Below are 288358 nucleotides of genomic sequence, written 5' to 3' on the forward strand. Positions count from 1 at the left end.
TTTTGAGAATGAAATGAAGAAGATGTCTATAAAGTACCCCGGTGGGCACAGAGTTGTGTGGGTGCTCAAAAGGGTGCTGCTCAGAAGGGTGGCTGCTGGGAGGATGAATTCTGTTTTGCTTCCTCCTCCTCCTCTCCCTCTTCCTTTTTCTCTCCTTGCCTTCTTCCTCCTGCTCCTCATCTCCCTCTTCCATTCTCCCTCCTCTGCCTTCTCTTCCCTTCTTTCTTATTCTTTTCCTCCCCCACCCTTTCCCACTCCCCTCCTTCTTTCTGTCCTTCCTTCTTTCTTTTCATTCTCCTTTCCCTCCTCCCCCCATCTCCATTTCCTCTCTTTCTCCACCCCCCTTCCAATCCTCTCATTTTCCTCCATCCTCTCCCCTCCTTCTTCTCCTTCCCCTCCCCCTCAGTTCTCTGCGTCTGCACTGGGCCTAGCAAGGAAGGAAAGCTTCACATCTTCTGCCAGAGGTAGCCTAAGAGGGCAGTAAGAAGGCAGTTCCTAGGGCTAGAGCCAGCCTGGGCTCTGTGTGCCTTTGACTCTCTTTCTGGTGACACCAAAGATCACACAATCCATTATCTACTAATACATGGATATCCAATGGATAACCAAAACCATTATTGGCTCTCCACAATCCATTCTTGGGGCTCTTTCTTTTAAGGGTCCCCCATCACATTTTAAGAAGTGGTAGAATTTGAATCAGAAGTATTTCATGACACAGTTTTAGGGTCCCTAGTTAGTGACAGCTAGTAGGCAGATGTGACAAAGAGTAAACTGCTTGTCTTCATCTCTATGGCTTATATGTGAGAAGGAGAGATGGAAACAGGAGCCACCAACTGAGATAAATCAGATAGGGCAGGAGGCAAAGTGTACCAAGGTCAGAAGTAGGCAGAGAAGAATCATTGTATTTGGAAATGTGGGAATCTTCCTGGAAGAAAGATCCACATAAGATTATATGATGCACCATGGCCTTCAATGCTTGGCCTTCTCATGGCCTTGAGATGCTCTTGGTAGAGGGAAATGAGGTCTTTCCCTGGGCTCAGTCTGATACCTACAGCTGACACCTACCCAGAGGCATTCAAGCATCAGGACTGCAGCACCCACAGAGGATATAGGGGCCCAGTCCACTGTCTCTGGGACTATCCTATGTTCCTGGGGAGGCACCATGGCTACTGAGGTGATACCTTACCCCATGTTCCATTTGAACTCAGTCCAGTCTCTTCCAACAGAGGCCTGGCCTCTTCCTGAAACGCTGGCTGAGCATTAAGGGTTGTGAGGTGAACGGGCAAGGAGGGGTGTCCTCTTAGGGCAATAAAATGAGGTTGAGATTGCAGATGAATTTAATGTCAATTCATTAAGGTCAGGAAGAAATGGGAGTTTGTGATGTTCTGACTTTTTCCTTAAAGGAAGTCATATCAAAGGAACATGAGTAGCCCTGTTATGGTTTAGATATGAGGTGTGTCCCAAAAGCTCATGTGTGAGAAAATGTAAGACATTTTAGAGGTGAAATGGTTAGATTAGGAGAGTCTTAACCTAATCAATGCATTAATCCCCTGATAGGGATTAACTGATTGGTAACTGTAGGCAGGTGGTTAGTTACTATATAACTAAGCTTATTCTTTTTCTGTTTCCTAGTGATCATGTCTTGAGTTGCTTTCCTCTGCCACATCCGTCTACCATGATATGCTGTCTCATCTTGCATCCAGAGCAATGGAGTTGCCCACCTATGAATTCAGACTTTTGAAACCATGAGCCCTCAAATAAACTTTTCCTCCTTAAAATTAATCTTGTCAGGTCTTTTGGTCATAGCAACGAAAAGCTGACTGGAACCAGCCCAGTCTACTTTATTTATTTATTTGCAGTGCTGCGGATTAAACTCAGGGCCTCACATGTGCTAGTAGTGAAAGTGCTTACTTTTATCATTGAGCCACATCCCCAGCCCAGCCCAGTCTCTTGATCTAATGCAATGCAGAAAATTTATGGGGAGGTAAATACTAGTGAATGAAAGCCTGACATCTGTCTTTGTTTGCTTTCTGTTGTTATAACAGAATACCACAGACAGAATGAAAATTTTTTTGGCTCATGGTGATAGAGGTTGAAGAATCCAAAAGCATGGTGCCAGCATTTAGTAATGGCCTGTGTACTATCTTATTCCATGGTGGAAGATAGAAGGGCAAGTGAGCATGCAAGACAGAGAGAGGATAGACCTGAACTTCATCCTATTATCAGGAAACCACTCCAGTAATATTGAACCCACTCCAGTGATGATGATATTAATCTATTCCTCTATGATCTAAATACCTCTTAAAGGTCCTACCTCCAATACCAACACAATGGCAATTCTATCTCAATGTGTTTTGCAGGGGACATTCAAATCATACTGTGTCTGAGCCAGCAGAGAGCCTTTGATGGGCTTACTTCAGGAGACCAAGTGAAGGGGACAGGATGATGTAGAATCATTAGTGACTATGCCTGTGTCATACTGCGTGTGAGTCATACATAGTATCTCATGCACCACCGTGGGGAGAAATGGGTGGCTCTGCTTGCCGGCCACAGAAATAGCATGATACACAGGCTGCATGTTGCTGTGGCTGGCAATGCTTCATATAAATGCATGCTCATTTCCATTTTTCTTCTCTCTCATTGACTTTTAAAATTTCAGGTTATTTTTTAAATAGTGCATTCTAGTTACACATAATATTGGGGTTCATTTTGACATAATTATACATGCATGGAACATAATTTGTTCCAGTTCAGTGCCCAGTATTTTTCCTTTCTCTTTCATTTTTCCTCTCCTGTTCTCTTTCCTCTACTCCACTGATCTTTCTTCTATTTTTCCCTTGTTTTGGTCTAGCTTCTGCATATGAGAGAAAACATTTGACCCTTAACTTTCTGGGTCTGACTTATCTCTTTCATTTTTTAAACCTAATTAATTAATTTTAATTAGGTATATATGACAGCAGAATGCATTTTGATTCATTGTACACAATTACAGCATAACTTTTCATTTTTGTGGTTGTACACAATGTAGCATTGCACTATATGTACAGTCATACATGTACCTAGGATAATGATGTCCATCTCATTCCACCGTCTTTCCTGCCCTCATGCCCCCTCCCTATCCTTTCCCCATACCCCCCACCCCCTGTTGTGGAACAGCATCCACTTATCAGAGAGAACATTCAGCCTTTGTTTTTTTGGGATTGGCTTACTTTGCTTAGCATGATATTTTCCAACTCTACTCATTTACCTGAAAATGCCATAATTTTATTCACTTTTAATGCTGAGTTATATTCCATTACGTGTATACCACATTTTCTTTATCCATTCATCTATTGAAGGGCATTTAGGTTGCTTCCACAGTTTAGTTATTGTGAAGCTGCTATTGTTCAGCTGCTATAAACATTGATGTGGTTGTGTTACTATAGTATGCTGATTTTAGGCCCTTTGGGTATAGACTGAGGAATGGAATAGTTGGGTCAAATGGTGGTTGCATTCCAAATTTTCTAACGGATATTCATACTGCTTTCCAGATTGGTTGCATGAATTTGCAGTCCCACCAGCAATATGAATGTGCCCTTTCCCCTCACTTGCTCGTCAACATTTATTGTTGTCTGCATTCTTGATACCTGCCATTTCTAACTGGAGTGAGATGAAATCTTGGAGCAGCTTTGATTTGCATTTCTCTAATGTAAAGAGACATTGAACATTTTTTTTTCATATATTTGATGATAGAATGTATATCTTCTTCTGAGAAGTGTCTGGTTAGTTCCTTAGCCCATTTATGATTGGGTTGTTTTAGTTTTTTGGTGTAAAGGTTTTTGAGTTCTTTATATATCCTGGAGACTAGTGCTCTGTCTGACATGTGTGTGACAAAAATTTGCTCCCCAAATGTAGGCTCTCTCTTCACCTTATTGATTGTTATGCTGAGAAGAAGTTTTTAGTTTGAGTCCATCCCGTTTATTAATTCTTAATTTTATTTCTTGCACTTTAGGAGTCTTGTTAAGGAAGTTGGAGCCTAATCTGATATGATGGAGATTTGGGCCTACTTTTTCCTCTATTAGGTTCAGAGTCTCTGGACTAATTCTTAGGTCCTTGATCCACTTTGAATTGAATTTTGTGCATGGTGAGAAATAGGAGTTTATTTTAATTTTGCTGCATATGGATTTCCAGTTCTCCCAGCACCATTTATTGAAGGGGCTATCTATTTATTGAAGGTGCCAATCCATGCTGTTTTTGTTACTATAGCTTTGTACCTTAACATCTAGTATTGTGATGCCTCCTGCTTTTCTCTTCTTGCTGAGGATTGCTTTATGTATTCTGGCTCTCTTTTTTTTTCCCCAAACGAATTTCATGATTACGTATATTTCTATAATGAATGATAATGGGATTTTAATGGAAATCACATTGAATCTGTATAGAACTTTAGGTAGTATGGCCATTTTGACAATATTAATTTTGCCTATCCAAGAGCATGGGAGATCTTTCCATTTTATAATGTCTTCTTCAATTTCTTTCTTTACTGTTCTGTAGTTTTCATTGTAGAGGTTTTTCATCTCTTTTGTAAGTTGATTTCCAAGTATTTTATTTATTTTTTAAGTTTATTGTGATCTTCTCTTTCAGAATATTCATCACTGATGTATAGAAATACATTTGATTTATGGATATTATATCCTGCTACTCATTAATGATGAATTCATTAATTAATTCTAGAAGTTTTCTGGTGAAGTTTTTTGGATCCTCTAAGTATAAAATCATATTGTCAGCAAATAATGATAGTTTGAGTTCTTTTTTTTTCTATTTATATGCCTTTAATTTCTTTCACCTGTCTAATTGCTCTAGAGAGAGTTTCAATGACTATGTTAAATAGAAGTGGTGAAAGAGGGCATCCCTGTCTTGTTCCAGTTTTTAGATGAATGCTTCCAAATTTTCTCCATTTAGAATGATGTTGGCCTTGGGTTTAGCATAGATAGCTTTTACTTTGTTGAGATATGTTCCTGTTATCCCTAGTTTTTCTAGTGTTTTGAACATGAAGGGGTGCTGTATTTTGTCAAATGCTTTTTCTTCACTTTAAGTCTATTGATGTGACGAAGTACATTTATTGATTTCTGTGTGTTGAATCAAACTTGCATCCCTGGGATGAATGCCACTTGATCGTGGTGCACTATCTTTTTGATATATTTTTGTATTTGATTTACCAGAATTTTATAGAGAATTTTTGCATCTATGTTTATCAGGGATACTGGTCTGAAATTTTCTTTTCTTGATATGTCTCTGCCTGGTTTTAGTATCAGGATGATACTAGCTTAGTAGAATGAGATTGGAAAGGTCACTTCCTTTTCTATTTTGTGGAGTAATTTGAGGAGTGTTGGTATTAATTCTTCTTAGGTTTCGTAGAACTCAGCTGCAAATCCATCTAGTTATGGCTTTTCTTGGTTGGCAGGCTTTTGATGGCATCTTCTATTTCCTTGCTCGAAATTGATCTGTTTAAATTGTATATGTCCTCTTGACTCAGTTTAGGTTGATCATGTGCTTCTAGAAATTTGCCAGGATCTTCAAGGTTTTCTATTTTACTGGAGTATAAATTTTCAAAATAGTTTCTAATTGTCTTCTGTACTTCAATAGTGTCTGTCATGATATTTCCTTTTTCATGACAAATTTTACTAATTTGAGTTTTCTCTCTCTTTCTTTTCATTAGGGTGGTTAAGGGTTTGTCAATTTTAATTTTTTTTTCAAAGAATCAGCTTTTTGTTTTGTCAATTTTTTGAATTGTTTCTTTTGTTTCAATTTCATTGAATTCTGCCCTGATTTCAATTATTTAATTATTTAATTTATTTTGATTATTTAATTATTTCCTGTCTTGTACTATTTTTTGTGTTGGTTTGTTCTTTTTTTTAGGGTTTTGAGATGCAATGTCAGGTCATTTATTTGTTGACTTTTTCTTTTTTTAATGAAGGAGCTTAATGCAATGAACTTTCCCTCAACATTGCCTTCATAGTGTTGGAGAGATTTTGGTAAGGTGCTTTGGAGTTCTCATTTACTTCTAAGACTTTTTTTAATCTTCTCCCTGATGTCTTCTGTTATTCATGCATCATTCAATAATGTATTCTTTAGTCTCCAGGTTTAGGATAACTTCTTTTTTAAATTTTATCATTGATTTCTAATTTTATTCCATTGTGGCCAGATAGAATGCAGGTAGTATCTCTCCTTTTTTTTTTTTTTTTTTTTTTTTGGTATGTGCTAAGACTTGCTTTGTGGCATAACATATAGTCTGTTTTGGAGAAGGATCCATGTGCTGCTGAGAAGAAAGTGTATTTGCTCATTGATGGATGGAATATTCTATGTATGTTTGTTAAGTCCAAATGATTGATTGTATTATTGAGTTCTATAGTTTCTTTGTTTAGTTTTATTTTGGAAGATCTATACAGTGGTGAGAGAGGTGTATTAAAGCCACCCAGTATTATTGTGTGGTGGTCTCTTTGGTTCTTGTATTTGAGAAGGGTTTATTTGACATACATAGATGCCCCCATTGTTTGGGGCATAGATATTTATGATTGTTATGTCTTGTTGATGTATGAATCCCTTGAGCAGTATGAAATGTCCTTCTTTATCCCTTTTCAATAGCTTTGGTTTGAAGTCTACTTTATCTGATATAAGAATGGAAACCCCTGCTTGTTTATGTGTTCCAAGTGAGTGGTACATTTTTTACCACCCTTTCACCTTCAGTCTGTGGATATCTTTCCCTGTGAGATGAGTCTCTTGAAGGCAACATATTGTTGGGTCTTTAAAAAAAATCTTATTTATCAGTCTATGTCTTTTAATTGATGAGTTTAGGCCATTCAAATTCAGGGTTATTATTGAAATATGGATTGTATTCCCGAACATTTTGGTTTATTTTGGTTTTTAAATTGACTTGGTTTCTTCTTTGATTGGCCTTTTCTTTAATGTAGTTCCTCCCTTTACTGATTTTCATCGTTTTTTTTTTTGTTTTTCATTTTCTCCTTCTGGATTATTTTGCTAAGGATGCTCTGAAGTGCAGGCTTTCTCAATGTAAATTCTTTTAACTTTTGTTTATCATGAAAGGTTTTTATTTTGTCATCCAATCTTAAGCTTACTTTTGCTGGATATAAGATTCTTGGTTGGCACCCATTTTCTTTCAGAGCTTGGTATGTGTTGTTCTAGGATCTCCTGGCTTTGAGGGTCTGGGTTGCAAAATCTGCTGAGATATAAATTGGTCTCTTCCTATATGTGATCTGATTCCTCTTTCTTGTGGACTTTAAGATTCTATCCTTATTCTGTATGCTAGGCATTTTCATTACAATATGTCTTAGTGTAGATCTGTTGTAATTTTGTACTTTTGGTGTCCTGTAAACCTTTTGAATTTGATTTTTGAACTTGTTCTTCATGTTTGGGACATTTATTGATATTACCTCATTGAAGAGATTGTGTATTCCTTTGGTTTGAATCTCTGTGCCTTCCTTTACCCCAATAAATCTTGGATTTGGGCTTTTGATGCTGTCCTATAATTCTTGGATGTTCTATTCATGAGTTCTTATCATCTTCACTGTGTGGTCAACTTTATTTTTCAGATTGTATACTTTGTCTTCATTATCTGACATGCTGTCTTCCAAGTGTTCTAGTCTGTTAGTGATGTTTTTATTGATTTTTTAAATTTGTCTTATTGTTTCCTTCATTTCAAGGATTTCTGATTATTTTTTTCCAGAACCTCTATCTCTTTCTTGAAGGAATCTTTTGCTCTTGTATGTGCTCCCTTATCTCTTTGTTGGTGTGATCAATTTTTGCCTGTATTTGCTCATTCAGGTCATTCTTTAATTCACAGATCATTTTGATTATGTATATTCTGAACTTCTCTGACATTCCATCCACTGTGCTATCCATGGATTCTATTATTTTAGTATCCTGGTTTGCTTGGGGGTATTTTCTTTCTTTGTTTTTTCATGTTATCTATGTGTCTTCCTTTCTTGCAGTGCAGATCTGAGGTATTACAGTTTCTATGTTATAATCTTGTAGTATACATGCAGATTTTTCTGTACCTGGTGTTGGGCTTCCAGACCCTGCCGGTGTTCCTCCATGGTTTCATAACTTGACTATTTTGAATTGTGATGCTATAAACACTGATGTGGTTGTATACCTATCATATGCTGATTTTAGATTTTTTGGATGAATACCAAGGAGTGTGATAGCTGGGCCATATGGTGATTCTGTTATGGGCCAAGCTATATGGGCAATGACCAAATAGACTCCATTTTGCCCTGAGACTCCATATCATGTAAGAAATGCTTCTGCCATGAAAAAGCTACCCACCTCCTCTGTACCCATCAATAGTTGCTTAGCATAACATGTTGGGCAACCCAAAATGGCAATTCTTATACAATGTAAAATTATTCTCTCTTTGGTTCCCATTTTTCTTGGACAATATACCCTGTCAGAGATTGATTATCTAGATGTTAGTAACCATTCTTTAACTTATACTCAACTGGGGATGCTTTGGCCCACTCCCTTTTTTGCTTATGATTTTAGATCTCATGACATTTATTTATGGTTTTGAATCATAGCAATAGCCACTTATGATTAATACAGTTTTGGGATATAGTAAGTGTACTCAAACCCCAGGAGGGAGTCAAAGGTTGTAGACTTGCAGCCTACCCCTTGGCCTGCCATCTGGTGGATCCAGACTGCCGACTGGTGAATAAAGATTCTGTCTCTTGCTTTAAGATCAACTGGGTGATTTATTGCAATCTTGCCTTAACAGTTCCATTCTTAGGTTTTTTGATGAAGGTTTTTTTTAAGTTTCACATTATTGCTCAGCTAGGGAATTTGTGTTTTTCCTGAAGATCATCTTTGATTCTGCTCAGTGGTTTCCCTGGCACCATACTTTCAGAAGGACTATTTTACCATGCTGTTCAGAGGCCATGCCAATGAACTTTTTCTTAACCACTTTTGTCCCATTGTCCCAGGTGTAGAACACCCATAGAAACTTAAATATAGTATATAATATCTAATATAAATATATACTAATAAGAATATAAATATTATGTAATAATATTAATATATCTAATGCAATTATGTACTAATAATATAATTGAAATATATTTTAATAATATCAATTAATATATTATACTTAAACTCTAGATCATGATTTCTAACTTATTTTAATGTATCTGGTTCAGTTTCTTTAAAATATTCATAGAATATTGAAAACTAGGGACTTAATTGGTTAAGAAGAAAGGAAAGAAGGGGTGTTGGGGAGTGCAGGGTTGAGTACAGGAAGGGCTGGGAGTGGGGCAAGAGGATGCTGCAGGAGCTGTCTTCTTGCTAGCGTGGGGACAATGGCTGTTTCAGTTTACTTTTATCCTGTTGTTAGAGAGGTGATGTGGTCATGGTCCAAGGCACCAGTTTATGTTTTCCAGTCTTCCTCCAATTGCAAGTAATTGGATATATTTCACTTGGATATAGTCCTACAACATCTCAAGTATTTTTCTTTGCCTATAAAATGGGAATAAATAGTTCCTATTTATTAACATAGATTTATTTTGAGGCAAAATAAGACAATAAATGTGAATACTGCTTTGAACAGGTTAAGAGGAGCTGTGACAACCTGCTTTCATTTCTGTAGCAACAATCAGCAGGCAAGTCAGACAAAAAATTAGGAATAACTGTGGGGGGATGTCTTCATGCTCCCTGTATGTCTGAGTGCCCTGCCTTTGCTCAGCTGGCTTCCTTCTTGACTGGAGATGCAGGGGGCCCCACAATCCCGGCTGCCCAGCCAGGTCATTCACTGTCACCCAGTAGAGGGCATCCAGCTTCTCTGTTATGTGGCTTGTTCTTTATAACCTCCTTGGATCATTTCAGTTTATTACAGTGGAAATTATCTGCAGTTATGGCAAAAGACTGTGTCCTTGGCAGCCAAATGTCAGCATTTGACAAAGCAAGCAGGGGTGTTCTGTTGCTGTAAAGGCTCAGTAGAAATTTCTTCCTGCTTTTCATCCATGAGGTGTGACTCTGTGAGTCAAAGAGGCTGCAAAGTGGCCCCAACACAGCCCCACAGTGTCATCTTTCCTAAACTTCATTCACTCATTCATTCAAAGAGGGTTTAGTGGACAGAGAGGCCTCTAGTCAGGTATGGGAGGGAGGAGTATGGGTAGGAGGAGGAAGAACTAAGCATATAACTAACCAGGGTGCAACTCTTCAAATGTTCAGTGAATGCTTGTTAAATTTCTGACTACCAACAGACTTGCTTATGAATAACTAAGCAGAATCCTAGAATGGTTACAATTGACCTTGAAGACAAGGGATGGACAGATGGACTTGGACTGGGCCTTGGTCCTTAGGTGTCTGTCTTCTCTCTTGCCCTTTGGGGAAGGCACGGCTTGGACAGGAGCTGGGAGCAGGCTCTGTGGGGGAGGAGGTACACACCTACTTCCTTCCCTGTGGCTCCTTTTCCAGGTCCGGCTCTTATAGAGAAAAGCACTGTGATGGTGATTTTCTATGGAAGCAGCCAGTTCCCCCCCCACCCCCGCCGGAATGTGACAGGCTGATCCCCTGAGACAGGTCAGCAAGGGCAGATGTGATGGGTTTTTGTTGATTGATTTAATTGTCCTGCCCCAAGTGATGTATGATTTTAGTGATTCATATCCAGCGAAGAAGAGACTTGGATGTAGGCACCTGATTAAAACAAAGGGTAGACGTACACCGGAGACAAAACTGGAGAAAATCAGCCAGAATTTACATAATGCTTTACTGCTGAAGATTCCCCCTCAATGGGGCCATGTTCAAGATGGTTCCTTTGTTTCAAGGAGAAATAATAGTTTAGAAGCACCGGGGTCTGGAACAAAACTCTATCTTGATGCATAAACAATTCTAGTAAAAGCAGTGGATGAAGTTGAGATTTGGGTTGAAAGGACTTCTGATGGAACATTCTAATTCTTCCTGCAACTTGCTCCTGGTTGCTGGTTCTCCTCACTTCAGGAGATCATTCATTATTTTGCCTGAGCAGTCAGTGGATGGCTGGCCACATCTCCAGGTGCTCTGTTGGTGCAGAGCAGTGGGCAGGAGGTGACTGCTGCACCAATGGCAGTGCTGCAGGCTTTGGCTGAGGCATCTTCTTGCACCTGCTGTCTAGCAGACCTTCCTCCTCTGTCCATGGAGACAGTCTGGGAGGCCCAGCCCCCCTCTAAAATGTGGACACACGGTGAGGAAGACCGGTCCATAGGTCTCTTCTAGTATAGGATGTTGGCGTCGATGCTGCCTACTCCCTGTCTCCAGCACTGGAGCCCCTTCCTCAGAAGCCTTGGAAGAATCCAGGAAGCAAGAATGGGCTCCAGCTTGCTGTACCCCCAGAAAGGCAAGTCTGGTTCAGAGTGTTCATCTGGCCAGTGCCCTTGGCTCTGAGGGGCCTCAGTTCTCTCAGTCCTGATCTCTGAAGGATGTTCCAGGTAGAATTGGTCCTGCCCTGTCTTTGGGTCCCATCGTAACCCCCACGGCCTTGCACACATACATTGATTGACTGCACACATGAAGTTGGGGGGATATTTACAGTGTATTTCATTGAAATCTCCTAAGCTGTCTGATTGGGTCCTTTTTTTTGTGGGAGGAGGGCGCTGGAATTTAGCAGGAGTCTATGGGGGACAGGGTGCAGGTGAGCAAATCCTAGCTCACTGCAGTTGTTCAGTGAAGCCTCAGCCATTTACTCAAAGATTCCATGGCTCTTTGGAGTCCTCAGGATGTCCCCAGGATGATATCAGATAGCTAATGTGCTTATTTCTCCTCTATGCTTGAGGGTAGGGTTGGGTGGACTTTCATCAGAACAAATGCAAATGCACATTGCCTCTTTCCCTGTGTCCTCTGGCTGTGCATGAAAGCTTCCATCTCCACAAGCTGATTGACAGCAGAGAGCTGCCTGTTTCCCTGTGCAGGTGGGTGTTTGTCTGGAATTTACTTCTACCCTGGATTGTGTGTCTTGCCGATTCTTTAATGGTCAGTGAGCTACAAGGCCTTCCATCAGACCAAACACAAGCCTCTTGGAGATTCAGTGCTGAACGCTTTTACTTTCCAATTCTCTCAGAAGTCCAGAGGTAGGGAGTCTGAGTTATCTGTGTAGCTACTCAGAAATTCAATGCCTGGTGGGAATGAAAATATTTTGCTTAATAATTGTTAGTTTCTGTTCCGTGCTAAGACAAAACCAAGAGATTCTCTGTGTTTGAGGTTTAAGATGTTAAGAACACAATTCTGTAGAGACAATATTCCTTCTCTTATTGCTTCTAATGTTGTAGCATGTTCTATTTGTTTTCATTAGCTTTTGCATCAATATGACCCCAAAAAACTGACAAAAACAATTAGAGGATTAAAAGTTATTTTGGCTCATGGTTTCAGATGTCTCAGTTCCTAAAGGGTAGTTTCTGTAGCTTTGGGCCCAAAGTGAGGCAGAACATTATGAAGAAAGGGCATGGTGTTGGAAAGCAGCTTAGAACATGGTAATAGGAAGCAGAAAGGGCTCTGCTCATCGGGGGCAAAATATAAACCCTAAAGGCACATCCCAGGGACATGCTTCCTTCAGTTACAACTTATCTGCTTACAGTTAGCCTCCAGTTAATCCATATCCATGGATGAAACCACCAGTTATGTTATGCCTTTCATAATCTAATCATTTTACTTCTGAAAATTCTTGCATTGTCTCTCACAAGAGCTTTTGGGGGACATCTCATATCTAAACCATACCACTATTGTATTTTCAAGTTGCTTCTAGTGTATTGACTGGGTATAATTTCTTTTTTTTTTAATTGATTGATTCTTTTTAGTTAGTCATGACAGCAGAATCCATTAAATTTTTTTTTTTTTGTAGTTGTGGATAAACAGAATGCTTTTATTTTACTTGTTTATTTTTAAGTGGTGCTAAGGATCGAACCCAGGGCTTCACGCATGCTAGGCAAGTGCTATACCACCAAGTTACAGTCCCAGCCCCAGCAGAATCCATAATATAATTATACAAGCATGGAATATATCTTACTATAGTTAGAGTCCCATTCTTATGGAGGCACATGGTGGTGAGATTCATTGTGTTGTTTTCATGTACATGGGAAAACTAAGCCATATTCATTCCATTGTCTTTTCTTTGCTTATTTCCCCTCCTTTCTGCCATTCCCCATTGTCTAATCTATTGCAATTCTATTCTTTCACTCACCTCACCCATTATTGTGGGTTAGCTTCCACCTACAAGAGAAAACATTTGATTTTTGTGTTTTTTGAGACTGGCTTACTTCACTTAGCATGATGGTTTCCAGATCCATACATTTGCTGGCAAATGTCATAATTTCATTTTTCTCTATGGCCAAGCAATATTCCACTGTGTATCTATACCACATTTTTCTTTATTCATTCATCTGTTGATGCATACTGGGTTGGTTCCATAGCTTAACTATTGTGAAGTGAGCTGCTATAAACGTTGATGTGGCTGCATCACACTGGACTAGGTGTGATTTCACTGTATGAGCGCAAGAAGCTCAAGAGTGATGGGACATGAGCATCCACTACTCACTTGGGAGTACACTAAACCAGTGTCACAGGACCACTGAGGGTGAAGGTGGGGGCTGGATCACTTCCAGTCCCAGAAGTCAAATCCCTGTAACTCCTTTGTCACATCAATCATTATGCCACACCCAGGCACATTTGCTGTGTGTCTGAGCAATTTGTCAGAAATAATTCCCAGGCCCAGTGGGTCTGAAGATGGCATCCTACCTTGGCAGAGGTGATGCTCTCCAGGCTGGGGACAGAATCTGGGAGTGGCAAGCGTTTGCCTCCATGTTTGGGGCTGTGCTGTATGTCTCCATGGGCTGCTCTTTCTCCCTTGTCCTTGCACTGTTTTATCATCACAGCTCCCATAGTGAGCTTCCAAAGTTCAGAATCAGATCCTGTTACTCTCCTGCTTTGAACCTGCAACAGGAGCCCCTGTCCCTACAGTGGCCTGTGAGGGCTGCAAGGATCAGTGGAACATAGCTCTACCTTCCAGTGTCACTTCTCTCCTCTTTCATCTCCCTTCTGCCTTTCCAACCTGGCATCCTTGCTGTTCTCCCCTGCCCCCCACCAGGTGTGGCCATGCCTCAGGGCCTTTGCACTGGTAGTTCCTGATGTCTGCCATATGCTGGTCAAAGTTCTCACTCTCTTTAAGGCAGCTGACTGCCCCTGTTTAACACTGCACAACTCTTCTTCCTTGTTTACCCCACACTCATGACTCTCTTGCCTGACTGCCTTTTTTTCCTTTCCATAACACATTCTTTTAATGTACAGATTACTTACTAATTATGTGTACTGTTAGTTTTGCCCACTGACACACGCGGCACAGTGTCTAGACCTGTTAGGTAAAATATTGATATTGTATCTTCTCTGTCAAATAAAACCAGCCTAGGGAAGGTGCTTCCACAGACACCTGACATAGCTTTATTGAGATTGCTTCCTGTGGTTCAGCTTCTGTGTGTTCTTCTTTCCTAAAGTTTATTCTATTTTATTAAATCTATTTTCTTAAGTTGTTGCTTATTTCATTCATTTTTAGGCATCTTGCATTTCTAATTTAAACTTAATAAAACGAAATCACTCTTAGAACTTTCCTGTTGTGTCTCACAGGTTTTGATTGACACTCTTAATTAGTATTTGTAGTAGGTATTGTTTATACATTATTTAGAAGGGTGGGCTGATCAATCTAAGTCCCACTGATTATTTTTGAGGTTATTCACTCTGTATTATTTTATTTAACCCTACAATTTACAACCTTCTTCTTTCATTTATCGATATCTCATGTTAATTGATGATTTTTTTGGATAGGTGTGTGCTTTTCCAAATATATTTTAAAAATACTCTTATCACTGATTTTCACTTAATTGCCTGATGTTCAGGAATGCTGTGTAATACTGTGTTTTGCAATCTTTTGAGATTTGATCTATGGCCCAATGTATGAACATTTTTTTGTACATTTCCTGTGATCTAACAAAAAATAAGTTTCACTAATTAATGGGTGAGTATAGCCATCAGTTAATGTTTGCTAGTTGCGTTGTCCTATGTCCTTGCTGAATTTTGTTTGGCCTGCTTAATCTATTTGTATTAAAATCTTTTATTGTGATTAAAATTTTATTAACCTCTTAGAATTCTGCCAATCTTTCCTTTATATATTTAAAGAGTATTAGTCACACACAAGTTTAAAATTAATATATGTTCCTATATAGTGATTCTTTAAATCTCTCATTGTGGTTAGTAATTGCCTGATATATTTTTCTTTTTTCTTTATGTTGTCTATGTTTTTATTTTTTTTTAATTTTATTTATTTTTATTGTTGGTTGTTCAAAACATTACATAGTTCTTGATATATCATATTTCACACTTTGATTCAAGTGGGTTATGAACTCCCATTTTTACCCCGTATACAAATTGCAGAATCACATCAGTTACACTTCCATTGATTTATATATTGCCATACTAGGGTCTGTTGTATTCTGCTGCCTTTCCTATCCTTTACTATCCCCCTCCCCTCCCCTCCCCTCCCCTCTTCTCTCTCTACCCACTCTACTGCAGTTCATATCTCCCCCTTGTATTATTTTTCCCTTTCCCCTCGCTACCTCTTGTATGTAATTTGTCTATGTTTTTATAGTTCAAACTTGACTTTTTAAAAAACATATAAAGGGATTTTTTTCTTAGTCTAGATGGAGTATATTTGTATTTTAGTCAAAGAGTTTAACTCATTTTAACCTTCTTGTGATTATTGATATGTTTGGACTTATTGTTGCCCAAAATATGTTACTTCACATATTTCACATATCTGTTCTGTTCTCCTGCTCCTCGTTCTTTCGTTTTTGGGGAACAGGTGGCAAAAGTAGTATTTGAATTCAGATTTTTTCAATACCAAAGACTGCATTTCAGCCTTTCTTTCTGGTGCTTATGAAAATCCCAAAGTGATATTTTTATCTCAAATCTCAATTTTATACAAAAGACTGGGTGAGAGTTTTTCTATTTCTATTTATCTCTCTACTTTTTTATTAGTTGCTCAAAACATTACAATGATCTTGACATATCATACATTTGATTCAAATGGGGTATGAATTCTGTCTCTCTACTTTTTAAAAGCAAACTTTGGAGTCATTTAATAAACTGGCTTCTTTGGTGCTTCTCAGGCACCTCAGGGACCTTCACATGACAAATTATGATTTTCACTCAGGTGCCCAGGAAGCCTACTCACTCTGTAGTTCCCTCCAATTTTGCTAAAATATCTTCTTAGTGAAGTCCCCCTGATCCTCTTAATCAAAATATCAAAATCTCGAACCCCTGCCCTTGATCCAATCCTTAGAAGAGGGAGTGGGTATAAAACACCATTCAGTGGTCGAAAGTTCTGCCAACTTCTTGTACCCTCCCCAAGCCACCATGTTGAATTTCTTCAGGAAGTCACCTCTGCCTCAATCTCATTGCATGTGTTTCCTGGGTAAATATGGCTTTTCAAGTGGTTGGTTCTCTCTTATAAGTAAATAGAGCTTTTTATAGGTAGCATTCTTCTCCTTTTGTTTTCTTCCTTACATCCTCTCCACATTGTGCCCCTTCCCTCAGATACTGTAACATTCCCTGTCCATCAACATTCATGGCCTTTATTTATATCAAGATGCTTCGGAAACACAGTTTATCTTCCTGCCCAACTCAGCAGCCCTGTCTGGGTGAAATATTGAATTTGATGGCTTTATCTTCTTTACCTTCCCTAAAGTTAATTGTTTGTTATTACACAATGAACATGGCTGCATGTTGGTTCCCTCCTTATTGCTTCCAAGACAGTATTATGCTATTACTTCCAGGGTTTGCATTGCCAATGAGCTGACTGAAAGTAGAAATGGACCTAGACATTGGCTGTTGGAAGAAACTGATCATTATCAATCTGGAAAGGCCAGAAATAGGACACTGTCAGTGACACTCGGTCAGCAGAAGATGGTGGCAGAGGTTGCAGGTTGAGGGGATGTAGCACCTCCCAGGATGGATCCACAAGTCATTCACAGGTAACTAGATGACCCCCGCCCTCTACTGAATCCTCCAACTGGTCTGCACAGATTTACAATAAACACCCGAAACACAGCACACTCAGCCCCAGTGTATGCTGGGAAATGCCCAGTGTCTGACTTTCAGCCACAGGTGACTGGTCTGGTCCTGCAGTATTTGCCAAGAACACATCCTAGTCTTGTTCTCCAAGGTTGGTAGATCCAAAAAGCCCTTGAAAATATGATTAAAGTTTAGTTTTGCAGGAAAGTCATGGTTCACTGGCAATCCATGTGACTAATCTTTAAAAAGGGTGCTTCATGATTACAAATTTTGTAAGCCTTTGTCCACTTTTTTTTTTCTTTTTAGATTTGAATGGAAAAGCACAAGTTTATACTTGAAGAAGTGCTTAGAATGAGATGGAGGGCTTTCCCACACATTATGGATGCTATTTCACTTTTGGAGGAAGGTTTGAAATCCTTCCTCCTGTGTGAATTTAGGATAATGATTCCTGATAGAATTAGTGTGGTTTGAGCCCAGAATCATCACGGCAATCCTGCTTCCTACCCCGTAACCAACAGGAGGATATTTGTGGGGCACCCTGGGATGGTGCAGCATGGTGACTCCATCTGAGATACATATTGGGCTCCTTGAATGAAACAGCTGACCCTTGGGGTAGGGGGGAGATGGGAGTATCTTCCCCCTAAGCATTACTATGTCTGCAGCTGGAGCATCACCTTGGACAGAACTTGACTGAGATTTTCCTGGACAGGCATTCTGAAACTTTTTCAAGATACTAGAAAAAGTCTATCTAAGCAACTTCATTTAAAAAAGTAACAGGTAGGTTTGCACAGCTACTGGTTTATTTGGCAACACAGTGCAGAGCCAATCTTTGGGTCCTCCTCAAGCTCCATGAACTTGATAAAGTGCCTATCCTTCCTCCTGTGTGAACTTAGGATAACAGTTCCTCATAGAACTAGTGTATTGATTTATTTAGTGAGGTCCTTACAAGCAAGGTGTTCAGCTCTCTGGGAAGCATGGACACTGTGTATTTCAATTCCCTGAATGCACATTCTCCTGGTGAATTGCCCCCCACTCCAACCCAGCCTCTTTCCATTTTTGAACCAGCCACCTTGCTTCTGCCTCAGGGCCTTACCACCTGCCACTTCTCTCTGAGTCATTGTTTATCCACTTGTCTGTGTCCTTGGCCCCTCCTCATCTGTCACATTTTATTTATCAGAGACAGGTCCCTCACCAGGCTATCAGAGAAGCAGTGCTGTCACAGTACCCTGCCTGAGCTTCCTCAGAGTTCTCTTTAGATGCAGTATTTTGTGTTGAACTGTGTACTTTCTCAATGTTGCTTGAGCGCCTAGAACAGCATTGGGCTCACAGTGAGCACTGTATAAACATCTATGATATTGATAGTTTTAATTATTCTTATTATCATTATTTTTCTGGAGGTGGCAGGAACAGAGGCCTTATAACATAGTATGGTGGCAAAGTGGACAGAAAGCTTTTCTGCCTGAAAGACACGCCTTGTCTGAGCATCTCACGAAGGCTACTTTCAGGTCATTCTTTTGAAGGGCTTTTCTTAGACTTGATGAATTACAATAGATTTTAGATCCATTATGCTTTGTCTATACGATGTAGTTGAATCAAGTACATAGATTTAGATATAAATGTGAGTGTTCAAGGAGAGCAAGGCTAATGAGGTCATGCGGTGTCATGGTGGACACACAAAGATGCATGCATGCTTGACACAAACACACAGACACACACACATGCATTACACAAACACAGAAAAAGCTCCTTCCATAAACAAGCTTTGAAGCACTTACAGCCACAATTCCATCCCCCCCTGATCTGCCCTGCAGGCCTCCGTCTGTCTCGGTTGCAGAGCCAACTTTCTGGAGCCTGGGGCAAGGATGCTGCTCCTGTCATTGTCATCTCATCAGTCTGAACTCCTTCACACTGACTTTGCCTTTCCTACTGGCACCTCGTGCAGCCTCCCTCATGATGTTCAGTGTCTCACTTGGTGACAGTGAATTTAAGACAGGTCATGATCTCAAAACCAAGTCCCTACACCCAAAGGACAGGACCTGTAGCCCTGACATTCTCCTTTTCTGTAGGTGAATGTGCACAGGTAAGGTTTGCAAACAAGGATGGAGCTTGTCCTGCTGGTCTACCCTTGGACACCACTAGCATTCCTAACAACCTCTATGTGTTTTGTGCAGGCCCAGGTTGCCTCCAGAATTTTCACCATGTTTGACTGACCAGTAAACTGAGGCTCAGAAGACTTCATCAGCTCATTAATGATCACGCACCTTATGCATCGCCGAGTTGAGATGTGAAACAGGCTCCTTGGACTCAAATCCTATGCCCTTAACCTCTTTGTTAATACTTCCAAGTTTATGGGGGGAAAAACAGGAAACTTGGAGAGTGAATGCATTTGGTAGGGAATTGGGGTCAAGTTCTGTTGCCTTCCCTCCACATGTCTGCAGATGGGTCACTTTGCCCACCAACACCTATAAAATGGGGAGATGACGCCTGCTGAGTTTGTCTCACAAAGAAGTCAGGCTGTTCAGCTGAGATAGAGACAGATGTGCTCTGAAGACATGCATACCATATAAGTACGTCTTTATTATCCTACTAGTAATATAATATACCAATATTAAATATTGAAGGAAATAGTTTAGGTGCTCTTTTAACATAAAATGCTCTTCCATGAGAAAAATAAGTCAATCATGTGTTTCACAAGTATACTTTCCTGAGATGAGGTTCCCTGGACTTAGATATTTCACTTTTTTGTATCCTTGGGCATTGCTAAGGCAGGAAATGGGACCACGCTTGCCTTGTGGAGCCAACACAGGCAGAATTAGGTTCTAGGACAATGAAGGCCACCAACTATGTCTGGGTTGTGGTCTCAGAAAATAAGGAATCAAGGGTTGGGTAGAGCACTTGCAACGTCCTGGGTTTGGTTCTCAGCACTCAAAGGAGGGGAGGGGAGAGAAAGAAAGGAGGAGAGGAAGGAGTAAATCAAGGTAAGGGAGGAGAAGGGAAGAGAAGGGGAAAAGGAGGAGAAGGAAGGATTTGTAGTCTATACTCAGCTCACTCCCTAACTACCTGAGACATGCTAACAACATCCATGTGAAAACAGAAGCTATTTCTGCGAAGGCAAAAAGAAGGGAAAGAAATACAGCCAAGACCTGGCTCTAGGCAGAAACTACATATGAAAATCTTCCCTTGGTCAACCTCACAGTAAGGGCAGACTCAGAATGAGATGAGTCTCCCAGTCTGAGTGCCCGTGAGGGTGCCCACTGGGTATCAATTGAGGAAAGGGGATATTAACAGGGATTTACCTGGCAGGCCTCAGGCCAGGGATGCCAGCTACACCACAGAGTTAGCTTCACTGGAGGCTTCTTGGTGAGAAAGAAGTAGTCATGTGGCATTTTGTGTTTTAAACCTTTAATAAAAGCGAAGAACAGGGCATGAAAACATGACTTGGCTCCTGAGGCCCAGGTAGGAAGCTGGAAGTCACTTGGATTGAAGTCACTTGATTTACGTCTCCACATCTCCACTAGAAAGTTCCAGGCTTTGCCTTATACTCACTATTTCTGAAAAGAAGCTAATTTGCCCCAGGGAGTGAGCTCAGACTCCTAATCTGTGTCTGTCACCAGGGCTACATACTCTCTCCCTGTTGCTTCCCAGGCCAGAGACCAGCTCTCAGAGCACTATGTGATGCTTCTTCACCCCATTCCTGTCCCTCTTGTCTCTGACCTGGGCTATGATCATGGCCTTCTAGAAGGTCTCATTTCTTCTCTCTCCTCTTGGCTTCTCCATTTACTGCCAGCAGATCTATCTTGCCAAAACCTGCCTTGTGAGTACCTTCCTCTGCTCAGGATCCTGCAATAGCTCCCCATTGCCTTCTCAATCAAGGTCTCCCAGTGGAAGTTCCCTGGTACAGACACCCCAGACAGAGACCATAATGCTCAAAACCCTCTCAGAGCTGAAAGTGGCCTGCTCTCAGCGCCTGCTCAAGGAGCCTGAGCCCCACCCTCCTAGGATGGGGGCAGCCACCTGGCCAGAGCAGGGATGGTCCATGTTGCTTATTTAAGGGCTTTAGCCAGCAGAGGTCAAGGGACCCATTTATCAGGCTCTCCATAGACCTGCTGCCCTAGAGCAAGGCCCTGACTACAGCAGGGTAGAGGACTGGCTGGGAGGACCTGAGGGTGCTGGGTTGCCACTCTGCCCAAATCTAAGGAGTTTTGACTGAACTTCCATCCTCATAACTAGGAGAGAAACTGAGTTCTTGATGGTTTCCATTCTGGAATCTTCTGGTTAGGACTTCTGGCTCTGTCCTGTTAGATAATGCCAGACAGGAGGTGTCACCTGGTATCCCAGGTGGCGGTTGTACAGGGAGGCATTAAAGATCTGCCTTGAAACCTGGCCCGGCCACCTTCAATGTGCACTGCTGATTCTCTCTGGCTTTAATCAGGTCATCTGGGCAACAGGGATATAGTGACTTCCCCCAGTGCTGTTGGGAAGATGAACCCAACAACCAGCAGGGAGTGGTTGGTGTGGGCAGGGATGGCAACTGGTTGAGTCAGGGGACAATGTATGTCAGTATAGAATGCCAGGAGGGGACCCCCCGCCCAGCCCTGCCCACAAAGTGCATCTCCAAAACAATAAAGCCAAATATCTCTTGTCCCAGTATGCCATACCAGGTTGACCCTGAGCACCTGAGGGCTGTTGACTTGTGGCCAACAAGGGCATGGTAGGACAGTCAAGGCAATGGCTGGCCGAGCTGATGGGACTCCTCCTGTCTTGACTGAACACAGCTTGTGAGCTACGCCCATTTTCATTTATTTCAAAGACTCCTGAGTTGTCTCTGCTGACAACTTTCACTATCCATGTGGCTCCAGGAAGAGTGGAAAGAGGCTGAATGCTCCCCAGGCTCTGGGTGGGATTGCTCATGCTACATCCTGCCTCCTGGGGAAACCCAGGCATTGCCCACTCGAGCACCAGATGCTGGAAGAAGGCTGGCATAAGAGGGAGGAAAGAATTGGAGGGAAAACTACAGAGCCATCAATGGATACTGTATGTATTAGATAAAACAGCCGACACTGCAGTCTGGAAGTTTCTGGGTGGAATGAACACATTCTGAAAAATGTTCATTGCTCTTATTCTAAGTGTGTGAGCTCCTGATAATTAGGATTTCTTTTTCAAGGTAATTTATTTGAATTTCCCATCTGTGGGAAATGCAGTGATTTAGCTGGAAACTTTATGCCTCCAAGCAAAAAATTCAGTAAATGACCCCCTAAGACTTGACTAATTATAAATTAAAGAATTCTCCAAGGAGGGACTTAGGAAATATTTATGCCTTTGGGAAAAGAGAGAGAGAAGAGAAGGCACAAGCAGATAGGAAGCAGAGCTGCCTGCTCTGGGCTGATTGCTGTTTGGTATCCTGCCTTGGTTCCTTTATCTCTTTTTGTGGGCACTGAATCCAACCCAGGAGTCAACTCTACAGACTGAGGGACTGGCTTGGAGCCAATGGGGCCCTCCTGCGGGTTTAGTGGAGTGGGAGAGTGTGCAAATTCATAAATGCAGGTTTTGTGGAGTTCTGTGGGAACCGTTAATATTGATCGTATTTCATCTTTATCCGATGAGAAGGGAGAAGCATGTGCCAGTTGGTGCAGGGCTGCTTCTGTCCCCTGTGGTTCTCTCTCCTCTGGCTTCTCTACTCCATCTCTGAATGGGGGAAACTGGCAGCATGGGAAGGCCTGCCAGATGGCTCACAGGTCCTGAGAAAGAGTTGAGTCCACATTAGCATGAGAGAAACTGTCAGCAGGTAGTTGCTGATGTTGGAGACCTACCAAAGGGGCAGGGGGAGGAGCCCCTGCAGGAGGCAGACCTAGAATAGAAATGGGTGATTCTGGGGCAGAGGGTGGAGGAAAAACTTCAGGCTAGGAAGCAGTTCTGGGGATGTCCACCAGCAGGTATAATGACAGCATAATGACACCAGGGCTAGATGTGGGATATCTGCCTGGGTTTTCACCACTAAAACCATTTCTCATACGTCCCTGCTGGCTCCAGGCCTGCTGGTGTGTAACCATCATGTGGACCATGGGGACAACAGGGGAGCAAGCTCAGAAGGCTAGGGGACTCAAGGTTCCTTAGAAGTGAGTGCCAGGGACACAGTCTGGCTGATGGCTTCTCTGCTACCCTTGAGAGCTGAGCAGCAACCACATATAGCACAGCCGGCATGGAGCTCATCTACAGCAGGGTCTGGGTGACCTGGCCCCCCCCCCCCCCTTTCCCTGGGGTTCCAGCGTATTCAACTCTGAACATCAAGGCTACTGGAGCATCCAGTTTGAAAACTTTTACCCATGTCCTGGGGAAATGGAAACCTAGATCCTGTTCTGGGCAAGATTTCTTACATCCCATCATGTCTTTGGGCTCAGCAGTGCCCAAAGTCCAGAGGTACTCAGTCTGCAGGGATCTAGCTGTTGCAGCAGGTGGAAGAGAAGAGACCAGGCCCATGGCCCTCTTCTTGCCCAGTGCCCTTCCACCTGGTGTCTGATTGTGATCATCACTCTCAGTGCTGAAGGACAAGATTCCAGATGAACATCTCCTCTGAAGTATGAATAACCAACCCATTGTTGGGCCTACATGCTGCCAAATGCTGTGAGTTCTCCCCTCTCTCAGCCATGGTGAGTTGAAGGCTGTTCTGAGGTTTTGTAGTCTTGGGCACTCAAATTCAGTATCTTTCACTGGTGGCCAAGGTTATTTTCCAAAGCGAATGGCCCAGGGGTCAGTATAGTCAATGGAAGCTTGTGCCCGAAGGCTGGTAGACCTCTCCTCCGAAGCACCTTGATTCCAGGATCCCCAGAAGACAATGAAGAGACTGGACTTCAACTCTGGGAAAGTGTGAGACAGAGGCTTTCTAAAGTACTTGTCAGGGGTGAGTCTTCCAATCCAGGGCATGTGTAAAGCTGGGGACCCAAAGATTCAGAGGAAGATTCTTCTGGCTTCCTGGCCAAGGTAAAGACAGGCCAAGATGGTGAAGTTGTCCCTAATGTGAATTATTTCACAAGAGCAGAACTCCAACATCAGAGTCCTACTTTTAGAAGGTTACTTACGTAAAGAAGTAAAATGCCTGCTGTCATGCGACAAAGTTCAAGTTAATGAGACTTAAGTTGACATGTTTTGGTAACTGTTTTGTGCCTGCATTAGAAGACATCAATTCTTCTTTTTTGCTGGCTAGCATGAAGATAAAACAGCTGGAGTTGAAGCAACTATTTTTGGACTATGAGGTATGATTGTAGGCTATGAAAAGTGGGGGAAAGGAGAGAAGGAGCTGACAAGTCTGGCTCTTCTTGGACTTGGCTTGTCTGTGACTTCTTTCTAACTTCCATCATTGTTGTTCACCTTCTGGCTCCAGAGGGAGGTGCCCAGCAATTCTAGCCTCATCAGTGGCCATTTCCAATCTAAAGGAGGGAGTTGGTCCCTAAGAACTCAAACCAACCCCAGAATTGACTCTTACTGTCCCTGTGTCCTTTTTTAGGTCATGAACCTGTCCTTGAACTGGTCACTGTAAAGTATCCCAAATTTTGATTTATTCTATTTGTGTCATAGCCATTGATTTATCACCTCTTGTTTGATGAAAAAAATCCAATATCTAGGGGAACCAAATGACCTTGCCCATCGTGTATGTGGGGTCATATGTCACTTATCTATTTTAGAAAATGGCCAAACACCTTATCTCTGCCCCCTAGCATCTGGCATTTGAGATGTGGGGCTGTGGACAGGGCTTGGCTGTCTTTGGCTCACTGTGAAGGGTAGCAAGTAATTCACATAACCTGGGCTCTCATCCCTCAGCGTCTGTGCTGGTCAGAGCTTCCTCAGCACCTGCCAGCACCCCATTTCTGCCCATGTCAGCAAAGTCCATTCCTGGGGTTGGCGACATGGTTCAGACAATGGCAGACACACAACCTGTCAGTGGTAAGACCTGAACCTCTAGTGCAGCCCCTCACCTAGCACTTGTGCAGAGATGTGCTTCTGAGTACCAGTCCCACCTTCAGGTCTTTCTGGCATAAGCTGATTCAGTATGGGTGGCTCCAAGGTTTGCCTGCAGAATCCCCACAGGAGCTTGGCCAGAACAGATCCCTGGGACTGCCAAGTCTGATACACAGAGGTAGAACAAGGGATCTCTTCAGAGCAGTTGGAGTAACAGAGCTGCAGGCCCTGGGGGTGGGTGGGGGCAGACACAGGATCTCAAAACATCTGTAGAATTTCTTCTTAATCTGTCCAAGAATAACTTGTTACAGACAAATGATATAACCAAATCTAGAGAATATACAAGACCTGAAGGGATGTGGCTTTTTTGAATGATGGATGGATAAGGTGGTTGAGACCCCCCCCCCCAAAAAAAAAAACAGGAGTATGCACGTATGTGTGTGCGTGTATGTGTGTGCGTGTTTCCTGTATTTGTGTTAATATTTAAGACCTGCCTTCTCCCTTTAATTCCTCCTTCCGGGTTTATACACCAGAAACTGGGTTGGTGCTGGTCTTGGGGGAAAAAGTGTGACCCACAGATGAGTAGCCCCAGATGCCAGCTGTTTCACTGTGAGGCCAGCCCTGTGGCACCATGAGTATCAGGTAGCTGTATTCTACAGTCACATCCTTTCCTTTTCAGGGCCCAGCCACCCTTGGAGATGCAGGTGACATATGGCTGCCTCCCTCTCCCCTGGGATTCCAGCAGGTCACACCCAGGGCCCATGGTGCTCAGTCTTGTGAATCCAGCTATCATTTGGAAGAAGAGAAGCTTGGGGGAGCTGTCAGTCCCCCAGGTAAATAGCACTTGGCATTTAAAACTGAGTCGGAAGCAAGTGATGGGGTAGAGACATGGTTCCAGTCACTGTTCATATCCTTTGCCACTGATGGAATCTGAGGCTCTGGGGTGACAGGCAATGTGGCCAATGAAGGGAACAAAGGGGCAACAGCTCCAGAGAGTGGGAGCAGGTAACTGGCTGAGGTGGACACAAAGAGGACTCTGCCAGAAGTGCCCAGGAGAACACTGGGAGGTGTGGAGGCTGAGTCATGGCCCACCAAGAAAACACTATGCGGGCTTTCAGACAAATAGAGCTTGTGGTGTTGCTAAACTCCTGATTCTGCTGCCCACTGGGGTTCCCAAGGAGCATTACAGCCTGGAGTCTGGTCCTACCCCAGGGAATCTGATTGTTTTCGTGGGACACAGCCTCTGCATGGGTATGTGAAAGCGCCTGTGGGGATAGTGATGTGCAGCCAAGGTGAAGGCCCACAAGGCTCAGTGTTTGTGGCCCTGCTTCCTTTGGCAGACTGAATCCTTTCATAATAAATTGAAAAATGCCTTTGATTCATCTCTGAGTTGAGGTGGAGGCCAATGACCAGATGATTGTGGCACTCAGAGTAGAAGCTCTGAGGGATGGTCATGGAGCCGCAGAAAGAAATGTCATCAACCCCACCCCTCTGTTTAGAGTGTCCCCACCCCAGAGTCTGGGCTGGCTTCAGGGAACCTGGCAGAAGTGATGATGTGCTGCTGCTGAGTGGTGCTTGGGAGGCCCTGTCTTCTTGTCTCATAGGTCTGTGCCACTCATGGCGCACAGACGCATAGGTGGCGCTACTGGAGGACAGCCAGATGCCATGTGGAGGAGAGATGAGCTGGCCTCAGCCCACCTGGCAGCTGAGCCCAGACAGGTCAGAGCTCCCCGTGGTGCCACCCGTTTGTCAATCACAGAATCATGAGATTCTGATATTTGACAAAGGTGGACACACACATAGGTGTTCTAAGCCATTTGCTTTGGGGTGATGTCAAACAGGCAGTGCACTGTGTGCAGATTCAGAGCACTTGTTCCACCTCACCTGTGTGGCTCAGCTCAGGTGACTTCTCCGTGGCTATCTCATGAGTAGGTAAATCTCCAAGGCCAGGGTGAGTGCCACTAAACAGCTGTCCCTGGCATCATGCTACTGCTGTCCTCCATTGCTCTGCTTATCTGGATCTCCAAGTCCTCTTCCCAAAACAAAGACTTTGATGCTAACTGTGTCTGTTATTCAATCCTGGGTCCACCCCTGGTTTGCTTGGCCTGTCTTGAACTTTTCTATAAAATGGGAAGGCAAGGACTAAGCAAGTTTACTTAGCCTGCAGGAGGTCCTGGATCAAATTCCCCAGCATGGTATTGGGGAATTAATGTGTATTTAAACAAGTAGTCACACACAGGGCTGTGGGTGTATCCTGTGGGGAGGGGAGGTCCTTGTTTCACTATTAATTGGGCAAATATTCTCCTAATTCTTTTGCTAGCATGTGCTGCACAGCTTCTCATTCCTATCATCCAGCAGGTTAATTAGGCAAAAGGTGTAACCCCCCTGGATTTCCCCCAGGCTTGGCATTCTGGGTCATTGCACTTGTTCTCCAACCACCCCTGGTACATCTCAGGGTACATGGAGAGGCAGCTTGATCATGTGATGGTTTATGGGGACTGTGAACTTGGCTTTGGATATAGCAGAGGAAGCTGCTGTTGATTCCAGAATGTAGCATGTCAGAAGCCCTTGCACCCCATGAACCTTCAGCAATCACTAGCACTGCATAAGAACAGAGAGAACGTTGGTTGAAGGAAATGGTGTTTTGTGGGGTGATCTGTTTCTTTTCTTTATTACTTTTGTTTTGCTGTGTGTGTATATGAGGATCCTCTGGGGAGTGCTTAGGTCTGGTCAGAGAAGCTTGCAGGAGGTCCCCAAGTGGGTTGCAGGACCCCTAGAGACTCTGCTGTTTCTTCAATGTTCCTGAGCTCTTCTGTGGGTGCCATCTTAAGAGTAGCCTCTGTGGTGAGATGTCTGGGCTCTGCTGCAGGACCTGTGACTTTGCAGAGCCTCTTTCTGGTCAGGGGTAGGCAGGACTAGATGGGTTAATGCATGCTCAGCCACCTGTCAAGAGAAGCCCCCAACCAGCACTGCACAGTTGGGCAAGGACCCTGCTCCTCAGGCTAGGGGACCCCCAAGGAAGGACTGACAATTCCTGGTACTTCCCTGGGTTTGTCCTCATTCTCTTTCCCCATTTCATCTCCCCTCACTGTGGTTCTCAAGCATCTCTTCCCCAGTCCAGCTTCTTGTCTCTGATTCATGCCATAGGATCAGCCTCTGTGGGGGACTACACTAAGAGAAATGGCCATCTCTTCTGAGTGAAATTTGTGTTTGGAGAAACGACTCTGAAATATTTGCTTTCAAGGCTAAGGTTGTCTGGGGGAGAATGTAGAGAGAAGGGTTGACCAAGAAGCTCCACCTTTTCTCCTATGGCCTAGAAACTACGCCCTCATTGATTAGGAGAGCCTTGAAGTAGAGGTGACATCTCGCTCATCTCTAGATTAGACCCCACTGACTTTTTTAAGATCTCAGCACCTATTGACCAATCTTTGCATCTCTGTGGAGGATCAGGAACTCTGGAGAATGCAGCTTTGGATGTGGCCATCACAGACTCCAGACAGGTCCCCAGAAAGAGGTTCCCCACTGACACATGCACAAGACAGGGCAGTGCCTGAGAGAGAAGGAACTCCTATCCACCCATGCAGCAGGGTGGGGAAGAGCCCAGGCAACATCTGAGTTACCATGAGAACTTCTTATTTTAAGCAAAGTTCTGGAAATACACAATAGGGTAGCAGGTCCTTGAAACTACAGGTGGGATTATGCATACATCATTGTGTTTTTGAGCATGGGGTCTGCATCCAGCATGCCTTCTCTCTTTTCTTCTTACAATGAGTATGTTTTAATTTTATCTGTATCTTTATTATGTATACCCACATATTATGCAAATACTTGGAATGCAAATGTGCATTCATTTCACTCTTCCATTTACAGTATATATAGCACAAACACACATTACTTGTTATCTTAAATATGAGTGTACACACACACACATACACACACACACACACACACACACATACAGAATATTTGATTATGCTCCAGCTTAAAAGGTACTGAAAGCCCACTTCTCCACTGAATCTAGCATGTAGGTAGCGAGTGCTTGCAGAATGCAGGCCTGGGTTTTTGTGGCACAGCTATTTATCACCCTTTTACTTGGGCACTGGAAGGTGCCACACATGACTTAAGAATCCAGGAAGGGGAAATCATGTATAAAAGCACATGAGTGAGCAGGCTGGTGGAGCTTACCACTGTGCTCCGACACTGATCTGGAGGTCCACACAGGGCAGGACCCTTCTCTCCCTCCCCACGGAACATCCATGTCAGCTCCATCAGAGGTGGCTCCTGAGTAGCTCAACCAGAGAGACTGACAGCCTGGACAAAGAGGAATTAAACACTCACAATGCAAAGTAAGATGCCCTCATCTAGGAGGGGCTAGGTTGCCACTGTTGGATTCCAGGGTGGGAAGTGAGGCCTGCTGGTCAGGGCTGGTCTGGGCTGTCCCAGCCTCTAGCTATATGCCTTGGCAGCGCACAGCCTTATCTGGCTCACCTGCCTCTGTCCTCACAGGGATGCTGTGGCTCACGGAGAGACCAGCTGGAAAATCATAAGGAATGGGTGTACAGAGCTGGTCATGGTGCTGCATGTCTGTAATACTAGCAGTATGGGAGGCTGAGGCAGAAGGATCGTAAGTTCAAAGCTAGCCTCAGCAACTTAGCAAGGCCCTAAAGAACTTAGTGAGACCCTGTCTCAAAAAATAAAAAGGGCTGAGGATGTTGCTCAGTGGTTAAGTGTTTCTGGGTTCAATCCTTAGTACAAAAAAAAAAAAAAAAAGAAAGAAAGAAAAAGATGTGCACAAAGGGGTGCACAGAGAGCTCCCAGATGAAAACCCAATCTCCTGTGTTAATTTAGGGGGAAATAACTAAATAATTAAGTAGATTTGCTGAGTGCTGTGTGATCCTGAGATCTAGCTAAAGGTACTGAGATGCATTTTTTTGAATTTCGTTTTTAAAAATAGATTTTATTTTTTAGAGTAACTTAATTTCACAGAAAAATTGGTGAGAAGGTTCAGAGATACCCTGTATTCCCACTCCTACACACTCAGTACAATCTCCCTAATATTTGACCTCCCTTACTAAAGAAGCTACGTGCACACACCATTAATTATCCTGCAGAGGCCACAGTTTATACTAGGGTGTACTCAAAGTACTAGGGTTTACATTTGGTGTTTCAGTGTATGGCTTCCAACAAATGTCACATATTCACCTTTATAGCATCATACAGAATAGTTTCACTGCCCTAAAAATTCTCTGGACTCTGCCCATTCATTTTTCCTACCTTCAACCCTTGGAAACCACTGGTTCTTTTCTATTTACGTAGTTTTGACTTTTCCAGATCACATAGTCGAATCATAAAATATATGGCCTTTTTGGATTGGCTTCTTTGGCTTAGTAATTTGAATTTAAGGTGGCTTTTCATGGCTTGACAGCTCGTTCCATTTTAGCACTGAATATTATCTGGATATATCCAATTATCTGGATATACTGCAATATACTTATTCACTTACCTACTGAAGAACATCTTCACGGCTTCCAAGTTTGGGTAATTATGAATGAAGCCACTGTAAACACCCATGTGCAGGTTTTTGTGTGGACATATATTTTTGGCTCATTTGAGTAAATATAGAGGTGCACAATTGCTTGATTCTGCAGTAAGAATATATTCCTTTTTAAAGAGATTTGCCAACTTGTCTTCCAAAGTGTCTGTTCCAGTCTGTCTTCCCATCAGGAGTAAATATGGGTGCCTAAAATTCCATGTCCTCATCACTTTGGCATTTCGGCTACTCCAAAAGGTGTACAATGGCTCCTTATGGTTTCAGTTTGTATTTCCCTAATGACCTATGGTATTGGACATCTTTTCATAGGCATATGAGTTGCCTGTGTCTTTTTTTGGTGAGGAGTTTAGGTTTTCCAACCACTTTTTAATTGGATTATTTAATTTCTTACCAGAAGATTTCTTTATGTATTTTGGATAAGTAGATCTTTTGTATACAAGTCTTTTGCAAATATTTTCTCCTGGAGTCTGTGATTCCTCATTTTCTTGACATTGTGTTTTGGAGAGCAGACATTTTTAATTTGAATAAAGCCCAGTATCATGTATCCTGTATCATACCTTTGGGCGTCACCTGGGTTTCCTGTGTTCTCTACCAGTTTAATAGTTTAGTAACTTATATTTAGTTCCAGAATTCATTTTGAGTGAATTTTTGCAAAAGGGGTAAATCTGTGTCTAGGATTATTTTTTCTCTTTTGCATGGGGATGTTCAGTTGTTTGAACATCGTTTCTCTGAAAATCTATTTTTGCTTCTCTGTATTGTCTTTGATTTTCCATCAAAGACCCATTGGTAGTATTAATATGTTTTGTTTCTGGGCTTGCTATTTTCTGTTGGTTTATTTGTTTACCAGTAAAATATTATATTGATTATTATAGGTAGTCTTGAACTTGGGTACTGTCAGTCCTCTACTTTTCAAAATTGTGTTGACTAGTGTGTTTTTTATTTTTTTTCTTCTCTATAAAAACTTTAGAATAAGTTTGTCAATATTCACAAAATAAACTTGCTTGGACTTTGATTTGAATTGCATGGTATCTATATATAAAGATTGAAAAACTGTCTCTTTGACAATCTGAGTCTTATCCATGAAATTGTGATATCTCTCTATTTACTTAGTTCCTTTTAGTTTTTTTTTTTTTATAGAATTCTGTAAGTTTCCTGGAACAGATTGTATATCTATCTTGTTAGACTGGTATTTCAACATTTCATTTCATTGGGTGTTATTGTACATAGAATTATGTTTTTAAATGTGAAACTCCACTTTATTTTTATTACTGGCATACAGGGAAGTGATGGATTTTGTATATTTATCTTGTATTCTGTAAACTTGCCATAATCACTTATTAGTTCCAGGAATTTTTTTTATCCATTCTTTCAGACTTTCTACACATATAATTATGCCATCTGTGAATAAAGACAGTTTTATTTCTTCCTTTCCAATCTGTGAACATTTATTTCCTTTTCTTTTCTTATTGCATTAGTTAGGACTTCCAGGATAATGTTGAAAGTCAGTGGTAAGGGGAATAGCCTTGTTTTTCTTCCTGATTTAGCTTTCTTCCTGATTACAGCTTTGAGTTCCTAATCATTAAGCATGAGGTTAGCTGTAGGTTTTCTACAGCTGTTCGTTATCAAGTTAATGAAGTTCCCTCTATTCCAAGTTTGCTGAGAATTTTTTATAAAAATCATGAAGGGATCTGTATTTTGTTAAATACCTTTCAATATATATTTTCTTCTTTATCTATCTATTTTACTCTGTATCAATTTTTCTTCTTTAGTCTATTGATGTTGATAGATTATATTAGTTGATTTTTGAATGCTGAACCAGGCTTTTATACCTAGAAAATCCCACTTGTTTGTGATATATAATTATTTCTATATGTTATTGGATTTGACTTACTAAAATTTTGTTGAAATTATTTATTTATTTATAAAATTATATATGACAGCAGAATGCATTACAATTTTTATTATACATATATAGCACATTTTTTCATATCTCTGGTTGTATACATAGTATATTCACACCAATTCGTGTCTTCATACATGTACTTTGGATAATAATGATCATCACATTCCAACATCATTAATAACCCCATGCCCCCCTCCCTTCTCCTCCAACCCTTCTTCCCTATCTAGAGTTCATCTATTCCTCCCATTCTCCCGCTCCCTATCCCGCTATGAATCAGCCTCCTTATATCAGAGAAAACATTCATCACTTGGTTTTTTGGATTGGCTAACTTCACTTAGCATTATCTTCTCCAACATGATCTATTTACCTGCAAATGCCATGACTTTATTCTCTTTTATTGCTGAGTAATATGCCATTGTGCAAATATGCCACATTTTTTTTATCCATTTATCTATTGATGGCTAAACTGGTTCCACAGTTTAGCCATTGTAAATTGTGCTGCTATAAACATTGATGTGGCTGTGTTCCTGTAGTATGCTATTTTTTAAGTCCTTTGGGTATAGACTGAAGAGATGTATAGCTGGGTCAAATGGTGGTTCCATTCCCAATTTTTCAAGAAATCTCCATACTGCTTTACATATTGGCTGCTCCAGTTTGCAGTCCCACCAGCAGTTTGTGATGTACCTTTTCCCCCACACCCTTGCCAACACTTATTTTTGTTTGTCTCCATAATAACTGCCATTCTGACTGGAGTGAGATGAAATCTCATAGTGGTTTTGACTTGCATTTCTCTAATTGTTAGTGATGATGAACATTTTTTCATGTATTTGTAGATTGATTGTACATCATCTTCTGAGAAGTGTCTCTTCAGGTCCTTGGCCTATTTATTGAGTGGGTTATTTTTTTTTAATTTTTTTTATTTTTTGGTGATTAGCTTTTTGAGTTCTTTATATACCCTAGAGATTAGTGCTCTATGTGATGTGTGAGGGGTAAAGATTTGCTCCCAAGATGTTGGCTCTCTATTCACCTCACAGATTGTTTCTTTTGATGAGAAGAAACTTTTTAGTTTCTTGATTTTAATTCTTGCACTATAGGAGTCTTATTAAGGAAGTTGGGGACTAATCCCACATAATGGAGATTAGGGCCTACTTTTTCTTCTATTAGATGCAGGGTTTCTGGTATAATTTCTAAGTCCTTGATCCATTTTGAGTTGAGTTTTGTTCATGGTGAGAGATGGGGGTTTAATTTCATTTTGTTGCATATGGATTTCCAGTTTTCCCAGCACCATTTGTTGAAGAGGCTATCTTTTTTCCACTGCATGTTCATGGCATCTTTGTCTAATATAAGATAATTGTAGTTTTGTGGGTTTGTCTCTGTGTCCTCTATCTGTACCATTGGTCTACCAGTCTATTTTGGTGCCAAGACCAAGCTGTTTTTGTTACTATTGCTCTGTAGTATAGTTTAAGATCTGGTATAGTGATGCCACCTTCTTCACCCTTCCTGCTAAGGATTGCTTTAGCTATTCTGGGTCTCTTATTTTTCCAGATGAATTTCATGACTGATTTTTCTATTTCTATGAGGAATAACATTGGGATTTTGACCAGAATTGCATTAAATCTGTATAGTGCTTTTGGAAGTATGGTCATTTTGATAATATTAATTCTGCCTACCCAAGAGCAAGGTAGATCTTAACATCTTCTAAGGTCTTCTTTGATTTCTTTCTTTAGGGATCTGTAGTTTTCATTATATAAATCTTTCACCTCTTTCATATTTTAATTTTTTGAGGCTATTGGAAATATAGTTTTCATAATTTTTATTTCTGAGGATTTGTCACTGATGTACAGAAATTTCTTTGATGAGTGTTGATTTTATATCCTGCTACTTTGCTGAATTCATTTACTAGTTCTAGAATTTTTTGGTGGAACTTTTAGGCTCTTCTAGGTATAGAATCATATCATCAGCAAACAATGCCAATTTGAGTTCTTCTTTTCTTATGTGTATCCCTTTAATTTCCTTTATCTGTCTAATTGCTCTGGCCAGTGTCAAAAGACCATGGTAAATAGAATTGGTGAAAGAGGGCATCCCTGTCTTATTCCAGTTTGTAGAGGGAATGCCTTCAATTTTTCTCCATTTAGAATGATGCTGGCCTGGGGCTTAGCATAGATAGCCTTTAAAATGTTGAGATGTGTTTCTGTTATCCCTAGTTTTTATAGTGTTTTGAACATAAAGTGGTGCTGTATTTTGTCAAATGCTTTTTCTGCATCTATTGAGAGGATCACATAATTCTTATCTTTAAGTCTACTGATGTGATGAATTACATATATTGATTTCCGTATGTTGAACCAAGCTTGCATCCCTGGGATCAATCCCACTTGATTGTGGTGCACAATCTTTTTGATATGTTTTTGTATTTGATTTGCCAGAATTTCATTGAGAATTTTTGCATCTATGTTCATTAGAGATATTGGTCTGAAGTTTTCTTTTTTGATGTGTCTTTTCCTAGTTTTGGAATCAGAGTGATATTGGACTTATAGAATGAGTTTGAGAGTGCTGCCTCTTTTTTCTATTTCCTGAAATAAATTGGAGAGTATGGGTATTAGTTCTTCTTTAAAGGTCTTGTAGAACTCAGCTGTGTATCTGTCTGGTCCTGGGCTTTTCTTAGTTGGTAGACTTTTGATGGCATCTGCTATTTGGTCACTTGAAATTGATCTGTTTAAATTGTGTATATCATCCTGATTCAATTTGGGCAAATTATATTACTCTAGAAATTTGTCGATGCCTTCAATATTTTCTATTTTATTGGAGTACAAGTTTTCAAAATAATTTCTAATGATCTTCTGTATTTCTGTAGTGTCTGTCGTGATATTTCCTTTTTTATCACGTATGTTAGTGATTTGAGTTTTCTTTTTCTCTTCATTAGCATGGCTAAGGGTCTGTCAATTTTATTTATTTTTTCAAAGAATCAACTTTTGTTCTGTCAATTTTTTCAATTGTTTTTTTGTTTCAATTTCATTGATTTCAGTTCTGATTTTAATTATTTCCTGTCTTCTGCACTTTTGGTGTTGATTTGTTCTTCTTTTTCTAGGGCTTTGAGATGTAGTGTTAAGTCATTTATTTGTTGACTTTTTCTTCTTTTAAGGAATGAACTCCATACAATGAACTTTCCTCTTAGAACTGTGTTCATAGTGTCCCAGAGATTTTGATATGTTGTATTTGTGTTCTCATTCACCTCTAAAATTTTTTAACTATCCTCCTTGATATCTTTTATAACCCATTGTTCATTCGGTATTTAGTCTTCAGGTGTTGGAGTGGATTTTATTTCTTATTTTATCGTTGATTTCTAATTTCATTCCATTATGATCTGATAGAATGCCGGGTAGTATCTCTAGTTTTTTATATTTGCTAAGAGTTGCTTTGTGGAATAGTATATGGTCTACTTTAGAGAAGGATCCATGTGCTGCTGAGAAGAAAGTATATTCTCTCATTGAAGGATGGAATATTATATATATGTCAGTTAAGTCTAAGTTAATTATTATATTATTGAATTCTATAGTTTCTTTGTTCAGCTTTTGTTTGGAAGACCTATTTAGTGATGAAAGAGTTTTGTTTTTAAGATTCTATCCTTATTCTGTATGCTAGGTAGTTTCATTTTAATGTGCCTTGGTGTAGATCTGTTGCAATTTTGTACATTTGGTGTCCTGTAAGCCTCTTATATTTGGCTTTCCAATTCCTTCTTCATGCTTGGGAAATTTTCTGATATTATCTCATTGAAGAGATTGTGCCCTCCTTTAGTTTGAAACTCTGTGCCTTCCTCTATCCCAATAACTTTTAGATTTGGTCTTTTGATGCTCTCCCATAATTCTTGGATGTTCTGTTCATGGTTTCTAACTTTCTTCACTGTGTGATCAACTTTATTTTCCAGATTATATACTTTGTCTCCATTATCTGACATTCTTTCTTCCAAGTGATCTAGTCTGTTGGTTATACTTTCTATTTATTTGATTTATTGTATCCTTCATTTCAAGGATTTCTGTTGTTGTTTTTTTTTTTTTTTTCAGGATCTCTATCTCTCTCTTGAAGTAATCTTTTGCTACCTGTATTTGCTCTCTTATCTCATTGTTGGAGTGATCAATTTTTGCTTGTATTTTCTCATTTAGGTCATTCTTTAATTCACAGATCATTTTAATTATGAAACTTCTGAACTCCTTCTCTGACATTTTATCAACTTCGCTGTCCATGGGATCTGTTATTATAGTATCCTGGTTTGTTTGGGGGCAATTTTCCTCCCTTGTTTTTTCATGTTGTCTATGTGCCTTTCTTGCAGTGTGGATCTGAGATATTACAGTTTCTTCCCTGTATTCTTATAGTTCCTGTGTAGATTGTCTGTACTCACCTTGATGTTGGGCTTCCAGACCCTGCTGGTGTCTCTCAATGGATGCTACTTCATCCTGGATCTGAGTCCTGTGTAAGTTGGAATGGGTGTATCTGGGCTGCTGGGCTTGACCTCCCCTGGTAGTCTGCTGGTAGGAAGGCGTGGTCCTGCGCCAGAGGCTAGGCTCTTTTGGGTGTCTGCCCCGCCTGGGGAGGGGTGGACTGGGCCTGCTAAGTGCCTGCGTCCAGCCCAGGCAGGTGTGGGTGGATCTGAACTGCTGGATTTGACCTCTCCTGGTAGTCTGCTGGTGGGAAGGGGTGGTCCTGTGCCAAAGGCTAGGCTCTGGCAGTGTCTGCTCCATTAGGGGAGGGGTGAACTGGACCTACTGAGAACCTGGATCCCTTGTGGGCTGGTTTGGGCCGTCTGGGCTGGATCTCGGTGTTATGCTCGAATTTGGGACCCCCAAAGACCACCAGAGACCCAAGATCGATGTAAGCGACAAAGAGGTGTTTATTGCGAGCTAGCTCGGTCCTCCGCACGCACACACAGCAACTGGTGACCCTGAGAGGCCCCAAGCCCAGGGTTTGCAGCATTTTTATACATTCTTTGGAGAAGGCAGGGACTTCACATACATCATAGCATCCCTTAGCAAATCATCACACACCATGGGAAAATCAAATAACAACTCTAAAACATGATTAGCACATTCACTGGTGGGAACAAGTTGGGTAGGGGTTATTGGTCAGTACAAAAGGGGTATTCATTTGAACTGATTGATTTAAGCCAAGAGGGGTGTACGTGCTGAACTACTTGGTTTCCCAACATGTTATCAACCACCATAAACTGGGAGGGTCATCTGGCATCCTAGGTATTTCCCTGTCTCATGCTGATTGGTGGCTGCTAGGGGGTTGCTATAGATCCCCACCTAGCCTGACTGAGTCAGGGACACCTGGTGCAGCATATCTCTCCTGTTATTTGTAGGTAAACAACTTAGCAGGGTGGGAATGTGCCTAGGAGTGCTCTGTGGGTTTTTCCAAGGACAAAGGTGATGTCCCTTCCTTGGACAGGCTTTGCTCTGAGATAGAGGCTGGTTTTTCATCTGCTCCCGGGGAAGTCCATTGGTCAGAAGGGGCAGTCCTGCGCCAAAACAAAACTGTTGAGAATTTTTGCATACATATTAATGAGAGGTATTAGTTGTTTTCTTATAATATCTCTGTCTGGTTTTTATATTAAAGTACTGCTGGCCTTCTAGGGTGAGTTAGGAAGTGTTACCTCTGGTTCTATGTTCTGGAAGAGGTTGGTATCATTTCTTTCTTAGGTACTAGTAAATTAACAGATTGTCGTACCTCACCTTGATGTTGGGCTTCCAGACCCTGCCAGTGTCCCTCAGTAAATGCTACTGCATCTAAGGTTGATGGTGGCAATAGCAGAGGTAACTCGAGATAATAGTTAAGGTGCCCCGAGATGGAAGCAATGTCTTACAAATAAGAGGCTACAAGAGTCGGCCTCACTCCTTTTGGGATTCCTGCTCTGAGATGCAGCTGCTTGTAGGTCCTGTCTGTTGTCAAAAAGTTAGGGGCTACTGTGTGGGGAAGGCTATGGCCATGACTGCAGTGTCCCAAGATGGAAGAGGGTTAGGCTTAAGCTCTCAGGTGGGGGTGGGTGGGTGAACTCGGACCTACTCTGGACCTGGGTCCTGCGCTAGTCAGTGTGGACAGATCTGGACTGGGCCTGACTCCCTCAGTAGTCTGCTGGTCAGAAGAGGCAGGCAGTCCTGTGCCGGAAGCTGGGCTCTGGTGGGTTCTTGCTGGCAGAGGGGTGGACCCAGGCCTACTGTGAGCTGGGCCCCGCACAAGCCGGTGTGGGTGAATCTGGGCCGCTGGGCTTGACCTCCATGGTAGTCTGCTGGTCAGAAGGGGTGGTTCTGCGCCAGAGGCTAGGCTCTGGCGGGTGTCTGCCTCGCTGGTGGAGTGGAGCGGTGGACCAGGGCCTACTGTGAGCCTGGGGGCCCACGCAGGCTGGTGTGGGCGGTCTCCCTTGTGTGGTTTTAATTGAGAAATATCATATGATTTTGGTTTTTTTTCCTTTCTGAGCATATCAGTCATACTATTACTCTTTCTTTCTTTTTTAATATTTTTTTGTAGTTGTAGATGGACAGAATGCTTTATTTTATTTGTTAATTTTTTTTTTTTTTTTTTTTTTTTAGTATTTGGCGGACACAACATCTTTGTTTGTATGTGGTGCTGAAGATCGAACCCGGGCCACACGCATGCCAGGCCAGCATGCTACCACTTGAGCCACATCCCCAGCCCCATTATTTGTTAATTTTTATGTGGTGCTAAGGATCCAACCCAGTCCTCATGCATGCTAGGCAAGCGCTTTGCCGCTGAGATACAGCCCCAGCCCCTCCTTCTTTTTTTTTTTTTTTTCACTTTTTATTTTTTAGCAATTGCCCTAGAGTTTGAGATATAAATTTACCATGAATCCAAATAAACGCTATGTACCAATTGACAGATTGTCCAAGTACCTTATAATAACAAATTAATTCTAATTGTACTTACTTGGTCAGATTTGAATATTTATTAAACTGGCCTATCGGCTGTGGGCATTTGGGTTTCCCAAAGTCCTTCATGACCTTCTGAAAAAGATTGTTCAGAATACAATAACTGTGTAATCTCTCTCAGAAGCATTTCATTTTAAATAAGAATGCTTGTTAACTCAAAAAAATAATGACTTTCTAATGACTGAATTTTAGAGAGTGTGGATGGATCAGAGATTTTGAGCTGGGCTTTCCTGCCTGGCATATCTCAGGTTAGAATTTCCCACATGAGCTAAGTTGTAGTCCTGGATGTTTTCTAGCTCTCTCTGAACAAAAGCTAGCTCTTTCTTCTTCACATACTTTTTGTGTCTTTCCTCTTAATGAGGGTGTAGGTTTGCACAGATAAAGAGAGAGTGTTGTGACTCAATTTCTCAGAAGGAAGCTAAATTATTCTTGTCTTTAAATAATTTGTGGTTGTTTTCCCTGTCTGTCTTGACCCAAAATTCAACCAAGAATTCTCAAACTTCTGCCCTGATACCAGATGCATCAGGATGACTGGGAAGGATTAAAACGACAAATCAACAAACAAAACAAAATGAAACATCAACTATAACCATCACAACTTTTTCTAGAGGCCAACTTTCAGAGATTCCATATATCTAAGTAATACCTAAGAATCTGTATATTTTTTGTAAAAATGGTCAGGAGATTAAACACACATTTTTGAATGGGAATTTACAATCCAGATAACAGGGAGAAAGTTTATTTGGTTTCCATGATTGATTGATGCAAGGCAGTCTGTTAAAGTTGAGTCACAGACCTACCCAGGTGCTTCTACCTGCATACTAGGTTGCTTTGATGCCTATCGTTGGCATCCTATCATAATTTCAGTGGGCATTTCAGTGTGTATTTTAAAACATAAAAGAGTGCATTTAATAATTCATAGTATTATTAGACATAAAATTAATCACTCCTTAATATAAAAAACCTAGTCGGGTGAGTTTTTACTGATGGTTGGTACAAATCAGGAACCAAACAAAATCCACTACTGCATTTTATGGACAAGTTTCATTGTATGTGTGTATGTGTGTGTGTTCCTGGGAATGGAAACCAGGCTTCACATATGCTAGACTGGTCCCACCACTCCCCTCACTTTTTCCTTTGAAATTCATTTGTCGAAGAAACTGGATCCATGTTTCCTTACAGCTTCTCTAATTTTCTTATGCATGTGAATCACCTGCTGATTTTGTTACAATGCAGCGCTGGTTTAGCAGGTTGGAAGAGGCGGTCTGAAGAAGGACCTGGGATTGGGCATGTCTGAACCCCTCCCCAGTGCTGCTGGGTCTGTTTGTTAGTCTCAGACCACTGTTTGGGCAGTAAGGCTACTCAACGGAAGATTGCAGAGGTGCTAACATCACCTGCCTCTGTCCTTATAAACTTGGGTCAGACTGTGGGCCCTGGTCAGATTCAAGTTTGAGGCTGGGCAAGCACCCTGGCAGGATGTGTTGTGCACTCATTACTACCCTGGGAATTAGTGCAGAGTCAAGGGCAGAACCCACAGGATTGGCTGGCCTCCAACTTCTCCCCATTTCTTATCTTCTGCAGCCCTGTCTTGGTTCCTTTGGGCTGTCACAGCAAGTATATGCCTTCCACAATAGACATTTAGTTCTCATAGTTCTGGATGCAGGGAAGTTCAAGATCTACCTAGCAGATCCAGTGTCTGGCATGAGTTTGATTCCTGGCTTGTACACACTGCCTTCTCCATGTGTCCTCTTCTGGAGGAAAACAAGGCGAGAGGAAGCACATACTCTTGTTTTTCTTCTTATATGCCCTCATGAGCTAATCATTTCCCAAAGGCCTCACAATATGCAGTCTACCCTAAGCCCATATTTGGAGGCTTTGACTCTGACAGTAGCTTGGTTAGCCTTGGATCAATTATTGTGGGGATGTGAGGCTGTACCGAGAGCTCCTGACTCCCTTGTTGCTACTTGGGCAGCCTTAGTGGCAGGTCCCTGATTAGCTACTGTATTATCTTGGGAGGGCCACAGTGCTATAATAATGGCACCAATAAATGATACTTATCAGTATCCTGGCCCTTGCTTAGTTCTTTGACAGTGACTTTGAGCTTGACCACTTGACTTACTTTGACCAGGAGGCATCTTCAGAGACTTGACAAGAGTTTGCATAGACTGGGGCTTGGACTGCTTGCTGTTCCTTGTAAGGAAGCCTTGTAAGGGCACATGGAGACAGGTCCACTGACAGTCATGGTGCTGGGCATGGGTGTGAGGCCATCTCAGGCCTCCCAGCCCCAGCTGAGTGGAATCCAGCCATGTGAGTGACTATCCACTGAGCCCAGTAGACCCAGAATCATTGAAAATAACAAATTGTTATTGTTCTAGGTCACCAAAATTATACTATGAATGCATCACAGATGATTTGGTAAGTGGGAGCTGCTGCTCTCTGAGCTCAGACCATCCCAGCACCTGTCTCTATGAGGATTCAAACATGGTAAGCTGACACTTGGTAATGCTTCAAGAAAGCAATCAGCTTTGCATCCCTACATTGTCTTTGAGTTTTAAACCATCAAGAGGTAGGCACATGGTGAAGCACTGGGGATGCCTGCTTTGGAGTTGGTGGCAATAGGTGTTGCCTCAAGGTGTGACCCTGGAGCTAACTATTGTCCTTGCAGTGTTACTGTGTTCTTTTGACTTCTGTGGCTTCATGTTTCAAAGGCATATAATAATATCTATTTTAGGATATTGTGATATTTAAGTAATATTACCTAGTTAGTGCTGAATCTGGTGCATGGTAGTTACACAATTTATTATTATTATTATTATTAATTATTAAACACTGCCATAAGCTTAGTAGATTATCCACTTGCCCTTTCCCTCTGTCCTTTAAAGTGTGGTTCATAGGCCAGCAGCATCAGCAGCACCTCGAGCTTGGCAGGAAAATAACTTCTCAGGTTCCTGTTCAGAATTACTGCATCGAAAGAGACTCTAAGGGTAGGTGTTAGACCAGGACGCAAGAAAAGACCACTGACTCCAATTAAAATCAAATTAAAGCAAGCTTATTATTTCGACCGGCCGAGCTGCCTCTCCCTCCCAAAACGATGGGAACAAGACAGCCCCCCCCCACCTTTCCTGCAGCCCAGCTTTATAGCCCAGAAAGTTACACAAAGGGGGGTTACAGATAACAGAACTCTGACAAGCATCACACTAATGGTAGTTTACATTTTTTGCTGGCCCCAACATCAGAATTTATGAGGACCATTAGAGCCTCAGAGAGGGTCACTGTCTGGCCAGGGAAGGCCAATATTTATGAGGTGTCACTAAGTTTCAGAGAGGGCTGCTATCTGGTCAGAGAGCCAGGCATGGGTGAGTTCAAGGCACGGGCAGGCATTCCAAGCAGGTTCAGAATTTGCAGTAATTTATAGTAAAGCCGAAATTATCTTTTCATGGCTTTGTGGCAAGATGGCTCCCAATTTTAATAAAAGATCAGGTTGGGTCTATCATAGGACCCCCAAACCCACAAGCTGTCTAGGTCATTCTGTTGCCTTCTAATAACTTTTTCTATTTTAAAAGCACAAAGGTATAGAAATCCCCATAAAACATACAGATTAATGAGTCACTTTGGGCAAACGCTATCAAAGTTACCACACAGGTCAGGAAGTGAATCTCCTGGCCACTTTCTTATACCTGCCCTGTGATTAGCTCTTTGTGTTTTTTGTTTGTTTGTTTGTTAAAAACAAACAAACAAACAAACAGTCATACAGTTGTAATATCCAGCTGCATTCTCTGGACCCAATAGTTTCATTTTCCTTTTAAAATTTGTTATGACTCTTAAACTGTAAGTTTCCCTCTCTTGTAAATTAAGTCTTTTCCCCTTTCTGTAGAAGAATTCAGGTTGTGGTTTTCCTGTCTGGGTTTTGCAGTCCATACAGATGTGATGCAATTCAAGAGCTGTGCTATCCTCTGTCTCATGCAGCTGGACTCAAGAGGCAAGTCAGACCCAGGCACCATCCCATCATCTAGGCCAGGTGTGTTCCTTCATCAGGAGGCATGGATTGTCCAGATGGTTCTACTTTTTAAACACTTGCAGCCTCCTGATACACAACACGAAGGGCCATTTGTTTATTTGAGTTTGCAAAACAGTGATCTATTTCTATCTTTTTATTTTCAGTTTGTACTAGATAGTTTGATAAAGGTGCTTTTCCTCATCTTCTGCTGGGTTACACAGAGATATAGTTCATAAAGGAAAAGGACAAATGCTTGCTACTTTCTCTTTATTTTTTGACATCATTATGATATACTCCAATACTTTCTTTTTATTTAAAGATACTATGTTGGTTTTGTGTCATCTTCAAAAGATGACCAGTTGATTTGGAAAAAAATATTTCTTAAAAATTTTCAGTGTACATTATAATTTTTTATATTTATTTGTTTATTTTTTATGCGGTGCTGAGGATGGAGCCCAGTGCCTCACACATGCTAGGCAAGAACTCTACCTCTGAGCCACATCCCCAGCCCTGGGGGATAATATTTTTATACATTTATGAATTTATATTTGGTGGGTTTCAATATATTGTAATTATTTTCCTATTTGAAGCTCAACTTATCTCATAGTGGATTCTCTTCATGCTGCCTCCTGAGTCCTGCTGTGATACTCCTGGTCTTTGAGACTATCCTTCCTGCCTGCTAGGACAAGATATTCCAGGCTCACTTAGTACATGTCCTCTCTCAGACATGGGACAGAGCATGAAACTCTAGTAACGTTGATTTCTTTTAGAGCGACATGGTATTTCAAGATCAGAGTCTGTATATTAGATACATTTATTGGGACTGCGTGGATTACTATTTCTGTATATGTATGTATGCACCATATGTATGTATGTATGTAGGCCTGCATGCATGCACAAGATCAAAGTGTGGGCAGAGTTGGTTTCCCTTGAGGCCTCATTCCTTAAATTGCAGATGGCCATCTTTTTGCTAAGTCCTTACATGATTTTTCCTTGGTACATGCACACTTCTGATGACCCTCTGTACATCTAAATTTCCTCTTCTTACAAAGACACCAGTCAGATTGGATTAGACTCACTCTAAAAGCCCCATTATAACTTAACTATCACTTTCAAGACCCTATCTCCAAATGCAAACACATTGCAAGGTTCGGGGAGCTAGGGTTTCAACATATGGATTTTGGGGGGACACATTTGAACACATAATTTTCCATCTTTGTGTGTGTGTGTGTGTGTGTGTGTGTGTGTGTGTGTTTGGGGGAGATTTAACACTTTATTCCAAATTCCTAGAATCTACCTGTCTCCTTTGATGATTTTCATGCTCAAATGAGCCCACGGCATACTTGAGCATGGCTTTCTTTGTAATACTTATGCTTTGACATCTGGTGTATCCAAGTGGTCTTCCTCCCACCCTAGGCAAGCACTTTTTTGTTTGTGTGTGTGGTGCTAAGGATTAAACCCAGGTCCTTGCATGTACTAGACAAGCACTATACGACTGAGCTCTACCACCGGCCTCTTCCTGCCACACCTAGAAGACAGCAGGGATTTGTCCTATAGTAGCTTTGCTGGTCCACAGTATGATCTCAATAAATAGCCATGGAATAAATATACAGGAAGTAGTGTTGCTTAGTAAAGGGAAAAAAGCTTGGGAGTTGTGAATTTCACATTTAAGTCCAGGTTCTGCCAGGACTTGGGTTTTTGCCTTGCAAAAAATCACCTGAAGTCTTTTTTTTTTTTTTTTAAGCAAGTATCTCTTTTATTTTGAAAGCGAAGGTAGATATTTCCACAGTCTTTAAAATAAACATAGTTAGGGCAGTGCATGGAAACAAACACACACCACAATTACACACACCACACACATATAGCACATACCACATCAAACACCTGAAGTCTTTTAGTACTACCCTCTTCCCTCTTTCCTGTGAAGTCTGAGGAGATGGGATAGGCCCTTTGAAGGCCCTTCTCAGCTCTCATAGTCAGTACTTCAGGTGGGTATATTTGCATATGGCCTTAACAGCGACGCTTGAAGTAGTGTTTGTTGCACAAAGCAATTACCTTCTCTGTAACTAGAAGTGATAATGGTAGTCAACCCCAACACAGAAGGTGAAGAAGGTCATTGCTCTTACTGGCGTCATGGACCATGGACTTTATTCTCAGGTTACTGATTGAGAAAGAGTTTTTGACTGGGTAAGTACTTTGGGGGATACTTTGGAGAAATATAGTCTTCAGAAAAGAATGGAGATCTTGTAAGAAGCAGATTCTAGGGAGTCAGCTGAAGACAGAATCATTTGCTGGGAAGGTGAAGGTGAGTAGTCTTTGCATGCCATCTTTTTTTTTTTTTAGTCTGTGTTTGCACCCATCATTCATCTGTGTTAACAGTTGTTTCCTGGTCCTCCCTCTATCCAAAGCATTGTTACCCTCATATCTTGATCTATGTAAAATGCATATCTGATTTTATAAAAATAATGAAAATAACAATGTAAATCAGGACACAATGCGGTCCAGTTCATTTTAACATTAAATTTATTAAGAAGCTGTGAATCTGTCAGAGATTGAGGCAGAAAGCTTGCAGCCCAAGTTTGAGGTAGCATGTTCAGTGTCAGCAAAAATGACAGGATCTTGGAAAGGGGAGAGATGCTGAGAACCATCCAGCCAGGTGGCTTACCAGACCTCAGAGCCCTGGATGAGCCCTGTCTCATCCATCCATCCATTATTCATCCATCCATCCATCCATTATCCATCCATCCATCTATCCATCCACCCATCCATCCATCCATTATCCATCCATCCATCTATCCATCCACCCATCCATCCATCCATTATCCATCCATCCATCCTTCCAGACATGAACCAATTTCTTTCAAATGCTACAAGTATTTGAAGAACTCCAAGTCTAGGGCTGGAATTCCAAAAATGAGACATGATCTTGCCCTCAAGTTGCTTGGTTTTGTGGCAGGATCAACATGTAAATAGAGACTCATTATACAGTGTGAAAATAACATAACAGGAGTACATTCAAATGAAGAGAAGAACATCACTGTTGGAGTGGGGGGGCAGGGTGACCAGGAAACTTCAGAGCCAACATTTGCCTGGTCTGAGAAGAAATGTGCATTAAATAGCAGGGGAATGGGGAAGAGCTGGAATGGCAGTCCCTCCTGATGACTTGGAGGGGAATACTGTGCAGTTGTGGGAGGGGGTCCTTCATGGACTGATGTGGCAGATGGTGTTGGAGAGGTATGCAGGCATTGGGTCACAAGGGACTATAGAAGCCTCACTGTGAGACTTGTGTTTCACTCTGCAGGAGGAACATTGAGAAGGGGTGTGATAACAATCTGAATTGCATCTTGGAAAATAATTCTGGATGCTCTGTGATGAATGGATTGGAGTAAGATGAGGAAAGGAGATCAGATGGGAGACTACTGAACACTGTCCAGGAAGAGTGTATTGAACATCCATTGGGCTGCCAGGGATGGAAGTGGTACATTAGGATACTGGGCTAAATCTGAAGTAATAAGGAGCCCTTTTCACTTACTAAGGTGGTGCAGGCAAGAAGCAAAAGGGAAAGGTGCAGGCCCCTCCACATTTCATTTTCCCCTCTGAATGGTCCTGGGCAAGAATAGATCAACCCATGCAGCACAGATGGGGGAAATATCTCACTACATAGGATCCCTAACACAATGGGCTCTGGAGTCTGGGGAAGGGAAGCGCGGAATAAATGGTGAAAAAGTACTTTGTTGGGTGAGGGAAAGTGCCTTAGCTGAACTGAAGTTGGGGTTCTGATGTAGAGCCCTTGCTTAGCATGTGCTGAGAATGAATGGTTAAAATTGACCTTGATGCAAAGGAAGAGCAGGCATGCTGGAATTGAAGGTGGCCCTCTCTTGTTGAACATCCCAAGGAGTTGAAGAGTTTTCATACCCCATCCACATGAGACCCACCTTCTTTGTTTTATTTATGTTTCTCAGAGTTATGATCAGTGTGTCTGCCTGCAGTTCTGTTGGCTCCTTTCCAAACATTTTTGTTTTGTTTTGATTTTCTTAGTCTCCAAACCTGTTCTCATGCCAGGTTCTTAAGCCTGCTTGCACAATAGAATCCTGGGGGAACTTTAAAAAACATTTAGTATCCAAGTCTCTTCCCTGTAAGTCATGATGTGAGGCTGCCTGCAACCCCCAGGGGCCTGGAACTTGCAGCCAGGCGGTCCTCACTGCTCTATAGGGAGGCATATTTGGGTTTCAGAGTCAGACTGACAGAGAAACTGAGAAAGAGATTAAAGCAGACCTCTTTGGGATTTGAGGCATAAAATAATTGCCAACAGCACTGTTAAAAACCGGAAGGAGAATGATCCTGAAATATGTCCAAGGTTCATGGCCAATATGACCCAGGTTCTGTTCAGTCCTAGCATATGCAAAGCAAGGCACTGGATCCAATCCCAACTTCACAAAACAAGACACAACAAAACAAAATAACTTCCTCAATATGAATTGCATCTTGAAAAATAATTCAAGATTTTTATGGTTCCTGTTAAGACTTGGCATGTGTCTATCAACTGACATAAGCTGGGCTATGGAATAGGCTTGTGGGCCTAGAAAGGGGACATTCTCCCTGTCCATCCCACCTGGTATTTACAAAAATATTTTTTTTTTTTTGGTACTTGGCCAAGCATCAAGTTGCTTTTGGAAATTAATCCAAAGATGTCATGCAATAATGCCATTTAAAGTAAAAAACCAGGCCAAGAGCAAATCTGAAGTCTAGGAATGAGATCCTGGTTTGGACACATCTCTGAGTCTTTTTATTTTGAGATTAAACCCCCAGCGCACCCCTTGTTAAAGTTCACAGCCCTGACCTCTGTCACTTTGCCCCTCTTTTAAATTCATTGAGAATCTGCACTTTGTTTTTTAAATGCCTTGCTGTTCTTAACTTCCTGTTTTATACAGGGTCAGTAGTGAAAAACTTGAACATCCCAGAGACACTTTCCCCACTGCGTCATCCCAGTACCTCCTCCACTGTCACTTTCCATAGAAAGACAACACACAGGTGCAGCAACACAGCCGGTGGGGACACTCAATGGCTAATGGAATTTTATTTTTGTTTTTTAAGGCTGCCTGCATTCCCCTTGAATCGGGCACCACTTTACTTCATTCCCATGGCCAGTACAGAAGGTCCCCAGCCCAGAAGGAGAAGGAGGTGCTGCTTTCTCAGATTATGTTTCCACACATGTGACCCTAAGTCAGGTGAGCAGACTTCCCAAATCAGAGGATTAGCCCAGCATCCCCTGCTCTGTGGTTTTTCTCAAGAGCACACAGCCTTCATCAAAGACAATCACCCAGGACAGAAGACAGTGAGGCTTAGTCCACAAAAGGGAGGCAGGAAGGAAATGTGCTTTCCCATAAAAATGCAAACAGGTGTTTCCCTTCTGCAGGAGGCTTTGGCTGAGCTGGTTTGAGTCAGCTGAAGTGGAGCAGACTCTGGCATTTCTTCTATTTCAGGAGCTTTTTTTCATCTGTGAAATGGAGATAACAACATCTACTCCATAGAGTCCTTGTGAAGACAGATGATGAAAAAAATGGCACAGCCTGTCATTGGTGCAAGACCATTGCCGTTTCTTTCCTCCTTCTCAGAGAGAGGACTTGGAGGATATGGAGTCCCTGGTTCTGCCCCTGGTGGCATGTGCTGCCAGACATTAGTCTCCATCCAGTCTTGGGGGAAGATAGGGCATCATGGGGAGGGAATCCCCTGACTAGAGGGTTGGCTGGCTATGGCCACCTTGCCAACTTGGGTAAAGGGGTAAAAACATGGAGTCACATCATGGTGGCTTTGCAGGGAAGGGTCAAAGAGTATGGGTGACCTTTGGGACAGCATTCCTTGCTTGGTACATGTATAAGAGCCTCCTATCCAAGGCTGGTCCAGGATCTGCCTGAGAAAGGATGCTCAAATCCCTCAGAGAGACATGTAGTTTTGCCCTGACTCTTTTGCCTCAAGTCTAGAGGAATTTCCCCCTCCCCACAGGCGGTGTGCATCCTCACACGGCTAATAGTCCCAGCCCAGCCCTGATAGGGCTGCATCCTGATAGGGCTGCATCCTGATAGGGCCCCTGGCAGGCTGAGGCACTTCTGCACATGGTGATAGTTCATCCTGCCCACAGATCCAAGGCAGACATCCCTGCCCCTGAGGGACCATCTTGCCTCACACCACAACTGTGCTGTGGTATTATATTTTCACTTGAAGAGGTACTCCTTCTCATCCCATTCCTGCATTAAAACTTCATTTCTCCAGGAACTGCTGGACAATGAAAGCCAAGGACAATAGGGACACCCATCCTCCCTGTCCCAGGTAACCTGGTTGGTTCCAGATGACTGGACAAGAAAATCAGAGAAAAGTGAGAAGCAGAGTAAGATATTGGAAAGTCCAAGTTATCATCATTCACAGGTTATATGATATATGCTGAGGAGACTCAGGAGAATTGCCTAAAACCCACAGAAGATAATAACTCAGGAAAATCATTATATGTACTCAATAATGTTTTTGTATACAAATAACTTGTGAAAATATAAAAAAATATTTCACTTTAAATAGCAATTAGGGAAGACAATAAGATATAAATTTAAAAGGGTAAACTAGCTTGATTTAATCTATAACATATAGGTAGATCAAAATATCATATTGTACTGCCTAAATAGGCACACTGATGATTTGTCAATTAAAATTAATTAATTAATAAGTTAAAGAGAAATATGTAAGACCTATAAGTAAATGGGAAGAGATAACTGGCCATAAGCTGGAATGAATCAATACTGGTAAAATGATCATTAGCCCTAAATTATCTATTACATCAGTGTGATCCCAATTTAATATCAACATAATATATGGGAGAAATTCACATGGAAAAAATGAAAAGGAAGATTTAGGAGAAAGAATAATAATGGAGATAGAATAATTCTACTAAATGTAAAATGCATTGTGAAAGTTCAAGAGCTAAATCAGATTAATACTAAAGGTTTTCATGAAGCAGACAGATGGCTATAAAATACACACAAATAATGAATTTAAATTTAGTCTATGTGGCAGGTGGCATTTCAAATCAGAAGATCAAAGAGGAATTATTAAATAAATGATTTAAAGACAATTGACTATTAGGAAAAAAATGCTGAATCCTGACCCATTGCCCCACTAGCCCAAAAGAAATTGAAGATAGAGCAGAGATTTGAATACACAAATGAAACCAAGACGTTTTGCAAGGAAAAAAAGTTGAATTTATCTTATTTTAAATAGTAAATGCCTTTCTAAGCAGGATATATATTTGATGGAAATTTTGATATTCTGCATTTGCCTAGAAATAAAAAGCATTGGGAGGGGGAAAAATCACAAGTGAGAAAAAGTAAACAACGAGCTGGAGAAAATATTTGCAGCACAAGTGGCAAATGGCTTATGTGCTTCATTGAGCAACAAATTTCACAAAGAATTCTCATCAATCAAGAAGAAAAATGCTTAAGACACCAATCAAGAAATGGGATCTTCATACAAATGAAATTGATCAACACATATATTAAAAAGAAGTTTGCTCAATTTCTCGTGGAATTAAAGAAATGCAAGCAATAAAGAGATTTTTTTTCCCCAAAGCAACAAAAATGTCCCCTCAGGCTACCCTGTCTGTGATCAGGGGTGGTAGCATTGCTCCAGAGAGGGGCAAGCAGAGAGGAGGGAGGAAAGCCTCCCAATTCAGAGTGGGAGCCTCAGCTGTAGGACCAGGGTCAACTTGTATGCACCTGTTTGTCCCCATGCAGGTCCCGGTCATTGGGAGTCCCATTTCAGGAGGTATTTGCTGAATGCTTGGAAAGAAAGATGGGAGGGAAGAAGGGGTGATTTTTATGGCTCCTGTTAAGACTTGGCGTGTGTCTATCAACTGACAAGAGCAGACACCCCTGGACAAGGGGCAGAGACTGTTCTGAAGCCTCTGCGACTTCTGGGATTCTGCCTCCTGTAAGAGGTTGCATTCTTCTTTCTCAGGTGAAAGGATTTGCTTCCCTGTGAGGGATCAAAATATTGCTCTCCCCTTATTCCCTCCCCTACTCACACATAGTGCTCCTTCTTGCTGGCCTGGTCACTTGCTGGCTGCAGGAAGAAAGTATCCCTATTTGTTAGGAATTGGAGGATGACTTGATTTTTCTTACTAGTTCAAAACATGAACTAGTAAGAAGAAGGATGTGAATGTGATGGTTTATCTGGAAGGTGATTGCAGAAGGTTCAGCAGAGGCAGGAGAAGGAGATGGGAAGTGAGGGACCAGAATAAGGCTTTGGGTAACTGGGGCTCAGCCATGTATTATTTAGGGAAATAGGGTGTCATCTTAGGAAGGGGTCAGCTCCTTAATAATTAGCAAAGAAGCCTGATCCCAAAACAACAGGAAAGCCCTTAGGCAGTGTTCATGTTCTGTAGGAGAAAGGCTGAGGTAAGGAGCCATGAGTTCTGGGGAGCTTGTGGAGGGTCACCCATAGTTCTACAATCAGTGAGGACCCTAGGGCTACCATTTTTATTGGATGATTTGGAAATGGGTGATCAATATAAAACCTTCTGGAATTGCTGTGGAATGTAATCTATTTAAATGAGAAAAATTATGCATATTTTCTGTCTGCTAATTAATTGGACCACTCAGGGACCCAAGGATTGGAATAAAGCCATTGTGATCTGGGTTTATGTTTAATAAAATAAGTGCAAGCACAGTGTTATTCCAGCCACTGGTATTTATCTTCCAAAGTCACTTGGAGCACTAGCATCTCTAATTGCTAAATATATGTGGTTAACTGAAATATCGTAAATAATATATAATGCACTCTCTATTTAGAGCAGAAGAATTTGTACTATGAAGAGAAAATTAGTGATCTTTAAGTACCTTGCTAAACAAAAACCGTATTGTACTTTTTAAAGAACTGACATTATGGGAAATTCTTTATTCATTTCAGATGGGAGACCAGTCTACACTCAGCATCAGTTGATATTTCCTGACATTTTTGGAATTATGACATTGATTTCTAGGGAAGATAAGCACAATCCATACACCAAGAGGCAATGCTGGGTTTTATAGTTTGGAACTGCAATGCTCCTTTAGTGCTATTGGGAGGGAATGGAACCCTTAGAAAGTTAGGTCACTGGGGCTGTGCCTTGAAGGGGATATTGGGACCTGGATCTTTCCCTTCTTTCTTTATTCCTCTGCTACTGTGAGGTGAAATGCTTTGCTCCACTATATGCTCCCTGTATCAACATAGGCTCAAAGGATCAGAGCCAAACAGCTATGGACTGAAACCTCTGAAACTGTCAGCCATAATTTTTTCCTCCTTATAAATTCATTATCTCAGGTATTTTGTCACAGTGACATCAAGCTGACAACATACTGGACCTGGCCTGGTATGAGGGCTATAGTGTGGGCAAGGGAAAGTGTTCCTCTCTGGAGGGATGGGCTAGCTGAGAAATAAAAGTTAAGAAAATAGTGCCAAAAAATAACCACAGGACATAGAAATATAGTTTCAGAGTGTGGGCAGCAATAGGCTGAGCTGACTCATGGGATGCATCTTCAAACAAAGTTGGAGCCCTAGCTTGCTTTATTTATAGTGGTACAGATCAAAGGGGATTGGTAGGTGCAAGGTAATTTCACTGTGGGAGGAGTCTTGTCTCTGTGCTTGCTTCTTCAGGAAAAACAGGATATAGGTGGGGGTAGGCAGGCTGTTTGGTCATCTCCGATGCTGTGCAGGACCTTTTGGCAAAGCTGGTATTGGGTCATCTCACCAGCAGGAGTGCCGCTGTGAGTTCCCAGATACCAGATCTTCCCACTCAGTGGCTTCAGCGCCTATCTGGTCCACGCACATTTCACGCGTGGCTTCCCCTGGTGTTACATCCTGGAAAAGCATGGAACATAGAATTAAAACAGAGGTCTGTCTTACTGTTCTGTGCATTTTATTGTTAGCCAATATGTATTTTCCCATCCTACCCACACCCTGATTTTCCTTTAGGAATTATGTTTATTCCTTTACATTTGGTGTTATGAGACCAGGCCCTTCCTCAGGCAAGGAGTAAGCCTGAGCCAATTCAGGGCATTTCACTATCTTTATGCTCCTTGGTGTAGTATTTGTATCTTAAATTGAGCAAGAAAGAGCTGAGTAGTGGTTAGATTCATTCCCGCCCCGCCATCTCCCATGATGGCATCCTAGAAGGATGCTTTATTGTGACTCATATTAGTCCTGTTTCTGGTCTATAGGGAAGCCTGTTTCTAGCTCATGTCTCTAGTCTTGCCATTGACTATATGGTCTTCTAATATCTTCCCAATAAGTTCTTATGGGTCAAAGAGTATTTCTGTTGGTTCGAGCCACAGCATTCTGGCTGATGCAAATTTCTGAAGACAACTGTTCTGATGTTGGTGACTCCGATATTTCCTTCTCAGCCTTAAGTCATGCTTATGAAATGTACGTGGTCTGTAATGTGGTTTTGAGGACCCTCTCCATAGTAGACACTGCCAGTGGTCTAGGCCCTTGTAGACACTTCCCATCCATGCTGCACCTGCATTTCTCACATCAAGGGCTGTCCCTGGACTCTGGAGCCCCACATACTATTGGGCAGGGGCAACTGTCCCTGCTGTTCCCTTTCCAGAGTCCTGACCAATTATCCTTGAGAAGAATGAAATGGGGTTTGGCACTATTATGTTTGGGATGGTTTGTTATGCTGCTTTAGTAACTAGAGCAGGTGGAGGCAGAGCTTGGGAGCAGGGAGAACACTCTTGGCTCAGACCTAGGAGGGTGGTATGGCCTAGGAGTCTTGGGGACAGAGTAGGGGTCTTGGGTGGAAAGTGGCTGAAAACACAGCCTGTGTCCTCTTTAGAGCCTGGACTTCCCTGTCATTTTTACAATGTAGGGTGGGTAGTGGCAGCTGGGAGCTAGCCTATATGTTTGTGCTACTATATATTATTTTTAAATAAAAAGGTTAAAGTAAACAGTTCCATCCAGGGCTTTTGTTACTCCCTCATTAACTAAGGTAGAAACTGAAACTCAGCATGTAAAGTGATTGTCCTTCCAGCATCACTGAGAATTGCCTGGCTAGCTAACATGAGGGCACATTTTCATGGCGAAGTGCAAATTTACTCAGTCCATAAGAGAGAATCTCAGTGTCCTATGCCTGAAGGACATTCCTCCACTGAGCTGAGACTGGTGTGGAAATGCATCCCTCAAGTTTTCATCCCTTTGTTCTAAATAATTGACCCTTGATAATGTGTAACTTTGGGTTATCCCTTTAATTTATATCTAATGTCTTTCATCAAATACATCTCCAGCAACTACTGTGTCCTAAGAGCTTTGCTGGATGTTGGGGATAAGGAAGTAAGACAAACAGACAAAATTCCCTATTTCCGAAGAGGTTTTTTTTTGTTTTGTTTTAGTACTAGGGATTGAACTCAGGATCACAGGGTCTCACTCAGTTGCTTAGTGCCTTGCTTTTTCTGAGGCTAGCTTTGAACTTGAGATCCTCCTGTCTCAGCCTCCCAAACTGCTGGGATTATAGGCATGCACCACTACTCCTGACTATTTCTGAAGAGTTTTATTCCAGTGAAGGAGAAAGACTCTAGACCAGAAAAAATAAAATAAAATGTAGAGGATGTTAAATGCTGATTGGTTCTAAGAAAAAAAAATATAAGAAGGAAACTTGAAGTGTAGATGTTTGCAATCTTAGTTAGGGAGCCCAGAACTCACTCTGACCCACAAAATTTCACTGGGAGAATAACAGAAGCCCATACATTCAATGGCAAAGCCTGAACATGTGAATTGGAAACAGGATCCTCTGCAACCCAGAAACAGAGCTAAAATGAGTTACAATAAATGAGGAAGAGGGATTATATAGAGAGAAGGGAGGAAGGATAATGGAAGAAAGAGAAATGGAGAAGGGATGCTATAGAAGGGATGGATGGAGGAGGAAATGATGGAAGAGAAATGGTGGAAGAGAAAGGATGATGGAGAAAGGGTAGGAGGGTGGAGAAAGGATGATGGAAGAACACAGAATGATGGAGAAAGGATGACAGAGGAGGGAGGGATGGAGGACAAAAGGATGGAGGATGGATGGATGGTAGAGATGATGGAGAGCTACAGGTATAAATGTCCCAGCCCCCACTCCCATTGTTGTGGGTTAACCCCTACTTGGGCTCCTCAGACTTTCCCCAGAAGGGATCCTGGGATCCCCTCCCAAATAAACTCTTGCACTCAAAACCTGGTCTTAAGGTGTTTTTCCAGGGAAACCAAAACTAAGACAGTTGTATCTCATGTTTCTGAAGGGAAGACCCTTCCAAGATTGACACCTGTGGTGTCCTCTCACTGTGGGGACACCAGCATCTCTGCCTTTACCTAGGGACATGTTATATTGATGAGAGCAGTTCCCTGGAATAGAGAACAACCCTCATAGCTCCATTAAGACATGACATTGGCTCCTGCATGCTTTCTCCCAGGGGTCTGTCTTGAGGTTTGGGGCCTCTCTCACCTATACCATATAGTTCTTGAGAGGGCAGAAAATGTACACTGTACTTTTACACTGTAGTCACATCTAGAATCACAAAATGCACATGCTATAGGAATCGTGAGCCCTCTCCCATCTCCAGCTGTCTCTAAGTGGGCAGTGGCCTATGTGACTTAAATTACTCTCCCACTGCCTCCTCCTTGGGGACATTGGTCAAACTTGTTTTAATTCAGAACTTATATCACCGTGCAGTATGAATTACTAAGGAAAATTCTAGGCAATTTGGCTCTAGGCTTATTCTAGAGAATAATCCAAAGTTTAAGTGGTGTTTATTAGAAATGAGACTTCAGTAATGGACTCAGGACATTGTCACATGGACTTTCACCCCTTGCTTATGATGTTTCCTTTCATGAAAGTTAACACTCCTGTCCTCTTCATCCTTCCTTTCTCTTTTTTCCTTCCTTCCTCCCTAGGAGCAGGTGAATTGTAGAGTGTTGGGAGAAAGAATTGATCACGTAGGTTTTGACCCCCTCTCTGCCCTTTTTTTTTTAGGACTGTGCTTCTCTGCAGGGGAAAGAAAGCATAAGAGACCCTGTCTCAGGGTATGGGTTGTGGTCTAGGGCTTTCTATCACTAGTAGGTAAGTGGGTTCTGTTGGGCACTGAATTAGGAGGCCCGTATTTCCATGTACCTTGACCACATTCTGCAGTGTCAGTTGCATTGGTTATAAAGCACACATTTGATTTCTGAGGACTCAATTGCAGGTGGTTTGTGTCAGTTGGTTTTGAAATTGGTAATTAGTATCTTAGTATCATAGACTGGATAATTTATGAAGACTAGAGGTATATTTGGCACATTCTTCTGGAGGCTGGGAAGGTTAAACATGGTGCCAGTATCTGCTTGGCTTCTGGTGAGAACATTCTCGATAGGTCAGGGCATGGCCCAGGGCATCACTTGGAAAGACAGAACCAGCATGCAAGGCCATTGAACCATTAATCTATGAATGGATTAATCCTATGAATGAATCTAATCACCTCCTACAGGTCCCACTTCTCAAATACCATTAACATAAGACTTGGCGGGTGGGGGTGGTTAAGTTTTTCAACACAAGAAATTTGGGGGACACATGCACACTTAACAATGAGTGTGTTTCCATAGGTCCTGAACCTGATTGTGAAACAGAAGGATGGACTTCCTTAAACAGAATTCATGCGAGCTTTGTTTCTTTTTCAGCTCTACTTGTGGCCATTGACATATGGTGGCAGCCTGGCTGGATTTTGAGAGGGACCAGATTGTGACCAGAGAATGGTGAAGGCTGGTGATTATGCAGGGCCATGAGCTGTGACCTTTGTTTCCATTGGTAACATGCACTGAGGTGGAAACTGGCAGCAGCACTCTGCCTGAGCCAGGACTTCTGGCACCATCCTGATGACAGGCTCCGCTCCATCAATGACAGGGCTGTATTCAGCCTTGGGTCCCATGGTCCTGTCATAGGGAGGATTCTTATGGTCGTAGTGACTTTTACCTTAAATCAACCACCCCCCCTGAGATGTAAACAAGCAGAATTGTTTGAAACTTTTCTGAAAGTCTTCTCTAGGGAGCACATGATTTTTTTCCATTCAGGATGGGTAGAATTGCTCCCAGAAAGCTCACAATTCACCATTAGACTCTGAAGCAAGCAACCACTGATGCATCCTGGCTGCTTCAACCAGCTATGCTAAGATGGCATTTTAATAATAGGGAGAGACTTATCAAAAGCAATCAAATTTTGATGTAAATGCCATTTTGAGAACTGATTAATGTGTCAAAATATTCAGCTCCTAAAGTATGATAAAAATAACTAGAGTTCTCTGTAATTTCATGGTTTAGAATGCAAATGACTGATTTAAATTTTGTTTCATAAAATCCTATTTAGTATGTCCCTTTTTTCCCCCACTGGTCTTGGAAGCCTTCTTTGCTAGGTTTTAAATATGTGTGAGCAAGAAATCATGTCAACAAGCCATAAGTTGTGGCAAGACTGGGGAAGGGGCTTGAGATGATGAGAGTGCTTTGCATCTGGACATAACCTTGTACAGGTGATCTAGCATTTGAATTATAGCAGAGAAAGAAGGAAGACAGAGACAGGTATGATGAACACAGCCCATGCAACAGGCTTTAGAGGATTCACATGGGTCAAACCCAAGGAGAAGCAGGTTTACTTAAGTATAACATTATAAAGAATATTGTTTATTTCTGCTGCCTCTGGTGGTAAATGTATATTGATCATTGAGGTAAATTGCATTCCTACTTCACCACTAAGCTACACACCTAGACCCTTATTATAAATTCTGGATGGGGTTCATTTTAGTCTAGACTTCTTGGAAAACAGTGGCAAGGCGTATGGAAGAAGGGAAGAGTCAGGCAAGGTGGAGAAGGCAACTATAAGGCAAGCTAATTCCTGGTGGTCCCAGGGATCTCCAGAGAGATCTTAGGAAGCCACTGACACCCTGAACCATTGTCTCAAGGGAGGGAGGAAAGAGGAAAGTACTCCCATTGGTACATTCCTTTATCCCATGGATTTGGTTTTTAGGACAAGGTGTCTCCCTCTCCTATGAATGACCATCTGGTACTTTCAAACAGTCTTTATGAATTGGCATCAGAGACTCCAGCAGTGCCTTGCATTTCAACAGCACAAGGAAAACTTGGGGTAAGCAGTGAGCAAGGAGTTGGTGGAGTGAGATGCTGCCTATTTATGCCCACGGGGACAGGAGGAACAGTGAGCCACTGCTATAGCCTTTGGTAACTATGGTGGCTGAGATCCAGAGCTACGGCTCTGAGATTCATATAGACTTGTGCCAATTCCAAGTGATCAGGCAAGATTGCACCTGGAAATGCATGATCAGTGTTATGTTCACACAGTCTTGAGAATGAATTAGTTCGTATGGTGGAATAAACTGCTAAAAGGTCAATTGTCATTGGGCACAGCAAACACAGGCCTCACACAGATCTGTGTGAGATCACAAAGTCCTGTTGTGAACTCAACTAGTCCCTGCATGTGGAGAGGTTGGTGGGTGCAAGCCTGGGGCTGATAAGGGAGTGTCTTCACTGTGATCCTTTCATTTCTCTCTTGCAAAACCTTGCTTGGGACTGTTTCTGTCATATTTAAGGTCAGCAGTGAGTTTTGGGGGTGAAACACACACACACACACACACACACACACACACACACTACAGACACATTCTCACAAACACAGTGATGTCAGACTCGATTTCCTATTTAACTAGCCAAGGATGTACCATTTCCTTTTGGGTAATAGGGAAGCTTGCTGCACATGTCCTTGTAGCTTCTCTTGAACCTCAACATCCCTAAGGGGCAGGCAGCTGCAGACATTAAAAAAAAAATGTCTTGCCAGATCTGGACAGCTCAGTTCTTTCTTTAACCTCTTTCAGCTTCTCTTGTGTTGAGCAGCTTACCAAATATTGGCCCTCATGTTTCAGAGTCTTTTAATTCAAGATCTGCAAATCTCCAGTGGGTACAGTAGAGGCAGATTTGTACCCTAGGGTTTCTAACCCCAATGCCTGTCTTCTAGCCTCCCCGAGAGCTTATCTTCTTAGAGTCCACTGCCAACTCCAACTGAATTCCTGCTCTTCTAAGAGACACTGGAACTGAATTTGCTCCACTGACCACTTCATTTATCAGCAGCTCTATGGCAGGTTCAGTTGAGACAAACCACTGCCCTAGGTGAATCCCCTCCCTAAGATCATCCACAATTCACACTGTAAAGTACTGTCTTCTTCAGCAGTCTATGGAGAGTTCTAGATCTTCCCATGCATATTTGCTATTGCAGAGACTACGCAAATGCAGAAACTTCTGGAAACAAGGCTATTCACCAGGAGCTCACTCTATGAAAATTTTTCGCCTCATGCTGAATTTATCCTTTGGATAGAAAAATAATTCTCCCTAAACATATTGTTACAATCTCACTCTCTTTATTACTTGAAAGTCCTTCAATCGATGTCCACTTTTTGTCATAATTACATTCTCTCTCCTGTCAAGTGAAAATAAAATCAGATTGGTATAGAATAATGGAAATTATATGTATTGGAGGCTAATTAGGATTGTAATTAGGGAGGTACAAAATCCAAGTAGCCTTGAATTGTGCATCAAGGTTTTACAAAATAGATGCTGTATTGATGGCTTTAAACTTCAAGGGAATCGGTAATTACATTATTTGTCAGAATTATGATTGGTGCCAGCAAGAATTAACCTGTCTTATAATAAAGGCACAGTCTCAGTCTCTGGTCAGTTTAAGGGAAGGGGTCCATTATAAAAATGGTTCACAGGGGTAAGCAAACAGTTCCAGAGAGCTGATGTTTGAACCAGTCCAGGTGAGTATTTATCCAAGTATGTACTGCAGACAGTCCATTTCCAAAGCTCAGCTTGATATAAGTGTGTGCCTAAAATTTGATCCAACAATGGTCCCCCAACTACATTGTAAGTGGCCTTGAATCAATGCCACTCCATTTTGATTTTCCCTCTTATATCCTTTGTGCTGGGGCAAACATGAGGATTAAGAACAGCCTTCTGTTGCCCCAGTGGATTTTGCTACTTAACCTCTAACAGCCCATTAGTGTCTCTGTCTTCCCCACATCCTTATCTAGATTCTGTTTCTGCCCTCCTGAATACATTGTGGCCATGCTTTTTGTTTTAAAAGACCTCACTCCTTTGGGAAGAACAGAGTATTTTTTAGCATTTTCACACTTATTGGTTTTCTGCATTCCTAAGGAGGCAGAAATTCTTAGTCCCATTTCTCAGGGAAGAATCTGAGGCTGGAGAAGTGAGTGTGGCTCAGATGTTGTAGGGCAGTCTATTGGAGGAACCAGATCTAAACCAAAGTCGAGCATCTTTTCCACTTCAATTTGTTAGGTGTTAGTAATGAGCAGTGGAAGGCACAGTAAGGTCACAGGTTTACTTTAAGTTACTGCCAAGGCATATGAGTAAATGACTTGTAGCAGATAATCTGTAGAAAAACATTGGTACATAGACATTGAGGAAAAACAAACAAAAGTAAAAGAAGTTAATTGGGTTGAGATATATCAAGAAAGAAGGATTTGTGGGACTAACTGTTGACAGGACTCATAAAGGTCAAGGTAAAACTAGGAGTTATGGCCCCAAGTGTCTCCTATCTTAGAAGGGGGAATTGTTTAGTGGTGCAGAGGTCAGGTAACCTCTGACCACCTACTGACCCCAATACCTGCATTAACATAGGATTGACTTGTAGATGAATTTGCTTTCTTGCTGGATAATAGGATAATTAGGATAATTCCAGAAAGGAACAACTAAGGTCATCCACCTCTCAACCTGAAGAAGGAGTTCAACACCTGACTGGTGAAGGTTGCTGAAGAAGGACTCCAGTTCTCAAGGCAAACTTCAAACGTAATACATTTGGAAACAACACTGTTCCTTTGGTTGTTCTCTGCTTGGTGATAAGATGACCCACTCTCTCCCTTGAGAGTGCTTTCTGCTTGAGCCTGACTCTGCTTTCACCTTACACTCACTTCACTTCCACTTCCCCTACACTTAGAATAAAACTCTCTTGCATGACTTTTGGTCTGACATTAAATTTTCTTTCATTGGAACAAAAGAACTGAGGTTGGAGCTTCAGCTCTCCACTCTCCTGTGACAAAGTGAGTTGCTATTATAAATAAAGTTAAAACTCTAAAGAAGCAAATAGCACATAATCCATATAGGTCCTACACAGAGTCTGATGGGTCAAATCTTGGCTGGGCTTATTGCTGAGTCAGTGAATCCCAGGGACTTATTTATTTAATGCATTCACCCCCTTTGGGCTGTGAGCTTTGTCATGTTCACTCCTGTTTCCCAAGTGCCCTGAACCTGCTTGGCACATAGTAGGCCAAGCCTGTTAAATGATGTTGAGCAAACCTCCGTGATCAGCATTTGTGCCCTTTCACTTTGAACAGCCTGTAGAAAGATTCTCCAAGAGGCACACTTCTCTAAACTGGGACACCTCCTGAGCCAGATGCAGGGGCTTCCTGGGGTCATGTTTTTCTCTGAGACTGCATTTCCCCTCTGTTCTGCATTAAATCCTGATGACAGAAACCTCCCTTCTCATCCTTCCCTTCATATGATGGAGGCACATGTCCATTAGAAGCATTAAGGCTCCCAGTTGCTGGAGCCTCCATGGGGCCAGGGTGATTTGGGAGCCTCTTCTCAACAATGGGAGGATTTTGGAACTGGAATGAATGAGGAAAACTATTGAATCTTGATGGCAATTGTGATCTCTCACATGTGAAGTGGGTTTACTGTGTAGCCTGGAATTCTGGGTTCCTTGCTCAGGCTATAGACATTAAGAATGCTGTAGCTGATTGTTGATGTTTGCCCTGAGCAAAATGGGGGAGTAGAAAGAGGAGGGGGAAGTTTGCCAATTGTAATCTGATAATTAACCCTTCAATGGTAAAGATTAGGGAATTCTCACCAGAAATCTATCTGACTTCTTTCTGAAAGTGTTGAATAGACACCTACTGGGTGCTAAGGAGACAGCAAGAAAGCAAAGTTCTTCCCATTCTGAATCTTACATTCTATTAGGAGCTCTGTGGTCCTTAAACTGCAGTTCTACCCAAGAGAAATCACAGAGTTTGTTCCAATGCACATTTCTGAACCATGTTGCTCAGATATTTTGATCCATCTTGTCTTGGATGTATCCCAGAATCTTCACTTCTATCATGACCTCAGTGTTCTCTGATAGTCTGAGAGTAATTGAAAACAACCAGTGGAGATAATCCCAGGAGAGGAGGCCTGAAGATGGAATGAGATCATGCTTATGGGGGGGTTTTGAACTTCAGGCTGAATTGGTGTTTTCCTTTCAACCCAGGTTGGCAAACAACTCCATTTGGGCCCCTTGCTTACTCTGCAGCCAGAGGCACTTCTTGCTTATTTGCCCCTTTACTTCTTTTGTAACACAGCCTGCCTCAGAATCCTTCCTATCAGTGCTACAGGCAGCCCTAACAGTTGGCTGATGGGTAGAAGAATGTCATGTGGGTAGGAGAATGTATTTTGGTAGAAGAACATCATTAATTCTCCTGCCTTACCAGAGCTCAGCACGAGATTCTTGTTTGTTTCTCAGTGAAAGGAAAAAGTGATAAACAAACAAAAATAAAACCAGAAAAAAACAGTCATAATCCAGAAATAGAAAGAGACTATTAAACAAATGTCCAATTATCTTTCATGATGGTGCCTGAATGTCCTCTCTGCCTGTTTATCTGCTGCATTTGGAGTGGAAATGGACTCTATGAGGGTGGCTGCTAACGTGCAGAGATAGCACTTGTTTTTGCATCAGTCTATGATTTTTATTATGTTAATAAGACTAAAGTGTGTTTGCTTCCATGCACAATGAAAGATTATTAGAGACAAAAAAGTTCCCTGTACTCTCACCCCAACTCCTCCACCCTGCACACTGCTGCAGACCTGATGACACAGCTGAGCTTGGCAGGAATCTGCATAAAATGCCCCGAAGCTCCCTGGTGGCTCATCCTGACCCAGCTGTGATGGCTCTTTTTCTCCCCTAGACATAGTCATTAAATTGCCATTTTGCAGGGAGGAAGTTCTCTCTTGGGAAGATTAGTAGCAGAAAATAGGCAGCGTTCTCCTCAATGCATTTGTAAGAGGAGAGAGGTGAGGGGGTCGTGTGGACAGGTGCAGGTGGAAGATGGCAACAGCCAGGTGGTGACTTAGAGAATTAGCTGCTACTATTTGGTACAGTGCTTTGCTAAGGAACATGAACATTCTTCCCTGGTCACATCCATGGCTGGCTTTGCAGCATCAAGGACTTTGGTTTCTGTGCTAGCACTTTTAGGCATTTGTGCTGGGAGACTCTTTCCTCACCTCCTTCAGAGAGTCCTTCTTGGCTCATTAAAGCAAACTCCTGCCAACATCAACTGTTACAATAGTCACATCCACATGGGATGGCCATCTTGAGGAATGCCAATCTTCTGGCACATTTCTGATACTAACCCTGGAATGTGTATCTTGCAAAGGATTTTTATGTGTCCATGATTTACATCTATGGGATTTACTGTTCTTTCTAACTTTGTTGTTTCCCAGTTCAAGGGCTTGTTTGAAAGATGCTGTTTGGACTTCAAAAGACTAGGTTAAAATTTCTGGGATGGCAAAGCAGAATATTAGGTATGTTTTTAGAAGTCTAAGCTAATTGTTTCTAGAGATACATGACCCATGCCATTATTATTTTCACCAGTAATTTGTAAAGCTAAAATGTATTGAGCATCTTGGTTAGGTAACTGGCTGACATGACTATAATTGGTCTCACAAAATAGCTCTTTGTGAAAGGCATGCTACCTTTACTGCATAGAGCAGAAAGCTGATGCTTGAAGGGGCTAAATTTCAGTTCAAGTTCAAGCATATATGAGAAAAGGATCTGGTATTTTAATCCAAGACTCTGGCTCTAGACCCCAATTCTTCAGCATATTATATGCCTCTTCTTTCCTTCCGAGAGTTAAACACCTAATCACTTCTCACTCCTATTCTTTTCTTTTCCTGTCAAATCTTGAGCAGGCATTTTGTTTTTTAAAATAACTTAAAGAATAATTTCATAAGGTATAATCAGTGAATGCCAGAGCCAGCTTTTTCTGGTTCCTTGGAGCCTGACTGTTAAATTTTCAAGAATCATGGGAGCAGTGTTTAACATAGCCATCATTGAGAACTGAACTATATAAACTTACAATTAAACAAATTATATTAACAACAAAGGTGGTAATTACTCAGAACTTGTCACTTCCTATTCATTCACATTTTTATCTACTTATGCCTTTGAAGTTATTTATATCTATTGGATCTACTGCTTTTGCTAACTTTGTGTTCATGGACATCACATTCATAGCTAAAGGTAGGCATGAAATTGGTGAGCACTGTGAATCAGCTTTTGCCCCCAGAGCTGGTTGTTCAACATTTTACCAGCATGCTACAAGGTACAGAAAATATGAAACAACTAAAGTGCTACTTCCCATATAATTACCACCCAGCTGTAAAACATGTAGGCACCAGGACAATCTCTCACACCTCTTCCCAGTTCACACCAAGGTAGACATATCCTGATATTTCTTCCCATAGTGAAGGGTTTCCTGGTATTGATCTTTGTAAAATGTATAATACATTATATTCCCTTTTGTATATGACTTATTTTGCTCCTCTAGATCCGAGATGGTTATGCTGCTGCACATAGAATGGCTCTCTTCTTTTTATTGCTTCATGCTATTCCATAATATGAAGAGCCCATAACTTATCACTCTTCTGACTTCTTTCCTCCTGCACCTCAGGAGAGTCCTTTTCTCCTTCCTTTTCACCTTGTCCAAACTCCCTAAGTTCATCTAGCAACTGTCATAAAATCCTGAATGTCTATTGTCTCCGAAGACCCATCTCTCCCATAGACCAAGTATGCAGGCAACTGTAGAATTTGTATCTTAGACCAAGGAAGAATAAAAATCTATAATTAAGGATCACTATAAGCCTAGATAATTCCAGCAAGTGTTTATAAGCATTTAGGACTCTTTCAGGTGCACATGACCCAGGATTACTCTGATGGTGAATTTCATGTATGTAGTTGGCTGAGCCAAGGTGTCCAGTGTGTGATCAAAGGTTATTATAGATGTTTCTGTAAGATTGTTTGTTGATGAGATTAACATGATTTAAATATTAAAGTGGATTTCGGGCAAAGTAGATTGCCCTCCCTAAGGTGGGGAGATCTTGCCCAGTCTTTTGAAGCCTAGAATAAAACAAAAGATTGACTTCTCCTATTAAAGAATAATGAAAATGGAACAGATGAACTTTGGAGTTGAACTGCAGTATGGACTATTTCCTAGGTTTTAAGTGTGATGGCCTTTGGATGTGAACCACAGCATCAGCTCTTGCCTGGGTCTGTAGCCTGCTGGCTCACCTTGAAAATTTTGGATTTGGACTTGCTAGTTTTCAAAGTTGCATGAACCAGTTCCTTAAAAATAAATCTTTCTATATATATAGATCCTACTGGAGAGTCCTGACTAAGGCAGCTCCCTGACCTTTATCAACTTGAAATTCCAATTGATAATACAATCCAGGATGACAAAAGAAAATTGAACTGATTTGGAAGGGTCCCATAGAACCCCTCTTTCCAAAACAAACCCAAAGATCAATAAAAGACCTATAAATTAAGGCAAAGTTTACTATAAGTGGTGTTTGAAAAATTCCAGTGAAAATCTATTAGACCATGAGTAAATTATGCAAAGAAAGAAAGATAAAAATATAGGTGATTTAAGAATAGAATAGAAAGTATCAATATATTGGGGGTTAAAGAAGATGCTGGCATAAACATGGCCCTATCATCTCCCTTTGTCCAACTGGAGATCTAACTCAAAGACAGAAACGAAGATGGGAGACTGCCATTTTACCTGAACTACAACATCTAGCCATGCATGTGGAAAGATCTTTAGGAAAAAAAAAGACCAGACCCAAAATAAATGTTTGGCCTTCTAAATCAATAGCCAGGTGCCAGCTCTCTACAATCATCAATGAACAGGGATACTTGTAGATATTGGAATAAAAATAAAGGAAAGCCAAGGCAAAGAAAAATCAGAAAATTTTGGTAGATATGGGAGCTCTAGGAAGGGAAGAGCATACAGTGTCCTGCCTTATCCTTAAACACTCAAGCTCAAGTAACTCCACATATAGAACAGATGGCCACCCTCAGGATTCCTGGTGAACAAGGGGCTCCTCTTTCTGTGTTAAACCCACCATCTCTGTGCAATATCTTTCTGGAGTGGTAGATATTTCAAATAACCCACAGATTTTCATGACCTTCAAATGCTGAGCTCATTCTTTCTTGCTCTTATCATACCCCTGTGCAAGGACAGACATTTGCATCCCAGGAAGATCATTTCCTGAGGACCTGTAAGGTGCCGCTGCTTATGGCCCAGCTTTGTCTGATCTGGGTGTACCTTTACCTCTTCTGTACTATGTAATGCAGACCCAGATAAAGATCTTGACGGTGTACCTCATGCTCTTGAAAAGTTCCACTGACACTAATTTGAGTAGAACTTATTAAAATTCAGATAGGTCCTACCAAATGCTTACCTAAACTTCAATGATAATTCCTTGGAGCTAGCAACAAAGGAAAGACCCCAACCTAATTTGGAAGCATAGACAAAAAAAAAAAAAAAATATCTCGTGTTAGCCTTGCCATTGTTATGTACTGACAAGAAACGAAGCAGAGGAGAATACTTTGGTGTGCAAGACCTTGGGGCCTCAATAAAATCATTATCCCTCTCTTCCCATAATTCCTAGTCCAAAGGCCATCCTACCAGTCCTGCTGAAGCCACTTGCTTCACTGCAGTGGATCTTAGCTCTACGTTCTTCAGTGAGCACCTAGAGCAGAGTCAAACTTTTTGCCTTTCCTGGTGTGTCAGTCAGATTTTTGTTGCTGTGACTAAAACACCTAACAAGAACAACGTAGAGGAGGGACAGTTGATTTGGGCTCACATTTTCAGAGATTTAGTCCATGGTTGGCCAAGTCCATTGCTCTGGGCCCAAGGGATCATGGCAGAAAGGCATGACAGAAGGCAGCTGCTCAGGACATGGTATCTGGGAAGCAGAGAGAGGAAAAGGGAAAGGGGTCACAGGGAAGATGAACCCTTCCAGGGCGTACCCCAGTGACCTACCTCCTCAGGCCACACCCCAGCACCCAGCACACTCATCCTTTCAAATCAGAATGGGTTTATTAGGTTAAATTCTCATTATCAAATCATTTCACTTCTGGATATCCCTATGTTTATGCAGGAATTTGTTTTGGAGACATTTTATATCCAAATCATAATACCCAGGAGGGGGCAGCCATATGCCTGGATGATCAATCTCCAGAGGGTCACTGAAGACTCCTCCTACTTTGCCCAGGTTCTCAATCAAGAATTAAAGATCTATATTTTCCTTGTGATTCAGTTCTGATTAAAAAAAAATTGTGAGGGCTGGGGATGTGGCTCAAGCGGTAGCGCACTCACCTGGCATGTGTGCGGCCCGGTGTTCGATCCTCAGCACCACATACAAATAAAGTTGTTGTGTCCACCTATAATTAAAGAATAAATATTAAAAAAAATTCTCTCTCTCTAAAAAAAATTGTGGATGATCTCTCTTTTTGTTCAGAGAATACAGAAGCCTGTAGAAATGATTCCCTTGACTTCCTCTAGCCTCAGCAGAAAAGTGACATATGTATCAAAAGACAAAAAGCAATATTGGCAGCGTACAGTTCCCTATTAGGACATCTATTAGTTCCCTGAAGAGGGAAAAGCATACTCTCCTGTCAGACTAAAGGCCATCCAGACTCTCCTTTGACTTCTTGCAGAGGACAATTGAGAAAGTTCCTTGAGTGAACTGGATGTTGATAACAGTGGGTGCCAAGTGTATTGGAGATTTCAATACCACTTTGTAAACTAAGACCTCAGGAGGAGCCCCTCTATGTGGGAACCGGACATGAGCTGCCTTCTGTGACCAGAGAAGGCTCTTCCAGCCTCCTGACCTAGGAATCCCTAACCACTGAAAACTATGGTGTCTGTTTGTGCTTGAGGGGGATGGATAATGTATTGGAGTTTGACTCAGCCTCATAAAAAACATCAACTACCTGTAGATTAGGAGGCCAAAGTCATTCCCCTAATCTTAGGGCATGAGCTGCCATTGCAAACTTGTTGGGTTTTACTCTGAATAAGTTCTTGGCTCCCTGTTTCACATCCTGGTTCCTCAAGCAGGACAGGTGTGACTACCAAGGACACACACCCTGTTCCAACCAGCCCACTGTCCTCATGAAATTCTACTACTCTCTCCTTCTGCATTGCTCTTCATTATGCTTTGGATCCAGAATGGCCCCCAAAAGTTTGTGTGGTGAAAGTATGATCCACAAAGCAGCAAGGTTCAGAAGTGGGGCTTTCAGACAGTGGTTAGGATTCTGGCCTCATCAGTGAATTAATCCAGCAAGTTGACTACTGGTTGAATGGACCGCTGTAGGTGGCAGGGCGGGGGCCAAGGCAGAGGAAGTAAGCCAATGGGGGCATGGCCTTGGGGACTATATCTGTTCCTGACCTTTTCCTGTCTCTCTCTCTCTCTGCTTCCTGCCTACTTTCCTCTACACAGGGAAAGCTCCTATTATTTGGGAAGCTTTCCTCCAGAATACCCTTCTACCATGATGGTCTTCCTCACCTGGGGCCCAGAGTAATAGAGTCTGCCAACTACGGACCGAGACTTCTGAAACTCTGAGCCAAAATAATTTTTTCATCCTCTAAACTGTTCTTATCAGGTATTTTGGTCACAGAGATGAAAAGGTGATTGATATGTACTTTAAGACTGTAACACTCTGAGTCCAGCCCACTCCTGCCCATCCCAGGGGAAGGTGAGCCTCATGACTATGGTACCCCAGTTAGGGAACACTCTATACCTCATGCAGATGTACCAGAGCCTCCCATTTAGAACCGTGGCCTGGCAAGGTTTGCTCATAGACCATGCTTTAAACCAAGAGTCCTCCATATGAGGCAAAATCAGCCCAGATGGCAGGATATGTTGCACCCATTAGAGCTTGCTAACCGTATCCACATAGCAGATACATAGTATGTGACTTTGAGACACTTAGAAACAAATAGGGTTTGTTGCATTGTGGTTCCTTCACTCGCAACCATAAGTTCCAGAACCTTCAGTCAGATCTAAACTCACCTCCCTTTCAATCCATTCCAACAGTGTTGTCTATTATTTACTTCCCCAGATCCTTATTTTATATGTCTGAAATCATGATTTATTCATGACAAAAAGTTTTTCTTCTCTTGAACCATACATTCCATTATGGAAAAGTCTTAGCAAGGTATACATTTCAAAAATTATACTTAGTTTTATATTAAAAGTTTGTCTTTATCAAAAAGCACAGAATTTCCTTATTTCCTTAACTCAGCCCACGATGTTGGTCACTGCCACTCCTATTTCCTCCTATAGGGACTCTGTGTGTGCCTCAGTTAACCTCCTGGCTGCAAACAAAGAGCGGGTCTGTACCTTATGCACTTTTATGTCCTTCTGAGTGGCCCACATACAGCTCCATGTAAGATTGATTTTCAATAAATATTGATACTCCAACCCCAATTCAGTTTTCTGGGAAGTTCTCTTAAATCACCAAATTCCAGGAAGTAAGTGCATTTCCTCATCTGCTTTTCCAGATCCTAGAACCATAGTAAGCTCATCTAAAAGGGTATATAGTTCATGCTTCTCCAGCTGGCGGAAGCACAGGCCAGTTAACTTAAGCATCTAATTTGGATCCAAAAATATTAACCTCTAATTAAATTATATTCTCCTGACACCTATAATGCTAGGATTATGGTAATGCATGAGGTTATTAATTATATCTAATTATTCAATTAACGAAGAGCAAATACCAGTGGAGATGAAAGTTTATGAATGATTGGTGAGGAAAGTCAAGTTTGACAAGCTTGGAGCCTGCTGCATGGTGACAAGAGGGTTTCTCAGGCCACCAAGCAGCTTCCAGGGAGGAGGGAAGGATTGCTCTCTGGTTTCCCTGTGATTCACAGCCTAGAGGCCGCGGTTCTGTTTGATGTCAGAGCTCACCATGGTTTTAATATTTTTTATCTTCTGGAAACTCGTCTTCAAACTTAATTCCTTGTTTATGAGATATTGAGAGGTGCGAACCGATGGGAGTTTTAAGAGGTGATTAGGGCTCTGTCTTTATGAATGAATTAATCCATTCATACAACTAATGGATTAATGTGTTAAGGGGTTTTTTCCTGAGTGGGTCCACTATAAAAGCCAGCTTGGCTATATCTCTTGAAGATTCACTGTCTTTCCATGTAATGCCCTGTGCTATCTTGGGACTTTGCCAGCAATAAAGTCATCACTGGCAGATGCTGCTCCTTGACCTCAGACCAGAGCCATGAATCAAAATGTACTTCTTTTCTTTGTATCTTACCTGGTCTGTGATATCATGTTATTAGCAACAGAAATGAACTAACACAGAGCTTGTGATAGGAAAGTCTGGGCTGGCCAGAGAACATGCCTTTCAAGGATACATTATCCTTTCTTCCCTGGAGCTGAGGCAGGTCCCAAGCCCTGACAACTATCCACGGCTGGTGGGTCTTTCCTGGTCTCTTAGCAAATAGATGGCTCATTGAATACATATCAACTCAACCCACATTTCTTGAATGTTGGCTGAATTCTGGGTAAGATATTGAGAAAGTTGTGGCCTGAGGGAAACAAGAATTTCATGTTAATTTTTAAATGAGAAGGAGATATGAATTTTCACCTAATTCCTTGATTCCTGGGCTTCACAGATTTCTCAGCGCATTCTTTGCAATGGGATAGGTTCTTGAGCCTCTGTTTCTAAATGCTGGTCTCCCTAAAATTACCCTGCCTGATGATCATAGCAAGAGACATGATTCTGTTTCCTGTTAACACATTACTGAAACAGTGGGACTACTAGAAGACTACAGGTTAACTGGGGACCCCATTTCAGTGGGGCTTTGCTCTGCTTTGTTAGGATGAATCATTGAAATGTTCTGAATCATTGAATGTCACAGAGCAGAACAGAAGCGTTGATGAACAAATACCTGAAAAGAACAAAATAGAGGAGGAAAAGTTTATTTGGGCTCACAGTTTCAAAATTCTCAGTCTATAAATGGCCAAATGCATTGCTCTGGGCCCAAGTGAGGCAGAACACCATAGCATAAGGGGGTGGTGGAAGAAAGCAGCTCATGTCAGACATGACAGTAGAAAGGAATGCGGGGGGGGAGAGAGAGAGAGAGAGAGAGAGAGAGAGAGAGAGAGAGAGAAGAAGAAGAAGAAGAAGAAGAAGAAGAAGAAGAAGAAGGAAGAGGAGGAGGAGGAGGAGGACGACGACGACACAACATATGAAGTTGTTCAACCCCAGGGACCTACTTCCTCCAGCCACACCCTACCTGCCTCTAGTTACCATCTAGTTAATTCATATCAGTGGATTAATTTACTGACTAGGTCACATCTCTCATAACCTAATAATTTTACCTCTGAACCTTCTTGCATTGTCTCCCACATGAATTTTGGGGGTATACTTCATACCTAAACCACAATAATGGCCATGCCTCTTCCATGCAGACTATTGTCAAAGACCAAAATGGACTTGGGAGAGAGGCATTGGGATCAATGCTGGGAGAATATAGGTAAAAAAACATTGGCTTGGTTTTTTTCCCTTATAAATGTAAAGGTATTGCTTTGCCGTGCTCTTAGCCATACTTGTCATTTGGATATGTCATTGGTCAGAAAGAAAATAATCTTTGAACAGCTACAGCAGTATGGAATATGGGCTAATAAAGAATATGATTTTAAATATAATCAAAATTTTGAGGAAGGAGATGACTATTTTTTTTCCAAGATACCCGAGCTAAAATTATAAGTTTGTTTGCATCATCCCCCAAAAAGTTAAGACTATTTTATTAAACCATAGAGTGAAAATCTTGTTCTAGTTATAGTCTTCATCTTCATCAAAATATATATTACTCCTTTTTCCTTCTTATTTACAAAAAGTAAAATTATATATAGGTGCAATACTCTTTAGTGTTTTAGTAGTTTCACCTTCTGTTTTCTTGGATATAAAGAAAAACTTTTATTGTTATGCCCCATAAAGTTGACAAATGTATTTATGATTTTTATAGGTGATTTTTATTATTTTCAAAATTAGACAAGACAACAAGAATGTTCAGAAATGTACTTTTGCCAAAAGCCTACTAACAGTTTTATCACACATCTTATTTGTAAGAAATGATTTGGTGACATATGACATTGCATTGTACCAGGTTCAGTTATGAGAAACAGTTTTTAGGTGAATCTCATTTTAAAACATAAACTAGATAGAAATTAACTTTTAGTTTTTTATCATTTTAATCTTGACTGATTTTAATAATCTTTCTTATAAGATACATTTCATAATTTATATCTCAGTGATCCTTCTTGAAACACACAATGTGCACATTTATTTGAATTGAGAAATGGTGTACACCATCACCCAGCAGGAAGTCCCATCTGATGGTTGGTTTGATATAGAAGCTGCAATGCCTGGCTTTCCATGCATGCCATTGGTGGCATTCCTGTCATTTGGGCTGTCTAACCTGCAACCTCAAGGTCTTCAGGAAAACATATTCAAAGCATAAGATAAAGCAAGATTTAACACTTAGTGGATTGCTTCAGGTGCCTCTGATGCAAGGGGAACAGGGCAGTGTGACTGTCCTCTGAGAGGACTGCAATGAGGTCTTCTGGGTAGACTTCCAAGAGATTGAGCGAGAATGATTTGAATGATTGGATCACAAATCCTGTACTAAGGCAGGTTGTTCTCAACTCTGCTTTGGAAAGAACTAAAAACATATCTCATTGCTATACCTCAGAAGGGATCCTAAAAACGTATCTACTTTCAGATGTGAATAAAATTTCTTAGGGTTTACAGGTATAAAACACACACACACACACATACACACACACACACACACACACACATACACACGTACACACACACACAAAGTAGCAAATGAAATTGATGCCAGATCTCCCTGCTTAATTCTAGAAATAAGTACCATTCATCCAAAGCAAGACCCTAGCTGAAAAGAAAACTTACTGGATCCCCAGCAAAGGTTGGTTCGTTCATATCAATATGAACCACAAGGATGGAGGGTGGGGGTTCCAAGCTCTCTCTGGAACAGCCAAGGATACCTGTGATGTCTGTTCTCTTCTTCTTAATCCACAGCACAGATAAGTGTGTTGCTTGGGGAACAGAGCAGCAATTACAAAATCATCTCAGTAAAAGAAGCATTTCCAATGTATCCTCATTTTTTTAGGCATAATCATTTGCCACATTTTCTATTGTAGTATCTTGAATTGCTGCTTTATGTATTGATAATCAGAAAAATTTAAACCCAACACTTTTTGGTCATTGGAAATGAAATAATTTCAACTTCTATAAATGTTTTGGCTTCAGAATTTTATGGGTTGGTGTTAATAAAGCACTTTAAAGCATAAAATGCTATGACATTAGGATAAAAATCTATGAAGGAAATAGAATGAAACTGAGTTTCAGCAAAATAAAGAAGTGGTAAAATTTCTAACTGTTAACAGTGAGATTCCTCATGCATTTTTTAAAAAATGGATAATGGTGGGTTTTAAGGTGTTTATTTTCTATTGCACTTAAATTCTAAAGAGAGACCTAATGGGTTTATTTAAAATGACAATACTTATATGAGAAATTATATATTTATGGAAAAGTTAAGTGCTACCTAAAAATATGGGAGGAAAGCTTTTCTTATTTCATAAAAATTATTTAAAGGGGTAACCGCAGTGATTGAACTGCGGCCGAGGGAATGGTGCTGCTAGCAAGGGGCAACCCTGCAGAGACAGAGAGGTCAGACAGAGCTCACAGTTTCTAGGAAACTACAGTAAATTTGGTCTATTTAGATCTGGTGGGGGATTTCGGTGGAGAGAAAGGAGAAGCAATGAGTCTGACTAGTAGAAAGATGATTAATCACAAAGGCCTTGTAGGATTCTGGAGTTCCAAGAGAATATTTAAGCAGCAGCTAGAGAGGATGAAGGCCACTTTGGAAAGTGTGTTTGGGTCCTGTGACAACGCAACTGGCATATGGAGGAGACAGAGGGACAGGAATCAGGGATGTGAGAAATGATACTCTGAGGCATGAGAAAGCAGAAATGAGGCAGGAAAGGCAGCAGGGAGGAAGGGAGCTGGAAGGGAGGTGGGAAGGCAAATATTTGGCAAGTAGAACTGACAGGTGTTGGTGACTCATAAGAATGAAGCATCAATGGAGGAAGGGGGATCTAGCTTCAGGATTCTGACTGATTCTCCAGGCACCAAGATTGTGAGAGATATTGGAAGCAACCGCAGGTCATCAGATCAAACTATTTTGGGGCTCAGAGAAAAATAAAGTCCTGTTATTATTACTGTTATTTTACATAATGTGAAAAAAAAATGTGTGCTTCAGTCTCTTAATACTTTCGGTCATGAAAACTGTGGGAGAAATCTGGAATCAGGCCTCTCCCTAGGTGGGTGGGCAGTGTGTCCTTTGAATGCTAGTTATCAAAAAAATATCAAGTCTGTCCCTGCTTTTCCTCTTACAGATGAGGAAGCTGAGACTTAGAGAGAGAGTGTGTGTGTGATGGCTGGAGACACATAGCTAGTTGGGTGGCAGTTTTCTTTAAGATAAGATAAAATGTGTTTGTGTCCTGTGACAATGTAACTGGCCTATGGAGAAGACAGAGGGACAGGAAGCAGGGATGTGAGAAATTATAATTTGAGATATTAGAAAGCAGAAATGAGGCAGCAGAGGCAGCAGGGAGGAAAGTGGGGAGTGGAGCAAGTAATAGTTTCTTTTGTGTGAGGGGAAGGGGAAAACAGTGCTCTGCTCTTGTTATCTGGAGGGAACAAGGCAGGCTGGGACATGGACTAATTCTCCAATTAAAAAACAAGAATGGAAAAGTGCATTTTAAAAAACCCAACAATCCAATGACTAAAGGGATATACTTTAGCTTTAAAGACACACACAGAATTGAAATAAAAATATATGGAAAAATATATTTCATGCATAAAGTAACCAAAGAAAGGTGAAATGCTCATGCCAACGTCAGTCAACGTCAGACTTCAAGATGAAAATTATTGTTTTACAATGATAAAATGGAATACCCCAAAAAGATATAATCATAATAAAAATCACAACAGAATTCCAGAATAGATGAAGAAAACTGAAAATTAAAGAGAGAAATGGACAATTCAGCCATAATAGTTTAATACGTACTTTAAAGAATGGGTAGAACAAGTAGAGAGAAGATGAGCAAATAACACACGACTTGAAAATAAATGATGCCTGAAAGCATCTGTAGGACACTTTGCCCAACAGTAGCAGAATATAGCTCTCCTCAGTGTTCATGGAACATTCTCCAGGATGGACCACATTAGGTGACCAAGCAACTCTCAATGAATTTAAAAATTTGAAATCATATCAGGCATGATCTCTGACAACAGCAGAATGAAATTAGATATCAATAACAAAAGCAAATTTGCAAAATTCATGAATATGTGAACATTAAATTCCTAATTGACCCTTAGGTCAAAAAAAAGTTACAGGGGACTGGAAAAACATTTTGAGATGATTAAAAAAAATCTAACAACATCCCTGAATTTATGGCATGCAGTGAAATCTGTGCTTAGAGAAAAAAATATAGCTGTAAACCTTCACATTAAAAAAGTAGATATACCTTAAATTCAATAACCTAACCATTCACCCAGAAAACCTAGAGAAAGAACTAAACAGACATTTATCAAAAGAAGAATTAAAAAGATCAAGAAATAGATTAAAAAATGTTCAATATTCTTAGCAGTCAGGGAAATACAAGTCAAAACTACACTGAGATTCATATCATGCTAGTAATAATGGCAATCATCAAGAATACAAATAATAATAAATGCTGATGAGGATGTGGGGGACAACATATACTCATATATTGCTGGTGGGACTGCATTATAGTACAACGACTTTGAAAAGCAGTATGAAGATTCCTCAAGAAACTAGGAATGGAACTGCTATACAACCCAGTTTTCCTGCTCCTTGGTATTTCTCAAACAAAACAAAAAAACTGAACTAAATTCAGCATACAGTGATACAGGCACATTGAAGTTTATACCAGTGTAATTCACAATAGCCAAATTATGGAAGCAGCCCAGGTGCCCATCAATGGATGAATGAGTGAAGAAAATGTGGTACATATATCTAACGGAGTTTTACTGAGCCAGAAAGAAGAATGAAATTATGGCATTTGCTGGTAAATGAATGAAAATGGAGAACATCATGGTAAATAAGCCAGACCCAGAAGGTCAAGGGTCAAATAGTTTCCCTCATATGTGGAAAAAACATATGAGAAAAACAAGAAAAAAAGGAGGGGAGGATCCATGAAAATAGAAGGAAGATCAGTGGAGCAGAGGAAGAGGACTGAGGGGGAAGGAGGAGGGATGGGACAAGGAAGAGCTGTGGAATGAAGTTGAGAAAAATTATGTTATGTACATATACAAATATACCACAAGGATTCCCCTTCTATGTACATCTCTAAAGCACAAATTAAAAAACAATAAATAAACAGAAGAGAGACCAGCAGAGTAGAAGAAGGGAAACAGGGGAAGGGAGGAGAGGAAGGAAAAAGGAAGCCCAGGGGACTGAAGTGTAGCAAATTATATGCCATGCACGTGTGATTATGTCAGAATTAACCTCAATATTATGAATAACTACAATGTACTAATACAAACATTTAAAAAATCTAGGAAAAGAAGAACACTAACTCCAAAGCAGCAGCAGGAAGTCAATAATAGAAAATAGATGAAATAGAGAACAGGAAAAAAAAAAAAACAGAGAAAGTTAACAACAAAAGTTGGTTCTTCTAAAATATTCACAAAATTGACACATCTGTAGCTATATTGACCTAGAAAGAAAAAGAGTAGATTCAAATTACTAAATCAAGAATAAACAGAGGGACATTTCTACTGACCATAAAAATATTACCCAGGGTCATAAGGGAATACTGTGAAAAATTGTGTCAACATATTGGATAATCTGAATGAAATGGACAATTTCCTAGAAAGATACAACTACCAAAACAAACAGACTTAAGAAAAAATAGACTCCTAACAAGAAAATAGAACTAGTAACAAACAAAAGACAACAACAAGGGAAACGTCCCACAAATAAAAGCTCAGAAGCAGATGTTTTCACTGGTGAATTATATCATATCTCCAAAGAAGAATTAACATTGAGCCTTCAAACGTTCTTTTGAAAGTAGAAGATTATGAACCTGTTGGTATGAGGCTTGCGTTACTTTAATACCATCAAAAACAAAACAAGAAAATTACATAGCAATGTATCCTATGAATGTAGACATAGACATTCTCAAAATACTGTGGGATTTATCCTAGGAATTCCAGAGCAGTTCAACATGAAAAAGTAACATCCTATCCCAGCAGAATGAAAGGTAAAAAAACACATGATAATCTCAAGAAACACTGAAAACCTCTTGACAAAAGTCAATAAACTTTGTTTTCTTTTCTTTTCTTTTTTTTTTTTTTTTTTTGTACTGGGGATGGAACTCAGGGGCACTCGAACGCTGAGCTACATCCCCAGCCCTATTTTGTATTTTATTTAGAGACAGGGTCTCACTGAATTGCTTAGCACCTCACCATTGCTGAGGCTGGCTTTGAACTCAAGATCCTCCTGCCTCAGCCTCCCTAGCCACAGATATTCCAGGTGTGCGCCACTGCGCCCGCGTGTCAACACATTCAGGATGAAAAACAAAATGAACAAGAAAAGGAAGGGACTTCATGACCTGATAGCAGCTCTGAAAAACCCCACAGCTACGTCATACTTGATGGCAAAGGACTGAAATCTTCCCCTAAGATAAGGAATAATGAAGATTGGCTCCTCTTGCCATTTCTATTTAACATTGGTCTTCAAGTCCTACCCATGCCAAATAGGCCAGAAAAATGAATTTTAAAAATTGAAAAGGAAAATGTAAAATTATATGTCTTTGCATATGATATGATCTTATATACAAAAATATTAAAGAATGCAAGATTTAGGAAATCTAAGGAGCTCAAGGGCCATATCAGAAGTTGAAAAATTGTTCAGATTATTTTACAGAAGCATCAGAAATCTTGGTGGTGGCCATTCACAGGAAGAAGGTGATGTATATGTTCATCTGGAAAGACCTACATGCTCTAATTCAGAGGGCAGGGGCACACTGTGGCATAGCCACATTTAGAATATTCTGCTGTTGGTAAAAAAAAAAAAAATGTGCGTATGTACATTAAAATGTATGCGTCATTGTAGGAGCTCCTGTATTTTCTGGGCTCATGAGAAATGACTGTCTCTGGAATGCTGAGAATTGGTACTCAGGTATGTGGGGTGGGAAAAAACTAATTTTTCATTGTTCATCCTTTTGAATCATTTTTGCCATACTCTTGTCATTTCTTAATGAAAAAATGGACAAAAGAGTTTCACGGAAAATGAGAAAATTATCTTCCTACCTATTTCTTATAAACAAGCCCAAATCTGCAGAAGCAATTTTGAAATGTGAACTGGAGACATGCAGATGTCTATTGCTGTATAGATTCTCCTGCAATGGCTTGAATGTGGGCTGGCAAAACCCCAGGATATGTACGGAACTCCTGTAAAATATGGGTAAAATAATAACCTTAGCTTTGTGCCCCTAATTCTCTCTTTGCAGGTGGCATCTAACCCATTGCTTCATCGTGAAATAATAAAATGGGGGCTGGGAGAATGGTTTCTGAAATGAGAACGGTGATTAATACTCACAGCTGTCAGTCTTTAGCAGAAATTTGTCATATTATTCAAAGAATTAAATTCCTCCTCCATTAAAATATGACTAGAAGAATGAATTAATTTTCAGTGTAATAACTTAAGCTACCATGTTTTGCATGACAATGAGAGTTTCTGAACTTTTAATGAACTATTTCCTTTAAAATGTTCTAATGAGGCTGAATTCAGAAAGCAATTCTCTGATAATTACTAAGAGCTGAGACTCTCCCAATAGAGCTATTAGGTGAAATAATTCCCAAGGGAATTATCTTGAGATAAGGACAAGTGAATAGACTCTAGTATGGGAATCAGAATTCAGAGCTCATGTGGACTATTATGTTTGTGGTCACACCAAACCACATGTCTGATGTCTTTGTTCTTGTGTAGGCCCCTTCCCCCATTGACTCTGGGCTTGACCAGGTGAGTAGCTTAGGATAGAATATTAGCAAGTGTGACTCAAGCACAGACTTGATAGATGTTTACTCATTGGGGTTTGTCTTTCTGGAATGCTCTCTCATGGAAGCCATCTGCCACCCACAAGATCTGACTGGTTGGAGGCCACCATGCTGTAAGGAAGCACAAGCTACTCAGGTGGTAAGGTCACACAGAGAGAGAAATCACAAGTTTTGTTAGTGCTTGGCTATTCTAACTCTCTAGCAAAGTATCACACCAGATACATGAATATGGGGTATCTCAACCCCAGCACACACTACCTGGAGGGAAAGCACTGCCCAGCTGAACAGTAGCTCAATTTCTTATTGCTTAATCTGCTAAATTTGGAGTGTTTGGTTACGCAGAAATAGATAAGTAAGAAACACCTTAAGGTAAAGGTAACAGACACCAGAAATGAATATATGAGGAGTGATGATTCTTTTATCAATAATGGTGTTAAGAGATCTCTTACTAACCTGTGCTACAGAATTCCATGGGATATATATATATATATATATATATATATATATATATATATATATATATATAATGCAAAATTGATCCTTAGGACTCAACCATTAGCACTGATATCCCTGGGAGATTGATAATTTTGAAAATCTCAGGCCCTGCCCCAAACTCACTGAATCAGATCTGCCTTTTAACAAGATTCTCAGGTGTTTCATGTGCTTGTTAAAGTTTAAGAAGTGCTGGTCTGGATGAAAGGGTAGACCTCTGGGCTGGTAATTGTGTTGTAAGTTCCCCAGGGATGCCAGGAGTCAAAGCACACACTCTGAGTATCAAGAATGGGAGGGTCATGACTCTCTGCACACACAACCAACTGTACTTGGAGAGCTCTGTGAGTTCCTTTGGAGTCCTTTATAAGGGAAATGAGTCATCTGCTGAAGGTCTCTCTGCCACTTACATTTCAAGCCTAAAGCAGTCAGTTTCTAAGTCACTGTGGCCATCTTACAAAAAGTCAGGAAATAGGACTCTTTGTTAACTGCCAAACTGATGATGTTTTATTGATATAGAAAGGGAACAAAAAAAAAAATGCTTCCACCTGAGAGGTGTCTTGAAGTGCTGGGAGGGGATAACGGTTGAGGGTTCCAGAGTTACCTGAGACCCTGGGTTGCTCCCTAACATTCATATGAGTAAAACCAATCACCTAACCTAGTTCATGTTCAGATTAACCCTGGAGTTTCTATTCTAGGAGGTTGTGGGTGGGTCAGAGCAGATTCTAGGATCACCCTTTTAAAATCCCAAGCACACTTACTTTTAATGTCTTCTGATTTTTGTGGTATAAAACCTCTTTGCAGATTTCAAGCTATCAATAATTTAACAATTGATTCCCCAAATGTTGAACAAATATTTAACTGTCAGCTCTCTTGAACCTGTATAAGCCAAATACACCATGTGTGAAGCAGTTTTTTTCCTGTGCCAATTATAATGATAATGATAATAGTAGTGCTACTGAGGCAGGAGGATTGTGAGTTCAAAGCCAGCCTCAGCAAAAGCGAGGCACTAAGCAACTCAGTGAGACCCTGTCTCTAAATAAAATACAAAATAGGGTTGGGGATGTGGCTCAGTGGTAGAATGCCCTGAGTTCAATTCCTGTACCTCCCCCTACCAAAAAAAAAAAAAAAAAAGAGAGAGAGTAATGCTTAATATGTATTGGGTGACTTACCTGTGACTTCAACTCACCCTAGCACCAACTTGCAGGGCATGCAGAATGAAGGAAGTAGTTACAGCTTCACTCATGCTTTCAATGGTCTTGTGTTGAGTAGAGGACCCTGCTATTATGTTTTTCTATCCTAAGGTACTGATAACCTCCAGGAAGGTCAACTGGCTCCTACATAATTTTTGTAGAACTTGGGCGGCATTTTCTCAAGAGCTCCATCACCACCTGGTGGCAGGGGCTGGCATAGTTTTGGTGCTCACCATGGTGGAATCTCAGAGGTGCAGATTCTGCTTGGAGTTTGGTATCCCAGGGAACTATTCTGAATGGCCAAATTGTGCATCCTAGAAGTCTGAAAGGTGCTGTCATGGAATGAATTTTGACCGATGGATATAGAAGCCTGTGGATACTTCTCCATGCCTCTGAGTCTATTGAGCTCCATGAACTCTTCCAAGATCTGTGGACCATCTGATCTCACTGAAGGAGTCCTACAAGACTTATGCCCAGCTCCATAATGCACCTCCTTGGTTTTGGTCTCTTTTATTCTCTGCTTCACTTCCTCTTCATCCTTCACTCTTGTGTCTTAGAGGTTGTATTTTCCAGGAAAGCATTAGTATTACTGCTTTTGTCACAGGTTCTGCATTAGAAAAGGCAAATTAAAATGAGTCCCAATTTGAACTATTGATTCTTTTGCTCAGGCCATGAGCTTGTACTACTGTCCTCTCCTCTCCCCTGTAATGATTTATTGGACATCATAGGGTTGTCTGTCCCTCTTTTGGTTAGGACATCCTGGGACTGAAGGGCTTCAGGACCAAACTTGAGGACCTGGGAAAATAGCAGACCTGTTTTCTCCTGAGTCCCAATTGCAAAGTTGACTAAGCAAGAAAATCTTTCTTTCTGAAATCTTTAACATCTTTTCAAAATTCCAGCTTTTCAATGAATATATATATATGAATATTTTCTATAATTTTGTCCAGAAAGAATCAAAAGAATGAAACTGAATGATTTAATATATATTTGTCTACATCTGTTCTCTTCTTAATAACATATATATCAATGTAGTATAGAGTGAATGATGTTATGAAACCTCAGCTGTCCTCATGTACTACTCTCAGGCAATTCTCCAGAAGTATCTATGTACAGATACCTTGACTGGATGAATGAAGTGCTGGTGAATAAAAGCATCTTTATTTATTTAGAATTTGCTTAACTGATAACCTTTTGGTAGGCCTTTTGCCTCTTAGTTCTCATTCTTACGTGCTTCCTTGAAACACATCCCAAATCTAGGGGGAACAGGAAGAGATTCCAGGGCCTCCATCATATGCTGGCAACTTGTCTTTCACACCAGACTGCTGTGACAGGTTGGCTCCATAACACCCCAGGGCACACTCTTCCCAAGCAGTTTCTGCAGGGAAAGCACTTTTGTACTTCCATTATCTACAATAAGCCAGTACTGAAAGTTATGCATTTCTTTGTTGGGTATTTGCACATTTGCTGTTTTGCTCTTATTGACGATCAGAAGCAACCTGATGATCTAAGGCAACCTGGGAAAAAAGCACCAGTTACATTTGGATTAAGAGACATAAATTAACAAGGACAAACAGAGCCACCCAAGAAGAATGGACTACTGCCTCCTCTCCTGTTATAATTGACCATAATCATATCCTTGTTCACCACCCAGGGCTTCCCACAGGCTACAAACCCAAGCAAAGATGTCCTCAGAGAAATGCAAATTGTTTTAGTTACTATGGATGCATAACAAATTCCTATAAACCTTAGGAACTTTAAACAATGATATTTATTGCACTTGCAAGTCTGTGGGTCATGCTCCATGACTTCTGGGGCTCCAGTTGAAAATCTTGACCAGCTGAGCCCTGCAGCATCTGAAGCTCCTGTGTTCTCTTCATATCATCTCTAGCAAGGTCAGGGTTAAACTGCTACATGGCTCATAGTCCAAGAGGTACAGCATCCAAGAAAGGAGTGGCTTAGCTTTGGAAGCCACATAATATTTCTTCTGTCATTGGAGAGGAGCCTGAGGAAATTTTACAGAAAGGAAAAGGAGATCTCAACTTGGCCCTTGCAGGTTCTCAACATACATCTCAGAAAAGAATTTCAGAATGTGACAGAAGAAGCACAAACAGAGATTTATTTAGGAAAACAAGAAGCATGTACATGGGTCCCTAGCAAGATTTTCACCTTGGCTTTACTTAAAGAAAATAATTTGTATAATCTATATGTGTATGTAGGCTTCAATTACCTGGACTCACAATACTCTAAGATTCTTGGGCTTCTTAAAGAATTCATATCTGAAAAAAAAAAACAGGAGTGTTCATGGAGCTTCTTAGGTTTAGAGTGACAGTTTCTTTCTTTTTTTTCCCTTCCCCACTAGTCTCCTTTCTACTTATCCTTATTTCTTATATACTACCTCACCAGATCTATTGGTTGGAGTGATTGCAAAGTCCACTTGGACTTGATGCACATAGACAATACTCTGCAAGAGGCAGATTAACATCACATCTTGCAAACACCAGGGATGCAGATATCTTGGTGCACCCACCTTTAGAAATCCATTGCCCAGGCTACTGTTTTGTAAAGGTGACCTCAGGGGTAATGCCAGATAGACATGTAGGGTCATGTCAGTGGACCAGGATAGTCATCTGGGACTCGACTGGCTGAGTCTAGGGAAAGTCCCAGGGAAGAGGGCTCCCCCAGAAGCTGGCTAGTTCGCTATTGCATAGTATTGAGGAGGGTTCTTGGCCCACCTAGACCCTGACAATATCCAGGGCTGCAGTGGGTTGGTGACAGGTTCCAGGTAGTAGTTCAAGTTAATTTTGCAATAGTCAGTCTCATGCTGCTTTGGGTCCACAGGATCATTCAGACCAGGAGATAAAGAAATAAGGGTGGGGTGGGGTGGGCAATACTGACAGTATCTTAGCCTAGTCTGCTGTCAGGAGCACTCTTACAGCTGAGTGTAGGCAAGAGTTTAGGTTTTCCTTAACTCCTTCTCTTAGCCAGGGAATCTCTCCTCTCTCAAGGACTTTAGGCTTTCCAGCAGCAAGTTTGATTCCAGGTCTGGATGATGTCCTTGGCTTTCTACCCTGGGAAGGGTGAACCTTGGTGAGTGGGGCGCTCTTTTGATGCCTGAGGAGACTATTGGTCTCAACAAATGACTGCAAGGAGGTGGAGGAGAGAGAAGTGACTGCTCGTTCTGTTTTTTGTTTTGTTTTGTTTTGTTTTTGGTACTCAACCACTGAGCCACTTCCCCAGCTCTTTTTATTTTTTATTTTGAGACAGAGTCTCACTAAATTGCTTAGGACCTTCTAAGTTGCTGAGAATGATTTTGAACTTATGATCCTACTACCTCAGCCTCCCAAGTCTCTGGGATTAAGGTATGCAAATCTCTGGCCTGGATTAATCCAATGATATGGATTAACTGGGTGTTGACTGTGGCAGATAGGGTGTGGCTGGAGGAAGTAGTCACTAAGGGTGTGCCTTTAGGGTTTATATTTTGTCCCTGGTGAGTGGAACTCTCTCTCTGCTTCCTGGGTACCATATTTGGAACTGCTTTCCTCCACCATGTCCTTTGGCCATGGTGTTCTAGATCACTTTAGGCCCAGAGCTATGGAGTTGGCCAGCCATGGACTGAACCTTTGAAACTGTGAGACAAAAATAAACTTTCTCCTGTAAATTGTACTGGTCAGGTCTTTTGATCATACTAATGAGAAAACTGCCTAAAACAAAGGTCAAGCAGTGTCTTCAGGAAACAGAGGAGCAAGTGGCTACAACAGGTCATAGCAGAATAGCACACAGAGTTCAGGTGGGTATTAAGAGGAGTTTTATGTGGCTTAGACCCACAGCAAGATAAACCTCTATGGAGAGAAGCCCCAGCTTGGGACCCTGGAGGAGGGTTGCAACATGCCCATTCCCACTAGTAGCCCCCTTGGGTACAGAGCTTCTCCCCACTGGGGACTGTAACTAATGCGCCCAGGACTGAGCTGCCAGAGTCCTGCCCTCCACAGGAAGATCTCTGCTGGAACCCAGGGGTGGCTTCCCAGGTCAAACCCCATTACAGAGTCCAAGCAGTTCACAGGGGAGTTCAGCTCAGCTGGAGGGTTCCTATCCTTTTCCTTGATGCCACTTTCTGACATGCCCCACCCATCCCCCAGTCCCCAGGGTCATCTGGGCATCTGCATGTCAAGCTCACTGTTGTGGTCTGAGAGATGCCTCTGGGACTTGGCTTTTGTCCTTATTTCATGGATGTCACATATTTATGTGTCACTCTAAAAGAGCTTGTATCTTTGAACAATATCAGGAAAAGTGGGTGCAAACACAGTAGTAACTACTGATGACGATGTAGAAAAGGGCTGGTGACAAGGGAATTAGCCTCCCAGTAAGTTTTACAGGTAAAGATGGATAGTGTGGTGTAGGGATACTGACCACTCACCTAGGAGGTGAGAGGGAGGATAGAGGATGTTCATGCAAGGGGGGTCGGTGTGCAAAGACTGGGAAACAGCCAGAATTTGTTGCCTATAGGGCTGGCCTCCCAGTGCCCAGCAGCTTTGCCCAAAGCTGAGCTAATGGTACTGAGAGGTTGGAGAGAGGCCTGTGTAGGCCATGTCCCTGCCTGAATGAAGGAGATGTTTGGACTCTTAATTAATGTAAATGTTCCTTAATCATCCTCAAATGGAGCTCCTGATGAGGGTTGCCATGGCCACAGGGCTCGGTATTTCACATCAGCCCTCCAACTCCATGTCTAATTCTGAGGCAGTGTGTGCTCTGAGCATTGGGCATCTACAGAGTTTGCCACAAATTCCTTGGGAACTTTTCCTCCTGTAATATTTAGAGTCCCTAGGGGTTTTCACTGTTAGGTGATGATAGTGAATGGTCTGGTGGGGTTTGTACCTGGCTGCAGTGTTTCCTACATGCCTTAAAGCAACACCACCAGGATAGTAAGGTAGAGGCTATTTCACCATTGGGTAGAAGAGAAAACAAGTGCACACAAGGCCTTTCACTCACACAAGTTCATTCACGACTTGTCCAAGCTTCATGCTTGATGAGGTTGCTGAAGATACTGGGCAGTTTTATAGCATCAGGCGACTATGCTGGGACATGAATCATTTCACCTAGTATCCTAGCAACCTGTAAAGGAGATATCATCCCACTTTTCAGGTGAGAAGAGAGGCTCAGAGATGGGGGGTAACTTACCTCAGGTCACAAAGCAATGGAAAGGCTGAGTGGAGACACCAATGCTGTCAGGGCCCATGCTTGGAAGAAGAGGCAATTCCTAGACTTGCCTATATTTTCTGTTCCTGGCCCCCTATTAACAAGTTGCCATAGTAGGGTTGCTCACCCACTGCCTTTTGACCTGCAGTGCTGCTGAAGGTCATAGCAATGGAGCAGGAAGGTAGGGAAAGGCTGGGGAATCACACCTTGCTGCATGATTGGTGCAAAGGCTGGGGCAAGTTTCAGGAAAATTCCCCAGTCCAACATATCCCACTGCAGAGGGCAGGTCCATGCAGAAGTGAATCTTCATAGCTTACATCCTGAAAGTTCCTAGGGTCTGCTCAGGAGCCAGCCCAGATGTGCAATGCATCTGTATAGCTGTAGATGTGATGAGGGCTCACTGGGTCCCCGTGAATGCCTGATACTCTCAGGAGGGTGGCAATGACTGCCGCAGTCTGGCTGGGCACAATTCAGGAGCCACTTGTCAAAAGAAACTAACTTTATTTTTAGAACCACACATGCCAAACAAAACAGCTCCTCAGGAAAAACCCTCAGAGCCCAACTGCCACCACCTGCTTCCCACAAGCCTCTCCTACAACCCCCAGCCTCTCCACCTCCCACAAGCCTCCTGCTCTTGAGGCTGATTGGCTGGGTCGCATGGGCGGAGCCAAAAAAAGTCCCCCAATGAGCAGCTCTGTGGCCTGAAAGGGCAGGGAAACAGCCCAATGAGCATCACCGCAGAGGAGTCAATCAGCTAGATGTTGCTGGGGCCGCTGTGAGCCAATCATCAGCTGGCAGTCTGAAAGTTTGCTGGGGCCACTTCAGCTGTGGCTCTCAACAACTGACAGCAGGGCCTGGATTGCCATAATTGATTCACCTGCCCTACTGTCCCTGTTATACTAATTAAAGCAAGGTATGATCATCTGGGTTTCCCTGCAGCTTTTTCAGATTTTTCCCCCACTAGTCTAAGAAGGACTGTTAGCCTTAATATTATTAGATGATTATGGCTTACAAATGGTCAGACATTCATCTTGGGAAGGTGGGTCTTTGAAGTGTGGAACAGTTTCTTCACAGTAATGCATGCCTCTGGGATGATGGCAGAGCTGTGAGCCCAGGCCTAGGAGCTGGCTGAATGCTGAAGTTTGAGGCATGTGCTTTTAGTTGGACTTGACCACTTCTTAGGAACAAAGCCCTTTCTGCTTCTCCTTGATATCACTTTCCTTGTAAGAGCTTCTGCAGACGCCAAGGGTCTGTCTCCATTGGGTGATGTTGGTGTATAGCCAAAAGACCCCAAAGGCCCAAGGTCTCAAATATAGAAGGTTATTAATTACTCATTGAAGAGTCTGAAGTATGAGTTCCCAATTGGCAGGTGTTTTTTCTCCATCATGAGGCTCCTCCCAGGAGTCCTTCCTCCATGTGCCTTCTCCGTTCTTGAGGGCCTCATTTCTCACTCCTGGGTCTAGTCTGCAGAAGGGAAAAGAACACAGGATGGTGATGAACTAGGAAATGACTTGCCTCCCTTGCCCACATCCTATAGGTTAATACTCACCTGGCTGCTTTGTGCACATGATGGTACTTTCTATGGTTGATGGACATGTCTTTGCCTTGATGGCTGCTCAGAACCCTTCTCAAGTGTTTTCTCAGGAAGGTCCACTGCGCATGTCTTAGGGAAACTGTCTCCTTATGCTGAAGAGGTTGCTGAAGAAGTCATTCACATATATGTAATATACATACATATTACTATATAATTCATATATAATCATGCTGCACACACTCTGTGTTCCTCCTCTATTCCTGTGTGGTGGAATTCATCTAGCACAGTCCTTGGGTCATGATGGCTACTTAGTTGTATTTCTTGAATGAACCACTGCAAGAGTAGATCAGTGAATGAATGAATGCATTTGTCAGGAATCCATATGTTCTCAACTCTATTATTCAGCTGAGACTTAACAATCACAGGTGTATTTAACCCACTATTTACTCTCTGTGTTGTAAATTTTCTATGTTTGGCTCCAATATAATCTAGGGGGGGAAATATTACATCGGCCATTGAGTTGGCGTGTTAGTCATTTTCACTGGCATTGCTGTGACCAAAATACCTGACAAAAGCAGCTTAGAGGATGAAAAATTTATCGTGGCTCACAGTTCCAGAGGTTTAGTCCATGTTAGTCTAGTCCATTACTCTGGGCCCATGGGAAGGCAGGACATCATGGTGGAAGGGTGTGGTGGAGCTGCTTTACTGTGGCAGGGGGCTGAGAGACATTGCACAGGGAAGATGACCCTTCCAGGGCATATCCCCAGTGACCCACCTCATCAGGCCATGCTCCACCTGCCTACAGTGACCACTCATTCAAACAGGATGTATTGATTAGGCTACATCTCTCCTAGTCTAATCATGTTACCTCTATTCCTGCATCAACACAGAAGCTTTTGGGGGGGACACGTTATATCTAAACTATAACAGTTGGATCTGTGTTCAGTTATACCACAGCCAGTAAAGCATCACTTCTGATTGTACCCACAGTCACCCATGGTTCAATCAGATCTGAACCATGAAGAGATCCTGATGCTGGTTGTGGAACTGGACCAAGTTGGTAGTGGAAGGAAATTTTATGGAAACCAAAAGGAGTAAAAAAAAGAAGAAAGGTGAGCAGTGGGCACAGAAGCAGAAAGTCCTTCAGCTAGCGCTTGAATTCATGAAATCCTACAATTCCTGGTGTTTCTCAGGAAGGGAAAAGAGTGGCCCACAGAGCTGCCAGGGACTCAGAAAGCAAAAGCCTGTCTGGACATTCAGCTCAGTCTCAGCTGGTGGTGGCAGGCAGAGGGGGAAGGAGGGATGCTGTGGATTTACAGCCATCTCCCCAAAGCAAGCCTGGCTGGGAATCAAAAAGAAAATTATCTTCTGTAATGCTTCATTTCTTTAAATTTATGGCAGCAATAACTCTTTGGGCCTTCAGTGCTCCAGCCCATGGACTCAGCAGGTAGAGGCCAAGCATGAAGAAGACTTCCTAAATGCTCCTGGGATGGGGCAGGCCAGCCACTTCTCTCAGGATAAGCAGGGCCCAAGCATCTGGCTTGTGCCCAGAGTCTGAGGCCTTGATAGTCTCATTTCAACTGTTTCCAAACCTGGATGCTCCTCAGAATCACCTTGGGGTTTTAAAATTACAGGTTCTGTCACTCCATCCCTAGGGATGCTAATTTGTAAGTCCAATGTGGGATCTGAGATTTGGATTTTGTAGCGGTTTTGCAGGTATAAACTTCCCAGGCCCAAGGCTTGAACCACTTCTACCCCAGGCAAGAGAGAAGCACACCACCCATGTGGGGGCACAGTGAAGTCACGTGGGAAATGGCAGGAATGGTCTGTCCACAGGGGCAGACTTTCTTTTTGACTGTACTCAGTGTTCATCCATTTAACCCCGAGACACCCTTGAGTGTTAGGCTGCAGTTAACATTAGGGTTTTTCTTCCAGGGGAAATATCTGCTCCTTTTGGGAGTCATTTTTCAATAGTGTCCTTCTGCTTAGTCACCCAGCAGGGCTCCACCAACCTGCCTGCCCAGCTGGGTCTCCTCCTCTTGAGGTCTTCAGACATGCTCATTTGTCTCATCACTAACTTCCTGTGGAGGTTTTCCCCCCTCCATATCAGCCTGTCCACATCCCCTGCTGACCTCATGCCACCCCCACTCCCCTTGGAAGTCAAATGCGTCTTTTGTTCTTGGACAAGCACTGTGTGCTGACAGGGGTGGGGAATTTTCTCAGAGATAGGCAAGCTATGCAACTTTGGAGTCAGATGCACTAACATTGCACCACAAGGTCACAAGCTGTGCAACTTTGGCCTCCCAAGGATGGTAAGTGGCTTTAGTGACTTCCTTGTCAGTGGGGTCAAGAAGTGCCAGAAACTTGAATTCTGGAGGTACAATGACTCCTCCCATAATGGAGGCCCCCAGGCTCTGGATCTCCATTGATTAATAAATTTTAACAGAATTAAGTGAAGCATACTTTTCTGGGGTTAGGGAGGAGGTAGACAGGTGGGATCCAGGCATGTGGTATCAGAAGGATTGCAGTCCCTGCTGACCTCCATGTGCCGGCTCTTGGAGGATCACACAGCTGCGTCCACCCAGGGATTCGCTCAGACAGTAGGAAGCTTCAGATTTTGCACCCAGCAGAAAAATGAAGAGTAACTTCTTTGGCGCACACCTTGTGGGACAAACTGCAGTCCTGTACAGAAGCTCTTCTCACTCCTCTTGGCACATGGAACTATGTTGTGGGACAGAAGCTTGAAGGCCGCATAATAAACAAAGTTTACTGGAGTCCAAATCTCAGAGGAAGTTTTAATCTGCCCCTGATGTAATAACAGTTAATATTTTTGAGAACTTTTAATAGAAATTATGCCAATGTTAGATATTTGGGATTTTGTTTAGTCTCTCTTGACCCATTATCCTGTCGGGAAGGTACAGTTATCACCTCCATTTTATAGTTTGGTGGGGGTGAAGTTGCTCACCCTGAGTCACAAGATGAGATTGGACCCAGAATGTCTGCCTCATGGGCCACAGCCTTGATTCTGGGCACCAACTCCATTTGATTGGTTACTGTATCGTGCCTCTTGGCCAATGTCTGAAGAACATTCCCTCTTCTTGGCTTTTAGCCCAGGCCTTTGCTGCCTCTCCTCTGCAATGGTCTGCTAAGTTAGAGTCTGCCCCAGGCTCTTTGGGTTCCCACCCACCTAAGGGCTACCACAGCTACCTTTCTGGAGCATGGCTCTTCTTATCCTGCTTTCCTAAGTCCCCACAGATCCTAAAATCCTCCTCTTACCTTGTTTTGTGCTACACTTTCTGTACAGAATCTAGGTTTTCTTGCCTTTCTCCTCATGGCTGGCTTGTACTCTGATCATGCCAGCTCCCCACAGGTCCCCTACAACACCTGCTTTCATCTGGCCACATGTATTGTCCCTTCTCTGTGCCTGGAAAGTCTCCTACCCCCAGGTATAAATCCATTAGTCCTTTCCACACAATGGGGCTGGGATGCTCGCAGTGCCTCTCATTGATGGCCAGCTGGTAGACTCCCTCATCCAGCCAAGGTTTTTCTCAACACAGGGGTGTGGAAGCAGCAGGCTGGGACCTTTGCTCTTTGATTTCTGGCATTTTTGTTATTTTCACCCAAGTACTGGATCTTCCATTTATTCCTCAGCTCTGATTTCAAGGCCAAAGTCTTGGCCATGAGGTCCTGGCATGTTTTCTCAGAAGCAAAATCTGTGGATTCCTGGGGCAGGTTCTCTGGGTGACCTCCACACATGTAGGTTTACAATGTAGGTGAGGATTGCAGGTGCATGGGGTCCCAGCTTTTCCCCAGCCTCATGTCCTTCCTTGCCAGTATCTGAGCTTTTCTGTGGTCCTTAATGCTCTGTGGCCCTTGTAGATTCCAGGGTCTTTGCTGACTTTCAGCCTCCACCAGGCCTCTGTGGTCTTTTTCTTGCTCTATCCCTGCTGCCTTTGGTGGAAATCTGTCTCAGAGAATGTGGGTACCAGGAGGCACCTCAGTTGGGAGCATCAAAACAAAAACTGAGAACTTTCCAAGTCAATCTATAGACTCTGCCTCAAACCTGGGGAGCTGGTTAAAACCAATTGCTGGACCATCCTAAACCTACTAAATTCAAGATTTCTGGAGTGGGGTTATTTTTGAATAATTTTAGATTTACACAAAAGCTGTACAGACAGTACAGAATGCTCCTTATGTCTCTCCCCAAGTTTTACTTTCTTTAATGTTATCATCTAACGTGATCAAGGAGCATTTGTCAAAACTGAAAAAGCAATATTGGCATATTACTATTAGTTAAATCCATACTTCATTCAGATATTTCCAGTTCTCTCATTAATATTCTTTTTCTGCCCCAGAATCCAGTTCAGGATGCCAGGACCTGAATTTTAAATAAGTACTCTGGGTGATTTTCAGGCTCCCTGGAGTTTGAGAAGTCCGGTGGGTTTGACGATCACAATTAATAGCCATATTATAGGCACAGAGAGAGCCAGGGGAAATGCCTGAGTTTCCCCAGGCAGAGATGATACTTGAGGTGTAGGGATTTTTCTCCTTATTATCACTCTGGATGCCCTTAATACAACATGGCACTCCCATCCTTGGCTCCATGTTATACACCTCTTACTTTCTTCTGATGCTAGATCCACAGTAGGGAGCACAACTATCAGTTCAGTTTCACTTGGTAACTCTTCTCACAGGCCCAGGGCATGCTCCATGGACCCAGGCCTGCTTGGGCTCCTGGGCTGTGTTTCTGATGAACAACACAGCATGGAAAATTACTACCATTTGGGAGAAGCCCTTTTCCATGCTTTTTATGAGCTTGGACTTGGGATCTGAATCTGTACCCAGATCCCTGAAATGACTAATGCAAGTTACATGAGAACAATAATGGGCTCATTTTTCTCATGGACTTTTCATACCTCTGTTGCTTCCTTGGAAAGCAAGCCTGCTTTTCAGTTCAGACGTTGGGGCTGACCTTGTTCTAATTGAGTTGGGTCAGCAAAGATGCTGCTCAGACCAGCTGCCACCACTTGCCAAGGCCTGGTCCCCTTGATCCCACTCCCCATCCATTCACCTATCCTACCTCCTTTCTCTTCTACTCTGAGTTCCCTCCAACCTATGGCTTTAAAATGCCCCAGGATGCTGTGGGAGGACAGACCAGTCCTTTCTCCTGGAATTGGACTTGTCTATGCCAATGAGCAGGGTCTTGGCCTCATATATGATGCTCCCCTTTCCCTGGATGCCAGCCTTTTCCTACACTTTACTAGTAGAAGCATATGACTGAATAAAACATCCAGTTCCTCAAGCATGCGAGTGACAATTCAAGTGGCTGCTGTACTGAATGGCACAAGCATGTAACATTCTGTCCTGGTATCAGCCCCTCTTGGGGCTCACATTCTAGTCTGCAGTCATATAACTGCATGTGGTCAAAGGGGTACAGGGAGGGGGAGGTGGGACTGGGGAATGGATCTGTGAGATTCCCAACAACGGAGCTCTGGGCTCCTCTGCTGTGGCAATCACTGTGAGTCAGCTGCTGCAGAAATAGCTCCAAGAGCTGCTTTGCTTCTGAGGGTCTCCTGGGCAGATGTGGAACAGGGCTGACCTCTCTATAGGAGGGCAAAGGAGGTACTCATCAATGTTTTCTAGCTGGATGGTGGTGGGAAGGGAATGGCAAAGGAGACCAAGCCAAGCATAGGATATTCATGATGTGCTACTGGTGGAGGAGTGGGGCTTGGTTACCAGGAAACCACTGGGAGGTGGACAGCAAAGATGGCTTCCAGACAGGAAACCCCTGCACCTGCTGGAAGAGGTCAACCTGAAAATAGGTTTTTGACTTACAGGGAAATTGGCAATTTCCCTTTAGCATTATATTTGAGGAAACTAATCTATTTCAATAATGTGGGGAAATAAAAGACCCTAGGCTCCTTTTTTTTTGTCCCCGCCTCCCACCTTTTTGATGGAGTAAGGCAATTTTGGAAAGCATAGAGGGTTGAGATGCAGGTGTTAAAAGTGCCTTTTCTCCCTTTTCTAGGATAAAGATTGGATGAGAAGAAAATGTCTGTAATTTATTTACTATTTTAAAATGCAAAATTTCTTTGTATTTATACACAGAAAACATCTGGGAATGTCTGAGCACAGCTGTTAATGGAATCTACCTTTGAAACTGGGATTGTGAGGAATTTTCACATTCTTTAAATTATGGATTTTTTAAAAATAATGAGCATGCACTTTCCAAATAAATAAAATGGACAAAAAAGTCATTGCTATTTAGGAGGGATGAGGCCACTTAGACTCCATTCAGAGGTCTAGGATTTGGTGAGAATTTCTCTATGAAAATGGTCAGGTTGCTACAGACAGCCAGTAGCTGCTGGGATTCAGGACTTCTTGTTCCTAGGAAATCATGAACAGGGGATTCATATAGGATTTATCTGCTCCAGAGCCCCAGGCACAGCATAGCCTCACAGTGTCTCATAATAGAAACAGACCTACCACAAAGTCCTGGGGACAGTTGTCCCAGAAAGTACAAGTTAGGAATGGAGAGATGGGACAGAAAATACTTCAAGCCTGGCAGAAAGGTGTTAACAATTGGCTCCTACACATTTGCATAAATGAAACAGGAGCTGGTATTCCCACAAAAACCTGTAAAAACTTGTTCATGGTCACAATTATTCATTATTGCCCCAAACAACACAAATGTCCTTCAGTTGGTGAATGGATTAAAAAAATTGCTTATCCATGCCGTGAGACATTACTCAGATATAAGAAGGAATAAATTATACTGATGCCTGTCCCAACCTGTATGAATCTTAAATACATTATGCTGAAGGAAGAGAAGCCAGGCTCAAAAATCTGTATGCTCTGTAACTCTATTCAGGTGACACTCTGAAAAAGGCAAAGCTATAAAAATGGTGAATGAATTAAGTGGTTGCCATAGGCTACAGGTGGGGCAGAGGTTGATTCTAAAGGGTGTGAGAGGTTTAGGGGATGATGAAACTTAAGTTTTTTGTGATGGTGGTTACATGTCAATGTATATTTATCAAAACTCCTGGAACTGCAAAAAAGGGGGGGGGATATTTTTATGTTTAGGATAAATTAGTGGAAATAGGTATTATACCTGTTGTGTACATGAGAACGCTGGGCTAGGAGCAGGTAAGAATTAGAAGCTGAACCACCTGAGCCAAGCAGGTTACCACCATTCCCTGAGGCAAGGCGTGCAGCCTGGGATGCCTTATCTACAGTGGCTGGAGTAGGAACATAGAGTTCCCCACTGCCCATTGTGGGGAACTGGTCAGTCTTGAAGAGATGAGTTAGCATATTGTGAAGGTCAGGTCTCACCTTCAGAGGGGCACAAGTATAAACAAAAATGGCCCTAGGGCATGCACAGAAGTGCTTCCTATTGGAGAGGGGAGGGAGGAAGGGAATGCTGGTGTCTCAGGCTTCCCAGCTTTGCAGACTACAGATAAGGACTTGGTGCCAGTGACTTATTTGTCAGGAGACCCCAGGAAGCACTGGTAAGGGACAGGGACTTGCAGTGGGAAAGGGGGAGGAGTTACTAGAGGGGGGACCATTAAAGAACCAGTAATGGGTGTGCACATCTGAGGCTCAATGCCCTTTCCCACAGGTACCTTGAGAGACCAGAGACCACACCTCAGAGTTGTCCCAGACAACCTAAAGTAAGCTGAGATGTTTGTCCACTAAATTCCTGTTGTCCTCACCAGAGGTTTCTCCTGGGACAGCCCTTCCTGGTCCTGAGACTGGCCTCCCAAAGGTGACCCTTCAGGCAGAAATGAGGTTCAGACTCTATCAGCCTGAACCTGGGAAATACAGGCAGAGCACTCACGGGTGTCAAAGAAGTTGACCAGCCCTGGAGGAGTCTTGTTATCAGGAAACAAAAGTTGTTTAACATGTCATCTAGTTTTCTGGTTTTATCTCATCAACATCTATATGACAAAGTGAGCAGAAGAAGCCATTTGTCTTTTCCTCCATCATCTTCATGGTCAAATTGTGCTTAAAGCTGAGACGTCTCAGACACAGAAGCATCAGGCTGTTGAGGAAGCCCACAATGTCAGATGGAATGAGGTGATATCCAGATACCACTATCTTCTGTCTGAAACCCTTTCCACTTTTCCCCACTGCCCAGTGAAATCACAACAGGCTCTCCCCAACCCCAGAACAGACTGTTGCTGAATTTGCTCATCCCTGAGTTTGTAGGGATGAGAATACTTTTCACTTTCTCCAAGATGAAAAAAAGAAGGTTGTTATAACCAAGTCAAAGCAAAGCACCTCTAATGAGTCTAATATTTAAGCCCACTACTTTCTAAGTGAAGCAGGGGTCTCCAGTTCCTTTTTTTGGAGACTCTGAGATCTCAAGGGGTGTTGATGTGTGACAATGGCTAGGCTTTCTTGACCGAACCTTTAAACCCATTTCTTTTAAAACTGTGGTTAAATTCTCAGAAGCAGAGAGCAGCCTTTGGGGTTCTGCATTTTTCCTTTGTAAGAAGAGGAGCCATCTTGGATCCTGAGAGGAGCCCCCATTTGACCCCTGTGAGCCTCAGTCTCTCTACTTGTCAGTTAAAGAAATGCCACCTGCCTTCCTCACAAGGGCATTTCTTAAAAGGATAAAATTTAATCAGGCTCTAATATGTATGCATTGCACTTACTCTGTTTCCCAAACAACTAATGCTGAGGGAAATAAACAAATGCATAAAACGAGATGTCTATTCTCCAAAGAACATCTTAAAATACAGGGGGTTTACAGTCACATTGACAACCATAATGTAGGGCTGAACTGGGAATCTTCACAACAATGATAGTAACTATCCCTGCTCCTCATTGTGCTCAGCCTGGCCCCTGGCCCCTCATTCAATCCTTACAGCCAGGTCCCCTGCCTCTGCTTTGAAGATAAGGAAAGTGAAGCACAGAGATGTTTAATACCATGTTAGTGGCAGGATTTCCAGCCTGGATCAGTTGACTGTAAAGCCTGTGATCGGAGCAACTTCATTGCACTGGAGTTAAAAGACTTGGAGACAGTGAATCTTTGGGAACGGGGTTATGTTTCCTAATTATTTCATTCTTCACACTCAACAGAATTCCCTGATCATACTGAATTTTTAGCTTTCAACAATGACCATGAACCATATTGTACATACAAGCAATATGTATAATGTGTATGCACAGTTTAATAACAATAAAAGCATCCACATACCCGACCTGCCACAGTCTGGCTCGGCACAAACCACGAGCCACTGAAGCAGGAACAAACTTTATTTTTGAACTCCACCAAAACACTTCACACATGCTCCCGGGGAATTCTCCTGGACGCCATGTGGCTCCTCCAGGAACCCGCCACCGGAAATATCCTCCAGAAATCCCTCCTCCTGCAATTCCCCAACCAATGGGAACTCTCCGGGAATCCCCGGGAATCCCCAAGAGAACTCCAAAGTAGCATGAGACTACACAGTAGCAGCGGCCGAGGTGGCTAGTAATGCCTAGCCTGTCAATCAATACTATTGGCAAAATGCCTGGGGCCATTCCGACTCAGCCATGGCTCTCAGCACTGACCCATATTAAGCAAGGGGATGTCACCAGTGCCTCACACATCCCTTTGCTACCTGCCACCCCGTCCCTGCCTGTAGGAAGAATCACCTGTAACATCTGTGGCACCCTCCAGCTTTGTATTATCACTATCTTACCTGGATATACTTCATAGGTTATTGTTTTTTGCTTTGAGCCAGGCCCAAATGGATGCTGGTATGGATTGTCTGTGACTTGTGTTTCACTGTTGCGTTTTTGAGCATCATTTAGTTAATGTTCACTTGTTTCCAGCACTTCAGAGTCCCGGGGTGCAGGATTAATGGGAGTGAGTTTACAATAAATGCTGTGGTTGAGATTAATGGATTGAAGACCTGCACTGGCCTGGGTTCAGGGAAAGAGGAGAGAAGCTCTGAGACTGGAGGCAGCCTGGAGACCAGGCTTTCTGAGGTGTCTATAATGACCTGGGTCTTTGAGGATCAACTGCTTCTGATGTATCTGTGCAGGGTGGGCAGCTAGGGAACAGAGCAGGGCATGCCACACTGAGGGTTCAGTGAGAACAAGATGGGAAACGAAGAAGAGCAGCAAGAGGGGCCTTGGGGAAGCCATAGTTAGGATTCTAGTTCCATGAACCAACATTGTGGTCCTACATCCATCTTCAAGGAGACTGCCAGACTCACGCTCCCAGGGGAGCATGAGCACTCTATGAAGCTACCTGTATACATGCCTCTTCTGAGCAGGAGGCTGAGGTGGGCCATGTAGCTCTTCCTAGGGCCTTCTTTCTTTATGCTGCATATGCACCTATTGTTAAGGATTATGGGTGAGTTTTGAGCCTCTAAATCACAAGTGTATCTGAGAAAAACCCCTAAATGTTGCAATTCACTTCAAAGTTTGCCTCTTGCTACCTACTGATCATCTCAGTCTTTGCCTGTCCCCTGAACTTACATCCACCAGACATAGATTGACAAAAGCTTGGGATGGGCCTACTCATGCCAGGACATTTTGACCACCCCAGTAAGGAAGGTCCTTTGGAATATAGCCTCCTGGGCCATGTGCCCTTACCTGCTGGGGATCTCTATTTCTCTGGTGAGATAGCTACTGCTTCTGGCTCTGTGAAAAATCAGAAAACACAAGAGCCAACATGGAAGTGCTGAAGTTAGAGTATATACCAGAAAGGACAGGCCACAAGGGTGACTTACCATCAGGTGTTCTGGGCTTGTTTTCCAAGGAGTGTTGGTCTTTACTCCTAGGGCCTTTGGAAGGTTTTGGAGCAGAACTGTGATAGCCATTTGTGTATTATTTTTATCATGTGCATTCCTGTGTAAAAGAGACTTTAGAAAGAGAGACAGGGGATTCTGGTTTGCTTCTGGGCCCCAGAAAAATGTTCACTTTCAAGAACAGTTTTTTTTTTTCTCTAAAACATTGTTTGAGAAGAAAGATTTAAAACTCCAAACCAAAGTTAAGGAGAAAACTGGTGGCTCAGCAAGCTGGTTGCAGGGAGGACCTATTGGAAAGCAGGAAGAAGAGGTTGGAGCTGCTTACTCTCCACCCTCAATGTTCAAACTCAACCCCCAGAGCCATGTACAATCAGCTCCTGGAGAGTTTGAGAGTCAAGGAGAAGATTCTGTTGTACAAAGAGAGGGGCCTACAAGTGCTAAGTGTCATCATTAGCTCTGTTTTCACATGAGCATGAATGAGGTGGAAGTCTGAGGTCACCTGCAGAATTTACATGCTGCAGTAGGAAATTAATCTCACTGTGTTATGGCCACATCTCATCCACCTTCTTCCATAATTATATTAATTGTTCTCCCCTAATATGTGTACATCAGAGAGAGAGAGTGTGTGTGTGGGGGGGGTGGAGATTTGCAAGATACTCATCTTAAAATTTTCTTCGTTCTCTGAGTTTCACAGCTTGACAGGGTCACTTTCAGAGTAGGTCAGCTTTTATCATAGAACCACACAAAGGGGCCACCTCATGGAGCCTAAAATGGACTTCTTAGCAGTCTTAGAATTTAGAATAAGTTCACTTTACTTGAAATCAAGAGGCTTGGAAGCACCCAAGTCTAAGATATGAGAAAGGGCTGCAGGCATAAAACGAAGGTGAATCCAGAATACAGGGACACCCAGCATCCTGAATGCAGGATGTGGCTCTGACAGTCAACTGTTGTTGCAGGGACAATGGAGAGGGTCACTGAGACATCAGTGGCCATGATTAATAACCGAATGACATTTCACTCAGTCCTTCATTACCAGACCTACTATCTTTATTCCCCAGCTCCCTGCTCTTGCTCACTTTAATATGGGCCTCTCATTTCAGTCTGGACAGACAGCACATTGCTCACTTAGAGAGGACAGCCTGTGCATAAAATCACAAACTCGATGTCATTACATTCAACAAGCACTGAAGGCCTCTCCTGCACATCATTCTAGACATTACAGCAGAATTTCATCATAAAGATATTTCACTGACCTGCACTCCACAAATGCAAAGAAAGAGAGAGCTGGGGAATCCAGACTAAAAGAAGGGACACCATTTAAATAAGCTCCGTAATCAATGAGCATTTATCCAGAGGCAACAAATGCAATCAAGCCTGAAAAAAAAACAATCAATGCATTTTAAGAAAACTCATAAAATGAGAATGCATGAGTGATTTTAAAGTTTTCCTGCTATTTATTGGGGAAGGGTAGTTGAAGGGGATGAGCAATCCCTGCATCCATGATAATCCTTAAATCTGCTCAAGGAAAAATTAAAGAAGTCACTGGTGTTCCTACAGACAGACTGGTGAATGGACAATTGGAAGACCCAGTGCACCATCTCCAGAAGATGAAAATAATAATGACTATTAGGAAAAACCAGAAGTCTGGAATGTCATGAATTTTGCTAGCTATGAAGTACCACAAGACTCCCTTTCTGCAATTATAAACTGTGCTGTTGTTGGGTGTTTGATGTGGGATCGTATTGCTGTACAATTTACACATCCCAAATCATGCATTCTGGTGTTGGACATCAATTAAAAGAATGCCATTCTTTTACATTACCTTCTTTATTTACAGCATTTTTGCACTATACAAAATTACAAAGATCATTTTGACCATAGAATATTTTCATCTTACAATGTTTAGAAACAATTTCCTTTTTGAGATGCAACACCAGAGCATTGCTTGAGATTTTATAGCATTCAAATATGATTTTTTAATAGACATTACTACTATCAGAGCTGGTGTTTGTTTCTGCTCTAGTGTGATGACCTAAACTCACCAGTCATCCTGGCTGTCCTAAATTCTTACAAGTCTCATCTCCACAAGCTTCCCACCTTTTCTGATATGGGCACAGAAAGGGACCTGGGCCATGAGTTCTATTCATGGCTTTACTAAATATCTGGAATGAGAAGATTTGAGAGGATGTGAGCATCTCAGAGGAGCAAATTCCTCAGGCCTCAGGTATATCCATCAGGTATATCCATCCACCTACTGATGTGCATCAAGTCTGTGAAACACCTAAGCTGCTCACTATTCTGGGCTTTTACATCCACTGCACCTGAGTTAGTGCCAGGACATCTGAAGTTCTGTATGATCATTGCCCCGCAAAAAAATGTTTTTTTTTTTTCCTCACTGATCACCAAACCTCTGGACTTAGGATTGTGTCAAGCACTGAGTTGGTCTGTAATAAAAATGTGTTGCAGGGAGGGAGAGGAGCAAGTCCCATCCCCTAGTCTTTGGGGACAAGTGGCAGGTGAGGCCTAATCTTAACTGTTCTGTAATTCAGATCCTGCAGGGTCTCTGTGGGCTTGGGTAGTGGTAAAAGAAGACTTCTGGAGTAGGTAGGCCTTGCTGGCCTCAAAATAAGGGCTGGGTATGGCAGTGGGCAGTGGATATGCTGGGAAGGGCTCCTCCAGCTCTGTCTGAGGTCAGTGTTCTCAGATAGCCATTGAACACCTCCCATCTGTCTACCTCCTAGTGGAATGCTACTGGGAAGGTTTTGAGTGAACCACTATATTATAGGGCCATAGTATTTCTAAGGGATGCAAAACCTTAGTCTTATAAAACATGAGCAGGAGTTCAAGATCACTACTAGTCTGGAAGGCCCTGAATGGATGTAGGAAGTTGTTTATTGGGAATACCTCATCTTGTGGAGTGTAGGTGGGCAGAGAAGATGGGCAAGTCGCTGAGGCTCTCTGCACCTTAGATTGCTGGCTGAGGATGTCAAAAATGTTCCTGGTCTCCTGGGGAGGTTCAGGAATCTGATTCCAAGTCAGTTCACTTGCTCAAGACATCTTTGCATTTCACATCTTCCCTTGGGTTATTCTCTGGAAGCTGTGGCTTTGCAGTGAGTGAAAGCCCTGGCTTGGGTAATTTTTTAATGAGTCAAATTTGCTTTCCTAACTTGGAATGGAACCACCATTTGGCCCAGTTATCCCAGTCCTTGGTATTATACCCAAAGGACACAAAATCAGTATACTAAAGTGATGTGGCCACATCAATGTTTATAGCAGCTCAATTCACAATAGCTAAGCTCTCAATCAACCGAGGTTCCCTTCAGCTGATGAATGGATAAAGAAAATATGGTACACATACACAATGGAGTATTACTCAGTCAAAAAGAATGATATTATGGCATTTGCCAGTAAGTAGATGGAACTGGAGACTATTATGCTAAGTGAAATAAGCCAATCCCCCCTCAAAACAAAGGCTGAATGTTTTTTCTGATATGTGGATGCTGACTCACAATGGAGAGGGAGAAAGGGAGGCTCACTGGACTGGACAGGGCAGAGTGGGGCAAAGGCAGAGGTGATGAGAATGGGAAAGACAGTAGAATGAAACAGATATTACTTTCCTATGTTCATACATGAATATATGACCAGTGTAACTCCACATTATGTACAGCCACAAACATGGGAAGTTATACTCCATGTATACATGATGTGTCAAAATACATTCTGCTGTCATGTATAACTAAAAAGGACAAATAAAAAATGTTTTACTAACTTTCAAACTGAAAAATGCATTTATTTTCCTCTTTGGTGCATAACTTAGAGTTTTCTCAGCTGCATGATCATAATTCAGTTCTACTTCTGGGATGACTGAGCTGAGTCCAGAAGGAGGTCTACTTCACATGTGATCAGCAAGTGAACACTGAGAAAGTTTAATTGCACAGGAAATCACAGATTGAAAAATATTATGAACTGCTTTGGTGCTACTCAAATCTTAGTTTTGTAAACATTTATGCTAAGTATTAACTATACTCTTCCATATTGGTTCTGCTAATAGGGATGTTTTGCAAACACATACAAGTCCGTTTTCTCTAGGGAGAGACACAAATTTGCACTGAGCTGTGGAGTCTGAGTAGATTTGTTAAGTCTGTCAAGCATTTTTTTTTCCATCCAAAAATGAGTCAGTGTGGACTGAAAACAGAGATTATAGGGGCAATATAGCAACACCTCCACCTTTCCTTGTAACTCTCTACAGATACCCTCTAGATTCGGAGCCTTTTGTGCTGAGAAGTAGTAGAGAATGGATGTGTGATATTGGAAAAGTTGGAGGGCCTCAGAGGCAGTTGCTCAAGGGAAGGCAAATCCCTAACAGGGGGAGTTCAGAAGACAGTCACTAAGGAGGCCAAGTCCTAATCCTTTAAAAGGACGTTGAGTGGGACCAAATGAGGTGCGTGAAGGGACTTCACAATTACAGGATGTAATTACAAAGTAATCACACAATTACTTTGATGGTAGGGAAGTCACATGGGGTTGATCTGTAGCTGCTCATGAATTCTGGGCATATTTTTTTTTTCATCTCTTTGAGCTAAAGCTTGAACTTTCTAAAATTTGAGTTCACGTTTCCCTCGCCCTCACCAAGGGGTACTGTTGCAGGCTGGGTTCTCCAGGAAGCAATACAGAGAGGGAGAACAAACGGGTTTACTAGGGAGTGATGCCGATGAACTACAAGAGGGAGAGGCCAATGGGTTAGAGGAGTTATCAGAACATGGGGCAGATTGATAGCCACTTGTATTCTCCAAAGAAAAAGCTGCTAGTGGAGAAGCCCTCCTTTGGGAGAATTGGCCAGGCTCTATGACCTGGCCCTGTTCACTCACTAGCTTTTGCTGCCCCAGGAAAAGCCTGGCTGGAGCTCAAATGCCCAAGGCCGCCTACCAGATGCACTTCTCACAGTTGGGCAGCCATCTTAGGTGGACACGGGGTCACCATAAGGGTAGCTGAACAGATTCTAGCCTCAGGTGGGTTCAAGTGGGACCTCACCAGTCTGAAAGTTTCACCTTCCACATATTTCTGGGGATTCCTCAGGGGCATTCCCATGAGTTTATGAATACTGCATTCATTCAACGCCAACCTTTCAAATTCTCCTTTCTGCTCCCACCTAAGGGTCTCTCGTGTCCAGTCAGGCAGCTTCCATTTGGTCTGAGGTGTGTGTCCTGGAGGATGCCACCAACTTCCACCTTACACAAGGAATGCCAGTTCCCAGGGGCTTCCCTAGCTAAGTGAAGGTGGGTTTCCTGGGGTTTCACTGGGAGACCGTCTGTCTCCGGGCCTCAGGGATGGCTGGACTGGAGGCCGCGGGTGAGGAATGCGTGGCCTCCATCCTCAAGATTGTTGCAGTTGTCTCACGTGTCAAGCCCCCTTCCTTCTCTCAGACTCTGGAGTGTCCTCTGCCTGCTGGACTCTGGAAAGTGGCCTCCCCCAACTTAGCTGACACAGCCGTGTCTGGATTTTATACAGATGTAAGCTCGGCTCCTTACCACAACAGGGAGCAAGAGGTCTAGGTGCTTAGGTACATCCACTGTCCCTCTGTAGGCAGCTTAAGCCACTTTGTGAGAAAAAAAAATCACAGCTTTGGTTTGGGACCACAGACAGACAGACAGACGCATGTGGACAGGGCAGAGGGCATTCCTACTGGGGATGGTAGTGAGGGCTTGGGTGACTACAGACAGAGTATCTGGGATGAGAGAGAGGAAGAGACAGCGTGTGTGGTGTTATAGGCTGAGTTGGGTCCCCCCAAAACTCACATATTGAAGTCCTAACCCCTGGACCTCAGAATGGACTGTATTTGGGGATAAGATCCTTAAAGAGGTGATTAAGTTGTATTAAGGTCATTAGATGAAAGAAGATGTCCATCTACGTGTCAAAGGCTCTGAGAGGCTCCAAGAGAAAGCAACCCTTTGTCCTCTGTGGGCCCTCGCTCCCCCTCTGGGATAGGCTGTGCTCCTGAGAGGTGCCGAAGTCTACTTCTTTAACTGGCACACAGCAGGGTACCAGTGGGGAGAAGACAAGCCCTCTGGTATGATCACATGAACCTGAACTCTCAATTCTGGCCCATTTTGGATCAACTCTGTAGTGGGATTTCAGAAGGAAGGGCATGTAATCGTGTCTACTACAGCCCTGGACACTTGGGCTGCCCACCTTTCCCTCCCCAGGGCCACACGCCATCACCCTTTTATATAGACGTAGGACATGGGTTCAAGTGTTCCAGGCTCAACACGAAATCTTGTCAGTTCCATCCAAGTGAATGGAAGGGGATCAGAAAGCTGAGTGGTAGGAAGTGTCAAGAGCAAACAAGGCCTTCTTAGTCCCAGGACTTCACACCAGACACTTGACATTATTGGAGATGTAAAAAGGCCACCCTCCATCTTTTGAGGACTAAGAGTGAACAATCAATCCATACGTTATTATTGACTCATATCATAAAGGTCTTCATAAAGATCATCACCTTGGATCCAGGGAGAACTGAAGAATAACTCTGTTTTTATTGACTGTGTGACCTGAACCTCTCTATACGTTATTCTTCTCTCTGGGATGTGGAGATCACGGTTCCACAAAGACCGTGGCACTGACTGAGATAACATTATTTAGTTTCATAATTGGCTTCCATACTCTCTGTTATGGTCATTGTCACAGTTACATTATGGTTAATTTAGGAACAATGTATTGCTTGTGAAGGCACCAAACTGCTTTTTCAGCTACTAACTTATTACTTTCAAGGTGACCTTGTTGATTCATTAGAAATGAGGTCTTGCTTTACAATTCCCATCAAAGCAGGTGCTCAGTGGTGACCCCCTGAGTAAGTGGATGAGAATACTGTGCCACTCAGTGATCACCCTGGGGAAGTGGGACCAATACCCATGTTGGGAAGCCTTGAGGAGTGTCTCTCTCTTCCATGAAGCTGACTAAACGGGAGCACACACTAGTGTGCTTGATGTGAGCGCACTGGGCTAAAGTGCTGTATTGTGCTGGCATCCCTCCTCCACAGAAAATCTCAATTAAACTTCTCCAGAGACCCTCAACATAATTGTTTCTAGATTCTCAGCAAAATTCCTGCTCAAGAATTTGCAAGCAAAAATATGCCTGCAGAAGCAAAGTGTGTTAAGGAAGACTCAGAGGCGTTTGCATTTCAGAGTTAGGTCCTTGGAAGCCAGCTGGTGGGAGAAGGGGAAAAAAATCTTCCTTTTCCAGACACTGATTTTCACAGAGACCCCCCTTGGCCTCAACTGGTTGCCCAGAACAGCAGGGGAAAAACAAACGAACAGACAACCCTACTGTCATGTAAACTTCTACAGATTGTCAACCTTGGAGTACCTCCCCCTACACACTGGGTATAAAGTTCTAAAATTTCCTGAACTCGGGGTTTAGGAGTTTTATTTGATTACAGTGAAAGCTTTTCCCTATGAACCTGGCTGCAGCCAATCAATAAATCTGCTTCCTGCTAAATCCTTGATGTCTGGCCTCGGCTATCCCACAACAGTATCTGTGAACAAACACCGCACAAGAACTGAAAGAGTTCACCAAGTGTCTAGATGATGTAGATGAAGCTACCAAGAGGGGTGGAGAAGAAATCAAGTTTCCTTCAAGGTTGCCTCTCCAGTCTGAGTAGGAGATCCCACCTAAACTAAACTCATGCTCTTGGACTTGGGAGGCCTACATCCTTCACAACTGCCTCTCCTGTGAGGAGGTTGGATCCCAGATTGGATCTCTCCATCACCTTTATTTTCAAAGGGCCTAGTGCTCGGTGAGCTACCTAGATGTGGAATGGGCTGCCCCGCTGCATTGTACCTCTGGTTCTGTTTCCCAGTGATATTGAAGGACTTAGAATAGATAACTTCTGGAGATGAATTAATCAAAGCCTAAATCTCCCTGAGGATCATACTGATCTCTGTCGAGTCTCAGTGTGAAAACAACCCGTCTTTCACCGGGAACTTTCTGTGACCAACTTTGGCCCTATAGGTATGGTTTCTTGGCCATAAGCTCTCATGGCTGAGCTCATGAGGCCTCCGGGTGACATCTGGACCAACATCCTGGAAATGATGGCAAGGCTATGGGTAATGCATGTGCCCCACATGGTGTGACTGGTGGTCTTGCCAATACCTTTAGCAGAGTAGTTGGGGAAGTTAGTTCAGCCACAAATGAGGAGACCTGAGTTCCTGTTTACCAGGAATTGGTCAGTCTTCCCCATGTGTAACCTTGGCTCTGTCATCTATGAATGTAAGATTTCTGAGTCTCACCAATTAGATGAACAAGAAAGTTTTCTTTATGAAGCCCCATGTCATAGCCAGTGTGCAAGGTATGATTACTTTATTGTTTCTGTTCTCCTGGAGTTGGGAGTTGTACAGGTAAAGGCAGGTAGAGGTGTGGAATGGGAGTGGCTGAAGCTGCGTTTGGCTCCACAGGCTTCTTCCAGCACACGAAAGGGGCGGGGGCTACCTCTTTCCCTTCCCCCACTTCCACTTTACTTTCTCTCTTCAGCTAAACTATGGTAAGGGGTTTCAATGAAGCCCTTTCATGGGTCTGTGAGTGGATCCCAGGCTTAACTAGCTCTTGATAACTCCACCTGGGTGGTGACTAATTGAGAGCCACTGCTCATGCACTGTTGACATGGTCAACTCTCAGTTGTGGGGCCATCCTGTGCCTTTAGAGGTGTTGAGCAGCATCCTTGGCCTCTTTGCACACTAGAAGGGTAGTGTGACAATTCACCCAGTCTCTAAAGATTGACAAGGAACCTCCAGAGGTAGGTACAAAGATGTCCCAGGGTTGTTTATTCCACCTGCTGTCAGACCTTGATATCCCTGTGTATGTGGTGGATCTAAGCCTCTGGTTTTGTGTCTTCCTGGTCTTATGCCTTTGGCCTTGATTGCCATTTTCTGGTGAGTCAGACTCAGGTGAGTTCAATGTTGGATGAAACATTGGGGATAAGGGTCAGGAAGAAGGTTCCTTATCTGTCTGAGAGCTGCACCTGCTCCAGGGGAAGCCATAGGTGAGGCTAGGACATTTGGAGGAGGCCTGCCATACACATTTCTGGTACTACAAGTTGTCTCCTATCCAAGGGGATACTCTGTTTGGGATGGGCACAGCCATATGCCCTGTTGTCCACATTTCAGTGAGACTCAATTGGGGTACCCCTGCAACTGTCTCTGGCTGTGGTTGGGAGGGTGCTGGCCTCAGCATTCCTGTGCTGAGCCCAGAGCTCGATTCTGTCCCTTCCTCACTAGGTGACATTAGGGGAAAAGCCTCCCAGAGCACAGATTCATCATCCAAAACTGAGGACAATGACAGGAATGAATAGGACTGCAAATATGAAATTAGAGCAGTTTGCAATGTACTCTTTCTATCTAAGGTGCCTGTTATTTAGAACAAACAAACTATTATTTGGGAATTCATGAAATGGCAGTTGGAGAGTTGGTTTGGGATGCCAGGACAGGTGGATTTTGTGGAGGGAGATAATAAAAATAAGGAGTTTCATTTGTGAAGCTTCCATATTTAATTCCCACTTTTCCATTATGGGAGAGTGAAGAAAAGTTCTAAAGGAAAGGCCATTGCTGGACAATGACCAGCTCTTGCTTCTAACTATACAAGGGCCTCTAGAGTGAATAAATGGGTGCTAAGTGGGAGAGATTTTACAGTTCTTCATCAATTCTTCCACTGCTTCATCCCTTAGAAAGAGCATAGCCAATCATAGCAAATTCTTTCTACTTATTAGGAGCACTTTATATGCCAATTCAAGTATAAAAATAGATATTGTTTAAAATGTGCAAAGATCAGATCCATGGGATGAGACATTTGCTCAGGTGATTTAGAGGACTATGAACCATCTTGTCCCACTTATAAATTTTGATTGGGCTAACAAAATAATTTGAACCTGAAGATGGATTCCCTAGTATAGTAGAAATAGACCAAACTTATTTTAAGCCATGATTTGGACTCAGGTATCATGTGATAAGTGAAGGCCTCTAAGAGCAGAAAACATTAGCTTAGAGTGGTGTTACTGGTCCTATGATTTTGTGAGTCATTTCTGTTTCTCTCTCCTAGTTACATAGATATCTTACTGATCCCATTCTCCATCCATTTTCAAATTGGTTGCAAATGACCTGATTTCTGTGAAAAGCAAAGCAAAGTGCCTTAGAGGCAATAATGGGTGCAGGGGCATGCTCTCTGGCATGGTGCCTCATCATGCTCTCATCACACTGTGCCTCACACCTGATGGACTGCCTTGTGTTCGGTCTTTGTTCCATGAGTGCACACTGGGTGTAGAAGTCAGACTCATGAGCCTTTCTGCCTGGCCTGGGCTGGAGCAGCTCTGAGCTCACTACATGCTAGAGAAAAGGGCTTCTGGGGGAGAGAAGTGACTGGAAGCAGTGTTTTGAAAAAGGTTTGCATTGTATGGACCAAGAGCAGAGGCAAGAGTTGAGCAATCATAGTTCTGTCCTGAACTGGGGTGAGGCAGACAGCTGAGGGAATGTTTCAGAAATAAGCCTGGGGACCAAGTGACCTATGCCTCTCTATTGTACTATTTGGACACAACTGGAGAAGGCAGAATTCATCAGAGTTGATGATGGAGTTGCCCACAATGAAATTCAGAGAGGGTCTGTGTCAGAGTTAGGACAAAGGTATCGTCCTTGTCACTCTTCATCATTGGCTCTAGTCCCAAGACAGTAGTCATGCCAACTGTCTTGGAGCTTGTCCCAGTGTGCAAGGCTATGTCCATGTCCAGCTCATGGGTTCAGCTCTCAGCAATTTCTTCCTCCAGACCCTCCAGCAAGTATGGTATCGGACATTCATGGTATCTTTTGACAGCCATCAATAGGGCCTTAGCAGGGCACTGTCCTGTCAATGTGCCAGTTCTCATGCAGTGTGAGAAACAGCCTCAAAATGGGGCCTCCAGGGCTGGGGTTGAAGCTCAGTGGTAGAGTGCTTGACCTTCATGCGTGAGGCACTGGCTTGGATCCTCAGCACCACATACACATTTAAAAATAAATAAAGTAAATATACTGTGTCCATCTACAACTAAAGAAAAAAAATATTAACAAGGGGGGGGGTCCTCCAGGGAGTGAGGGCTACCTACACCAGGAACTCAGCCCTGCCTGTCACCAGCTTTTCCAAAGATTTCTTAAAAAAAAAAACTGTCCTACCCATGGGTTTTCAAGAACAAAGTAGAACAAATTATAATAGCAGTAGCAGAAGCTGCAACAAAACCCAAAGGAATTAGCCCTTGACCTTCTTGTTGCAACAGAAGCTCATTTGTCATTTTTTAGCTAAAGCAAATACAGGTTCCACCTACAACTTTGAATTGCTCCTCTCACCATTGTCAGAATCTAGAAAGTCCAGACCAGCACCATGTCCCAGGAATGTCTCCAGCCTAGAGCTTCTCCAGGGAGGCACCCACCTTCTGCCCCATCACTTCCAATTGCCTTTCCTGTTCCTGCCTTGCTGCTTTTCCACCTGGTGGATTTGGGCAAATATTTAGTCTCCAAGTTCTCTTCCTGCCCCATGAATCATTCTGCTATATAGATCTGTATGGAATTCCACTTTCAGGCATCCCTTCCCTGGTGTATGGGCACTGTACTTGCCCAGAAGGCTGTGCCCCATTCCTTACCCCTGCAGTGGTGTAGAGTCGCCACCCGAGTGATCCTGAACCTTGCTGTGCTTTAAATGCAGGGTAGCATCTCCTGTCCCCACTGCCCTGCCCTGTATGAAGTTTTCAATTCTTCCTGGGGTGCTCAGTGGGCTGACAAATTCATTACTTGGTTTACAAGCTTGTTTGGCAGGGAGCCAGCAGTCTGCAGGCCCCATGTGTCTGTGGGTTTACCAGCAACCACTGCTTTGCAGAGAGGCACAGCATCTTTGTATGAGAAACTCAGCAGAGCAAGAAGCCCCAGCTCCCCAGTCCCACAGCTGAGATCATTCTAAACACTAGGGAGGAGTTTTCTAAAGGTCATAAAGTGGGGACACAGCAGCCACAGCCTGATACCACTTTTGACCTGACACTCCCAGTGCGGTGAGAGCACAGCAGAGGCACAGCCAGGTCCCTAGACTGGACAAAGGTCAGAGGTCAGCCTGCTCAGACTCTTAGTTGACACTTAATGGTTTATTGGTACATTGGGTCAACAAATGTCAATACCAGCAGTAACTAATGCAGGTAGAAATGGCAACATGTCCTCATGAGGGGCCGGCATTTAGCCAGTTCATTAAAGTTTTAAAGAGACTCCATAAAACCTCAAAGCCTTGAAATTTGGGCAAGGGATTCTAAAAAGGCAGCTGTGGCCATAGTCTCAGCTGCAGAGGCCACATGACGTTTGTATCTGGAGTAGGAGCATTTGCTGGCAAGTGAGGGTGCTGTCCCACAGATGCCCTGTAAATCCAGAAGTCACTCTGCATGTGAGATGGCCTCTATCATCTTCAGGGGACAGGGGACCTAGCTGCTTTTGAGGAACGCCCTCCCCTACACTGGAAAAGGCTGGTCCTATTGTCATGGGGCCTTATTCCTAGTTAATGGTGTGGCCTGGGTAGTAACTTCGAGTGATCTATGGATGTGGCCTCTCCCATCATGTTCTCAGTACTCACTCTAGTTCCCCGAGGATAGTTGGGATCTGATCAAGTGGGGACAACTAAGTAGGGGTACTGCTAAAACTGAGAACACCTTCCGAGGAGGGACCCTTGTATGGTGGAGATATTTGGTAAGTTGGGGATGCCTGGTGAAGTGAGGATACCCGGTGAAGTCCAGAGACCTGATGCAGTAGGGATTCCAGGTGTGGCTGGAACTCTCAGAGGTGGAGACAACTGATGTGTTGGGGACACCTGGTGAAGTGAGGATTACTGGTCAAGTCAGAGATGTCAAGAGAAGAAGGGACAGAGAGGAAACATGAGGGAAGCGTAAATAGGTACACGATGGACGTCTCTAAGGAGGGGAAGGGAGAGCATCTAGAGGAGGGGACACATCCTAGGCACCTTTATCAAGATGCTATATTGTCCATCAGTGTCACTTCTTGCTTCCTTGTCCTTCTCTAAATTGCTCCTGCCACCTGCTGGCAAATATAGACTACAAAATAAAAATCAAAATACCTTTCAGTTTCCCTAGTACCAACAAAGTGATCAGGGCGATTTCTCTTGTTTTGTAGATAAACTGCTGAGGTGTGAGCAGCCGTTAGGATCCCAGGGCTTCACCTTGATGTCACCATTTCCCATGTGCAAGGGATGGAAAGATTACTTACATCTCCGAGTCTTCATCAATATTGTGGTTGTAGGAAAGTTTTTGTAATAATTAAATGAGCTGATTTGAAACAGAAGGGTTTGCCCTCTGTGCAGTCCAGAACAGGGTGCCAGCAGTCCCTTAGGACCTGTGAGAGCCAGGCTGGCTTGTGAATGTGGCTTCTGTCCTCCCGTGCTTCTGGCTACTTCTGTGGGGATGGGCATGTTCCCTGCTCTGAACTTTAATTCTCTCACCTCTCATAGGATTCTTGGGAGGATTACCTGAGGTAATGTGTCCAAGCACCCAGGGTAGTGGCTGCCCATGGCAGGACATAGTCAATGGTGGGTACCACAATCATGAGACTAAGATCTAGGGAGGTGCCAGCTGCCCCTGACATACTTACAAGATGTCTCTGCTTTGTGACCACTGAGGATCACAGTGAGCTGCTGGGCCATTCAGTTGGTCCTGACCCTTGCACTTCTGATCAACATGGTGCTGCATGTAATCTTGGTGGTTAGCCCTGAATAAAGACTTGGCAGGCCTGGAGGAGCTACAGTGAAGGCAGAACCCTTGTAAACTGAGGATCTTCCATCTGGAAAGACAGATGGATTAAGTGGGTAGTTGATCTAGCAGGAGATAGACTGCCTGGCATAGAGGGTCTGGCTTAGGGCAACTGTGATGGTGCTGCTAGAGATGGGTGGGGATATACAGACCGATTCTACTTTTTCATCAAATCTGAAGAGATGCAAGTTTAGGCATCCCTGAACAAATACACAGAAGCTCATTTGATACAGTGGTTCATGATGAGAGATTGGACTGAAACATGGAAAGAAAAAACAAGCTTTATGATGGTCTGCCACCCCATCTTCTGCACACCTGCCTGGGCCAAGCACTGTGTTCTGTGTCTCAAGAATTCCCCAGCAATCCTATGAAGTGTTCCTTATTTGGTCATCTTGTCCCAGAGAAGAGGTTCAGAGAGGTACATTTGCCCAAGATCAAACAGCTAGAAAATAGCACAATTGGCCGGGCACGATAGCACACGCCTGTAATCCCAGTGGCTGGGATGCTAAGACAGGGTGATTGCGAGTTCAGAGCCAGCCTCAGCATTACTGAGTCACTAAGCAACTCAGTGAGACCCTGTTTCTAAATAAAAGACAAAATAGGACTGGGGATGTGGCTCAGTGGTTGAGTGCCCCTGAGTTCAATCCCCAGTACACCCCACCAGAAAAAAAAAAAAAGGAAAAGAAAATAGCACAAGTGGATTCAAATCCAGGTTGGTTTGACTCCAAAGTCATGGTCTCTAGGGCCAGGTTGCTTTAGCTTTCATTGGGGTATTTGGGCTTCTTTTATATATTCTTCAGTAAGGTCTTATAGTATGTTTTTGGACTATCTGTTGTAGAGGTGAATCTCATTTGTTCTAGGAAGACAGTGCTAATGATTTTCAAAATAGTGTATGTTCAAGGTCAGGGGGAGAGTGGCAGGAGGGGGAGATCACACTCACAATCCTTATTCCCAGACAGTGGTTCTTACCTTTGTCACACATTGGAATCACCAGGCTGCCTCCCTGATCAATCAAATCAGGATTTCAGGGCTGGGATGCCAGGATTCCAGGGATCAGGAGTTTTTTTAATGCCACAGGTAAAAAACCACTATCCTAGAAGGGAGTGTGAGGGGAACAGGATGATGATACTAACCATGTTTAGGATGAGAATTTAAGCAGTCAAGGATTTTGTAATTCTCATCCTGGGAGACGGTGAGGAGCTGAGTCCCGGGTGGCTCTGTCCTCATTTAACAACCCAGTAAATAGTCCAAATGAATCTCAACTGTAACTACTCATCAGAAAGAAAAGTCATAAGCAAAAAAAAAAAAAAAAAAAAAGCTAAAAGATAACTTTTTGTTAAATAATGAACACTCGTGAAACAGCAATGAAATGGTATTAAAATGTCTTGTGATTACTTGTTTCTCAGCATTCATCTGATAACTTAAGCAGCATGAAGCAAGAGTTGCACTTAAAAAAATGACAAGAAAATAGCTATTCATTTAGTTGACAGAGTAAGGCCCATCTCGTCGCTAGGATCACTGCTTATGACCAGGGTGAACGCCTGCACGGGTGGCGATTTGAGAAGCACCCACTTGTGTCTTCGTAGCTCCTTTGCCTCGAGTTCCTGGAGCAAACACTGGGCTCATTCCTTAGGAGCCTTGGGAGGGGCTGTGGCCTGTCTCTCCATCTATAGATCAACAGGCCCCAAGATCGCGTATTGCTGGAGGGGAGCTGCTGAGTGTCCTGAAGAGGCCTGGAGCTCTTAGGCTGGGGCAGCGTGGAGGGAAGGAGCAGGACTGGGGACAGAGGCTTGGCATTCTCCAGGCTGGACCCATCTGCAGAGAGTGACAGCTGGGATCTCCTCCTAGAAGTTGTTTTGTCTTTTTTTTTTTTTTCCTTCTAAGCCCCATTTTCTTCTGGCAGGGAAGTCACGCAGACTGGGGGACACAGAGGACTCAAGCAGGCCACAGACAGCAGAGTGACATGTTCCCTGCCCTCTGCCTATTGCACCGTATTCCATAAAAAATAAACACATTTTTTTTTAAACTGTTTGTATATTGCTAATGCGGCAACATTCCAGGCACTGGCAGGCTGCAGAGAGAGCTGCGTTGTCATTAATTCACCAAAATCCATCCAGAGACAGCCTCATGGGTCGGGATCTTTGGAGCTTCCATTTGGAAGAATTAGCAGTGCCCATCTGTCTGGTGCTCTACACAGTGCTGTGAAAATGAAATTAAGGATAAAAACAAAGGAATCCATGGGTAGAAAATTCCAGGGCATTCATGGAGTCGTTTGGCAATCACTTATATTGTACAGCGTCACACAGGTGTGTCTACCCCTGGCCAGCTCTACCCTCTCTGAGCCCACAGAGCCCTGGCCCGGGGCCTTCCCCTCCGTGCCTGCAGGAAGCTCATAGGTGGTTGTTCTTGGAGAGGTAGGCGATGAGGGCGACGGCCACGCCCACGTAGATGCCAGTTCCGATGGTGATGGACAGCACGGCCAGGAACAGGGCCCTCCGGGAGCTGGTGCTAGCCTGGTGGAAGTCCCCCTTGGCCACGGCTTTGTTGGTCTGCAGAATTGGAGGAGAGAAAGGAAATCAAAGTAAGAAAGTCAGAATGAACAGAAAGTGGAGGGCTGGTTTGAGGCCCCAAGAATTTAAGGAAGACTGGAGGGGAATCGCTTACCCTCCATTTCTTCTCTAACTAGCAAGGAAGGGATGTGGTTGATGTTTGGCCACTCTCCCCATATTGCAGGGGAGGCAAAGCCTCAATTCTACTCTGTCCTGCAGGAATAAAGGAGGCTTGGAGTGGACCATTAATACCATCAATATGGGGCCTGGGGTCTTGGGGACCAGTATGCCAGGGATGGGCAAGGCACCACATTCCAGTGCCATTTCTTCTACGCAAGAATGACATATTTTATATTTGAATTAACTTAATTTTCTAAAGCATGTTCACACTTACCTTATTTAATCTGTATAACCCAGTAGAGATGTGGGGAAGGGAATTGTAGTTCTCATTTGCCAGAGAGGAAACTAGGGTGTATGATTATTAAACCAATTCCAGGATACTTGAGGTTAACCACTTTTCGTATAGATAGCCATCACATGGCCAGGACATTGTTCGTTTTCTGACCCTGCCATAGCTGGAGTTAGTGAAACTTGTCCATTGTTCAAATAATTTTATTTAAGACCAATACCTATACTTATACTTTTGGGCATTCAATCATATAATAAGGTGTTGGCTTAAAATGATTTACATTTCTTGGGGTCATGAGGTAAATGGGAGCATGTTGGTTGGCTGTTGTATTTGATTTGAGCTTTGGTGGCAGAACCTTTAGACCCATCCCAATTCCTATCCCCTTCCTTTCTTGTCTTTCCTTTCCCACCTCCCTTGGGGGTGACAAATGTGGCTCAGAAAGATCTCAGTGGATGTCTTTGGCAGAATTCAGGTAAGGATTTTGTTCTCCGGATAAGATATGGGACATACATGAGACTAGGAAAACCCTCTTCCTTCTACCTTGGTATGTGGATATGATGACCGGAACTGCTGTGATGATCTTGGGTTCAGGAGGTAAGCTGAGAGAATATTAAAGAAGACTGTGCCAATAATACTGTGGAACCTCTGAACCAACATCAGAAGCTACCAGCCAGAAATTTGTTCTTTGAGGAACAAAGAACAAATTTATCTGCTCAGGTCTCTGCTGGCTGAGTGGTAGCTCCTTGCTGTGGCACACACACTCCTTGATGCTAGAAGCAGGGGAAAACTGTAATTCATCTGTAACCATCACGAACAGGCCGCCAAGCCAATCAGCCCATTTGCCAGACGGAGAGGCATACTACCAAGGAGCATGATTCTCAGGAGGTTCAGTCAATGCTGAGGTCGGCTAGTCCCAAGCCAGCAGAGTGTCCTCTGTGATGAAGGTAAAGAGCCTACTCCCCTGTAAAATGTAACTTGCTCTCATGGGCCATTCCTGGAAAACAAAATTTTCTCACCAGACCCAATTCCCAAGGGTCATCTGTGACATCTCTACATTTCATAGGCAGGTGCAGAAGGACAGGTTGTTCACTCAAACTGAAAATTACCATTACCATGCCGTAGAACACAGAAAGTCAAGATCAGAGAATGGATTTTCCTATTTCACAATCTCCTGATCTTGATTTATTGAGATCTGGAAGTCTGTGACGTGTTGAGAAGGGATCCCCTCCACCACCTGTCTTCGTACCCTTGTCTCTAGCTTCTGGATCTTAAAAGCTAAGTTTTTCTTTATCCTTCCCCAGTATTTTGTCTTGGAACTGAGCTTTGGAGCTCACCGCAGACAAGTTTTTGATGAAGTAGAGCTGAGGGAATGCGCACGAGAAGCCTCCTAGGACAACCCTAATGAATTAATTAAGTCATAATGAGCTGGGGTTGCATTTTAGGTAGCAGTGCTCCCAAACACTCCAGTGTCCTATAGCATAATTTACTGTGATCGCCCTTCCTAGTGTTAACTCCAAACAGACACGGTTCATCACAAGTGTGGCTTTGCTGCTGTCACTGCAATTATCACCGTCCTTAGCATAGTCCGCCATGAGCCATGCCGGAGGGAAGGAGGCAAAGGAGGGCCAAGAGCAGGGCGGAGGCCACTTTGGCTGATCACGTACCTTTCCATGGAGCTCCTGGGTGCCCGACTTCCCTGCCTCATTGGAACTCATTTAAATAACGACACCCGGAATAGTTGTTTTCTTTGCCCCAGGAGGTAGGGCCCACATCTCCCTTGTCCCCTGGGGTCTTCATGGAGTCTGAGTTAGTGCCAAGGAGGAGTGGCAGTAGGCCACTAGCTATGTTTCCTTAGTACATTGTAATTGTATATAATTCTCTATTCCTAAACTTCTCTCCTGCGTCCCGCACAGGCTATGAAATTTGGGTTTCCCTTGCATGAAATGTGCTGGCTGAGAAATATGGCAAAAAAATTACACAACACAGAAATAATTTTGAAAAAATAAGGGCAGGACAGCTCTGCAACCTTAGGGGTCCTGCTTCTAACTGGAAGGAGAGTGAGAGGAGCTCACTTTTTTTTTTTTTTTTTTTTTTTTAATACAAGGGGCCTTCAAAGGATTCCAATGAAGTGTTTGTTTGCCAAATAAGGTAGGAGGGGGGCTGTCCAGGCCCAATGGGTGATGCCCAAGTCTGGAGCTACAGAGCAGCCTCCTAAACCAGCGAAGACTGTGGTCACCACGTGCTTTGTGTAATAAGGCACAAAATGACTTGTAATGCCAGACAAAAATCTCCTCGGCTCCAAGGCTGAGTAGAGGCTATTCAGATAGCTCAGGGGTGGCCCCTGCATATAATATTGGGATTCATTGTGACCTATTCATGTGCACGCATAACCCAATTTGCTCCATTTTTTTCCCCAGTACTTCCCTTTTACTCCCCCTCCTTTCTCCCCCTGATCCTTTTTCTCTGCTCTTCTGGTTTTCCTCTATTTGTTTTTTAAATTGTGCCGCAGTCTGGCTGGGCAAAATAACCGGGGGTGGAGGGGTGGGGGGTGGGGTGACAAGCAACTTGTGAAGATTGATACAGTGGGAGCCCCTTTATTGCAGGACAGCAGAGGTATATATACTTAACTAATTACACACAGCTTAACTCAATTAACATAAACTAGATACAGCAGTCAACCAATAAGGAATCCTCATCATCTTAATGGCTCGCTGGCATTGCTTCACAGACTTCTAAGTGCCAGGTGCCATCTTGACTTGATTATATCCCTCAACAAAATTGGTACATTATAATTATGCATAAAAGTGAGATTCATTGTGATCTCTTCATACATGCACTTAGCATAATTTGCTAATTTTGTTCTATAGTTACTCTCTTTCTTTCCTTTCCTCTCTTCCCCTTGATCCTGTTCTTCTACTTTATTGTTTTCCCTTCTATTTTCATGAGATTCTCCCCTGCCTTTTTTTTTAATTCCTTTTTTTCCTCTCTAATTTCTACACAGAAAACATTTGACCCTTGATTTTCTCAGTCTGGCTTATTTAACTAAGGAAGATATTCTCCAGTTCCACCCATTTACTGGCAAGTGACATAATTCATATGGCTGAGCAGAATTCCATTGTGTAAATATACCACATTTTCTGTATCCACTTTTCTGGGACAGGCACCTAGGCTGGTTCCATAACTCAGCTATTGTGAATTGCACTGCTATAAGTTGGAATTCAGGTATTGCTATAGTACGCTCAGTCCAGTTCTTTAGAACAAATGCTATGGAAATCAGTATGGAGATTCCTCAAAAGATTAGAAATAGAACCACCATATGGCCCAGCCATTCTACTCCTTGATATTTATGCAAAAGGTCAATAGCTATTAATGTGTGACTGAATGCATCTGTTTTACAAGATCACATCCTTCAATGTTCCCAGTTGGTACTGGTCTCAGTACCTGTTCCTGTTTTTTTTTGTGGGTGCTTAGAAGAGAGGTAGTGGTTTCTCCCATCCCTCAAGCTGAGTTCTGGCTCAATACTGCAAGTTCTGCACACATACATGTCCAGAGCTCTTCTGCTCAAAGCCAACATGTCTGAAAATCATGTTCACTTGCTCATTTTCATGGTCCACACTGAGGGAACCAACTCTTCATTTTATGTTTAGTTCCAATAAGAGACCCAGAGACTTTGTTGTTTGGCACTATCTGAGAATGTTAAGAACAGCAAAGAGATGAAGCCTAACAAACAGGCTGCTTTTCAGAAAGGCTACTCAGTGTCTATGTTTTGCAGAAGCAGAGAGCTCCCAGGCTCTAAGCTCCCATGAGGTAGAAACATCATTGATATTGCAGAGTGAATGCCATGACCTAAGGAAGGGGATTGGACCAACTCTTTGTTTGAGAAAATGGGTGACCATAGCTATAAAACAGCTTGCTCATTCCTTTGAGAAGGCGCAAACTAGAAGAAATGCTTCTATCAGTTTCTAGACTAACACTTCAAGCTCTTTGACATGTTTTTGTTTTTGTTTATTTTTTGCTATGAATCAGGGCAAGAGTTCTTGACCTGGGCACTCAGGTTTATCACCCCTTAAAACCAAAGGCAAGACTGTGTGGAAGACTTTTTATGAGAAGACAGGTCAGCCAAGGTCAGTAGATTCTCCAGGTAGCCCGTGCCCCTGGCTGCACTTGCCTACTGTGTTGGGGAGAGGAGGGAGGAGTGGAGGGAGCAAGGAACAGAAGCAACTAGTATCTCCTAGGGTCAGAGGACTCCAGGTATTTCTTGGCTGGAATAAGCAGATATCATGTACTTGTCCTAATTGAGAGTGTAGACTTGCCTACACCCTGGTCTACACATGAAACCCATGGGGACCAACGTGAGCATTTAGCAGGCATTCTGAGAAGCTTGATCTCAGGGTTCTTGGTGGGTATGTACCTCTGGGAACTTACTGCCTGCTGGAAACAGCTTCCCAAGACTTGGTGTCCAGTCTCTTTGGACAGCCTGACATGCTGGCTCTTTATCACCCTCGGGGGTTGGAGGGGAGCCTCTTGGGCATCCAGATACCCAGGCTGAAAACTTCCTTCTCATTTTATATGAGTGTTCCTCACTTGTTGGTAAGAAATGCATCATCTCCAAACTCTGTGTCTGAACAAGAACAGTCACAATATGTCCCACAATTTCTGCAGCTCAGGGATCTCATGATGCACTGCTTGGGCGGTTCTGACTTGGGCCTGGACTGTGGTAACCTCAACATCCTCTGGGAGATGTCTGCCTCTTGGGGTGTGGAGATCGCAGGGGGTTACTTGGCAACTTTCCCTCCTTCCACAGGGTTCCTCCCAGTGCTGAATCTCAGGGCCCATGTCCCACTCACCCATATTTCCCTCTGACAAGCCCCTTCTGGTTCCTTCCTCCTGGCCCTTCTCACCTCCAGGGATAACTAAAGGATCTTCCTGTCTTTACTGTCATTTGGGTTCTGTCTCTGGAAGGCCCAACCCATGGGACTGTCCTCCAAGTCCTCTGGGAAAACTCTGCCAAGAAGCCCATGGGGAAGATAAGCCCTGTGAAACCACAGGAGGCGCACACAGACACATGGGGCGTCTTATGGGAAACTCAACATACTTGAGCAGAATAAAATCTGAGCCAGTCCTGGGGGCTGACCAAATTTAGGATCCCAGGCCTCCACTAAGAGGCTGCAACTCTGGTGGGTCAAACACAAAAAGCTTTCTCTTGGTTCTGCCTCTGTCACTCCTAGACAGTGCCTCTGTCACTCTGTGAAAGTCACCACATTGAACAAAAGGGAGGTGTCAGGGTGTGGAAGGAGCCCCATCTGCACACGCTCTGCCTGACTGTAGAGACAACTCTATTCACTGAAGCCTTGTCAAGGACTATGGGAAAGCCCCTGTGTATTTCTTTCCTCTGAGAAAAATGCATCGCATCTCTTTAGGTCAGGAGGGTGACCATCAAACCAACTGCTCTCCGTTGCAGTTGATTTCCCTTCATTTTCCTTTTGCCAACAGGTCATGAATGAAGTTTGTTACTTTCTTTTGGGGGCCTCTTATCAGGGAACAGGAAGTGGTCCTGAGTAGCTTTGGTGTGGATATCTTCTACATGCAAGTGATGGCCAGTGGTGGCCATGAATGGGGGGCATGGAAAATCCCTGGGGAGTGGTTCCTGCACTTCTGAAGGCTACTCAGGTGGAGTGTTTCAGCTCATTAATTAAAGTCACAGGAGAGGAGAGGAAAGCTGAAAAGCCCAGGGTGTTAAGAATCAATAACCAGAACGCAGGAAGCAACAGGGTTCCCACTGAGCACAGCTGGGCACAGGGTGTCAGATGCTGCCTGAAAGGGAGCCGTCCTTTAAGCCATGAGATATTGGGCTCATGTCCAGCCCACAGCCTGGTTCCTGAGGAAGCATTTACACACACGCTGCTTCTTAAGTTGAAGAGCCAACCTCACTCACCTGGTTGTAAGGATGTGCAGGGAACTTTTTAAAATTGAAAAGCACAAGTAATGCACAATAAAACTCATGAAAACAATGAATATCCTCTCCCTCGTGTGAGGTGATATTCAACCTGAGAAAATAAAAAGTTTTATAAGTAGAATGCTCAGTAAGGACGAATGCACTAAAAATCACCACTGCATCGCATCTCTTTAGGTCAGAAGGGTGACCATCAAATAATCAGGCCTAACCAACACATTGGCAAAAGCCCCCAAGCTTTGGGATACACATATAAAGATCATTTTGCTCAAGGTTTCATGATCAGAAATGGTAAGTTTGTAGAGGAATGAAATCAAATTTCCCTTCCTTGGGTGGTAGTTTTTAATGGGTGACTGTGTTTACCAACCAGCAGCTCTGTGTTGGTGGTGATGGAACACACCTCAGTAGTGTTTGGGGCGATGGTTTTGTTCAAAGGGAGCGGCCTCAGCTTGGGGGGACAGCAGGGCAGTCTCTGACTGGATTCCAGGCCCTGCTTCCTTCCCACTCTCTCTAGTCTGAAGGTCTGCAAGGCTATCCTCACCTTCCCTTCTTTCTTCCCTCTCTCCTTCTGTTCCTCTTTCTTTGGCTCACTTGCTCTGTAACAGTATGTTCAGCCTAAAGTTCCACAACAGAACTGACACCAAAAGAGACATGGCTGAAAACGGCCTCACATTTGGTTCGATGACTGGCTGGAGATAATGAAACAGCTGAGGGGTGAAAACTGTTTATTGCAAAAAATTGGGGTGACTGTGAAAGACAAGGGAACCCCCCTAGGGATCAGCAGGTAGCTTGGGGAGGCCTTTACTACCCACCTGAATGGGTCCACATCACAGGCCTGCAGCTGACACTTGGAATCTGTCATGGGGGATTCCTAACTGTCAGGGGTCCTGATTCTTAAGAGACACCGTGGCAAGTCGTCTACACCAAGTGCCTCCCTGATGTGAGACCAACTTCCCCTTCCTGAGGTGACAAGATATCTCAAAGTACTTGAGCTCTGGTCTCATGTGGGCTAGCAACCCCGAGGGAACATCTCCCTTAGCTTTTGACGGAACTTCTGATAGGTTTTTGCCAAAGTGTTAATTTCCTGTGGCAAGAAAATACTCAGTGTTGTCAGAGGTGTTAGAAAAAAATCATGATTTTCTCTGAGAGATATCCCTGCTGCTTTGTTTTTCCTATCGTCAACTATTTTTAGGGTTAAAAACTAATAAGGTGAGATACTACCACATTCCACATCATACATAGACCCACTGGCTCTGTTTACATAGAGGAGCCAGGTCAGACACAAGGACATTGGCAGCACATGCCATAGCTGCTGGACACTAATTCCTGGAATTTGTGATGGCCTTCAATAAGATACTCACTGCCTCCAGAATCACTTCTCTGGAAATTGACAGCACTGTGGGTATTTTATGGCTCATTTTTCCTCTAGTACCAATAGCTGTCTGACTGGATTACATCTTTGCATTATTGCAAAAGTTATTTCTGTTATTTATTGCCATCTAACAATCACCATGCACTGATGAGGTACTAAGAGCTGTACTTGACAAAGAGACAGACTTGCTAGGATATTCCAAATAAAAACCACAGGGATGGGAAGTCTCTCAGAGGCAAACAGCCTCACACTCCATCCTCCACAAACGTGTTTCTTTCCAGTATTTAGTTCCAGCTGTATTTTTTATATTACCCCACATTGCCCTTTCATTAACTCTTCCATTATAAGCAGTTAAAAATAAAAAGTCAGGCATGGTGGCACACGCCTGTAATTCCAGTGACTCAGGTAGGTGAGGCAGGAGGATCACAAGTTTGAGGCCAGTCTCAGCAACTTAGCAAGACCCTGTCACAAAATAAAAATTAAAAAAAGGACTGGGGATGTAGCCATTGAAAGGCCCCCAGGTTCACTTAACCATACAAAATTGAATGGACAAAAAACTTTGGTTGACAGATGTAAATGGAAGGAAGGAGACAGATATGAAACCAATGTACTATTTGGGTATAACCCAGCCCAAACAACAGGTGACCATACTTACTGGCACAGAGCTATCAACCTCCAGTTGATCTGAATCACTCTGCCAGGGGTAGAGGACTTCCTAGGAAAAGTCTAAGCATCCCTATTATGGAGGTCAGTTCTCTGAGGCTCTCATTGACAGAGAACACCACTGTAACAATGTGAACATCAGTGGGAACATGGCCACTTTCCCAGGTTGTTGTCGGACAGGTGAGCTGCTGTTATTGTCCTCTTTTCCATGGAGCTAGAGAAGTCTCCAAACTCTAGGTAGGGATTTCACTTAGCTGATGCAGGGCCATCTTAGTGAGTTTTTCTCCCTGCAGCCAGACAGGAACCAGTTTCCATGAGGCTGAGTCCCTCTCACACATGGAGTCTGGCCCCGTCTAGAGAGGAGGCTGCCTTGGCTTCTCCACAAACCAGGGCCAGTTTGCCTGGGAGTTTGGTTCTTCTCAAGTTCAAGTCCAGGGAACTCAGCAGGAGCCAAAGCAGAGACCAGAGCCTTTGGAAGGGGGGAGGAGCACTGTGTTTTGTCTTAAAGTTTATTCTTTTCACTTGGATGCTTCAGCTCAGTGCTGCCTCCCGTACCCTCTCTCAGGTCACCTCCTCCTGCCCAGGGCAGTGGTCACACTTACGGTCAGCCATCTATGTCTGAGAAGTGACTGTCTCTACTCTCTGTACCTAGACCCCTACCAGTGTGCCTCCTTCTGTTCAGTACGTCATAGGTGTCCACAGTGTCCACAATGCAGGTTGTTAAGGAATAATAGTGATCAAATGATACAAGAAGTTCTATGAGTACATTAGAATTAGAGAGAGCATCAGAGGCATGGATAATAGTCATCCCGCCTCATACTCCTCAACTTACTCTAGAGTTACATCCCAATAAACCCATTCTAGGTTGAAAATATGATAAGTGGACAATTGATTTAATATACATAAACTACCAAACATGCCTTAGCAACACAGCACACGATAGAGAGCTTGCTGTTCCCTGTGTGATCCCATGACTAACCAGTAGCTGTGGCTCTACTGTGCCCAACACCAGGAGAGAGGATTATATCATATCACTAGCACCAGGTAAGATTTATATTCAGATTATCTATTAGATGCATATTGCTTTCCCACTATTGTAAATTTTAAAAAATCGTAAGTTGTATCATTGTGACAGAATGTGTGTGTTTGTAATTATACACCATGCGTAATACTTGTAAGGTGCACAAGTCATCTATGTGCAGCTTGGTGAAGTTTCACAATGTGCACACACCTATATAACCAGCAATTGCACTGGGGACAGAGCCAGTATCACCAATGGAGGTCTTCTCTGCTCCTTGCTGTCAATCATTCCCAGCAAAGATGACATTCCTGACCTATAACAGCTCAGATCAACTTAACCTACTTTGGAATGTCCCGTTAATGAACACCATTGTACCTACACAACTGTTTCTTGCTCCTGCACCGTTTCTGTGAGATTCATCCCTATTGTGTGAACTGATAGATAGGCCATTTATTCTCTAGTGTCATATTCCATTAATGCTGCAGCATATTATCCACTCACCTGTGCAAAGTGGTGGGTGGTCTTAAGTTTTTGGTTTTTATGTATAAGGCTGTGTTTTCGTCAGCTTTTTTGCTGCTGTGACCAAGAACAAGATCTAACAAGGAAAATTTTGGACAAAGAAAAGTTTATTTGGTATTCACAGTTTCAGAAGTCTCAGTCCACAGGCCAACTCCACAGTTCTAGGCCCCCCATGTGAGTCAGAACACCATGGCAAAAAAGTGTAGAGAAGGAAAGCAGCTCAGGATATGGCAATCAGGAAGCAGAGAGAGGTCCACTCACCAGGGACAAAATATAAACCCCAAGGGACACTCCCAAAGAACCACATCCTCCATCACACCCTACCTGCCTAAAATTACCATGCAGTTAATCCACTAAGTAGATCAAATACACTGATCTAAACTTTCCTGCATTGTCTCACATACAAGCTTTTGGGGGACATCTCATAACTAAACCATAGCAGGCTGCTATGAACATTTTAGTTCGCATTTTTGTGAGTATATAGATTTACTTCTGTTGGATACACAACTAGGAGTAGAATTGCTAATAGGCTATAAAATGTTCTGTTTTAAAAATAGTTCCTATAATCAAAGCAACATGAACACACATATTTTTTTTTCCTGCTGATGCAGTTTTGTGAAACACATTTATCTTAAAATTTTTCTTGAATTTTAGCAGTGGTGTTTTTTTTTTTCTTCTTCTTCTTTTTCCTGTAGGGAGATCTTGTATATGTGAACTATGCTAGTACTGAAGACTTTTTCAAACTAGAAAGAGAGATGAATATTAACTGCGTTGGAAAGATTGTTATTGCAAGATATGGGAAGGTCTTCAGAGGAAATAAAGCATGGTGGAGCTTTTCTAGAGGGAAGGAGCAGGGACAGATACTGTGGATGTAAATGATCAGCTTGCCTCATGGTTTCCAAAATTGCTTTGAAATTTCTTTTCTACTTGCCATGGGTACACAGGAAATTTTATTTTTTATTTACCTCATATGTCTGGAAAGGAAAAGAGCTTTATTAGAAGAATAATATTTAAAAAAAATAATTGAAGAAATGCATACAAACTAAAAAATGAAAACCTCCCTTGCATTATTCAACTTCATTGGCTAGACATAATCAATCTTTTTTTTTTTTTTTTTTTTAAAGGATCTGAACAGACACTTCTCAGAAGAGGGTATACAATCAATCAACAAATATACCAAAAAATGCTCATCATCTCTAGCAATCAGAGAAATGCAAATTAAAACTACTCTAAGATACCATCTCACCCCAGTAAGAATGGCAGCCATGATGAAGACAAACAACAACAAGTGCTGGAGAGGATGCGGGGGAAAAAGGTACACTCATACATTGCTGTTGGGACTGCAAATTGGTGCAGCTAATTTGGAAAGCAGTATGGAGATTCCTTGGAAATCTGGGAATGGAACCACCATTTGATCTAGCTATTCCTTTTCTCGGACTATACCCAAAAGACTTAAAAACAGCATACTACAGGGACACAGCCTCATCAATGTTTATAGCAGTACAATTTACAATAGCTAAATTGTGGAGCCTACCCAGATGCCCTTCAATGAATGAATGGATAAAAAATATGGCATATATACACAATGAAATATTACTCAGCACTAAAAAATAATAAGATCATGGCATTTGCAGGGAAATGGATGGCATTAGAGCAGATTATGCTAAGTGAAGTTAGCCAATTGCCCCCCCCCCCCAAAAAAAACAAATGCCAAATGTCTTCTCTGATATAAGGGGGAGTGAGACTCAAAATGGGGAAGAGAGAAAGAGCATGGGAAGATTACCTCTACATAGGAAAGAGGGGTGGGAGGGAAAGGGAGGGAGAAAGGGAATTGCATGGAAGGTGGAAGGAGACCCTCATTGTTATCCAAAATACATGTATGAAGATGTGAGAAAGAAAAAAGAATATCGTTATCCTAGATTAGGTAGAGAGAAATGATGGGAGGGGAGGGGAGGGGTTGGGGAGATAGGAAGGATAGTAGAATGAAGCAGACATTATTATTACTGTGTGTATATATGTGAATGCATGACCAATGTGATTCTGCAACCTGTATACTCAGAAAAATGAGAAATTATATACCATCTGATTCAAATGTATGATATGTCAAGGTCATTGTACTGTAATGTGTAACTAAGTAAAACAAATAATAATAAAAAAAGAACATACACATTTCTTTAAATACATGGTCGCAAAAGGTTTATAAAATGACAGATCAGTAAAACTGTCTTGGCTGTTTCCCTGCCCCGGAGGCTTTTCCCCAAAGATGGGTTTTGAACTTTGTTGGTGGAACCACTGTATTTACTTCTTTATTAAGACATTATAATTTCTTTTATTTTTCTGGAGCTATCAATTTGTTAATTGTTTATCACTGACCAACTTTTGAGGTAAATGAAGAGTAAGTTTCTTACAGACCTCGTTGGACTCACTCCCATCCCATGATCTCCTTTCCCTTCTCCTTCTCTCTACACACAACTAAATGTCACCAAAGCATTTAGTTAAGCCGTTATTTCAACTATGTATATTTAATTCACACTAAGCCAAGTGCACTGCTGTTATGTTTTTTTCTTCTTCTCCTAGCCTCAATCGTTACAGTTTCTCATCTGCTGCATGGATTTATTCTCTTTCTTTACCATACACACCAATACCCTCTGAATGAAGTTTTAATAATATGATTAAACATATCAGACAATCTACCAATTTCTTCTTTCTTCTGGAGACTACACCCCTGGGGTCTTTTGTCCTTTTTGTTCCAATTGACAATTTCTCTTTAATTCCCATCTCTTTAAACTCATCTTGGAATTTCCGTTTGATTATCTTCTTTTTTTTTCAAAATAGATCCCAGGTTTTATTTCAGGAAAACATCCCAGCAACACATGCTCCTGAAACTACCTGGGAATCTGTGCATGGATGCTATGTGTTTGAGACTTTGCATGTTTGTAAATGATCATATTCTAACCCAACACTTGATTGGCAGTTTGACTAGGAATGGAATTCCATATTGGACATGATGTTTGTTGACTTCTGAAGGCCATGCTCCATACTCTCCTAACTTCCAAAGCACTTTCTTTTTTATTTTTTATTAGTGCATTACAATTATACACAATAATGGGATTCACTGTGACATACTTGTACATGCATATAACATCATTTACTCACTCTCATTCCCCAGTACTTCCCCTTTACTTCCTTTCCTCCCTTCTCTGGTTCACTTTCCCTGCTAGTCTCCACCTATTATTATTTTTATTAGTGTATTATAATTATAAACAATTTAATACATATTATAAATGCTATTATAAATAATTATAAATGTGTTATAAAAGTGTGACTCACTGTGGCCTATTCATACATGGACAGAGTAAAATATAGTCAGTTTCATTTCCTTGTACCTCCCTTTGTCCTCTCTCCCCCCTACTCTGTTTTCTCTCCCTTCTATTTTCATGAGATGCCCCATTTATTCCCCCCCCCACCCTCTTTCTCTGGTTTCCCTACATGAGAGAAAACATCTGCCCCCTGGCTTTCAGAATCTGACTTCAGATACTCTCAACAGGTCTAACACCATCCTTACTCTCTGTTCACCACTGTGCCCTGGAGAGTGCACCCCTGTGCACAGAAGACCCCAGGGGGGTAGTCTCCAGAAGCAAGAAGAAATTGATAGATTGATTTTTTTTCTCTAAAAGCTTTTAGGGAAGCCCCTCTATTCTGCAGTGTTCTAGAGTGTTGTTGTGAAAATCCTTGTCATTCCATCTCTGGACGAATCCTCTACTTGTCTTTCTCCTTTCCTGAACTATGGTCCACCTCTTGTCCTGTGTTACACTTTATGGGAGATTTCCTCAACTGTCCTTCTAAGCCTTCTAGAGGATTTTATTTTATTTCCAAGGACACTCTTTTGTGCCCTCACTGCTGTATTTTTTCCCCACAGGGTTGTTTTTTGTTTCAGAAAATTAATTCCACTTTCTGTCTCTCTGAAATTATCAATTTGTGTAGATTTTTTTAAAAAACAGTTTCTACTTCTTGTTTTGTGTCTCTATGCAAGTCCCTACCCTGACCCTCCCTCATTTGTTTAGGGTCCCCTCCTCCCAAATGTCAGGTGTTATATAACATTTAAGAGCACCAATAGGCCAATTAGAAGCTCTGCCTGTGTATATGGGCTGTCTGGTCCGAGAGATTTGCTATGGTATTGATTAGGTAGCAAGTCAACTCGTTTTATTTGTTGGCTTCTAGACCTTCTATTGGTCTTTCTTTTGGGGACAGTTACGGGCTGAACTGTTATTATACAATTTATATGTTGAAGCCCTAATCCCTAGTACCTCATAATGTGACTGGATTTGGAATTTTCAAGGGGTAGTTAATTTTAAATGGGGTTGTTAGGGTGGTGCCTAATCCAATATTACTGATGTTCTTTATAAGAGGAGATCAGGACACAGACACACACAGAGGAAGGACCCTGTGAAGACTAGCAAGAAGGCATTATCTGTAAGCCAAAGAGAGAGCCTCAGAAGAAATCAAACTTGCTGATGTCTTCAGATTTCCAACCTCCAGAACTGTGAGCAAATAAATATCTGTTGTTTAAGCCACCAGTCTGTGGTATTGTGATAGCATCGTTAATAGTCTAATATAAGAACACTAAGTTGCTAAAGGGACTATCCTTCGTTCTCTTGCTTGGTGGGGTAAGGCACTATGGGAACTGGATATTGGAGGGACCAGAGACTCCCTATGCATCATACTGAGGTTTTGAATGTAGGTTACCCCCTCCCATTACTGCTAAGATTGGAGGCATCTTGACTGAATGTCTATGGAGTACATGCGTAAGCATGTAATGTCTTTGTAATGTCTGCATAAGCTATGGATTTTGGAGATAGGACTGGGGTTCTTTATTGATATAAAACTAATCAAAAGCATCTCCACTATTTTCAGGTCTTGCCTGATATCTGGAATTTCCCAGCCTAACATCTTTATGGAAATGATGGAGGGGACTGACTGATTCCCACTGATAGTTTCATTGAAGATTTTCAGATTTCATTGCACACTCACCACTCCTCCACCTGCTACAATGTGTCACCATCTTTGTTTCCTGCTACTCCAGGTTCATTCTCCTTTTCCTTACTGGTTTTATACTTTTTTTTGAAACTGAGATTTTAATAAAGATTTTAGAAAGGAGCTGAGATAATAGGAATATTCTAGCTGCACGTCATTGAAATCTATCCCTTTGTTCTTTTTTTAATTTTTTTTTTTTTACTTTTTACTTTAGTTGTTGATAGATCTTTATTTTATTTGTATGCAGTGCTGAGAATCCAACCCAGTGCCTCACGCATGTCAGGCAAGTGTGCTATCCCTGAGTTCCAGTCCCAGCCCTATCCCTTTGTTCTTAATGTCTTTCCAACTCAGGCCAGTTCCCCCAGAGTGACCTTGAAACAGCAATACATCGGAAGGTAGTTTATTAGGTAGTTTATTAGAAAGGGCAATTGAGGAAATAGAGAGGTGAAAAAGGGAAACAGAGAAGTCAGTGCAGGATGGGCCTAAAGAGCAGGGGATAGTTGTGTCAGTCCCACTGCAACATCTGGAAAGTATTCTGATGTGTTCCCCCCCTAAGCAGTATGTAATCGGAGGTATTTAGCTCTGAGTCCCTCCACTACCAGTGAAGGCTAACTACTCCCCACGTTTCTGGTCCTCTTCTGTTCATGGCTGGGTACTCTGCTTTGAGCAGAAGCAGCCTTCACACAGTCATGGGTCCATGTGATAAGAGGTATGAGTGTGGCATGAGCATCATCTGCTCTGTGTCCAAAAAAATTGCTTTGTAATGTTTCCATTATTTCCCTTGTCCCAATTAGCTGATTGATAATCAGATCAGGTAACTTGGGATTATCAAAGAAAGTGCTAAATTAACTAGAGTTAGAATCAACATGAGCTAGCTGGGGATAGATGGGGTCGTCCCAGGGTAGGATGCAATCAGAAACCCCTTCTGATGTCCTTTCTCATTCTGTCCTTCTGTCTGTCTTTCTGGTTACTGTACTGCTGGGAGGGGTCAGAGCAAGGAGAAGAGAGGAAATAATGCAGTGAAGGAACTCACATCAGCTTTGCAAACAATCCTCAATAAGGCCACCTAGGGTAGGGGATGAACTCTGGTACCTGAAACAAAATGTAAGAGAGTTTCAGGCAGAAGTTAACTTTAAATGGCAGATGGGGTCAGGTGTCTCTTTGATCTCACCATTCATCTTACTTGAAGGGAGGATCCCCAAGTCTTTCAGTTCTTTCCCCTTCCTAGGATTCTGCCTGGCTTCCCCATCGATTACCTGTTTCCTGGATTCAGCCTGAGGCCTGGGTTAACTGCCCGTGCTTCATTCTTCACTGGTGAACTCTGTGGGGAGAGGTGACTGCCCTCAATACTTACTGCTGTGTAACTAACTATTCCAGGCTTAGTGGTTTGATCCCAAACCCTTTTATTGTGTCTCACAATTTGTGGGTCAGGAATTCAGGTCAGGTTAGCTGGGGGATTCTTCTATCTCCAACGACATTAACTTGAATCACTTGACTTCTAGTTGATGGCTGAACTGCTCTGGAGGGTCCAAAATAACTTTGTTTGCACTCGGTACCGTGGCTTCTCTAGTATCCTGGTCACCAGTAGATGCATTTGTGTAGCAACTTAGGACTTCAGGCAAGACTAAGGACACTCAGATGCAAACTCTACAGAAGACTCAGCCTTCTTTCTGCAGTGTCTGGCTGGTGACAGGTGAGTTGCTGGGGCCAGCCCAGATTCAAGGTGAGAGGACACGGGTGGGAGTCATGCCAAGGAGCCTACTGCACTTGGCAGACACTCTCATCCAGTGATTCCTCTCACCTGGATGGCCCAGCTGTGGAGGGCTTACCCATAAAGAACTGTCTCTAGCTCATTGCTTACAAGATTTGCAATTTGTGTAGCCAAGTAAATTTCCCTTATTTTAAATACATGTCAAAACAACTCCAATATGTACTTTTCTCATTTCATCATAAACTTGTTTCACATGGGCTCCTTTTCCATTCTTTGTCATTGTTGGAGCACGACAGTCTGCTCACAACTTTAGGACATTTAGATGGGCTCTTGGTGGAAAGAGTCTACTAATCCTTGGTCACACTTGGTCACATTTTTGTCCAAGAAAGACATTTTTGACATTTTGTGATTTTATGGCTTATTTTTTTTAAAAGTGCAGCCTGTGGCCATGGTCTCAAGATCATATTTGAGGCATTGGGCTACCAGTCAGTTCCTCTGCAGGGAAACAAAACAGGCTGATTCAATAGTGTTGATCTTTGGAATTAACATGTGAACAAATACAAAGACATTAAACTGATAAGGAGACACTAATAAAAACAAATATAATTAGGAATAAGAAGGACAAGAAATAGAGTCATTGCATGGTGTCAGAGCAAGCTCATATAGCTTGCTGCCTTGGGGCTAGACGTGAGCTTGAAGAGGTACAAGATGTATTGCAATTTCAAGGAACACATATTTGTTTCCATTATGAAACTGTCAACTTAAGTATATATCACATGCTGATTACAGTTGACAATAGCATCCTGAGGAAAGCACTAATCCCCAGGGTAGGGTAACATTCTGAATTCTGATTCCATGCTTATTGTACAGAGCAGGAATTTTTCTTCACATGGAGAATTTATACAAGGCACATGCTGAATGTTCTACAATTCAAGTAAAAGTGTAGTAATGAAAATGATGTTGGCTCAAACCATGTGCTTTGTTTGGCTTCATGGTGCTGCCCCTGTACAAAACAAAGCGAGTGGTGCTACTGCACAGCACTGAAGGAAGCCCCAAGGCAGGAGCCTCTACTGGAAATACACAGATAGATACAGATCTTTGTGGACCTTTGACAGCAGTCAAATACGGCCAGAAGGAATCATGACAGATTAGATAAATCATTTACTTATAGTGCAGCTAGCAAACTCACATCTTTCTGTTTATAAATGTGCTATCTTCTGGAAGGGAGACAACATTGCATGAGATTGCTTTTTAGGAGATTGCCTTTACAAGTATCTTGGGGGTTGATCAAAGTGACATGCTATAGGTGAGAAAACTGACACTAGGAAAGACACATGATCACAGAGTTAGCAAATTCTGCTTTTCCAAATTATCCATGTCCTTATTTTTCTGCATGTTGCCCCTACTTCAGGTTAGTGGGTAACTGTAACCACAAACTCGGGTTGACATGGGGGGAGCTGCATCTGGTGGCTGTTTTATGCTCACGAGAGATCACCAACTATTATCTTATTGCACAGAACATACTTAGGGTGAGTGTATGCTACAGGGAGGAATGACTACCTACTTTTGAATTACACTTGAGTTTGCATTTTCTTTATGAATCATTTTCTGTTTTTAAGAGACTCTTTTACCTTTGTTATTATCATGGTTATTTATCTTTGAAAGGCAACATATCCTGAATTCCAGCAAGATAGTAAACAATCCCTGCACCTGGACAATACCTCTCACTGAGAAGGCTCATAAACCATGCGGCTCATAGGTAACTTGCAGAAACCATACAGTTCATAGGCTGGGTTTCTAATGCTTTGAGTGGGGAGAGAACATGGTATTTGGTGGAGGGTAACCTGTGAATAAGTCCCATAGCCTCAAAGAAAAGAATGTCCTCTGCATTGTTCATGGGATATAAACTCCTCCCCTACCCCAGGCATGATAAATCCATTTAAGCTTTGTGTTTGACCTGGACCTTGAGTGAGTAATCAAAACTTCAAGGCCAGGCTAATCTCAGGTGTGGCTCTGTGTTTATTACACATGGTATAAGTACCTTCCTGAGAAATTAAAATATAAATGAATTCAGCACTCAAGCAAAAAAAAAAAAAAAAAGAGGTTATGAGTTTTCAGCAAGCTGGGGGAATAATCCTAATTCTAGATAAAACCACAGTAGAAAATTATAAATTGCATGAGAGGGGGAAAATGCAAGAGGGTGGTTAGCTGGCATATCACTCAAAACAGAACAATTATTTCCAGAATTAAATTATTTCAAAATAATTCTATTTTAATATCTCTCAGCTTGGTGTAGACTGCTCTAAGAGAGGTACTTTAGGGCTCTATACTATATAGATTTCTATGACAATCTCAAAGAGATTAAAATAATTGAAATAATTTCAGTGATTATGAAGGATTTAGAAATACATGAAGAATCCACAGTGAACAAGAGACCACACTAAAAACAAACAAAAATCCAGACTTAGAAATTCCACAGCTAGAATTTTCAGAACTGAAAATTAAAAACCAAAGTTCTAGATCGCAGAGAAGATTGACTAAGAGAAACTGAAGAGACTGTTTACATGCTGGGGGAGCAAAAGAATTAACTATGTAAGCACAGAATGATGCAGAGATGGAAAAGAGAGCACATAGGAAGAAAAGATTCCACATACAACCAGTGGGAATTCCAGAGAGGAGAGAGAGAGAGAATGGAGAGAGAGGGGTGGAGGCAATACTCAAAGTGGTAATAACTTGGATTTGTCCAAACTGAAGATGGACATGAGTCTTCCAACTGAAGTAGTTCACTGAGTCCTAACTGAATACACCTAAAAATACAGCATGGTGGAACTATAGATCATGGGTTGGAAGAATCAACAGAAGGCTCAATTATAAGACTTTCATATCTCTGTTTTACTCTTGGTCACTCGTCAATACCAATTAATGGGTTTGATTAAGCTACCACCCATATATAGTGAACTTCCTGTTTATAATTCTAGCTCATATACATATATACGATTGGTATCTTTACTGGCTGTCTCAACAGTAATCTCAAATTTGTGCCCAAGACCCAATTTGTCATCATCCTTCTTGGCCACTGCTCCTCTCAACCACTGACTTCAAAGCCATTCTTCCTCATTATCATTTTTTTTCCCTAGGGATCTCTCTGGATGATAAATTTTGCTTAACTTACCATCTGCCCTAAATCCAGACTTCCTTTTGTTTCAGTGTCTTCAACTAAACCACAATCTCTGGCTAGTTTGGGAAAAAAATGGAGTATTTTGTAAAATAGCAAAGCACAAAATCTCCTTTCTCTCATACTCTCTCACGGTTCCCAAAACAGGGCTTTAGAAGCCCCCCATCTTTAAGCTCTCCATCTAAAGCCTGCACGGTGTGGTCTCATCTGCCTCTCTATCCTTGTTCTCTTTCCTCCAGTCTTTCTGGGTGCTTCTCTTTAAACCTTACCTGTAGAGCCCCCTGTAGAGAGTCCATCTCCTCACTAGGACATCTCCCTGTCTCAGTTCACATACTGAGTCTCAGAGAAGGCGTCTCTGGCCCCCACTTTAGGTCACAATTCCATATACCATGCTTTCATAGTTTTCATTTTAATTCATGCCACTTACAAATGAAAGTTCAGTTCCTTATAAGACTATGAGCTCCAAGGTGACAGAGACCTTTTAAACTTCAACACTTAACACAGAATCTTGTTCATGGATGGCATTAAACAATAATCCTCTAATAAATGAAACAATTCCACAGGTTTCTTTTTTGCAGTTATATCCAAAATATTTGAGTGAATTAGTGCTTTTCCTAAAACAAATTAAAACAGCTTGTTGATAAAATAAACACAGCAAGGATGGATGCTGAAGACTATGGTTTCCACCAGCTGTTAGCATCAGAGTGTAGACTGTGGAAACTGAGTCTGGCTTCGGTGGCTTGGCCTTTGCATTAGTGTACTTGTCTTGAATGCTCATTTCTAGCGGTCAGCTCTTTTATGACTGCTTGCTTAGCAAAGGTGTTGGATTTGACTTCCTAAAATAGTACTGCATCAGCAGCTGGCAAATAGCAGTGCTGGGCTGATGGTGGGCTCAGCCTCTTCCCCAGGATCCTCACTGCTTTTGGATTGGTGAAAGAATGTTCCAGCTGGGGGTGTGTCCCTCCTGGTTTCACTCTCTCTGGGGCCTAAAGTTAATCTTTATTTTCCTGCAACATCAGGAACTAACCCTGAATGTGTGATGATACAGTGGGAAACAGGGAGGCAGGTGTCAGAATTTATTTTATAGTCAACTGAAATGAAAGTGAGGTGATGCCAGTTGACACCACCAGGAAGGCGTCACTCAATGTGTCCTCCGATCCTTAGTGATGCTGGGACACACCCAGAGGGGAACGTCTGTGGGTGTTCACCTCAAGAGAGGGGCTTTGGTTAAGTTGATCTTGCTTCTTTATTCTCCATGAGGCATATCCATGAGGCAAACTGCCAGGGACTAAAAGTTTGTGTCCCTCCCAAATTCATGTGTTGAAGCTTAATCCTAGTGGGGTGGTCATAGGAGGTGGGTCCTTAAAGGGAGTAATTGAGTTCTTAGGTACTTATGAGAGTGGAGCCCATATAATGGGATTGGTACCCTTATAATAAGGGGAGAGGACACACGTGTTCTCTCTTTCATGTGAGGACACAGGAAGAAGGTGACCCTCTGCATCCTGAAAGAGACCCCAGACCAGAACTGGACCATGCTGGCACAATGATCTTGGATTTCCAGGCTCCAGAACTATGAGCAACAGATGTTTGTTGTGTCAATCACCCAGTATATGGAATCTTGTTGGATTAGCCTGAACTAATTAAGCTTCTCAGTCTGTCCCCCATGTCCTACAGGCCTCTCTGATTGCTAGCACAAAACATCTATTTTCCAGAAGTGAATAATGATGCTTCTCCTTGGAAACCAGGTTCCAGTTGACTGGCTTCCATAAGGGATTATTTTATGGAATGCATCACGGTGTCTTTTGCTGCCTCCTGATTGCTTTGAGAAACATCCTGATATTTTAACCCCAAATTGAAAAGCACCTCTTCTTCCCCAAGGATACCTATGGACCACAACTTCTGTGCCACACTTTCATTCATACAACATTACTCTTCCCAAATAAAGTGTTATTTCAAAGAGAATATTGCTATAATGTTGTTTTTCCTGACCCTATTGGGGAAAAAACTTGCTTTTGAAGCATGATTTGATTCCACATGTATGCAAGACTGATAGATTCCCCTTGATTCTGCTAATCATGTGGAGTTTCAGCTCAGATAAATGGATGTCAAGCCATTCAGAAAGCACCACCATTTGTTCCGCCTGCGAGTGTACACACTCCTCCATTTTTGGCCCCCCTATATTTCCCCAATTGGGAGAAGAATGCATAATCACAAATATGCCTACACTGATTGCTTTATTAGACCTCCTAATGAAGTGCTGATTATCAGAAGCAAGCTACCGGGAAGCTGCTTGTTTGGAATCAATTCAAAAGCAAGGACAAAAAATTTCCATTTATCGGATTCAAAAGAATAAGATCCAAAATATACATTTTGGTACCCTACCCCTCAGAGCCGAACTATGTGAACAAGCAGTACTGTGTGGTGACTTGCTCAAGTGTGGCAGGTTGTTGTCTGTCTGCAGGTATCAGAGGGGCATGCATTAGTTCCTCAGAATTGCATTTAGGACTTCCAAGTGGAAGCTGGATTGAAAGGCCAGATTATCCCCTGATGTCACATGTGACTGGACAAGAGCTCAGATCTGGATATGAGAGCTTCCTGGAGCAAGACATGCTCGTGCCCTCTTCTCTTCTGTTGGATGGAAGTAGCTCTGTACAAGATGAGGTAAACCATGAGCTTGATTTCTACCCAGGTGAGTGAGAGTGTCTAGATTCCTGAAAATCACTGTTGGAGCTGGCCACCAGGAGTTCTCAATATATTCCACTGGGTTAGGAAGGAGAAAACCAAGATCTGAATATTTTGGTTCCTAAGGCTGTTGAGATGCTATCCTATAAGAATTTACTGAGTATTTTCAGCCTTGTGGATTCAAGATAAATTAAGTGGTGGTCATGTGCACTGGTGGTGTCTGGTTCTTCCTAGCCCAGCTCCTGTCTCTTTCAGTCCAGGTATGGACCTATGGGTTGAAGAGCAGCAGAATGGTCTACTTATTCAGAGTTGAGGCACCCAGAAAGCTCAAGGCTGACAGCTCATCTTATGCACTGGGATGGTCCTTTTCCCCATTCCTTCTTCCTCCCTCCCTCTGTTCTCCAGAGCCCTGGGCTGGTTTTTCTTGCTGAGCTGTTTCAGTGGAAACTTCAACCATAGAAACAGATGGTGCTGATTCAGCCTTTCAGCATCCTGACCAGAAGCATGGGGCTCTTGGCTATTAGTTGTAAAGCCAGTTATTTGGTCTGCTCACCCTGTGTTTTGGGTAAATGGGTTGCTGTTCCTCTTTAGATGATTGATATCCAACAGGCTAAAGATACTTTTGACTGAAATAATTATGATAAAAGTAATTAACAAGGCAATTTTGCTTGGAAATGTGGCAAGATCCTTAAAGGTTGTTTGGCATGCTCATCCTAACAGGAGACTTAATTCACAAATCGGGAGAGAGCAATAATGATATAACATCATCCATCTGGCTATCATCTGAACCCAGGAGGCATGATTTGTAACTTTAATTCCTGTAACATTTCTTTTCCAAAGTCCCTCCCAAGCATTTTCGAGAGAACTGTGGCCTAGTATAAGCATTTCTCCCAGAGTCAGACTGATAGGTTTTAAATCCATTGCTTAATGGCTTTTAACAAATTTCTTTTCTTCTTTGTGTTTCAGTGTGGCTTTCAACAAATTTCTTTTCCTCTTTGTGTTTCAGTTTTCTCATCTTGTTAACTGAATATGAGTTACTATGTCATAGGGTCTTTGAGAATAATAAAGTGTTAATTTGTGTAAGTCCTTAGAGAACAGTATCTAGCACATAGCAGTGAGTATTTAAATATTCTGGTCATCTATCACTATAGGTAATAAATGTGTTAGATACCCATAGATTTTGGAGATTCAGCATTCAGGCAGGACTCAGATTCCAATAGTATTTTATTTATTTCTTCCCAGTAGTATTCATTGGTGGTTCTGGGGGGTCCAATTTGGCTTCTCTCAGATATCTAATATCTGGGCTAAGATGACTTGGAGACCAAGGCTGTCAACTGGAGTACCTGTAAGTGTCCTCTCCATGTGGTGTGGGCTTCCTCACAGTATGGAGGTGTCTAGGAGAGTGATTCCTTGCACAGCACCTAAGAATTCCAAGAGTGAGTATTCCACTGAACAAGACAAGAGTGGCGTGACACAGCCTTGGCGGTCATGCAGACTTTTTTTTTTCTTTTCTTCATTCTATTGGTGACAGGCAAGGCACTAAGTGCATTCCAGAGTCAAGAAGAGAATTAAATTCTACTCTTGAATGGAGTAGGGGCAAAGCTGCATTACAGAAAAACATGTGTAATGGGAAATGTTATCATGGCCATTTTGGGAGAGTGAGAAAGTATTTTAACTGTCATTTATTATACCCTGTGTCTGGATCATCTACACAGGCCACAGAAGTTTGGGGGTTAGCAAGGCTTTTCTGAAGGATGAGCATATAGAAGCCCATAGACAAGATAAATTTTCTCATAATTATGTACTTAAATGACTGTGCATAGAGAATCCTAAATCCTGAAGTGTCCATCAATTTTCCTCCTAAGTTTTCTGTGGACATTTGGATGTAGCTAGTCTATAAGATTCTTTCTTTTGTTACCATGGCACAGAAAATCTCATTTTTGCATTTTAAAACATATGAACCTACAGGGTTAACCACTGCTTGGACTCAATATTCTTCTGTGTGTGGGGAGGGGGCAGTGACCAAACCAAGGTCCTTGTGTGTGTTGACATGTCTGGGGAGGAGTTATGGGGTAAGAATCTGTATGACATAACTAGGTCAGAAGTCACATTCTCTAAGACATTTTACATAAAGTTGTATTGTTTCTGTTACTGAAAGTGTATCTGTGAAACTATTCTGGATATACTGTCGATTCATGGCACCATGTATTTGTCAAAACACATGAAACTGCAGCATAAAGAGTGAACATTAATGTGATCAAATTAAAAAAAATAATTAGGAAGCCAGGTGATGCCAGAATGGAATGCAAATTATGACAAAAGAATGTAACTCTATGTTTAATTTGGATCTTAAATATCCCCAAATACTTCCACCATGTTAAAGGTTTGGTCCCTAATGCAGCAGTGTTCAGAGGGGGGACTTTGGGTACTGATTGGATTGTGAGGACTCTGAACTGGAATGGAGCTAATAGATTAACCCAGTTATAGATTCATAGCTTATTGGGTTTGGGAGAAGGGGCTTTTTTTGGGGAGCTCTTTTTTTGTTTCCTGGCTGTCATGAGCTGAGCAATTGTTCTATACTATCATGTTTTGCTTCACTGCAGGTTTAAAAGCAGTTGGGTCAAGCAACCATGAATTTAAACCTCTAAAATTGTGAACCAAAATCAATCTTTCCTCCTTTAAGATGATTTCTGTCAGGTACTCTGTAACAGTGATATGAAGCTGACTGACACACTGTATGACAAGTTTCTGAAACAACCTCACTAAAGAGAGTGAGGGGGAAGGATATTGACTCAAGTAATTCTGGGAGTAAGTGGAGATCTGTGAACTAAAGGCTAAAGGGAACTGCACATTAGTTCTGCACTCTAGTTAATGTTACTTCCCACGAAGAGACTGGTGAACAATTCTGAAGTCAATATACATTAATACTGGAATTGAACATCCAAGTAAGTGAATAACGGATGGTTTTTCCTACAGGTTTCCCATTGTAGGAATAGGAGGTTACAGGGAAACAGGGGAATACAGCTACAATGATGTATGATAACAGATTAAGAGTTGGAGGCATCAGTAAGAACTCATGTTTGGATGAATAATATTTATAGATGGATATATATATATATATATATATATATATATATATATATATACATACATATTTAAAATAATTATACATGTAGAGATAGTTTTACATTTGTTATATTTGTTAAATGTACAAATATTCTACATGGAGAACTAGTAACATGAGTGAGTATATGCCCATTTAGTTCCTAGCTCTGTCACTGGGAGATCTGAAACTCAGTGATATCCCCATAGAAACAAGTGTACCCGGCATCCAGATCTTGGTTTCTAACACTGTTATCCAATAAAAGAAACTAGGGCTCCACTAAGGAAAAGCTAGTTCTAGGACCTGAGCAGGAAAGGTGAACTTGGAGCAGTATTTTTCTAGTGCAAGAATGTAATAAAGTGCTCTAAAAACAGAAGTATGCCCTATGAACAAATGGCCGCTTGGCTCTCAATGACCAGACAAACAAAATACACAATATGACTTTGGATTATAAGTCCTGAATTAAAATAAATACTCAAGGGTCATTGTATTTACTTCTGAAGCCCTGCCCCCCGCCCCCCTGTAGTTTATAGTTTATTGTTCAAAATTTTAGTGGTGAAAAATAGAAAGAAATAAAAACACACACGCATGTGCGCGCGTGCGTGCGCGTGTTCACACACACACACACCACACACACACACACACACACACACACACACAAGTTTGCAGGGAATCATTTTGTCCTAGTCACTGCCAACATCTTACTTTATTTTTCCAAGTGTGAGCAGCCGGCATGGTGGTGTCTCTCAGTCACTTAGACTGAGGAGCTCAAATGCACCAACCTGTCTCCCCAACTTAGGGATGGTGGAATTCCCTTTAGAATTCCAGGGCTCATTTTTGGTGAATTTGTGTAGAGAGAATGTGCCTTGTTCTCATCAACCTCATGGATTTTAATCTGTGGTGGCAGGGACATCTGCTTCACAAACCATCACTGCCACTGTCCCATAGGAAGCACCCTATTTGAGCAGGAGAACACAGGTGTCCATTCATACCTCAGTTGGGATGCGCATCTCTTTCTGTCCGTCTTACAGAACTGTCTTGCGCCTCGGGGTGGCATTCTCCCTGGCTGCTTCTCACCTCTCACCTGGCAGGTTGGCGTCTCTCCTGGCTCAGACAGCACACTGCTCTGCGTTGTGATCACCTGTGGGCCTCTGTAGTCTTGATACTAGGATGGCACCTCCTCCCCTCTGCTTATGGTCCCATGTTTGTCATCTTCCACTGACATCAGCTGTACCCACTGCCCTGGAAGACAAGACCACAGGGCTGCCTCCCAGGCCCAGGCTGTGGCATCTTACACAGTCCTGAGACCCTGACCTCTGACATTTTTATACTCCTCAGCTGCCCTTACACATATTCCGTAAGTAACACCAGCTGCTCATTCTGTGAACTTGGAAATGGAAGCAATCACACACCCATGCTGAGAGTCGTGGAGAGCTTTACATCAGAGCAACAGCCTCTGGTTTCCTGTTCAATATGTCATCTTGACAACTGCAGTTCTTTTTATTTTTTTTTTCCTGCTTGTTGGTTTGTTTGTTTTCAGTAGCAATCACATCCACTTATATTCATTCAGAGGCACATTTAAAAACATACAAATTCTATTTTTACCTTCTACCATATTGCTGTGCTTAAAGTGTTTGCACTCTTGTCAATTACTGACAAGATATTTCTTCAAAAAATCCAATTTCACACCTTCAGCAGAAAGACCATGGCCAATGCTCATGAGGGACAGGGACCTGTTTTAGAGCTGTTCCAATGTCCTTGCACGGTGACCCCATGGGGGCCTCCTCCCTGATAGGGCATTCTTTTAGCCTCTTTTTTGATCCTGCTCTTCTCCGTGTGAAGTCAGGTTGTTTTTCTCTAATATGGTATTTTCATGATAATGCAGGACCTTTGCAAACCCTTGGTAATTTTCCCCCAGTTCTGTGCTATAGGAAGTAAAATGAGGCTGGGTTTTGCTTTCCAGAGCATAGGATGTCCCTTACCTTTGATATTCACTGCTCATGGTAGGCAGCTATTATCTGGAAGGCTGGTTCAATTTCCTGGAATTCCATGTGAACTCTTTGGTGAGACCTAGGTGCATTTCCCCTGGTTTTCTCCCCTTGTTCATCTTCCCCCTTTCCTTATGGCTTCTTGTCTGGCCTCTGTGGTGTGTTGGATCCTCTAGTAGCCAGCAGGAAGTGTCCATAGGTCCAGCATCAGAGGATGTGCAGGCATTGATGGGTTTAGCAGAATCCAAGGCAGGGCAGAGGTGAGAACACTCTGGTTTCCTTTGGACTTCCCACCCTGGAACACCTCTCTATTTCTCTGAATTAACCATGAAATGTCAAGAATATTAGGAAATGTTATAAGTGAAAGCAGTGAGCTGCACAAAGTATCTCTACTCTCATGAAAAGGAAATGGTGACAGTACTTTCCAGAGGCAGACACGCGTGATGTACAGATGTGTATACATGCATGGCTGATTATGGAGGTGGAAGGAAGGGTGGTGGAGGTGGGTAACATAGGATACTTTGGGAAGGCGATAATGGGGCAGCAGGACCCAAGTGCAACACACGGAGGAATAAAGACTGCACTAAAAAATAAGTGGCATGTGTAAGTAACTGCATTGGTACAATTGTGCAAAATTATTTGTGCATTGTATGAATGTAGTGAAAATGAAAATTTATTAAGAGAGTATTCCAATGGTTGGTCCCCTTCTCAAGATGTGTATTCAACTTGAAAATTAAGTAATGGAAAAACAAAAGCTAGGGAAAGACCCATCCATCACAGAGACAATACCCTCATTGTCTGTTGGGGATATAGGCCAAGATCCCTTGTGACTTCAGTCAGGCTTTGTCATGCAGAGAGTTTCCCTTCTTTAGCATCCCAGGTGGGAACTTACATAAGACAAGAGAACGAAGTGGTCATTCAGAAAAGTAGAAAATATCTGCAAACGATAAAGCTGCTTTATTGGGAGCTCTGTGAAACATATGCAGGAAGTAGATGGAGAAATAAAACATGAGTGATGGATTTTATGTCAGGACAATGGGCTTTTCTCCTTCTTTGTCCTCTTCTCCTGGTGGGAAGAATGCTCATCTGATCTCATATGTTCATGACTCACAGCATGAAGCCAGCTGCCAGGCCCACAGCCCAGGGATAATAAGTGGGGTGGGTATTTACTGGTTTTTCTTTCTGTGTTCTAGAAGGCTTGATGCTGGCAGGGTAAGGGGTGATTAGAAGCACATGCTTTCCTGCCATCTGGGGTGGGCAGAAGCAGGGAGGGACTGAAAGCTCAAGTCAGGCAGGGCAGCCAGGTTGCTTCTCAGGCTTTCCCATGGGAGTGGCTCATTCAGACAGAGTCTAGGAGACACCAGTACAGACTTTTGCTTTCTGTTAAAGCACTGCAAGATGCTGCAGTCAGCTCACCTCATCTGTGAAGAACCAGATCCCAGTGCTAAGTTTCTTTCAATAACTAAAGAAGAGATTTAGGACTCCTCAGACTGAAAAATAGCATTTTAACAGATAGTTCCACCAGAAGAAAATGTTGGTGATAAAGCTCATGAACAATATATCAATAGCTGTAATATAAAAAGAGTGTCTAAGGATCAATAAAATGTAAAACCTACATAAAGTAGGTAACGGTATGAACTAGCAATTTACAGAGGAAATAATAAAATAGTAAAAAATCAAATACATATATAAAGATGTCTAACATTATAGTAACCAATGAAATTCAAACTAAAAAGCCATAGATCTCTATTTTTATCTATCAGATTGTTGAAAATTGAACACTGGACTCTAGGTGGAGAAGCTAGGCATTCACATTTTGTTAATGGGAGTAAAAATATGGTACCGATGTCAAGAGGACAACATATAGAAATCTAACTAAATTTACATGTGGATAACCTTTGATTCAGTTGAATTTCACTTGTGGATATAGCTGCATAAGGAGAATTAAAACTATTTATATGTCCATTTTTAGATTTTTAAGATTGATTAGATTATCACTCATTCATACATCAGAAATTCTACAAAATCATTAAACATGTCTAATGTCTATGCTTGTGAAGAGGTGGTCTCCTCGGAGGGGTGGCTTTGAGGAAGGGACATGGAGAGCAATGTTCACTTTAGTCCTTTAATTTACCTCCTTCTTCTATTGATTTTGGGAGTGCACTATTTATGTAATTTGAAAAGACAGTGAATTAATAAATTGAAATGTACACCTATGTGAGCCCATAAGTAAGAAATATGAGACTAAGTATGGGGAATACTGGTGAATTGGAAGGAACAGGTCTTAAAAGTACCAGGTGGTACTAAACAAGATGCAGGAGAGAGGCCCCTGAAGCAGGGGTATGGTGCACTTTAATATCTCCTAGGCACTGGGGTTCATTAGGTAGACCCTGGTGGATCAGGAAGAAACTTTGGCATCCGTCAGTACAAGGGGTCTCAAATGTGAGCTGCAGCAGCATCTTTGAAAGGTCTGGTTAACAAAGATCCCCTGGCCCCAGGTTAAGTGCCTGATTCAGCAGGCAAGGGTGACACCCAGAAAACTGCATTCTCAAGAACTTCTCAGATGATGCTGGTCTAGAGACCACTCTGGAAAAATATCACCTTGGAGACAGTAAAAGAGGAACATCTTACTGAATTTTGTCACCCCTTTAGTATGATAAACTTGAGTTAAAAGGTCCCAACTTAAAAGTGTTCAACAAAGATATGCAGAAGATCCACCTCTGTGAACATTGACTATGATAATCGGTTGATATTTATTTCTGAGCTCTCTTCTGAGCCTGCTCTGTCCTGAGTGCTGGGGACTCTGCCAGGGATCTAGAACACAGGTGGGGTGCACCACATGGTCACACCCTGCAGCCTGGACTTTAGGGTTTGGGTAATGTTGGGAAGACAGGCATTAGTGAGGTGACAGAGCATGGGAGTGGGCGGCCATCCAAAGACCTGCAGACCGTGGAGAGCAGCAAGCTCATGTTTTCACTCAGGAGTGTAACATCTGCCCTGATGGGTGGGGCAAGGCCATCCCAGGTCTGGATGCGAACCTTGACAGAGTGAGGCAGTTTCCAGGCACACCTCCTCACCAAATGTTCATGAATATTCATAATGGACTAAGCTCGCTGCAGGCTACCAAACCACATCATGTTCGCATTATACACGATCCATCCATTGCTTCTGATTTTCCTGGGGAATGAGGACCAAAAAAGAACACCAACAACCGTGGGAAATGATGGGAAGGATTATCCTGCACTGTGGAAGCTTCAGCTTTACAAACTAAAAAGAGAACATTGCACATAATCCATGCAAGTGTCCTCCAGGACCTTCATAAAATACCGTTTCTTCCAAGTTCTGCTTTGGCTTCTCCCAGATGTTTTCCAGAAGGGAGGAGAACAGTGTGAATGGCCCTGTGTCTGGAAACCTGTATGGTTTTTCCACAATGAGGTCCCCTCTTGGTACAAAGAAACTTGTGTCATCACAATAGATCACTGCCCTCTTCCTCACTCACCTACTAAGTACACAGAGGAGATCTCTTTTTCTTGACTTCTGCCAGCAGCCAAATTACCATCTTGTTATCTGAACTTCTCACAAAACACAAGAGAGGACCCTCATGTCCTTGGGACAGTATTTATAAAAAATCTCATGGAAACATTCAAACTCCTTTCTAGCAGCTATTTTGAACAGATGGTAAATGTTTGGAGAGATGGCTATGCCAATTACCCTGATCTGATCATTACACACCCTGTACATGTATAGAAATGTCAACTCTGTACACCATAATATGTATAATTACTATGTTTCCATTAAGAATGAAAAGTAAATTCAAAAAGACAATTTACAGCTAGAAGTAATTCTTAATCGATGGACATGGATTAATAGGGTCAAGTAGGAAAAAAAAAATTTATGAAAAGGACTCAGCCTGCATCCCTGAGATCTTCTGTATATTTACACTGGTGTTATAATTAAATTATGTGCCAAACCAAGCAGCAAGGGATTCCACATGACTTAAAATGCTTACAGTGAACTGATTTCCATACTCCTCACTACCCTCCCCTCCTCTCCCACCCATTACCAGTAGTTCCCACTTAGTAGCATATTTGGAGAATGAACTATTCCAGTCCAGTCTCAGGGCTACTAAGGACAGCATTAGATAATTAGATTAGAGGGACATGCTTAGCTGGATGGTAATAATCCTCTGCCCACAATTTTTGAAAGTCCTGATTGATATAAATATAAGCAAGTTAAACCTGATTCTAAATGTTTGATCCCTGGTCTTAAAAATGATCAACCTGCAAGTTGGTTAATAAAAAAAGTTCAGTAATATTCCATTATGTATATATACCATATTTTCTTTATCCATTCATCTGTTGAAGAGCATCTAGGTTGGTTCTATAGCTTAGCTATTGTGAATTGAGCTGCTCTAAATAAAAATGTGACTGCATCACTGTAATATGCAGATTAAGTCCTTTATATCATGTACAACCAGAAGAATGAGAAGTTATACTCTATGTATGATGTGTCAAAATTCATTCTACTGTTATGTATAACTAATTGGAACAAATTAAAAAATTCAAGTAATACTTGAGTATAGAAGTAGCCTGAGAAGCTTTTTTTTTTTAAAAAAAAAAAAAAAAAACCTCTTTGTAGAAGCATTACAAATAAGACTGGTTTCACAGGAGATGTTTCTGCAGATTATTTATAAAGAAAAGTATTACAGGAAAGAAGGTTCATTGGGCCTTTGCCTGCTTTTTTTTTTTCTTTTTACTTTTTAACAATGGGTTTGTTTCTAGGTGAGACTCCTTAATGCACAAGCACCTGGGCATATCTATTATCTTGAAGTTATTCTCCCAAGATCCTTCCCAATATACTTCTAGAAACTAATAATTTTTTTTTCTTACCAACAATGTAAAATTCTCACATTTTTATGTTAATAAAACTTTTGGTAAATTCATTCAGGATGAAGAATTTTGGATTTGAGGTTGACAGTCTCTGGAGTATATGGCTTATGGTGGTATTTCTAGATTAGACAATAAGGCCGTTGTGTCTATGGGTATGGAACATAGTGGCAGATGAGGCCCTTCCATGCCTCTCCCAGTGGCCCTTAGTTGTACCGCCACTTGCCACAGACCTCACACCTATTCATGGCTATTTCAGCTGTGTGATCTCTCCATCACTCCAGCTGAGCTGTGGATGGAAGGCAGGCCGTGGTTTCCAACTGTGGGCCCAGAACTGCTGGGAAATTCTATAAGCCTGTTTTGCAATTTCCCTGTTTCTTTTAAAGCCACCTGTGCCACAACATCCTCATCGATTCACTTGGTTTTCCTTGTATAAAACAGAGACTCATCAGAGGAATATTTATTTCTCATCATGGCTCTAGGTAAAATGAACACCCTGCAGATGATCATAAGGATTCAAGATCCTCAGTTGAAAACCTCCTCTCTTTACTTCCCATTAGAAGCCATGCTGGATCTTGATAGAGCACTCCATAGAATGTTCTTTTTCTTTCTACACCATGTATCTTGGCATCCTGAAGGATGATGCATGAGTGATTCTACAACCCAAGACATCCAGAGAAGAGGTGCTTCTGCAGTCATGTAAGAAGTAAATATTTCTCTATCTGGAGTGGGAGGGGCTCGGGCCCATTGACCATGCTTACACTGCTCTGATCTAATGGATTTGAAGGATCATTTAGATCAAGTTTAGATCAACTCTTCAACTGTTTCTGTTTTCCTGGGTAGTTTCCAATGTGAGGCTATGACAAAGCTGTTATGCATAATCTTTTACAGCTTTCTGTGAACACATGGATTTGTTTCTCGTGCACAAATTTCTAGTGTGAAAGAGGGAGGTATATGAAGTTTATAAGAAAACATCAGGCCAGGATTAATCCCATGCCTGTAATTCCAGCAATTTGGGAGACTGAGGCAGGAGTATCACAAATTTGAGAGCAGCCTCAGCTATTTAGTATAGACCCTGTCTCAAAATTAAAAAAAAAAAATAAGTTAGAGATGTGGCTCAGTGGTCTGCTGGGTTTCAATCTACAGTACCACAAAACAAAACAAATGAAACAGAAAACATCAGACCATTTTCTTTTCCTTTTTTACTCAATTTCCCTCAAGCCATTGGATTCAATGAAAACCCAATACATTATTTTTAGGGTTGAATTAAGTAATGGCCTAGTTGGGAAGTATTATATTTTTTTCCCATTTTTTATTAATTTTTTATATATTACACATGACGCAATTCATATTCCACATATAGAGCATAATTTTTCATCTCTCTGGTTGTATACAAAGTATATTCACTCCAATCCATGCCTTCATACATGTACTTTGGTGATGATGTCCATCACATTCCACCATCATTTCTAACCTCATACTCCCTCTTCCCTTCCCATGCCTCTGCCCTATCTAGAGTTCGCATCAGACCCATTTTCGACTGTGGCTGTTGTGTTTTACGCTCCTTCTAGCAGCAGGTGATAGTCCCATCTAGCCCACGTGTGATGTTGGCTTTTTTGTTTTTTGGAGATGGAATCTCACTATGTTGCAGGCTGGCCTTGGGGTCCTGGGCTCAAGCCATCATCCCTCCTCAGGTTCCTGAGTAGCTTGAACTGCAGGTGTGTGTCAATATGCCCAGTTTGGCATTTTTAATATTCACCATACCAGTGGGTGAGCAGTGGCATCTTGTGTGGTTTGCGTGTGTGCTCCCCTGACAAATGAATAAGAGCATTGTCTCATGTGCTTCTTGATGCTTCCTATGCCTTCCTGGGTGAATGAACTACTCAGACCTTTGCCTTTTTTTATTGATTTGCTGGCATTCTTTATGGTCATCACCCCCAGGAGCCTCTCACATTTTATGGAGGAAACACCTTCCATGCAATCACATGCTGGTCCAAGCCTGTTTGGATGTGGAACCTAGCTCTTGACTCCAGGCAGTTGTGCATGTATTCAAAGTAGAAAATCCTGAGTGCAACCACTGTGTCTGGCAGGGAGCCAAAGAGCCACTGCCACTATCCTGTGTTTCCAAGAAGTTCCATGTCTACCTCAGCTACTGACACTATCTCAGGTTCAGGAGGCTGCCTGTGCTCCTCGCTTTCACCCACCCTACCTAGCCAGGGTGCTTTAAAATGATTTTTTGCAAAGCCTGCATTATATTTGTTTCTCTTTGCTGGCAGCATGCCGTGGTTAGCTTTGTAAATCACTTTTGGTTCTGATGTCTCAGTGCTTTATAAATATGTGGAAGGGCCCCAGATTATGTGAGTTCCTACATCACACATGACACAAACAGCAATGAGTTTCCCTTCTTTGGCTTATTTATATGGTGTTGACGCAGCAAAGCTGTTGAATGCTGGAAGAACTTGAGTGAATGTCGATGCATTTCTTGGAGGTTCTCATTTTTCTTCCTGTTTCCTTTCTCCTTCCCTTCCACCCTCCTTTCCCATTCTTCCCGTCTTTCTCTTGGACATATTGTCATTTTTAAAAGCTGCCATGCCCTGATGTCAAAGTATACTTGTTAATTCTCTTGCCCAAGAACTTCCGCATAGGACTTTTTCTGTCCCAGGACACACACTGGCTAGGGAGTTTGATCAAGGGATGCAGAAGGTGGTGTCTGCAGGAGTCATGAGGGACACCTCATTCTGAGAGTACTTTTGGCATTTGTGGGGAGCTAATGTGTACATGTGTTCAAGTGTGTACAGTCGGCCCTTGCACCCACCTTTAGTGTGGCTCAGGCCTTAGCTGGAGCCACTCTTTCTTGCATGTGCAGGTTCCATGTGCAGCTCCACAGCTGAGCAATCACTACCGCACCAGCCCTGCTGTCATTCTCTTAGATGGAGCCATCTGCATGGAGTTTAACGTGGACAGATGCAGAGTAACTTGGCGGGTACAGCTTTGTCTGCCCCTTGGGTCCTGCTCTGAAGATTTATAATTTTCTTCTGAGTTTCTAAATCCCTCAGCAGTTCTCTGAGAGGTTGCAGAAGTTTCCTTATCAACTTCATAAGAACTATCTTTCTAAAGAGAATGAGGTCTCTATGGTGTGTGCACTTGCTCCATGTCAGGCAGGAAATCTGGTCTCTTGGGACCACCTCAGGCTATCCACCCAGTCTGCTGCTGGCACTCTGGGTGTGAGTAGTAGAGGCAGAGCAGACAGAGTGGCAGAGCTTCTCAGGTGCATGTAGTCAGTCACTGATATCACCAGGTTTGGTTTTTCTATCCATAGGATGGGTGTGAGTTCCCCACTAAGGGGCTCTTGCAAGCTGACTGTTCATGAGTGAGCTCTGACACCTCAGTCCTAGGCACAGGCAGGAGCCGCCTTGCTCACCAGGACAACCAAGCCCTCCAGATCAGCATCTTCCTGCCACCCATGATACAGATCTTAGACCTCACAGCGGGGTTTTGGAGAGTGGACAAATCTGGCCTTGACCTCCTCCTGCACAAGCTCTGGGGCCTGGAGATTGGAAAGTCGAGGTTGGTTCTTTTTGTCTGTCACTGGAGGGTCAAGGGAAGGTGCGGTAATTAAGGTTCAGGCCCATTCAGCAGAATGAAGAGGGTGGAATAGGCTCACTGTGCTCCAGTCACAGTCCCATCCCCAACCATTCACTGACGCTGCTGCCACCTGCACCTGTGCCCACTGCCTCTCATACCTTAACATTTCTGCCACCCAAACTTGTGACCTTTTGCCACCCACACCTGTTCCCCACTGCCACTGAAACCATGGTCCTGCTGCCACTCACACCTGTGTCCTTCTGCCACTTAAATTTGTGCCCTGCCACCACTCACCCTGGTGTTTTCATGAAGAGGGGAGCAGAAAATATAAAGGCACCGAAGTCTTAAGCTCTAGCATGTCATCCTGGAGGAATAACGCATGCCATTATGCATTTATATGGCCTCTTCTGAAATGGCAATTTAACTGAGGTCTTTGCTGTCCATGCCTCTCCTTCCTCTAGTAAATAATGACTCTTTTCTCTTGGAAACCTCTTCTCTTTCTGCTAAAAAGCCACAAATCTTTGAGAAAAGTTGTTCCCACACCAACACACAAACACATTGGGGGAGGAACAAGCGCCATAGTTAGAAAGAAGGGAGAGCCCAGAACCGCATAATGATAGATGTTAGGGTTGCAGAATCGACTTTGTAATTTCCAAGTTTGCAAGGTCTCCCCGGTGGTCCTTTCAGAAGAGAGTCATCTTTAGCAGTGCCAGAAAACTCTGGACATGACTTCTAGCAGACAGTGCTAATTCTTCTTCCATTTCTTCCCAGGAAATTTTTACCTAAGAAGGTGGGGGCTGGGCATACTGATGGACTCCAGAGGGTGAGTTGTGCTGCCCGTTCACCAGTGTCCCCCTTCCTTTCCTGGCTTCTTCATTCACAGAGAGGGAGCACTCTACTCACATCTAAATGCCACAAGTACAACTAATCAGAAATGATTTAACATGCACACTGTGCACTAATGACACGAATAAAAGACTTCATGACACCGCTATAGCCCAAAGTCTTCCTGTTCCTTTTTTTTATGGCCACACTGAGCCTCAGCCATCCAGAGCTGAGATTCCCTGCCAAGCAACTGCGAGCCCTTGATTCTGTGGTGCCACTTTTATAATGTCAAGACTCCTTGCTTCCAGCACAGTGTTAGGAAGTGCTGAATAGCTCCCTCCTTCTTTTAGAGTCCCTTCTCCTGTTCTCAATGTGACAGTAAGTCTGTGTCCTCAAACAGGAAAGTGTCCCCTTTTAGCTGGTGGCCGTGTTGTGTTGTGATAAGAGCTGACTGATTGCTAAAAGTGGGGCTCAAATCAGTGTTAGTCCCAGGAATGAGGCAAGACTGCATGTTTTTTAGCTATAAAAGGATACACTAAGAGAAAATCTTAAGTGTAGGTGAAACACCCTTTTTCACAAAGGACATCAGACTGTGGGGACCACAGCATGATAAATTTGTGCATGGGAATCAGGCAGAGTTCTAAAACCTAAGCACCCAGGCACTACCCCAGATGGCTTCTGCTCAAAAAATTGCTAAAAGTGAGACCTGGGCTTCCATTTTCCTTGAAGTTTCCCAGGTGCTTGCTTGGGCAGACAAGACTGAGAACTGTTGTTTGGTCAGGTATGAGGCAACTGAGGTTGTCCTTTGTTTCTTGAGGTTTCAAGGAACTGGTCAATTTTATCTGTGATCTTACTTAAAGGGATATAGTCATTCACCACATAATCTTATTCCTTTTTTCCTCTCCCTGGGGCAAGGGATTGAACTGAGGGGTGAAATTCCACCACTGAGCTACATCCTTAGCCCTTTTTATTTTGAGATAGGGTCTTGCTAGGCTCCAGACAGGCCTGTGTTAGCCTCCCAGGCAGCTGGGATTACAGGTGCGCATCTCCATGCCCGGATCTCTTATTCTCCTTTTAACACCTGAGTGATCCCCTAGTGACCATTCATCCTTCATTCCTAATCTTGGTCATTTGTGCTGTCTCTCTATCTTAGTTAGCCTGGCCAGAGGTTAATTAATCGTATTGATTTTTTAAAAATTTTTATTAATTTTTCTTTTTAAATGTTTTCAAAGAACTGACATTTTGGCTTTGTTGACTTTATTATTTTCCTGTTTTCAGTGTTATTTCTTCTCTAATTTTAGTTATTTCCTTCATTTTGTTTACACTGTTTGGTTCTTATTTCTCTAGTTAAGGTGAAAGCTTTAGCTATGAATTTTAAATCTTTTTTCTTTTCTAAAATATGCATTTGTTGCTATAAATTTTCCTCAAACTATTCTTTTAAATATAATCTCACAATTTTTTAAGTTTTATTTTTATTTTATTTTCATTTTCAGAAAATATTCTTAAAATCCCCAAGATTTATTCTCCATCCCAGGGTTTCTGAGAAGTTTTTTGTTGTTGTTGTTATTGTTTGTTTGTTTGTTTGTTTTTGGTACTGGGGATTAAGCCTAATGACACTTTACCACTTTATCCTCATCTCTTTTTATATTTTGTTTTAAGACAGGGTCTTGATAAGTTGCTTAGGGCCTTGCTAAGTTTCTGAGGCTGGCCTCTAACTTGTGATCCTCCTGCCTCAGCCTCCTGAGTCATTGGGACACAAGGTGTATTTTTAAATTTTTATTTCTTGCTATGCTGGGGATGGAAACCAGGGACTTTTGCATGGTAGGTATGTACTCCACCACTGAGCTGCCTCCCCAGTCCCTAAGAGAAGTTCATTTTTTAAGTTACAAATATCGAACAAGTTCCCAGGTATTTTCCAATCATTTATTTCTACTTAAATTCCTTTGGGGTCTACTATGTTCTTTATGTTTTTTCCACTCTTTTTAACCTTTTAAGAATTGTTTTGTGACCCAGAATATGGTCTCCATGGATGACTATTTCTCTGAATTTCAGAAAAATGTGCATCCTGCTGTCATTGGATGGAGTGTTCTTTTTATGTCAATCAGGTCAAGTTGCTGGCAGTGCTCTTCAGGTGTCTGTATGTTTCCTGATTTTTCTGTCGGCTTTACCTATCAATTATGGACAGATGGGTGTAGTAGTTTCCATTTATATTTGCATCTATGTCTCCTTTTAGCCATATTCATTCTGTCAGTTTTTGCCTCCTATTTTTGACTCTTTGTGGATAGGTGCCTCTATGTTTAATACTATTACATCTTCTTGGAGAACTGACACCTTTATCAGTGCATCTTTTTGTCCCTGGTAATCTTCTTTGGTTTTATGTAAGCTTCGTCTGAATTTACATAAGTACTCCAGCTTTACTTTGATTCATGTCTGCATAGTATATCTTTTCCCATCCCTTTACTTTTATCTTTAAAATAGGTTTCAGTCTTATCTTCAAAACAGGTTTTAGTAAGCAATATATAGTTGGGTCTCATTTTTTATGCAGTTTGATAATATCTGTCCCTTTAACCACTGTGTCTGGAATACTCAGATTTAAGTAATTGCTAATATAGTCAGACTAATAGTGACCATACTTATATAGGTGTTGCATTTGTTCTGTTTCTTTCCCCCTCATTTTTAGCCTTCTCTGGTTATACTTGGGCACTTTATCTCCTCCATTGGCTTATTATATTTCTTTTAAAATATATATATATATAGTTTGGTGGTGCCCCAGGGTTTATAGCATACATTTACTAAACTACATCTACCTTGAAATAACATCCCATTGCTTCCTGTGTCCTGAAGTTTCCTTACAATAGAATATTCTCCTTTCATCCCTCGGGACATGTTGTCACTTTTCACCTTTACAAATGCCATAATCTTCCAGGGAGCTCTTGCTTTGACTGCTTTAACCAATAGATACATTAACAACAAAAGGTAACATTTCACTTGTATCTTCTCTTCCTTTATTTCTACCTATACCATTTTCCTTCTGCCTGAAAAATTTCTTTAATATTTCTTACAGATTCAGGTCTGTTGGTGATGAATTCCCTCAGTTGTTTTTCTGAGGCAATTCTTCCTTGAGTCTGGAGGGATATTTTTCCTGGATATATAATTCCAGGTTGGCAGAGTGTTTTTGATTATTTGTGTATTTCTTCAACTCTTTAAAGATTGCACTCAACCGCATCCTTAATTTCATGGCTTTCAGTGAAAAAGTCTGCTGTAATCTTTATTCTTATTTCTCTGTAGGAAAGGTGTTCCTGACTCCAACCCTTGTGAAGACATTTGTCCTCAAGATTTTCTCTTTGTTTTCAAAGTCTACTGCTATGTATGATGTATCTAGGTTTTTGTAGCTGCTGCTTTTCTTTTTCCTTTTCTTTTTTTAAGTCTGCTTGTTCTCTCACCTCAGAATGATGGTTTGGTGTCTACCACTAATATTAAAAAATGTTCAGCCATGATTTCTTCAAAGATTTCTTATTCAGATTACATGTTATACCATTTCATGCTGTCTCACAGTTCTTGAACTTTCTACTCTGGTTGGTTTATTATTTCTTTGTGTTTTATTCTTTGTTTCCTTCCTTTATCCTGTCTTCAAGTTCACTGATTCCTCAGCTGTGCTAAGTATTCCTGTGAGATCAACAAAAACATTAAACATCGTTCACTTCTGGAAAGACTTAGGTTTCCTAGCAATGAATTCTCAATTGTGTTTGTTTTTTTTAAAATTTATAACCTTTTTTAAAATAATTTTTATCTCTCTGCTAACATTACCATGTTCTTGTACATTGTCTACCTTTTCCATTAGAGCCTTTAATGTATTGATCATAGTTGCTTTAAACTCCTTATTTTATAATTCCAATGTCTGAGTTATAATTGAGTTTGGTTCTGTTGATCAATATGTCTCTTCCATCTTTTCTTGACTTTTAGTATGCATTGCATTATTTTGTTGAAAGACAGACATCTGGAATATGACAGATGGTAATGAGATAGTGTGAGGATTTATGTTAATTTGGAGAATATTGGATATTTATTGTAGTTAGGTTTCAGAGGCTTCTAATTTCCCTAATGTCCTCATTTTGCCTCCCCTCTTGGCTTGAGGCTTTCTCAGAATCTGAGCTCTTCTAGTTCAAATCTATGATTTTTTGTGGGGTGGGGGGTAACCAGGGATTGAACTCAGGGGCACTCAACCACTGAGCCACATCTTCATCCCATTTTGTATTTTATTGAGAGATAGGGTCTCCCTGAGTTGCTTAGCACTTCACCATTGCTAAGAATGGATTGAACTTGAGATCCTCCTGCCTCAGCCTCCCAAGCCATTGGGATTATAAGTGTGCACCACTGTGCCTGGCTAAATCTTTGATTTTTATAGTGGAAGTTTATTTTCCTGATGGTAGAGTACAAGGAAGGAGGAGGTCCTTGGATCTTCTGATCAAGTCTCATTCTTTGGTGTTCACATGGCCTTGGGGTAACTCCAGAAAGAGATACGATTGCAAAAATATGTCTCCTGTGTAAAGTAGAGTTTTCCCTTATCAAAAGTGTGCTAAAGACTACTTTTCTTCAAATATGAATAGATGGGAAGGAATGAGATATCAACAGATGCATTAACAAACAATCTTGGGATCAAATGGCAAAAAGTTATCAAAAATATGAATAAGCAGGGTGCAAACTTAGAAATACAAGGATCTCAGCAAATCTGAGATTACACATTTTGTAAACGGTCACTTATCAAGAGAGTATGCCAAACTGATGTTAACGAGGTGCTAAACCAGCCAACTTAATCCTTCAAAAGTGCAACGCACTTAGGATGCAATAAATTATATACTTGCATGGCAAAAGTAAATAAGCTTCCCCAGCACTTCCCTTTTAGAATAATAAATGGGATGCATGTTAAAGATTAGCAAATGCTTCAGGGTAGCTTTCTCTTGTTGAAATGGTTTCTACCACTTTCTAACATAGCATCAGGATATAGACACTTGAAGGAATATGTTACCTTAGCGTATTTTGAAAATCACTTCACATATTTCACGTTATGATTTAGCATTATCAACATAATGCCTGCTTTACTGATTAAAGATTCACAACATTCTGTGCCTTTCCGTCCTCATCAGGGAATGTGTTTATCATCACTGCTTGCCAAGAGCCTTTGATAGATATAATAGTTTATGAGTAAAAATGTCCCCTTTTTATTGTAATAATTCCATGCACTCCTAAAGTAGAAGGCATTTTATGTCTCAAAAGCTCTGTTAATTTGAGATAGGGTATCTTTTTGAATAAAATATTTAGGAAAGAGAGTTATTTTATCATTATTAATTTTCCTATCAACCTACTATTGCAAACATGTGGACATAATTTTCTTTCATCCATGGAAATGTCACTGTGGCAGATTATATATGCCCAAAAGGCTGCTGCAGTATTTCTCATCCACATACTCTCCTAGCATCTTGATGCCTCTGTCACATTTCATGAATTCCTGGTCCAGAAGTGTATGCAGAAGTAATGATATATGGCTTTGGAGACTGAACAATAACAAACTCTTTACTCTACCTTGCTAACTCAAGACATTCCCTTGTTGGACCCAGCTGCCATGTTGCAAGGAAACTCATGTTAGCCCAGTGGAGAGACCATGTGGAAAGGTCTTCCTGTGGATTGTCTGTTTAAAGTCCTTGCCAACAGTCAGCGTGATTTCCAAACATGAGAGTGAAGACACCCCTAGTGTTTCTAACCTTCAACTGTCAAGTCACCTCCAGCCTTGGCTCTCCACAGCCAAGGTCCCAGACATCACGGAGCAGAGACAAACCATCACCATGGACTCCCCTGAACTTCCACCACACAGAAATCATAAGCATAATGAAAAGGTTGTTTTATGCACAATGGAGGTTTACTCAGTCATAAAGAATGAATTATGGCATTTGGATGGAATTGGAGAACATGATACTAAGTGACACAAGCCAGATTCAGAGAGTCAAGGGTCAAATATTTTCTCTCTTATGTAGAAGACAGACCGAAATAATGGGAAAAAATGGGAATCCAATGAAAATGGAAGGGATGTCATTGGAGCAGAGGAAGAGGATTGAGAGGGAAAGAGGAGGAACAGGAAAAGGATAATGGAATAGAATTGACCAAATTATGCCAGGTATGTATTTGAATATACCACACTGAGTTTAGCTTTTATGTATATCTATAAAGCACAAATATTAAAAAACTATAAACAAACAGAAGGAAGATCAGAAGAATAGAGGAAGAAAAACAGGGGGAGGAGGAAGAAAGGAAATACTAGGGCTGAAATGGAGCAAATTATATTCCATGAATTTATACTTATGTCCAAATGAGCCCCAATATTATGTTTAACAGTAACACACTAATAAAAACATTTAAAAGGGTTGTTTTATGGGCATGAGAAGGTTGGTTTTGCTGCAATAACTGGATCAGTGTCCTAAATAAAATGTTGAGGTTTATCAAAGAACTGGGAGCAGGTGTTGCATGTAAATCATTTCTATATAAAATCAAGAAGAATTACACTGGTTATTACCAAAAGTTTGCAAGGAAAGATAAAAGGTCATCCTGACATAGAATTCATCTTCTCTTGCAGAGTCTTATTTCTCTATGGAGGCCAGGGTTTTAAACTTTGTATTACTTGGTATACTTTTGGGTTCATTGCTTTGGTGTCCTCATATGCAAAATGTGACATTGTATCTTGCCCCATGCAAGGTGTGAACCAAGAAGATTTCTTTTCACCCCTTCTCTTCCTTGATACAGATTAACTGGAAGATATCAAATCTGAATTTACACAAGAATGTTAAGCTGAATCATACCACCTGGGGTCTGGGTTATAGCATGATCTGGCCAGTTTATTCAGAAAATGATCTCCCTTTTATTGACGGAGTTTTGTAGTCTAATAAGATAATGAAAATACTGTAGTCAGTAAGACTTCATTATGGTCTTAGTTTATTTTCTGTAGCTATATAAAAATATCTGACACCAGGTAATTAATGAAGAACAGAAGTTTATTTCGCTCATTATTCTAGAGGCTGGGAAGTCCAAAGGCATGGTGCCAGAATTTACTAGGCGTCCAGTGGTCCTGTTGCTGAATCATAATATGGCGGAGGGTATCACATGGTGAGACAGAAAGTCTGCTAGCTCAGGTCTCTCTTCCTCTTCTAATAAAGCTACTAATGCCATCATGGGGGCTCCACATACATGTCCTTATCTAATCCTAGTTGTCTCCCAAAGGCCCTACTTCTAAATGCCATTAACTGGTGACTCTGTGGATTAAACTTCTAACTAAACGTAAACTTCTGGGGGACACAGTAACCATAACAATCATCACATAGTGATAACACTGCATTTATCTGAATCATAAATGGTAAAAATAAGTGCAATGTCAGGGTAGGATTATTAAATCACACGTGTGTTGGTGCACGTGTGTATGTGTGTGGACGTGCAAATGCATGCTCTTGAGAGGCCACATAAGGACCTGACCCAATGAGAATCACTGAACTGTAAGAACGTGTGGGTGACAGATGGCAGGGAAAGCGGTGGAAAAGGGAAGGCAGAGTGTTGGTATTTGGGCTCTATCAAACTTCCTCTCTGCTTTTTCCTTTTATTGTGTGCCTGACCCCTTTGGGAACTTCAGTGTTCCCACTGCCCTCTTTGACATTGTAAGACACAAGCAAAATCCCTAGAAGAGAAGTACCTTTATGGCTGAGCAATGAGGAACGACAGAACACTGTGAACTCTGCGCTTCTCTTCTGTCCCCTGCCCTTCCAGACAATTCCTTTTGGCAAGTTGCACTTTGGGTCAGGTATGAGAGAGCTGACCTCTGTCCTGTTTCTCTTATCACTTCTTAAATGCTGGGGAATTAAAGCGAACTTGATTAATGCCCTCCAAGTGATTTGCTGCCCTCTGGTTCCCTTCAATAAAAAGGGTTCTCTTCTTAAAAGAGAAGAGATTTGACTGTGATAGTGACAGTTGGGAACAAGACAGAGAGCTGGGTTGCCCACTCTACCAAGCAGGTGCAGTAAAGCCTGTGGGAGGGTGGGGGGAATACAGACATATGGCCCAATCCATTCAGATTTTTCTTTCCTATCCTGATTAAAAGATCCCTGAGACCTACCAGGTCAAGTTCAACTGAATCTGAGTCAGACTTCTAGCTCAATACAGATTTTCATTGATGAACCCCAAACCACAGCCTCCCTCTCACCCCCTTAGCTGTTCTTGATGACAGGGAGCTTTGAACAAAAGCACCAATCCCTCCATCTGGTTGTGGGGGTGAACTGCACCTCACAGTAACTCCCCAAACTTCAATCTCCTCATCAAGGAATCTGAGATTTTGCAGAAGCCATAGCTGGAGGAAAATAGGTGCACTTCATTCTCTCCATATTAGTTGATGATTTTTGTCGTTGTTGTTGCTCCAATTAAAAAAAAACTCCTCCCGAAAGATGCCTTGGTCACTTGGTTATAGGAGTTTGGAATCTAAACCACACACACACACACACACACACACACACACACCAAAAAAAAAAAAAAAATGAGGCGGGAAAGGAATAAAAGAAAAAATAAGAGACTCTTCCAGAAAGAAGAAAAGGTCACTGCGGCTATTTTCAGTGTGTAAAATATTCCATTAGCTTTATTATGCAGAGGACATTAGCATTACGCACGGCAGGAAGGAACATTTTAATACAGAACATCTTTTTCCAGCTTCAAAAGATGAGAGTAAAATACAAAGGTAATGAAACTGCTGTTGGGATGATGTCCTTTTCTCCTCAGGGGCTTTGTGCATTAGCAGAGTAACAAGCCAGAAGAAAGACAGTTTGTGGGTCAGAGATGACCCTGGAAGGAACAGGAGAGAGACAGGATGAGCCCCATGGTGCTTGGCACCCTTGGGATTTAAATGGCTTTAGGACAAGGCCAAGTGCTCTGATTCCCAGAGATGCTGCTGGCCCCCCCAGGCCTGCCTATCCTGGGGAATCATACAGGCCCAACCTTCCTGGGGCATCCCTTAATATCACCCTTCCTGGGCATCCCTCAGGAAGAATGTGTCTTCGTCTGGAACTGGGGCCTTTGGAGGAAGGAGGCAGTTGCTATAGAACTGAATCCTTATGAACACCAAGTACACTCATTAAATTTTCCATCTCAGAGATGTGGGTGCTGCTGAACTGCCAAAGCACACAAATGTGACTTCGAGGAATACAACCCAGGTTTTTTTTTCATGATTTTTACAAACTCAAAACAGCTGTTTTCCCCTTGGGTTCCTCCAGGTAACTGAGACAGGAGGATGCATGCCCAAAAAGGTGGGGTGCTGGCCTGAGAGCCCTGCCCCGACTTCAGCAAGCAGAGGGCCTGATCTTTGCTTCAGGCAGTGGGCACAGAGGTTCTTCCAGGCTCCACAAAGGTGAACAGAGCACTGAGTTCCAACTTTGCTCTGGTTCAAGCACGGGTGGTGACAAGAAGTGGTGGTGATAAGAAGTGGTGGAAAGAAGGGACATGGGCTCTGAATACAGACAGCCCAAAGTCCATGGGGAGGACAAAGCCGGTGTAGTAAGGGGTCCTCACACTCCCACAAAGCCCCACTGTCCTCATAGAGGTGTCAGGCAATTAGAGAGAAGTGACCTCTCCTATCAGCCAGGATGCTGGAAGGGCAATAGAAACAGCAGAGAAGAATGGGGTTTAAAAATCAGTGAGTGAGGTTGAGAGATGAGAGGAGACAAGGATGGAGAGAGACAAGATTGAGCAAGAGGGTCCTGATGCAGACAGCTGGCAGGATGAGAAGCCCACTCTGGAGTTGGTGCACTGGGGTGCAGGCTTCACATGGGGAGTGGGCCATGCAGACAGGGGAGCACAGGAAGGCTGCAGCACGTCCGAATTGCAGCCCACCTGTTTTCTGCCCATCTCCTCTCTGGCTGTATTTCACATGTACATTATCTAAAGCCAATGTCAGCAGCCCTGGAAGTGAAAAGTCTGCCTTGACCCAGGAGAGGTCAGATCCCATTCAGAGTGGGATCTGAGCAGACACAAGAGGAGGAGCAGCAATGCTGTAGAGGAAGGGGAAGGAGGACAGTTATCTCCAGAAGCCACCTACTCCCTCCTCAGTGAGGGACCTTGTGATTTTCTTGTCTTTGTCCTGTTCTCTGTGGTGTCCATGAGACATGACATGGTGCTGCACATGGTAGGTGCTCGGTTAAGATTTTGGAAATGCACACTTTCCAGAGGTAAAGCAAACAGAGAAATGGTGGAGTGTTTCTCTCCTACAAGCTTTATCTTTGCAGCTTTCAGATCTGGGGGCTGTGAGGTCAGCACCTCCCAGCTACCCTGGTTCCCGCCCTGCAAGGTGCTCTTTCCAAATCCACATTGCAGTGAGGCATCCTCACATTTCTTCCCCAGAAGCTGCTGCTGGCCCCAACAGATCGACTCCAACACTATCTTCTGCTAAACCTGGATTCTTGGGCTCTGGGGGTTCTGAGTATGCAGAGGACAGGCTCCTGGCTGCTCAGAGGGGAAGACAGGAGGGGGTGGGGCTGCACGTAGGCATCATGACCTCAGCCTTGACCAAAATGGGAGCATTAGTTTCTTTTGAGTTAAAATCCTCAAAGATAAAGGAGGTGAATCCCAGAAGATCCTAGGTGAAAATTAAAAGAGGTGTGCTGGGTGAGAAAGAGGTGTCGCTGGGAAGCACAAGCATGTCAGGATGCCAGCAGGAGCCCTCTCCTTTGCAGAGCCTGGCATCCTGTCTCAGAGCAGTGTTATTATCTTACTTATTCACTTGTTTTTAGATGTTTATGTATTTTTTAGTTTTTTTTTTTTTTTTTTTGTGTGTGTGTGTGTGTGGGCCTGGGGATCAAATCTAGGGCCTCATCCGTGCTGAGTGTATGCTCTATCATGAATTACATTCTCAGTCCAGAATAGTATTTTTATTATTTATTTATTTTTATGAGTTCTTTTTAGTTGTACGTAATATTAAGATTAATTTTGACGTAATTATAAAAGCATGGAATATTATTTGCTCTGATTTGGTACCCAGTACTTCTCCTTTCCCTCTCCTCTTCCCTCCCTATGTTCCCTTCCCTCTCTATTCTACTGATTTTTCTGCTACTTAGTTTTTTAAATTAGTGTCTTTATGAATACACAAAAAGATGAGACTCACTGTGGTATATTCATATGTGAACATAGGAAAGTTAGGTCAGATTCATGCCACTGTTCTTCCTTTCTCCATTTCCTTCTCCCTCCTCCTCAATCCTCTACTCCACTGATCTTCCATTTTGATGGGATTTCCCCCCTTTTCTTTTCTTTTTTTCCTTTTGCAAATCATACCAAAGAAAACATTCAACCTTTGACTTTCTGGGTCTCTGTTCTTTCACTTAGCATGATGGTCTCTGGGTCAATCCATTTACTGGGAAATGCCATAATTTCACAGAATAGCATTTTTTAAATGTACCAAATGAAATATAAAGGTTTAAAATAGGAACCAAATATATTGAAAGAGTGCTATAAAAATACTAAAACTCATATTTGAGATATATTAATGGGTGAGTTACTTTATTATGGTACTGAATAGCATTTGGGTTGGGTTTTCAAAGTACTGATGAACACAAGCATTGTTTTTAAGATGCCTTCAACATCTGCTACATTGTTCGAAGACATCTGTGGTCTGTACTGGTGACAAAGTCATAGCAAACTCTGTGGTTTGTTGCCTACAATCATAATTGGAGGAAAAACTAACTTTCAATCAGAAGTTGATGAAAATAATGATGTAACTCATTTCCTATCCAACCTCATGGGTGTTCTAAATGACTGACAGGCTCCAAGAACCTTCCTCCAGAGAAGGAATAAGAAGAGGAGCCTCAAATTCTCTGCGCTGAGGAAGGATGTTCAGGACTCTGGGGAAGAAGGTGAAGTATGGAAGACAGTTCTGACTCTGATGAGCACCCATCTCAGGGTCAGCAGTGTGGGGTAAACTGAGGACCTGAGTTTCCTCTGCAAATGTTCTTTTGAAATACACTGTCTGGACCGCCCAAAAGTCCGTGGGGAGGACAAGGTGGGTGTAGCAAGGGGTCCTCACACTCCCAGAAAGCCCCACTGTCCTCATAGAGGTGACAGGCAATTAGAGAGAAGTGACCCCTCCTATCAGCCAGGATGCTGGATGGGCAGTAGAAACAGCAGAGAAGAATGGGGAGAAGGCAGAACCTGTGGTTTGAAGACTGGCGCTGTATCCAGATCCCAGCCATCACTGACTTTGGGATTTCAGGTGGTCAGTGGGCACGTCTGACTCCCAGAAATCTCCATCTTCAGCAACACTGGAGGAGTGCTCCTCCTGGGCTCATTTAGATGGCTTTAGGGTGGCAGGGGCTTTGAAAGTGCATCACACAGGACAGGCAGGCTAAGGCAATGGAGAAAAGCTGTGTGGGCACAGACGTTCAAACATCAGCAAGGAAATTGCCGAACTTACTTAAGGTCTTTAAGAATTTTGGTAAACACATGTAAATCAGTTATTAATTTCCACTCATAACTGTCATTTATTAAAGTAGGCCACTTAAAGAACTTGATATGTAAACTAGATAATTGAAAAGTGACACAAATGCTTGCAAGCAATAATGCTGTATAAAATATTTGGCAATTCAGATTTTTCAGAACTTTTCCCCACACATGGTCTAAGCTACCTAGGTATTGTTGAACTTGGTTCATTTCACTTCTCAAATTGCCTATTACATTAATTCACAAGTACTAAATATATTCTGAACATTTAAATAGATAAAGCAAGACTTGTCAGTGATGAGTATTTTAACCATATGTATGTCATACTTATATTCTGATAGGTTCTCAAAAGGATACAAGCTGAGAGTCGCTCATTCTTCCCACGTGACTCCTTCTTTTCTTCTCTTTTTTTCCTAATTACATTGCCTTAAGCACAGTTTCTAAGATCTAACTGAACATATCACCTTGATCCCTCTAGAATCTTAAATTAGGAACCTTAAATTAGTTCCCTTCAGGTTGTCTTTTTTCAATCAACAACAAATGCATTTTTTGGGAATAGTAATTTACAAGCTAGTTCCCTTCCATTCCTGGTTGCTGCTGTTATATTTTGTACCAACCAATTATCAATCAATCAAACACAAAAATGTATTTATTATATTCCTTTGCCCAAGCCACAAATTACAAAATACTAAAAAGTCCAGCAATACATGCTACTGTTTTACATGATGCACATGCTCACTGATGATCAGGATATTCTTTAGAAACTTCTTTCCCACTTAAAAGCAGCTCTCCCTCCTGTACCTGGGAGGCAGTGCAGCAGCCTCTCCATCCAAACCCTCTCCCAACTCCAAATATATTTATTTTCCTTTACGTCTTTGTTCTTTGGGGTGGTCATGGTTTAAACGGGAAAAGCTGACTCTCTAATGGGCTACAAGGCACACAGAAGGGGGCAAGACTTGTTAGTCTCTAGAGGGGCTCTGGGACCAGGTCACAAGGGGGTAGATTTGTGTGATCAGAGTGGGTGTTTCTGGTGCAGGATCGGAAGGGTGGTAATGAAGGGAAATCCTGGTAGGGCAGGATGGTGGCTTTAAGAGCTGCATGGTGTGGGCACACAGGGGGCAGGGGGAAAGGCTAGGTGCCAGGCAAGTCACCACTGAGTCAGGATTACCACCTGGTGTCCTTGAGCAGGGATCTGTCATAGGAGGCTGACAGTTGGACCAGCAAGGAGATCATCCCAGGCCTGGGCGGTGTGAGTCTCTAGAGGGAGACAGATGAAGACAAGCAGAGGTTGTGCAGATGCAAGATGGCACAGTCCTTTTCATTGGCACAGTATGTCCCCTTACTCTCATTCAGCACACAGCAGCTTTGTGGCACATGGATGGCGACATCAGACTCACATCTTACTTTATCATATCTTGGAGGCCCAGGTAGTTCTGAGTAGTTTTTCCCAGGGTCTCACAGCCAAAATCTCAGTCCCAAGCACTCAGACCCTTTACCTGAGTAGTCGTAACATATGGCACCTTCCAGTTGCAGTGAGGTAGTCTGGCAGAGTGGAGAATGCCTGCTCTGTAGTTGGGTCCCCTGCTCAGCTTTGCATCTTGCCCTTACCTCCCTGAGACTGTTTCCTTATTTGTAAAGCAGTCCTCCTCATCATCTTGGAGTTATGGAGGAACAGGTGCAATGCAGTTTATGAAGTGCTTAGTGCAGGGCCAGTGCCTATAAGGAGATGGTAGGAGGGGTGGGGGTATGGCTAAGGTGCTTGGGGATGTTTTCCATCGCCAGAGTGGATGCCCTCTGGGTGATGTGTGCTTGCCCCTGAGTGGGGCATCAGTTTGTCCGGATCAGGCAGCCTCCTCGGACCCTACAAGCTTTTGCTAATGAAGAACTATTATAATTCTATGTTGGAGCTGACAGAGAATAATTTCTGAGTTAAGATATATTTAGAAACATACCTAAGGTTGATTCTATTTTAAGCCCCACCCCAGCTTTGCAATTCTGTTAAGTTACTGAAAAATAAAACTAATCCTTCTGTAGGTTAATGAAAGGTTGTGCCCTGATCAGTTTTAAGCCTTGCTGCCAAAGCACTTTGTCTGTTCTACATCAGAGGATGTAGACATGCCTTGAATAATGTGCATACACTTCTTTCTTCTGCTGCTTTAAGACAAGGATACCCAGATGTGTTTGTTGACAGGGACCATCATAACATTCCCAGCAGGATACACAGTTTCTGTTCTGGCAACAGAGTTAAACCCTGACTAGAAATTAAAGACACTACCTTTCCGCTTCAGCTAGGATTAGACTGTCCCCCTTTAAGAAAAAAGAAAGGAAGTATTTGGACAAAGGAACAATCTGGTGAAAATATATATACTCAGGTGTTTTTGTCTCCACGATCCTAAAATGGTGATGAGAAATAATAATCAGTATTTAGGAAAAAACTGGCCTTTCTCAAGGAAGGTTTTTATGCAAAATTGGAGGCAGGTTGAATTGTTTGCATTTAACCAAGTAGGGGTTCCAGGACTTGTTAGAAAAATTAATGCCATATTCACTGGGGAAATACTTCTCTTGCTATTTCCACTAAGCTGTTATGTCACAGTTATGCAATATAATGGGATAAAGCAAGAACACTCTCATTAAGATGTGTAATTACAAGATAGCAGTGTAGGCTTTCTGTGTTCTTGAACTTTATTTTAGAACATCTGAATTACAGGGTTATCCCATCCTTAGGGATCAAGTCTGACCCTGACAAGAAAATGAGTCTGGCTTTAAATCATTGTGATTCCTGAACAGAGAGCTGCTCCCCACACATCTGTGAAATTGGTGCCAGAGGAGGAAATAGAACAAAGGAGCAAAATATTTCCCTTGATGGGGTCATTCTGCATGAGGGCTGAACGCCTGGGAAATATTCTGTGGGCTTGGTCCCCAACTCCTGGCTCTACTGGGAGGTGGTAGAACCTATAAAAGGTTCTACCTAGTGGGAGGTCTTCAGCTCATTGGAGTTACCTGGAAGAAAATAGTGGAATCCCCGTCTCTTCTTTTCCTGTCTCTTTCTTGTCCTAACCATGAGGTAAATGGTTTCACCACGTGCTCCCACCATGATGTGCTGCCTCTCCACAGGCCCCCAAGCAAAGGAGTCAAATGAACATGGACTGAAATCTTCAAAACTGTAAGCCTCAATAAAACTTTCTTCTTTTTAAGTTGATTATCTCAGGTATTTTGTTGTAGTCATGGATATCTGACTCAATCTGAATCTCTGAAGAAGGGTCTAACCAACACTCAACATAGGTTCCTGTGGGTAAAATGGAAGCTTGTGGGTAGGAGGGCCTGCAGCAGGGCTAGGAAGGGACTTCTGGAAAGGTGGCAGAAGGCTGAAGCTTGGTTCTGGTAAGAGGTCAGGGTACATTAGAGCACCAATGGCAGAGGATTCAGGTGGGGAATGTGGTCACTCCTGGAACCAGAAGCACCTGCGTAGGCTGTAGGGAAGAGGGGCTGCCAGAAGCAGTGTTAAGTGGAATCCAAGGGGAAGGGTCCCTGGCCTCTGACAAAAGTGCCTAGTTGGAGTCTGCTCTGCAGACCAGCAGGAGGTGTTAATGTCTATGTCCTGCAGGTGGGTGGGAACCTGTCTGCCTCAGGAATATTAACTTGGGGAATTTGGGAGACCTAGTAGAAAGGGAGGTGCTAGAAACAAAGTTATGAGTTGGAATAGTAATTCAATGATTATAAAAAGAGGTTAGGAATGAGGATCTAGAATGGAGGGAATGGAGAGAGGAACAGGGATAACAAAGGCCAAGGTTTGGGGTCTGGTTTGTGGGCAAACATTGATCAACAGGAATAAAGGATACACACCTAGAAACTGTAACTGAGCATCACCAACTTCAGACAGTCCTCCAGGAATCATGCCCGGGAGCCCACCTAGAACAGAACATTTCCATCTGACTCAGAGGAGATGTCAATTCAACCCATTTCCTGTAATTGCAGCTGGACAGAAGGACTCTTGAGGAAGATGCAAGCCTTCTCTAGAAGTTTCAGTGGCCTAACGTGGCTTCATTTCATCCTGTGAACACCCTCCCCAACCCTGGGGAGTATACACACAACTTCTGACAAAGGACACCTATATGCATTTAAGAGAATACACAGCCCAACCCAGAAGGTTGGTGTCTTCCTAAAGGGCTCTGCCTTCCTTAGGCTCATCAGCTCCTCGGTTGATTTTGGGTGATTCCCTTTCTCATGATTCACTATTCATGCATAATAAATCGTGCCCTGCTGTGCGCGTTACTTTTGAGGTACATTTCCAATTACCTAGAAACCAGCTGAAGAGCAAGAGCAATCAGGCAATGAATAAATCTGAGCTTCTTTTGTGGGTGGTGTGCAAGATTCAAGGACCCTGCTGCGGACGTGACACGTGTCTGGCTGATTAGTGCTTGGCCCCCTTGTGAGCCATGGTACATGCATAAACATGTTTCTATGCTCATGGCCCAGTGATCCTATAGAATTACATCAACCCAGCGGGCTCTGGAATAGAGATTTGTCACTTAGCTGATCCATTTCGTTTTTCAAACTCAGTGTGACATTTTCCAAAGAATATAAAGCATTGTAATCACTTACAGCGACCAGTCCCACGTCATTCAACATTATCTCAGGAATTCAGTAAGAACGGGTAACTAGGTAAGAATGAAGACTACAGTAAGTAAGTGGGTACGAATGATGATTTCCAACTTTTTATGAGCGTTTAGGATTCCAGGGATGAGTGAGTACAAAGTATTGCCACTGTGTTCTTGGGGTTTTCTGTGCCTGTCAACCACTCCAGACAGGAGAGCTGAGAATCTCCTGTAGCTTTCTTGGTGACCAAGAAGAGCTAATGTGTGTGAAAGCTTTCAGAACCAAGATGAAATTACTATGCCAATCCTAACAAACAATAAGTAAACCCAGGTGGTTATGAAGGAGGAGTTCTTATACATGATTGCCAGAAGCACAAACTTGTATAAAGGCCATCGCCATCTTATACAAAAGGGACGTCTATGGACTGTCTGCCCAGCAGCTGTCTGTTTAACCTCAGGCTGACGTCACTCTTGTTATCAGTGTGGCCAAAGATTATTCTTTCAAAATATCTGATATAATTCTCTTCATCTTTGCCTTTAAAAGCTTCCTCTGCCTCCCAACTGCTTTGAATATGTCGATAGTTTCCTATGCCAAGTGTACTCTGCTGTTTACATTCCAATGTTACTGCCAAAGAAACTTGAGTTTGCTTTGAGTGTGTCCTCCTCGTATTTCCCTTTGTCGATAACAGAGACCCCGTGTGGCGGTGGTGAGCAGTGGACAGGGCTTTGGTGAGAAGCAGGACAGCGGGAAGCTGGAAGATAATGGCAGAGGGAATCATGGTTTAGACTTGTCTGTGGTTTCGACTTGACCCTGGCTATGTGGAAGTTGGACCTTGGAGGGAGAACTAAGAGAAGAATGGGAATATGGTCCCAAACCATGGAGGTTTCTGGAAATTCAGAGGTGTGCTGAGCTGGAGGAGAGAAAGGATTCGTGATTAAGGGATTTTTCAGGAGCAGCTGACTTATAGCCACAAATTTGTCCTTTCATTTTGCCAGACCCCCAGTGCTGAGCCAGTTCTAAAGACACTTCTTTCTGCACTGTTTGCTGTTTTTAAGTCCCTGAGCAATCTGCAGCCACATTACTTCATTATTTAATCCCCAAAGCTCTCATCTACAAGCTTACAGGCTGAGTACCCAGGGGCTCTCCAACCTACAGCTCCTGCATCTGTTTTATTGTTGTCATGGTGCAAAGCTTAGATGGACAGAGATATTACCCAACATAAACTAACTCCTCGGTTGTCCTGAGGACCCTTTGCTACTTTATATACAATCCAGACAGATTACAAATGAAGAGTTTCTTTCCTGTTTTAAAGAAAGAAGAAGGAATTAAAGAATATAACAAAAACCTCATGGGTCAAACCCCATGCTCAAGTTGGATTTTTTTCAGGTCACAATCCAACATTTTCTATGCTCTGTGACATTCATGTAACTCAAGGGCTAAAGGCAAGGAGTCAAGAAAAGTGGGGTACTGCCAAGAGCAGCCACTCCCAGAGTCCTGAAGCCTGGGTTCTGTCCTGTTGCTGTGCTGCTTCATGGCAGAGGTACAGATGGCTGTATTATAATCACCTGTAAAACAACCCAGGTGTGGTTGTTTTGATGAATCAGGTAGTCAAGTGAAATGATCTCTGAGATCTTATTGCTTTCCATTGGTGTCAAATCGAAAGAATCAGAAACTGGACCTCGATTCCCTTGTTAGTCTATCATGTGCTGATCAACAAATAACTCATGGGTTGCCACCCTTCTTGAATTTGCATTTGTGGTTTACACCAACAAAGCTGTAAATCAAGACATGAAATCACAGTATAGCACTCCATACTATTTTTCTGAATATTATATAATCCCAGCTTTTTAAAAAAGAATTTTTCCTTTTATTCATATTTGTTTACTTTCTTGTTTTCATTTCTTTTTTTTTTCATTTTTTTCTCTTTTTTCATATCAGACAGGTAATGTGTCAATATCGAAATGAGGTTTGACGAAGACACAGCTCACACACTGGTGGAAAACCCAGCCATTACACCTTAGGATCTAACCCTAGCTTTGATTTAAGGGTCTGGAGGGTTTTAGGCAGCTTTTGTGTACCTGTGACCAAAAATACCTGACAAGAACAACTTAGTGAAGTGAAGGATTATTTGGGACTCAGAGTTTCTAAGTGTGTCCTCCTTGTCATAGATAGTCCATAGATAGCCATATCCATTGCTCTGGGACAAGGTGAGGGGGAACACCATGGGAGAAGGGCCCAGAGGAGTAGAGCTGCTGTCAGGAAGCAGAGAGGAGTAGAGGAGTAGGACACAGGGAATATGCACTGTTACAGGCACCACTGTCCCTAGTGATCCATCTTCTCTAGCCACACCCCACCTGCCTTTGGTTACCACCCAGTCAGCCCCTTCTAACTAGGATGGGCTGAATAGTCACAGCTCTCATAATCTAATAATTTACCCTGGAATATTCCTGCATTAACAGGAACTTTTGTGGGACAGCTTATATCCAAACCATAACCAGGAGGTGGTAAAAAAAAAAGTGGGGCTTTTATTATCAATGTCACTCATACCATATCCACCCCACCTATACCACTTCTTGGCTCTATCTCTCCACATATTCAACTAGCAATCTGAGACATACCTAATGATACCTATCACCTTAATGCAGGGTGAAAGCTTTCCCTTACCACCAGGGAAGGTGGCTTCTGCCTTTCAAATACTGCCTCATTCATGAGCTGAATTTTAGTATAGTTTAGTATAGTAAGCTCCTGTATTTTCCTCTCAATTCTCCTATTTACTTATTTATGGTACTGGGCATTAAACATAGAGGTGCTTTATCAATGAGCCACACCCTAGCCCTTTAGACAGGCTCTCACTAAGTTCCTTAGGGTCTAGCTAAGTTACTGAGTCTGGCCTTGAACTTGTGATCCTCCTGTCTCAGCCTCTCTAGTCACTGGGATTATAAAATGAACCACCATACCTTGTTCCTCCCAATTATCTTGTCTTAGGTACATGTCACTTTTCCTGGGTTTATAAACTTTGGCTGGAGGTGTCCTAAAATTTCAGACCCTAGTGAAGTGCTTCTACTTGAAGAGAATTCTTTGGTAGAAGTTGGCTCATCACACTTATTTAGAATATAAAAACACCAGATATTTAGATAGCTTCTGCATTATTTTTGATGCATTTAAATATTTGAGAAAACCTTGATAGATCAATAGAACCTAAGATTGGAATTTTGCAACAGTATGCCTTCTGGGCTAATTATCTGGTACATATCTATTAGAATTCAGTGAAATAAAGTTTCCAGAAACAACTGTTGATTACTTATTGCTTGCAGGAGGCAGAAGCATCTACTGACCACACCATCACAGTCATATCCCCTGACCCTGCTCAAGGCCACCTGAGCTTGGCATGGGCTACCCACTTTGGTATCTCTCTGACCAACCAGGGCACTCCTGGCTGAAAGAGCACCCCAGGCTCTGGTTAGGCTGAACTTGGCATTCAGAGACATGGCCTAGATAGAGGCCCAAAGCCAAAGGACACAATCCAAGGACTCCTGGTGTGGCACCTTCATTGTGCCACAGAACCCAGATGAGAGATCTAAAAGAAATGTGAAAGGACTTCAAAGAAATGCAAAAGAAACATGTAAATACCTCTGCTTTTTGAGACAGGTGAATGCCCTAATTAATAGAGTAGTTTCAGCTACATCATGCAAATAAAAATGATCACACGTTGGAAATGCACTTGGAGTTAAGCATACTTCCAGGGGAGAAGAATGTACAATTTAATACATTGAGATTTCATCCCTCGATTTTCAATTGAGCAGACTCTGCCTTTGGACAATCAAAATGTGTGCCTTCTCTGCTACAGTCAAATAATCACAAAACCAAGACACTAATTATTGAGACAAAGCATCATCTATAACTTTAAAAAAAATTCATCCAAAATGCTACAGAGAGCAAAACAGACATAAAGTATTTGTTCATTTATTCACCCAAACAAGTTAAAATCAGTGACTTAACTGCAACATAGGTTCCACAGGAAGAAAAATAGATCAGAAATCTGATTTGTCTTGGCAGCATCAGATCATTAATATTTATGTGGAATTGTTTAAATCCAGAAGTTGCAAAACAGCTCTCAGAAGCTACAATCAGCATGTTAAATATGCATATGGAGACAGAGATAGAGATGGCAGGAGAAAGGGGCGGGGAGAGATCACTTGATGAATATTGAGCTGCCATTGCACATTCTCCTGATACAAGTTAAAATACACCCATCTGATATATTAGGGCTGTCCTTCTGGCAATGTTTTCTAATCCATTTGTCTATAAAGCCAATGCTATTCTGTGCCTGTCTGGGTTCCTACAGCCCCAGTACTTCCTTCACATGACCTTCATTTATGTGTCACTCACTTTGGGAGGCTGAGGTGTTCTAAATCTTTCCTGATTGCTTTGTCCCTTGGTAAAAATTTCCTTCCTCTGTGGTCCCATCACTTCTGCCTCTCTGCACCTCTCAGGGGTAGGATGTCTTTCCTAGGTTTTCCTCTATGACTCCAGCAGATTTCATGGCTTTAACCAGATGACCTCCAACCCCCTGCTTGTCCCCTTGGATGAGCTGTGACTCTCAAGTGAAAAGTTAGATCCTGTGCTAATTCTGAATCAGCCAGTGCCTAACAAATGCATTCATTGGATGGGATTCAATTCACTATAAATCTAGGGGACATTTGAGAATAATGAACTTGAGGACAGAAGAAGGCGATGGTGGGTACACAGGACATTACCCACAAAATTGATGATTATGAACAACACCACCCAGGGTGTAAAATACATGGGGTGCTCATGTACTAAGCATACAACTTTGAAAAAAAATTATAAAAATTTCAAAAATCTGTCTCTGTGATATGATTTAGAGAAGCTGATATGAAAATTCTGGTTTCTTTAGATGAGAGAAACAGTAAGATGGATAGGAGATAGTTTCTGGAAACAACCAGAGCATTTTACTGTAGATGTTTGGAAAGTCTCAGGTCAATGATCATGTCAGTCAAAGGTTTACCACTGGAGAGTGGGGGGATGAACCATCCTGGGTCTCCATCCCTCTTGTCTTCTCTCCATCCTTCTCCAGTGAGCCTAAGAGCAAAACTGACATGTTTCGCGGGTGGGTAGCAGGTAAACACAGGGACCCAATAGCATTTGTAAATCATATGTTTTATCTGTACAGAGGGACCAAGCAGAACATGAGTGTGTGCCTCTCTGTATCTGGCACAAATGCAACCAGCGTTTAGTGAGCACCTGTAAAGTGCCAGACTACAGGCTCAGTGTTTTTTTTTTTCACATTATTTAAATAGGGGTTGTTTCTTCTTCCTCTCCTTCTGAATGGGAGTCATATCTGTTTTGTCCCATTTCCTTCACACTCTGCCAGTCTGTTTTGCATTGCACTTGATCACTCACACAGTACAAAGATGGATTAAGTTTCAGTTATTACCAGGAGGAATGGAATTCAAGCCACAGAAAATCTATATCCCTTAACCAAGACTTCAATGTTCTAAATTTGAAATATCACCATTATAAAAAGGTATACACTCTGTCTAAACAATTAAGGACTTAGGAATGAACCAAAAGAACCAGGAAATTCACACCCCTTTGTGAACAGCCTTGATCTATGACTGATAGCAATCTGCTCTCAGGGAATAAATTGGAGGAAAGAGATTGGCTCTGCTTCTCAGAGGTCCCCAGTGAGCTTAGTGCTAATTGCCCACAGCCCTGCATAAGGCACATGCCCAGAGTATTTCTGCTTCTGGTGATTCCAGACTAGTAACCCTTCTGCAGAAGAAAGCTAAAAACAACATCACCACCAACAACAAAAAACCCCCAAACAACCCCACCCCCTCCCCCCCCAAAAAAACTCAGAAGAGATATTAAAGAATATTTTAATAAGCATCAGAACAAAAAATAAGAAGAAGAGAGATAACAAGGCCAAGATCAGGGAAAGGACAAGAACCTGGAAGAGTGAGTCAAGCACATGGAGAGGTTTGTCCATCCACAAATGAGGACTAAGTGGGTGAGATTTTGGTTACTTTGTGCGACAGTAGGGATCCAAGTTAGGGTTTGGAGCCCAACAAAGGAGATCCTGGTAAGCTAGCCCCTGCCACAGGAGGGAACACCAAACAGATAAACCACAAGAGAAAGAGGGAACCAGAATTAAACCAGCACTCTCCTGGATTACAGCTTGACTTCATCAACTCAAAACTTGGGCATGGACTCAAAAGTGATCCTGAATTTTTTGTGCCTCAGGCCCTGAATACAAAAAGAGATGACGGCAGGTGGCATCATTCCAATCTTTAAATTATTACCATGAATACTTTTCAAAAGCAATAGCCAGCATACAATCAAGAATAGCTATGAAAATATACCACAAAAATAAGGAGAAACAAGAAAAAGCAGTCTCCTGGGGGATACTGAAATTATCAGGTGTAAGCTATAAAACACTTTTGCTTATTATGTTCGAGAGACAAAAACACAGCTTGAAAGTCTTGGCAGGTAATTGGAACACAGAAAAAAGTCATAGCAGATTCAAAAAAGAAAAAAACAAAAAACAAAAAACAAACAAAAAAAAAACCCAGAAATCCTAGCACTGATAGATAAACAATAGTATTACTCAATAGCATTATGGGTTTGGTAGAAGTTGAAGTAGACCAAGGAGGAAACTGTCAACCAGAATTCTATACCCACAGAACACACCTGCAAGGATAAAATTGACAAAAGGACATTTCCAAAAACACAAAACAGAAGTTTTACCACTAGTGTATTATACTAAGGGAAATTCTAAAGGTTGCTCTTTAGGTAAAAGGGTGTTATTTAAGTTAAAGGTCAAAGATTCAGGGAGGAACGAGGATCAAAATAAATGGAATATGTGGGTTTATACAAATAAATACTGACAACATAGAACAACAGCAACACTGTCTTTTGGGGGACTTTTGTTTGTCTATCCATTCACCCATCTATCCACCCATCGTCCATCTATGCACTCATCCACATCCAATAAAGAAAATAAAAACATACTTTGAGAAAATTAACATTGATGATTTGGATGAAATTGAAAAGGATACTAGAAAAACACATTTTTTTTAAAATTGATGCAAAGAAGTAATAAAAATCCAATTAGACTTCCCAATATTAGAGAAATTAAATCATTAATTTAAAATATTCCTATGAATAAAGCCCCAGGCTCAGACAGTTCTACCAGCAAGTGCTAATAAAGATTTAAAAAATCAGTAATTTCCATTTTAAATAAACTTTCTCAGAATAGGAGAAAAGGGAGTTCTTCACAAGTAGGACAACATTTATACTAAAATTTAATAAAGAAATTACCACAAAGGATAATATGAACCAATCTCTTCTGAACATAGATGCAGAAAACCCAAGCAAAACAGGAACACACAGATTCTGCAACATATGAAAGCTAAGACCAGTTAGGGTTTATCCAGTATGAGTTGTAAGATTGGCTTAACCTTTTCAAATCATCCAATGCACTTTACCACATTAGTTAATGAAAGAAAAACACTCATAATTTTTTTTCACTTGCACAAAAAGCTTTTGATAAATCCAACATCCAGTCATGATTTTAAAATAAGGCATCTAAAGATTCTACTTAACAGTGAAAATGTTGGGAATTTTGCTTTAGAGACCTAATACAAGATAAAGGATATAATTTGTAATCAGCATAATTTTTCGCAAGTGAAGTAATGAGAAAGAAATAAAGATTTGGGAACTTTGGTGGTAAAATACTAATATGAAATGTACAATAATATATGCCATTCCTGGACAGTTTAACATTTTTTAACAGTGAAGACAAATTACTGACTTATTTTTCTAACAAATGATCAGATACCACATAATAATTTTGGATGCCACAAAAACCAACCCTTCATTAAAAGGATAAATGGGGATTAATTGATAAAATCCCCCCCCCCCATGGGAAAAGTGATAAACCAAAACAAATCAGTATTAAAACTGAACAGAAAATGTGAACATGAATGAGACTGGACTAGGAGCCAAGTGTAAGCATCCACAGTGGGCATCTTTGGCACTCCATGTTTTCTTACAACTTCGTCCCCTGTAAACTCCAGTCCTGCATGCAGAGGCACCTTGCTGTGTGATCCTGAATGAATGAAACAATCTTGCTAGGCACTGTTTTCCACAGTTGTCAAGACAACCTGCCTCTCTTTCAGTGGTCCATGAGAATGCAATAAAATCTGCTGTAAGCTTATTCTGGGCAGTCTATTCAGCATAGACCCTGATTGATATAGAATTGAATTCAAATCTGTAAAATTTATTATCTGTAAAATGGTGAAAATACTAGTACCGATTTTATCAAAGTGTTGTGGGAATTTGGTGCAATTATGCATATAAAGCACTTTGCGTGTGGTCTCTTTCCTATTTCGGGCAATACTAGGTCCACCATTTTTGTCTCACAGACACCTAATGGGGAGGCCTTCCCCATTCCATGAATTGCATGTCTGCAGCAGCAGGATCCTCTACTTTGCTGGATCCTTTCACTGGAGCCAGCGCTGGGAAAGTTTAATGCCCACATCACTGCATTACCTGGTGAGAGTTACCCTCCCCAGTGTGGGTTCTGATTTGGCTAACCCAGGTTGTGTTTTGAACAAAGGGTAGATGTCAGCTTGTTATATCATAGGAACTGGTTTTGTCATAAGCTATATGACACTTGTAGATGAGGGCCCTGAATCTGCTTTAGGATTAACAGGCTGTCCTGGATGGTTGGTTGGGTGTTGAGGTGACTCTTGGTCAGTGCCTCAGTGTCTCTCAAACTCAGGGCCGCTTGCTCTGCCCTGGTTCTCTCCTCCATGACCATCTCCATGCAGGTCATGTCATTCTACCATCAGGGTCTTTACTCTTTCCTCCCTACAATTCAGAGCCCCATACCCAGGGGAATGGCTTCTGGCCTCCGCAGTATCCCTGGAGGAGTCAGACAATGCAACTTGGGAGTACAGGGCAAATAGTTTCCCATGGGGCAGGCTTTGCAGTGGAGTGCAGGAGATGTACTATTGATTCCCTCTCCAGCCCTGCTCCACTGTTGAGTTAGTCCAGAGAAAGTTCTAAGTAGACAGCAGTTATGTGTTAAAAGGTACCACTCTGTTCTTATTTTCTTCTTTTCAGGCCTCATTTCAATGTTTTTGTTGTTGTTGTTGGCCTGGGATTGCTACTCCCAATAAAGAATTAACAAGACCTTGAACTATGCTGCAGCTCTGTGTTCAGTGGACACTACTAGAAATGGGCTTACAGACCTTTTTGTCCAGGACTCGCCACACTGAACTTATCCATTACACAGCTATAGCATTAGGGGCCTCTCAGCATCTGCAGGAAAGGCAGTGTCCTAAGCTCCAGCCCTGACCACTGAGGATTCACTCAGTGACTCTGAGGGTAAGTGCACCCTCTCCCTAGCTTTAGCATTTCCTCCAGAACAAGAAGAAAATGGAAGAAATGCTACACTCTTTAATAACTGTAGCTCTTTGAGAAAGAAACATAAGATGGAATGAGGTAGCCCCCAGGGAAGCAAATTATGCCTTGAAATATTAGAATAGGAACAAGGAAAAGCATATGTAGCCCTTTCCAGAACATAAAGCCAAAATCTCTCCACTTAGAATTTCTTCCCTCCCAAATTGCACTTTAATACAGACAGATGCATGGTAGATGTCCATCACTTTTCTCCTGGAGGTGCTGCAGGACTGCTCCTCCAAAGGCATGCTGAGAGAGGACCAGGGAGGAGGCAGGGTCTAATGGGTTGGGGTTAAAGAAGGAAGGAAGGAGAAACAGAGAAATCTCTTTCTTGGTCCCCTCACGGAGGACAGGATCATTGGCCACCAGTACAGCCCCCACCTCATTGCATTTGTACTACTAGGGCTTCCTGGAGCTCTCTGAAACCCAGCCGTAAGGACTGAGCATCCCTTCCACTTTGCATAGGCTGCAACACTGGGCAAGGAGCGAACCATGTGACCAATGACATGGGTCTACACAAAGATGATGAATGGAAACACGGCTGATATGCAGTCAATGGCCATTAAATCAATCTGAAAGGGGGCTGATGGGTGTATGAAGGACTCAGATACTCCCAAGCCATTCTAAAGAGGGGGGAAGCAGGAGGAGAAGGTGGAATGAGGAGGACAAATCTCAGGCAGGTAAAACAGTCTGTATCAGGGGTGTAAGAAAAACAGTGGGAGGCTTTATTTTCAATCATCCTTCAAAGGAGGTTTGACCCCCCAAAATGTATAAATAAACATCAAATATCTGAACTATTTCACCTGCAGGAGATCCAAAGTCTGAACAATGAACAGAAATCTCCAACGATTTCCTGTGCCCTGTTTTCAAATTATCTTACCGACCTCACATATTTTTTCAAGAGCAAATCAGTTTGTTCTTTTCATACAAAAAAAAAAAAAAACTGGAAGATGAGGCAAATCATCCAAATGCCCATGGCTCTGTGAATAGTTCACCAATCGCATGGCAGCTTAAGAATATAAGGATGAAAGTCAAATCCGAATAAGGTACATCATTTGTGTCCTTGCAAGGAACCATGTCTCTGAGTGACATCTGGAAGGCAGGTGCAGGAGAGCTTGGCTTGTTTTCTGGAAATGGGCTGAAAACACTGATAAGAATCCTACAAGCCAGCCATAAAGAATCAGCCTTAATATCCAGGATAGAGTTAGAGAAGGCAAATAAATTCTTAACTCCCTTTGGAATAAGGATAGCATAGCTCATGTGTTCTACTAAGGTATACCTGAATGACAGGTTTTCACACCCAAATCCCATAATTGTTTTCCTCCACCTTTGCAGAATTTGTGAGCCTCTTATTTAGAGAGAGGAGGGCCAACATGTACTTGGCTTATATTTCTACACTGCTGGACAGCATCAAATTTGAGAGAAATAATAAGTGCCTTTAGTACATATCATTATCCAGGATTGCTTGGTTCTCTCCCATAATTTAATATTATCCATTTCTGATGGAGTCAGATAGAGAAGGACACACACATCCCTGGGAGCTACAATCAGGGGCTGTTATTTCACTGGGAACATGAGGAAAAGATTTTTCAACTTATATAGTTCTTTGCCTTGGGGGATTTGTAATGTCTAAAGCAAGACCCATGATTTTTTCTATTAGTTGGGCATGATTTGGTGGAATCAGTCACTAATTATAGTAATCACTGAACCTAACCCAGAGGTGGGCAATGAAACTGGGGGTCAGGATCCTGGGCCCTGGTGCTTGACTTCTCTTGCCTGTATCCTGATCTGATCTGCTATTTTGAGAAGTGCATGAGACCCTGAAAGTCAAGGGTTGAGTATTTTCTCTCATATGTGGAAGCTGGAAGTCAGGGAAGGGATAAAAAAAGGGATCCCATAAAAATAGAAATAAGACCAAGAGACTAGAGGAAGGAAATTGAGAGAGAAGGAAGAGTAGAGGGCATGGGGAGGGGGGGAAACGGGGAAAGAAACCCACCAAATTATTCTACAGTCATATAGGAATACACCACAATGAATCTCACTTACATATAATTATATGCACTAACTGAAACAATAATAATAGAAGCACAATTAGTAGAGCAGAGCAAGTGGACCAGGCGGAGGGATGGAGAGGGTAAAAGAAGGTGCTGGGGAATGAGCCTGATCAAATTATGTACATTACGGCATAATGAATTCCAATATTATGTATAATTGTGGTGCACCAATCAAAAGTCAAAAAAATACAATTATTCTCAATTTAGAAAAGAAGGAGAAGGGAGTGATACCACATGGAAGCTCTTCACTGCCCTCTCCCCAGCTGCTCTCACATCATCTCTCCCCTTCCTAATTCCCCCTGACTCCGAGGAGATTCCTTAAACCACTCCTTTGCTATTCCAGGCAGTACTTGCCTCTCTTGCTCTGTGGTCTTTGAGGACCCTGGTGAATCCCCCTCTGCCTAATGGCAGCTGCACTTGTAGCTGCTCCTAAGGATGAAGCTGGAGGAAGTGTGGAACCGGCCGACAGCACCAGTCTTGCTGCCAGAGCACCTTGGCTTCCACCACGTGCCCCCAGCTCTATTCCTCTCAATCCTTCTGCACATTCCCTGGGCCAGTTCCCAGCCCAGCTCCTCCTTCTCCCTCACCCAAGCATCCTTCTTGCTCAGGATCCAGGACCTCTGGAGGAGGGCTTTCCCACTCCTCTGTTCCCAGGCACGTCTACCCCACAGCTCCTTCCTCTCCCGTGGCTTGGGATGAACTAAGGAACTACAGAGAAGATGTCAATCTCACTGCTTATTCCTGCTCCCCGGCTCCACAACATCTCTCCAGGAATCCTTTCTCACCAACCCCTGTCCCAAAGCATCAATATTCCCCTCTCTCTTGGGTCATTTTCATCCCCTACAACTGTGCTATCATTTCTTCCACTTAAAAACCCAGCTCTTGACATGATCTCTCTATTTACAGCAAAACTTTCAAAAAGAAAGAGTGTGCCAAACTCAACTGCTTTCTTTCCATGTTTTTAAAGCTTTCTAATCAAAGTATATAGCACATTTACAGAAAAAGTGCACAACCTATAGGTGTAAAGCTCCACAAGTTTCCACAAGTGTGCAGCCAGCACCTGGATCAAGAATTGAGATGTCCCCAGCACCCACAGGTCACCCCCATTGCCCTACCCGCCATGATGCCTGCTGTTCTCAGCTCTCTCTGGAGCCCACTCCATGGGGTTGTCCCCTCCTCCATGCCAGTGGGTCCTTAATGCTCCTACCATCCTCCTCAATGCTGCTTCTGGTAGTGCTCAGCTCTTCTTACATTCATATACTCAGCTCAGACTTTCCCCTTGAACTTCAAACATGCACATCCAACCTGCTTCATGCCTCCCTTGAACCTTAAATGACCAAACACATCCAGCCACTACTCCACACTGCCACTCAATGCCAACAGGCACGTGGTCTTGATAAAGTCTGAGCTGAGCTCCTACGCACTTCCTGCTGCTGAAAACCCCACCTTCACATGGATCCTTCCCCCTGTACCTTTCTCACACCACAGCTCAAACCCAGAGGCAATTATTTCAAGACAATGAATTCCTGGCAATGACCATGGTCCAGACCTCTTCCTGGATTACGGCAATGTCTCCAGCATGAGGTCTTTGCTGCTGCCCTGAACCTTCACCAGCTCCCCTGAGAGAGTGTAGTCAGATGGTGTCTCACTTCTGCCCAAACACTTCAGTGGCTTCTTATCCCAAAGAGAAAGCACAGCTCTTTGACACTGATCAAGGGTCCTGGGGTCTAGCTCCACCTCGCTCTATCTTGTTCTCTCTCTTTCCTCATTTCTTATTTCTATACCCAATGGTCACCCTGCGTCAGCCAAGCCTGCTTCCATGTAATCCCTCATATGCAGCAAGTGTGCTCACACCTCAGGGCCTTTGCACTGACTGTCTCTCTGCCAGGAAGACTTTTTCTCAGGTGGTCCTCATGGATGGAGCCTGCGGCTTTATCATGAAATATCATGCTCTCATTGTGCTTTTATTTATTGCTGTCTGACTTCCCTAGAATGTGAGTTTCGTAAAGGGGTGTTGTGCCTGTTTTGCCTACGGCTGCATCCCTGACACTCAGAGCAAGGTCCGACACATCATAAGTGTTCAGTGAATACAGGTTGCATGAAGGGACTTCAGAGAACATGGTTACAGTTCCACTGAACTCTAGTTCATCTGGATTTCAGTACCATAAAGAGATTCCTTTTTCCCCCTCATTTACCCAATTCCCTTTGCTGGTGCTATTCATAAAATTCATAATCTGGTTCTGAATACCCTTTCTCATTTAATTATTGTTATAATGTTGCAGTTAGTAAAAGAAAGAAACATTTTATGAAATGAAATTAAATCAAGATATAATAAATGCTGAGAACAGAAGACGCTGCAGGCAGGCTCAGCACATGTCCTGTTAGTGCTGGTTCCAGACCTGAGTCCTCCCGGTCAGAGGGTGTCCAGCTTCCGTCTCTGGCTTCTACTGTCCCGTGGGATTGAGGGAAGGGCCATGAGGGCAAACATCCCACTGTGTTTCTACAGGGCTGCCCTTCCTCTGCTGCCACAATTTTCAAGTAGGGCTTGGGGACACTGGATTTAAGAGCAAGTCCTGTGGTTCTATTTTTATTTGCAAACAGGTAAAAGCCAAAGTTATACTGCAGAAAATGTGGCTTCAAAGGTTAGAAATATTTCTACTTGTTTTTTTTTTTTTTTTTTTTTTTTACCCACAGCTGGTACCCCTGTGTTTTCTACAGGTTATTTATCCTTGAAATTTTTTTCCACTTAAATAGTTTTTTTTTTTTTTTTCACATTTCAGACTCATTGCAGAGATTAAACAAGATAAAGCTGTAGGCATTAACTAGCTTACAACAGTCATATAGTCATTCAGGAAATTGTGGGATTTGTTTTCTCTCTGAGCATCATTCAGAAACATCAATTCCTAAGGATTCACACCACCCAAACTGCACACATCCACACCTTCTTCACTGTAAACTGGCTTACAGAACTTGCTTGCAACAGGGGCTGGATCAAGCAGTGAACAGTGTTGGGGAGAAATGAAGTGGTAGGTAACATACTCCATTTGTTGGTTCCCACTTGGCATCCATGCTGAGTCCTTTGTCATGACTCAGGGCTGAACCAACTGCCTCCTGACTGTCCTGGAAGCCCAGGCCACTGCTAACCATACCTTAGGTGTGTCACTATACCTCACTGAGCTCCAATGTCAACACTCATCTGGGGTAATATTACAGCAGTGCCCACAATCCCTGATTGCAAGTGCCTGTGTCACACATCTCCCATAAGGTTGTGTGGGTGCGAGATCACTACCCAAATTTGAGCAACACTAGAATTATCTGGAGCGTTTGTTCAAATGTAGATTCCTGGGCCCTGCTTCACAGAAAGTTGGAGCAGGTCTGAGGGGATAACAAGTGTGCAGGGGCTGAGGAGCACAGGACTAGGAGCTGCAGGACTGTGAACACACCCGAGAAGCAAGAGCGCACTGTTTTTAACGCGGTCTCTGGCACACAGTGCTCAGCAGTGTTACACTCCTTATGAAACTTCAATTACTACTGTTGCTCCTACTTTATAAACTCCTTTTTAGAATTCCTGAAATCTGTCTCCTTCCAGTCACCCATTTGCCAGTGGATCCACAGGGCATGGACAATCCAGTTTCCAGCAGAACACTATCAAACTTTTGGAATCAGCTCCTCCCCTGACACCTCCTGGGGATTTTCACTTTTTTCAGCATTCAGCCAATTCCAGGCTGTGGAAATTATTTCAAGACCATGTTATGGATCAGGAAATCGAGGCATGACGGAATTGGCTGTTGACCAGGACTTAGCTAGAGGAGGGCAGTATCAAAAATATCTCAGATAAATAAACCCAGAGATGCCATTAATTCTTTTCACCACTGACCGATTTAATCAAACCACCATGATTTGTTGTTTCGTTATGTTTTCCCGGAATGGCCTTGCATGGTTCTTTGACTTCACTGAATAGCTATTTTGACAATAAGCAGACACAGCCGTAATTGTCAGTAAGAACACTGAGATAGGATCTGTGATAAAGGGGGGGAAAAACAACCAAAAATATCACACTTGGATGTCAAAGACTTCCTGCCAATAGCACCGTGGCCTTGGGGAGTTCTGGTTTTGGAGCATGTGCTTTGCACTGCTGTTGCTCCCCATCCAGATCCTATAACTCAGGGTTGCAGGGGGCTTCTCCTCCCTCCAGTTCCTGGGTTTAGAACTCTTAGCTGGCCTTGCCTCAGCAAGCACTGATTTAATTTAATGCAATGATTCTCAGAGTGTGTCTGTTCTATTTCGTGCCACACACCCTTCCCTTGGCAGCTGCCTGCTTCCCTCAAATGGCCTGATGGAGATTTTGTGTCTGCAGTTTGGGCTGCAGAGGGATAAACGGAATACACAGCAGCCTCATGGCCAGGCTGAGGCTCTGTGTGCAGGGGTCAGTGGCTGCCCAGAATGACAACACAGTCCAGCACAACACAGCTGCACATTGTAAAGAGGAAGGGGTCTCAGCATGGGAGCTCCTAATTGGAAGGGACATTCATAGGTCCCTTCCAATTAGAGATTTCTTTAGGGAAATGCTGGTACTCTTGGTTGTGGTAGTTTCACTGAAGAGAATCCATTCTCCAAGCAACTTGGAAAAGGATGGCTGAAGGGTTCTGGGCTGGGAGATTACCATTCCATCCTCTAACATTGCAAGCAACCCCTACTAACCTCTGCAAAAATACTTGAGGTTCCCCTCCAAAAAATATGATCAAAACTGTGTATAGCAACTGCACTTCATATTTGCTGCTAAACAAATAATAAAAATCCCCTTGACCATTGAAGGGGATTTTATTAAATAAATATCATGAATCATCAGATCCAAGCCTAAGAAGCTATTATCTTGTTAAGAATAAAACTTTCTGAGAAACAGAATCCAAACACCAGTCTCTGCAACTGTAGTCTTGATTCGTAGTATAATTACAACCTCGTGGACAAAGATGCTGTCCACAGCTTGCTGTGCTCCAGAGTGGTGGATTTCAACCCTGGCATCAGGGAGCAGCAGAGACCTCACATGATATGGGATCATTAGTGTGTTGTTTTTGACAAATGTCTAGCCTCTCCTGTTGATGCACAGGCAATGTCTCCCTGTGGCCCCTGTCACCTACCAGGGTTCACAACCACTTGTCACCCTTCTGGCTGATCTATAGGGACTTCTTCTCTCATCTTTGGGAATAGAACACCTCTCCCAGTAGAACATAAGATAAAAGTATCAATATGATTCCAAAATTTAGTAAACAAAACAGAGTTCCTGCATTGAAGATATTCCTGCTGGTAGGGAGTATAGAGGGCTTGTCCTAGCAGCTGAAAGGTGCTGTGCCCCGTCCTTTCCCACTCAGGGATGATGTAGGAGGGAGACTTTGGTTAGAGTTCTGCTCAGTGGTAAAGCCCACAGTGCCCCATGCAGTCAGTAGACAGGTTTCTTCACTTCGTTGTCCTTATCTCCCAAGTTTTGGTGAGACTGCTATTGCTTATTTGCCTAACCCAGGCTTTGGATCCAGCATAGATGGCAGGGACAGGCTCTGTCCACTGTGAGTATCCATCCATCCATCCATTCACTATCTTTGTTCAGATTCCTGTATGCCCCAATACACTGTGGATGCAGTGCTACATCCTCACTTCAGAGTTAAGCCCCTGGGCCTGTCTCCACCCACCCTGTCCAGGCTCTGCAAGGCCCAGGAGACTGACTTTCTCTGTGCTTATGCTGCTGGAGAGAGGGTTCTGTGACATTCATGGAATCAGTTCACAGAAGAGAAGCCTAGACTGACCCTCCAGGCCAAAGATGGGCCAGCATCACAGGATTCCTCATCTTCTCTCTATTTTCCTCCAGAACCAGGAACACAGAGCTACACAGAGCAGGGACCCCAAGATAGAAGGAATTCTCTGCCTCTCATGTCCCTAAGAGGCACTTCCTCTCAGGAGGGCCACAGACAATTTGTGATCATCCTTGACTTTCACCACTCCAGACATACAAGTGGGAAGAAGAAAACCACACAAGTTTTTTTCTTTGCTCACCAGTAAAACAAATTCCATCAATACCAAAGCCAGCAAGAAGCAACTGCTTGACTCAGCCAGGGAAGCAATTTCAAGCCAAGTAAAAAAAATATTTTGAGCAAAGGACCTGCCAGAGTCAGCCATTTGCAGCTTCACTCCCAGACTCATAGGATGCACAGGCGGATTCCCCAAGTGCCCTACCTGCCCAAGTACACCCTGTGAGCACTGTTATGCTGACAATGATGCTGCCTTTTGACCAGTTTTGGTTGGGTAATGGTTACAGGTTCTGGTGACACTGTAATCTCACATTTTCATTGATAATCTAAGTGTCTTTCTTGGATGGACAGAGATGATTTCTGAATGAACAATCTTCCTCTGCTGGAAAAGTCTTTCAAAATCTGGGTTTCACATGGGGACAACCAAGAGGGTGTTGTGTAATGAAAAAGGGCTGGGAATTGATACCTTCATGAGTCTCCCCTGGAGGGAGGGAGGACACCGATGCACACTGACATGTGCCATTTCCACTAGCACAGCATTCACTGGGATTGGTACACACGACCTACAGTGGAACCAGAATCTGCTTTATATAAATGAGCCTTTAACAAGGAAAACAAAACTCACATTTTCACAGAGTTCCGTGTTCTCTAGGGTGTACTTATCTGAGCACTATGCTTCCCAGGTCTGGGGTTGGGTCTGCCTTTGTGAACTCAAGGCCTAAGTGAAAGTCAAGTTCCCAAAGGTCATCTGCTCTCTACCAAGTAGTCATGTGCTTCTGCCATACAGGCTTCCTCTTGAAGGCAGTCCCATCCCGGCAAGGACAGAGCCATGTCATGCTGAGAGATGAAGCAACCTAAAGGGTTCTGCTCAGCCCCCCTGAGCTTCCCCAGCTTTTCTGAGCTTGTTCTCCAGTTGCTCAAATGCCGACCCCCTTTTTGCAGGAGATGAACAGGCTTCCTTGGCTCGCTCTCCTCTTCCTGGCCTGGGTGTGTCTAACATTAACACCACCACACACTGGGTGCAAATGATTGACAGAGGCCTTACCTCATGGGACAAGTAGAAGGCGGCGATGCCCAAAGGCCAGAAGCAGCAGAGCATGGAGAAGACGCTGAGCCCCAGATGGTCACGTGGGGGCATCATGAGGAAGTTGTCCTCACTCTCTGTGTCACTTGAGTAGTCACTCTGCAGGGAAAACAGGCCGAATAGGAGAGAAGATTAGTAAAGGAATCATCATCGGGCTGCCCCAAGATGTGGGTACCACTCCTGGCTGAAGCAGGCTCTCTGCAGCTGCTCTTGCAGCTGCTGTTGCTTATCTCATTAGTGTCACCATGATTGCCTAGAAACGTATAGCCTCAAAACAATGATGCCTCTACTGAGAAACTCTGACCAAGAGCAGGAATCCCAACACAGGATTCCTGGGTAGTTCAACAGTAGTTAAAATCCTAGAGAAACCAATTTCAGCACAGATGGTCCCCAATTTTGGATGACTTAACGTATGAATTTTGAATCAATGATGGATATATGAGGGTATTGAACATAGTTTCAACTTAGGATGTTTTCTACCTGTGTTGTGTTTATTAGGACTCTAATAAGAGCACCTATTTTCAAAGATCTTTGGGATCTTAGTGCCAGGACAGTGGGGGTGAACATGGAAACTATCAGAGGATGGCATTAGGGACTCTCAGAAGGCTTTCCCTTGTGGATTTTCTTTTTTTATTTTAAGACTTCTTAAACTATTATAGAACATTGCAGGACAAGTATGTATAAAAGGAGAACATGATCTTATAAATCTCCCTTTCCAGTTTCCTTTGACTCTGAATCAAGTCAGGACATAGGGGGTTCTGGTGTTCACCTCTAAGCTCCATCCTAAGAAAATAACGGCTGCTTTGGAAGAAGCTACCTTTAGCTACTAGTCTTTCTGTGTCAGGGACCATTTATAGGTAGGGCTCAGTGCAGGCCTGACCAAGAATGTCCTCAGAGTTCTGAATTAGGGGGATGGGTGACTGGCTGGACTTAGAAATTTTTAAAAAGAAGCTTAGATGATTCTCAACTTCAGCCAGCAATGAGAATCACTGCCCAAATCTCCCCAAAGGGGCTCATCAGTGTTCTCAGGGTACTCAGTACCAGACGCCCTGCAAATCTCTCTTACCCTAGGTGTCTCTGTGGAGGCCATCTTTGTTTTCTGCCTTCTTTTACCCCTGGCTGGCCTCCTATTGTGATTTATTTATTTATTTGTTTTGTTTTGCCTAATCAAAACATGTTCTCTTCACTCTGACTCATCAAAATATCAGGGTCACTCTTTTCCACCTGTTTATTTTATATAAAGATGGAGTCACAGCTTACTCCAGACGTCATTTCCTAAAAAAAGAAATGGTACATTTCATCTTGAGGTTAACTTCCTAATTCCCTTTGCTAGTGGTTGGCAGAGGACCTGGCTGCAGGGTAGAGATGCTCAGGAAGCCATGGTGGTACTTAGGCTATGAGGGGACATCCAAGTGAACACCAGCCTGCCCCCCCACTTGCCCTGGGCCCCCTGAATCCTCTCCACAGATATTCTAGTCACAGACACTGAGGAGGTTCACAGGTGATAATGGTGTCCTTCCTTATTTTTGCAAGTTAAATGTACATAAACCTGCCAGTCAGAGTCTCTAATTCCTGTTCAGAAAGCAGTGGTGCTGAGGTGAGATAATAGGGGCTCCCTGTTAGGCTTTTGCTTTTCTCGAGTCAAAAGAGAGAAAATAGGCTCATAAATATTGATGAGTTCATTCAGATAATAAGCAAGGACTTCTCCAGGTGGTACTAGGATGGACACTGGTGAACACACAGTCTGTTCACCCCACCTCACACAGATGGACCTGCAGGTGAGGGGATCTGAAGCATCATTCCAAAAACAAGGGATGTGATCTGCCAGAGGCCACAAGACCAGCTCCTGGCCAAGCTTCCATCCTGCAGATCACTGTTCACTCTCTGCCCGGGTGTGAGTCACTGCCATCTGGAACACTGTCCTGTCAACATGTCTGGGACTATATCGCATCCCATCCACAGGAGCCTTGTCTGTGAAATTTCTATTCTTTTTACTATGCACACCATCTCCCATATGGTCTTCAGAACAGTAAAGGGAAATGAAAATTACCATCATTATGGCCATCAGAGATGGAAAACGAAACAGCCCACAGGGATGCATAATTCATGTGGGGAGATGCGAGGACCGTGGACGGTCCAGGTGGAGATGAACGATTCCCAGCCCACTGGAAAGTCGGAATCGTCCATCAGAATGAAGAACGAGCAGCACTGAATTGGAATGTATCCACGGCTGTGCCTCTTCACACACAAATAGCCCTGTCACCTCAATGCTTTCCAGATCTCCCCCTGAAAACAAGCGACTTCAGGGTGTCAGGGGACCACTGGTGTTTAAAAGGACTAGTCTGTGACAAACTCACCTCTATCCACAGATCAGATTCAGAGGGCAGACAATCAGGCTGCAGGAACAGCCACTTCCAGCCCTCAAATCAGACTTTGACCTTCGTGAGCTTCACATCATGGGTGGTGACAATGCAAATGGAAATCTTTGCACAAGAACAATATATCCATCTTTGCATATTTGTTTAAATTTTTAGTTTGGGGGATTTTTTTTTTTTTTTTAATTTACAAAGAGTTTTACACACTTGAGCTCACTGCTTTCTCACAGCAACTCTGGAAATGATCACAATTTTTATTGTCATGTTCATTTTACCAAGGACAGAGCTATTGGAGAGACTGAAATTCTTGCCAAATGACAGCACCACCCAGCTCGTGGCTGTCTGACTCTCTGATCCCTGTTACCTGACAGGTCCTGAGTGCCACCTTTGGAAAGAGATGGTTTACACACATAAACCTATTTTACCTCAATTGCTCCTACATGTTCCTTCCTGTTGCCCCTGAAACTTCACCTTTTTGATTTGTTTGTTTCCTGGTGGCCAATGGCCACAGTGGTACAGTGAGGTTTTCCCCGTCACATACATAGGGCTCTGGGACTGCTGCTCCTCAGCACATGGGCCTGATGTAAGCACTGACCCTGGTGTTGGAAACTGAGAGTTACATCACCATACCCAGGAAGCAAAGAAATAGGTTTCAGGGCTCTGCCATTAAATCTTCACAGATACTTACTCAGAAGCATAAAGGAAGCATGCATTCAGATTGCAAAGTTGTGGTTCATGACACCGAAATTACTAATACAGGTTGATTAAAATTGATTTTCAAGACTCAGAAAAATAATAGAGCACCCAATACCATCCTGGCTCTTTTATTCCTTTATTCTTCCATTGGCAGGTGATCCATGGGTACAGTGGGTGTGGGCATCATACCACAAAACAGGGAGAAAGGGAGACAAAGCCAGGTGGGAGATGTTGTGGTGTAGATACCAACAACCAAGCAGAGGAAATGAATACAACTAACACCAAGAAAAGACTCATCATGCACAGCAGCTGACTTAAAAAAAAAAACCTCCTTTATGGGTCATTGCATTGGAATCACTGAAAGACAGATGGGAAGCATTTCAGAGATTATGGTTCATGTGGAAGCCCCTCCATTTTGAGTTAAACCTTTGGAAGAAGCAGAGACAGGCAGACCAAAGCAAGATCCTGGGCTCCAGAGCTGGTGCCTGCTGGTTGGGCTGCTGCCCTTAATTCTCTGCCTATCCACATCACCTCTATTTAGAGAGATGATAGCTCTCAGTCCTCTGGGAGTCTCCTTATTAGACTATTTTAATAAAATAATCATAACATCAGGCACAATGCCACATCACAAGGTTCCACATTCAGGGAAGCACCATGAACAAGAGTTATGAGAACAGTCTCAGGGCAACCAAGTTGGACTCAGCGTGTCACCTGGTCTCCCTGAAGCCTCTGGGCTTCAGACTGTCTCTCTTACTCCCCTGGCTCTCTGTGCTTTACTCCTCCTGGCAGTGTGATATCACTGTGGGATCCTAGGGGAGGGGGCTTACAATGTTTGCATCTGTATTGAACAGAGCAGCCACTGGCCACATGGAGCTATTTAAACTTAAAATATGACTAACAGCAAGTTCCTCAGTTTCACTACGTAGTCAAGTGGCCAAGAGCCACAGGGGTCTAATGACCAGCATATCAGAAGGCACTTGGATATTTTCAGCATTTCAGGAGGTTCTAGTGGACTGTGTTGTCTTATGGGATCTGATCCTTATAAACTCGAGTGTATTCTCTTTTACGTACAAGAACCCTCTGTTGTTCCTCCAACATGCCAGGTGTGCTCATTGCCTGCCTCAGAGACTTTGCACTTGCTGTCCCTTGGCCTGAAACACTTCCCCCACAAACACACATGGCTAGCCTCCTCACCTCAGGAGGGGCTTTTGCTCCAACTGTTATTTCTCAACAGAACTTTCCCTGGATACTGAAGAGACCGTCTCTGTCTCCCCAACGTCTCTATTTTCTTACTGGCTTGGGGTTTCTCCTCTCCATCTCAGTAGTACCGACTTTCTCAACTCCCTTATTCTAAGCACCACGAGGGGAGAGATCTGTGCCTACTTTGTTTGCAGCTGTATCTTAAGCACCTAGAAAATTAACCAGCACATGAGAGGACCCAATGCACCTTTGCTGAATAAATGAAGACTAAATTATGCTATGTGCATGTGAATATATCACAATCCATTTCCAATTTTAAATATAACTATAAAGCACCAATTAAAAATAAATAAATAAATAGAAGGAAGACCAATAGAGCAGAAGAAGGGAGGAGGGGGGAAAAAGAGGAAATTCTAGGGATCAAATTGGATCAAATCTGATGAATATGTTAAAATGAAACCCACTGTAATATAATTATAATATAATATAGTTATAATGCATTCAAAAAAAAATAAGGATTCACCTGTTGTCTTACCAAACATGAAAAGCAACAACCAAAGTGCAAAACTCTTGGAATCTGGGCAAAATACATTGGGGTGGCCAAAGGATATGTGGTCACTGGGATTTATCATTGCTCATAAATATGCTGCATTCAGTCCTCTTGCTTGACCTTGCCTGCTCGTACACTACCCTGAAATGCCCTCCTATGTTCTCCAGAACATACATCCTCACCATTCACCCAGGTGAGACCACTGGGTTTGGAGGGGTGGGTAAGAATGATGACTTGGCCAGGTTCAAGGCTGCCTTACCTAGGATGGCTCTAGAGCAGCTGATGAACAGAATCAATGCTAAAATACAGCAAGGAAACAGGCAAGTGCAAGCAGCTCTCTGTGCCTGCCCTGTTTATTAATGGCACCCCGATGTTCTTGGAGGGGAGAGACATGCTCTGTCCACATCAGAGGAGTGTAGAAGTGTGGGCGTGCTGCCTCTGATGCCTCCATGCAAGAGCTCCACCAGCATGGAAGGAAATAACCCCAGTGAATCACACAGGACAGGCTGATATCTGGGTGAGGAGCCCTGAGGATCTTTCAGGGCTGGAGCTGAAATCATCTTCCCTGACTTGACCATTGAGTTGGGTCCTAGGTGTCCACTTGTATCTACTTAGGGCTTCTCCATGACAGCCTAGCTGCAGAAAATTCAATTTTTACTACACCCCATCAGATTATCTTCCCTGCATCAGGATTTCACATATTTCGAAGCCCATTGATCTCTGCTTTACTTGAAACTGAATCACATTAAAACCCCCAGACATTGCTGAGGGTTGGTGGCATATGCTTGTAATTTCAGCACCTCTGGAGGCTGAGGCAGGAGGATTGCAAGTTCAAAGTCAGTCTCAGCAACTTAGCAAGATCCTGTCTCAAAATAAAATAACAATGGCTGGAGGTATAGCTCAGTGATAGAGCACCCCTGGGTTCAATTGATCCTCAGTTCTGCAAAAATAAAAAGCAAAAAATCCCATATACATCTCCTGAGGCTCTATTATGTGTGATATATGTATGGTTCAGAAATATGTAGGGTTCAATAACACAGAACACTGGAAAGCCACTGTTAGTATCTGAAGATAAACTGCCCTAAAAATTCACTAATTATTTTAGGCATATGCTTTTAGCTTCTTCCAGTATGTAGTAATTTTCCTGTAGATAGAATATATATCATATGCTGGTGAGATAGAAGCAAAAGTGGACCAACAAAACCTCTCAGTCTTAAAGCTGCTTCCTTTAAAAAGTGTGTCTGGTGCCATGCATTGTGGCACACACCTGTAATCCCAATGGCTCAAGAAATTGAAGCAGAAGCATCCCAAGTTCAAGGTTAGTCTCAGCAACTTAGTGTGGCCCTAAGAAACTTAGATCTACTTTCAAATTTTAAAATAATAATAATAATAATAATAATAATGGCTGGGGATGCAGCGCAGTGGTAAAGCACACCTGAGTTCAATTCCCAGTATCCCCCTCCTCCCCCAAAAAGTGTTTCTGTCAAATGCAGCTGTTGGCATTTGGATAGGTCAGTTGTATAATGGGAGAAGAAGCTGAGAAGAGCTCCAGGGCTTTCTCAAAAGAGTTGAAGATGTAGGGATTCCTAGAAAAATCTCTGTGTGTAAGAGGGAGGGAGATTGGAGGTTGAGAAGGAGAAAGGGAATGGGCAGGTGTCCTGAGCCTGGAACGATGAAGGCCAACAGCCAGCTCAGGCCTGAGGTATGATTCGGGGAGTCTTTAGGACTCAGGAAATTACTATTCTCTATTATATGAGTAGGGAACATTCTAGAAACAATTCCAAGTTCATGTCTGCTATTCTCTTCCATCTCTACCCTCAGACCAGTGAAGAATCTTCCAATTCAGAACCCAGGAATCTGTCATGACAAGAAGCAAAACAGATCAAAAGCCAGACCTGGCTTTGGCCCCAGCCATGAGAGGAACGTACTCTGTGATCAGCTGTCCCCATGACACATCCAAAGAGCCCAAGGTGGAAACAACCTGATTCTCCCCAGGAATGCTCAACCACCATTACCCCCAAACTAGAGCTCTGAATCATCCTGGCAAGATGACTTGTTATAGTGTTAGTACAATGTCAGATGTTTTAACACTCTATTCTAATTCCTGAAATCTGGGAATTAAGTTATTCTTTGTTAATCAAGTCTCTATTAATCAGATAATTTAACTCACAGAAACACTATATATATATACATATATATATATATATATATATATATATATATATATATAGAGAGAGAGAGAGAGAGAGAGAGAGAGAGAGAAACATGTTCAATTTTGCTCAGTATCATATTCTATGCATTTTCCCTGCTCCTAAAAGTGGAAAACTACCCGCAGCCATCAATTAATTTCCATTTGCTCAATGGAGGAATAGTCCATCATAATACAGGTGACAAGTGTCAGTTAATGAGAGGGACATCAGGTAGTAAATACAATGATTTCCCATTGTGGTCTCAGAGCCTGGGTCTCCATAAAGTGATATGTGGTAATGGTGGGAGTGGGATTGGGGTTGGGTGTGGACAGTTCCACGTGCCCCACCCTGCCTGGTTTCAACCAGCTGTTTCCCTGTATTTTGGGTTATCAGGCAAACTTACAAAACAAATGACATTCAGCTAAAAATAAATAACAAAATTTGGAAATGTGTGAGTTAATGCATCACCCAGAAGTACACAATTTCCCCCTCCTGGTAATATCTAGTCCAGTATTCCCTAAATGATTTTTTATTCCCTGAGGAAGGAGGTACTGTATTTTTAGAAGACACTAATCTGATTAAGAGCCTAAAATATGGAATTTTTTTGAAGATAGAGGAAAAGATAACATTAATTCAGAAGGGAAATCAAATAATACACAAGCATCTTGCACATCCTAGAAGGACTGAGAGGAAGCTCCCACTGTCTGCAGTGGGTGGTGCTGCAGCAGACACGGCACAGAAACCCCTCCCTGTGCTCATGCCCAACTCTGTCCTTGTCTTTGGAGGTTTCCAATTTGATTCTAGGGACAGAATTCATGACTGTAAATATCTGATTGTTACTTACTAACAGATTCTTTATGAAATAAATGCACAGAGTGTGTTTGTTTGCTGTGTAAAAGCAAAACAAAGCTTGCTCAGCAGACACAGCTTTGGGGCTCACCAAAACTAAAAGCAAAAAAAAAATGTTTCTTGTTCTATATCTTCAAATTTTATTGTTCTCCTTTGAGGAGTTTTTCTCCTTGGTCATGGGTGCTTCAGAAACTAGCTCCTACCATATCCCCTCAAAGACTCTACTCTCATGATCAGTCCACTTGATTATGTGAGATTTTAATTCCCTTTTAAAATCATTCAGCTCTTTAAAGCAGGCATTAGGTCTTAGCTATGGTTAAGATGTAAGGGTCTCTCAAAAGCTATGTGTGAGACAATGCAAGAACTTTCAGAGGTAAAATGATTAGATAGATTATAAGAGTCATAACCTAATGAGTGGATTGGTCCACGGACATGAATTAACTGGGTGGTGACTGTAGGCAGGTAGGGTGTGGCTGGAGGAGGTTGGTCACAAGGGGCATGCATTTGGGGTTTATATTTTTCCTTGGTGAGTGGAGCTCTCTCTGCTTCCCGATTGACATGTCCCAATCTGCTTTTCTCTGCCATGCCCTTCTTTTTTCTATTTTTAAAATTTTTATTTATTTATTTATATGTGGTGCTGAGAATCGAACCCAGGGCCTCACTCATGCCAGGCTCTACCACTAAGCCACAACTCCAGCCCCCTGCCACCATGTTTTGCCTCACTTCAAGTCCTGGAACTATGGAGTCGGTCAACCATGGACTGAACTTCTGAAACTATGTGTTGAAATAAACTTTTCTTCATTTATGTTGTCCTTGTATGTCTTCTGGTCACACACAAAAGCTGACTAAAAGTATCCGAGAAAGCAAACTCTGGGGAAAAGCCCCTATATATATGAGATAGTGGAGGGGGAACAACAACAATAACAAAGGTAAAAAGGAGCCAGACAAGGATACGAGAATGGAATTTTAATTCAGCGGTCCTGCATGTTTTTCCAGGCATGTCACTCCCCAAGCCAGTCTCCCTTGCAGGCCTGTTACTCCCAAATTCCTGGAAAATCTATAAATCTACCTGTGCCTTGTTAATTAACTTTCCAGTTAATAGATTAAGCAAAGAGAGACATGGTATCTTGAGGGATCTATAATTTAGGGTCCTTCCAGCACTGACCATTGATCTAATAATGAACAGACCACTGGAAATCATCTTGAGATCATCAAACTAGTGCCATTCCTACCTATTTTCCTATACCCACCCCTCACCAAATTTCCTTTAAAAGTCACTGAGCGAGGCTGGGGATGCACCTCAAATTTCCATGGGGATAGTTTCAGTGCTCTGGGGGTGACAGGTGTTTGTACATGCAGAACAACTGTCAAGAGAGAAATTTCTGCTAATGTTATTTGTCCAGGGTAAAATGCAGACTAATCTGTCACCTAAGAAGTGTCTAATTAGATCTGAGCATGGTTGTGGCCTCCAGGGTCCATAATGTTCTGTAAGGAGCAGGCAAAGAAAGCAAAATTCACTAAGATTCACCCCTGTTGGTGTTCTTGGTGTGTCTTTCTGAAGGTCTCGTGTGATAAGACAAAAAACTTTATTAGAAGACTATTACTGAATATTCCTCCATTCATGGAAGTACTTAGTTATAGATATGGAATCCCATGGTTAGAGTAGGATAATGTTTTAGTCAGCTTTTTTCACAAGGAGCCAACCAGCACAATTGTAGAGGAGGAAGAGTTTATTTGAGGGCTCATGGTTTCAGAGGTCTTAGTCCATAGAAAGCTGACTGCATTCCTCTGGGTTCAAGGTGAAGCTGAACATCATGGCAGGGGAGGGTGGCAGAGGCAAAGAGCTCACAGGATGATCAGGAAGCAGTGAGAGAGATTCCACTGGCCAGATACAAATATTTACCCAAAGCCATGCCCCAATTCCCACCTCCTCCAGCCACACCCTACTACTCAGTTAACCCCAGCAGGATCAATTCACTGATTAGGTTAAGACTCTCACAACCCAATAATTTCTCCTCTGAACCTTCTCACATTGTCTCACACAGCTTTTGAGAGACACCTCACATCCAAACCATAACAGATAAGAAGCTTCTTCTGTTAGGTAGTAGTTGGTAAGGAACAGTGGAAGGCATAACAAAGTTATGGGTTTACTTTAAGTTATCTTTTTAAAATTATTGCCAAGGTAGCTGAGTAAATAACTAGTAGCAGATAACCTACAGAAAATCATTGGCACCAGACCTTGAGAGTAAGCAAATGGAAACAAAAGGAGCTAACTGAGGGGCCATTTGGGGAAATGTATCAAGAAAGAAGGATTAATGAACTAACTCCTGACAGGGTCATCTGAGGTCAAGGCAAAACTAGGAGTTATGGCCATAGGTGTCTTGGAAGGGAGGTTTCTTTAGTAGCGTACGTGCACTAAGGTAACTTCTGACCAGGCACTGACCTCAGTACCCACATTAACACAGGATTGACTTGTAGATGAAGCCACCATGAATAGGATGGCCAACATGACAGTTCCAGAAAGGACCAACTCAGGTCAAAATCTCCACTGCCCATGGGAAAGAGTTAACTACTTGACTGGCAAAGAGTGCAGAAGGTAGAACCCAGTTCTCCCGACAAACGTCAAACAGTAATAAATTTGGAAGCAGCAGTTTTATTTTGTCTGTCTCTGCTCAGAGATGACCCACTCTCTATTGAGAGTGCTGTCTGCTTGAGTCTTACTTTGCTTTTACTTTACTTTCACTTAAACACAAGAACTGAGGACTGGAGTTTCAGCTCCCTGCTCTAATGGACACTTCCACGACTTCACTGATCAGGTTACATTCTTCCCTAGCTTTCAGTGTTCAGGTATCCTGGGAGGGCAACTTCAGCAAATGTTTTCTTGGGATCCATCTCAGTTTGGATTCCCCTAGAAGCAGATCTTGGGTAAAGAATTCAGGTGCAACTGCTTTCTTGGGAGGTTGCTGTGTTTGGATGGGTCTCTAGAATACATGTGTCAGAAACTTAACCCCCAAAGTCATATGTTAATGGTAGAAAGAGGGTGAAAATTTAATGCCACGAGAGCATTTAGAATGAGGCTTTAGGGAGGCAATTAAGATTAGATAAGGTCATTAGGGTGCAGCCCTATTGAATTCTGGTGACTTTATAAGAGACAGAGTGACCAGAAGAGACCCACATGCTCTGTGTGCTGATCTGAGCTGCCTGGGACTCTGCCAGTAAGAGTACCATTGTCATCCAAGCAGCTCAGGAGGCTGAGGAAGGAGGATCAAGAGTTCAAAGCCAGCCTCAGTGAAAGAGAGTTGCTAAGCAACTCAGTGAGACCCACCCTGTCTCTAAGTAAAATACAAAATAGGGCTGGGGATGTGGCTCCCTGTTTGAATGTTCCTGAGTTCAAACCCCAGTACTAAAAAATAAAAAAAAAAAATGAGTACCACTGTCAGATGGGGTCCCTCAATCTTGTACCTCCAGAACCACGAGCCAAAGTATCCCTTTTATTAAAATTGATCCAGTCTGTGCATGTTAGCCACCTTTTTGTTGCTGTGACCAAACTATCTGACAAGAACAACTCAGAGGAGGGAAAGTTTGTTTTGGCTCACAATTTTGGTTTAGGCCATGGTGGGTTGAGTCCATTTCCCTGGGCTCAAGGTGAGGCAGAACATCATGACAGAAGGGAGTGGTGGTGGAGCACTGCTCCATTCATGGCAACCAGGAAGGAGAGAGAGAGGGGGGGGGCCTCAGGGAAATGCATCCTTCCAGGGCATACTCCTAGACCCACCTCCTCCAGCCATGTCCCACTTGCCTAGAGTTACCACCCAGTCAGTCCCTTCAATTTAGGTTGGGCTGACTAGGTCACAACTGTCACAATCCAATTATCTCACCTCTAAACAAAACCCATAACACTGTGGTGTGGTGTTAATAGCAATAGAAAGTGGACTAAAACAAAGGTCCACTCAGGAAATGTGGTTGAAAGAGGAGGGGGCCCAGGCAAGGAACACAGCCATAGAGGGGACTGCCAAGTCAGCCGTCACCACAGGCCCTTGAAGCCTGCTCCTGCTGGGGTCCTCAGGAAGAGAGTAGAAGGTACGTCCCTGGAGTAATCCCACTGGAATCAGCTGCCTCCACCAGTAGTCCTTTCCAAAGGCAGAGGTTCTCCCATGTTTTGCCCTGAGGTAGACAGAAGTCAGGCAAAGGGGGTTTAACTTCAACAGTGACAATCCAGAGGGCGGGGGGGGGGGTTCTGAAAACCCCTTCTCCAGAACCAGCGGAGGAAGTGGGGGTGCTGGATACCCCTGAAACTTCAATTAGGGCTAATCCTATGTGGAACAGGACATCACACTCGGGGGATATTTGAGAGGACATGAGAGGATGAACAGGAGAGCAGAATGAGAAACCCCATCACCACCACCAAGCGAGCGAGTGCAGAGAATGCACATGACATAGCTTCAAAGGCAGAGTTGGCATCAAGCTTCTAAGGCTTGGTGTAAAGGAAAACTACAGGATTCAGATAAAAGTGGCCAAGGCGTAGCCAGGCTGGGTGGTGTGCTCCTGCCATCCCAGCGACTCAGGAGGCCAAGGCAGGAGGATCACCAGGTCAAAGCCAGCCTCAGCAAATTCAAGTTGCTAAGCAACTCAGTGAGACCCGGTCTCTAAATAAAAAACAAAATAGAACTGGGGATGTGGCTCAGTGGTCAAGTGCCCCTGAGTTCAACCTCTGGTACCTACCCCCCCCCTAAAAAAATGGCCAAGGCATAGCAAAAGATCAGTACATTGGCCATATATTACATATTTTATAGAGATGACAGATATAATTGCATAGTACGCTGCATTAGTCAGCTGTCACTGTAGCAAAACACTTGAAAAATTGACTTATAGAGAGTGAAGTTTTATTTTTGCTCACAGATTCAGAGATTTCAGTCCATAATTTGTTGGCCCCATTGCTTTGGGCCTGTGGAGAGGGAGCACACCACGGCAGGAATTCATGGCAGAGTAAACATCACAAGCCAGAGAGAGAGGAGAATGGGGGAGAGGAGAGTAGGGGAAAGGAGAAGAGAGGAGACGGGAGGGGAGGAGAGGAAAAGGGAAGAGAGCGGGGCACCAGGATCTCATTCTCCCCTTCAAGAGCATGCCCCCAGTGAGTTATGCATCGCCTACTAGGCCCCACCTCTTAAGGTTCTATAACCTCCCAATAGGTGCCACTTTGGGGATTATGCCTTTAGCACATGGGCCTTTGGGGAACATCAACATCCAAACTATAGCATACAGTGGACTTCTGCGAAGAAATGAAGACTCTTGTCTATTGGCCCCTGGCTCAGTCCAGGATCGGTGTGCAGAGTGTGCAGCATGTGCAAAGGTCCTGGAATGGCCATGAGTACAGCACACACAGGGCTGCAGAGAATGAGATGGAGCACAGCATGAGGTGGGACTTCCACAGTCCATTTTACACTGCTTCAGAAAATCAGAGTATATCCCACATCAACCTAAGGGATACAGACTTTTATGGCCAACTCAGAGGGGTTGGTTTCACCACTAAATGCTGAGTTGTCAGTAACTGTTGACACAGTTATTAAATGTGTATCTCTGCTTAAAGTCTGTGTTATTCACATGGGTGATTCTATGCACATAAGAGCTACATCTATATTGCCTGAGGCAATGATTGTCCATTTGGGATTTTTATATTCCTGGTTTATGTTATGTTCATCTGGAGACCTCAGCACGTAATCCATCCTGTTCCTGTTTTCGGATGTAAAGTCCAAAATAGCTTTAGCACCCTGGATTTGGGTTGGCTTAAAGGTAAAGTTGGAACTAGGATATCTACTTTTAGACTAGCCTTCTTGTCATTATAGACTGCCTCACTTCCACAATCCTGCAGGTGCAGGGTTGGCACTGGATCACTAAAATTCATGTCAGGGGGGAAATGATGCCTGACCTCACTTATTCTTAGGGAATTAAAACTACACTAATATATAAATTTTCACCTGTTAAATTGTCAAAAATTAAAAATTACATCCAATTATATTATTAGAATGCATAGATACGGGATGATTCTCAATTAGAGCAAACTTCAGGAAGCAAAATTGTCAATGTATAACAAAACTACAGAATTTCAGGGGAAAGAGTTCAGCAATCCCAGTTCTAGGAATGCATACTGAAGTTTCATTTCCAAGAATATAAAAACACACATGCACAATATTATTCACTGCAGCATTAAGGTAACTGTCGAATATTGGAAACAACTTCATTCAAAGATTGGTGGTTAAATAAATGGATACACCACTAGAGTGTAATGCAATTCAATGTAAAACACAATTAGAGATATCAACATGAACTGATTGTATTGTAAGAGAATATGGATAAATACAAATCATATCTACATAGATATAAGAGAATATCTATTATATGTCACATGACATTCCAATCAATTATGGACCACATATACAATGTTGGTGCCCTAAGATTTTATCACCTCACAACAATATAGCCATCTTTGACTATGTATATCCACTCAGTGATGTTTGTACAATGACGAAAATCACCAAATGGCACATTTCTCAGGCTGTATCCCTGTTGCTAAGTGGTGCATGACTATATGTGTTTATGCATATGGTTACATAGACATGCTTATGTGATATACATACATTTCTCTGCTCAATATGCTGAGAAACCATGACCCAAGTAGCACTGAGCACACCTAGCCCCCAGATCTTGCTTTCTAAATACCATTCTCCAATTAAACCAACCAGGGCTCCTTAGATAAACAACTGATTTTAGTGTTAGGGTTGGTGATTACAAGATGTAACTTAGAACAGCTTGTTGGATCAGAAAATGACCATTAAAAAATGATTAAGATTGATCTCCTTCATCCAAAGCACCCAGAAGCCAACTTGAAGGAGTTCCTGCTATCAAATCTAGAATAAGGTGAGCATAAAAATAAATACACACTAAATACTAACACTAACCCCTTGAATGTATAAGAATTGATGGTCTGACCTGAAATAAAGTAAAAAATGAGTAAGAAAATAAATGCAGAAGGTAAAATTTTTCCTCATTGCAGAATGTCTACTAATAAACATAGAAGGAAGTATGAGTAAGACATTGTCAAATGAATTGATTATTTATTTGTCAGTGAATGACTAATGAAAACCAGGATTTTTACGTAGTCTCACCGTACCTCCCCACAAGACAAAGCAACATTGTGAAGTGGCCAGTGAGAAACCTGGCAGACAACAAAACAAGTGACCAGAGATACCCTCACCAGCAATGGGGCAAAGAGATGCCACAGGTCTCCTGACGGGATGCCCTAGAAGGGCACAGTGATGTTTCTGTCAAAAATGCAGTAACCTGAATCCAATCACAATAAATCATCAGACAAACCAAAGTTGTCGGCTGGCCTATAATGTAAACTGACCTGTATTCTGCAAATAGTTGAGGTCATGAAGGACAAGGAAAGATAGAGGGACTTTTCCAGATTAAAGAAGACAAAAAGACAGGACAATAAAATGCAATGTGGGATTCGCAGTGGGATCCTGGACTGAATTTGTTTTCCTTTTGCTAAAGGACAATATTGAAAGAAATGCAAAAATTTGAATATGGTCTATAGATTAGATGACAGTATTGTAACGATACGGATTTCCAGAACTTTATAATTGAGTTACTTTTGAGAAAATATATATGGTTCACTTAAGAACATTATGCCTATAACTTACATGCAAATACCTCAGGAAAAAAAATATCAATAGAATGATAAAGTAAGTATGGTCAACTCTTAAGATTGAGAGAAATTGGGGATAAGAATATAGGAATTATCTGTATTATTCTTGCAGCTTTCTATAAGTCCAAAATGATCTCAAAAATAAAAAGGCAAAAAAATTCCTTACAAGTGTTTCCTTTTAGCAGGAAAAACTATACTTCAAATTGAATTCTTTCCTTTGGAGATAGAGCATTGGATATTTTTTTCTTTTTCTTTTCTTTCTTTTTTTTTTATTGTGCTTTAATGGAAATACTGTGAGCATTACTGGAAAAAAGAAAAAAAGGTATCAAGTTCCCCTTTTTATGACATATGAATAATTCATTTAGCATTGCAATTTGGTATTTCATCAACTTTGTCCTTTTCATGTTTCACAGGGAAGTTACTTAGTAGCCTTTGGTATCACACACCTGCCCACAGCAAAAAAGCATGTCAAACACTTCAAAGAGATGTGCTTGAGCCAAACAAACAAAAGTGGGCTTCAGCTTCCTTTCCTGGAATGGGGAACCCTGCAGAGTCGACTTCTCACAGAACTAGTGCCCACCGCCAGGGGCCCATAGAGCGAATGGCTCTGGGGAGAATCTGGCAGAGGACAGCTTACTAATGTTGCAGTGATGCTGTCACAGGGTGCCCAGCCTTGGAAGCTGAGCAGACTACCACCAGGAGCACAAGGGAACTCAGAGCAGAAAAATGAGTAAAACCTTAGGCTGACAAAGGGAAGAGAGTCGAGCTGCAAGGAGGAGGAGCCCGGTAGCATGTCAACCCTTTGGGGAACAAAGGCAAACTTGGAGAAAGCTGACATCCCACTGTCCGTCCACTCATCAAATGGTCTCTGAGCTCCTACGAAGTGCTAGGATTATTCCAGTGGCTGTGGGATGGAGGCAGATGAACACCACAGTGTCCTTAAGAGAACAGTGGCCATCTCTACCCCTATCCACCACCTGTATCCTGCCCAAACCAGCCCTTTACCTCAGGTACCAGCCTCTGGCTTTCATGAGGACCACACTGGTCTTCCTCCCAAATGGGCAAAATGTAGGTAGCTCACCTGAGCAGCAGGGACCTCTCCACCCTCTCAAAATACCAAGTACTGGCCAGTGTCATCAGCCCTGTATTGTTCAAATGTGCACCTTCTGTCTCTGAAGCAAGGAGGAAAGCCAACTAACTGCCCACCACATGGGAGTGGGAGAGTCCCATGTCCAGGAGCTTCCAGAAGCTACCTGCCCAGTATCTTCCCTCCAATCTGACCTATGGGTCACTGCCCCACAAGCAGGATGTACTTGTGGCTCTGTGGGCTCCCTTGTTTGTAAGAATTAGAGTATTTTCTAAACCAACAGTTGCCTCTGTGAAAAATCCAATTATAGTAAACCTCTGTATTTATCAAGAAATGGGCTGCCGTGTTCTAGATAAACAGATATCAGCCATTTTCAAATCACTAATTGACTTTTTTTCCTTCAGTGTTCTGAAATGTTCTGTTTCATTAAAAGCAAAGCATATATTTAGGTTGTATTTTTAGTTACAACTTGAAGACTACAGAAATGATATTAAAATGCATTAACAATGACCTCATATAATATATATGTATATATGTATACATGTACAATGCACAAATTATTTTGAAATGTATATAATATATATATATACCTCAAAATAATAGGTACATAGATATACTTTGAAATAATATATATATACATACACTTGAAATAACATGTATATATATATGTATATATATATATACACACACACATACATTTTGAAATAATTTTAGATTCACATAAAAATTTCAAAAATAGAACAGAGTTCCTGTAGAAATTTTAAAGATAGAACAGAGAGTTCCCACGTACTTTTGCCTTATCACTTATATAACCACAGTACAATGATCAAAAGCAGTTGGAACATGACATAGGCAGAAAATTTCTGAATAAACTACAGATGTCTATCACTCTTCATCAGCTTATCCTTGCCTCACTCTTGCGGTGTTCTGTGGATTTCATTGATGTATAGATTCATACAACTATTACAACCACCAGGATAGAGAAATGTTCCTTCACCTCCTCACATCTTCCTCATCTGCCTCTTCATGGTCACATCCTTCCTCAACATTAGCCCCCAGCAACCACTGAATTGTGTTCTCTTCTGTTCTGATGGTATAGTGTTGTTTTTTGAGAGTGTCATACAAATGGAATCACGCAGCATTAATCTTTTGAGACAAACCTTTTCCATTCATCATAACACCCCTGAGATATAGCCAGGTGTCTGAGTGTTTATTCCTTTTTTCTTCCTGAGTAATACTGCATGATGAGGAGGCATCAAAATATGTCTACCCACTTATCCACTGAAGGACATTTGCATTATTTTCAGTTTTGGTTGTTAAAAAATAAATTTTATGGACATATTTGTACAGGGTTTTTTTTTTTTTTGTATGAACCTGAGATTTTATTTTCTTGGATAATCAGCCATAGGATTTCTGAGTTATAGGGTGCTTATTGAACTAGATAAGAAATTGACCGTTTTCCAAAGTGGCACTATGATATTGCATTAGCATCAGCAATCAGTGAGAGTTATATTTGCTTTGCATCCTTGCTAACACTTGGTATTGTCAATATTTTTTTTTAGTTTTGTATAAAGAAAACACACAAAACATTTAAAATAATTATACAGTGAACATTCATGTATGTACCACTTAGATTCTACTATTTGCTTCTTTATTGTAATGATTTATCATGTATTTCACCAAACAATGAATAATATATATTTCTCTATATTCTATATATTCCTCACTTTATTTTATTTGTGTTTGGTCATTTTATTTTATTTTATTTGCAAAGTGGGCTGCAGATATCAGAATACTCCCCCTAAACATTTCAGTATATATGTAATTAACTGTGTTCTATATTTGTTTGCATGCTTTTCCTGGAGCAAAATTTACAAAAATCTGATTTTTTAAAAAAAATATATATAAAGCCAAGCCTTGTAGTTCCAATTTACATATTGTGGATCAACATGATCCTGAAATACAGGTCAGTCCATATGATGGTATGAATTAATGTGAGAAGAAAAAGCATGGCATTGGAGGTTAAGTTTCATCTGACCCTTCCTACCTGTGAGACACCTAAGTGAGTCACCAATGTCTTCAAGGGGCTCACTTATGGGGCTTCAAGACTCTGGATACCTGGGTCCCTGATGATTACACGTGATTTTATACATGATTCTAACATGCAGACGAGATGGAAACCAGGGTATGGAACTTCCACTTTCTCAACTATAAAATAGGAATGGTAACACCTTCAAGCTGGAAAAATGCATCAATCATGGACACATGAGTCTATTCCCATCACTCATGATCTGATGTCCATAACTTTCTCTTGCCCCACACAGGAATTCTCCTCATGTGGCAGAATCATAGTCAAGAGTAAGGAGGGGTATAGTTTTCAGGGTTCACAAATTCCAACACCTTTTGAATTTAACTCATTTATTTTAGTGACACAACAGGTGCCATGTCGATTTTAACAGGTTAGCTCTCCCAGGAGGTGTGCACTTTCTGTCTCCTGAAGGTGAGACCATTCCATATCCATGGTTTTCAGAACTAGTCGTAGACTCACACTACCTCAGAGAACTTCAGTTTGTCAAGTTGTGTGGTGGTGATGTGTGATGGCACTGGAGAGAAAGTGTGAACAGGGGACACAGACCCACCTCCTGTTCCAGTGAACACATTTACGCTAACGTGCAGTTTCTGAAAGAAGATAGCAAGATGCTGCTACTGTCTTTTTCAGTCCAAACAGCCTGGTCCTGGCTCTGGTGAGGACCCTTTGACTACATCATATCATGGTGGATGGCATCATGGTGAGAACGGGTGCGACAGTGAATCGTGAGGTGGAAATCCAGAGAGTGGGGAGAAGTCAGTCTTATTCCTTTTTTTTTTTTTTAGTCTTATTCTTTTATGACAACTCTGTTTTGAGAAATAACCAGGGTCCTATGAGAACTATCTTAATCTCTTCCTAGTGTGATTCCCACAGAGATCTGATTATCTCCCATGAGGCCTCACCTCTTAAAGGCTCTATTATCTCTCACCTTGTCACACAGTGGATCAAGCTGCCCACACGTGAACCCTGGGGGACAAACCACATCCAGACTATAGCAATCATGTTTTGAAAGTTCTGTCTGTGCTTCGGGATCCATGGGGATTATTAGGAAAACCTGAATCTCTCACTTGTTGACAGCTGGTTCTTTCAAAACTCTCCTAAAAGTCCTTATCGTCTTTGGATTCTGATCTTCCAAATCTGAAGTTCTGCACAGCCAGGGGTGGTTCTAGGTGCTGTGGGAAGGGAATCGCAATCGGCAGGGCAGTAGTTGGCCACTAAAGAGACAGGCTTCCAACGTCCCCCAGGCCTAGGAGTCTAATATTCTTGTACCTCCACCCCAGCCTACACTGACGACTAATGGATGGGCTATTACAAGGGTACAATTCCAGCTGATACAAAATGAGCCAATCTGCTAAACAAAGAAGGAACTGTTGCATGGTCCTTTCACCACAGGTTTATATCTTCTAGGTCATTGCCTAAAACAAAAATAAAGCACATGCCTTCAGCAGCTGCCATACAAGTATCTCACCTACTCCTTCCATAAAACTGGACTCATTGCTGCATTTCCAGAAGCTCAGAGAGACACAGCATAGAGGGTTCCATCCCTGCTGTTACATTCAACACCTCAGCCCCAAAGCTGGGATGAAACAGTGTGTGGCAGCCCTCTCTGTCCCTCCCTCTGTGGAAGGAGTCCTGTGAAGTTGCAGACAGATGGTGAATGAGGCAGTTACCACTAGATAGACACAAAACCCTGCTGAGCTCACACACCATGATAAGAGAGGAACCCTGAGGCTGAGAGGAGGCAGGCGGTTCCACTCCACCTCCCACCCAGCAGAGCAATTCTGGGTTCTCCACTTCTCAGCGCATATCAAGAAGGATCCAGAGCAATAGCAATGGCAAGAGTAGCCTTCTGTTCTGCAGGGAAAAGTGTAGGTGTTGGGAGTGAGTCATCCAGATTTTGGCACCTTGGGCAGGAAATGCAGGTGTGAGAGTTGTCTTAACAGGCAAGGACCAACCTTAGAAGGACAGGTGCAGATCCAGGGGTTCCAAAAGGGGGTTATGATAGGGCTGTTTTTCTAGAAAAGGACAATGTTCCCAGTCTTGTACCTCCTCTGGCTCCAAAGGGATGGGGACCATTGTCAGGAAGGTCTATTTTACTTGAGATCCCACTGTCTCAGCCTTCTGGGTGGGAATACAGGTGGACACCACTGTGCTGAGCTGGACTGGCACTTTAACAAGAGCACAGTGGTGCCTGGGCATATACAAGCATCACAGATCTACAAGAAGTATCTAGATGAGATGTCACTGGGATGGAGACCTTTTCTCTGAGGGTCTCGCAGTATGGTATTTCAGGCTCAGTCCTCTTAACTATTTGCCAAACCTCTACTCCAGCAAACAAACATCAATGATAAGAAACTATGTGCTGCTTCCTCTGTCTTCTGTTCTTAGTTCAGCCTTTACCCTTCTTCCAGATTGTACCAGGAATGAGGCCATCAGTTATCTTTAGCTTCCACCAGGTTCTCAAAGCTAAGACAGTCTTCTTCATGGGACAGGGCTTCCTGAGCTTGTCCACATGTAAGTGTGTCGTGCCTTCTTTTCTGTGGCTCGATATAATTTCCTTTGCAGAAGCAGTGGCACCATGGTCGCCTACAGTTGTGTTCCCTCAGTCCTATCTAGTATGAAACCAAATAGCTTGTGCACCACTACACCAGTAGTATTTCCAAAGGTCACACTGTGGATCAGGAAGCGAAAATAAATGGTATTTTGAAAACAACAACAACAAAAAAGGTCTAGAATAAGATAACTGTTTTTGTGTAGGTTTGTCTCTGTGTCTTCTATTCTGTGCCACTGGTCTATGTGTCTATTTTAGTGTCAATACCATGCCATTTTTGTTACTATGGTTCCGTAGTATAGTTTAAGATCTGGTATTGTGATACCTCCTGCTTCACTCTTCTTGCTAAAAATTGCTTTGACTATTCTGGGTCTCTTATTTTTCCAAATAAATTTCATGGTTGCTTTTTCTAGTTCCATGAAGAATGTCATTGAAATTTTAATAGGAATTGCATTAAATCTGTATTAGCTTTTGGTACTATGGCCATTTTGACAATATTAATTCTGCCTATCCAGGAGCATGGGAAGCCTTTCAATCTTCTAAGGTCTTCTTCAATTGCTTTCTTTAGTGTTCTGTAGTTTTCATTGTAGAGGTCTTTCACCTCTTTTGTTAGATTGAGTCCTAAGTATTTTTTTAAGGCTACTCTGAATGGGATAGTTTTCCTAATTTCTCTTTCAGTGGATTCATCACTGATGCATAGGACGTTGTTTGATTTATGGGTGTTGATTTTATATCCTGCTACTTTGCTGTATTTATTTATTAGTTCTAGAAATTTTCTTGTGAAAATTTTTTTTTGATCTTCTAAATATAGAATCAGGTCATTGGCAAATAGTGATAGTTTGAGTTCTTCTTTTCCTATTTGTATCCCTTTAATTTCTTTCTCCTATCTAATTGTTCTGGCTAGAGTTTCAAGGACACTATTGAATAGAAGTGGTAAAAGAGGGTATCCTTGTCTGTTTTAGTTTTTAGAGGGAATGCTTTCAATTTTTCTCCATTTAGAATGATGTTGGAGGAGAGTTCCAAGATGGTGGAATAGAGGAGGCCGCATTTCTGCTGCTCCGTGGTGTAAAACCAAGAAAGCAGACAGGCAGCTTTTCCACAAGTGGGCGAACGGGGAAAAAAAGAAAAAAGGTGGAGGGAGACTTTACTGGAACCTAAAACTGATAGTCAAAGCAGACGGGGACACAGGAAGTTAAATATAATAAAATAATTTTAAAAATCCCTAGTGGCATAGATGCTGCCACTGCCAGGCCAGAGCTCCAGCCAGAGAGTTCCCTCTGTGAGCATAGTAGAAGGATAAGGAATTAAAGGAAGCTGCAGTTTTAGGAGGCCCTAGGTGTGTCTGGGTATGGAGCATTTAGAGGTCAAGGACATGGCCCAACAAACCTGAAGGACATGCTGCATGATGCTGTGTGTGGGGAAAGAAACCACCATCTCCCCAGGCGGTGTGTGAGGACAGAGCAGCTGTGGCTGGACAGCAACGGAGGAAGCCAATTCCTGGCACACCCGAGTTTGGCCCGAAATACAGGCCCAATAACCACAGACTGCATGTCTTGAGTGTACTTAAGTGACCAGGAGAAAATCAAACATAGAGACAGGTTTACACCTGGGACAATTGGTCACAGAAACCCACCTGGTTCTACCCCTCCCCTCCAATCTGACTGCTTGCAGCACCAGCTGGGAGAAACACATCTGGCCTGGAACTTGGAAGGGCAGGGGCAGGAGAAACTAGAATGATGTGGGCCTTGGGTTTAGATACGTAGCTTTTACAATGTTGAGGTATGCTCCTACTGTCCCTGCTTTTTCTAGTGTTCTGAACATGAAAGTTGCTGTATTTTGTCAAATGCCTTTTCTGCATGTATTAAGATCATCATATGTTCTTGTCCTGACAGAATAGAAGACACAGAGACAAACCCACATAAATATAGTTACCTCATACTAGACAAAGGCGCCAAAAACATTCATGGGAGAAAAGAGAGCCTATTCAACAAATGGTACTTGGAAAATTGGAATTCCGTATGTAACAAAATAAAATTAAAACCCTATCTCTCACCGTGCATGAAACTCAACTCAAAGGGGATCAAAGGCTTAGGCACTGAAATAGAGACCCTGAGCCTAACAGAACAAAAAAAAATAGGCCCAAATCTTCATCATGTTGGCCTAGGACCTGACTTCCTTGACAAGACTCCTAAAGTGCAAGAAGTAAGATCCACAATCAATAAATGGGATGGATTCAAACTAAAACGCTTCTTCTCAGCAACGTAAACAATCATGAGGAGAGAGCCCACAGAATGAGGAAAAAAAAAATCTTTATCACATACACCTCAGATACAGCATCAATCTCCAGGATATATGAAGAACTCAAAAAACTTAACACCAAAAAATCCAAATAATCCAATCAACACATGGACTAAGGAACTGAACAGGTACTTCACAGAAGTGATACAATTGATCCATGAATATATGAAAAAATACAATCAATCAACAAATACATGAAAAAATGTTCAACATCTCTAGCAATTAGAGAAATTCCAATTAAAACTACTCTAAGACTTCATTTCACTCCAGTCAGAATGGCAATTATCAAAACTATAAGCAACAGTAAATGTTGGCAAAGATGTGGGAAAAAAAGATACACTCATACATTGCTGGTGGAACTGCAAATTGGTGCAACCAATCTGGAAAGCAGTGTGGAAATGCCTCAGAAAACCTGGAATGGAACCATCATTTGGCTCAGTTTACACCCAAAGGACTTAAAATCAGCATATTACAGTGATACAGTCACATCAATGTTTATAGCGGCTCAATTCACAATAGCTAAACTATGGAACCAATGTGGATATCCTTCAACAGATGAATGGATAAAGAAAATCTGGTATATATATAATATGGAATATTATTCAGCCTTAAAAAACAATGAAATTATGACATTTGCCAGTATATGGATGAAGCTAGAAAAAAATCATGCAAAGTTAGTTAAGCTGATCCCCAAAAGCCAAAGGCCAAGTGTTTTCTCTGATACACAGATGCTAATTCACAATGGGGCAAGGAGAGACTAGAGAAGAATAGAGTTACTTTGGATTAGGTAGAGGGGAGTGAAGGGCCAGGAGGGGTATGGTGGTAGGAAGGATACTAGAATGAATCTGACATTATTATCCTATGTACATATATGACTATATGACTGGTATAATTCTACACCATGTACAACCAGAAGAATAAAAAAACTATACTCCATTTATGTGTGATGTGTCAAAATGCATTCTACTGTCCTGTATGACTAAGTAGAAAAAAGAAAAAAAATCAGGGTCAAATTAATCCAGAAGTCACTGAATTAAAGTAAAAAATGTTTTATTTTTTTTTTCTACTTTTACCCATGGGACTTGTGGTGCTGTGTATTAGTCAGTTTCATGTAACTATAACAAAATATCTAAGACTATTAACTTCAAAAGATAAAAGGTTTCTTTTGACTTGTAGTTCTGGAGGTTTCAGTCCAAGATCGGGTGGCCCCTTGCTTTGGCCCTCTAACGAGGATGGCATAGTATAACAGGAGTGTGTGGTACAGCAAAATCCTTATATCACCAGCCAGGAAGCAGAAAGAGATTGGAAGACTGGGCTGCTGCAATCCATTTTTACAGGCATACTCCTAGTGACCTAAGGGCTCCCCACTGCTGGGACCCACTTTCTAAAGATTCAACCAACTCCCTATATCTCTACCCTGGGGCCAAGTGTTTCATACACAGAACTTTGGATGACACATCCGTATTCAAACCATAGCAAGCTATAATTTTCTAGTGGTACTATGAATTTCCAAGATTATGGGGGAGTGGAAACAGGTACCCAGTGTTCCCAAACCTTTTCACCTTGAACAGGGTGAGTGTTCCATGGACGTATGTAAGGGTTAGTAATAGAATACAAATTTATGTGAAATAGGCCTAGCACTAAATACAATGTTTCAGAATAGTTGCTCCTGATGGTGATCATGGCCTACACTAACAACTAAGGCCAGTGGTTCTTAAGTTAGAAGACTTACCATGTGTTAAGAAATATTCTGAATCCAGAAATTTTGGTTTAATTGGTTTGGGGTGTGCCCTCAGCATGAATGTGTTTAAAAAGGAGAAGCAGGGGAAGACATGAATGTGGGGCTGAAGATATAGCTCTGGACTGAGGGACATAGGGAATGTTGGCCTGGGCCACTCACCACCTTGCATTTGCATCAGCTGGTCTTCTTCTTCACTTGAGTCCACAAAGGACAATCTCTCTGGCTAACATGACCGTGTAGTCTTTTTTTCAAAAAAAACAATGGTGTATCATTCATAATCTTCTTCATGCCATGCTTTCTTTTTATTCATTATTTGCAGTCTATCTTTTTCATTATGATGTGTCCCTAACTACATGATCTCTAAGACAAGAAGATTTACGGAAGCTATTACAAAAGTGCCAAGAGGCCAACTATGTGTCAGGAGGTCTAGTTTCCATTTTTGCTTCTTGCACTTGACTTAAGGTAACTTTTAAAGCACTATACTAAACAAAGTCAGGGTCCTCTATGATTCCTTTTGAGAAGACTCCCAGGGTGATTCTAGGAACTTATATCTGTCCCCTCACTGCATGGCCTCCTGGTAGCAGTGGGTCATAGATCATCAGCCTTCTAACTCAGGCTCCAGTGCCCCTGTGAGATCAGGTTGAGACCCTCTGTAGAGATTTGCCTGACCTCCTGTCCTTCGTCATCTTGCTTCTCTGTTCATTTGCTGGTCTTCCCTGGGCATCTTCTTAGTAAATCACTTTCTCATAAGTCTTTACATCAGTATCTGTTTCTGGACAACCCACCCTAAGACAGCTCCATCTGATAAGACGGAAATGAACAAGTAAACATACTCCTAAATAATAGTATCTAAACTGAGATCCTGGATACTGAGAAGGAGTAAGGAGGCAAGGTAAAGAGCATTCCGTCCATAAGGAAGGGATGAAAAGCTCCTGGATTGGGAGAACCCATGTGGTAGCTGAGAAGTTGAATGAAACTACTGAGGAGCAAGAGTGTGTGAAGGTAGCAGGGGACAGGAATTGCTTATGGTTCTTCTCAGCGGTCACCTGAGGGGAGTTGGGAATTTTTTTGAACTGTTTGGTAAGCTGTTACCTAATGACATTTAAGAAAGGAAAAAACAAAAGCAGAAAACAAAGACCCATAATGGACTCATCTATCCCAAAGGCTGGTTTCTCTCTCTTTTTTTTCCTACTAGAAATATTACAGTGAAATTTCACAGAATCTATCATATTGAGACATAACCAAAGGAATTGGTTGAGACAAGCCTGAGACAGTGGAGCCTGGAATGCTCTGCTGTAAGTACAGTTGTCTCTGTGATTTGACCTCCAGTTACAGATGACCCAACCATCTCATCTCTACTCCCTCCACATTCTACAAACACCCCTATTATTTCTGCAAAATCCTTCTTGAACTCTGGATTTTACTTCTTTTCCTATGTGTATCCCTTTAATTTCTTTCATCTAATTGCTCTGGACAATGTTTCAAGAACTATGTGGATTAGAAGTGGTGAAAGAGGGCATCCCTGTCTAGTTGTAATTTTTAGAGGGAATGCCTTCAATTTTTCTCCATTTAGAATTGATGTTGGCCTGAGGCTTAGCATAGATAACCTTTATGATGTTGAGATATGTCCCTGTTATCCCTAGTTTTTCTAGAGCTTTGAACATGAAGGGGTGCTATATTTTGTCAAATGTTTTTTCTGCATCTATTGGAAGATCATACGATTCTTATCTTTAAGTCTATTGATGTGACGAATTACATTTATTGATTTTCGTATGTTGAACCAACCTAGTATTCCTGGGATGATTCCCAGTTGGTCATGGTGTATGAACTTTTTAATATGTTTTTGTATTCAATTTGCCAGAATTTTATCGAGAATTTTTGTATCTATGTTCACTAGAGATATTGGTCTGAAGTTTCTTTATTTGATGTGTCTTTGCCTGGTTTTGGAATCGGAGTGATATTGACCTCATAGAATGAGTTTGGAAGTGCCACCTCTTTTTCTATTTCCTGAAATAAATTGAAGAGTATTGGTATTAGTTCTTCTTTAAAGGTCTTGTAGAAATTGGCTGTGTTTCCATCCAGTCATGGGTTTTTCTTGGTTGGTAGACTTTTGATGGTCTCTGCTTGAAATTGATCTGTTTAAATTCTGTATATCATCCTGATTCAATTTGGGTAAATTATATAACTCTAGGAATTTTTTGATGCCTTCAATATTTTCTATTTTATTGAAGTACAGGTTTTCAAAATAATTTCTAATTATCTTCTGTATTTCTGTAGTGTCTGTTGTGATATTTCCTTTTTCATCATGTGTGTTAGTGATCTGAGTTTTCTCTCTCCTCTTCATCAGTATGGATAAGAGTCTGTCAATTTTATTTATTTTTTCAAAGAACCAACTTTTTGTTTTGTCAATTTTTTCAATTTCATTTATTTCAGCTCTGATTTTAATTATTTTCTGTCTTCTTCTGCTTTTGGTGTTGATTTGTTCTTCTTTTTCTAGGGCTTTAAGGTGTAGTGTTAAGTCATTTATTTGTTGACTTTTTCTCCTTTTAAGGAATGAACTCCATGCAATGAACTTTCCTCTTAGAACTGTTTCTTAGTGTCCCAGAGATTTAAATATGTTGTATGTGTATTCTCATTCACCTCTAAAAACTTTTTAATCTCCTCCTTGATGTCTTATGTAACCCATTGTTCATTCAATAGCATATTATTTAGTCTCCAGGTGTTGGAGAGGATTTTATTTCTTATTTTATAATTGATTTCTAATTTCATTCCACTATGATCTAATAGAATGCAGGGTAGTATCTCTACTTTTTTATGTTTGCTAAAGTTACTTTGTGGCATAGTATATGGTCTATTTTAGAGAAGGATCCATGTGCTGCTGAGAAGAAAGGAATATTCTATATATGTCAGTTAAGTCTAAGTTATTGATTGTATTATTGAGTTCTATAGTTTCTTTGTTCGGCATTTGTTTGGAAGATCTATCTAGTGATGAAAGACGTGTGTTAAAGTCACCCAAAATTATTGTGCTGTTGTCTATGTGACTCTTGAACTTGAGAAGAGTTTGTGTGATGAACACAGCTGCTCCATTGTTTGGGGTATATATATTTATAATTGTTAAGTCTTGTTGGTGTAGGGTTCCCTTAAGCAGTGTGTAATGTCCTTCTTTATCGTTTTGTTTGACTTTACTTTGAAGTCTACTTTATTTGATATGAGGATGGAAACTGCTGCTTCCTTCTGCAGACCACATGAGTGGTATGATTTTCCCCAACCCTTCAGCTGCAGTCTGTGGATGTCTTTTCCTATGAGATAAGTCTCTTGGAGGCAACATATTGTTGGATCTTTTTTTTTTAATCCAATCTGCTAGTCCATGTCTTTTGATTGGTGAGTTTAGGCCATTAACATTCAGGGTTATTATTGAGACATGATTTGTATTCCCAGCCATTTTTCTTTATTTTTGGTATTTAATGTGACTTGGTTTCTCCTCTGATTAGATTTTCCTTTAGTGTAATCCCTCCCTCTGCTGATTTTCATCATTGTTTTTCATTTCCTCCTCTTACAATATTTTGCTGAGGATGTTCTGTAGTGCAGGTTTTCTAGTTATAAATTCTTTTAACATTTTTTTTTATCATGGAAGGTTTTTATTTCATCATAAAATCTAAAATTTAGTTTTGCTGGATATAATATTCTTGGTTGGCATCCATTTTCTTTCAGAGCTTGGTAGATGTTGTTCCATGATCTCCTAGCTTTGAGTGTCTAGGTTGAAAAATCTACTGAGATATGAACTGGTCTCCCCCAATATGTGATCTGATTCCTCTCTCTTGTGGCTTTTAAGATTCTATCCTTATTCTGTATGCTAGGCATTTTCATTATAATTGCCTTGGTGTAGATCTGTTGTAATTTTGTACATTTTGGTGTCCTATAAACCTCTTGTATTTCATTTTCCAATTTGTTCTTCATGCTTGGGAAATTTTCTGATACTATCTCATTGAAGAGATTATGCATTACTTTGATTTGAAACTCTGTGCCTTCCTCTATCCCAATAACTCTTAGATTTGGTCTTTTGATGCTGTCCCATAATTCTTGAATGTTATGTTCATGGTTTCTAACTTTCTTCACTGTATGATCAACTTTATTTTCCAGATTGTAAACTTCATCTTTCCAGATTGTAAACTTCATCTTTCTTCCAAGTGATCTAGTCTGTAGGTTATGCTTTCTATTGAGTTTTTATTTGATTTATTGTATCCTTCATTTCAAGGATTTCTGACTTTTTTTTTCAGGGTCTCTATCTCTCTCTTGAAATAATTTTTTGCTACCTGTATTTGCTCTCTTATCTCATTGTTGGAGTGATCAACTTTTGCTTTTATTTGCTCATTTAGGTCATGCTTTAATTCAGAGATTATTTTAATTATGAACCTTCTGAACTCCTTCCCTGACATTTCATCAACTTCAGTGTCCATAGATTCTGTTATTATAGTGTGCTGGTTTGTTTGGGGCACTTTCCTCCCTCGTTTTTTTATGTTGTCTGTGTGTCTTCTTTCCTGCAGTGTAGATCTGATAAATTACAGTTTCTTTCCTATATTCTTGTAGTACCTCTACAGATTATCTGTACCTCACCTTGATGTTGGGCTTCCAGACCCTGCTGGTGTCCCTCAATGGATGTCACTACATCCTGTGTCTGGGACCTGCGTAAATTGGAGTGGGTGGATCTGGGCTGCTGGGCTTGACTTCCCATAGCAGTCTGCTGGTAGGAAGGGGAGGTGCTGTACCAAAGGTTAGGCTCTGGCAGTGTCTGCCCAGCAAGGGGGAGGGGTGAAACAGGCCTACTGAAATCCTGTATCCTGCATGGGCTGGTGAGGGCGGTTGAATCTAGATTTTACAGTCCAGTCTTCTATGGGTAATTTTATCATATACATGATTATCAGATCCAAAGCAATGAATCCTGTTTCTCAATGAGCTTCTTTTAGCTCTGGTTAATATTCTCTTGCTTCACATATCCCATTTGTATTATGGTTGCATAGACTTCTATCATATCCCCTGGTAGATCTCACCTTTCAGAAAATGAGACTTCTAATTATTTGTCCTTTACCATACAGCTCTCGGGTAGGTTGGCTTACATTTTGCTCATGAAACCCTTTGAGGTGCAGTGTGAAATCTGTACTGCAGAGTCTGGGGATGTTTTTCAATTAACACCACTGTGCTACAGCATGTACTTCTTGTTTTGAAGATGTATTTTTCTAAAGTGGACAGAGGCTAGTTTTCCTATCACAGTCAAGCATTTGTCTGGTGGCTGGTACGTGAGAAACAATGTATTTTTCATTCTCTAGGAGGAAAAAAATCGTATCTTTTGGGATCTTCAACCTGCTACAATTTGCAGGACAGGCAACCTCCCAGGTCTCCCTCTTTTCTCCACTCATTCAGGGGAACACGTGTGGCATTAAAGAGGAGCCCAGATGAAAATCATTTGGCACACTTTTCACAGCAAGGGCCTCTTCCTTACCTCCTTCCATTTCTGTCAGTTTCTTCCAAATGGATAAAAACCACAGACACTGTCATATCAGTTTCCACTAAAGACTAACGTGTTTGTTCTTTATCTGTGAGGACATAGGCTCTCTTGCCCTCCTAATGGTTCTGACAGGTACAGCTTCTCAAACAAAGAAAATGCTTCTTTTTGTTATTTAGAAAATCTATTAGATATTTTAAAAATCCAGGGAAGTGTGCACTACATTTACATGATCCATCCATCATTCACGACAGTATTTTTTCCATAGGACAGTTCCCAAACTATTTGTTTTCAAATGTCTTATTTTTCTTACATTTTTAGAAAATATTGTGAAATGGTTTGCTGCAGGAAAAAAGAAGAGGAAGAAGAAAAAGGCTGGCTAAAAGAAAAGCTAAAGTCTGAAAGTGTAGATCAGTGATAGAGTACTTGCCTACCACACACAAGTTCCTTGGTTTCATTCCCCAGCACTGACAAACAAAAGTTTGGCCCATTGTTGGATTTTAATGATGTATTCTGTCATTGTTCTTCAACAGTGTGATTAGTAAAGATCTGAATTGTATTGTAATACGAAGACTAGTCTCTTGTCACCCTTTGAAACCAACACATTTTCATCACTGATATTTTGAATTGAAAGAATCTGCTTCTTCCACTTTAAGTCCAAGGTTTATCAATACTTTTTACCTCTTGTAATTATATGGTATGATGAGTAGGAGAGGATGTTTTTATCATCATTGGTCAAATTGGTATTCCCAAGTCTCAAAGCTAGTCAACACAGAAGCATGTTTTATGCACATATTAGAGACTTATTAAAGTGCTCCAGATACTGGCAGGCCTAGGGAGAGAGATGTTTTAATCAACCATTGAGAAAATCTACATTACAGGGAACTCCAAAGCATCCTTTTGATCTGTACTGGATTTTGTTCAAATTAGTATTACTTGAGATGAGAGAATTTCAGTCAAGTTTGGAGAAACTTAATAAACTATAATCTCATTTAGAATAAAAATTCTACTAGCATTTATTCAAAACTGAGTATGAAAGATATTTATCACAATTGTGGGCCTTCTTTTCATTGTTATTCAAACTACATTTGCCACAATTACCATGTTAAAAAGTATGCAGCTCATAGCAACATGTAAATATAGAAAAGCCAGATTTAATTACATTAATTATGGTCTCATAAGAAATTCAAATTCTCTGACAATAATTCTCTTTACGAGGCAGCCACAGACTCCCCCCATAATTTTGACTAGTGGCAGAGGCCACAATCCAGACATCCGCTTGTATTGATAGTACAAGTATGAGCAATTTCAAAAGCTCTTCTTTAGCATACACATTTGGTTTCATGTGCCCACACCTTTGCTTAGGAAAAAGAACTTCAGAGAAATATGAAGAAAGATCCACTTGCGCTATTATGCAGGATGGATTTATCATCTGAAACATCCTCTTCTTTTCATAAAATGATTTTTAGAAACTACATGAATTTTCTTGACATGCATGAGAATATATAAGATGATAATGTAAAGATAATGACTTTCATTATTTGAGAAACATGCCTTAAGTTACACATTTGAGTTTTTCTTGATACAGAAAATCAGAGTTATTCCAATCATGTTTATATTTCACCAAATATTTTTAAAATTTTCTTTGGAAACTGTAAATATTTGGCATGTCCTCAAGTGTGGCAAATACTCATTTCATGAAAGCAAATTTAACTGCTAGATGAGTCAAAATTATCCATGAAATGCCTCATCATAGAATAAGGTGGTTGCTGCAGTTTGGGGAACAGAGATAAGATGTGACCACATGGATATAAAATGATTCCCTTGTGTGAGTGATCCAACATAGATCCAAAAGCAACTGGAGTATCTAAATACATTTTTCTATTTATAGATGGTCCCAAGGGAGAAGAATAAGTAATTCAATTTTCTAATGCCATAAGCAACTATTGGTCATATCATTTAAAGATAATTAATTTAATTAAAATTCTTAACCTAACCTCAAGCCATCTGTGGGTATCTGAACACATTCTTTGTCCATATCTGATGCATGCTGGGAAATGCATAGACAGAACTTCAGATAATGTCCTGCAAGACTTCTGAGATGGCAAGGCAGGAAGAAGGTAAAATCTGACCCTATGAAACAACTAGACAAAACTGTCAAAAATAGGTCATGGCTTTCAAACTGACCATTGGTCAGTAATATGTTAAAGATGTTTATTTATGAAAAGCAATGGAATTTTGAGTAAGAACTGTAGGAGTGTGGGCTGTTCTTGCTTTGGGCAGCTCCATGACCCCCACCCGCTTAGTCCATGGAATATTTCTACTAAGCTTTGGCTGGCTGTAGAAAAAAGGAACTTCACTGCTGGGAGGGGCTGAAGTGACTAGGAGCAGAAGGTGGAAAACCCATGCCCAGCTACAGATGGGAGAAGCTTGAGGTTCTTCCAGCCTAAGGAGAGGGTTTGTTGGATCAAATGGCAAACTGGAGGATAAGCCAGGAGCTCCTAGAAATGAGCAAGCTGTAGAGATAGAGGGGCATGGTACGCTTGCTCTCATCCCAGCTAAACTTCTGGCTCAGATGAGGCAGGAGGGAGCCATCTAGACAGTAAAACCTAAGCAGACTGGGAATTGTCTGCATTTAGAGTGTATTCACCCAACCACGCACAGGTCTGTTGGCAGATGGTGAAAGCTGTATCTACTTGAAGTATCTGGGCTCAATTTCTAACCAGTAATTAACTGACTGATTTCTAATCTGCACAGATCCAAGGGTAAACCCAAGGAACTCAGGCTGAACAATAAAAATAAGAGTTAAATAAACAAATGAAACAAAACTGCGGAGAGACATCAGTAGATAAACACTACAGAAGAGAATTATTCTATAGATTTAGCCCACGTGAGCCATTAAAAAAATACAAAATAAAAACAAAAAACCTCTATAGCAATTTTAAAGAAAGAAAGAACCATATAGTGATCATAACCTCAGAGAAGAAAAGCGGTTCCCGAGTCATGACAACATAATATTCAATATGTCTAGTTGGATTTTAACCACACACAAATAAGCATTCAAGCGCTTGTGCGAACAGACACACTCTCTTTAAGAATTAAAGGAAAACCTGATGACAATGATTCAATATAAAAACAGGAGGACAGAAACTATTAAAAAAGTAACTGGATGGAAATTATGAAATTTAAAGTGCATTCTGAAATAAAAACTTACAAGAAAAGCTCAACACCACACACTTGAAAAATAAGTCAATTATCCAATCCGAAAAACAGAGGAGAAAAAAATTTAAAGGAAAATGACAGAACCTCAAACATCTGTGGGACAACATCAAGCCCACCAACATATTTCCAGTGGGATTTTGAGAAAGAGAGGAGAGGAAAGGCAGGAAAATGTTGAAGAACTAATGGTCCAAATCTTCCAAATTAATCTACAGATTCAGGGAGTTTAAAAAGTCTCAACTAGGAAAAATGCAAAAGAGACACTAGTTTCTGAAAGTAAAAAAAAAAAAAAAAAAAAAAAAAAAAAAAAAAAAACTTGATAGCTATAAGATAGGGTAGGGAGGACTTCTCTAAATAGAGAAATATTAATTCAGTTTATGTGTAACTTTTCATATGAAACAATAAGGCCATAGTGACATTCAAAGTGAAAAAAAAATCTGACAATCAAGAATTCTACAGCAACAAAACTATCTCTCAAAAATAAGGGTGAAATACAGACATTCTCAGGTAAATAAAAACTAAAAGAATTTGTTCTTAGCAAATCTGTCATACAAGAGACAGTAAAAGAAGTCTTTAGACTGAAAGAAAATGACACCAGATGGTAACTTGAATCCATAGGAAAAGTCATTGGAATCAGTAAAGATAGTGAGGGTAACTATATAATGTAATGCAAATACATTTATTTTTCTCTTCCCGATATATTTCTTTAAAAGACATGGTGGTATTTATTAATAATTATAACATTGTTGGTTTTGTAACATGTAATGGATGCATGAAAATATGAGAGCAAAATGGGGAAAGAAAATGGAACTATATTAAAGTATTGTTTCTACACTTTACTAAAATAAAGTTAGCATTTTAATATGAAGTTAATTGAATGAGTTAGATGCTTATTTATCATATTCCTTATAGAATGTACTAAGAAAATAAGTAAAAATATAATTACATACTAACAGAGAAACTGAAACATATTTAAACCCAAAAACACATTTAACCTGCAAAAACGCATAAGAAGAAACAGAAACAATCACAAAAAATCAAGATACATGTAGACAACAAAAGTGAAAATGGCATACATAGTTCCAATCATATAAAATCATATTTGATGCAAATGGACTAAATATTCCTATCAAAAAACAGAGATTGTAAGACTGAATTAAAATAATAAGCTCCAATTATGTGCTTTCCACAAGAGACACACTTTAAATTCAGAAACAAATATAAGTTCAAAGTAAAAGGATAGAAAAAGGTGTATCATACAAACACATAAGAAGGCTGGAATGAAAAAAACTGACACAACAGAAAGACAGACAATCCACAAAAGTGAGTGGACATTTCCAATATTCCCTTTTCAACTGGAACAACAAGACTCATAGACAGCCAGGATAACAGGCAGGAAGAGCATGATTAATCAACTTGACCTAACAAATATTCACAGAATACATCACACAACAGATGAACACTCATTCTCTCCAAAGTGCACACAGCACAGTCTCCAGAACAAAGTACAATTAACTTCATATAAGTCCATATATCAAGTCCCAGTCAATATGAGAGAGAAATTATCCAAATTAGGTTCTTCAACCACAATGATATTGAATTAGGACTAAATGATAGAAACAATGTGAAAAATCCCCCAATGTTTAGAAGTTTAACAACACAATGATATATAGTTCAGTGGTAAAATTAAAAGTTACAATATTTTTCTGGATACAGAAAATATCTTGAACTAAATGAAATTTTTTTAAAAAAATCCAAATGTATAGGAGACAGTTAAAGCAATGTTTGAGAGAAAGCTGTAGCTTTGAGCACATGTATTGTGAAAGAAACAAACCTAAAATAAATATTGCCAGTTCTCACCTAAAGAAATTATATACAGAGGAACAAATTTAAGCCAATGGAAACAGAAAAAACAACCAGGAAAAAAAGTCAGTTGGACCAGAAGTCAATTAGTTGAATAGATCAACAAACTTGATAAACTCTTAACTAGACTGACTAAAGAAGAAGTAGAAAATTACCAAAATGATGCATGAAAGAGGAGACATGATTACCAATCCTACGGGAGTAAAATAATTTAAATGGAATATTATGAACAACTTCATGCCAACAAATGAGACGACCGAAATTAGATGGACATGAATTACTAAAAATTATTAAAACTGGGTCATGAAAAAAGAAAAAAGATTTACATTTTCTTTAAAACAATAGACTTAATCCAATAAAGGAACAGAAAAGTAAAGTGAAAATTTTCCCTTAAAGAAGAATCCAGACCCAGATGGCTTCACTGGTGAGTTTTAAAAAGTATTTTAAAAGAAATATTACCAATACCACACAAAATATTCAAGAAAATAGAGGGAATAGTTTCTAGCTTATTCTAGGAGCTGATGTTATCATGCTGAGAACCATAGCCAAGTAGGAATGACGCATGGCAATTTCCTTGTCAGCCTACCCAATGTTGCTTAGAGGGAGAACTCTCCATTGTGGAAATGGGCTTGCCTTGGACCCAGGTCATTTGCAGTGACATTGCATGAATGTTTGAGAGTTTTGGTTGAAAGGTGACCCTGCTCAGAGATTAGGGTGGCTCCGGGTTTAGGGTGGCTCTGGGTTTAGGGTGGATCCGGGTTTAGGGTGGATCCTGCTGAGAATAGGGCGGTTCCAGGTTTAGGGTGGATTCTGCTGGGAATAGGGCATATCCTGCTGCCTCAGGCGCCTGCTCCTTGAGTTCCCGTTGAGTTCTCCCGGGATTCAGAGGGTATTTGGTATGCAGAGCCCGGTGGAGGGTGTATTTTCCCAGAACATGCGTGTAGAGTGCTGGTGAGAGTTCGGGAATAAAGAATTGCTGTTTGAATCTACAAGGCTTGTGTGGTGGCTGGGTTATTTTGTGCCCAGCCAGACTGTGGCATTATCAGATTACTAGAGTCAGAAAAGATAGCACACCAAAGTTGTAGACTAATATCCCTCATGGACACAGACATCAAAAACCTTAACAAAATTACTAGAATATCAAACCCAGCAACTACAAAATCAAACCTGGCAGAATTTATACCCAAATGCAAGGATGGTTTGATGCAATACATGATAGCATTAAAGGACAAAAAATAAAGAAAAGAAATAGCATACACGATAACCTAAGCAGAAATAGAGAAAAACACCTGACACATTGAACACCAACTTTCCATTGGGGGAAAAAAAACAAACTGTTCAACGAAGTAGTAACAAAAGGAATTTTCCTACATGTGATTAGGAGCATCTACACAAACTATAGTTAATATCATCCTTGATCATAAAAGCCTGAATCATGAAAACTTTCCTCCAAAAAAGATCGGGAGTAAGGCAAATTATTCATTCTCTCTATTTCTATTCAACATTGCATTTGAGATCTAGCCAGTACAATAAAAATAAAATCCCACCCCCACTCAAATCAGTGCCTCAAATGTTCCTAGGGCTATGAAAAAAAATTTTCTAAATGTTATCGATCATTTCCTAAATTCTTTCTACTTCTTCTTGGTCTAACTCTTCTACTTGCTATTGTTCTTTCTCATTCATGATTTTGTATTTTCTTCAAATTTTTTTGAGTCTTCTTTCCTTTTTTTCCATATAATTAATGAAGCATATGTATGGGCTACATTGCAGTCATAAAATTCTGTGTTCTCAACATATTTCAAGTCTTTAAATGAGAGGGCCTACTCCAAGGCCTTAGAGGGCCCCAACTGAGGATTCACAGAAGTGAAGAAGTGGCATGGACAACCCAGGTCTGTATTTTTGTGCTTTACTTGTGAACTCCAGCACAATGATGAAATGGGAGTTCACCATAATATACATTTTCCCCCTAATGTAGTAAGAATATCATTAACACCAGGAGATAAGCCCTGAGTCAGTAGGTTTTTCTCAGCTCCAAGAGCTGCCAGCAAAGCTAATCATGTGATCTTAGAAATACCTCAAGCTTCTACCTCCGTATGAATATCATGGAACCATAGTGTCCCCTGTCCCCAGTGTCGTGAGGACTAGATGGCAGAATGCACACAACGTGTCTGGCACAGAGCAGGCACTTCCTAAATCTGTATTTCCCTTCCCCTATCTTCCTTCAATAAAGAAAAGTCTCAGCCTTCATGGGTGAAGTTTTTAGATGATGACAATCTCTGTACTTTAAGGATACAAATAGCTGTGCACTGTCACCACAAGTGCACAATAACGTGTCTTTCAAAACTTGGTCAGTATCTCTGACAGAGTGAGGGTTATAAGCTTTCTTCAGCCAGGGGCTCTAACCACTTAATTTCATCCTTTAATCTCCAATTGTATACTTTGTAGGATTACTTTATTATCTGTCCTTGAAATTTCTCTCTTTGGACTTTATTTGTGTGAAGAGAAGAAGCAGTTTCTTACTGTTGGTCTTGTTAGAGGCTGTAGTTTTTAGCTCCTGGCTGGGAAATGGATGAAGCAATAGTCACAGCAGGCAGGAGTCCCTGGGGTGTGGGACGCCAGGCCACATTATCACCACTCAGTGTTCTGAATGCACCCAGGTAGGATGCCCGTCAAGTAAGACAGAGTGCAGTGGGCAGTCCTAAAAACCACTCAGAGCCCTTTGATATCCCCCATCTCATATCAAGTCACAACCTGCTCTACTCGGTGACTAACTGCACATTCATCTTAGGGTAGAGCACGGAAGATCCTAGAACATCTACTGCATTAGTGAGGACCTTCAATTAACATCCTTGAAAGTAGTTAGAGAGCCCATTCATGTTACTATCACAACCACGAAGCCAAATGAAGGCTCCGTATAGTATTGCAGAAATGTGTGTCAGGTGAGCAAAACCTCTCTGGATCTAGGAACATTCTGCATCAGTGCCAGGAATGAGCCCCTTCTTGTAGAGTGAGGATCAGGTAAGAGCCAGACTGTCCAGCTATCAGAGCTCCAGCCATCAAGACTTGGCTCTTAACCAGTGCATTGGCTGTCTGAAAACTGCACTGGGCAGTTAACAGTGTCCATGTTCCATAGAATTTCCAGAGGCTTTAAAAAACACATTTTTTTTTCCCTAAAGTAGAATTTCCTTCTGGGAAATAGCTCTCCAGATTAATACTTACTATGTTTTTATTTCAGTCACAATATGACTATTGTCACTCTGTTCAATTACATGATTTTTAAAAATATGCCAAAGAGTCTGCACTTCCTTGCTCTGTGGTTGCAGTGCTAATCCCCAATTTGTTGCCACATTCCTCTGCAGGCAGCCCTGCAGATCTGTGCATCCCCCACCTGCTGAGTTAACTATCCAAGGAAGGAAAATATTGGGGGAAAATCTCATCTGCACTGCAGAAGTACAAACATTTGTCTTCTTGTCATTATTCCCCAAACAATACAATTCTTTACACAGAATTTACATTATATTAGGTTTTGTAATTCATCTGGAGATGATTTAAAGTACATGGGAGGATGTGTATAGGTTATATGTAAATACTACAGCATTTTATAAAAGGGATTTGAGTATCTACAAGTTTTAGTATCTGCCAGAGATCCTGAAACCCATTCCTATGAATACAGAAGGAAACAGAATTATGATTCCAAGTAATCCCTCCCACATTGACTCTGGGCTTGCCTATGTGACTTGCTTTGGCCAATAAGACAACTATATGTGTGACAAAGGCAAAGACTTGAAAATCATTTAGACAGTGGATCTCATCTTCTATTGCTGCTACTGGGACCCTTACATTGGCTGCCATATGATGAAGCCTGGACTATCCTGCTGGATGATGAAAGAAATGTGGTCCAGTAATTTCTGTCACTGTAGCCAATAGTCAATTAACATTCTTACACACAGATACTCAGCAAGTCCAGCTAACTCCAGACAAATGAGTGAACCCAGGTGGAACCAGAAGAATAATGAATCAGCTAAGACCAACTCAAATTGTTAACTCAGAATCATGAGCTAAATAAATATTTGCTGTTTTAACTCACTAAGTTTTGGGATGATTTGTTATGCAGTAGATAGTAACTGATACATATCCCTTTATTATTTCATGGAATGGAACAAAAGGTATATCACCGAACGGTTATTGCTCATATGATAATTAATTTGATTCAGTCATTAAAAGTGTCATGCCTGGAATAATGGAATAAAAAACACCATTGCTACCTACACTTGTATTAATGTTTCTGGGAAAATAACTTTGTTATTTTGGAATTCCTAAAGGACTTTGTTAACCACTATGGCAATCCCCTAAAATCCTTCACAGCATCAGAAAAAGACAATAGTCACAACGTGTCTTGATCTCATCCCCTCAGTCAGTGGGGAGCCATTTTTTGGTCTGGTGGAATTCCTTGGATGTCAAAAGGACGTTTCTCTAAGTGTCTAAGAAACAGCCACAAATTTAAATCACTTGCTGTTTCCTCAGTGTCATTAAGAAGTACTTTTATGGACAAGGAATTAAAAACAATATTCTTTATCTTACCATTATAATCAAAGCTCACTCTAAAAGTATTAATATAGAGTATGTGCTGTTATTTTGACCAAAAATTCCTGTTAAAAAAATAGCTTCTGGTGTTTTATCACTGCTGTTGTTGCAACAGAGGAACAGTTATGTGGTAGAGCTCATTTCCCCAGACATCTCCACCACCTGTCAAAGCACTGGACCTACCAGGATAGACAAGTCTGCCTCTCTTGACACCACCTCCCAAGTTCTATTGTAAGAGATTTCCTCTGGAGACCTTTGCAGAGTTCTAAACTCCACATCAACTGGCTGAGGTCACTATGTTAAAAACTGTTGCAATGAAACGGACTCAGGAATAGACTGCCGGAACTATGGGTTCAAACATACTATGAATCAAAAAATTGCAATTAAATACTGGTTTGTGTTATTCACAAGGTCAGTCAGAAGCCCATGCAAGTGTTTAAGAAGGAGGAATAGACTTCTTTTGAGTTCAGTCCTTTATGAAGCAACAGGAAGGAAATTGACTGAGGCATAAGAAGACATTCAGATTATCTGTTCATCTCTTACTGACCTTGACATTGTGTGGTTATTCAAGGAAAGTGTATGAATGTACTGGTATGAAGGGGTGGAATAAAAACCACACGAGTGAATGGAATGATGGAGACATTCAACAATTTCTTCTACTTTTTCAATATAGTAACTATTCTAAGACTTAAACTGATTATTTTAGGGTTGGGAACCGATTATTCAAAAACACTAACATACCTGGGGAATGGCTGGAGGAGGAGGATCACTGGGGACATGCCCTGAAAAGGTTTATCTTTCCTGTGGTCCCTTCTCCTTTCTCTTTCTACTTCCTGGCCACCATGAATGGAGTAGCACTCTTCCACCACAAACTTCTTCCATGATGTTCTGGCCCATCTTGGGCCCAGAGGGAAAAAAAAAAAAAGTGGGCTCCATGGACAAAACCTCTGAATCCATGAGCCAAAATAAACTTTTTCTCCTCTAAGTTGTTTTTGTCAGGCATTTTGGTCACAGTGACAAATAGCTCTCTAGCTCACCATCTTACTATCATAAGTAAAGACCATTCTAAAAATATTAATACAATGTAGGCATCATTTTTGTGACTAAAGATTCCCACTGTCATATTATTAAAAGAATTGTTTCTGGAGGGACCCCAGCAGAGCTTTCTGCGTCCACTTTGGTCCTATACACTTGCACTTCACCATCTCCCCTCCATCTCTCCTGTATCTTGTCCCAATCTGCAGCTAGAGCACCTTCTCCAAACACAGATCAGAAGATAGCCCTCCTGCCTAAAACTCTTTCATGATTCTTCATGGCCAATCGCGAAGTCAAGACACTCTGTCTGCAGTTCCCAATTCCTTCAAAGTATGTCCTGCTCGCTTTGTGTTGTCTTGTGAATGAAACTTTGGAGTATTCTCTTAGTGACTCTGAAGAGTCTACCAAGGTTGTCTAGCAGCATGGCCCATGTGGTGTGACAGGAATGAGGCTAGAGCCAATCACGGTGACAGTTCCAGATGGGTTTTCCAGTCCCCAGCCCACTCCTCCTGAGGGTTCCTTCTGAGCTCTTCATCTGTCCTTCCTGTCTTACAGGCATCCAAGTTTTTAACCTGCCTAAATCCAGCCTCCCTGAAATGGCTAAGGTCCTCAACAGTGGGACCTCACTTTCTTCTGGGGCATGTTGCTCCCGTGTTCACCACAATCCAAGGGTCTCAGTATTCCCAACCAGTTACTGAGCCCTGCAGACTCCTACATAATCTGTCTCAGTGTTTACCATGTCCCTTTGGGCTAGGATTCTCCCTATCACCCTACAAACCTCCTTATACTTGTTCTCAAAATGCAGGGTTATAGATGTCCTTTCTAAAATGCCCTTATTCCACACACTGAGTTTGGAGCCCTATCCTCTTGTTGGGATGCATTCAGAGGCAACAAGGTATTCCTTCATCAGGCCTCCTGTGCTGAGTTCAAATTGCACTTGGATGTGTCTGCTTTCCAGAATTCATGCTGGCCAGACAGCATTGAGACTTCTGCTTTCAGCCAAACTCTCAGACCCTGGAAGACAGCAGACACTTGACACAGGCTCTTGAGCAGAAGCCAGTGCACCCTCCCAGTTTCCAGAAGGCTCTGGCTGACTTCACGTCCCTTCTGCTCCACTTTACAGGTATCAGCAGGTTAAGCTCTCTCCTCGGACTTCCTGCTCGCCTCTCAGGTCTGTACTCCCTACATGGAATTGTTCCAACATCCAGTTTTATCTCTCCACTTCAGAATTCCCTCCTGACTACAGCCATCTCTCTCCAGCTGCACCTGGACCTATCTGGGGCCTCTGGTCCTGACTCTGCTGGTCTCCTAGGCCTTTCCCTCACCCTACTTTATGGTTTCACTGGCCTCTCCACCCAGTCTGGGGCCCCCTGGGGGTGAGTACTAAAGTTTGGATCTGGATGTCACCAGAAAGATCCTGTGCTGAAAGCATGGTCCCTGATGCAGCAAGATTCAGAGGTGGGCTTTTGGGCAATGAATGGATTGGAGATGGAACCCAGGGGAAGGAAGTATGTTATTGGGGGCATGCATTAAAGGGTCTTTCTTTTCCCCTGCCCCTTCTCCTTTCCAGCTGCCATGAGCTGAGAAGCCTTCCTCCACCATACCCTTCTGCCACCATGTTTCTGCCTTGGAGCCAGCCAACCATGGACTGAATCCTCTGAACTTTCCTCCAAGTTGTTCTGGTCAGGGATTTCGGTCACAGGATTGAAAAGACGACTACCACAGTAGGGCTGATTCTCTCCAGAACTTCTCCTCCTTTTTTTCTGCCTCCCCTTCATTTTACAGGCAGAGGGCTCCCACTAGGAGCCTCACTTGCTGACAGATGGCCACACCCTGCTGGGGAAAGTCATGGAGCCAGGGGTCAGATCACATTTTCACAGAGACTGTCAATGCAACTTGGCAATTTCTTTAGAAGTCTCTTCTAGAACATTCAACTACCTCCCAGACATTACTCTCAACCATCTCTAAACTCCTCAAGTCCTTGAAGCTCCCCTAACTGCATCGATCCTTGGCCAACTTGGACCAACAATGGACCCCTCATTTTTTTTCTTTTCAGTCCAGAGCACTGCAGTAAACTAGATTTCCTTTCCCATCTGTTTTTTCTCTCCCAAACAGCAATCTGACCTCTCCTGCACACGTAAGTGGTGTGCATCCTTTACTTCCCCAGAAAATAGCCCTAATTCTGAATTTTTTGCCATGAACATCTACCTCCATCTACAAAATGTTCTTGCCCACCTTAGCCAAAAACAAACAACCTTTCTCTTTTGACCACACTCAAACTGCAAATATTTGCACTTTGCTTCTCATCAAATTGACCAAAAATGTGACCCCCATCCCTCCCTGCCACTCATGTCCTAGGAAATTACCCTACTTGCAGTGGAGTAACTTCTCAAGCTTGGACAATAGCCTTCTAGCTGACAACCTTGCATGTCTGCTGTCACCCTCCCACCTGGCACATCTTTGCAAGAACAGATGTCCTGCAACCTTCAACCACTGTGCCCTATCACATCATGTCTAATATGTGCACTTCAGCACATGTGATTCAAAGGCTCTCATTCTTCCCTACTCCACTAAATAAATAATCTGCCTTGGGATGGGGATGTAGCTCGGTGGTAGGGTGCTTGCTTAACATAGGCAAAGCCCTCAGTTCAAACTCCCGCATTAAAAAAAAAAAAAAAAAAAAAAAAAAAGATTTGTCTAATAATTCAATTCATCTTCCCTTTTCAATTTCTGTTTCTTCCAGCAGATTTTAGTAATACTGATAATCCCTTAAGAAAACCTTTGAAATTCCAAGTTAAGGGAACCACATGTGTCAGCAAAAGCACTCCCTCAGTTGTCCCCACATATGCATCTCCAGGCTTCTATGGTTCTAGGACCATGTGTCCCTCTCATCTGGCTCACTTTTGCCACTGGCTTCTCTCCCTCATGGGTCATTCAACAGCAGGATCCCCAGCCGACCCACTAGTGCTGGTGTCTATTGCCCATCCCTGTGGCTTACTTTGGGTCATCTCTGACCAGATTGACTGCTGATGTCCCCTTGGATTCTTTATCCACCTCATCTTTCTCCATTCCTTCCATCCTTCATAAATACTCAGGAGTTCAAGAGCACCAAGAATGCTTTCAATTTCCCTGCATTTCTGTACGCCAGTTTCATTCCTTAACTTTTGCTGAACACTCACTAGTACCCCCCAAACCCCACTGCTCCATTCCAGAAGGTTCCCCCATAAGCACATCCTCTGACCTCCAGCTCCTGTAATTCTTCTTCCTCCTCCACATCGTAGGACAAGGTGTGGATTTTGATGTCATCAGCTGAGAGATCAATGAACTTCCCATCTGGGTACTCCAGGCTGTCTTTGGTGGGTGACCGGTCCTCAATGAAGGTGGTCTCACAGCAGTCGGCAGCCACGCCATCCCCCCAGGAGCGCAGCACTCCTTCCGAGTAGAGGATGATATTGGGACGGTAATGGGACTCCACCGACTGCTGCAGGGTGTTGGGATCCAGCAGCTGCTGCACAGGCTCATTTCTGCTGCTGTCCAGGCTGGCTGGTGCTGTGCTGGCCACCACCCTGCGACTCTGGTACTGGGGCGCTGGGTAAACAGACACCAGGCCATCTCTACTCTCAGCCATGAAGTTTCTGGTATTAATCAATCCATTCCTCTTACCAGCATCGCTGATCTTACTGTGCACCAGCACACTCTTCTGCTCGATGATGCCATCCATGGTCCTCTTCCTCCCCAGCTGGGCGTCAGGCTGGTGAGCTGGACTCACAGGTCACACTTGCCTCATGGGACCCATTTCTCCTGGAAGCGGAGAAAACAGAGATGAGCTAAAAATTTCACTTGAAACAAACATAAAGTTCATCATCCAGACCCATATTGTTTCAGATTGTACAAGTCAACCGGTATGCATAGTGGCTGTGAAAATGAGATAAATATGCAGTCCTACCTGTTTCTGTGAATTTTAAAAAGGTTCTCTCAGGGCAGCCAGCCAGAGTAAGCCTGAAATTGATTACTTGCATCTCTATAAAGTCTCTGCTTCCAAATGAAGGAAACTGCAAGAACTGGATCCACTTCAGCCCTGCAGAACCTCTGATTGCTAACAGACATCCTGAAACCCACAGGTAAACTCAATCATATTAGCATCTCCCTTGTCCACAGGGAAATAAGACTGCAAATCTGTAATGTGGATTAACTATTCCCAGGTACAGTGCTATTCATTCAAGCAGAAAATCACATACCCAAGGAAGAAAGGGTTTAAAATAATGTTCCACACAGATTTAGAAGATGAATGATAGGAAGACCCATACCATGAGTACTGTACCTGGACAAAATTCCCCCAAAGAGACACACTTGCATGTATGTGTTGGTACATTCTAGTATGCATATTAAAATGATCTCAACACTTACATATGCTTCCTGAGTTTCCAGCATGGCCTCTGGAATCTCACTAAAAACTCCCCTGCTTTGATTTACTTGATTTTGTAAGACACCTACACATTTGCAATACCATTAAGAAGTACTCCAAACTGTTTTCTCTCTAGATTGTGTTCCTATTTTTCTAGGCATGCAAATCTGAAAAAAAGAACAAGAGAAGAGGGTGGGAGTGGGGAAGGGAGAAAGGCAAGAAGAAGGAAAAAGGGAGAGGGAGGAGGAAGAGGAAAGAAACTAGAGCTTAAGATTTTCGGAAAGGTAAAAAAATGAATTTCCCCAGGCTTTCTCTGTCTGCAAGTTAATAACTGTTATGCATGAAAGCATTTCATCTAGGGTACTTCTGGTGTTCTTTCTACAAGATCTAAGACTTTTCTTAATTCTAACTGCTTTATTTAGTGGCACACACAGTAATCTAAAATTGAAGACTGACCAACAGAAAAGATGTACAGATGACACCTTTGGGACTAATTGAAAAACCTGAAAGAACATTTTCAAATGACTACTTCAAACTATAATACATGCACTAAGAGACAATGAGTATTGTTAATATGACACTGTGTACAATTTAAGAAAGGTCAAAAACAGACTATCACCTCTGTTTATATGTTTTGAAGTATCTCTCTCTGGAGACACATTCACAGTCTGAGAACTAAAATCATTAATTGAACAATTTGAATAGAGACCTTCTGATGCTTGTAACATGCCAAACAGCACACATTTGGGGATCACCTCTGTGCTAAATGATCTTTCAAGCCATCACAATGTGCTTGATGGAATATTTCTAGTTCAATTACTCAACTTCTCCAGTATTCCTCCTTCCACAAAGAAGCCACTGGTTTGCTATCCAAAATGGGTTCCTCCTATTCTTTGTGATCTACTGGATGTGCCAGCCAGTAAGTCTAGAATAACATTGAAGCTCAGCTTAATTTCTCTGACTGAGCACTCTTTACCCGGATCAGCTGTAAATGTCTTGCAGAACATATGTGATTGTGTTTGTTCAGATTCCATTTCCTTCATGAAGTTGTATGCTCTTGTCCAACCGGAAGTAACCTTTTCATTTGCTATTGTGCTCTCTTGTCCCTTCTTGCTTTCTTCTTACAATGCCTATTGCATTCTTCTCTACCAATGGGACACTGCTCCTCCAGTTCTGAAAAGTCCTTGAGACCAAAAAAATCAATATCAACATTTCTCCCTTTTCTTGCACCTGGTAGTCAAGGAACATGCAGTGAAATAAACAGTCTCTAATGTTGTATGATGAGAATGATCCCTACTCAGTGACAATCTCCCTGAGCTGTGTTAAGTCTCAAAGTTGGATCCAGTATTAAGGCATTTTGAGATAGGCACAGCTTAATCTCTTCCATGCTCTCTACAGTTTACCACTCAAAGTACTGCTGAGACCCAGCAGACTCAGCCCACCCGGGAATTTGTTATAAATACAAAATGACAGGAGGTGTATGTATCTCAGTGGTATAACACCTGATTAGCATAGACAAAGCCCTGTGTTCAATCTCTAGCATCACAAAAATAACAACAAAAACAAAAACAGAACCTTGAGTAGAACTCATATCTCTTGAATTAGAGTTTCACTTTAACATGGTACCTGTGGATTATTCACTTTAAGTATTCTTAAAGCTTAAAGGGCACTGTTACATGGTGTATAGTTGGTCTATTGAATAAGTTGCTTGATTTTTACAGTTGATTATTTACTTTCTTTTATAAAATATTCTGATGAATACAGGATGAGCATCCCTTATCTGAAAATTCAAAATACAAAATGCTGCAAAAATCAAACATTTTCATCACTGACCTGACACTGCAAGTGGAAAATTCCACACCTGACCTCACATCATGGACGGAAGTTGAAACTCAAGTACACTAAGGATACCATAAAAAATTTCCTTCAGGCTAGGTGTATATGCAGCATAAGTGAATTTTGTGTTTAGACTTGGATCTCATCCTCAAGATATCTCATCCTCAAGATATCTCATTATATATATATATGAAAACATTTCAAAATCTGAAAAAAAAAACACAACTATCTGAAATTTGAAACATTTTTCTCTGGACCCAAGAATTTTGGATCAGGGATACTCAATCTGTATATCACATACATTCTTAAATAACAACTTTTTTCTTATAGAATTGAATTTTGCAGCTTTGAGCAGCACAAATGATGCTTAAACATGAAAGAAAAGGGTTGAAGCTAACGGAGTTTTATTTTCATTGTGACAGCATCCTTCAATATCTCTTTCAAGACAGCCTTGATGTCTGGATTGCCTTTAATTTTATAATTCCAATGAGCTCATTTCCATCCATGTTTACTTCTACCCACTCCTACCTGTTGACAGTATTTCCCTGAACCCAAGTTCATCGATTTGGAGATAAAACACAATGGTCCAATAATGATGCCATCTAAGATAATTCTTGTGGCTCTGCAGAAATGCACACGGGAGTCGGGTCCCAGAACAGTCTATTATCTTCCCAATGTCTGTTCTGGCAGACACTTCTGTTACCTTTGTATTTTTCTCAGTCTACAGTATTCAAGAGCAGTGGCTACAAAGTTTAAAACTCCTTGCTAACACTTTCTTTCTGCATAAATATTCTCTGCTGTGTCTAGGATACTGCCTTGTTTTGACAACTTGATTGGACTCCTAATGTCAACCTCTTGGTGAGATCTTAGAGACTGTGTTTTGAGTCAGAGGCAGCTCACTGAAGTGCATCACCAGCCAATCGTGCTACATCTGCTTCTTTATTGATGATAGCAGCAGGAGGAGAAGACAAGGTGAAGAGGGGCTTCTGTGGTCCTGCATTTGAGTCCCCCCTGCTCTGTTCCTCCTTCCCTAGTTCCTGGACTCTCTCTGTACCCCAAGAACCTCCTGGTGAGTTAGCAACATATATACCTGTTCATGAATTTAGATGAAGATAAGTGGATTAAAAAACTGATAGGGATGGTGAAAAAAACAGAAAGACAGAAAGAGGGTATGCAACATCTTCTGTACCCATTACTTATTCTATAAAACATATTTTTCTTCTCTTGGAGACTGGCATAATTTAAAGAGAGTCAGGAATTTGAGGATTTAACTGCAGTTTTGCTACTAAATGTTTATGTGGTCATAGGCAAGGTGCTTATGAAGGTGGGATTATTGATGGAGCAATTGAACAAAAATGTTTTAAGGTTCCTTTCAGCTCCATGATTTATACATCTTGGATCCAGAGTCCTGGGTATATGGAATTGGCTATAGCTTTTCAACAAAATTGTATCAGTAGTGAATTATAACAAGCAGTTAAGAACTAGAACCAATTCCCACCCTCAAAAAAAAAAAAAAAAACAATGAAGAGGAAGGAATACTTCCTAACTCACTGAGAAACTACAATTACCCTTATACTTAAACCAGACAAGAATGTCACATGGAAAGAAAACTACAGATCTATATTCCATATGAGTATTGATACAAAAGTTCTTAACAAAATTCTAGCAAATAGAATGAAGAAACATATTAAAAAATACCATGATTCAGTGGGAATTTATTTCTGGAAAATAAGAATGGTTCAACATCAATATATGAAAAACAATCAGTGTAATATACCACACTAGTAGAATAAAGGACAAAACGCATGTAATCATCTCAATTGGTTCAGAAAAAAAAAAAACTGACAAAATTTAACATCTTTTCAGGATAATAATTCTCAAGAACTATTAATTGAAGAAAACTATTTTAAGGGGCTTGGGTTGTGGCTCAGCAGTAGATTGCTGGCCTCGCACATGCTAGGTCCTGGGTTCGATCCTCAGCACCACATAAAAATAAATAAATAAAATAAAGGTATTGTGTCCAACTACAACTAAAAAATAAATATTTTTTAAAAAGAAAACTATTTTAACATAATAAAAATTGCATACAAAAAAAATCACATAGTGAACATCCTACTTAACAATGGTGACAAGCTGAAACATTGTACTCTAAGATCCGGAACAAGGCAACAAGACAAAAATGCCTACTTTTGCTACTTCTGTTCAACATTATCCTGGGAGTTATAGCCAGAGAAATCAAGCAAAGGAAATAAAAGACACTCCAGTTGGAAAGAGAAAAAGTAAAAATATTTCTGTTCACAGATTATATGACCTCATATGTTGAAAACAAGATTCCATACACAAAAGCCTGTTAGAATTAATAAGTAAATTTAGCAAAGTAGCAGGATACAAAGTCAATATGCAAAAATCAGTTGCATTTCTATACAAGAACAATAAGCAATTTTTAAATGAATTTACAAAATAATTTCATTCACAATACCATCAGCACCTAGAAATTAATTTAACCAAGGAAGGAGGTGAAAGACTTGCACAATAAAAACTACAAGATGTTGCTGAAAGAAATTAAAGAAGATATAAATAAATGGAAAGACATTCCATGTTCTTGGATTGGGAAATGATTTTAGTTAGTTTTTTTCACTGCTGTTGACTAAAAGATCTGACCAAAACAGTTTTAAAGGAAGACGAGTTTGAGAAGTTTTAGTCCATAAAAGGCCAGTTCCATTTCTTGGGGCTCGAGTTGAGGTTGAACATCATGGTGGGAGAATAAGATTGAAGGGAGCAGCTCACATCATGGTAATCAGGAAGCAGAGGGAGAGAGATATCTCTACTTGTCAGATACAAAATATATACCCCCAAACCACATCCTAATTCCCACCTCCTCCAGCCACACCCTACCACTTCAGTTACCACTCAGTTAACTGTTATCAGGGGATTAAATTGCTGATTGGGTTAAGACTCTCACAAACCAATCATTTCTCCTCTGAACCTGCTTGTATTGTCTCACACATGCGCTTTTGGGGAACACCTCACATCCAAACCACGACAGAAACTAATATTGTTAAGATATCAAGACTATCCAAAGTAACCTACACATTCAATGCAATCTCTTTCAAAATCCCAATGATTATTTTTAGAAATACAAAAAGAAAGTCATAACATTCATACAGAATCTTAAGAAAGCATGAATAGCTAAAATGATCTTGAAAAAAGAACAATAAAGCTAAAAGACTCATGCTTCTTTATTTCAAAAGTTATTACAAAGCTACAGTCATCAAAATGGTGTGGTAGTGGCACAATGCAAGATAGACAGACCAATGGAATAGAGACCCAAGAAATAAAAACTTGTATAATATGGTCAAATAATTTTTGACAAGGGTATCAAGACCATTCCATGGGCAAAGGGCAGACTTTTCAACAATTAGTGCTGGGAAAATTGTGTATCTACATGTAAGAGAATGAAGTTGGACCCTTACTAGTGCCATATACAAAATAAGGGGGATCAAACATCTAAATAGAAGGCCTACGCCCCCTAAAACTCTTAGAAGGAAACATAAAGCAAAAGCTTGATGACTTCATATTTGTCTGTGATTTCTTGGATGGAACACCACAGGCATAGCAATAAAAGAAAAAAAATAGATTAATTGTATGTTTGGGTTAGCTTTTTCACCATGTAACCAAAATACCTGACAAGAACAAATTAAAGGATGGAAAGTTTACTTGGGGCTTTAGTTTCAGGGGATAGCAGACTCCATTGCTTTGTGCCTAAGGTAGGGCAGAACATCATGGGGAAAGGATTCTGCTTTATTAGTGGAGGAAAGTTGCTTAGCTCATAGTGGGGTCAGTAAGGAGAGAAAGAAAAGGGGGGGGGCAGAGGGAAGGATCACAGGGAAGATGTACCCTAACCATCGGCACACCTCAGTGACTCATCTCCTCTAGCCATGGAGGAGGCAGTAACTGCCTACTGTTACCACTCAGTCCATTCAAAGTAGGGTGGACTGATTAGGACCAGTCTCTCACAATCCAATCACTTTACTTTTGAACATTCCTTCATTAGGACAGGGGCTTTGGGGGGACACTATATGTTATGGTTTGAAAATGAGATGTCCCCAAAAGTTCACATGTGAGACAATGCAAAAAATTTTGGAGGTGAATTGATTGGGTTATGAGAATCTTAACATAATCACTGCCTTAATCCACTTTAAGGGATTAACTGGGTGGTAACTGTAGGCAGGGAGAGTATGAGTGGAGGAGGTGGATCACTGGGGTGTGCCTTTGAGGAGTGTAACGTGTTCCTGCCAAGTGGAGCAGTCTTTCTCTGTTTCTTGATGGCCATGTCCTGAGCCACTTTCCTCCACCACACTTTGCTGTCATGATGTTCTGTCACACATGGACTTCATGGAAATGATTTAAATTGTATGCATTAAAAACAATTAAAGAGAGTAAACAGAATAAACATCAACAGAGCAAAAAGGAAACCCCTAAAAGTATTTGCAAATCATATATATACACACACTGGAGATTGAACTGAGGAACACTTTATCATTGGGCTACATCTTCAACCCCTTTTATTTTTTATTTTGAGGTAGGGATTTGCTAAATTGCTGAGGTTAGCCTGGAACTTGCAATCTTCCTTCCTCAGCCTCCTGAATTGCTGGGATTATAAGCATGCAACACTTCACCCAGCTGAAAATCATTATCTAATGAAAAGATTAACATCCAGGATGTATGGAGAACTCCTAAAACTCAACCACATAAAAAATTCAATTAAAAATGTTGAATAGATACTTCTCTGAAGAAGATTTAGAAATGATGGAGCAGATGAAAAGTTAATCAACATCACTGGCCTTTGGGAAAAGGCAAATAAAACTGCAATAAGATACTAACACATACACATTAAGATGGCTATTATCAGAAAAGTAGAAGCATTGGTGAGAGTGTAGAAAATTTAAAAACCTTATGTACTATTAGTGGGAATGCACAGTATAGTATAGATGCTGTGGAAAATAGTATAAAGGTTCCTCAACATTCTATTTTTAAAAAATAGAATTATCATATGATCCAACAATTTCACTCCTAGATATAACCAAAGACATTGAACAAAGGATCTTGAAGAAATATTTGTACAACCACATTCATACCATCATTGTCCACACAATAAGTAAATACAGAAGGACATCATGTATCCATCTACAGGTGAATGGATACACAAAATGTGATATAGATACATAATGAAATACTATTCAGCCTTAGAAAGGGAGGAAATTCTGACAATTGCTACAACTTGGAAGAACCTTGAAGATGAACTAAATGAATTAAGCTCATCACAAAAAGACAAATACGGTCTTATTCCATTTATATAAACTCCTTAGAGTATCACAAATAATAGAGAGAATAGAATAGTGACTGCCAGGACTGGGCTGAAGAGAGAGGAAAATGGGGAATTATTACTTAATGATATAGAATCTCAGTATTATAAGGTGCAAAGTTACAGCAATTGATAACGGTGATGGTCACACAACATTATGAATACTCTTAATACGAACACAGTATAGACTTAAAATGGTTAAGAAGGCAAATTTTATGCTATGTGCATTTTAACAATATTTAAAAATTCCTAAACTAAGCTAAAATAAAATATTTTCAAAAATTAGAAATTCATGTTGAAGTATTTACAGATGAAAGAAATAAGATAACACTGGGACTTGTTTAAAAATCATCTGGATAGGAAGGAGGAGCAGGTAGCCTAGAGAGAAATCAGGAAATTGGTCGATGGGTACCCGTGGTTCATTATACAATTCTCTCTAGTTGCACATATGTTTAGAATTTTGGATAATTTTTTTAATGAATAGGTAAAGAAGTGTAAGAGAGACAGACACACCAGGAAAAGGCCAGGAGTAAGTGGTGTGCAGCTACTGGAAGAGGGGAGTGGAGATGCAGTGGAAGAGCAGGTGGGACCTTACGGGTGGTGCTGGGGTTGGAACCCAGGGCTTCACACGTGCCAGACCAGCGCTCTTCCACTGAGCTATTTCCCCAGCCCTATTTTCAGGCTTTTGAATCCCAATGTAAAGAGACAAGCAATGCACATGTTGCAGAAAGGATTTTGAATGAGATGTGAAGTGCTGGAGGCACTTCAGGCAGATAGCTCGGTAGCTGTGGGGAATGGATATAAAGGAAAGCACATGGACACTGGAGATCTGGCAGGTGGCAACAGTGGCATCCTCTACTGTTGACTGGCTTTAGGGCAGTGAGAAGGACCTGATGCCTGTAGGACTCTTTGGGGTAACGCGACCCAAGACAGCCCCAGTACTGGCTCCTATGTGTGACACATTTCATCCTTTTGCAAAGGAATCATCAAGGGGCAAGTCATGCAGACTCACCCAGTGGATGGAGTAACCCCTATCAGCAGCTCCTGGGCTGCCGTCACAGCAGCCACCCAGGTCTTTGCTGAAGGATTCAGGGTCTTGCTGGCAATCAACTGCTTATCAGTCCCAGTCCTTCAGTATCACTGACCAGAAGGTGATCCCCTCATCCACTATCTTAAGGATGATCATGCCTCCAGCTATGTGTGGTTTTCCCAAATTCGGTGTTCAGCGTGGCTCACTTGCATGAGTTAGTTTTGCCTGAAGAAATATATAAAAGAGAGACCAGGTTCCTAATACACAGTGGCTGTGAGGCCTGAAGCTGTCTCCAGAATGCCCAGGGAGATCTCCTGGCTAAATGCAAAAATGTACTGCAGAGCTTGGCACAGGTCCTCTGAGAGTGAAGTGGCACTGCCATGTACAGTTGGGGGCTTTCCTGCTTGGGGAGCCCTGGAGGAACACAGCTGAGTGCTAACTACTGCACTGAGCACTAACTAGTACACTGCTCCAGAGGCAGATCAAGTAGGAGCTGAAGGCTAGTTGGTCCCTGGTCACTACTCAGGTCAATGAGTCAAGATTGTATTTGGGGTAAAAATGAAAATGCATAACTCACTTGAATCAAATGTATGAAAGATGAAAAAAATTAAAAATAAATAAATAAATAAAAGAATTTACTTGAAACTATTAGGAACCAAGTCTCATGAGAAAACCACCAAAATTAATATCTATCAAAGGGGAACGATAGAAAAGCTGGGAGCAGGGCCAAGGGGTAGAGTTCATGGTTCCCATTCTCTCCTCCATCTATTCTCTTGTTGTTGTTTTTTTTCTTCTTTTTTTTTTTCTTTTGTTTATTTGGCATTTGATTCTCGGTACTTCTGTCTTTAAACCTGGACTCAGAACCATCTCCACACTGCTTATCCCTTCAATCTCCCATGTTCGAAATACCCCTTTGTGCACTTTCTCCTTCCCCCTGGGAGCCATGTAGTCCCCACAGCGTTGCTGATTATCCTCAGGTGCCTCGCAGGCTCAGCCAGTGCTGCTCAGCTGGTCACACCAAGGTCACTCCAGGGTCACTCAGGGCACTGGCTCCTGTAGTGCACATACTGCAGGAATGTTGGTCCACACTGGTACGTCTAGATTTTTCAAAAGACACTAAAAGTAAAGGTGTTGGATTTAGCTCACTTGCAGAGTATGAGGTCCTGTGTACCATCCCCAGCACTGGAAAAATAAGAGACTGTAATATAAAAGTAGAGATGTTTATGAAAGATTTCCCAAATATATTCATGTTGACTTATGTTATTATTGTTTAGATATAAGGTGTCCCCCAAAAAGCTCATGTGTGAGACAATGCAAGAATATGCAGGTGAGATGATTGAGTTATGAGTTGTAAGATGATCAGTGGATTGATCACTGATAGATTAACTGGATGATACCTGTAGGCAAGTAGGGCGTGATGGCTGGAGACGCCATGTCACTGAGGGTGTGTCTTCGGTTTTTGTATTTTGTCTGTGGTAAGCAAAGCTCTTTCTGCTCGACATGTCCTGAGCTGCTTTCCTCCACCACGCCCTTCCACCATGATGTTCTGCTTTGGGCCCTGAGTTGTGGATTTGGCTGAACAAAAACTGAATCTCTGAAATCGTGAGCCAAAATGAACTTTACCTTCTCCATATTTTTTTTGTAAGGCTTCTGGTCACAGCAATGAAAAAAGCTAACTGAAACAGTTCATTACTAAAATGTGCTATTTGGGGCCATGAGCACTCAAGTCCATTAAATCCTTCCCAAAGGTTGTGGTCATGAGGCTCCACGTTGCAGAGGAACTTCTGTTTGTGTTTCTCTTGGAGGCTCGACTTCATAAGCACTGAAACTCAGGATGCCCGATTTCTCATTTTTCCTGGAGATCAGTGTCCACTTTGAACTGGGTTTTAAGCACCCTGACGCCCAAGGGGATCAGTCACAGTGTCTTTCCCCTGTCCTCTCCCGCTTTGCTTCCCTGTAATTTCACAGGTGGCCATACTCAGGTCTCACCTTCCCTTGGAGCACAGCTGATCACTGGGGACCCTCAGTGTCCAGATCAGGCCTTCATAACATGATTGTCACCACCTCCTGGCTCATCCATGGACATGGCCTTCCTCTGGTGGAAAGCAAGCTCCCAGATACAGATACCCTTGCAACTATCTTGGAAGTTCTGATGACAAGCCCTATATCATCCATCTGTTCACAAGCACCTGATGAAAAACTAAGTGATGTTTTGCCAATAGAGGTTCCACTGGTTCCAAAAATAGTGTGCCAAGAACTTCACTCATGAAAACAGAAGATGATTTTCCATCAATGAAAAAAAAATGACTTGTTTATTCAGTAACTTAGAGAGCTGTGTAATATAAAGCTCACCTATCTCAGACTGAGTTATTAAATGCTAGTAGCTTTTCTTGATTTATAAATAAAAGTTTCAGTTAGGAAGAAGCTATTTTATCCAGGAATTCTAAATTATTCATGGAAAAGCACACCACTATACTTTAGTGATGAAAGCTAGATGAACATCAAGCAATCAATCTCTCAGAATTTCCCTCTGGCACCTAGAGCTATCATTCTGTTCTCATTTAGGAGGTGTCAGAACATATGGCAGCAGAGAACATCAGAAAACAATTATGAACCTGTTTAGAAAGTGGTAATCATTCCCACCTGTCTTAGTCTGCTTTGTTTTGCTATAACAAAATGCCTGAGGATCAACAACTTATAAAGTAAAGAGGTTTATGTGGCTCATGATTCTTGGTTTTGGAAAATCCAAATAACATGACACCAGCCTTCTGCTAAGGGTCCCCCTGGCTGTGTATTAACATAGTAAAAAAAGTGGAAAGGAAGTTGACCATGTGTAAAGGGGCCAAGTAAATGTGGTGGCTGATATATAACAATCTGCTCTTGAGAGAATGAACTCAGCCCACTGAGACCTGATCTACTCTCAAGAAACAGCATTAATCCATTCATAAGGGTGAGCCCCCCGACTTAATTACCTTCTATAGGGCCTGATTTCTTAAAAGTTTTACCACTTCAACATGACAGACTGGGAACCAAGCTTCCAGAACATAAACCTTTGGGTAATTAACCATATTAAAACTATGGCAACATCTTACACTTATTTTATTAAAGATAATATTATCTAAAGGTAATAACTGCACAGATTGCACAGATTAGAATATGTATATGAAGATCTTTCTAAACCTAAACCAACATCGCCTCATACTCAAGTGACAGTCATCACTCATCACAGTGAAAACCATCCTGTGGTTTTGAGATAAAAGTCTTCAGGTGGACAAAAGCCAGCTCTTTGGAGCAGAAGTGACTTTATTTCCCACGCAATGTCACCTGTAAAGTTTTAAAATAAGAAATCTGGACTCCCTCTCTCAAACCCAGGTGAAGGAAAGAAACTGGCAGGTATTAAGCATCTAGCATGTGGTGATGATGTAGCCATCACTTCTGTGCATCCAGCTGATAAGCACATAGTGGGCACCAACTGTGAACAGGCTATGTGCTGAGCCAGGGGGGACCCAGACATCCACTGCCCAGGATGCTGTCCACAACACAAGAAAAAGAGAGTGTTTGAGCAGGCACTAAAGTGTGCAAAAAAGGGCTGGTGGACAGGGAAAAACTTGCCTTGAGTGTACAAAGACAAGGTAGAAATAACCTAGTTGGGGATTCAGGATAGATCTCTGATGGAGTTCATTTAAGGAAAGTGCTGAAGGTGGTGTGGACTTAGCTGGGTCAAGAACAAGGGGAACTGATCTGGGTTGAGGACAGCATGCCCAGTGCTTTAGATCCCTGATGCAGGGAATTGATAGGACCAAGGACTGTACAGCTGGGTGGAGCAGAAGCTTAGGAGATGGAGCCTGTCCTCACGACCCCACAGTCCATCAAGGCCCACAAGAGGAACCATCCGCAGGCCTGAGTGCTCCCCTAAGTGTGCAAGGAAGAATAGGAGTGGAGGGTGAGGACGAGGCACTTCTGCCTCTGCGTAAGCCCCTAATTAGGTAAAGGTGGAGCCATATGAAAAATTCCCACACACCAGGTAAGCTAAACATATGGGTGTGATCCTGATGATACACTCACACCTACCAGGTGAGCTGAACCCATGGACGTCACACCCCATTCCCTGGCTCTCCATTCTGGGGCTGGCAGCACTATCTTGGCCCACGCTCCAGGTGCAGCTTCAACCAACGGCAGTTAAGGAGCTGATAGATAAATGCTCCAGCACCTTTGTTTCTGTATGGAGGAGCTCTATGTTTGGGTTCCTACACTCTATCATAGGTTCCCCAGGAGCCCTGTACCCTAGATCAAGTATCAATTTGCTTGATTATACACTATTTCTCTCCTTTTTCAGTTCACTCTCCCAGCTGATAAATCTCTGGGACCCCCCTCCCTAATTCTTATCTCAGGGTGCTATGGTTTGAATATCATTTGTCCCCTCTGAAGCCCAAGTGAAATTTAATCCTCATTGTGAGATAGTAAAAGGGTAAAGACTTAATCTCATTATGGGGTTTAGAGGTTGGGCCTTTGGGAAGTGAGTGGAATTGCATGAGGTCATTGGTATGGGGGCACCCTCATATACACGTGTGTGCAAGCACACACACACACACCTGTGCCTTCTCAGGACTCTGTAAAGAATTCTATCACCTTGACCTTGGACCAGAGCTCTGATCCCAAGTTAACTGCTTTTCATTATAACTTAACTGTAGTATTGTGCTATTAGGGACAGAAAACAAACTAATACACAAGGCTTGAATGTTGGAACAAACTTAAACCATCAGACTACTGACCTACAAGCCTATGAGATATTATCACAACTTCTGTATGAACAAGAAACCCAAGAGAGTCAACCTTTATGTGTATAAGCTCATATATCGCATATGATATATCTCTATATATTATGTATATATTGTATTTATATATCATATATTACAGATTATGCATATATTATATAATTTAGATATTTTATATATTATATATTAATACTATGCATATATGTATGCATTATTAATATATATATATATATAGATATATAGATATATTAACAACTGACTTGTTTCTTTGGTCAGGACATGGAAAAGGAGGTATGTGATTACGTCCACATATCCTAACAGAAGCCATTTGACAGAGATGGAAGTCCTTGAAGCCTGCAAGATGAGAGGTGACATGTCTGTCTGGATGAACACATCTAATACCCCAAATTAAAAGCAGGCCTGCAAGACAATTGATTCTTTCTGCAAATTCACAAGCTGCTTGATTACAGGGAGAGGGTGTGTGGAGTCACACAGTCTTTGAGTCCTTAGTTCCCAAGAGAGTAATTCCTCATGGTTAATTGATAAATTGGCATTCAGGTTCCGTACGGCAATCTCAGAAGGTGAGATAATTTCAGCCAGTCTCTTAAAAGATGGTTCTCTCACCACATATTGGGAAACAATTAGGTTTCCTGGACTGTAAAGCATAGGAGAAAACACAGCTCACCAAATAATGAATGTCCTTTGTGCCCCCTGCAACCTGCAACATTCAGCCTGGTTGGTGTCCTTCAGATTCTACAAGGTCCTGAGTATGACAGTGGTTGATTTAAATACAAACAGAAAAGACTTTCATATTAGTTTTCTTTCTTTAATTTGCCTTTTTTGAGACTGTCAATAATTCTAAGTTTCAAAAAAAAATCTGTCTCTCCCACTCCACCTATCCCCTAGCACCCTATCCAAACACATACCTCACTTCCAGAGTCTAAAAGGTCTGTGCTGTTGGGCTTATGATTTTTTTATGTGTAAGGTGAAAGGACTTTTACACAGTACTATCTAATGTCTATACCTCTATTGCTGATAGAAAATTTATCTGCCAAAGATTTTGTCCATAACATTCAAGTTTAATGTAAAAATCATTCTCTGGAGCAGCTTCTCCCAAGTAAAAGGTGGATGGAGAAAACTATGAGTGAAACTGAAGAAAATTAAACTAATTATAGATTAGTTAAGCCAGTTTGTTTCGGGTGTATGGCAGGCATGAGTTGCTTCCAACACTTTTAATCCCTTATCATACAGCTCAATTAAGTAAAGCATTAGGGGGCACCAGGTGCCTGATCTTCCCTAAGCCCCAACACCATCAGAAGCCTTTTGTGTAAATAGCAATAGTTCCCTCCTGCTAAGCAAATGATATGTGTGTTCCTCCACTGCCCAGGTGTTGGGGGAAAAAAAGCTATTTGCAAATCCCATTAAAACAATTAAAATTGGCCTTTGTGCCAGGTGATTGGTCCATGCCTGTAATTCCAGCAACCTGGGAGGCTGAGGTAGGAGGATTGTAAGTTTGAGGCCAATCTGAGGAACCTAGTGGGAACCTATTTCAAAATAAAATTGAAGACAGAGCTGGGGTGTTGTTCAGTGGTAAAGCATCTCTGAATTCAATCTTCAGTACCAAAAAATAAAATAAAATTGGCTTTTAGTACAAACACATAGAAAAAAAATCTGTGATTTCGGCTCTGGAGACAACAAATAAAGCATTTAGAACCAGATCAGTTCCTATTTAGCATTTAAACGACCCACTACAATCTCAAAATGCTACATCATCCTATGTGTCACTAGCAGTTTTGATGGCCCTGTGCTTTCTTCTCACAAAGCCAACTAACTCCTGCCAGAGAGAGAGGATTTGTCATAATACCTTTGGGTCAGAGTCTACAGGATTTCTAAATCTGATTTATTATTAATGGTCAGAGAAGTATAGCAGATGGGTTGTGATTCTGGAAATTAAAAAAAAAACACCTGCATAATCAGTCCATTGCTGTTTTTAAAAATTGTGCCAACTCTCTTTAGCTTTGTGAGTCTCCATTTTTCCATCTCCTTAAACATTTTTAAGATTTTAAAATTATACATATTTATAGGGTACAGTGTGATATATCAATGCATGTATAAAATATGTATTGATCAAATCAGGGTAATTAATTTTCCATCTCCATTTCATTTTTTAAGGGAGCTGTAGAAGGAGGAAGCTTCTTCATCAGTCGCACCTCTGTGTCCAGCATCATCAACTGCATCACCCTCACTCTCATTCACCACCAGCAGCACCATCATTTCTATTAACATCACTGTCACTGGAGGCAGAATAATCACTGCCATCCCTAGCCTCACTACCACCGCCACCTCCACCATAACTACCATGATCATCATCTCAACCACTAACACCACCAACAAGGGGCACTGCCACTACTAACACCATTCCCACCGCTAACATCTACCACCAGGATTTGGCAAACTATAGCCCACGGGCCAAATGTGCACAATACCTGTGTTTGTATAGCCCACAAGCTGAGACTGATTTTTACATTTTTGAATGGTTGAAAAGAAGAATATTGCATGGCACATGAAATAAAGTTTTGATCGACCATATGCACAGTAATTCATTTATATTTATCTGTGGTGCTTCCTCATTACAGTGACAGAGTTGAACAGCTGTGAGAGAAACCATCTTGTGCATGAGCCTATATCTAATTATTGGGCTCTTTAGGAAAAAAAAAAAAAAAGGTTGAGCAATTAGGCAAAAGAAATTAAAAGAATCAACTGAAAGAGAAATTAGGAAAACTATCCCATTCAAAATAGCCTTGAAAAAAATATTTGGAAATCAATCTAACAAAAGAGGTGAAAGAGCTCTTCAATTAAAACTACAGAATATTAAAGGAAGAAATTGAGGACGACCTTAGAAAATGGAAAGATTGCCCATGTTCTTGGATAGAGAACTACCAAATGTCAAAATGGTCAAACTACCTAAAGTGCTATACAGATTTAATGCAATTCCTATTAAAATTCCATTGACATTCTTTCAAAGAAATAGAAAAAGCAGTCATGAAATTCATGTGGAAAAATAAGATGCCAGGAATAGGCAAAGCAATCCTCAGTGAGAAAAGTGAAGCATGAGGCATCATAATACCAGACCTTAAATTGTATTGCAGAGTTTTAGTAACAGAAACAGTATGGTATTGGCACCAAAACAGACATGGAGACCAATGGTACAGAATAGAGGACACAGAGACTAACCCACACAAACACAGTTATCTCATACTAGACAAAGGTGCCATAAACATGCACTGGAGAAAAGATAGCCTCTTCAACAAATGGTGCTGGAAAAACTGGAAGTCCATATGTAGCAAAATGAAATTAGACTCCTGTATCTCATCCTGGACAAAACTCAACTCAAAGTGGATCAAGGACCTAGGCATTAGACCAGAGACCCTGCCCCTAATAGAAAAAAAAACCTAAATCTCCATCACGTCCGCTTAGGAATCAAATCCCTCAACAAGAAGTTCAATAAGTAAAATCAAGATTTGATAGACGGGATGATATCAAACTAAAAAGCTTATTCACAGCAAAGGAAACAATCAAGTATGTGAATAGAAAGCCTACAGTATGGGAGAAAAATATTTGATACCTGTGCCTCAGATACAGTGTTAATCTCCAGGATATATAAAGAACTCAGAAAACTTAACATCAAAAAAAAAATAAATAAAATAACCTGGTCAATAAACAGGCAAAGCAAATGAACAGATAGTTCAGAGAAAAAAAGGAATATGATCAGTCAGCAAATATATGAAAAAATGTTCAACATCTCTAGTAATTAGAGAAATCAAAACTATACTGAGATTTCTTCTCACTCCAGCCAGAATGGCAATTATCAAGAATATATGTAACAATAAATGCTGGTGAAGATGTGAGGGAAAAGATATACTTACACATTGCTGGTGGGACTGCAAATTGGTGCAACCACTCTGGAAAGCAGTATGGAGAGTCCTCAGGAAACTTGGAATGGAACCACCATTTGACCCAGTTATCTCACCCCTTGCCATGTACCCAAAGAACTTAAAATCAGCATACTGCAGTTACGCAGCCACATCAATGTTTACAGCAGCTCAATTTATAATAGCTAAGCTATGGAACTAATCTAGGTGCCCTTCAACAGATGAATGGAATATTTCTTTGCTATAAAGAAGAACAAAATTATAGCATTTGCTGATAAATGGATGAAACTGGAGACTATCATGCTAAGAGAATAAGCCAGTCCTAAAAGACCAAAAGCTATGTTCTCTCTGGTATGAAAATGCTAACTCACAAAAGGGTTGGGGGGAAAATAGGGAAGAATAGAAGTTCAGTGGATTATACAAAAGGGAATGAAGGGAAGAGAAGGGGGTGAAAATAGGAAAGACAGTAGAATGAATGAATCAGGCATTGCTTTCTTATGTTCATATATGAATATATGACCAGTGTAACTCCATATCATATATAACCACAGAAGTTATACTGGGAAGTTATATTTCATGTATATTTGATATGTCAAAATGCATTCTATTGTCATGTATAACTAAAAAGATCAAATAAAACATTTTTAAAATGAAAGAAATTAAAGGGATACAAATACAAAAAGAACTTAAACTACCCCTATTTGCCAAAAACGTGATTCTATATTTGGAAGACACAGAAACTCAACCAGAAAAGGAAGAATAGAAGAATGAATCAGACATTGTTACCCTATGTACATATATAACCAAATGACAGGTATGATTCTATATCATGTACAACCAGAAGAATGAGAAATTATACTCCATTATATCTGATGTGTCAAAGTATATTCTACTATCATGTATAACTAATTAAAATAAATTTTTTAAAAATTAAAAATCTTCATAAATAATTTAGAAGAAACTTGAGTTTGAAAACAACAATAAGTGCTGGCGAGGATGTGGGGAAAGGGGTACACTTGTACATTGCTGGGGGAACTGCAAATTGGTGAGGCCAATTTGGAAAGCAGTATGGAGATTCCTGGGAAAGCTGGGAATGGATTGACCATTTGACCCAGTTATCGCCCTTCTTGGACTATTCCCTGAGGATCTTAAAAGAGCGTACTATAGGGATACTGCCACATCAATGATCATAGCAGCACAATTCACAATAGCTAGACTGTGGAACCAACCTAGATGCCCTTTAATAGATTAATGGATAAAAAAAATGTGGCATTTATACACAATGGAGTATTACGCAGCACTAAAAAATGACAAAATCATGGAATTTGCAGGGAAATGGATGGCATAGAGCAGATTATGCTAAGCGAAGCTAGCCAATCCTTAAAAAACAAATGCCAAATGTCTTCTTTGATATAAAGAGAGCAACTAAGAACAGGACAGGGAGGAAGGAAAAGATTAACATTAAAAGAGACGAGTGGGGGAGAGAAAGGGAGAGAGAAGGGAAATCGTACAGAAATGGTAGGAGACCCTCAATGTTACACAAAATTACATATAAGAGGTTGTGAGGGGAAAGGGGAGAGGAAACAAGGGAGAGAATTGAACAACAGCAGGTGAGGTAGAGAGGGAAGATGGGAGGGGAGGGGAAGGGGGACAGTAGGGGATAGGAAAGGTAGCAGAATACAACAGTCACTAATATGCCATTATGTAAAAATGTGAGTGTGTAACCGATGTGATTCTGCAATTTGCATTTGGGGTAAAAATGGGAGTTCATAACCCAATTGAGTCAAATGTATGAAAGATGATATGTCATGAGCTTTGTACTGTTTTGAACAACCAATTAAAAAAAAAGAAAGAAAAAAAAATCAGTTTATAGACAAGGAAAAAAAAAGTTTTCAAAATCTGAATTATGGTCTTGTTAATGTTGCACAATTTGAGAAATATTACAGAGGTAAAATAAATAAACAAGACTTGAAAGAATTAAAAAAAATAAAGGGAGGGAAATAAATACTGCTATGACGTGAATGCATGTGTCCTTTCAAAATTCCTATGTTGGAATTGACCTCCCAAGATAATGGCATTAAGAGGTGGGGCCCCGGCTGGGGCTATAGCTCAGTGGTAAAGCGCTTGCCTTACATGTGTGAAGACTGGGTTCAATCCTCAGCACCACAGGTAAATACATACATAAAAGGATATTGAGGCCCTTGGAAGAAAGCAGTGAGTTGATCCCTTTTGGTCCTATGCCTTCCGCTGTGCAAGGACACAGTGTTCCGTCTCCAGGGGACGCAGCATCAAGCACCATTTCACAGACAGCAGTCTCACCTGACACGGGACTCTGCTGGCACTTTGACCAGGATCTACTGAACTATGAGGAATAAATCTCTACTATTGATGATTACCCAGTTTGCGGCATTTTATTATAACAGCAATATCAGACTAAGATGAGCACTAAACATGTGAGAAAATAACTCACAAATAGCAAAGACAAGCAAAAACACTGACAGTCCTATTCACCATGACTGCCCACTGGCACCATCTGATAAAGACTGTAAACCAACCATACTTCAGGTGTTTAAAACCGAAAGACTTAGAACCCTTATATATAAAGAAATGCACTAGAGAAAATTAAAAACTCAATAGACATTTGCTTCTGGTATTAAAGAGGATTAGATTCTCTGAATGATTCTCTCGACTCAGAATCAGGCCTTGGGTTAGAACATACCTTGAGACTACAGTCAATTGAAAGAGAATCTCTAAAGATTACCCCTATATCATGGAAGGAACAGAGTCATACTGATTAACGATGATAATACGTTTTATAGCCTTGGTAGGGACCAGACAGAGAAGTTGAAATTGAAACCTTATTCTAAGATAAGACTCTTTACAGAAGTGGTCTCAAATTTATGTTTTGCATTGGAATCACCAGATTCTAATATAGATTCTAACCTAGATTAAAACATTTATTTCTTGGCTTCATATTTTCTCATTTAGTGAGAGAGGGACCTCAAAATGTTCATTTCTAGGATGCTCACAGGTACTACTGATGCTGCTGACCCCGGCCACTTTTGGAAAAGCACTCTTCTACAGGTTCTAGCATCAGTGTCACCTAAGTAATGACCCAGAACTACAAGAAGAAATAAAATAAGAATTCATCTAATAAAAAGCTCCATAAATTTACCCACAGAGTAAGATCAAGCAATGCATTGATAATCAAAGATCAGCATGCTCAAAAGACCACATTCTGAAACCAAGTGCCGTGGTCCATATCTGTGATCCAGCTACTCGGGACCCCAAGTTTGAGGTCAGTCTGGGCAAGTAGGTAAGACTTTGTCTCAAAATAAAGAATAAAAAGGGCTGAAGAGGTAGTTCAGTGGTAGACAATCCCACAGCAACAAAACTAGAACGACAACAGAAATACCAAGCAACAATAGAAGCCAATGGACAATGTATTGATAACGCCATTAGTGCAAATGACAATATACTGATATCCTCAATGTATTAAGGGAAATTAACGCTCAGCTTTTAACTGTATGTAATTAAATTATTTATGAATAAACTAAAAGCTATTAAAAAACTTAAACTAAAGAGGACACATTCTGGTAAGAAGAAACATAATGCTGGGGCAGGGAGTGGTGGTGCACACCTGTAATCCCAGCAGCTCAAGAGGCTGAGGTAGGAGGATCATGAGTTCAAAGCCAGCCTCAGCAACTTAGTGAAGCCCAATCTTAAAATAAAAAATAAAAAGGGATGGGGATGTGGCTAAGTGCACTTGGGTTCAATTCCTAGGAAGGAAGGAAGGAAGGAAGGAAGGAAGGAAGGAAGGAAGGGAGGGAGGGAGGGAGGGGGAGAGAGAGAGGGAGGGAGGCGAGGAAGGAGGAGAGGAGAAGGAAATGGAAAGGAAAGGAATATAATGGTGGGTGATGGCCTGAGATGTAAAGACTTTTGAGCAAATAAACCAAAACATAACTGGAAATCTAAACAAACACTGACAAAAAGTCTAAATTGTGAGGTTTCTTTTTTAAAATTTAAACACTGAAAAACAAAAATATGTAAATCAGAAGGTGGGTGATTGTAAGATCCTTTTAATGTTCCAAAAGTGTGTTAAAACATTTGGTTCTAGACTTAGTTAAAGACGCACAAGTAAATTTCGAGGATAATTACCAAATGAATAGAAATAGCTGTCTATATTCCAAATCAGAAGAGAAAAAAATGAATAAAACTGGGGGGGGGAGTAAACCTTCCATCAAATGAAAGGCAAGAAAATAAATGAAACAAAAGCTCAAAGAAAACAGGGCAAAACAGTAACAAAAATTCCAATGGTAACAAGTGTAAATATCACAGTATTCACATAGGTCTAAAATGATTAACTTGTTAGTCTGGATTTAAAATAATGCTACTTGGAAGAGACCCACCCAAAGCAAAAGGACTTAGAAGCACTGAATGGAAAAATGACTGAAAATAAATATACAAGGAAAATTCTAAGCCAAAGATAAGAAATCTAAGCAAGTTAATGAACGAAAAACAGAGTAGACATTTAAGGAGAAAGTGTTATTGCATAATGCAACAGTTAGTTTCTTTATAAAAAGGCCCAAATCAACAGGTAAATATAACAATTCTCAACTTCTATGTACATAATGAATTCAACTCACATTATCCAAAGCAAAATGTACAGAATTAAATGGAAAATGTGACAGATTTACCTCCAGGACAGGAGATTTCAAAATACTTTTAAGTATATTAAGAAATAAATTTGCCCCAAAATAAGAAAGACCTGGAATATGTGAACAACAGTTTTGATCAAAATAAGCATAAATAAATCTTGGTATCAACAATTAGATACTACAGAGTCTTCTAGGCACACATTTCTTCTCTTTCTCCCTCCTTACTTCTTTCCTTAAATATCCCTCCTCTGTCCCTTTTTCTCTTCTACCCAATTTTTTCCCTTTCCTCCTTTTCAAAAATTGTCAAGTAATAGGCCATGAAGGAAGTATAAACAAAGTTTAAACAATTAGTATCTTGTAAACCACTTTCTTGAACAAAAAAGGTTTTTTTAAATGCAATTTTAAAAACACACTCATTTTGAAAATGAAAAATAAAAAAATATTTTCTTAATAGCTAATATATCAAGGAGGAATCATAACAAAATGTAAAAATACTTATAATGAAATTAAAAATCTACAGAACAAAACCTAGAGGTACAGGTGAAGCAATTCTTAGAGGTAATTAGACAGCCTTAAATGCATTTATTTTTTTTGGCTGGGGTGGAGTTGAAAAGTAATGAGTCAACATTCAAATTAATAATTTAGCCCCAAATAATAAGGGCTAAGAATGTATAATAGGTAATAATAATAAAAAAGCAAAAACTAGGGAAATTTAAAACAAGGCTACAAACACAGAGGATCAACAAAGCCAGAAGTGTATCCTATGCAAAAGGAATGTGGAGCCATGTCTCTGGCTCAAGATGAAGGACCCCTGTCCCCTTACAAATTGACCCAGTTATACTACTTCTCAGTGTATACACAAGGAGTTTAAATCAGCATACTACACTGACACACAGCCACAGGCCACATCAATGTTTATAGCAGCTAATTCACAATAGATAAGCTATGCAATCAACCCAGGTGACCTTCAACAGTTGAATGGTGAAGAAAATGTCACACACACACACACACACACACACACACACACACACACGGAGGAACATTATTCAGCAATGAAAAGTATGACCTTATGACTTCTGTTGGTAAATGGATGGATCTGGAGACTATCAGGATGGTGTAATAATCTGATCACCCTCAAAAAACAAAGGTCAAATGTCCTTTCTGATATGTGGATGTTAACACATAACAAGGGGGTGGTGAGAATAGAAATTCATTGGATTATACAAAGTTGAATGAAGGCACGAGAGGGGGACTAGAATAGGAATGAATTGGATATAACATTCCCATATTCCTCTATGAATACACCACAGTGAAAGTCCACATCATGTGCAACTACAAGAACAGGATCCTAATCAGAAAAAGTTACACTCATGTATGTATAATATATAAAAATACATTCTACTTTTCATGTATTTCTAAAAAGAACACATTTTAAAAATATAGAGGACTGAGAATACATTATTTTTCTCTTCTTTCTCCAAGACCACATTAAAATGTTAGTGAAAGGATCAAAAGGGCAATATGCCTTGGAGGTTGAGATAAAAAAGGCTTTACAACTAAGCAATCAATTATTTCAAAAATGAGAAAAAAGAAGCAAACCAATGTAACAATAAATATTGTCAGAAATCAGAAAATGTGTCACACACAGACTGTCTGAATAAATAACTTACAAAACCCCCTCCAGAAAAAAAAAAAAAAGACCATGAAAACCAAGGAAGTGAATAATCTGGGCTAAGAGAAACAGCTAATAGCCATGTATAAAGAGAAGTCCCACGTGGCAGGCAGCCGGCAGCCGTCTGTCCCATTCATAACAAACATCAGTGGGCTTCACAAAGACTGTCTTTGTGAACAAGAATGATGGAGCGCTCACAAAGCTGGAAAATATTACTGATACTGAGAAGAGGCATTGGTTTTTTTCCCCTCAATGTGGAAAAAAAAAATGTCACTCAGAAACTCCAGAAAAACACAGGAAAAAAATGGACAAGAATTCCAAAGTTCAAAAATAAGGCAAAAGAAAATTTCCCGTTATTTCCAGTACTTGTAGAATTTGAAATGATGAGTCCACTTGATCTAGACCTAATATTTTCCTTCCACTGGCACAGGGGTGTTGATACTGGAAAGTTGTACACTGGGAATACTATTTTGTTACTGCAACTTGGGTGCATAATGCTTGTAGAATCAGGATAAGAAATGTTTAAGAATTTGACATTGGAAAGTACATATACACCAAATATAATTAGAATTCAGATTTTAAAGCTCATCAGACCTGACAAAGTTATGATCATCATTGTCATTTTGGCCAAGAAACATTAGGCATTTCTTAAACACCAAATGCTCTACTAAAGTCTTTATAAAGATTATGGTGTGTACGTTTTCACCATAACCCCTTTAAGTTATCCACATTTATAGATGTGGAAACTGAGGCATTAGAAATTTAAGTAATTTGCTCAAGATTTCTCACCAGTAAGCGGCAGAGCTGGGCTTCACACCCAGGAAGTCTGACTTGGGAGCATGACACTAGCCACTAAGCTGGATTCTTTCCAACATAAAAGCAAGGACAGAGTCAACCTCAGCAGATGGGGGAGAGAAGCAAAGAGTGCAAGTGTGCCAACTAAGGCCTCCCCCGCATGGTGGAATGGAGGAGATGGAGGTTTACTGATGTTCATTTGAGTCAATGATGGTAAACGAGAAAAGAATTCAAGATACTATGTGAGTAGTCAAGAGGCAAAGAAAGGAGATGGGTACTCGTGGGAGCAAAATCAATGCCAACCTTAAGTGAGCTGATTTGTCCTTTCCAGTAGGGAATCCACTGGATCAAATCTAAAATCGAAGGATCAAAAAATACCTGGATGAACACAGAAGTCACAGTGCACCTTGATAAAAGAGAAAGGGTGATGCTTCCAGGAAGCAGGATGCAGGTAGGGAGGGATCTGTAGGAATCCAGGAGAGAGGCTTGGACTTTCCATGACTATTTTTGTGTGTTATTTAATTTTTAAAATAAGACTTTATTATTCTAGCTACCCCTAAAAGAATTACACAAAAAGTGCATTTTAAAAGTCACTTCAGCTGGGCGCAGTGGCACAAGCCTGTAATCCCAATGGCTCTGGAAGCTGAGGAGGGAAGATCTCAAGTTCAAAGCCAGCCTCAGAAATGGTGAGGAGATAAGCAACTCAGTGAGACCCTAAACAAAATATAAAATAGGGCTGGGAGTGTGGCACAATGGTCAACTGCCCCTGAGTTCAATCCTTGGTACCAAAAATTAAAAAAAAAAAAAAAAAAACAACTTCATTGTAAGAAATTGGAATCCTTGTGCACGGCTGGCAAGAATGTGACAGGGAGCAGCCATCGAGGAAACAGTATGGAGGTTTCTCAAAAATTAAACAGACATATGGTTCAGCAATTCCACTGCAGGGTATATACCCAAAAGAACTGAAAGAGGACCTGGCGCAGTGGTGCATGCCTATAATCCCAGTGGCTCAGGAGGTTGAGGCAGGAAGATTGCAAGTTCAAAGCCAACCTCAGTAACTTAGCAAGCCCCTATGCAACTCATCGAGATCCTGCCTCTAAATATATGTATTACAAAAAGGGCTGGGGACATGGCTCATGGTTAAGCCCCTCTGTATTTGGGGACACAGAGTTGCATAGCAGCATTATTCACAGTAGTCAAAAGGTGGAAACAGTCAACCTTTGATTGTTTGGAAGCTAAACCACAATAAAGGGGGGAGGAGAAGTTGTTCAGTAGATTACACAAAGGGGAACCAAAGGAAGGGAGAGGATAGAAAAAGGAAAGGCAGTAGAATGAATCTAACATAATTTTCCTGTGTACGCATATGAAAATACCTCAGTGAACTCCACCATCATGCCCACCCACAAGAATGAGGTCCTAATTAGAATAAGATATATCCTGTGTTTGCATAATTTTTTCAAAATGGATTCTACTCCAAATATAACTAAGAAGAACCAAAAAATAAGTTTCTTTTTGTGGAAACAACCAAAGTGTCCATTGACACAGATCAACAGGTAAAACGAATGTGCTATAGACACTAACGGAATATTATTCAGTTTTTAAACATGAAGGAAATTCTCATATGCTACAACTGGACAAACCTTGGAAACATCATGCTTAGTGAAATAAGCCAGTGCACAAAAGAACAAATGCTGTATGACTCACTTATATGAGGTACCTAAAATATTCAGATTCATAAGACAGGAAGTAGAACGGTGGTTTCAGGGGCTGGGGACCTGGGGAATAGTTTGATGAAAAAACAGTTTAATATGGGAAGATTAAAATCTAGAGAGAGAACAGAAAGTAGTTAGATGGTTGTACACAATGTGTACTTCATGTCACTAAACTGCACACTTAAAATGATTAAAATGGAAAGTCGTATGTTATTTATTTATCATTATTTAAAAAATTTTGTCCCTTGATTTCCATGAACTCTTAAAAAAAAAGAAGTAATGGCATGGAATAGTTGCCTACAGTATGAGATTTTTGAACTTACTAGGACTTATGCAAATTTTTACTTTCAGGAAAACATAAGCATTGCAAAACATACTAATTCTGATCACAACCTCCAAATTTAGTATTGTTGTTGTCCTTATTTTATATTATATATGAGGGACTCAGTGGTAGAGGGCTTGCCTAGCATTCCCAAGGCCCTGTGTTCCATCACCAGCCCTGCAAAAACAAACAAAACTACTTATAAATACTACAAATTACAAAATATTATAAATATTCATGATCTCATGATATATAAAAATTATTTTACCCATCAGATAAAAAACATAAGTGTGTATGTATTAAACATATATTGAAACCCTACAATGCTTTGCTATTATTGTTTTATGTAATCAATATTAATTTAAATTCACCCACATATATAAATGTATGCTCAGGGGAAAATCATACCATATTTCTTCAAGTGTCAGAAGCCATTGCTTTTGAGTTGGATCCTTATTTAGGCTTTCATAAATGTTTTAACATGAAAAGAATATACATCTTAGAGTCAGAGAAATGCAATATCAAACAGAAAATAAACTAAAAAAGAGCCATGGACTGTGACCTTTTATCCAGAAAATTCTTTAGCTTTCGTTAGTTACTAAGTGGGTTTTATCTGCAGCAATTATATTCTGTGTTTGGTGGCGGTGGTGGTGGGGTGTGTGTGTTTGGTTAAGAGAGAAAGACAGAGAGACAAGAAGAGACAGGAAGAAGAAGAGGAAAGGAGAAATCCACTGAGAATGAAGGGTTTCCAGTAGACCCAGAGTTTCACAAGGAATATAAATTACCCAAAGATCAAAGAGGCCACGTGGCTGCAGCTCTCTCTATCAACAGTGAAGATGCATAGTACAGTCCCGAGACATGGATTGGCTGTTGCTAGGATCCATTCCATGGAAAGGGTAAAAGAAAACCACAAGAATCGTGTGCTTCTCGCTGTCCAAGTTCACAGAAATAAACACAGAGGTGAGAACATGGCCAGCTCATTATTTATATCACAAATTATTTATCAAAATATATTTAGGGAGCTGGGGGTATAATTCAGTACTATATTGCATGCTTAGAATGTGCAAGACCCTGGGTTAAATCTTCAGCACACATACACACACACACACACACACACACACACACACACAAACACACACACACACACACACACACACAAAGATACTGCAAAAACAAAATGATACAGTGGTACAGTGATTTGCTTTTTCCTGTGCCAAGGGTTTTTACTAAATCTCAGATTTGCTAAAATGAATCCAAAGCCCAATAAGTAAAAGCTATTGTTCTCTCATATTTTTCCTATAATTCAAGTTCTTCTTCAATGTGAAAGTCATAACTTCTTAATTAAATAGATTCAGAAATAAATGCATAATCTCACAGACTATATCCACTTTCTAATTACTTAACATCATAAACTTTCAATCTGCTGTCTGGACCTACAAATGAAAAGCAGAAGACCAGTTTAGTCTGAGAAATGAAAAATACCAGTAGCTGAAATTAGTTCATCAGCGTTTTGACTGATGAGAAAATGAGTCAGATTTCAATCCAGCACTCCCAGGCTAATATCTCAAGTTTATTCCTATAGCCATTTATTCTGTGCCAGCCTGTGATGTGTTTCAAAGACTAATGAAGGTCAAGGGACACAATTTAGAATACAACACACACTACAGGAAACCTGTTAGGCCAGCCTCAGTCTGCTCAGGCATGTGTTTGTAACCCTGGCAATGGGAAGAGGCTTTAGGGAGCCTGGAGGGTGGAGTGGGACCTTGCAGGTCCCCAGACTGCTTTGTTAATTTTATCACATGGCCAATAGACAAGAGCTAGCTTATTCTTAGGTGGATTATTTAATATTCTGAGGACTATGCTGAAAACAGAGTTCAGAGATATGTTCAAGTGGTGACTATGAGGATGAGTCATCTCTCTGGCAGCTTTAGGGTCACTGTGAATCAGAATTCCGCAAGACACCAAAAGCTGGGACATGGGCAGGGCCAGCTAGGCAGTTACTGTGATCACCTCCTGCCTGGAGCTTCACAAGAACTGAAGGATTTGAGAAGAGGTATTTCTCTTCCATAAAAACATCTTCCTGCAGGGTTAGTTAAGCACCAAGAAGTGGAAAAAAAGGAACCTTAGACCTGCTGATGATCCGATGTTCCAACAGGACATGGATAATCTTATTTGTGCACAAGAAAACGTACTGCAGCTGCAAAATGGCTTCAATGTCTCCCTCTTACCAATGGAAACCAGCCCCCCTTGGTTCCTCCACATCCTGAGCAGAGATCACCGAGACACCCCATTGCTGACTGTTTGTTTCTCCCTGCCCTGATGTTTCCCAGAATCAGGTAGCACAAGCCTAGGCCCTTGAGGAATTTTTCTTGCCCACTGAGGATGCTCCCAAGATTTCATGCAATAAATTTACTGGCTGCAGCAGCTAAATTCAACCATTTTCATTTAACTATAAGGGTATTCCTGGTAGGTTCCAACAGAAGTTGAGTCTCAAAAATTAAAAAAAAAATAGACACAGTATAATGCTGGATCATAGATGCCAATGCAGGGGTGAGAAATCAGACACTAAACAGACAGCACATTCCTCCACCTCACTTTCTAGATTATTTCAGTCCTACCGAAACCTGATGCTGCCAGAACTTTAAATTTCTCAGGGGAAATTGGCTTTAAACACAGTGCCAGACTAAATGTTTTTGAACACCCTCCCTCAACAAAGTATCTACATGTGCTGCATAATACAGCAAAGATTTCTTCAAAATGTATAGCTGAGGGCACAAGAAAGCAATGAAAATCTTTGAGGGTTAAAACTACAGAAGAAAGTGAAAAACAGAGTCTTAATGTCCAGTTGATTCTGCTGCATCTTTGAGTATAGAGGCGTTTTAGTCTGCTTTTTCATCTCTGTGACCAAAAGAGTTGACAAGAACAACGTAGAGGAGAAAAGGTTTATTTTAGCTCCTGGTTCAGTCCATGATCTGTCAATTTCATAGCCCTGGGCCTGAGGTGAAGTGGAACACAATAGTGGAAGGGGATGGTAGAGGAAATAAACTCAGAACATGACTACCTGAAATCACAGAGAGCTCTGCTCACCAAAGACAAAAGATAAACTCCATAGGTGCCCCACCACCACTCCCCACAGGGACCTACTTCTTCCAGCCATACCCTACCTGCCTACAGTTAGCACTCAGTTAATTCATATCAGTGGATTAATCCACTATTAGGTTACAAGTCTTATAATCTAAGTGTTTCATCTCTGAACATTCTTGCACTGTCTCACACTTGAGCTTTTGGGAGACACCCAACATCTAAACAATAACAGAGGCCAATCATGGTGAATGAAGCTTGAGATTTAGTGGCCATGTAGACAGAGGAGATGAGATTTAGTTGTCCTCAAGGAGGAAGTAGGAAATGAAACCCCACACAAATATAGGGACCTGAATGGACAATTCAGTGAAAATGCTAACTAGCATCAATCACTCTGTCCATCACGGCAGAGAGGGGAGAAGCAGCAGCATAGTGCACCTGACCTTGCACTGGGGAAAGTGCTGTGCTGGAAACTCCAGAACATACAGACACACAGGGTTTGAAATGCTGGTATCTGTATGAACTCATAAAGAATGGGCTCAAGTGAGTGATTCCTAGAAGTACCTGTAAGACACACGTTGGCTTCTGATCATCCCCTATAGTAAATTTAAGTTAAAGTTCCACTGAAGAGGGTTATGGTTCAAATAATTTTAATTTACCAAGAAATAGTGTACTCTGAGCCCAAGTAAACAGAAAAGGAGTCTTTTAAGAACATCAGATAGTGGATAAAATGAGTCTCTTTTAGGACATTCAAAGCATATAAAAAGAAACCAAATCCAAATGGGGAAGAATACATTATCAGAATTAACAAAGCAAATTGGGATGTCCTCAGATAAAAAATAAACATTGAATTTAAAATGTGCTTATTAATTAGTAAGCAAATTGGAAATATCTGATGAGGGAGCAAACTGTAATAGGAGAACTGATGGAATTCGTAGATTCAGCATTAGAGAGAAAATAGGAAAGCTGTATTTAAAAATAGGAAGATAAAAATGAGACTGTCCTTCAATCAACTTATAGGAATTCTAGAAGAATAGATGGGGGAATTCCAGAATGAGAAAAGATTAAGAATGGGGAAGAGACAATGTCTGAAAATATTTAAGGATTTGTCAGAATTACTGAAGGATGTGAATTTGCAGATTCAGATACATATAACACAAGCTAAATGAAAGCTGTTCCATGCCTATACATCTTAGAGTAACCATACAAAAGACAAAAAGATGATCTTAACCTCAGAAAAAATTTAGATTACTATAAGAAAGAAAGCAAACCACAATAGATTTCTCAACAGCAATTCCTTGAATGCTTGTAGGAGATAAATAAAACAAGCCTATAGTCCTTTAGGTGGTCATAATGAGACAGGCAGGGACACCCCCACTTCCATGAAAACAGGATCCCTTAGGATGGAAGGGATTCAGACCTCTCAGGGTAAATAAGACAACCAGGCTAGCTCTCAGTCTGATGGCATTAACAGACATACCAGAAAATTAGGACTTAAAAAAGTGGACCAGTCTTCAAGGCTATGGAACTAAGATAGCAAGTCAGGAGTCAGGAGGCAAAGAAGTCAGTTCAGCCTTTTGAGAATATATCAGCAAAAATATCAAAAATCCAGAGAAAACAAGGTCATTAAAATCAAACCCACTGGGGGAAGACAATAATTTACCCTATTTTAAAAACGATATTGGGGACTTTTCCAAATGATAAGGAGCAATTTCAGGTGATGAAAGATGAACACATGTGTTCAAATTACAAACAGTTGCCTTTACTTACTTATATAGTAAAACATACACCCTTAGGTGAAGATTTGTGATAGTAATAATACATGCAACACATGAAGAAGCATGATGAAGAGGCCAGGAACAATTAAAATCCCATCCCTATGTGTAATAATATCAAGAGACAAGTTCCTGCCTACCTTGTAAGTGCCATAAAAGCTGCACACCTTTGTCCTTTGCCTGAGCAAGACTGATACACTGGTCAGTGCTGTCTCCATTCGTGTAAGAGCAGAAGCCTCACTCACCCATCCAATAAAGTCTTGCCTATACTTAAAAAAACTCTGAATGTAGTCTTGTTTCCATTTTTCTGGTCCCAAGAAGCCAGATTCTGGGAACAATAATCTTAAGAAACCACAAGAAAATCAAAACTAATTTCAAAATTAATGAGAAAACACATTCAATCTAGAATTCTATACCTAGTTAAACTATCATTTACAAATAAGAACAGAATTTATTTGTCCAAAGACAGAGAATGGGCCACTAACAGATCTTCATTAGAATAACTACTAAAGAATGTCCTCTAGACAAAAGGAAATTAATCACAGAAAGTAAAAATGAGACACAAGGTGGAAAAAACGAGAATACAAGTAATCTTTAATAGGCATTGATGATAGAAAACAATAGCAACAATATAATGACGATAATAATGATGGATTTTGTTGTTGTAATAGTGAGAAGATGCAGAAATATTGACCTATAATGTAAGAAAGAAAAAGGACTCTAAGAGCTTGTATTATTAAGGAGAAAAATGAGGACAGTATAAACTCTGGAATTGGCACATTTAAAAAATGCATATTAAAATTTTAGAAGTGACATCTAATGATAGAAATAAAAAGTATAGCTTAATTTAGGTATCTGCACCAGGGTTTTCTGCCAAAATCACAGGAACCCAGGACACTGGACAGTAAATCACTGCTCACTCTAGAGAGATTTATACCCCAGGTTGGTGGAATTCTTCATGTATTTTATTTATGACTGTTTTCATCAGATTGTTCTTAGCTGTGATCAAAAGACAAAAACAATTTAGAGGAGGAAAATTTTATTTTGGCTCATGGTTTCTGAGGTTTCAATCCATAGACAGCTGACTCTATAACTCTGGGCCCAAGGTGAGGCAGAACATCATGATGGGAGGGGATGGTGGAGGAAAGAAGCTCGGGACATAGCCACCAGGGGAGAGAGAGAGAGAGAGAGAGAGAGAGAGAGAGAGAGAGAGAGAGAGAGAGAGAGAGAGAGATCTGTTTAGGATGGACAAAATATAAACTCCAAAAAGCACATCCCCAGAGACCTATCTCCTCCAGCCACACCCTGTACTAAATACAATTACCAGGCAGTTAATCCATATCAGTCAATTAATTCACTGATTAATTTAACACTTGAGTAATCTAATAATTTCACCTCTGAACATTCTTGCATTATCTTATACATAAGCTTTTGGGGGGTACCCCATATTTAAATCATAACAGTGGCCTTACATTACTCCATTAATTTATACGGCATTCTGTAATAGGACTCGGCACCTGGGAAATTGCATTTCTATGTCTCACTGGCCTGACAGTGATACTATTTAATCTTCAGGTTCCTTGCTTCTACCTTTCTCTCTTTCCCTTCACTTCTTCTCATGATTATTCCAGTATGTGCTGTGGGGGAGGCGAGAGTGGGAGCTGGTGCAATCTCATCTTTTTTTATCATTTGGAAGAACTATATTTATTTCATTTCGAATTCCTAATCTAGTTTTAACTTTTGCATGCTCATTTGGATTTTATTTTTACTTTAAAATACAATCTTTAACTTCTAGGCTTTCCTCTTAATTTTGTCATCTCCAGGTTTTTGTTCGTTCATTTCAACATTTATTTTAAATCTCTTTTGTTTCACCTCTTTTTTCTTCATACAAGATATTAAATGCTCTGACATTTAAATATTTTAATGTTAATTTTTCAATTGCCCCATCGTTAACATTTTTTGCATGTGTTAATCTCTTAACATTTTTACCTCTCTTAGCTGTGTTTTATCCCCTTTTTTCCTTGAACACTTTCTTTTCTTTCCTCGTTTTAGATATACATGACAGTAGAGTGGAGTGTAATTCATGGAGTATAATTCATTCTAATTAGATTACCATTCTTGAGGTTGTACATGATGTGGAATTGGTTTTTGCTCTTAATATTGTATTTTGCACTCTGTGGAGATCCAGACACTTCTCTGACTGCAGTGGTCCCCCTGAACCCTGGGCTCTTCTGAAAAACCATCTGCATTGGTTTATGGTGCTTCCCTCAGGAACAAAGGGCACCTGGGCTTATAGAAAAGCTTACCTCAGGAGGGTCCCACTAGCTCTTCTTGGAGATGAGATCTTTAAATGGAATTTGTGAGTTTGGGGCAAATGGTGCCCACAGTTTGTCCTAGACAGGAGGAAAGAGATGCCAGAGAAGGCCTCCATTGGCCTCTTCCCTCCTGGTCATATGGCAGAGAAATGTGGTCTAGCTCTGCTGTTTTGCTCACACCTCTGTTGCTCACATTCTTTAAAAAAAAAATTATTTGAATATTTAAGGTATACACCATGATGCTAGGTGATAATTACAGATAATAAAATGATTACTATAATGGAAGAGATTAAAATGTCTATCACCTAACATGGTTACTCATCCCTTCCTTCCCTGCCCCACCCCATAGCAAGAGCAGCAATTATCCACTCATTTGTCAAAAATCCTGAATGTTAGTATTTATTCATTTATTTTTGTAGCACTGGGGATGGAACCCAGCGCCTCATCCATACTAAGCAAGTATTCTACAACTGAGCGGCTGCCCCAGCCCCATACAATATTAGTACCTCCCATCCCCATGTTATGCAATAGATCCTTCTACTTCTTCATTCTACAGATTTACTATTTTGTGTACTTTGATCTACATCTCCCTATTTACTGCCCTCTACCCCTGATGGCTGGTAATGACTTTTTTTTTTTTTTTGGTTTTAGATTCCATGTAAGTGAGATCATCATCAATATTTGTCTTTCTGTGTCTAGCTTATTTTATTTAACATGATGTTGTCCAGATTCATCCATGTTGTGGAAAATGGCAGGATCTCTTCCTATTTATTAGTTTATTTTGGTTCTAGAGATTGAACCCAGGGCTGCTTTACCACTGAGCAACATCCCTAGTCATTTTTAACTTTAAGACAATGTCTCACTAAGTTGTTTGTAGCCTCAATAAGCTGCTGAGGTTGGCCTCAAACTTGTGATCCTCCTGCCTTAGCTTCCCAAGCTTACTGGGATTACAGGTATGCACCACTGTGCCCATCTTCCTTTTTAAAGATGAATAATATCCCATTGTGTATGTGTATATGATTCTTTATCCATCTGTCTGCTTTCTTATCTCTAGCAGGAATGTCCCCTGATGACCACTGGTCCTCCGCAATCAAAGGAAGCATTCACTGCTTCCCTTCTCATGGTGAGCAGATCAGGAAGGGGTTTCCTCCACGGGCCTCCCTTTCTGCCCTCTTCCTACCAGCTGATGGCCATGCTTCCAGCTTGAAGTGTTTGGCTACAGTAAGGTTTGCTTCCTATACATGTAGAGAGATTGGTTGGGAACAGGGTTTCCATCAAACAGTGAGCTACACAGTTTCTTCCAGAAGACTCTAGCTCTGGAAATTGCTGAGAGCCATAGCCGAGTCCGAATGACGCATGGCATGTTTGCCAGAACAGAGTGCTTAAAAGGTGACGCCAGCAAGCCATTGAGATGATAATGGTTATGTTAAGCTGTGTATATTAGACCTCTGCTGTCTGCCTTGGCCTGCTACTTTGGAATTCTCACACTACTTTGGAGTTCTCGCGGGGATTCCCGGAGAGTTCCCATTGGTTGGGGAAGTGCCAGAGGAGGGATTTCCGGTTGGTGGTTCCTGGAGGATCCGCATGGGTGGCATTAGGGAGAATTCCCAGGGAGCGTGTGTGCAGTGTGCTGGTGGAGTTCAGAAATAAAGTTTGTTCCTGCTTCAGTGGCTCGTGATTTGTGCCCAGCCAGACTGCGGCAGGAAATTATGTTGAATCTCCTTTGTTGCTCCCTCAGGAACCACATGGGAATCAAAAAGATAAATCAAGAGAAGATCAAGCATCCCCATTCTGCAGATCTGAAGCAGATGCTGATGGTTTCCTGTACATCCACTGCCATCACAGCAGCATGCGATGACAACGTCCTCCTGCAAGCAACCCAACATACTCTCATAGACTGGGAACTCCATGTCCCAGGGGTGACCATGGCCACAATGTTTGAGGTGGCAGATGAATCTACAAGCCCCCTAGTCTTTGGGTATGGTTACTCTGGAAATCTTCTATTTTGTCTCCTGTGACCTTCAACAGGACCAAGTCACGCTGGTTTTCCCTGGTGGTGACTCTTAACAACTAGTCCTATATGGACTCCCTTCCTTTCCTTCTTCCCTACTCCACTTTCACAGATTCCTAGAATCCTTTCCCAATAAGTCACATGCACAGAAATCCTTGACTCAGGGTGGGGTGGCTTTGAGGAGAGGCCGACTTAGAAGCCTGGGTTCTCTAGCCAAATACCTCCTTTAACCTTATATATCCCCCCAACTGACTGAGAACCAGGTTTCGGGCGGCTTGGCCCATGGCCCATCTTCTCTTCTTATATGGCTGTCCCCACCCTGTTCCTCACATGTGACCAACCAGGTTCTACAAGGCCCACACCCTTGTGGAGTCCTAGTGTGGTCTGCTGTAGACCATATTAATTTGGCTTCTCAGGTTTAGGAAGAGCCCTGCCCTGAAGTTTCTGCATCAACAGACTTTAAATAAACCAGAGTGAAGCCAATAGGCACTTTTATCCCTCAATTAGAAAGGAGGCCAGTATGAGGCTTCCAGAGAAGGACCTTTTCTGCCAGGCCCTCATTGACTTCATGAGAGTTGAATTTTAGAAAGTTTATAGTTTGAGATCTTATTTCTTCTATTTCCAAGGTCACAGCAAAGTGCCAGTACACCAAAATCTATAGCCTCCTAACTCTGATGGCCGCAGGGTGGATTAATGTCAGAGTCTCCTTCTCTTTGGGGGAAAGGGGTTTCTTTTTCCTACACCTGGTTTGGTTTCTACCACCTAGACATGCCCTTACATGTGCCTTTTCTCCTTCTTGGTACGTATATCTTATTTTACATGCCCTTTCTCTTGCAGCTCACTAAGGATACAGATGCCTGGATTGACATGGCAATGGCAGGCTCCCAGATACAGCTGCAAAACATAAATGGAAATTCCTCTCTGTGGTTATTTATGAAAGGAGATGGTGGTACCAATGAAAGCACTTGTGATAAACAAGGCCAAGGTTTGGAGGGTGTGAATCATACTCTTGGGATCAGCCATTGAGACTATCATAGCTCTTTTTCATTTCTGCCATCCTGGAACATAATTTCTGATGAGTTCAAAGAAACCACTTGCAATGTTGCTCTGAAGACTGCCTCTAGTTACCTCTGGAGCACAGAATTTGGCAAAGCAGGGAGACTGAAGCAAATAAGAAACACTGAAACTCTTTTACTGACATGTGACTCAATATCTGGACAACTTAAACATTTTGATCAAGGGATACGAGGGCAGAGTCTAGAGTCTCACCTCTGTATTTGGATTTATGATCTCCTAAAATAAGCCCCAGTCCTACTCTGCCTTAATGTCCAATCCTGGTCTCATAAGGAGAAGGCTGGGAAGTACACACACTCAACAGAGTGTGAACTTAGCGAGTCAGATTAGTGGGGTCCACCTAGAAACAACAAATATGAGTGGAGGTCACCTAGGATCACATTACATTTAAATTACACTAAAATGTGTAGCAACATTAGAAAACAAACTTGAGATGTATGAAATCCATGTGGATTCCTGGAATCCACTCAAATTAAGCTGACAGGTGGAGTTGAGGGGACAGATCTGGGATGTGCATACAAAGAAACCAGTCTGATCCCCTTATCCATCCATTAAAGGGAACCTGATCTTCAGTGGGACAAACTGGCTCTCTACATGCTTCACCTTGCTTGGCTTCTCAGGAACACAAGACACACATCAGATTCCTCCTCTGTGAGATCCTTCCTTCCATGATTCTGCTAACTACACCTGTGCCCAGCTCTTATGCCCCTTCTAGTATTTTCCCATCCACTCTATTCATCCTCTGCTCTGCCTTTAAGTGCGGGCTTTAAATTCTTTTCTAAATCATCATCTTCCTCTAGACCATGGAGCCACCCACCACCATGTTCCCATGACTATGAGACTATCAAAGTCAAGGCACACCAGACCCCCTGCTGGTCCGGCTTCTCACCCTTCCTGTGCTGATGAACTGGCCCACCATCCATCCACCGTCTGAGCCCCAGCCCTGCGAGCCTCTTTATCATCAGCCCCTTTACATCATTAAAATGCAATCATAGATGAGTCCAGCTGATTCTTCTCCCTGGTCACCCTAGACTGAGCTATCAACATCCCTTACTTGGAGTACTCCAACAACCTTCCAGCACCTTCCCTACATTCATATGTGGCTAGTGCAGCAGCCACAGGGATCTTTCAGAAATAGAAACAAATTTGTGTCACCTCTGAATAAGTTCTTGCAGTGACAATGCTCCTGGGCCACAGACCAAAGGCCTCAGGGTAGCTTATAAGCCTAGTATTAGCCAACTTCTATTTAATTCTCTATGTCAACTCTTGACAGCACCCCCAAATTCTCTGAGCCCCAGCCTCACCAGCTACATTTGACTTTTTCAAAGTAAGAACTATTTATTCATGACCCATAGGTTTTTTTAAAAAAAAGTCTTGCTCCATTCTGAAGGGAACTGAAAACTAAGAGTCTCCATGTTCACATCATGTATAATAAGGCTCCAGGGCTTAGCTCTCCATATAGCCTCATAGCCACAGATGGGAACCCAGAGCCAAAGTTAGGATGAGCAATCAGCTCACAGGTGGCCAGAGGGTGATGGTCTGACTTGGGTCTCCTTCACTTATCCTCAGTCCCCACAATTCCCCATTTTTATTTTTATGGGCTTATTTAGAGATTTTAGTTAATTATGTGGTCTCTTTATTTGCTGTATTTGTTCCCTGAGCTGTCTCTGACCTTGTATTTCTGCTGTATTTCTGTGACCATCTAAATTTGTTCCCTGAGTAGATATACTACAATCTCTACTTCCCTGACCTACGGAGAAAACAACTATAGAAAATAAACTGCTCCCCCTGGATACCATAACTCTACTTTGCTTGTAATGAAAGAGCCTCATAAAATTGCATCAACCCAGTCACCCAATAAATATGCAATGAACACCCTTCTTGCTCTAGGTGCTATTCTCATTGCTGGGTTGGACACCAGGGAACCAGCCAGAAGAAGCCTCTGCCTTTGTGAAGCTTATATTGTACTTATGTACAATATAATGGGAGGAAGCTGGTGAATTTAATAAGGGAGTGATAGAGATAAGAACCATAGAGGAGGTAGTATAGGATGAGGAAATCGGGAGAGCCATGGAGGCTGGGGGAGGTATTTTCAGTGGGCGATTCTGGGGATGGTGTTCATTGCTTCTGTAAGAACTTTGCACCTCTGATCAGGAGCAGAAGTACATGAGCTTCTTATGAGTTCCTGGTCTATTTTTACTGCTTGGACACTGTGAGTCATGCAACTGATTGAGTCTCTCAGCATTGCTGCTGCTGAGCTCACAGCTAGCTCCAGACCTCAAAACATATATTTGGGGGACTGACCGCCCCCTGGTTTAATCCCATTTCTTTCTTAATCTTGTCCTTTCAATTTGTTAGCATCTCCTATGTATTTGGTTAATCAATCTTGTCATATTGCCTTGTGTCTTTGTCTTGCTTTGGGTGATAAATGCCAGGCACAAGCAGCCCATTCCCCAACTCTATTATCATGCACTAGCAAGCCTTTTTCTGGCAAAAGAAGCCAACCCTCCTCCAATCTCTTCAATAAAGAGCAGACAAGAGGAAAGGATGACAGCCCAGTTTGCTCACCAGCTTCTGTTGAAGATAACAATGCGCCCAAGACCATGACCCTGAATCTAACAGTTCATGTATCCAGAATAAAGGGTCCTTGAATCTTGGAAAACAATTGTGATAGGCTTCATGCTGCAACGTTTTGAATGATCACTGGATACAATTTCATCAAAGTTCATTCCCACTAAAGGTCTTTCCATGTCAAAATTTAAAGCAGGTAAATATAAATACAAAAACTAAACTCTCTTGAATGTGTTTTCTAGATATATCAGAGGTGTGTGTCTGATAACATAGTTATAACATGGTACTTTTATCATATCAAATTGACCTTTGTATTTAATCACCTTTAATGGAGAGTGCAGCTCCACTGACCTACACACCTTCCTTATCAAGGCCAAATGGCCAGTAGCTGTGGTAGTATGCATTCAATCTGGGGAAATGAATTGGTATTTTTTTAATGCAGGTTTGGGTGGCACATCCACAGAATAATGCTTATTCTTAAAAGTCACTAAAATAGCTGTCAGGGTCAAATGAATTTTTTCAAAGCCATGTTCTTTCCCTGCAGGGTCTACAGGGAAATATTTGTTGGTGAGGACTTTTAAGATCCTGTCTTCCTGAGAGTCATTACAGCTCTGCCTGGGAGTGAGTCATCCTGAAGGAGCTGAGATGCTCTGAATCAGAGTAGCAACAGCCATGCACAAGCAAAGCCATTTCCCAAGTGACACTGCCTTTCAGCGTGACACAACAACCCCTGCTCTGCACTTGTCCTGGGACAGAATTCACTTAGTGACGAGGATAGAAGTGGATGATGCAGAACAGGCCTACTATTTTAGCAAGGCTAACAATTCCTCTGTCCAGAGTGGTGCTTAAGACTTCCCAGAAACTGGCCCTGAGATGAGAATTTGAGCACAGATATAGTCATTTCCAGGTATCCCTGGGGAATTGGTCCCAGCATTCCCTGTGGATGGATACTCAAGTCCCTCATATAAAATAGCATGGTATTTTCACACCTATGCACATCATTCCATATACTTTAAATCATCTCTATATTACTAATAATATGTAATATAATGTAAATGCTAGGTATACAGTTATTGTTCTATACAGTTTAGGGAATGATGACAAGGAAATGATTCATATATGTTTAGTACAGAAAAGTTCTTTTTCTGAATATTTGTAATCCACAGTTGGTTGAATCTACTAATGTGGAACATGCAGATACAGAGGGCCTATTGCAATTTATTTGAGAGATATTTCCAGAAAGCACTGGAGAGATAGGTAGTGGTAAGTAAGGTAGGGAATAGAGAGAAGCCAAGCAAGTGTGTGTTGTTAAGTCAGTTTCTAATGCAGGCAGCTGGGGCTCAACCCTGCAGTGGAAGTCTGGGTGGTTATGGAAGAACAAGCACTCGGAGTCATTCCGTGGAGGGGTCAGAAAGCGAGACATTTTTCCACCAACTCCTGCCTATCCTTGGTCAAGTTCTGATTGGGGTGGCATTCACCCTCTAGCCCTTGTAGATTGCCCTAGGGTAGGCTGAGCAGTCTCCCACTGCTGGAAATGAGTGCCCAGGTAGAACAGGTGACGGCTATAAGAAACACTAGGCTTACAGAGGTAAACACAGAAAATTTAAACGAGGGCACCAGCCTTATTTGCTGGTGAATAAAACTCTCCTGCATGAGACAGCACAAATGGATTCTCCTTTAAGGGACAGCCTATTGCATGATGGAAATATAATATCAAAGGCACACTGTCCAAACCATGTACAATTATGCATCTAAAGTGGACATTTTGTCACCACCACCACCACCACTTTCAGAAGTGAGAGCTGAGGTTCAGAGATATAAAACAAGTTGCTGATGGCTCAACAGATAGAGAGTGGCAAAGTCAAAGGTGAACCACGCCTGTCTGTACTCAGATCCTCTGTCCTCAATCTTGGCTCCCTACAGTTTCCCATTAGAAATGTACTTGGCTGAAATGGACTGTGCACAACATAGCTTAGGGCCTGGGATAAACCTGACAGATGACCACTGGAATCCAGTAGATTAGTGGGAAAAGTCTTCACTAGCTCTGCTGTTTCACAGCTTCACATCCAGGATATCTTAGCCTGGGCCTGGCCATGACCCAGGGCTATAAATCCAAGAATGATGTGATGTATGCAGAATCCACAGATATGACATTTTAGGTCCCATTGGAATAGTCATTTTCAAGAGTTTGAATCTATTTTATATATATATTCTATTCTATATAATCTATTATGTAGAAGTACGTTGTTCAAAGAAATGCACATACTACATATATAAAGCATAAAATAAACTATGATACAAAAATAGATGAAATATACAAATGTACTATTTACATAGGTTGAGAGATGGACAGATGCCTTTTCCTAAAAGCATCCAATTTTTTCAGCATGCTTGCTAGTTGGAAGCAACCTCATTTCTCTTTGTTCTGTTTTGTTATTGTTGTATGTGTGTGTGTGTGTGTGTGTGTGTGTGTGTGTGATGTGTGTGTGTGTGTGTGTGTGATGTGTGTGGTGTCATACACACTTGACTGTCAGTGTCAGATCATGAGTGCAATTTGTTTTGCTTTATAGGAAATAGATCTTCCATAGCACAGGTTTTGGAATATAAATTCCACACTTTAACTATATTCTTCAGTCAGGCAGGGCACTGATGTTCTAAAAGACCAGGCTGATAGGATCACCATTTATTAGCTAAGCATTTTATGGAGTCAGATGTGGAAACTGTATCTAATGAAGGACGTCACGGTGTCTTGTCAGGGCAGTAGATTAGGATTTTATGTTCTGTAATGGGTGTGGCATCCATCACTTAAATTAAGACACAGGCAAAAAATAAATGACATATCTTGGGTCTTAAATTTCCTTCAAAGTCCCACGAATATAAGGCTTGGTTACCAGCCTGTGGCACTACTAGAAGGTGGCATAACCCTTAGGAGGTTGAGCCTTATGGAAGAAAAGTCACTAGGAGTTAGGTCACTTGAAGGGAATATTCAGGCCCCAGCACCTCTGAAACTGTGAGTCATAATAAACCCTCATTCCTTATAAGTTATTTATCTCAGGTGTTTTGTCACCGTGATAGAAAACTAAAGTAGTATATTCATTTGCCAATTAGAAATATCAGATTTTCTAAGTTGATATGAAATGCTCCAATGTTCCTGGAAACTCATGGAAAAGAATAAAAATAGAACTCAATAGAAAGGCATTTTGTCCTTTCTTTTGTAGCATCTAAGGGCTTTTGATTTTTTTCTGCCACTTTCTATCGACAGCATCTTACAATTGTATTTATTCACTTTTAAAGACGTAAGAGTCACATCTGGCATCATTTTATGTGCCATTTGTGAGATACAATGGAGCGAATCAAACATCCCCTAGAGGAGCAGGGATGAGAGCACGTTCCAGTGTTTTTGCCTGCACAGATCTGAAGACTTTGGCTCCTGAGCTCCTGAGTCTTTGGCAGCAAACCCATGCCCAGGAAGGGGTTGCCTGGCCTTCCGCTTTTTTTTTTTTTTTCCCTTTCCTGATGCACACACCTTTTGGTCATTTCATTTTACATCCCACTAAATCTGGAGAGATGAGTGAGTGCCGAGAGAGAGTGATCACAGTTCTTCTAAAGGCAGCAATACATATTAGAAATAGGCTTTGCTCAGAATCATTAAAATTAATGGCATGATTTACAGGGCATCCATTATCTCCACTCTCTCAGCTGGCAATCAGGAACCAGCTTTATTTGTACTTATATCAACTATTCATGTATTTTTTTCATTGTGTGTCACAGAAGTTTTCAATGACAGAAAAGGGTCAGTTCTTGCTTTACCTTGAATGCTTCTTGTCCTTGCCTTCTCTCCCACCAGCAAGCCCTGGCTTAGGCAAAGATTTAGCCAGAATTTTCTAAAAGCTAGTGAATCTGGATGGGGACCAAGTCACCCTGTACATGTCACTCCTAATCAACATCAAGTGCCATAAAGGTTTATGCCCTACCGTTCAGCACTTGTTGGCACTTATCCACTTTCACAGGTAAATATCCTCACCATAATTTATAGGTGTCATGCAGCATAGCCTTGCTGGGCAGCAGAGGTAGGTGGTGGTGAAAGGGAACGAATTACCATCCAATACCTGCCTGGAGTAACTGTGTGTTAATACAGTTAGTAATAATAAGAGAACCAAAAGCCTTGTTTCTTGTTCTTCTGACACGCATGGCTGAATTAGGTCAGCAAAGATCGCCATCTCTCCTCATGCCTATGAAAGGTCCACTGATTGGGACTGCCATGTAGAAAACAACGTGGAGGGTCCTCAAAAATGTAAAAACAGAACTACTGTATGATCCAGAAATCTCACTTCTGGATATAGGTTTAAAAGAATTAAAATCAGGATCCGGAAAAACATCTGTATTCCCATTTTCATGGCAGCACAATTCACAGCATGATATGAAATCAAACAAAGTGTCCATCAGTGGATAAGTGGATAAAGAAAATATGATATAGAGACCAAGTAGAATATTACCAGCCTTTAAAAGAAGGAGATCCTGACATTTATGACATGGTACCTGGAAGACATTAAGTGAAATAAAACAGACACCAAAAGACTATATACATGATAGGAAGAGTCAATGAAGAAACTCAGAAGCCGAGACTAGAATGGTGATTGCCAGGAGCTGGGACTAGGGAGCGGAAAACAGGGAGATGATGTTCAAAAGACACAGAGATTTACTCATATATAAAAATGAGTAAGTCCTAGAGATCTACTGTATTAGTATCTAAGGTTAATAACACTGTACTGTATCCTCAAAAATTTGCCAAGAGAGCAGATCACATGTTAAGCATTCTTATCATAAACAAAAATCAATAAACAGAGCAGAAGGAAGTTTGGGGGTGTAATGGATAAGTTTATGGTATAGATCGTGTTGATGGATTCAGGTGTGTACATATATCTTCAAACTCAGAAAACTGTATACAACGTATACAACAAATTCTTGGATGTTAATCATGCCTCAATAAAAATGTGTTGCTTTGTGTCTTTTTTTTTTTTTTCAGTCCACTGACTAGTTGCTTCCTTAAGATGCAGGCTGCTATGATACCACCATATGGGGGAACCACCCAGGAGTGAGAGCTGTGAGGACTTTAGATGTTTATTTAAATAAACTGTTGGTCTATCAAGTTGACCCTAAAGTCTACCCTGAACAAGAGTCTATGAAATCACCGATCTGGACCACCCAACCTGGAAAAGGCACTTACTGTTAGTATTTAGACATCTTTTTCCCTCTGGCTGTAGCAGCAGTGAATCTACAGATCACTTTATGAAATCAAAATAAGTTTGAGATCTTTGCTACGGTCTGGGCCTGAAGCCATAGTCCCCCACAGGCTCAGGCAGTCAGGGTTGGTTGCCAGCCTGTATTGCTGCTGGTGGGTGGTGGGAAGTCAGGTTACTGGGGAATGCCCATGAAGGGATATTGGAATCCTGGCCCCTTTCTGTCTCTCTCTCTCTCTCTTTCCTGGCTGCCACGAGGTGAGCAGCCTCCTCTGCCATGCTCTCCTAACACGATTTGCTGTGCTGCTACAGGCCCAAAACCTAGGGTCCAAACAACCAGGGACTGAAACATTCCAAACCACTAGTCAAAGTAAACCTTTCCCCCTTTTAAGTTGATTTATCTCTAGTATTCGTCACAGTGGAAGAAAACTGACTAACACAATCTGCTCTGGAGTCATAAGCTAACTTCTGCTTTTCAGCTCCTGCTGAGATTCTTCTCCAGCTCCTGGTGTTTCTTTTGAACAGCAATGGTCCCCACTGTTGTCTCAAAGCCTCTAAATCTGTTTGACTTTGGGCAGAGTCTTGAAGTCCCTGAAGAAATGTTGCTTTTATGAAACCACCCACACTTACTATATTAACTATAGACTGTACTGTGTCTATAGTTAATAACCTGGTGCGCACCGTGGAGCATGGTGGGAAGACAAGGCCTGACCCTTTCCTGGCCAGGTGGTACATCTCTGTCCTTCTAAAATCTAAGAAATCCTACTCATGATTAAAATATAAAAAGAAAAAGAAAGAAAACTGAAGTAAAAGAAAGGAAGTAAACTTGCTTGACCTACAGGGCCTACATATAGATCATCTCAGGTATTTTCATATATATGTAAGACTAGAACAATAAAATTCAGATAAAATCCCATGCTTCTAAGAAAATGAGCTAGCAGTGAGATATTAATGAAGTGGACTGTGTTCATGCTACTTCTAAGATACCACAAGACTCTTTAATAAACTCAGTAAGGCTGGATCTAGGTTGAAAAAAAATCAAAAGCATCAAGATTTCTTTTTTTTTTTTTTTTTTTTTTGGAGAAGTGGGGAGATGCAGGAATTGAAAATTAGAATTTAACTATAAATTATATCACTGAAGACAAAATAAGTGTGGAAAATATTTTAAATATCTAAAGTAGAAAGCAAACATACCCCTGCCCAACCCTGCTAGGGGTGTTTTGATTTAGTATCAAATAAAATACTCCACTGGTATGTGTGAGGGACAATCTCTAATGTGTTTATTCCAGCAGTTTGAGGTTGGTCATCCATTTGTTATGCCTCAGAGGAAGGGAGTGTATTGAAGCTGCTCTCCACATCCTCCTCCCCCATAAATAGAAGATCTAGTAAATGAAGAAATAAAACTAATGTTTGCTAGTAGGGGTGCTGTGTATTTTCCCATGTACCAGTTCTAGGGGATCACCTTGACAGTCCCAAGTACATGAATTATGATGACTATTTTACAGATGAGCAAACAGATGAGCAGAGAAGCCAGTCTCTTGCTCAAAGTTACAAGCCCAGTTATTAACAATTATACGCAGGTTTTCCAATGCTAAGGCCCAGGTTCATTCCACCTCCTAAAATCCCATGCTTTCAGGATCAAAAACAATAAAATATTTAAGAATAAATTTGACAGTTATTCATAAGAAATGAAATATTTATACACTGAAAACTACAAGATAGCATTGAAAGAAATGACAGGAGACCTAAATAAATGAAGAGATATCCATGCTCATGAACTGGAAAACATCCTATCATTAGGATGGCAATGTTTTGCAAATTGATCCATAGATTCAGTTCAATCCCTGCCAGCATCCCAGCTCACTTACTGATGGAAAATGACAAGTGTATCCTAAAATTCATATGGAAAAGCAAGAGACTATCTTGCTGTTCCTGAGATATCCAATTAACCTAGCAGTTTTTAAACATAAAAATAATAATCTCCATTTATCAGACAATTAGTATTTACCTAGCATATGGCTAGGGGCTTGGCATAATTGACACATGTGATCTTGTTTGAAGCCCCACAAATTTTAGGATTATGTTAAACCCATTTTATGTATATGGAAAGTAAAGTCTAAGTCCTAGGATTTGATTCAACTCTGCCCAAATAAATCCCCACTGGCATGTGTGAGGGACGATCTCTAATGTGTTTATTCCAGCAGTTTGACGTTGGTCATCTACTTGTTATGTCTCAGAGGAAGGGAGTGTATTGAAGCTGCCCTCCGCATCCTCCTCCTCCAGGTGACAAACTCAGGTCTTGCTACCATGACCCATCAAAGAATCTGCTGGCTCAGGGAATCCGAGTAAGTGGGCTCAATACTGCAAACACTGCTGGTTATTCCTGTGATATAAACCAGGGAAGGGAGTAGCAATAAAACATAAGTGTACACACACAGAGAGAGAAAGCAGCAAAGTGGTCCATGCTAGCCTTCAGCGAACTGGAGACATGGGGAGCTGATCTGAAGTCAGTTCAGTACTGTATCAAAGTGCTGTCCTGTCATTTGAAGCCTCTAACAAGAACCCACACTACCTTGTGGTATCTCCAAGCATGCTATAAAAGTCCCAGTCACAGAATATAACTGGCAAATCCTCTCCTCATAGGTGAGCAAGTATATCCTATGCACCATATTGCCATATCCTTGTGCTGGCTTAAATTCACAAGTGTTAAGTGTAATAAATGCAGCCATTAATGGGCATAATTATAGTAGTTGCATTAGTGATTGTTCTCATAACTAGAAACTCTGATTTAACTGAGCAGTGCAAGTGTCATATAACAAATGAGAGTTGGCGAAAACTGGTGTTTTCAAGACCTTTAATAGTATAAATAATTATTAATAGAGAAGGATCCTATACTGATACAGAAACTGAGAGAGCTGAACAGGGAGGACCCTCATGCACTGCCAAGGAATGAGGACCATGAGGACCCTCATGCACTGCCAAGGAATAATGGGCATTTGTGGGTCTACTGCAGAGAGGAAAGGTGTGGCTGCCAAGTCCTTGTTTAGGGATGTTGTGACATCATGACTGTCAGAACTCACCTCTAAGGTCCCCTCCACATAGTCTCTGGGCAACCAATTCCACCTTTTGCAAGGCAAAAGGGCAGGAGTGTCCACCCTATGGTGAATCCTGCTCACCTTGCTCACTTGCAATGTTTCCCAACTGGGACTGCTTCCTCCTTCCTATCCTTATCCCTTTTTCAGGGCTCAAACTCAAAGATACAGTCAACATGTGTCCCTGGAGAAGGGATGATGTCAGCACCGGGCTTCTGTTCTTCACTCACCACAGCTTTTGTGACATCAATGTCCACCCAGCTTGCTGGCTTCTCAGAGTCTCCATCTCCCATCTTTAATAATCTCTTCCTCCATTGTCCCTCAGTTGTCCATCACAGAGTCCTCCCCTAACCTGGTCAACTTCCCCAGCAGGACAATCGGGAACCTCTGCTGTTAGCATCCCTCTCTGATATTTCCAATTCACTCATTTATGCATCAAGCTCCTGACTCTGGACCCTACGATCTCGCATCTTTCATTGTCTAATCACCTCTCATACCCCAAGTCTTGCAGAATCATCCCTTTTCTTGCTCAATCTTCACTGATTATAATCATATTCTTGGATATATTCTCTTGCTTGTCCTTGTATGTCACTGGTTCAGTGTCTGCTGAGTTTAAACTCAATCCCGTCTTGTCCTGGACCCACAGCCAAGTGAGCAGACAGTGTGGCTGACACATTCCCAGACTGGTTCCCACTCAACCAAGGACCTCAGGGGGACAGAGTCAGCAGCATCTTTCCTCTGTCTCTACCTGCAGGGCCAAGTCTCCTCTCTCAGTGCTCCACATAAATGTGTGACTACAGTACCCTTCCTGTACCTGTCCTTTCCTCTTTCTCTATGTGGGTGTTCTCTGCCAGTCCTAGAGCCCAGGAACCTTCCAATGCTTATGGTGTCCCCACCAGCATCCAGTCATATCTCACCTCTGAATACAACTAGCTAACATTCTCACTAAGGCGAAGCTCCTTGCACCAAGGTGTCGAGACAGAACTCTGCTTTCCTCCCCCATCTCCACCATTGGCCCAACTCTACATGGGCATCAGGTTCAAGTGTAAGCCCTAGAAAAAGAGCAGAGAGCGTACCAGGCAGAAACCTGTCCTCCTGGAGCTCCGAATGCAGTCACCCTCCCGAGCCTTGGAGACTGGTCCTCCATGCAGGTCTTTGTATCCTGAGGCTTAGTGGCACAACCCACCTGCATTCATCTCCAGCACCTGCTTTACCCCTGCCCATCTCACCTGGCCCAGAGCAGCTACTGCCTGCTACCTGATCCCTGCATGCCCTGCTGCCTTCCACACTCAAGCTCTCACTCACAAAACCTTAGCAAGGCTAAACAGCCCATTTGCCTACTGAGTGCAGCCTGCCAAACCCCCTATCCCCCATGTACTTAGAGTGAACTCCAGCCCTGTCAGCCTGGCTGAAATCCTGGGCACAATCTGACCTCTGCCCTCTACCTCTTATGGCTGTTCCCACTGAGCTGTTCTCCACGTGTGTGCCCAGCTGGTAGCATCCACGTCTCTTCCCTCCTTATGCTCACTCCTGAACTATCAGCTGACTTTCCTGTTGGGTCCCACACCAAGGCCTATGCAGAGAGCCCAGGCCCTCCTCACCCCTCGGGGATCTTCAGGATCCAGCTCTGGCATCATTTTCTTAGAGAAACCATTCTTAGCCACTTCTCCTCCAGCCAGGCTGCTGTGTGAACCTTTCTTCAACATACTCATCCAAAATTCTTCTTGCTTATACATCTACCATGATGCTGAGACCCTTTGGAGCTATGGCTCTTGTTGTAGTTTAGATATGAGATGTCCCCCAAAAGCTCATGTGTAAGACAATGTAAGGAGTTTGGAGGTGGAGTAATTGGGTTATGACAAACTTAGCCTAATCAGTGTGTTAATCCACCTGAATGGATTAAATAGGTGGTATCTTATGCAGGTATGGTGTGGCTGGAGGCACGCCCTGGGGTGTGCCTTTGGGGTATATATTTTGTCTTTGTTGAGCAGGGCTCTCTGTTTCTGCTTCTTGAGCTGCTTTCCTCCTTCACACCCTTCTGCCATGATGTTCTGCCTCACTTCAGGCCCACAGCAACAGAGCTGGCCATCTATGGACTGAGACCTCTGAAACTGTGAGCCCCCAAATAAACTTTCCTCCTCTAGTGTTCTTATTAGGTCTTTTGGTCACAGCAATGAAAAAGCTGGCTAAAATAGCTCTAGAGTCTCTGCACACCCAGAACAGAGCTTGGCACTTAGAAACACTCAGCCATTAGACAAATGCAAACCCCGAGTCTTTGGGGAAGGCTCCATTCCCCATTTTTCTAAATGCATGTTTCATATACTTCACACTCTGGGATTTGTGTGAACTGGCTGTAGCCATAAGATTTATCTTGCAGGTCAGTCACTTTCAGGCATGCAGGCACACTGGTCAGAGCAAGGCTGGGATGAGAGACACACCAGGATGCTGATTACCTGCTGACAAATGCTCTGACACAGTCTCTTTATGTGTTTTGTGAGTGTTAACCAGACCCTGATGGCTGGAGTTCTGGTTTTCAATTGCATGACTTTCTCTGACTTAGCCTGCTGCCAGGATGGAGCTGTGAGCGGTGCTTTGTGAACAGAAGTGCCCCTAGACAATCACGGACCAATCACAGCAGCTCTGTTTGTGAGACCTTTATAGAAGAATGCTTTGAAAACCTCTAAAAACTTATTTTTAATATGGGATATTGTTGTTTCCAAAGGACATTTAATTTCAGGGGAAATACAGGTAAAATAAATCCACTTAAATCAGGCACGAAAAACATTATAGTAGTATGTGTGTATTTGTGTGTGTGTGTGTGTGTGTGTGTGTGTGTGTGTGCATGTGTACACATCAGGGCTGAGCTTTATGCCTAAAAGAAATCTACAACTAGGAGAATAAGCTGATTTAATCTTTAATAAGATTTAGATTCCAATTACAAGTGCGTGCTAATTGTCAGATCGAAGGATGATCCAATTTTCTTAAGGATTGCTAGTATAATTCCTCTAACAAAATTGGGTTTGACAGTACCTGGAAAAAAAAAGATTTTTGCAGAAATATCCAATGGCTTCTCTGCATTTCTGGAGGATATCTCAACACTTTGGTAGTCTCATATTTCAAAGCATTTAACCTGCCAGAAGCCTTGCAGATTGCTCTTCTTCAATTATTAATGGGGTTAGCACAGCAGGATTATCATAATCAATGTCTTAATCCCACAAAAAGTCATGCCCTAACATCATTTGCATCAACATCTTGAATTCCTGCCACTCTGCAAAATGTACAACTTTCCTTTACAGGTGCAAGGACCCGGACTGTGTCCAATGGCAAGGAGATGCACAGGCACAGAAAGAAAAGGCCGCTTGAGGAGGGCTGGGTTTAGGGGTACTGAAGTGAGCAGTGACCCCCACCCCTGTGCCCCTGTGGCTGGGAAGGAGGGAGGGTCTGTACTTAGTGAACCTTGGTTAGTTGTTCTTGCGCACTCTCCCAGCTCAGTGGTGTGCAGTAGGGAATGCACTAACTCCAGCTCAACCGAGCCATCCTCCCAAGAAAATAGAAGGCATTTCTGTCCCTCACCCTGTGCTACCCTCTCCATGTTCTCTGTCCCCCAAAGGTTCATGTATTAGGAGCTTAATTCTCAGTGTGGTGACTTTGAGAGGTGGGTCTAGCGGGAGGTCCTTAGATTGGGGGCATGACTTCAGAATTGACTGTGAGATCCTCCCCACCCAAGGTCTGTCTGGCTTCCTGCTTTGTAATGTGTTATCTCTCTTTCCCCCTTTCTCTCTCTCTCTCTAATACATCTTCCATTTGCCAGAGGCTGCACCATCTTAAAGCCTTAGTCCCCAAAATGGTATTATTGGGAGGTGTTGGAACCTTTGAGAGATAGGGCCTCGTGGCAGGTCCCAAAGGGACCTGGGACCTTGGTCCCTTTCTCTTCCTGTTTGCTTCCTAGCCCTGAGGGTGGCAATTTACTCAAGCACCTACTCCTGCTATGATACTCTGCTTTGCCAAAGACTCAAAGCAATGGGGCAGAATGATCATGGGCTGCAACCTTTAACACTACTCACTAAAATAAGCCTTTTATATTTATAAGTTGATTATCTCAGATATTTTGTTATAGTGGCAGAACACTTGCTAACACAGTACCAAATTTATATATATATACAGTTTTTCCTTATACATACATACCTATGATAAAGTCTAACTTATAAATTACACACATTAGAGATTTATTACTATAACAAATAATAAAATAGAACAATTGTAATGCTATACTGTAATTACTGTACTGTAATGCTATACTGTAAGGGTCATGTGAGTGTGGTCTTTCTTTCTCTGAAAATTTCTCATTGTACTACAATCACTCAGCTACCACATGACTAATGGGTGGGTAGTGTATACAGTGTGAATCCACTGAACAAAGAAATGATTCACAATCCAGATGGGATGAGAAAAACTTAATAAGCCTACTCAGAATGATGCACAATTTAAAACTTATGAGTTGTTTATTTCTGGAATTTTGTATTTAATATTTTTGGACTGAAGTTGGCCACGGGTAACTGAAGCCATAGAAAGCAAAACTGCAGGTAAAGGGGAGGTATTGTATCTATCTAAACCCTATTTTTATTCCCTTCAGCCACCCCCAGCATCTCTTGCTCTTCTTGTCTTTTCATATTTGTTTTGTTTTTGTTTCTGTTTCCGGTGTACTGTCAGCTTCCTAGAGAAGATAGGTGCCCAGTGAGATGTGATCCACTACATCATCTTCAATCATAACCACAATTTCAGTATTCAAATACTTCAAAATGCTATCAAGTTGAGGTCATTTGCTGAAGTTAGGATTAAGATTTCTATTCCATCCATTGACACAAAGGTCCATGTTAATGTCAGTTCTACACCTGGGAGCCACCTAGAGATGTACATGGCTGCCTCCATGGGCTTCAAGAATCCTGCTGAACATTTTCCTGGGTCTGCTATTGGGATGATGACAAAGCAGCTCCCTCCCACAGCCACCTGCTGCTAGCCCTTCCTGCAGCTCTGCTCCAAGCCAGCCTCTGTGAAGAGTGTCTCTGTTAGAATCAGATGCTAATGTCAAGGAACAGCATCCGAGGCTCTCTGCCCTTTAATCTGCTGTACCTGTCAACCTATGGCAGGTGAGTTTACATTGTTCTGACATGACTGGGTCTGCACAAAGGGCTGAAGAATGTTCTACTCTCAGGCCATATTCATGAGGTCTCTCTCAGCTTGCCTGGATCTCTGCTCTCCGGAGGCATCCTTTGCTTTGCTTTATTAAGTATTCTGCTGATCTCCACTTGTGCCTTTGAAGAATTCCCAGAATGGATCGCAGCTGACTGCACCATAGTGCTCATTGGTTAGCAACCTAGGGACCAAGACAGGAGGGCGTGTCCAGGAGAGAACACTGGACTTAGGGATACACAGTTTCTGTGAGTTCTACTCTCATTCCCATGAACCACGCCACCATGTTGGACCTGTCCCCTCCTGGCGCTGGGCCTCAGTGGCTTCCCTCTATGGGACTAGATGCCTCCCTATGTGAGCTCACCCTTCCTGCCCAGCAGAAGGCTGGGTGTTGCCTCTTCCCTGGCTTTTTGGCTTCTCAGACGGTGGGGCTTGGTTTAATGACATGACATCTTCTGCTTCCCATCTGTGCCCACCTGGAATCTGGAACTCCTGGGTCCATTTGACAAATGGAATTCAGGAACCTGCTCCCCCAGAGTTGACCTCAGCTGAGACCCCACTGAAGGGAGTTCTAGCCACGGGTCTCACACACTGACCCTTGCTTCGTGCCCATCTGGACAAATACTGCCTCTCATTTCATGTAATCACCATGGCAACACCATTCAGGGGCAATGAAGGGCTCTCTTCATAAGGAAACTGAGGCACTGAGAGGCTGAATAACTTCACAAAGGATAGGAAATAAGCCAGGATTCAAATCCAAACAGACCCCACAGAGCCCCCGAAGCCTCATTTGCACCTGGACACCATTCCCATGCTCCCCTTCAGCATCAGCTGACCATTCCCATTCCAGGACTCAGTTTCCCCCCGGCTCAGCTTCCCTCCATCTCTAGAATCTCACAAGCAGACCCCATCCTCATGGGCTTATAGGCAAAACATAACTGCTCTATTAGATGAATTATCTCTCTATCAATAAAAATCAAGAACTTGCAAAGACAGACTTTCCATAAGATACTCCAGGAACTGGACCCATGCGCTCTTCATTCAGGCCTGAAAACAGACCAGCCCCCTCCCCGACACCTTTCACCGTGGGCACTCTAGTACTTACCTGGCAGGACAGGACAGGAAGAGTCCATTCATATGAACCCCCAAAACTCCAGAGTCACCCTGAGGGCTCACCACTGGCAGTTCTGCTCCCCCTGGTTCCTGGCTGCTCCCCAAGACCCCTCTCCTCTATTATTTGTGGGATCAGCTGTAGTGGAAACTCTCCCCAGATGACTAGGGGCTAAGAGGCACTGCATGGAGGAGTGCAAATTTGGTGAGTGCACATGTCTATCTCCGCACCTGTGGCCTCTCCTCTGCTCTAGGCCTCAGGCTCTCCAGGCTTCCTCTGTTCAACAGTGACATTCACAGTGGTGAGGGGTTACTATTCAATGGGATGTAAATGTGCCTATGTATGTCTGTGTGTTCACATGCGTGCATGTCTGTATCCATATGTGTTGTGTGACCACATGTCTGCAGGCATGTCTACATGTCCACGTGTCTGGGTGGAATGTCTGTACGTACACATATGTTGTGTTGTACCCATGTGTTGTGTGTATATGCTTGTGTATAGATGAGTGTGTGCTGTAAATGAGTGCACAAGTTTGTGCATATGTGTGAATGTCTATGAAGACATCTATGTGTTCATGTGAGTTGGTATGCACATATGTGTATTTTTGTGCATCCATGACTGTGTATGAATGAATGGGTGTCTGTGCCTGTGTCTACATGTCTGTGTGTCCATTTGACTCTGTGTGTGTGTTTGTGTGTGTGTGTGTGTGTGTGAAGGCATGAGGGTGGGAAGGTGACCTCCATATTTCTAGAACATTGTCTTCTAAAAGAAACTACACAGCCAGTTCTAGGTCAGGACACCTGCAGGAATCTCCGCCTTCCCAGGAGCTTGGACTCGCCAAGACCAATAAACAGGGCCGAGTCACAGCAGGGCAATGATGACTAACAGGGAAAGAGGCTTTGTACATAAAACATGGGGAAAATTCTGACCAAG

The 288358-nt window shown here is 41.7% G+C and overlaps 1 protein-coding gene and 1 non-coding gene across 3 annotated transcripts; both read right to left on the reverse strand.

Annotated features, from left to right (window-relative positions):
• Positions 1 to 115094: 115094 nt before the first annotated feature.
• Syndig1 (synapse differentiation inducing 1) lies at positions 115095 to 233184 on the reverse strand. Of its 2 annotated transcripts, XM_076848891.2 has the most exons (3): positions 232705 to 233184; positions 187891 to 188028; positions 115095 to 115253 (listed from the first exon to the last, which is right to left on the reverse strand). In XM_076848891.2, exons 1-3 carry the CDS (start codon positions 233182 to 233184, stop codon positions 115095 to 115097), a joined length of 777 nt encoding a protein of 258 aa, XP_076705006.1. The 2 variants fall into 2 exon arrangements, with proteins under 2 accessions (XP_076705006.1, XP_076705007.1); XM_076848892.2 differs by lacking the exon at positions 187891 to 188028.
• Positions 171212 to 171315, reverse strand: LOC143396196 (small nucleolar RNA U13). The gene has a single exon (XR_013091063.1). It is a non-coding gene; the product is annotated as a small nucleolar RNA U13 (small nucleolar RNA).
• Positions 233185 to 288358: the final 55174 nt, after the last annotated feature.

The sequence above is a fragment of the Callospermophilus lateralis genome, chromosome 3 (assembly GCF_048772815.1).
Source record: "Callospermophilus lateralis isolate mCalLat2 chromosome 3, mCalLat2.hap1, whole genome shotgun sequence".
Classification (NCBI taxonomy): domain Eukaryota; kingdom Metazoa; phylum Chordata; class Mammalia; order Rodentia; family Sciuridae; genus Callospermophilus; species Callospermophilus lateralis.

Excerpts from the sequence above, each read along its gene's own strand:
- Syndig1 (XM_076848891.2), bottom strand. The coding sequence starts at position 233,184 with ATGGATGGCATCATCGAGCAGAAGAGTGTGCTGGTGCACAGTAAGATC. Across the intron at positions 188,029-232,704 it reads AAGAATTACAGGAGCTGGAG|AGTGACTACTCAAGTGACAC; the intron begins GTCAGAGGATGT and ends TTTTCCCTGCAG. Across the intron at positions 115,254-187,890 it reads CCTTCTACTTGTCCCATGAG|ACCAACAAAGCCGTGGCCAA; the intron begins GTAAGGCCTCTG and ends CCAATTCTGCAG.